The sequence below is a fragment of the Corythoichthys intestinalis genome, chromosome 1, assembly GCF_030265065.1.
Source record: "Corythoichthys intestinalis isolate RoL2023-P3 chromosome 1, ASM3026506v1, whole genome shotgun sequence".
Taxonomy (NCBI): Eukaryota; Metazoa; Chordata; class Actinopteri; order Syngnathiformes; family Syngnathidae; genus Corythoichthys; species Corythoichthys intestinalis.
Genome location: NC_080395.1, coordinates 82,375,913 through 82,614,846, shown reverse-complemented (window position 1 = coordinate 82,614,846; position 238,934 = coordinate 82,375,913). Strand labels below are relative to the sequence as shown.

At 39.2% G+C, this 238,934-nt stretch overlaps 4 protein-coding genes and 3 long non-coding RNA genes across 22 annotated transcripts; 2 read left to right on the top strand and 5 right to left on the bottom strand.

The window, feature by feature from the left end:
- Positions 1-9,517: 9,517 nt before the first annotated feature.
- Positions 9,518-10,560, bottom strand: LOC130922559 (histone H3-like centromeric protein A). The gene is made up of 4 exons (XM_057847391.1): positions 10,209-10,560; positions 10,019-10,131; positions 9,888-9,962; positions 9,518-9,823 (listed from the first exon to the last, which is right to left on the bottom strand). Exons 1-4 carry the CDS (start codon positions 10,543-10,545, stop codon positions 9,692-9,694), a joined length of 657 nt encoding a protein of 218 aa, XP_057703374.1. The 5' UTR covers positions 10,546-10,560; the 3' UTR covers positions 9,518-9,691.
- A 14,911-nt stretch (positions 10,561-25,471) lies between these two features.
- LOC130919886 (two pore channel protein 2-like) lies at positions 25,472-119,713 on the bottom strand. Of its 12 annotated transcripts, XM_057842570.1 has the most exons (28): positions 119,367-119,516; positions 113,751-118,602; positions 113,635-113,685; positions 111,679-113,254; positions 98,235-98,287; positions 96,630-96,706; positions 90,845-91,022; positions 90,642-90,758; positions 83,223-83,329; positions 80,161-80,233; positions 75,705-75,804; positions 75,536-75,601; positions 75,383-75,447; positions 70,956-71,047; positions 67,820-67,901; positions 67,493-67,582; positions 67,291-67,410; positions 64,196-64,255; positions 63,949-64,077; positions 55,473-55,522; positions 51,650-51,749; positions 36,630-36,701; positions 29,833-29,906; positions 29,513-29,618; positions 29,315-29,397; positions 29,143-29,224; positions 26,245-26,336; positions 25,473-26,170 (listed from the first exon to the last, which is right to left on the bottom strand). In XM_057842570.1, the coding sequence occupies exons 4-28, from the start codon at positions 111,701-111,703 to the stop codon at positions 26,083-26,085; spliced, it is 2,181 nt and encodes a 726-aa protein (XP_057698553.1). In that variant the 5' UTR covers positions 111,704-113,254; positions 113,635-113,685; positions 113,751-118,602; positions 119,367-119,516; the 3' UTR covers positions 25,473-26,082. The 12 variants fall into 12 exon arrangements, 11 of the variants coding, with proteins under 11 accessions (XP_057698505.1, XP_057698553.1, XP_057698518.1 ...); XM_057842535.1 differs by having other exon boundaries at positions 111,679-111,748; positions 113,024-118,602; XM_057842552.1 differs by having other exon boundaries at positions 113,635-118,602.
- On the bottom strand, positions 92,779-95,855 carry LOC130919935 (uncharacterized). The gene is made up of 3 exons (XR_009064038.1): positions 95,379-95,855; positions 95,046-95,123; positions 92,779-94,809 (listed from the first exon to the last, which is right to left on the bottom strand). It is a non-coding gene; the product is annotated as an uncharacterized LOC130919935 (long non-coding RNA).
- Positions 119,714-121,960: 2,247 nt separating the features above from the next.
- LOC130919873 (uncharacterized) lies at positions 121,961-124,979 on the bottom strand. The gene is made up of 5 exons (XR_009064024.1): positions 124,036-124,979; positions 123,464-123,551; positions 123,275-123,365; positions 123,000-123,170; positions 121,961-122,838 (listed from the first exon to the last, which is right to left on the bottom strand). It is a non-coding gene; the product is annotated as an uncharacterized LOC130919873 (long non-coding RNA).
- A 4,924-nt stretch (positions 124,980-129,903) lies between these two features.
- On the top strand, positions 129,904-165,150 carry LOC130919857 (ribonuclease P protein subunit p29-like). Of its 2 annotated transcripts, XM_057842473.1 has the most exons (7): positions 129,906-130,037; positions 133,019-133,074; positions 141,404-141,618; positions 141,738-141,815; positions 148,823-148,884; positions 158,357-158,458; positions 164,625-165,150. In XM_057842473.1, the coding sequence occupies exons 1-7, from the start codon at positions 130,031-130,033 to the stop codon at positions 164,759-164,761; spliced, it is 657 nt and encodes a 218-aa protein (XP_057698456.1). In that variant the 5' UTR covers positions 129,906-130,030; the 3' UTR covers positions 164,762-165,150. The 2 variants fall into 2 exon arrangements, with proteins under 2 accessions (XP_057698465.1, XP_057698456.1); XM_057842482.1 differs by lacking the exon at positions 158,357-158,458 and having other exon boundaries at positions 129,904-130,037.
- A 3,121-nt stretch (positions 165,151-168,271) lies between these two features.
- LOC130919867 (uncharacterized) lies at positions 168,272-186,105 on the top strand. The gene is made up of 4 exons (XR_009064023.1): positions 168,272-168,506; positions 168,659-168,769; positions 177,493-177,598; positions 181,342-186,105. It is a non-coding gene; the product is annotated as an uncharacterized LOC130919867 (long non-coding RNA).
- LOC130919843 (mitochondrial carrier homolog 2-like) lies at positions 182,123-234,412 on the bottom strand. 4 transcript variants are annotated; one of them, XM_057842435.1, is made up of 14 exons: positions 234,320-234,412; positions 230,604-231,360; positions 217,608-217,689; positions 214,081-214,187; positions 211,336-211,362; positions 203,989-204,045; positions 194,841-194,898; positions 194,637-194,688; positions 194,496-194,555; positions 193,871-193,964; positions 192,164-192,211; positions 187,554-187,621; positions 187,404-187,479; positions 182,123-184,646 (listed from the first exon to the last, which is right to left on the bottom strand). In XM_057842435.1, exons 2-14 carry the CDS (start codon positions 230,697-230,699, stop codon positions 184,560-184,562), a joined length of 912 nt encoding a protein of 303 aa, XP_057698418.1. In that variant the 5' UTR covers positions 230,700-231,360; positions 234,320-234,412; the 3' UTR covers positions 182,123-184,559. The 4 variants fall into 4 exon arrangements, 3 of the variants coding, with proteins under 3 accessions (XP_057698418.1, XP_057698426.1, XP_057698441.1); XR_009064022.1 differs by lacking the exon at positions 234,320-234,412 and adding an exon at positions 193,756-193,783 and having other exon boundaries at positions 184,574-184,646; positions 230,604-234,313; XM_057842443.1 differs by lacking the exon at positions 230,604-231,360 and having other exon boundaries at positions 234,320-234,408.
- Between the last annotated feature and the right edge of the window lie 4,522 nt (positions 234,413-238,934).

The window sequence follows — 238,934 nt, the reverse complement described above, 5'->3', positions numbered from 1 at the left end:
TTCCACAAAGTGTGTGATATTGAAATGCGATGTATACCATGTATGGCCTTTGGCCTTTCAGAGAAGCAAAATCAACCTTTATCATTGACTTTGACAGACCCAAAAGGACTGTAAAGCTTAACTTCATTTATGTCACTTAAAAAAGTTGCTATGATTTGTTGTCCCTGATTAAAAATGGGATTGGTGTTTATTGAAACATTGAAGCGTCATTTTTTTTTAAGCCATGATGCACATCAGACAATGCTTCTCATCAAGACAATTTTTATGAGGTGTGTGTTTTATAGAGGGCAGGGCAGCTTTAAACCACTCGTCAATGATGGGGCATACACCTGACTTGTTTGGTAAAAGTTGGTTTCAATTGCTCTTTAAGTCTCCTTAGGCAGAAGGTTCACTTATTTTCCCCCCTCTGTCATTGCATACTATCCTGCTTAAAATATGAAAACTTATAAATGTGGTGGTTTTAGTTAAAGCAGACAGTTTTTTCATCTTTGTGACTTTCACAAAGATCAGATCACATTTGATGGTGATTTTATGCAGAAATGTGTGAAATTCCAAAAGGTTCAGATACTTTTTCATACCGATGTATATTGCCAAGGCTCCATAATAACTTTTTGCATTGATTGCGCTGGTGCACCTAATTTTTTTTTTATGGTGCACCAGCACAAAATGTAGGCATCAGCAGGAACCCTGCGAAAACCCACGCAGGCATGGGAAGGGCATGCAAACTACACATTCTTAATGTGGATTATTTATAAACAAGAGTAATTTAGAAAAATCCTTTTCTTCATTGACTGAGTCCACTTTATCTCCTGCTAAGCAGTGCGGCCGATACTTAATAACGATGATTGACAGGTTTGTAACTTTGATCTAGTCATAGAAGGCTCGGTAGCGCAACGATCAAAGACGTGTTGACGTCATTTATTGTGGAGATGAGAGGCTGAGATAATATAGACCCTATCCAAGTGACGTCACAACTCCTTCCTCCTGACTGGTGCCGCCCATTTGTCCGTCAACACATCAAGTTTACCTGTTACGGCTACGTACATTCCTCCTATTTACGACGTGTTTTTCTGCTCGTTAACATTAATAATCAAAATGGTGAAGGCGTGTGTGGCGGTCGGTTGCAATAACAGAGAAGATAGACGGAGAAGACGGAGAGACTTGAAGTTCTACCGGATTCCGAGAGACCCGGAGAGAAGAGAGCGAGATGGGCTGCTGCAATTCGACGAGAAAACTGGGCTCCAAACGATTACCACAGATTATGTAGTAGTCATTTTATATCTGGTAAGATGCATTTAATATATATTTAGAGGGTTTTGGGCTGACAACCACAATTAAGATCATTGCTAGGCTAATCGCCGACAACATACACGTATGTATGTAGTGAGAATGCTATCGCTAAACCATATAAACATTAAAAGCCCTAACTCCATTGACAAACGACATGAATTACATTAGACTTGACAGTGGATGTTAGCAATAACAAAACATTTTGAATTGAAAATTTAGTAACTCACCTTTCCAAGCACAAGATCGATTCCTGCCGAATTTTCGTGGACGAGGACCTGTTTCACCCAACCAGCAACGAAGTATTTGTAAGCCTCCAAGCTCTTAAAGTTTTTCAAACTTTCGTGAGAATAGGCTGATTTTGTGTGGACAAGATAGTTGTACATATCAGGGTAGCTAGCAGATGTCAGGCAAATACGGCGGAGACCGGGTCGAAAAACATCGATTTAGGCATCAAATATGGATCTGGCGAATGGATAAACTGAAGTTTACGGCATCCGAAAGCACCGGGTCGACCATGAAATGCATTATAAATTGCTCGATCAATTGAGACCATTGATAATACAGACACAAAATGACGGACAAGGGGGCGGAACAATACAGCGAGCACGTGATTTTGTGACGTCGGTGGGTAGGGTCTATACTGTATATGGCGGAAAACACTCAAGTTCCGCTCTGAAACCCCCAATTTGGCCAACTTTCAAAATTGTCCGATAGGTATGTGTGATACATCATTTGAAAGCTTAAAATCTCTATTTTCTGGGGGAAGAAAAATTTTGAACAGGAGGGCAGTTTAGAAAAAAATTTAAACAGCAAAACCTTAACTGGAGGTGAGAGCATGCGAGAGCATAAATAAAGACGCCATGACTTTAAACGAGATATTATCGCGTACTTACCTCTTTTCGATCCAAAAACTATCATGTATCACCGAGTGTCAAGACAGCTGTGAATGGCCACAGCCGGATTTTGGGGGGATTTTATGGGTGAAACATGGTAATATAACATGGGTCGCGATGCAGAAATTGCAGACATCAAGCATTGGTCGAGAGTTTCCTTTTCATATATTTACCCTTTTAAAGTTTTTTTTTTCCTCCAATTTTTCTTTGTTTGGATCGATTATCATGTAAAATATTGGGGAAAATGCAACAGTAACGAAAAAAAAAATACAATTAAGCGATAGTTATTAGGTAACCGTGACTTTTTTACAGACGCCAATTTTTTCATTGTGACGTAATTTGTTTAAAACGTGATTTTTTAAAGTCTTTTTTTTTTTTTTTTTTTTTTTTAATTTCAAACTAAATATTAGACATTAATTAATGATTCTAAGCTGAAAATGACAGAAATTTTGAATAATGAATACAATTACTTACCTTCTTTTTATGGCTAGGTTGAAACAAAAGCGTTTGCGCGACGTCTGTAAACGGGGTAAAACGGACAAATTAAAAATAGTTCGGGGACTTAATGCACCATGAAGCTGCAATGGCAGCATATAGACACACACACATATATACATATATATATACATATATATATATATATATATAATATATATGTATCAGAGGTTGTGCTAGACTTTTTCGTTGTCTGTCATTTTGACTGACAGTGTCATATAAATCCGGTCATAATGTATTTTTACGTCACATTTTTAAAATGATAATAATGACTTATCAATAGTATTTAGTTTTCATTCATTTTTAATTAATATTCTGTCCGAACAAGCTTAACAAGAGGCAAACAGACAGCGGAGTGCACCAATCAGCGACGGGCAGACGTGCTGTTAGCAAAGCGACGAGGGGCAGGACGAGGGACTTGCGCGCGGAAGTAAACATACGAGAACAGAGTTTATTCAACATGGCTAGCGCGAGACAGACTGTTGTCAACGACTCGTGTCGATGTGTTTTAGCTCATTTAAAACTGAATTTACCGCGGATTGGAACATATTCTCGGCTCTCCCGTTCGCCATCCGTGTTGTTGTAGAGACGACTTTCGGCGCGCAAGAGTGACGTTGCTCGTGAAGAACACGTCACGCAAATAAACAAATCTGATTTGTCGATTGATTTTGTACCTACTCGAGAGGCTGTGTCCCAGACTTTTCTCTCAGTGTTTGAAAAATAAAGGGAGAACAGTCTGGCCGTGCCAGGCAAACACTCAGTTGCCTTGACATTTTTCCGAGTAAGGCCAACGACATCATGCATCAAGAGAGACAATAGCTAATTAATATGCTCACTCGCCACCCCGTGGTCTGGGTTGTGAATTGCAACCTGTCAAAATGACAGATGGACTTCAGTTTTTTCTGTCACCGTTTAAAAAAACCGGTCAACGACGGAAAATATTCGGTTAACGTGACCCCTGATATGTATATATATATATATATATATATATATATATATATCTCGCACGTCCTTGCGATTTTGAGTATTGTGAATCCGCACATTGCAATGACAATGTTCATACAATATATCGTTCAGTCCTAATGTACTGTATACAGTATGTAACTAATGTACCCCTTGGTGTCCTGATTTTTTAATGTGTAAATGATGTGATTTAGACAAAAACTGGCGCGTTTTTAAAATGTCACCCCCCCCCCCCCCCTTAAAAAAAAAACATGTTTTGGGGCGACCTTTAGCAACTTTTTGTCAAACAAAAGATAGCCTCTGTCACCGAGCGTCCGATCTATTCAAAGTGGCAAACGAACGTTCCTTTTTTTTTTTTTTGCCACCAGCCCTTTCGCTTCAAATAAATCTGCTCCAGAGGAGATTTGCATGGAGGAATGGGCCAAAATACCAGCAACAGTGTGTGAAAAGCTAGTGAAGAGTTACAGAAAACGTTTGGCCTCCGTCATTGCCAACAAAGGGTACATAACAAAGTATTGAGATGAACTTTTGGTATTGCCTAAATACTAATTTTCCACCATGATTTGCAAATAAATTATTTAAAAATCAAACAATGAGATTTTCTGTTTTTTTCCCCCCACATTGTGTCTCTCATGGTTGAGGATATCCCATGTTGACAATTACAGGCCTCTCTAGTATTTTCAAGTGGGAGAACTTGCACAATTAGTGGTTGACTAAATACTTATTTGCCCCACTGTACTGTGAGTATCAGTCTTATAATAAGACACATTATCTGTCAAGACAAAGGAGGGAGCTTAGTCTAACTGGAGACCTTCAAATTCGCTGTGGCTACTCTACCTGCCGTTCAATGCTTTTGTATAACCTACAGTGGGGAAAACAAGTATTTGATACACTGCCGATGGGTTTTCCCATTGGCAGTGTATCAAATACTCCAACAAGTATCAAATACTTGTTCTCCCCACTGTATAATCCCTTTTTTTTTCTTTTTTCCCCTTTAGCCCAGATTCTCAAGCCATCAGTGAGGACTCGGATCACTCGGATAAGAGGCCTATGGTCGTTAAATTAGTCTCTTCTGGAGAGGTGATGTGGGGGAAACAGTCAAATCAGTACCTTACACACCTATTTTTAGATTGTCAAAATGTCTGCGAGGAAACTTGATCCCCTGGGCAATGAAGCGTCTTATGAAAGAAAGTTGCTCAGAAAGTGGAAGTAAAATATTCAATTATTTGCTTCACATTTACTTCAAGTGAACTGCTTGTTTTCGTTGTGTGAATATTCTTTCTACTCTTGTACAACCACCAAAAACTACTTGAAGATGGCTGGTTTTGGAAACCAAGGACAATGGACAATGAAGACGATGCTCCACAACACACAGGACGACTCCTGGAGCTGCGGCAATTTGTTGTTAACGGTGCAACAACTTTTTAAAATGTATTATCGGTAGCTACCAAATGTCTTTAGCTGTGCTGAAGCTATATTGTCATTTTTCTTTTCAGTTCAGTGCCTGTGTATTTCCACACACATAAATGAACATTTAGTAAAACTGGCCCCTTGCCCCTATAGTTTGCAGAGGAGTTTCTGGAGCATGGCAACATCTGCCATATCCAGACATCTCCACAAGCTTGGATTGACTTCGCCTGTGCTCTGCTTCAATACCCAGGTCAGCTTATGCATATCGCCGTACTCTGTATTTTAAATTCATCTTCTGAAATACTCCTTCCTTGAAGCAGACAGTGATCATGACATGATCGTAAAGTATAATAAAATACAGTATGTGCTCTTCAATTTGCTCAGAAATGCTTATTCATCAACCAATTTCTTGTTTTCACAGGTGCAGTATGCCACCTGCTTAAGATGGGCACATTTAGATCGTGTACAATATTTAAATACAACTAGCAGGGAACATCATTGCCCAAAATGTACAAAATTGTAAATAAAAGTCCTGCGTCGGTCTCCATTGTTCATACGTCAATGGCCACAAAATCTTTACAATTTAAGATTAAGGATAAATGCCAGAGGGGTATGGAGGTGAATATCATCCATCTATTATTGCATTAAATACAGGGAGCAATATTTAATAGCGTGTAATGGAACTATCTAAAACATATCAACTAGTCGGGAGATTTACAGGGGGATGTGAAGTTTAATAATACGATGGATAGGTAGACCCAATGTATTTAAATTGGCTCCACATTTTTAGTTAACGCAGCATCAATATTTTATACTATTTCTTTGACCTCAGTTGTTTATTTTCTTTTACTTATTTATTATTTACCCAAAACAGTTTGTTTTGGGTGATTGTCTTGTCGGAACACCCACGACCTCTGACACACACCCAGTTTTCTGACACTAAATCCTACATTGCATCCCAAAACATTTTGATAGTCTCCATGTTACATGACTCCTTGCACACTGTCAAGGCACCCAGTGCCAGAGGAAGCAAAACAATCCCAAAACATCATTGGACCTCCACCATGTTTCACTACAGGCACTGTGTTCTTTTCTGCGTAGGCCTCATTCTTTTTTCTGGCACTGTGCACTGGGTCTCCAACCATTTCTTGGTGCCATTTCAGGTATGCTTTGGGTCATTGTCCTGTTGGAACACGATGCAGACCCAGTTTTCTGACACTACACTCTACATTGGGGCCCAAAACATTCTGATAGTCTCCAGATTTCATGACTCCTTGCACAGTCAAAGCACCTAGAAAGACCTGCAAAGAAAAGACAGAGTGCCTATAGACCCCAATCACCAACGTCATACAATCACGTGATCGCTGTATTGTGCCGCCATATTGTCCGTCATTGTGTGTCGTATTGTCAATGGTCGTAGTTTCTAAAGGTGGATTCACTTGCAAATTATGGAAGCCCCGGTGCTTTCAAACGCTGTAAACTCATTGGATGAGTTGCATAAAAGCCGTTATTTGGAAAAGCTTCGGTCGATCCAGTCGCCAGATCCATATTTGATGCCCAAACCGATGTTTCCTCCCGTCCCAAAGCTCGTCCCAGGAGCACAAAATTTCCAATCATACTCCAGTTTATGTCACGATGAGGAGTCGAGTACCCAAAATCGGCACCGGCCCGAATATAAACCGACATTTGGTCAACTGAGCGTCACCATTGTCACGATTGGAAAATGAAATTTGATCGGCAACAGGCTGGTGTGTGCCGAAAAATAGCTGCTCCGCGTGAAATGTTCCCCATGCCGGGAGCGCTTATTTATAACGCTTTATTGACGCATTACAGTAATGGATTTACGACTGTAAGATCAGTTTTAAACAATTAAATTACACAAAATATTAGTAATGTATTTTAGTAACAAATCATGGACTGGGCCACATAACCATCTTTGAACATAAATGTATTAGTCTAAAGGTTTTCACGACCATATCCTAATGACAATCACACAGGTATGACATTTATTAGTTCAAGCAGAGTAAAATAATACATATTCTCGGTACAAGAAAGTCGTTTCCGTGTGGGCGCTCCCGTCAGGGGGGACATTTCACGCAGAGTGGCTATTTTTCGGCACAACACCTGTTGTTGTGCTCACCTTCTTGCTGCGCGACCGTGCCGACGAGCTTTGTAGTCTCTGTCTGATGATGTCTGCGATCGTGTTGGCATCATATTGATGTTTTCGCCGCTGTCTGACGGCTGTCGACACAAACGCATCATGGACCGAGATAAACAAACCGTGCTGCTTTAGAGATGTGCCCTTTTAACAATGGGCACACAGCAACAACTAAAATGACCGTTTATCTTCTCTGTTACTGCAACCAACCGCCACACATGCCTTCACCGTTTTGAGTAATCAATGTTAACGATTGTCAGGAAGGTTTTTGGGTTCGTTTACTAGGCGGTGATTTTAGACAAGCAGAAAAACACGCAGTAATAGGAGGAATGTACGTAGCGGTAATATGTAAACACGATGAGCTGACGGACAATTATGGCGGCACCAGTCAGGCAGGCGGAGTTGTGACGTCACGTGATTGGGGTATATAGTCAAACATGGTGGAGATCAAATGGTGTTTTGGGGTAGTTTTGCTACCTCTGGCACTGGATACCTTGACAGTGTGCAAGGAGTCATGAAATATGGAGACTATCAAAATTTTTTGGGTCACAATGTCTACAAAATATTTGACGCAATTAACACACATGCCCCGCTCAAACAGGTTAAAATGACAGCACAGTGAAATGGCATCTTGTTAGTTGTGATTTTTGGAGTTTTGTCGCCCTCTGCTGGCGCTTGGGTGCGACTGATTTTATAGGCTTCAGCACCCGTGAGCATTGTGTAAGTAATTATTGACATCAACAACGGTGGGCTACTAGTTTATTTTTTGATTGAAAGTTTCACAAATTTTATTAAAACAAAAACATTAAGAGGGGTTTTAATATAAAATTTCAATACCTTGTACTAACATTTATCTTTTAAGAACTACAAGTCTTTCTATCCATGGATCACTTTGACAGGATGTTAATAATGTTAATGCCATCTTGTTGATTTATTGTTATAATAAACAAATACAGTACTTATGTACCGTATGTTGAATGTATATATCCATCTTGTGTCTTATCTTTCAATTCCAACAATAATTTACAGAAAAATATGGCATATTTTGTAGATGGTTTGAATTGCGATTAATTTTTAAGCTGTAATTAACTTGATTAAAAATTTTAATCGTTTGACACCCCTAGTAGAAACAGATGACGCTACACAAGCACTTAAACAGGCTTGTTGTCAACGTATGTGTATGTGTCTACCCGCAAGGCAGAAAATGCATTTTGATAGTGTGTCGTAAAGGTTAACGGTCGCCCGATGAGGAAGACGGCGGGGCCGAGCCAAGAGACTAGAGCTGTCCCGACTAGTCGACGTAGTCGACGTCATCGATGACGTAAATCCGTCGACGAGCACAACATGCCGTCGACGGTTAATGAAGGGTTAAAAAAATATATGCGTGGAAAGTTAGAATGCCGGATGCTCTGTTTGCAAGCGGGGAAAGCGGCACAAAGCCAAAAAAAGCGCACCAGAGTGTCCAAAACATTGACTTATTTCAAAGAAACAAAGGAGAGTACTCTTCTGTCCTGTCTCTTCAGTGCCAAGCTTGGCTGCACGTCAGCCGTGAATAAACACCTCAAGCGCCTTCACGCAGTTTGTAAGGTTTTTTTTTTTTTCATTTTTTGTACACCAGAGGGTGCTGTCGCCTTACTAAATAATAATGTTTCATTGACAATGGGCCTATAAGTGCTATTAGTATTGTTCTTAATGCTAATTGAAAGGTTTATTTCATGTTATGGTTTATTTTATGGTATTGAAAATTATATAAGGTTAAAAGATCATAAATATATACAGTATTTACAGTGATTGCACTCAAGGGAGAGATTGTCAATGATAAGGTAATAAGGTAAAGGCAATTCATATAGGCAATTCATTGATATATAAATAAGGTTTAAAAGGAAAAAGGTGAAAAGTTTTTGTTAATTTCTAATTGTGTTGCTTTATTTGTGTGCACCGTAGCTCTTACAGTATGTTTACATCAAGGATGGAATAAAAGTTGTAAACCATCAGTTTAAGAGACCATCTTTTCAATCGGGATGCTACACTAGTTAATTCTATCAACATTTGAACTCATTGTTTATTTGTGATTTATTATTGTTATTTACGTGTTTATTTGTGCTTTAATAAATGAGTGTTCCAATATGTTTTTTTTGTTTTAATGATAAGCGTCAACAAAAATTTCATTGCTAAATTAGTTTAAAAAAAAATTATTTTTTTAAATTAATTATTAGATTAGTCGACTAATCGTAAAAATAGTCTGCTGACTAATCGGGAGAAAATTAGTCGTTTGGGACAGCCCTACACGAGACGCTTCTTCGTTCCAGTGCCCTTTATTGAAAAAATACAGAACTTGGACACAATTCAAAAACAAATACGGCGGGCAGCCGTCGCGCTCAGATGGCGTTGGGCCCGCGGATAAACAAATACGGCGAACGGCCGTCGCGCTCAAACGGCGTTGGGCCCGCGGATAAACAAATACGGCGGGCGGCAATCACACTCAGATGGCGTTGGGCCACCCGCGGATCCTTTGGGCCAGTTGGATGTCCTGGCGAAACAAAGTGACTCGCTTGGCGTGCATGGCTAACAGGTTGGCGTCGCTAAACAGGAGCACCATGAATGCCTCGGCCGCCTGCGGGAGGAACGCCGTCGTCAGCGTGACGTCAACGCGAGCGAGCCACCTGTGCACCACTCACCTCCTGAAGCGCCATTAGAGCAAAGACCTGCCACTTGAAATCACGTCTGCAGGTAGTCTGGCACACCTCACGGACCTGCGGGCGGGAAGGGATCTCAATTCACGACCATCATCGGGCAAGTGAGGCCTTACCAGGCGAAAGAAGGGCGCCTTTGGCAAGAGGGCTCCGGTGCTCTTCTGATATTTGCGGATCTCCATCAAGGCCTTGGTACCGGGGCGAAAACGCCGAATCCTGGCCGAGCGTTCTGAAAACACAAAAAAAAGCTCTGACGATTGACGGACGGCACAATGGCCGCCCCCCCCGGCGGGCAGGCGGGCTCACCCGGGCGTGAGGAGGGACCCAGGCGTGATGACTTCTCAGATGGACCTGGGCGAAAGGAGCAGCTGGGCGCGGACGGGCCTGGCTGTGGGGATGGCAGCCTCTCGGGGCGGCGGCGCGGGGCAGCGCTTTTCCTCCGGTTGGACGAGCGACCCGGGCGTGATGACTCCTCAGAGGTACCTTGGTGAGGTGAGCGCCTGGGCTCGGGTGACCCCTCAGATGGACCTGAGCGAGGGGAGTGCCAGGGTGCAGACGGGCCCGGCTGTGGGGACGGCGGTCTCTCGGGTCGGCGGCGCAGGGCGGGGCCCTTCCTCCGGCTGGACGAGGTTTCATGGCGCATGGCGTCAATTGTCGTGGATTCTAAATGTTTTAAGCCACATCTCAGTCAAATTTGTATTAAATGTTTAGTACATAATATTTATAACATAAAGTTCATGTAGTTGGACACATTTGACACTACCACTTGACTTACTTTTGATATCATTTAGGCACAGTCCTTGTACTAGCCAACATGATCAGAGCAACCTTCATATTTCACTTAGGTTGTTGTTTAAAATCTTCTAACAATTTAAAATCAAATCTGTTCATCATTTTTCATCATCAATATTAGAAATAAGCCAGCCACGATGGAAATCATCATCAAGCGAGCTAAACAAACCACTGTGGTTCCGAATTAAGCAGCGGTGGCATTGTCAGCTTCAAAACAAAATACTTAGGCCAAGCAACTTTCTGTTCTGAAAGATGCAACAAGAGGGCAAGCGGGGATGGAAATTGGAATCAGCAAACGGTGACATGCACGCGACCACAAATGCATACCTTGAGCAAAAAACGAGTTTGTTCGAAGAAGGTAAACCTCACCAAACGGGGTACCGATTCCTTTCCGACAGCACAAGATGCAAACCGAATGTCATACTGTAGGCTGTATTGTAGGGCTGAAGCTATCGAATATTTTAGTAATTGAGTAATCGACTGAAAATTCTATCGATTAATCGAGTAATCGGATAAAACATTTTTTAGGTAAAGAGCAATTATAAATATACATGACAAAACAAGACATTTCATCTAATATTCAACCCTTTTCAGTCAGTCATCTCAGATGTACTGTCGGATCATAGAAGTAGCGCTGCCTCGCATCGAAGTCATCCGCCTTAGGTGCGCTACTTTCGGCTTGAACTCCTCGAGCTGAGTCAGATGGCTGGCTGGAGCCCTGGTGGCCATTATTATTGCTTCATCGTGCTTTTGTGCCATTGGCGTAGTCACCTGTCACTCAAACATGTCGGAAGTAGCGGCGAAGTTGGATCAAAATGATTCAATCAAAACTTTTAGTACTTCAAATAAAAAATAAGTTCAAAACTTTTTGCTCTCCAAAAAAAAATTGACACTTTTGAGATATATATATTTCATATTAAAAAAAGATATTTTTTTTTTTTAGGGAAGGGCAATTTTATTTTTGCAAATGATTTTTTCTTTGACTGAAAATAGTTTTTTTGATTGAAGCAACGTTTTCTGGGATTGAATTTTGATTTACACACAATTGTCCTACCCATAATATGGCCCAAACAAAAAAAGGATTACCTTAATCAAAGAAAACAGTTTCAATGACAAATTAAGTGTTTAACTGCAAATTCCTGAGTCTCAAATATTTTTTTGCATTCAAAAACATTTTTTCTATGATTCTAAATTTATTTTTGATTAAAGTGATTTTTATTTTGAAAAGGTTTTTTTGTTTTTGTTTGAAGCCGCTTAATCATTGATTAAATAATAAAGACACAAACTATGTCCCAGCCAAAATGTGGCCCAAATGCAAAACTACATTACTTCAATCAAAAAAGATGTATCAATGAAATACAAAACTCTACTTCAATTAAAAATTCAAAAAATTCAATCAAAGAAAAAGTTTTCAAATGCATTTTTTGAGTTTCGAATTTATTTTTGCATTCACTTTTTTTATTGAAGTGCCTTCTTTTTATCAAAAATATATATTTTGATTGAAGCATTTTTTTTTTGTGCCAGCGAGCAACATCTTATTTATTAGCGCTAAGAAGTCTACTGCTTTAAGATGGCGGCTGTTTACTAACGCTGCCCAGTCTGTCATTTCGCATCTAGTTCTACATGCATGTGACATCTATGAGACACATCAGACGCTACCTGCTACTACCGTCGCATCATGTGGGCGTAGTTTTTAGCAACGTCGGCGGAGTATGTAACAGGTGTCGGCTGCAGTAAGGTATTTTTTTCTTCTTTTGCTTCTTCCTCTACGCACATGACTTCAGCGCGTTGTCCCGCATTAAAAGTAGTCCGGGCAAAACGTGATGCTTAGAGCTGGCAAAATTAAACGATTCCTCGAGGTGAATAAAATTACTCGGACCAGTTTTAAAATCGAGTTGCTCGAGAATTCGTTTCAGCTCTTCTGTATTGGCTAAACCAGATTGTGTTTGTTCGGTCCACTCAAGTGGATCTACGTGAACTCTGCTTTATATGTTGCTAATTAGTACCCCCAAAAAGTTTCGACTCACCATTTCCAGTCATTTTGTAAAAATTAACGTTTTCGTGACGGTCTCTTATTTTTAAACTGTGGCATAGTGATATTTACACGGGCAAACTAGGATTTGCAGTGCGTGCAGTGGTTTTTGGTCATGTGGACCAATAGGAGCCGAGTCCTGTTGCCGTGGTTTCAGATAAACAGTACAACAAGGCGTCAACCGCATCCAGCACCGATACGAGGGAAGAAGACCAAAAGACAAGAAAGACAAGGAAACCGCCTTCTAAAGTTACTCAAAAGTAGGGCTGCAACGATTAATCGATTAACTCGAGTATTCGATTAGAAAAAAATATTCGAATTAAATTTTGTTGCTCCTAGTATTTCTTTACTTAAAGTGGCGTTGTAATGGTTTATTTTGAAAGTGTTTGCATATAGTCTTATTGATTAGGGTGGATCCACTGCCCTCTGGTCTGCCTCTATTCACATAGCTGAATCCAACTGCTCCCTGTTAAGACCAACGTAAGTTTTTGTTTGAGCTAATGTTTTTTAATGCATTCGTAATTTAGTTAATAGGTATATTTAGCTGTTTTTTGTGGGAATATGTGTCTGAATCATTTGCTAAGAGCATTGGGGGAAAAAACGTTGGCATTTTATAGCATTTAAGCTAGCGGACTTTTTCTATGTCAGTTAGCCAATTGTTCTTTTGCTGTACATTGATCCTCATTTATTTACTTTTTTATGCTGTTTGAAGCTGAGCTCAGGTATTTTTTCATTTTCCTTACCCTATTACTCGGTTATTCGAACTAACTAGTCCATCAATTAATTGACGACTAAAATATTCGATAGCTGCAGCCCTACTCAAAAGGGATCAAAATGATGCTATATGCATCTCTCAACTTTTCAGGGCGAAGACGTGCAGGGATTCTGGCAATAACGGTGGGAAACTTACAGAGCCTGCGTCAGACAGTGGCTTTCGCTTGAGTGTGCGTCGAAGGACCTTGCTGGAAATTATCAACAATGTATCTAGGACTGGAGTTATTGATTATTTAAGTCGTCGATTAAAAGAAATAGTTCAAATAATCAAGTAATGGGATAAGGAACATAAATTAAAATACCTGAGCTCTTAATTAAAAAAAAAAAAAAAAAATTCTTCACAAGTGGTTCAAACACATATTAGCACAACAAACAGCTAAAAATTCCGATAAACTAAATATGAAAGCATTAAAAAAACATGAGATCAAACAAAAACTTAGCTTATGTTGGTCTTAACAAGAAGCAGCTGGATTCAGCCGTGTGAAATGAGCTATGTCATATTTGCTGTTGCCACTAGAGGGCTGTGTATCCACTTAAATCAATGAAACTAAATGCAAACACCATTTCAACGCCACTTTAATGAAACGAATACTTGAAGCAGCAAAATTTAATACGAATCTTTTTTCTAATCGAATTACTCAAATTTAGAGCGGGGAATCGTTTAATTTTGCCAGCTCTCAGCTCATGTATGTAGAGCTAGATGCGAAATGACAGACTAGGCGGCGTTAGTAAACAGCTGCCATCTTAAAGAAGTAGACTTCTCAGTGTTAATAAAAAAGATTAACGTTACTGTCACTCGCTTGCGTAACGTTAGCCCTGCGGAGGGCTAGGTTTCTATTAATTATGACCACTGTCGATGCGTGGCTAACGTGTTTTACATACAGGCTTTATTTAATCTGTGATAACATAGCGCTGTACAATGATGAGGGTGTAAAATAAAAAATAAGGCTGACTGTCAATTTTAGCTCAGTAGTCATTGCTGGATAAAACACCAAGTAGCACTGGTCCCTAATGTGCTCTAATACAGCAGGTATCTTACATTTATTTTGAACACTGCAAAAATTCAAAATCCTATCAGGACTTACAGTTTAGACAAACTTATAAATAGCTTGACACAAATGGAAATGCAATTGAAACACGTGGGAAAAACACCTAGTCTTTAAGTGATGTGTGTTATCAAGCGTTATGACATTTTGAGGTAAGAAGTACTTTTTTTTTTTTTTTTTTTAAGATCTAGAAGTTTTTTAATGAAAGCAGTGAATTAGTCTTTTTTTTATTCTAGTCACATCTTTATGATTGCTCTTTACCTAAAAAAATAAATAAAAATGTAGCCAATTACTCGATAGAATTTTCAGTCGATTACTCGATTACTAAAATATTCGATAGCTGCAGCCCTACTCGAATTAATCCATTAATCGTTGCAGCACTAATTGCGTCGCTGTTGATTTGGACAATCATCAGTGAACTTGTTTTTGTTCAGACAGCTAATAGACTATTACAAAAGATAGTGCCGCAGTCAGGTACATCTACCAAGTCCATCGAGGTAAGTCAAAGTGATAAAGTTATCACTTTATCACTGTGAACACACAGTGAACACGTGGCTAGCACAACATCTGGACATAACGCTACAGATGTCACAAGGACACTGTACAGTAAAGATGCACGATAATATTGGTTACCGATAATTATCAGCCGATAATGGCAATTATGACGTCACACAGGTAATCCAGATAATAAAAAAATTCAACCAATAATGCAATCCGATAATTATATACTTGATATAGGCTCCAAATGTGCGCAACCGAAGAATTCAGCACGCCGCCTCCTCAACCCCTGCCCTCTCTGAAGCCCCTGAGGGAGGAGTGGTTGAGGAGGCGGAGTTACACAACACGAAGCAGTTATAGATAATGGCGGCTGTTAGCCTGTTACTGCTGTGGCTGGATTTTTCGTGTGTGGAAAAAAAAAAACAACGCTCTCGCCATCTGCAAAACATGCACTGCAGAAGTTCAACGAGGCAGAAAGAAAGCGTCCTCATTCGACACCACTAACCCAGCAGCCATTTAAAATTGCATCACAAAGATTTTTTTAACGAATACGAGACTGCTGCTAGCGGGAATGCTAAAGCTATTGTAAACACAACTAAACTAAGCTACGGGGCTTGTGACGATCCAGAGACGTTGCGGCCTTCCGGAGTCGGGTTGTTTGGGAATGCAGCCCAAAGCGGGTGGTAAACTCCCATCTAAGTCTAAACACCGGCAAGAGACCGATAGTCAACAAGTAGCCATTCTTCCGACGGAGCCCGAGTCCCGACGCTCCGGCTGGTCCGGGAGGCCGCCGCCTCGCCCTTGGCGGGCAAACACCCCGGTTTCTCGAGCGTTCCCCCATGCCGTGCGGGACACGAGGCGTGCGCCATACCTATTCTTGAATAAAGAACATTTCTGACAAACAATTTTTTTTTAGGATTATGTATAATAATTTATTGCTTAAAATAAGGCTGTTGATCTTGTTTTCAGCAAGCTATTTTTCTTCCAAGAAATCTGAGAGAAATACACTTGAAGCACTGGCAGATAATTTCCATTATTTCCAATAGATTTACACTTAAAACTGACTAATTTTAAGGAGGTGTGTTTTTGCAGTGTAGCAATGTTATATATGTTAGGAATGGCTTACTTTTAAAAGCATTTTTGTGAAACTTAGGGTATTTACTCTGTAAGGAATTGTTGCCAAAAGTTTACCATTACACAATGTCAGACAATCTGTCATTATTTAGATGTTGGAACTTACTACTTGTTCATATTTGATGCTGGGAAAAAAAGAGCAATAAATTATATTTTTGCACAGTATTATTTTCTCTTGTGTATACTTTAAGATTTTACATAAATCTTTTAATAGAATTATCGGCTTGACATTATCGGTTGGAATGAGGAGGAAATTATCGGCTATCAGTATCGGTTGAAAAATGTATTATCGTGCGTCACTACTGTACAGTGCAGATTTATGTCGGTGCCAAGAATGTTTCAAAAAGAAACAGGACAGAGCTGTATGGGATGATGACTATGATGAAAGTGATATTGATGAGTAATATATGCACCATGTTTTTTTTCTTTTTTTTCTAGATTTGAATGTGTATTATTCTATACTTTCATATTCAGAGACACTGTCGTATAGGAATAAATGTTTGATACAAAACTTGTATCATTGTATGAATGATTTGTGCCTTTTGTGCATTTCTTTTTGTCTTATTCCATTATTACCATTTTTCCGATGTAGGAGGGCGTGGTAGCAATTCGGTTGATTTTCAGCCACAGCGCGCATTTTTTATTTCATATCTTTCAATACACTGTAGGTTGTGAGATTTTTAATACATGACACATTTTTTTAGCTAAATTTGCTAAACATTTTAATAAAATGTCTAGAAATAGTGATATCTTTCTGCCGTATTATGTATATTGTTATAAGAGAATGTTACCAAATGTATCTAAACATTCACTTTTCACATTCTGTATTAATAAAGGAATTAAACACTTAAAACGATTTATAATTTGTACTGTTTTAAACCTACTCTGACACACACTGAAATCAAGAGTGTTTTATACAAACAAAATGAATTACACTGCATGTCAAAACGAAGCACATTACCTTAGCTAGCGCATATTTAGCATTCACAATGTACTGTACCTACACAACTGCATCTGCTAGCTTAGCCACTCGCGAGTAGCGCTTGCCTTGTGCTAATAGCGCTAGCCCCGTGCTAATCGTTAATTAGCACGAAATTTACACAACAACAACAGTATAAACCCTAAAATAATATACAGCACTTCTTGAACTCCGACTAGTTTGTCGGAATTATCGAACAAAACATAGTTTCGCAAAATGACATCGTTTTAATACGTTGTTGTTCAATAGTGTAAGATGGCTCGCATGCTCATTATCATTTTGTTACCACAATAACACGAAAAATAGGACGTTTATATTGATAATAATGCTAACAGCAAACCTCTTAGCGTTCATACCATACAAGTGACAATTTATGGGAGACAAAACCACACACAGACAGAAGATGCAACCTTATTAAAGCCACGATGCCAATTACACAACACTCACCTTAAGCAAAAAAATCAATCTGAATATGAACCACACGTCACGAGTGGTGAGGGCTGTTTGGGCCTCGATGCGTTCAGGTCACATTGGAAACTAAAACATTTGAATAAGGACTACATCGTTAAAGCTATTTTGACATTGCTGGCTCCTAAAATACAGTTGAAGCTATTATAAGGAATGTTACAAATAAAATTAAAAAAAAAAAAAAAAAAAAAAAGACAGACAGACAGACAGATAGATAGATAGAAAAAAACGTTATGTTGAGGTGCTGACAAATACTGTAGGACACGAGAAGTTTTGTGAAGGATTTTACTGAAAACACTTAAATGCAACACATTAGCTTGTTCTTGACATTCTTTTTTACAAATAAAAAATTAAGAACTCCTCAAAATTAACAAATACAAAAGTCACATCACAACAAATATGCCAGGGGTACATACATTTAAAATCGATGAGTATATATATTATCGCTTTAGAACCTTTCAAATTTTAGGAATGTTCACATGAGCTGAAATTAGGGGTGTGAGAAAATATCAAAAGGGTGCTATATTGTGATACTTTGTATCCAAAAGGGTTATCGATATGCTCCTGCCAAGAATCGAGATATCGTTTTAAAAAGGTGTCAATGTTTAAAAAAAAAAAAAAAGAAAGAAAGAAAAAAGAAAAAGAACCAACAAGTTGTTATCAAAATCTTCCACCATAATACAACCCCTATCAAAAAGTATGCAATCACCAGTCTCTCATCAGACTATTTGCAGGTCATGACATTGACTAGATGAGTCTTTCTCCAAGGAATGCTTCAACAGTTTTCGCTCTGTGGCATGATGCATTGTCACCTTGGAAAATGACAAACATATTTTCAGTTGAAGGGATAAGAAAGCTGTCTAAAATTTCAATGTAAATTTGTGCATTTATTGAAGATTTAACCACAGCCATCTCCCAGTGCCTTTGCTTGACATGCAGCCCCATATCATCAAGGACTGAGGGAATTTTGACGTCTTCTTCAGGCAATCATCTTTTTAAATCTCACAGGAACGGCACGAAACAAAAGTTCCAGCATCATCACTGTTGTGTTGTGAAATTAAGTGAACGCTAAGGGGTGCACTTGGATAGGATAATGAAGGGCATCCTAAAATGCTGTGTGGGAAAAAAAAGAAAGAAGAGTAAAGAGGAATTGAAGCCAATACACGTCTCCTGCTTGCTTTGTTACTTTCCTTGCTACAATACCACATTTTTGGCGACGAGGATGTCAATTTCAGTGCCTCTGCCTGCTCCATTCATGCCCTGCCCTGGGGAACCGACTATTCCATTTTCAACATGGATGAAAATGTTTGAAAACTATATGTTGGTGACAGGAGCTACGGGAGATGCCTGGCCTGACGAGAGAAAGCGCGCGGTACTCCTTCATGCTTTGGGAATGGAGGGCCAAAGAGTTGTCTACACCCTGCCTGAAACTGGGACTACATACGTATGCTTCTGCTATTACGGCGCTGAGGAACCATTTCGTGCCCAAAGTGAACGTCATTGCTGAGCGGCACAAGTTTCGTCAAAGAGGCCAGAGACCAGATGAGACGGTAAAACAATTCCTAGCTTCGCTACGTGAGCTAGCTGCAGCATGTGATTTTGGTAACATGGAAGACCAAATGCTTCGTGATCAGCTAATCGAACGTGTTGCTAATACACGCATAGGAGACAGACTCTTACTCGAGGCAGATTTAACACTGGACAAGGCTACTACATTAGCGCTGCAGATTGAGAGTGGATTGAGAGATGCTAACGTCATTTCGGATGCTAATGCTATGGCGGCTGCTGTTGCTGCTCCGGTGAGAGCTCTTCAAAAACAGCCCAAGTCAAGTCGTCGCTGGGATAAAAAGAAACCAACGACTTCTGGTCCTGCCAAGACTCAACCTGCTGGTAACAACCGCTCTTGTTATTGTTGTGGCTCCACTGCTCACCTGGCTAACAATACTGCTTGTCCAGCTGCAAAAGTTACCTGCAACAAGTGTCAAAAAGTGGGACATTTTTCATGTGTGTGTCGTTCAAGTCAAAAAGAGGTACGTGAAGTTGTGATCAATGAGCCCACAGTTCTTTACATGAACAATGCTGCACAGGATAAGATCCTATGTATAAGATCCTATGTAGAAGATAAGAAGATAAGATTGTATAAGATCCTATACAAGTTACTGTTGATGGACAATGTAAGGACATTGAACTGATTGTGGACACAGGATCTTCTGTTTCTATTGTTCCCGAGAGTATTTGCCGCACTCTTTTTCCAAAATGTGTCTTAACTCAACCTACATTTGCTCTTGTTACATATGCGAAAGAGAAAATTGCTGTAAAAGGCTGCTTGAATGCGACTGTTACACATGATGGTCACTCTACTGTTGCCACATTAGTTGTAGTTGAGTCAGGAGCTGCTCTCCTTGGCTTGGACTTATTTGAAGCTTTACAAATGAAACTTGAAGGGTGGAAAATTTTAACAACAGGTCCTTCTCAAGTTCAAGTGCCTACTCCTGCCACTGTTGCTATGCGATGTGAGCCTACTGTGCTAAATGCTGAACCGAATAATGCTACAGAGGTTCTAGTGCAGGAAATTGGATGTGCTAAGAACTTTGTTCATAAAGTGCAAATACTACCCAATGCTGTTCCAATCCAACAAAAACGCCGAAGACTCCCACTGTCAGTGAGACAGGCAGTTACAGAGGAGCTAAATGATCTTCAACAGAAGGGGATCATAGAACGCATTGATGCTTCACCTTGGGTCTCTCCCATAGTTGTGACACAGAGGAGAGATGGTGGCAAGCATGTGTGTGGATTTGAGAGAACCAAATAAATCAATCGTTGCGGATTGTCATCCCTTACCTCATATGGATGAACTATTCTCAAATCTCAGAGGGTCAACTGTTGTCTCCACAATTGACCTGGCTTCTGCCTACTACCAAATGCCACTACATCCTGAAAGTCGTGATATTACTGCAATCATCACACATGACGGACTGTTCCGTTTTTGCAGAGTGCCATTGGGTTTGGCTTCTGCTCCATCAGCGTTTCAGAAAATGATGTCAATCCTGCTTTCGGGTTTGCCTGGTGTACAGGCGTACCTTGATGACATCCTCTGCTGTGGGAAAACACAGAAGGAACATAATGATAACTTACGCCGAGTGCTACACACATCGACCAGTGCCGGCCTCAAGCTGAACATGCAAAAATGTAAGTTCAACCAACAATCTCTGAACTACTTGGGACACACCATTTCCAAAGATGGACTTCACCCGGTCCAGGATAGAATTACAGCTGTCATCAATGCTCCAGCCCCACGTGATACATCTTCGCTGAGATCTTTCTTAGGTCTTGCATCTTAGTATAGCAAGTTCATTCCGGATTTTGCTACGGTTGCTGAACCACTACGAGCAGTGCTCAGAGACTCTAGTGATGTTAACTTCAGATGGTCAAGTCAAGCTGACACTAGTTTTAAGTTTAAATTTAGTGAACGCTAGGGGGTGCACTTGGATAGGATAATGAAGGGCATCCTAAAATGCTGTGTGAAAAAAAAGAAAGAAGAGTAAAGAGAATTGAAGCCAATACACATCTCCTACTTGCTTTGTTACTTTACTTGCTACAATACCACAATCACCTTGTCAAGACTCAAGAATCTGCATTGGACAAGGTGTCAAGAGTCAAGAATCTGCATTGGACAAGGTGATGATGCTGGAACTTTTGTTTGGTGCTGTTCCAGTGAGACTTTAAATGGCCCAAAATTACCTAATTGCCTGGCATTGACTGCCACTGACAGCCATAGACATTCAATTGAGGTGGGAGGGATGGCAGCTGGCATCCCTGGCAGTACTTGCTGCAAACGGCAATTACTCTACCTTTTTGTTTCACATTAATATCAGTTCATTTTAAACTAAATCAGGCCATTTACTGTATGTATCAGTCTTATAATAAGACACATTATCTGTCGACACAAAGGAGGGAGCTTAGCTTAACCGGAGACCTTCAAATTCGCTGTGGCTACTTTACATGCCCGTTCAATGCTTTTGTATGACCTATAATCCCATTTTTTTTTTCTTTTTTCCCCTTTAGCACAGATTCTCAAGCCATCAGTGAGGACTCGGATCACTCGGATAAGAGGCCTACGGTCGTTAAAGTAGTCTCTTCTGGAGAGGTGATGTGGGGGAAACAGTCAAATCAGTACCTACACACCTATTTTTAGATTGTCAAAATGTCTGTGAGGAAACTTGATCCCCTGGGCAATGAAGCGTCTTATGAAAGAAAGTTGCTCAGAAAGTGGAGGTAAAATATTCAATTATTTGCTTCACATTTACTTCAAGTGAACTGTTTGTTTTCGTTGTGTGAATATTCTTTCTACTCTTGTACAACCACCAAAAACTACTGAAGATGGCTGGTTTTGTAAACCAAGGACAATGGACAATGAAGACGATGCTCCACAACACACAGGACGACTCCTGGAGCTGCGGCAATTTGTTGTTAACGGTGCAACAACGTTTTAAAATGTATTATCGGTAGCTACCAAATGTCTTTAGCTGTGCTGAAGCTATATTGTCATTTTTCTTTTCAGTTCAGTGCCTGTGTATTTCCACACACATAAATAAACATTTAGTAAAACTGGCCCCTTGACCCTTTAGTTTGCAGAGGAGTTTCTGGAGCATGGCAACATCTGCCATATCCAGACATCTCCACAAGCACGGATTGACGTCGCCTGTGCCCTGCTTCAATACCCAGGTCAGCGCTGTCAAACACAGTCTGTTTAATATTATTAGCTTATGCATATCGGCGTACTCTGTATTTTAAATTCATCTTCTGAAATACTCCTTCCTCGAAGCAGACAGTGATCATGACATGATCGTAAAGTATAATAAAATACAGTGTGTGCTCTTCAATTTGCTCAGAAATGCTTATTCATCAACCAATTTCTTGTTTTCACAGGTGCAGTATGCCACCTGCTTAAGGTGGGCACATTTAGATTGTGTACAAAATTTAAATACAACTAGCAGAGAACATCATTGCCCAAAATGTACAAAATTGTAAATAAAAGTCCTGCGTCGGTCTCCATTGTTCATGCGTCAATGGCCACAGAATCTTTACAATTTAAGATTAAGGATAAATGCCAGAGGGGTATGGAGGTGAATATCATCCATCTATTATTGCATTAATAGCAATATTTAATAGGGTGTAATGGAACTATCTAAAACACATCAACTAGTCGGGAGATTTACAGGGGGATATGACGTTTAATAATACGATGGATCGGTAGACCCAATGTATTTAAATTGGCTCTACATTTTTAGTTAAGGCAGCATCAATATTTTATACTATTTCTTTGACCTCAGTTGTTTATTTTCTTTTACTTATTTATTATTTACCCAAAACGGTTTGTTTTGGGTCATTGTCTTGTTGGAACACCCACGACCTCTGACGCACACCCAGTTTTCTGACACTAAATCCTACATTGCAGCCCAAAACATTTTGATAGTCTCCATATTACATGACTCCTTGCACACTGTCAAGGCACCCAGTGCCAGAGGAAGCAAAACAATCCCAAAACATCATTGGACCTCCACCATGTTTCACTATAGGCACTGTGTTCTTTTCTGCGTAGGCCTCATTCTTTTTTCTGGCACTGTGCACTGGGTCTCCAACCATTTCTTGGTGCCATTTCAGGTATGCTTTGGGTCATTGTCCTGTTGGAACACGACGCAGACCCAGTTTTCTGACACTACACTCTACATTGCGGCCCAAAACATTCTGATAGTCTCCAGATTTCATGACTCCTTGCACACTGTCAAGGCACCTAGAAAGACCTAAGACCTGCAAAGAAAAGACACAGTGCCTATAGACCCCAATCACCAACGTCACACAATCACGTGATCGGTATTGTGCTGCCATATTGTCCGTCATTGTGTGTCGTATTGTCAATGATCGTAGTTTGTAAATGTAGTTTGTCACTTGCAAATTATGGAAGCCCCGGTGCTTTCAAACACTGTAAACTCATTGGATGAGTTGCATAAAAGCCGTTATTTGGAAAAGCTTTGGTCGATCCAGTCGCCAGATCTATATTTGATGCCCAAACCGATGTTTCCTCCCGTCCAGTGCGTCAGAGCTCGTCCCGGGACCACAAAATTTCCAATCATACTCCAGTTTATGTCACGATGAGGAGTCGGGTACCCAAAATCTCCAGAATATAAACCAACATTTGGTCAGCTGAGCGTCACCGTTGTCACGATTGGAAAATATAATTTCATCGACAACGGGCCGGTGTGTGCCGAAAAATAGCTGCCCTGCGTGAAATGTTCCCAGTGCCGGGAGCACTTATTTATAACGCTTTATTGATGTGAAAACATCAAATGTTTTCATGGACGCATTACAGTAATAGATTTACGACTGTCCCAATACCCCAATGACAATCACACAGGTATGACATTTATTAGTTCAAGCAGAGTAAAATAATACATATTCACGGTACAAGAAAGTCGTTTCCGTGTGGGCGCTCCCGTCAGGGGGGACATTTCACGCAGGGCGGCTATTTTTCGGCACAACACCTGTTGGACGCTCCCGTCAGAGGGGACATATCACGCAGGGCGGCTATTTTTCGGCACAACACCTGTTGTTGCGCTCACCTTCTTGCTGTGCGACCGTGGCGATGAGCTTCGTAGTCTCTGTCTGATGATGTCTGCGATCGTGTTGGCATCATATTGATGTTTTCGCCGCTGTCTGACGGCTGTCGACACAAACGCATCATGGACCGAGATAAACAAACCGTGCTGCTTTAGAGATTTGCCCTTTTAACAATGGGCACACAGTAACTACTAAAATGACCGTTTATCTTCTCTGTTACTGCAACCAACCGCCACACATGCCTTCACCGTTTTGATTAATCAATGTTAACGATTGTCAGGAAGGTTTTTGGGTTCATTTACTAGGCGGTGATTCCTTAGACAAGCAGAAAAACACGCAGTAATAGGAGGAATGTACGTAGCGGTAATATGTAAACACGATGAAATGACGGACAATATGGCGGCACCAGTCAGGCGGGCGGAGTTGTGACGTCACGTGATTGGGGTCTATAGTCAAACATGGTGGAGGTTCACTGGTATTTTGGGGTAGTTTTGCTGCCTCTGGCACTGGATGCCTTGACAGTGTGCAAGGAGTCATGAAATATGGAGACTATCAAAATGTTTTGGGTCACAATGTAGGGTGTAGTGTCAGAAAACTGGGTCTGCGTCAGAGGTCAAGGGTGATCCAACGGGACAATAACCCAAAACATACCTCAAATAGCACCAAGAAATGGTTGAAGACAAAGTGCTGGAGAATACTGAGGTGGCCATCGATATGTCCGGATCTAAATCCCATTGAACACTTACGGAGAGATCTCAAAATAGCTGTTGCAAGGAGGCACCCTTCAAATCTAAGAGACCTGGAACAGTTCGCAAAAGAAGAGTGGTCCATAATTCCATCTAAGAGGTACACGAAACTTGTTGATGGTTATAGGAAGCGATTGCCTTCTTATTTCTTCCAAAGGATGTGCAACCAAATATTGAGTTGAGGGTGCCAACAATTTTATCCAGCCCATTTTTTTTAAAATCTGTGTAAATTTGTGTACATTTAGGCTTTCTCTTCAGCTTTTTTTGCGTTTTTCCAATGCAAATCCAAAAAAAAAAACACATTCATGCTGAAAACATTTGCAAATGTGTTGATGTTTAGGAGAAACTGTGTATTTTCTGGAAAAATTCCAGGGGTGCCAATAATTTCGTCCATGACTGTATGTTCCCCAAGGTCACATGCACCCCCCCCCCCCCCCCGCATCACTCTGTGTACACTATTGTAACATGATTGTAACACTGCATACATGAGAAACTGATTTTTGTTCAAAAAATTTTAATGTGTGCAAAATAACAGTAAAAAACTCCAGTAAGGTCAACCTTTATCTCCTAATATTATTAATCGTAATAATAATCTACCAATAATAATATCGTAATACAGCTCTCACAAAGCAAAATGCACATTTTCTTAGTACTAAGTATTGGACGTAGAAAAGTAATGTAGTTTTCAGCAGAAACGATGCTCTACACTTTTTAATTTTAAGTATAATTGTTGTGTTGTTGACTATGAATGTGTGAAAAGTGAAAAGTGTGTGTGTCTGTGGGAGTGTGCTCCTGCACATTAATCATCAATCCCATACAAGTATAACACCATAACACCATACAATAAATGAATTTAAATATACATAGATATATGTATATATATTGCAACGGGGTAAACATGTCTTGATTTATCCATTCAGTCTTTTTTTTTTGTAGTCAGACATCCACACAACCCACAAACCGTTATGGATCGGGAGCACTGAATGAAAATGTTTATGGTATTGGCATATTATAATATGAATGTCGATGAATTGCTACACGGCCAACAGTAACAGCAGAGATTTGCGTGAACCATCACTACAGCTAGTTTGTGTCATGTGTTTCCCCAATGTAAATGTAGATGGGGGTGCTGTTGGAGCTGGCAAAGCAATTCTTCTTCTGTGGGCTCTTTGACCTGCTCTCTGGAGAAGGAGATTACATGTTGTCAGTTCCAAAAACAACATTTTCTGTATTTAACTCCATCATGTTGGCATACTTGAATATGAGTTGAACAGATGTTTCATATCTGATCCTCTCCACATCTGTAACAGAACAGCTATGACTGCGATCCCACTTATACGTGAAGTTCTGTCGGGACAAGGAGCAAATATTTCAAACAAAGGACAAAATCATCACATGCTAATCACTGGCTCTTGAGAAAGCTATGCTTTTAGCTGACTGGTAGGAACAGTGGCACTTAGTAACTTTTAATCACCACTCAAAGAGCCATTTGGACGCATTTTAGCTAAAAGAGAATTCAGGAAAAAAATAAAATAAGTAAAATCACACTGATGTAAAAGATGTAAAATTGACTCATAGTCAAGAAATGCTTTTTCTTTGGACTGCAAAAATGTGCACTTAAAGACTACGTTTCCTCCACAGTCAGGGGTGAAAATGGCTAGAATGTCTTGTCGGAACTCCCTGACATAAAATTCGCCACGAAGCCGGTGGGGCTGGGGTCAATCCTCCTAAAACCATAAAAATGCCAAGAAAACTGCTTTTGGCAGTTATACCTATAACACACAATAAAACATAACAGCTTCTGCAAATGCATTAGGCTACTTCACCAACACTTACAGGGAACAGTGTTGTCAGTAATGCTTTTGAACAAATTCTGTGCGTTTTTTTGTTAGTTTCAGGGCTCCGGAGTGGCTAAGCAAGCGCGAGTCAATGACAATTAAAATCAACTCCATCAACTAATTAAACACCCGCAAACTCAAAAGATTACGTCTTATGTGAACAATTCAATTACATGTGATTACATTTTTCTATTGGCATTATAATGTTGAGGCAGAAAGGTAGAAAATTTGGTAAAAAGTCATTACTTTTCAAGTAACTTAGTTACTTTGACAAGTAATCAGTAAAGTAACTAGATTACTTTTTTGAGGCGTAATCAGTAATTAAATTACTTTTTCAAGTAATCTGTGACAACACTGTAAGGCATACTGTACATGAGAAACTGATTTTCATTCAAAATTGTATTTTTTCAATGATGTGCAGAACAACAGCAAACAAAAACACCATAGACTACAGTAACCTCAACCTCCAGCTCCTAATTTTTATTTTCCCTTAATTTCCTCACATCTAAATGCAAAACCTTAATTTTAACTACAGTATTTTCTGCACTATAAGGTGCACCTAAAAGGCTTACATTTTCTTTTCTTATAATCCGGTGCGCCTTATATATGATCACAGCATCCTGTCTCTCTATTAGCCTCCCTCTCTGTACAATGGCGGCAACACACACTTACCCACTTAGCTTACCTTACTTTGCTTACTTCTACAGCGATTTTGAGTTTTGAAACAGGTGTCAAATTACTGCGGCATTTCTTTCAGTAAAAGACAATAAAAGTAAAGTAGACGAGGTAAACTGACCAGGGTTTGTTGCTCCGGTCCAGCCCCCTTTCTCTTTGTAGCAGCTGCTGCTGTTGTAGCCTCCCTCTTTGTGTTCGTTCAAATGTTTTATCAGGTTTGAGGTATTTCAACCGGCGGATTTAACGCCACCTCTCGAAACTTTCAGGCCGCAAATCTTGCATGCCGCCATTGTACTCGGCGGCGATTATAAAATTAGATATTTCCAGACTGCAGACATTTTCCTCTCGTAGTATGTTAGCTGGGAAAGGCTCCAGCACCTCCGCGACCCTCGTGAGGATAAGCGGCATGGAAAATGAATGAACGAATTTGTTTTTCCTACATATGAAAAAGCTGCCCCGGCACTAGTTAAGAGTGGCTATTGGCGCACTCTCAATGGTCTGGAGCAGGCCAATAGTGACAGCTGCTTGGCATGCAAAGTGTTCATATGTCATCACACAAAAGACAGTGTAGTGAGCGTCAGAAGAAAAAAAGGCTGCGGTCAAGTGTTATAATACTGGACCGGTAAATGGTATCAGCGCCCTCTTTGTTGGTAGTCGCTGTAGAATTATATTTCCATTTATTCACATAATCATACAGTATGTAGAAGCAGTCACATTTCATTCTACATCCTAACAGGCTGTTCTTTCTTCAGTGTATGCTATTGAATAGTGGCACATCTGGAAAGTATTTGCTGGTGCCAGTTGGATGGGGGAGGGAGAAAACCTCCCTTGTGAAGGGGAAGAAAAAGGCTAGGCGCGGAGAGGTGGGACACACTCAGTGTCCAGGTGTTCTGCCAAAATCTCCCACATCGGAAAAACGTCCTACATTAGTCGAATTTGACACCCAAAGTATTACCGTGCGCTCTAAACTTGTTTTGTTTAGATGCATACAGGAATAACTTACTTAAAAAATGCCTGAAGAAAATACTTAAATGTAGTTATGTCAAATAGGGACGGTTTAAATACGCTATGTGACTAATGTGGTCAACTGCTTCAAAGCGAACACAAAAAAACACAATGGTTAAAAGTATGAGAGGGTAATACATGCAAAAAGTATCTTTGAGGCAGTGAAAAGGTTCTAAATAACTAAATAAAAACGAAAATATGAGTACTCGCCGCTTCTAACAGATGTGCACATGCGAGTGGACGCATGCGCAAGCGCGCTGGGCATTGTGTAGCATGTTTCGCCGCGTAGTAAGGAATGGCCGAACACCGGTACCGGAATGTCAGATCTTTTATGTCTGTCTGTCTTAAATGTAACTTCTTTGTTCTTTTTTTATTCCTGAATTCTGTGTCATCATCTCCTGTTCGTTATAAGAATAAAACAACCTGTAACAAAGAAAAATAGATTCTTTTCCTTCATTGCAGATATAGATCCCACTATTTCGGAACGGATCGGCCCCCCCTGCCGATACTGGTATCGGTGCATCTTTAGTAACCCACCCATTATTCCATTACATCCCAATTGACAATTCCAACCCCCCACCCTCTTAATATCACAATGTATTTGAACAAATTTGTCTGCATTGCAGAATACTGACCTCGAGGATGAGTGCCACAAACAAGTTTACCCACATGACAGACGACGTGAACCACCAACACACAAAGTAAATTTTGGACCACCTGAGAAATCGGAAACACATTTGAAATATTTTAACATTGCATTTTATACAGTATATATATATCTTTTCACTAAATCTTTATTTTCCTCACTCAGTGGTGTATCTGGTATACACTTCCATGAAGGCCTGCCAGTTGTTGATTATCATGATATTATACAGCAAAATGATGGCCGCCTAAAAGAGATTTACATGCACGTAAATGCACTGTAAATAGCGTTAAGAATCATTGACAAAAGACAGGCAGGATTTGATAAGAAATTACAGAGCTGGAAACAAAGCACACACTTACAGCAAAGTCGTCAAAATTGTTTGGCCAATAACCCAGCTGTTCATATGTGCCACATTCAATGCTCAAATTAGAAGTGATATTTTTCATAGTTGTATTGTAGGGCACACTGAAAAAACAAATAGTAAAACCCATTAAGGGATGAAAGAATATAGCCCACTTTTCTGTGCAAGTCATCAGTTAGAAAACTAAAACGGAAAGCAGAAAAAATGACCTGAGATATCCTTTGCCAAAACGATCTCAACTTAACAAAATCATTTCTGACCTTAAGTTGAAACCATAAAATGAATCAATAAATAAAGCTGCCACCGGTCTATCGATACCTCATATGCGGCAGTGGTTTAATGGCTCCCTCGAATAGCCAGATGCCAAACACGGCAAACATGTAGTACACAACCTGTAGAGAGAATTTGCATTCACACGTTCTATTACACTGTTTTATAATTGTACTTGAGTTTTAGCTGCACATTGAAGACTTCTTGACTCAATTTCCAATATTATAAACTTTTCATATATTACATGCAGTGGTATAAAAAAATATCTGAACCTTTTGGAATTTCTCACATTTCTGCATAAAATCACCATCAAATGTGACCTGAACTTAGTCAAAATCACACAGATGAAAAAACAGTGGTTTAACAAAACCTCTCAAATATGTATTGGGTTTCATATTTTAATGAGGATAGTATGCAAACAATAGCTGCAGATCAGTCTGGCACATCCATCAGAACTAATCTTGGCTGATTCTTCTCTACAAAACTGCTGTAGTTCAGTCAGATTCCAGGCATGTCTGGAATGAATCGCTGCCTCTAAGTCATGCCACAGCATCTCAATGGGGTTGAAATCTGGATTTTGACTTGGCCACTCCAGAACATGTATTTTATTCTTCTGAAACCATTCTGAAGTTGATTTACTTCTGTGTTTTGGATCATTGTCTTGAAGCAGCATCCATCCTCTTTTTGGCTTCAACTGTCAGACAGACTGTCTCAGGTTTTCCTGCAAAACATCCTGATATACTTTTGAATTCATTCTTCCATTAATGATTGTAAGTTGTCCAGGCTCTGAGGCAGAAAACCATCCCCAAATAATGATGCTCCCTCCACCACACTTCACGGTGGGGATGAGGTGTTGATGTTGGTGAGCTGTTCCATTTTTCTTCCACGCATGACGTTGTGTGTTACTCCCAATTAATTCAACTTTGGTTCCATCAGTTCACAAAATATTTTGCCAAAACATCTGTGGAGTGTCTAAGTGTCTTTTTGCGCACATTAAACGAGCAACAATGTTTTATTAGACAGCAGTGGCTTCCTCCATGGAGTCCTCCCATTAACACCATACTTGGCCATTGTTTTACATATACAGTGCCTTGCAAAAGTATTCGGCCCCCTTGAACCTTGCAACCTTTCGCCACATTTCAGGCTTCAAACATAAAGATATAAAATTTTAATTTTTTCTCAAGAATCAACAACAAGTGGGACACAATCGTGAAGTGGAACAAAATTTATTGGATAATTCAAACTTTTTTAACAAATAAAAAACTGAAAAGTGGGGCGTGCAATATTATTCGGCCCCCTTGCGTTAATACTTTGTAGCGCCACCTTTTGCTCCAATTACAGCTGCAAGTCGCTTGGGGTATGTTTCTATCAGTTTTGCACATCGAGAGACTGACATTCTTGCCCATTCTTCCTTGCAAAACAGCTCGAGCTCAGTGAGGTTGGATGGAGAGTGTTTGTGAATAGCAGTCTTCAGCTCTTTCCACAGATTCTCGATTGGATTCAGGTCTGGACTTTGAGTTGGCCATTCTAACACCTGGATACATTTATTTTTGAACCATTCCATTGTAGATTTGGCTTTATGTATTGGATCATTGTCCTGTTGGAAGATAAATCTCCATCCCAGTCTCAGGTCTTGTGCAGATACCGACAGGTTTTCTTCCAGAATGTTCCTGTATTTGGCTGCATCCATCTTCCCGTCAATTTTAACCATCTTCCCTGTCCCTGCTGAAGAAAAGCAGGCCCAAACCATGATGCTGCCACCACCATGTTTGACAGTGGGGATGGTGTGTTCAGGGTGATGAGCTGTGTTGCTTTTACGCCAAACATATCGTTTTGCATTGTGGCCAAAAAGTTCCATTTTGGTTTCATCTGACCAGAGCACCTTCTTCCACATGTTTGGTGTGTCTCCCAGGTGGCTTGTGGCAAACTTTAAACGAGACTTTTTATGGATATCTTTGAGAAATGGCTTTCTTCTTGCCACTCTTCCATAAAGGCCAGATTTGTGCAGTGTACGACTGATTGTTGTCCTATGGACAGACTCTCCCACCTCAGCTGTAGATCTCTGCAGTTCATCCAGAGTGATCATGGGCCTCTTGGCTGCATCTCTGATCAGTTTTCTCCTTGTTTGAGAAGAAAGTTTGGAAGGACGGCCGGGTCTTGGTAGATTTGCAGTGGTCTGATGCTCCTTCCATTTCAATATGATGGCTTGCACAGTGCTCCTTGAGATGTTTAAAGCTTGGGAAATCTTTTTGTATCCAAATCCGGCTTTAAACTTCTCCACAACAGTATCTCGGACCTGCCTGGTGTGTTCCTTGGTTGTCATAATGCTCTCTGCACTTTAAACAGAACCCTGAGACTATCACAGAGCAGGTGCATTTATACGGAGACTTGATTACACACAGGTGGATTCTATTTATCATCATCAGTCATTTAGGACAACTTTGGATCATTCAGAGATCCTCACTGAACTTCTGGAGTGAGTTTGCTGCACTGAAAGTTAAGGGGCCGAATAATATTGCACGCCCCACTTTTCAGTTTTTTATTTGTTAAAAAAGTTTAAATTATCCAATAAATGTTGTTCCACTTCACGATTGTGTCCCACTTGTTGTTGATTCTTGACAAAAAAAATAAATTTCATAACTTTATGTTTGAAGCCTGAAATGTGGTGAAAGGTTGCAAGATTCAAGGGGGCCGAATACTTTTGCAAGGCACTGTAGTTGATGTGTGCATAGAGATATTGGACTGTGCCAGTGATTTCTGTAAGTCTTTAGAAGACACTCTAGGGTTCTTTTTTACCTCTCTGAGTATTCTGCGCTGAACTGTTGTTGTCATCTTTGGTGGACGGCCACCAATGGGAGAGAGGCAACAGTGCCAAACTCTCACCATTTGTAGACAACTTCTCTGACTTTCGATTGATGAACATTCAGACTTTTAGAGATGGTTTTGTATCCTTTCCCAGCTTTATACAAATCAAGAATCCTTGATCGCAGGTCTTCAGACCGCTCTTTTGACCGAGCCTTAATGCACAATTCTTACGTGTGTGTTTTATAGTGCGCAGGGGAGCTTTAAGCCACTCATCAGTGATTGGGCACACACCCGACTTAAACTGTAAATGTAAAAATTGGTTTTAATTGCTCTATAAGTCTCTCTAGGCAGAGGGTTCACTCACTTATTTTCCCCCTTTCTGTCGTTGTTTGCATGCTATCCTTATTAAAATATAAAAACCTATAAATGTTTGGGTGGTTTTAGTTAAAGCAGACACTGTATTTTCATCTGTGTGATTTTGACAAAGATCAGATCACATTCAATTGTGATTTTATGCAGTAATGTGAGAAATTCCAAAAGGTTCAGATACTTTTTCACACCACTGTAGCTCTAAATGGAAGTGTGTCCTTGGTTGAAGTTTGTTATCCAACCTCCATAAAGTTGCCCCCCCCAATCAAAAACAAATGTATAGAAAAATTATGTCATTGGTTTGTGCTGAATTTTTTTTGTTTGTGCTGCTATCATTTTTGAAATATTAACAACTGTTTCACAGGTCAATCTGGGGTCAACCAGCCCCCCATTTTGAATAAAAATGGTGTCAATCGTTTGCGCTACATTTGTACTGTAAAAATTCCATTTGTGCTATTGTTTTTGAGATATTAATTTTGAGTGATGACGTCACGCAGCCCCCCATTTATTGCAAAATTGTCCTGTAAGGCTGTCATTCGTTTATGCTACTTTTGTGCTGTAAAAAAATTCCGTTTGGGCTGCTATCATTTTAAACAGTGGGGCAAATAAGTATTTAGTCAACCACCAATTGTGCAAGTTCTCCTACTTGAAAAGATTAGAGGCGTGTCATTGTCAACATGGATAAACCTCAACCATGAGATACAGAATGTGGAAAAAAAAACAGAACAAATTAGTACAAACCTAGAACACAAATGACGAAATGATTTTATAAATTTTCATTTGATGGGAGGCCAACTTCATGGTGGTTGTTATCCAAGTGTTTTTTTTTATTTGATTGCAATTGCCTTTGTAAGTTAAATCGTCCTGGAGATGCTAGGATTTGAAATTGTGTCAAATCTGACAACACACTGCACACATTTATCTTCCATGGCCACTATTATCAGGAGTGCAGAGCACTGAGCCCTCTCGGGGTTCCTACTTCCTGCATACGGTATATGAACTATACATTATTTAAATCTATTGACTAATCCGAGCAAAACAACCGGGAGTACCCCGTCCGCCTTTGCTGAGGTGTGCCGCCCTTAGTACACAGTCAGTGGCAGCTAACGTTACTGTTTACATTGTCTGACGCCAGCCTGCTACTGAAGTGTGTAAACACCGCAGTAATGGCGGCTACCACTACAAGGCGATCTACACAAATTTCTACTCAGATTAGTCAATAAGGCTAGGTTCATACTACAGGTCTTAATGCACAAATCCGATTTTTTTGCCATATCTGTTTTTTTGGCGTGCCCGTTCAGACTGCATTTGTCCATTGAGACCATTGAAGAATCACGCATGCGCACTAATTCGTAGTCCGAGATGCACTCAGGAAAGAGACCCGGATGCGCAGAAGCATCAAAACAAATTACACATGCTAGCTGTATGTCATTCCAGAGTGATCATATTTTCATTTCCAAAAAGAGGACACAAATAACAGATATTAATAATCCCCGTTTAGTCTTATATTCAGAGTTTATATGAATTGATAGAATGCAACCTACCGTTTGCGGAACAATTTAACTTGCAAATGCAATTACAATCAACAAAAAAAAAACTACAAAGATAACACACTTCACATGACCATTTTGACCTAATATAGCTTTTGCAAGAAACAGTCCCAAATATTGGAAAATGACTTTAGTGCCTCTAAATAGTTAGCTCTGTATTTCTGTATTTGAGTGAATTATCAAGGATTTGTCAGAAAATTATTAGTAATTCATTCATTCATCTTCAAAGCTATGTATCCTCATGAGGGTCGCGGGGTGCTGGAGCCTATCCTGGTTAAGTATGGGCAGTAGGCGGGGTACATGAATAAGTTGCCAAGCCAATAGCGTATGCACAAATGAGCATCTTTCGTGGTTCACACAAAAATACACACGGTCCTAGGCTTCAACTGGGACCGTGTGCTTTGGTCAGATGAGACCAAGATTGAGCTTTTTGGCAACAAACACTCTAAGTGGGTCTGGCGTGCCACGAAAGATGCGCATGCTGAAAAGCACCTCAATACCCACTGTGAAGTATGGGGGTGGGTCAGTGATGCTGTGGGGCTGTTTCGCTTCCAAAGGCCCTGGGAACCTTGTTAGGGTGCATGGCATCATGAATGCTTTGAAATACTAGGACATTTTAAATCAAAATCTGTTGCCCTCTGCCCGAAAGCTGAAGATGGGTCTTCACTGGGTCTTTCAGCAAGACAATGACCCTAAACAAATGGCCAAATCTACACAGAAATGGTTCACCAGACACAAAATCAAGCTCCTGCAATGGCCATCTTAGTCCCTAGACCTTGTTTTGTTGGCAAAAGGGGGTTGTACAAAGTATTAACTCCAGGGGTGCTAATAATTTGATGTCAAATAATTTGATGTCAAATAATTTTTTTCCCCACTGAATGAATGCACTTGTATTGAAGGTTGGATTTTCTCTTTTTTTACCATTATGGTCCCATATTATTTGAATTAAAAAAAAAAAAAATTATTAGAAGCTAAAAAACACATCTTTTTCAGGGGTGCCAATAATTATGGAAGGCACTGTATGTTCTTCCACATTTTTACCAGTGAATTTGGCATCAGGGACATCATTTTCGGACAGAATTGGTAGGTTTAGCTCAATAAACATCTCGTTTGTACACTATTTACATGCATCTAGCATTAGAGAAAACCCGAGCGTGTGCCCCCCCCCTCCCCCCCAATTAGCAACAGTTGCTAACGTCATGAATATTAATCAGCGGAAGTGACGTGTAGCCTGCGGTATGTTATTGCAGGGCACAAGGAGACAAAGAAGTAGTACCACACACACTTATACCTTTGTATACTTATACAATTTGTAGTGTTCAATCCTCCGATCATGGTTTTAGGATGGGCGGAAACAGGAGTACAGTACATGGAGAAAACCCACACAGGCACAGGTAGAAAACCTTAACTCATGGGTGTCCAAACCTGTCCGCAAGGGCCGCTGTGGGCCCTGGATTTTGTTCCTACCAATCGAGCACAGACAGTTTAACCAATGAAGTTTGTGCTAAAACAAGCAGCACCTGACTGCAATCAACTGATTGCATTTATGAGACACCAGATTGGTGAAAGGATTTCATCTTGTTTTGTAGGAATGAAATTCAGCACCCACTGCGGCCCTATGTGGAATAGTTTGGACACCACTGCTTAACTCCACACAGAAAAGCCAGAGCCCGGGATTGAACCATTGATCTCAGAATGATGAGGCGGATGAAATTACTGGTAATCCATTTGACAATTTCTCTATGCTCGGCTCTCCTTTCAGTGAAACAAACATAAAACTGCTGTCATAGTTAAAATGATAATTAGTAATACCCAACATTTATTGGGCACTTACAGTATACACACAATGAAAACTTGCAAAAAAACCAAAAAGTTTTATTTTTTTATAATAAAAAATTAAATAGGCACCTTTAACAGAAAAGGTAACCTGCAACAAATGAAGTTAAGAACCAACAGTGATACATAACGTCTAATAAGTAAGAGGCTTTATAAATACTGTAAATAACACCCTGCGACCCTTGTGAGGATACGTGGCATGGAAGGTGAATAAATGAATAGTTAAATACAAAACTTTTTAACAAAACCCTACGACTATTTTATTAAAAAACTTGCTTAACTCACCACCAGTATCCCTGCAAAGGCTCTTAGGTTTTTCACCAGGTCCAACAAGGTACTTGCAACCAAAGCCATGAGCTGCAAAGAAAATGTCAAAACTGGTTTGCCTTATGTTAAATGAATAGTATACTCTATATTTTGGACTATAAAGGTGCACTTAAACGACTTCATTTTTCCCAGAAAAACAACAGTGGACCTCATATATGAATTCTGGTTGTACCTCAAACCTATTTTGTTGCACCGCTCCAATAAGGTGCTCAAAACACACATTAATTGTTAATAAAACCCATAAAAATATAGAACTAAACTAATAAAAATGTGGTAATTAATAATGCAAATACTACTATGTTAAAGTATCAAGAACCAATGACAAGAGGCATTACAGAGATGCAATAATGCGCTATGCATGAAAAAGTCATTCAATGATGGTGTGCCTTAACATTTAGAAAATGCGGTACATTCAAAAGTATACAAGTTATGTGTACTAACACCTTATGCTTACCAATGGGGGAAAAAATTGAGAACTTAAAGCAACACTAGGTAACTTTTCAGTTTGGGTCAATTTTAGCGAAGCAGGTGGACAAAAGCGGTAGTGTTTTGCCAAAAAGCATGTTTATTTTTTATTTCACGCGGGGTTTTATGCTCCTGAATTAAATGGACCGCTTGAATGTGTGTGGAAACTATCGTTTTATATATTCAATTTTTGAATCCCGCGCCATGCATTGTGCATAAGTTACTTCTGGCTCCAGTCTCGGGTTTAGGACGAATGCGAATGTGACGTCACTCGGGTCAGCGTCTCACAATACAGCATTGCTTTATAGCATGCAGATGGACTGTGGATTCAGCCGATTTTGCGGATTAATTCGTTTATTTTTTGCATCACGCCAGCCAAACGGCTGCAGGCTTTTGTGGCTGCACCATGGAGAGGCGTGTGAGCCTTTTTGGGTTTCAGAAAGTTCCCGTTCACCCCAAGGTCGGCCAAAACAGGTGTGCGACAACTGTGGGACCATTGGACTTACGAGGAAGTGAGTAAACATAGTGTTTTGTATTATGTTAAACACTGGGATAATGGCACACGTTTTAATACCGAGGCGGCTTGCATTTTGTGGCTGACAGGCTCCTTGTCCACTCGGCCGACGACCGGCAGCTTGTCACACAAATTTTCCACCCGATCATGAATTGCAACTTTGTGTTAAAAATGGCCACGAATACAGAGATTACACAGTAAACACTACAAACTTTCTTTAGATAAAGGACTATTTAATTACGTTTGAACATGGATGGGCAAGTAGAAAAGCTCTCCTGACACGTTCTGCCATGTTAGCTGCACAACAACTGCAGCCGCTCTTCTTCTTCGCCGTGTACTAAAGCATTATTTTGCCATATCCGTGTTGACCATCTGGCAGCTACGTGCTCCTCCGACGTCGGCCGGTTTGTCCGGCGGTCATTGTCCAGCTGCTTCCCCGCAAACGAGCCCTCTGCCCTCAGCAGAGCTCTAACTTGCTCGTCGCCGGGTGGGTTGCCGATCGGCGAAGACAATCGACAACCCCGCTGCCGTATGAAAATATCCGGGCTAGTTAAGTGTGATTTTTCGCTCGAAGAGTTTGAAACATCATTCGGTTTGGGTTAGCATGTCGGCTAGCTGTCACGCCTATTGGTTTATTTACATTCTCCGAAGCCGGGGCAGCAAAATGACAAAAGCCCGACTAACTACGGTGGCATAAAATATCGTTCGGGAGGTGCAACAGTAAAGGTGAAGTCAACAGTTTTGACCATTATGGCGTAATTTTGCCATGTCGTACTGAATAAATGTATGATTATTATTTCATGTTCCATTTAGCGGAAGACTGTTATTTGTCATCACTAGAGCTGGGAATCTTTGGGCAGCTAACGATTCGATTACGATTCAGAGGCTCCGATTCGATTATAAAATGATTATTAAAGAACCCCCCTCCCTTTTTTTTTTTTTTTTTTTAAATAAATGTTTTGTACATTAGTTACAAAATTGTTTAAAAATCCTCTCAGGCTAAACCAAACTTCTATTTCAGTATCAAGTTAGCATATAACAGTAAACAAATATACAAAAATAACAGTAAATAAAATACTCCAGTTCTGTATCAGCAGCTTTACACTACATTCAATTAATTAAATGTTGTGAATCAACTGTTACAGTTGTTAAAATTGCTCCCGTTATTCCATAATTTCCTTTCTGTCTACTTTTGTCAAAGTTTTAAAACTATTTCATCATTTAAAGATTCAAGACGAGATTCTGCCGATTTAGGAGTATTTTAGAGAAAAAGTTAATTAGGTTCACTACAACAGCCTTCTAGAGAAGTCACTGCTTTAGTACTGCTTTAAGATGGCGGCTGTTTACTAACGCCGGAAAGTCTGAATCTCTGTTCAATAATAGATGTTCTAACACCGCCTTCGTCTGTCATTTTGCATCTAGCTCTACATATATATGATTTCTACTGTAGCCGTATGTTTGTAGCAACTAGCACTGGGCATTGTTTGTAGCGGCTGTCGGCCGCAGTCAGGTATGATTGTTTTTTTTATCTAGCGGCATGAGTTGAACATGATATTTACTCTCGGTCCGTTCCTCATTGCGTCCCAAAGACCGCGCTGACTGTGTTTTACTTCTGTTTTACCTGATATAATTCAATAATCGGAATTTTGATGTTTGTGAATCGTTCTCGAATCTTCCACGGCCGAATCCCGAATAATCTAAGAGTCGGAAATTTCGCACGCCTCTAGTCATGACCATACCATTTTTTTTAGCTATTAGGGAAAAATACTTGGATAAAAAGAATATCCTGTAAATCAATTCAGTTCAATTCAATTTTATTTGTATAGCCCTAAATCACAACAAGGTTGTCTCAAAGGGCTTTGCAGAGGAAATATGATACACAGTCAGAAACAGCAAATGAAGTAAACAAAGATGAATAAATAAAGTTCAAGTCCTGGGCATCCCCCATCCTTGGACCCTCCATGTCGGCAAGGAAAAACTCAAAAAACTCCAAGCTCTTTGGGAGAAAATGAGAAACCTTGGGGAGTACCACAGTCAGGAGGGATCCACTCCCAGGACGGTTAGACAGGATGCACCAGGACTGCTAATGGAAATTAGCAGACTGGGTTACAGTCTGTAAAGATGCAGTAGAGTAAAGGAACAAGAAGAGGTCCATCTCGCCAGATGAGACGGGGGTGGCAACGAGGTCGTCCATCCAGCCAGGGGTCCGAATAGTCAGGAGGTTGCAGCTGAAAAATAGCCCCTCCCCAAATGGGAGACTAGTTAGGAGACTAGTTCACTAGATATTAACATTGGAAAATAGAAATAAAGTAAGACAAGTGGTAGGTAGAGTGAGAAAAAGGAGATAGAACTCAGTGGCTGTACTTCCCCCGGCATTATAGCTTCTGGTGCAGTTTAGACTAACTGTGAGTCTAATCCAACTTCAACTAGCCTCACCATAAGCTTTGTCAAATAGGAACGTTTTTAATCTAATCTTAAATGTGCAGACCGGCTCGGCTCCTTTAATATTAGCTGGAAGCTGATTCCATAAAACAGGGGCTTGGTGGCTAAAGGCTCTAGCTCCGATAGTACTTTTAGAAACCCTGGGAACTACCAGTAGGCCTTTATTCTGAGAGCGGAGTGTTCTGTTGGGGCAGTATGGAACCAGAGCATCGGTGAGATAAGATGTCCCCAACCCATTAATGGTCTTAAATGTAAGAAGGAGGATTTTAAATTTAATTCTAAACTCGACTGTAAGCCAATGAAGGGCCTGGAGCACAGGGGTGATGTGCTCTCTTCTATAAGTTCCTGTTAAAAGTCTTGCTGCTGCGTTTTGGACTAGCTGAAGACCTGTTAGAGAACTTTTAGGACAAGCTGCAAGTAGGGAGTTACAGTAATCCAATATAGATGTAACGAACGCGTGAATTAATTTTTCTGCATCATTTTTACATAAAATATTTCTAATTTTGGCTATGTTGCGCAGGTGAAAAAAGGCCGTTCTGCAGGTTTGTTTAATATGAGCTTTAAACAATAAGTCTGGGTCAATTACAACTCCTAGGTTTTTAACTGTGGTGCTGGAGGCTACACTTACATTGTCCAGAGTGACTATCTGGGCAGTTAAAGAGTCTCTCACACTTTTCGGGCCTATTATAAGGGCTTCTGTCTTTTCAGGGTTAAGTAGAAGATGGTTAGTGCTCATCCAGGTATTTATATCTTGGACGCAGGTGCTTAGTTTATCCACTTGCCTGATCTGCTAAGGTTTGACTGATAAATACAGTTGTGTGTCGTCAGCGTAACAATGAAAGTTAATGCTATGTTTTCTGATGATATTTCCTAGAGGAAGCATACACAGCGTAAACAAGATGGGCCCGAGGACCGATCCTTGCGGCACACCATAACTAACTCTAGAGTGCGTTGATGATTGCTGGTTTACATTGACAAACTGGTACCTATTAGATAAATATGATTTAAAAAAGCAGAGGGCTGCTCCTCTAACGCCTATGTCACATTCTCTGCAATAAGATATTATGGTCGATTGTGTCAAAGGCTGCACTCAGGTCCAACAGAACCAGGATCGAGACTAATCCAACGTCAGCGGCTAGTAACAAGTCGTTAGTTACTTTGACTAATGCAGTTTCAGTTCTATGATGAGCTCGAAAGCCAGACTGGAAATGTTCAAATAACCTATTGTCCTGTAGGTGCTGACAGAGTTGTTTAATTACCACTCTTTCAAGGACTTTGGAGAGAAAGGGTAGATTAGAGATAGGTCTATAATTGGCCAGGATGTCAGGATCAAGAGTAGGTTTTGTCAAAAGCGGTTTAATAACTGCATATTTAAAGGACTGAGGCACGTGGCCAGTAACTAATGAGGTATTTATTATATTTTAGGGCTGCAGCTATCGAACATTTTAGTAATCGTGTAATCGACTGAAAATTCTATCGATTAATCGAGTAATCGGATAAAACCTTTTTAATTTAATCCAAGATTGAACCATTTTCAGTCAATCAATGTCTTTATTTTCGATGTACATTGTTGAAAACAACCAACAATTGCATCTCAGCTGTGACTAGGAAAAAAATTCACTGCTTTCACTCAAAAAACTTCTAGATCTTATTAAAAAAAAACAACAACAACATATTTCTTACCTAAAAATGTAATTACGTTTGATAACACACATCACTTGAAAGCTATGTGTTTTTCCCACGTGTTATAATTGAATTTCTATTTTTGTCAAGCTATTTTTAAGTTCTAGTTAAGTTTTAAGTTAGTCTAAACTGTAAGTACTGATACGATTTTGAGTTTATGCAGTGTTCAAAATAAATGGTAATGTACGATACCTGCTGTATTGGAGCACATTAGGGACCAGTGCTACTTGGTGTTTTATTCAGCAATGACTACTAAGCTAAAACTGACAGTTAGCTTTATTATGTTTTAATTTTACACCCTCATCACTCTACAGCGCTGTGTTTTTACAGATTAAATAAAGCCTGTATGTAAGACATGTTAGCCACGCATCGACAGTGGTCATTATCAATAGAAACCTAGCCCTCCGAAGGGTTAACGTTACGAGTGGGAGTGACAGTAACGTTATATATCTTAGCGCTGAGAAGTCTACTGCCTAAAGATGACGGCTGTTTACTAACGCTGCCCAGACGCAGCCGAGTGTCATTTCGCATCTAGTTCTAAATGCATGCGATATCTTTGAGACGCATCGGACACTACCTGCTACAACACTTGCATCACGCGGGCGTAGTTTTTAGCAACATCGGTGTCGTTTGTAGAGCGGCTGTCGGCTGCATTAAGGTTTTTTTTTTTTTTTCTTCTTCGTCTACGCACGTGACGTAAGCGCGTTGTCCCGCATTAAAAGTAGTCCGGGCAAAACGTGATGCTGAGAGCTGGCAAAATTTAACGATTCCTCGAGGTGAATAAAATTACTCGGATCAGTTTTTAAACTCGAGTTACTCGAGTTGCTTGAGTATTCGTTTCAGCTCTATTATATTTAGGATAATATCAATAGTTAGAGAGTTAGTTAGAGTCTCTTTAAGACGTTTGGTTGGGATCGGGTCTAGGAGGCACGTTGATGGTTTGGAGGACATTATAATTGCAATTACATCGGTTTGGTCTACAGTGGTAAAGTTATTTAATATTTTAGAGGGGTTTATAGGAGATTCTGAATTTTCAGTCTGCACTTTATCAGACCTAAAAGTTGGAAGTAATTCATTTATTGTATTTCTTATAGTTGAGATTTTATTGTTAAAAATTTTTAGGGAGTCATCACAGCTAAGGGTGGTTGGGATATAAGGTTCTATTGAGCTGTGACCGTTTGTCAGCCTTGCTACAGTGCTGACCAGAAGCCTAGGATTAGGGTTGTTCCGATCATGTTTTTTTGCTCCCGATCCGATCCCGATCGTTTTAGTTTGAGTATCTGCCGATCCCGGAATTTCCCGATCCGATTGCTTTTTTTTTTTGTTCACGATTCAATTCCAATCATTCCCGATAATTTTTCCCGATCATATACATTTTGGCAATGTATTAAGAAAAAAATGAATAAAACAAATTACGAATAAACGAATATATACATTCAACATACAGTACATAAGTACTGTATTTGTTTATTATGACAATAAATCCTCAAGATGGCATATACATTATTAACATTCATTCTGTGAGAGGGATCCGCGGATAGAAAGACTTGTGACTTTGTATATTGTGACTAAATATTGCCAACTAGTGTATTTGTTGAGCTTTCAGTAAATGATACTGTAGCCATGCCCAAATGCATGATGGGAAGTGGAACCATGACTGTGCGTAGTGCTACCAATTGATGTACAGTGGGATCTCCCATCAGTGGGATTTCCCAATGGGAAAACTCATTGGCAGTGTATCAAATACTTGTTCTCCCCACTGTATCTTCTCTGCGTGGGAAATAACATAAGGTGTTAAGAAAAAGATCAATTGCTACCTTGCTTCCCCACATTGCTTCCCATGATATTTTTAATTGTAGGGAGAGGGATTGTAAGGCTTTAGCCAATTAAAAAAAGGCTCCAAAGGCTGCCAAAATTAATTTTACTCATTTTACGGTGCCTTTAAGCTCTCTATGTTGGTAAAACTGCGCCATTACAGATTGAGCGCGACAATGTGTGAGTGGGTCGTGCAGCGCATGCATTATTGCGTTAAATATTTTAACATAATACATTTTTTAAAAAATTAATTACTGCCGTTATCGGGATAAATTTGATAACCCTACCTTAAGCCTAAACTAAAGACTCTGGATGAGTGTAACATATTACATGTATGTCTGTAACGTTAAATACAATTAGAAAACGATTTAATTAAAAAATAAATATATATTAAAAAAGGCATGGCCGATATTTTTTTGCCGATTCCGATACTTTGAAAATGACGTAATCTGACCCGATCGGGATGCCGATCGATCGGCACATCTCTACCTAGGATTATTCTTGTTTTCAACTGTTAAGGATGAGTAATATCTGGTTTTAGTCATACGCAAGGTTTATAGGTCACTAAACTGTGTTTCCAGGCGGAGAGAGTGTGCTCTGTGTTAGAACGGCGCCAAAGTCTTTCTAATTTACGTGCCGATTGTTTGAGAGAGCGTGTTTCAGCGTTATACCAGGGAGAAGCTCGTCTCGGTTTGACAAACTTTAATTTGGGGGGAGCGACTACATCGAGAGCAGTTCGTAGAGTAAACATGACACTATCAACAAACTCGTCATTCACAGCAAGGCCAGACATTATTCCTTCATAATCTGATGACATGGAGGCAAATATTGGCTAAATTATCTGTTTATACTCTGAAACAGAGCGATCACATAATGTCCTTTTCATCAGAGTTTTAGTCACTAGTGAAGGATTATCTTGAAGTACAAACTGAAAGGTAATTAGAAAATGATCAGACAGTTCGGGGTTGTGGGGATGGACACTAAAATCGCTAATCTCCGTACCGTAAGTTAAAATCAGGTCCTGGGTGTGCTTGTGACCATGAGTTGGTTTATTTACATTTTGAATGAAGCCAGTCCCATCTAGTAGGTCATTAAAAGCCTTACCAAGAGAGTCGCCGTCATCATCAACATGTATATTCAAACCCCCTACAATTATAATTCTATCCCAGCTTAGCAAAATACTGGATAAAAAGTCAGAGAATTCTAACAAAAACTGTGAGTAGGGACCAGGGGGACGCTAAACCACTATGAAAAGAACAGGAACTGTAAAAAGGTAGAGAGACTGAAAAAATGACATTTTGCTGCTCTCTTCGTCACATTTTCCTAATTTTGAGTAATTCCCCTCAATGGGCAGAATAGTAAAACAGATGAAACCATTCTTCTGCCGATGTCATCCTCCTGTTGGGGACACTAGACACCTATAAAGGTAGGCGTGGCTAACCGGCAGATTAAAAGACTAATATCTCGTCATCTGCGCTTTGCCAAATTGTTGTATATTGTCAAATCGTTTCAAAATATGATTCTAATTCACATAATAATGCTATTTAAGACTTTTTTTCCCCCTGTCGTACGCACTTTAAGGAAGACTGCATATCCCATGAAGACTAGTGTACAGTGCCGTAAAATTCTGATCATACTCCTATGTGATACATTAAAACTGTTCAGTTCAATCGGACACTCAGATCTTCATTCTCCATGTCAAGCAGCTGAACAGGACAGGTTAAAAAAAAAAATACAAAATAGAATAAAATTCTGCTCTCCCGGTCGTCTACAGATGGATTGAACGACATTTCTGTTTCCAGCGGCTTTGAGAAGGATGAATAGTAATTAGAGTTATGAATCCTGATATGGCGAAACAATAACATATGATGATGTTGAGCGTAAGAAACGTTTGATTGCTTACCATATTTCCCCTACCAGCACGCCATCCAGTCGTCCAAACTCGTCAGGAGGGGGCGAGGTTGCGGGTAACGCCAGTGAGTGAAAGCAGGGTCAATGCTTATTCTTGAGTGTCATTTTATCCTGGTAGCCTCCCTTTTTTTTTTGTCTCCTCGGACAAAATCTTTTTATGTCTTTTGTTGCTCTGCCATCTTTGCAGAACTTGCGCAACTTCCGTCTTTATAATGACAGGGGGAAGTGACGTATGCCGTAAAGAAGTTAACACATTTGTAGTTTCTTCCTCAAAGTTTATTAGTGCTGGTGAAAGCGATACAGACCCCCTCAAGATATAAAAGATGCATCATTCAACTACTTGTCAGACGACATATCATCATAAATGTTATGGAAATATTTTATAATGGTTGAAAAGTTACCTAGTGTTGCTTTAACAATACCATCAGATAATAATCAATAAAGACAAATCTGCAAAATATGTTCACAATGACTACGAACGGTAACTTGCAATGTACCAAAGAAATTTTGAAGGCCTTCAAGAGTAATTTTCAGCAATGGTCAAATCAGTCGCCTGACGCGAACACAAGGGCGTAGGTTTGCATAGGGACGGTAGTGACATAAGACTACCAACTTTTCAGGATGCTCAAATTGTCCCAACACTGACATGAACATGAACGTGAACTGACATGACAAATGACAGCATCAGAATTTGGTTCGAGTCTTGGGGTAGTCTAGTACAGTGTCTTTCAACCGGTGTGCCGCTGCATACTAGGTTGCCGTGATTGTCACGTGTGCTGCAAGAAATGATCCAACATTGCATTTTTCAATTTTTTTACGTCATCGGGCGGAGTTGCGGAAGGAAGGAAGGTAGGACTAGGTAGTAGGTTTCAGTTGTGTGCAAATGAATGAGGTATTGCTCATGTCGCATTCAAGAACTGCTCTGATTTCTAGCCACCTTGCTGTCCGCGACAATGTGGACCCCAGCACGTCTACTGTACATCCTTGGATTAGACTCGTCAAGTGTCGATATACATGAAAGCGTCCTTTCCATATGTGACGACCGTCAGTACTCCCCTTGTGTTTTATTCCAACACATTCTCGAGGACAGCAAGGTGGCCGATGACTAGAAATCCGAGCAATTCGTTAACACAAGCAACTCTCCAACAGTTGCTTGATACACCAGACTCACCGCTGTTCCAGCGATTGAGTCTGGCGACCGTACGGCGGATCAAAAATTCCCAGGGCGGACCAAGCCGCAGCAAACTGAGAGCGGAGTGGACCAATCAGCGACAGGCGGACGTGCCCTTGATAAAGCAACAAGAAACTCTAGTGTGAGGTAATAAATATACAAGGAGAGCGGAGAACGGAGAAGTTTATTCAACATGGCTAGCGCAAGACACACTGTTGGTTTTAGCGACTCGATATGTTTTTGGTATGGCTGTCAAACGATTAAAATTTTTAATCAAGTTAATCACAGCTTAAAAATTAATTAATCGTAATTAATCACAATTCAAACCATCTCTAAAATATGCCATTTTTTCTGTAAATTATTGTTGGAATGGAAAGATAGACACAAGACGAATATATACATACAACATACTGTACATGAGTACTGTATTTGTTTATTTTAACAATAAATCCACAAATGGCATTATTAACATTCTTTTTATTAAAGGGATCCACGGATAGAAAGACTTGTAGTTCTTAAAAGATAAATGTTATAGTTACAAGTTACTGTAATTTTATATTAAAACGCCCTCTTAATGTTTTCGTTCGTAGAGTGATCAAAGTCTGAGTAAGTTTTATGTGTATTTTGCATAGCTATTTTGATTGGGAATGCCAGTTCACTTTACATTGTTGTTTAACTGTGTGAGAATAGGGCCTCATTACTACAGACTGAAGTGCTTTTCTTTTTGTGAACATTATTATTATTTTTTTTGAGTGATAGGAATATTATTTTCGTTGTGTTTTCACTAAATGATACTTATGTTTGTTGTGAAGGAGTTGCCGAAGCTTATGCCAATAAACGGCGTGGTCCAATGAACACCTGTGTCCACTCGCCTTTATAACATATACATATACTGTATATCTGTACATATCTTACCCAAAATACAACAAGAGACACATAATTGCCACTAAAAGAAAGAAAACTTACAGAAATATGTGTGGAGCACAAATAGCACAATGCAACAGCATAAATGTCTCACAACTACTAATTCTCCCACTATTAGAAGGACCAACATTAGTATGGAACGGTGCTGCCCCCAAGCGGCCGGTGGCATTCTCTTCACTCTTAATGTGCATAAACTGTGTCATTGTAATCTGTTTGAGGCAATGCGTGAGCGGGTCCTTCAGTGCATGCGTTAATTGCGTCAAATATTTTAAAGTGATTAATTTAAAAAATTAATTACCGCTTGTTAACGCGATAAATTTGACAGCCCTAGTTTTTGGTCATTTAAAACAATTTACCGCCGATTGGAATATCTTCTCGGCTCTCCCGTTTGCCATCTGTGTTGTTGTGGAGACGACTTCCAACACGCAAGAGTGACGTTGCTCAATAAGAACACATCATGCAAATAAACAAATCTGATTGCACGGATGATGTCGTTCTGGCTCGAGAGGCCAATAAGGCGATGGGTCACAGACTCTTAAACAGATCTTAAACGTCATCTCCAAATGAAACACCCGTCGCTTCAAAACAAGTCGATGGACTATTTTATCTTTGTGAAAACACAGAGAAACAGGCAACTTTTTTGAGAAAAACGAAAAAGGTAAATAAAAAGCCATCAAAGTCAGTTACCTTTTTGCTGAACTTGTTGCTAAATTCAAAAAGTCCCACACTGCGGCAGAGAAATTATCACTACCTGCATGCAAAGTACCGTAATTTCCCGAATATAAGGCGCACCCGTGTATAATGCGCACCCCAAATTTACTTGTAAAATCTAGGGAAAATTATTGTACCCGTTTATAACGTGCACCAATAAATAGAAGAATACAAGAAAACAGCTCGTGTACAGATACAGAGATGTCATTTTACTGACTGGTGAAACACAGCACAAGCATAGCACATTGGTAGTTCAAAACATTACCGTAAACTGACAATATTTACGGTAATAATATGATTTGACAATTTCTCCAACTTACCAGAATCTAGGAGAAAACAAAACGGATGTGACTTTTCTTTTAAAGGCTGGTGTATAACTTGCTCGTTTCCTCATGATGAATAAATGTTTCTTCCATGGATTGATACGGTAAAATGAAAGTCAGAACGTAAGTCGGAAATCCGTGAGAGCTCATCACTGTCAACACGACAGTAACCAAAGGAACTATTGTAATTTGGGTTTGAGTTTCACGAGGGACCGATATAGTTGACGGACACAGGAAGTGTGTGTCCTTACATTTGTTATGGTCCGAATTGCGGAGCTGCAATAAACGTCGACTCAAATGAGTTCAAGAAACTAAATTCTGTGCTTTATGAAGAGTGAAAAAAGCAGAATTTAACACAGACGAAATCATTCGGCCGATTAGAGTGAAGTATTACCGAAACAAAATGGTGACGTCACGTACCGTAATGGTCGGCAACGGGTCGCCGCATACGTTTCTTCAACACAACGTGGCCGTGTCAATGAAAAAAAATCGGTTTATATATATATGTAATACATATATATTTCTGTCTCCATCCATGTACCCGTTTATAATGCGCACCATGAGTTTACAAGTTGATTTTGGGGGAAAAAAGTGCGCGTTATATTCGGGAAATTACGGTAATTGTCAGCGAGATGCTTTGCCCTGATGCGGTTAAAGACATTGCAGACAAGTCCCCCTGTCTGAAAAGTCTGAGCTTTTCAAGCCTAACTGCGATTAAAAAATAAAAAATAAAAAAACAGAGACAAAGAGCTGTTGAAGAAGAGCTTCGTGTGCGTCTTTCTTCAATTCCAGCCAGGATATCGGCTTTGTGTTCATTTAAACAGGCCCAAGTCACACCGAGTTAGAAAAAATATTGAGAAATTATTGGATAATTAAATATACTGTACAGGAAGTAATTTTGGCACATTTTTGGTTTGTGGTGTGCAGCGACATTTTTTCCTATGTAAAAATGTGTCGTGACTCAGAAAAAGTTGAAAAACACTGGTCTAGTTTGCCTCAGATGTAGATAGGTCCTTGAATATCTCAGATTTTTATTTTATTTTATTTTTTTTCCCCAAATCACTTTTTTATTACAATCCTTTAGTTTGAGTCTAGGGGTGCTCCAGTGTCCCCTAGAAGTGGAACCACTCTTGGATAGCTCCCCGTTTTTTTAATTATGAAACTAGCACTCTGAAGCCACGGTGTTGCATTACACATGAAAGTTAGTATAGAGTCAATACAGATTTCTTTTGCATTGATCATTTAGCCGATCAATAATTAGGTTCATACTTGTGAGAAATGTAGACCTGACCCCAGTGTTGTTTTCGGCAGCCCTTTTAATTTTCGTCTTAGTCTTAGTCTTTTGGATGACAATACAGGGGTACCTCGACATAAGATCGCTTTGACACAGGATCTTTTCGACTTCCGACATAAAATTTGACTGGCCATTTGTTTCTACATCCGACGACATGCTCGAAATACGACGACATGACAGCACCACAGTACCGCACGGTTGACTTTCTTGTGAGAGAAATCAACACAGGTTTCAAAAAGGTTGATACAGGTGGTGAAACAAGGGAAAAAGGTGACGCTTACCACTGAAATGAAATATGAGCGTGGGGTGCGCATCCGTGAACTGACTGAACAATACATCTTCACGGTCCTCCTCCGACCACCGTTCGCCAGTCTTTATAAGTTAATTTGACAATTATTACTGTGGTTACATCGCCATAGAAATCGCTAGCTTTGTCAGGTTTTTATCATTTATTTCACAATTTATTCAACACAAAACGCCTGCTGTCCGCCGCAATTGATGGTGTACTCAAGAAAACCTTGAAAGCGACTTACAAACAAGGTCCTGGAACGAATTAACTTCGTATGTAGATTTACCACTGTATTTTTTTTTAGTTTTAATCCTATTTTAGTCATCTCAAAATGTGTTTGTCTTCGTCTAGTTTTTGTTGATGAAAATTCAAGACTAATTTCGTCTAGTTTAATAAAAAAAAAATTCGTCTGTAAAATGTGAAAAAAAATAATTATACCCACCAGGATGCCACGAACTGTATGTAAAAAAGACAGTCTGAGAGTTAAAGAGGACGCTCACCGTTAGCAATAGCCTGATGCTAACGCGAACATTAATGCTATGCTAACGCTATGAGTAACATGTAGTGTGTGATGATCACTCAGCACAGAGAGTTTAAGAGGTCGCTTGCCGTTAACTATAACCTGATGCTAACGCGAACGTGAATGTTATGCTAACGCTAGCACAGACCTTTAAAGGCTAAAGCAACATGGCATAATTTCTCTTCTTGCCAAGAAAAGAAGACTATTCTTAGCGTGTGTATCTCAAAACAGGCAATGGGGAGACTGGAGAAGACTAACGGGTGAATTGGGGGAGCGCAGCACGTCACATGAGTGACATAACCAGACAACCATTGTGAACATGCGACAAAAACTATGGCGCATTTTTGTCTTGTCCTCGTCCCATCAGACGAAAACTGGCATTCGTGTCGTTATGTTTTAGTCTCCCAAGACACGTTTTTGGCTCATTATCTTCTCGTCAACGTCGTGAAAAAATTGTTTGTCGACGAAATATTTTCATTATAGTCACCGTTGACGAAAACAACACTGCCTGACCCCTGTTCAATAATCTGTTTGGTCTTATTATTGTCCCGTCCCCAGCAAACAATTGTGATGCTGTTATAGCATTCCTACCAATGTTGAGAACAAACCAACGCCCTTGCCCGAGTGAGCACGCTTTTCACTTGCTTGAGTCAAAACTGAAGGGAAAATGCCCAAAATATCATTGAAGACAAATTCTGCACTTGGAGCACATCTTTTTTTTATTATTTCAAATCTACTGCAGTGTGAGAGTTGAAATTGTGTCATTGTCCAACTTGTGTTATTTAAAAACCTGACTATAGCACTGAAGAACTTTAAACTGCCCCTTTGTGCTCTACAAATGAACTTGCCTTGACTTGCCGAATGTGCTGCCAGACACATACACATACTGTACTCATTGTAAACAACTCCTACCTACCTTAATATCCGGAATGATGCGCAGGAAGCGGAAGACAATCAGCATGTTAACAAAACGAACCATTTCCCATAGAGAGAATGTTCCCTGAGAGGACTGCTTCCTGTAGTGACATGTACAGAAATATGTCATTAACTTTTCTCGTATTTACCGATCGACTGTTTGTATTCCTCTAACACACTTAATATAATCAATCAGGGAATGGTATCTTTTCTCGTATTTACTGTTTGGATTACTCTAACACACCCAATATAAAATAAATAGCACTTATACAATAGTTTAAGGAAAACAAGCAGAATATATTTGCCATTGGGCATAAGAGATACATGGCGCCTTCTTATCACGGGAGCCCAACTTGTACGTTATGCAACTGACTGGGCAGGATTGAAGCTAACGAGGTAAGACAGAAGCCCACGTCTGCACCACCAACTCCGGCAATCAGTTCCCCAGGAAAGTCCAGAACAAATGGCGGCATGTCCTGTCCCAACACAAGGAACACCAGAGAAGGCCCGATATCCAATTGATAACACGACTGATAAGACTCCAAGAGCCCCTTTGACACCGAGGTGGCAAGATCCACAACCCTCGTTGCCCTGACAACAGTTACTCCCGAATCCTCCTGTCCAATCCACAAACAGACAATAATCCTAAACAACGCCCAAGCACACTCTTCTTCTGCCCACAGCCCGCCCCGCCTTGTGTTGACTTGTCATATGGTGACCCTGAATCCTCGCCTGGGTCCCTCTGTGCTGTATGATTGCTGTCGACTCAGAATAAATTGTAAACTTGTGTTTCGAAGCCTTTTCCAGCTTTCAAAATGGAGTCAGTACAAGGGGTTAAGACTAAGGTGAACGCGCAGAGTTTGGTCTTTTGGCCGAGTTTCGCTGGCCCGGGTCGTTGGAGCTGCATAAGGGCGGGTCCGGCGGTTCGGCTGGCGTGATTCCGGCAATCTGGCTAAGAGGTCAGATTCCTCCACTCAATACGTGTCCTGCAACTGACTGACATTCAGGGTGCAGTCTGCCTGTACATGGTTGCCTGAGGACCCAGCAACCTGTGACTCTGAATAGGATAAGCTGTGTAAAGACTGGACAGATATTTTGTGTCAACTTTTATGTTAGAGGAGCATTATGTAAGATTTGCACTTAAGTTATCCAATAAATGGTCCCAATATTTCAATAGATATTGAAGAAACACGTTCTATGGAAATACTTCTAACATGGTTCTCAATGGTAAAGCCGAGACCTTCCCGATACTCAGCCTGTTTTAGTTGTCATTGTTTTGATTCCGTGTTTACAACAGATGTCTTGCCCTCCACCATCAGCCAATTACAAGATCAGTTCTTTGTCTTCGTCCAGGTTGCCAACCGCTCTGAAGGCTACATACGGTAAATTAAGGTTGCTACCATGTTCACAGTTAGAATTAACGATGCCGCGCACCAACAGCGCAATAGAATTTCGTTCCGAATGTCAAATGAGTCATGAAAATTTTTGAAAACAAAACAAGGATGTGCATTGGAGATGCTTTTAAACAGTGGAGACAAATGATGAGGAAAAAATTGACGACGCACGCCAAAGTCTTCTCCTTCAAATGTGATATACTTTTGAGTTTTCATTTATTACTTTCCTGCATTGTAAAATGACAATAGGAATATGAACAAAGTTGGCATGTTGGTGCTAACATTGTGTATCATCCAAGTCCATTGACCAGGGCAAAGTTAGCGTGTTTAAGCCTGTTGGTCGGTAATTTAAATCAAAATGGATGGAGAAAAAAAATCATCTTTGTGGATGCTATCAATTAGAGATGTGACCGAAATTGGCTGAAAATAGCTAAAATTGCATTTTTAGGTTAACACCAAATAGTCTGAAGAACCGCAGTCCTCTTGTGATGACGGAATCAAAATACGGCGAGAAGCAACGTTGCTTGTCGTCCTGCGTCACATCGAGTACAGTGCACTTGTGTCCCTGTGTGAGTAGTTTGGAGTTTAATCAAGCGAGCAGTATAAAAATAAAGTAGTATTCACATGCAGCCATGTCCATTTGCTGCGGTTTAGTGGTTTACTACAATAATTTTATGGCTTCCTCTTTTTGTCACATTTTTTCCACGACTTCCACACCCCCTCTGCCAGTCGCAGTTTAATCCGGCCGAAACCGACTTCACTTGGCTTCATTACCGCTAGGACTCGGCCCGCTAGCCTGGCTCTTGATGGATTCTACTTGCTGTATAAGAAAACAAAGAATCTTTTTTTTTAAGGAGTACGAGAGATTGTAATAGCTTGTAAAGAGCTTACTAGTTTCGGCGAGAACGGAATAGTTTTTATTGTTGTTGTGAACAACAGTTCCACACAAAAATACATTGAGGTCTTATTTAGTTTAGCAACTGGATTTTGTCCCAAAACGTCTAAGAAAGCACATTTATCAAGGTTTCATCAGCTGTGAAGCCAACTGAACAGAATGCTACCACAATGCCGGCACTATAGGACGTAGTTTGCCACAAAATGTGCACCCTCCCAAGGCATTTCAATTTGTACCTTTCAAAAAAAAATTCTTGAGCCTCGGGGGTCGTTTCGAAGATCATTTTGGAAGATGTTCACGTAATTGTGAGAAGGGACCATATCAAATTCCCGCAGTGCAGCCAAACTGTCCAGCTTGCGTTTGGTACTTAAAGTTAACGATGATTGACAGGTTTGTAGCTTTGATCTTGCCCGAGAAGCTTGGTAGCTCTACAATCAAACGTGCAAATCTAGAAATCATTGGTAAACTTGCATACCGTATTTTTGGGACTATAAGTCGCAGTTTTTTTCATAGTTTGGCTGGGGGTGCGACATACTCTGGAACGACTTATGTGCGAAATTATTAACACATTATTTTATCATTTCACAAGTTATTTCGGTGTTTTGGAGTGACACTGATGGTTTGGTAAACTTGTTAGCATGTTCTTTATGCTTGGTTATCTGAATAACTCCTAATAGCTATGTTACGTTAAAATACAGGCCACGTTCGCATTTGGTTGTCCATGCATCATGTTAGTTGAGAAAAGCACTTTAGTTCTGTCGTGATGAAGGATCTCGGCTCATTGTACTGTATATTTGGTGTTAATATGGTAAACTGACATAGGAAATATGGTTGAGATGCTTGATTTAGGTTGAGTCGTTTGAATGGGGCAAAGATTGCGCGTTTACACATGCGCCTATGTTTGTCTGTAATCGACATGGATGGAGGAATAAAATAGTCTTTGCGGATGCCATCTGTGCATTACAAAATGAAATATTTTCCATTGTGCTGATATGTTGTTGAGAAACGTACTGTCGACCTCCTCTCACCATGTTTTGCACCAATTTAACCTCAATGCAAAATGAAAAAGGTATTTTGATTACCTGGTCATGGTCAAAGTTTGTGCTAGGGTTTTTTGCTGTTGATTCTTTTGTTTTAATTGTTTTTTGTCTTTCGTTTGGTAGCATTTCTAAAGAGACTGCGAGCGAACCATGGTAAGCAAATCTCGTCCAATAACTACATTCTCTAATAATTTAACATAAAAATAAATAAATAAATAATAAAATTTGGAACAAAAATGCCAATAATATCAGAGGGGTAGGTAAAAAAAAACTGACATTAATATTTGCGATTACTGAACTGCAAACACTTGCAGGTCAAACTAAAATATTGCCTTTGAGCAACTAGCGCAGGAGAAGCAGCACTAATTATACCTCCCTTTTCACTCTAAAGTGCCTCTATACCTGCCTGCAAGTGTGATGGGTTAATATTCAACACACCATTCCCGTAATGGGCTTAGAATCAATTTAATGAATGAAAAATGACATGAAACTTACACATTTGAATAAGGAAGCCGGTAGGTAACATAAATAGTTATCTGCAGGACCTAATGGTGGAAGAAACAAATGTTCAGTAATAAACATGACAAAACAGTCAAAACAGAGCAAGCATGATTTACTTTTTACATGATTTCACTTAATTGTGTGTTCACGTGCACAGATTTTGTGAGCACAAGTAGTGGGCATGCTCCAGTTTTGCGCTTTGATAACTCTTGACAGTTTACACCATGAAAAGCATGGAAGAGCACTGCAAGCAACAAATAAATGTTTGAATGATTACGTATTTTCCGCACTATACGGCGCATTGGAATATAAGGCTTCAATGAATGGCCTATTTTAAAACTGTTTTCAAATATAGCGGGGCACCTCTTTATTAGGCGCAGCATAGACTTTAAAACTCTTACGTCCATATTGATGAAGAATTCGGGGATTTAAGCATTTTTTTCACTAAGCAATATACTTCGACATATTTACGTAAAATAAACGCTAAATGAACAGTTTCTTTGCTTTTAACCAAGAATCGAGATTGTTTTACGTCCATATCTATGAAGAATTTGGGGATTTAAGCATTTATTCACTAGAATTATCAACCGAATAGCTCTGTTCACGTCAGGCGGCCGCTAGCCTCATTCGCTAACAGAGTAGCATTGTACTTCGACATATTTACGTAAAATAAACGCTAACTGCAGTTTCTTTGCTTTTAACCAAAAATCGAGACTGTTTTACGTCCATATCTATGAAGAATTTGGGGATTTAAGCATTTATTCACAAGAATTCACAAGAATTTTCAACCGAAAAGCTCTGTTTACGTCAGGCGGCCACTAGCCTCATTCACTGTAATTATTTAACTTACAACTGTATAATGACAATAAAGAGCTATTCGATACTATGTTGTTACTGCATATAGAATGAATTAATAATCTATTTATAAATTATTTATAATTTTTAATCATTTATAATTGATTCCGCATGTCTTCCTCAAGTATTAAGTTTCTAATGTGAAAATTGAGTGATTTATTGGCTCTTCAAAAAAATTTAAGTTGCTATTTTGGGCAAAAACTAACATTTTAATTATTGCTATTGATCCTGAAAATATTGATGATTAACTCTGCATTTGGTGATTTTTGTGTATCTAGTGTAATATCTGAGAATTTTATAGCCATTAAAGTTTTGTTATATAAAAAATAATTAATCGGGATTTTACAAGGGAACGATTTTGAATTTTTTTTATGCTGCTGCTCATGGAGACTCATATGGCTAAGGTAGGTGCCTGTTTTGGTTTTAGGTCGGTAGCAGATTTGGTTTTGAAAATATTTTAACTTAAAAGTTTTTGAAAATAGGCCCCTTATGGATCGGCCCTGCGCCCCGTGTTATGTCAATATATTATGAAGTCTATGGGCGCAGTAGTTGTAGTTGTTGGGGTTGCATTATGCAGCCACGAGATGAAGCTGGGTTAAAGGGAACATCAAAGACTCTAATAAGCCACAATTGTTCTCTTTTACTAAAATATATCATTAGTAACACATAAAATATTGCCATTGATTTAAAAATCTATAATGTTTAGGACGTTTTATGCGCAAAATGGACGCCAAGGGTTAGTTTATCACTCACTCGATGAACACTACCAGTCTCCTGCAATTCCTTCTATGCGACGAGACATCCAACACATGCGCACATCGGTTAATAAAAGTGGCGAGTACTGACAATTTGTGTTTTTATTGAGTCTTTTATTACCTTACATGTGTTTCCCTCTCATACTTTTAAGCATTGTGTATTGTTGCAGTAGCTTTAAAGCAGATTGTTGATCTCTTGACCACATTAGTCACATAGCGTATTTAAACCACCCTCATTTCATATTACTAAGTATTTTCTTAAGGCATCTTTAGAATGTTCTGTCTGTACGCATCTAAACAAAACAAGCTGAAACCGCACGGTAGTACCTCGGGTGTCAAATTCGCCTCTTGTAGACGTTTTGCCTGTGTAGCGCATTTTGGCAGAACACAATTTCATCCTCTCATCTCCTCTCATCACGTCTTTCCTGTTCATTTTGCCTCTGCTGCTCGTTTTGTGGAATATCGACAGTGCTGTCACGCTCATTAATGTTCATCTCGGGTTCAAATTGAAAGGCTTGAACAGATGAAATGAAGGGCTGCAGCTATCGAATATTTTAGTAATCGAGTAATTGACTGAAAATTCTATCGATTAATCGAGTAATCGGATAAAACAAATATATTTTTAGGTGAAGAGCAATTATAAATATACATGAGAAAACAAGACATTTCATCTAATCTTGAACCATTTTCAGTCAATCAATGTCTTTATTTTCGATGTACAGTATATTGTTGAAAACAGCCAACAATTGCATCTCAGATGTAACGAGAATTAAAAAAAAATACTAATTCACTGCTTTCACTCAAAAAACTTTTAGATCTTATTAATATATTACCTAAAAATGTAATTACGCTTGATAACACACATCACTTAAAAGTTAGGATTTTTTCCCACGTGTTTCAATTTAATTTCGTGTTTCAATTGAATTTCTATTTGTGTCAAGCCATTTTTAAGTTCTAGTTGAGTTTTAAGTTAGTCTAAACTGTAAGTCCTGGTAGGATTTTGAGTTTTTGCAGTGTTCAAAATAAATGTATGATACAGGCTGTATTGGAGCACATTAGGGACCAGTGCTACTTGGTGTTTTATCCAGCAATGACTACTGAGCTACAATTGATAGTTAGCATTATTAAGTTTTTATTTTACACCCACATCACTATGTTGTGTTAAAGCCTGTATGTAAGACACTTTAGCCACGCATCGACAGTGGTCATAATTAATAGAAACCTAGCCCTCCGCAGGGCTAACGTTACGTGAGCTAGTAGTGACAGTAACATTAATCTTATTTATTAGCGCTTAGCGCTCTTTATTAGCGCTTAGCGCTCTACTGCTTTAAGATGGCGGCTGTTTACTAACGCTGCTCAGACGCGGCCGAGTCTGTCGTTTCTCATCTAGTTCAACATACATGTGATCTCTATGAGACGCATCCTGCTACCAACGTAGCATCGTGTGGGCTAGTATTTAACAACGTCGGCGTCGTTCGTAGCTGCTTTCGGCTGCAGTATTTTTTTTTTCCCCCTTCTTCCTCTCCGCAGGTGACATCAGCGCGTTGTCCCGCATTAAAAGTAGTCCGAGCAAAACGTGATGCTTAGAGCTGTCAAAATAAACGATTACTCGAGGTGAATAAAATTACTCGGACCAGTTTTTAAACTCGAGTTACTCGAGTTGCTCGAGTATTCATTTCAGCTCTAAGGAAATGTTTATGTCGCTAGCCATACTGTGGAAGCCCTGCGACGTCAGCAACAATAGCGACCTGTTAGGTAAGCAAATTTTACAAATTGTATAAAACGAAAACATCAAAAGGGGTTAAAATATCAAATTATTTAAACTCATAATAACATTTACTTTTAAAGGGATCCACGGATAAAAAGACTTGTAGTTCTTAAAAGCTAATGTCATTACAAGTTATTATAATTTGATATTGAAACCCCTCTTGATTTTACACAATTTGTAAAATTATTTTAACGTAACGTATTTTAACGTCGCAGGCCGGTGACGTCATAGGGCCACGCTGCCAGAATTCTAACTGTCCTCTTTAATTATGTCCGGTAGTGATTTAAGTACGCCACATGGTGTCAATGGAGAGTTTTACATTAATTAGGGATCAAGCCAATGATTGCATTTTTCCATTGACTGACACTGTAGTTTCTTTAATCCACAGTGGGAGAGACAAAGGGGAGCAACTCTTTCACAACACACATACGTATCATATAGTGAAAATAGTTCAAAACTAATACTCAAAAAATGTCACCAAGAAGAATAGTGCTTCAATCTGTATTACGGCCCTATTCTCACACAGTTAACACAACAATGCAAAGAGAACTGGCATTTACAATCAAAATAGATGCGCAAAATACACATAAAACTTACTCAGACTTTGGTCGAACTATATTTAAACATTTTAGCAACTCCTTTAGCCAGGGGTCGCGTTAACCGAATATTTTCCGTCGTTGACCGATTTTTTAAAACGGTGACGGAAAAAACTGAAAGGGTGGCGAGTGAGCTTATTAATTAGCTATTGTCTCTCTTGATGCATGACGTCGTTGGCCTTATTCTGAAAAATGTCAAGGCAACTGAGTGTACGTAGTTTCTTCAAAAAGCCCCAAAACGACGATGGTGTTGATAAAAAAGGTGAAAAAACAGGGACTGCACAAGCGGGCACGCAATTCAAGTCCATGCGCACCAGGAGGAAAGTGTGAGACTACGTTCAGGCCACAGCAGGTGAACTGTTAATTTCATTGTTCCATATGCTACATATGGTAGGCTACCTAACTACTGGGGCCACAGTTAGCTGTTTTTGTCACTGCGGAGAAAAAGTTACATATTCATCTGCTTGATGTGTGATGGCACGGTGTGGATTCTCTGTTAAGCTTGTTCGGACAGAATATTAATTTAAAATGAATGAAAACTAAATACTATTGAATATGTTGAAGCGGTATGCAATGTTAACAGTCTTGTTAGCTGTAGGCGCACTATCCTAGACCCCTCACTATCCACTCGCGGGGGCCTGCGCTTGTCGGTGACGTTCTTTACTCTCGCTATATGATTATACAACTTTAACATTTGTTAATAATACGCTGTGTGTGTAGTATCATCCATCGCTTTTCCTTTTTAAATGGGCACTTATAAGCGAACGCAAGAAGTAACAACGGGAACATTTTTAAACGGGCATTTCTCGGGAGAGCATTTCGACTCTTCGGCCAATCATATAGCGAGAGCGAGTGGATAGTGAGGGGACCGCGCGCGGCTCTTAAGTGTCTCTGTCACGTGACTGTCGTAGCCAGTAACGCGCTCGGCCAAATGGACACATAAGTACGGAAGGTGAATTATGCCAAACAAAGGGTCACCACAATGTCATTATCATCATTTAAAAATTTTAATTGACGGGTAAAAATAGATTATGACCGGATTTTTATGACCCTGTCAGTCAAAATGACAGACAACGAAAAAGTCTAGCGCAACCTCTGCCTTTAGCTAAACAAATACACTGGATGGCTATATTTAGTCACAGGAATCTTGTGAAGACAACACTCAAATGAACGTGAATCACAGTAGACCCAGTCTAAAGAAAAAAAAAAAAGAAAAAAAAAACGGAGCTACGGCGTCAGTCAAGGGACAAAACGCACTCATTGGCTTGATGTCTTATTAATGTAAAACTCGCCATCGACACCTCATGGTGTATTTAAATTACTACCCTACATAGTTAGAGTGACGTCAACAACAATGGCGAGCAACTAGCTTATTTTCTTATTTAAAATTTTACGAAATTAATTAAAAAGAAAACATTAAGAGGGGTTTTAAAGGGCAACTAAAGACCTTCCCGGATTTTGGTGTAATCTTACGAATATAAACTTTGGACGAGTTCGTCAAAACAACCATGACATTATCAATACGTAATTGCAAGGATAATTTGCGGGTTTTTTTTTTTTCGTTTTTTTGCACTCCGTTAATGGTCCCTTCGCAAACCCGGAAGTGTGACGTAGGCAACAGAAGACTACCCACAGCTAGCATAGCAGCAACAACGATGTCAGTGATATTTCCACCAAAGGTAACCATTCAGGATCGCTCTTTCGTGACGCTACCGATGGCAAAGGCTCCCAGGAAAGATGAACTAGAATTAATCCCTACATGTTTGAACCTGAGGCGTCAGATGACGGCGATTTACTTGACACAGCAGATGGCGTCATGACGCCAATTGACAGCTCGACACTTCACAAACGGGAGAGTGAGTGGTAAACCTAAATCCAGTATCGTGATTTTTTTTTTTATTAGAGAGAATGCATGGTTGTATATTTTTCCACGCTCTCCACAGAGCTAAAACTGGATATTAGGTAATGGGACAGCTCCTACTGATCTAAATATGGTAAAGCTAGCCCAAATGTGGCTAAATGAATGTTATTGATTTTTCAAAATAAATGACAAAACAATTTTATTTTCCAGGTGTTGCTGTAAACCGTATAGTAATTACCCTTCCTAGAGTATACCTGTGTCGTCAGGAGATCCCAGACGTGAGAGCCAAACTTGAGGAGGCTGAAGCACTGACAGGGGCGTGAATTACATTTAAAAAAATAAAACCATATATTGTAAACAACATTGACACATTTTGTTGACACTATTGGTATATAATATATTGTAATTATATTACTTTCTGATAAAAATTCAATAGGCCACAATAATAAATGATACCAGATTTATGTTTAATCAGCATCAGCTTTCGCTGTCAGATTGTGACACAACATATAAGCTAAATTATACCAAACACACCATGGCACACATCAAAGAACATACATTTAGTAAGCAACACAAAGTTAGGATAGCAACGGACTAGCGCAACATTGAAAAATGATCGTGGCAGTGGGAAATATGTATTTACCCTTTTCTGTAGCATTAAGTGTTCTCTATACAAAGATAATGCATTATCATTAAAATGTGAAGGTATATTTTTCTTTTAAAAATGTGTACTATATATATGACTAGTTTATGATTTCTTCTCATCAAAATTTGCTACATTTATTTCTCCTAAGTCATCATCATCTGATGTCGCAGACAGAATAAATTCAGCATCTGGCAGGCCTCATAGGGTCTCTTCAGTCGTCATCGCTGGACACCGCATCACTTGGGTCATCATATGACTCGACCCACTCTCTCTTGATTTTGGGAAACTGGGTGGCGGCTGACTTGCAACGCTTTTTTCATCGTGTTGAGGGTTTCCGCTGCTTAATTCATGTTTGGCTTCCTGGAGAAAAAAAAAAAATCACAGCAGCATTAAAATATTGAATGAATCCTAATTTTAATTCAATAATAATTTCTTGGTGATCAAATAATAATGCCCCAGTCAAAACAGCATCTATTTGATGCTATTGTTCCCTCTTCAAATATAGGCTTTATATTTAACCTGTGACAGGCCCCAAAACAACGAGCTATGGGCCTATTTGGTGCTGGGAACATTTGAATTTACATAATACCTATTGATATAGTCATAAAATCACATGAGTAGACCTGTCAGCAAACCTATCTACTTATGACAGGGCAACAGCAACAACAACAAAAATGTCGCACTTCAACAAACAGGCAGTAGGAGTCCCCCTCGTTTATCAACAGAAGTGCATCACATTTTAGAATCATAAAAGCCATTAAGGATCTCTACTTACGGATTTGTAAAACCAAGGTTGCATTGTTGTAGGTTTTCAAAGCTATTGTGGCTGAAGTGATGAAAACAATGAGCCAATTGGGGACCTGTATGCATGCTCCCAAAAACGGTCCAAACCTTTGCAGGAGAAGTTTTTTTTGGACCACTCCTAGAGTCTTGAGTCTTCCTGTGAGCAATTCATCGCTACACATCAAGATGGCATGACGAATCCGGCGAGTAAAACCCAGAAAATGTTTGCAATATATGGCGAGGAGAGCGTGGTGCTATATTTCCTTGTTCAGAGTGGTGGCGAGGCTTCCTGGAAGTTACGTCATGAGGTAGCAGTCGGCAGGACGGCGCATCCCTCGTTGCTATGGCCATCACTCAAAAACTACGCGGTCAATTTTTTTTTTTTTTTCATGTGACTTTTTGAGACAGCGAATGATGCATTTAATACAATTCAACTGAGTAAAACACTCAAGAGCGAAATCCGAAAAGCTCTTCAGTTGCCCTTTAATATCAAATTATAATTACTCGTACTCACATTTATCTTTTAAGAACTAAATGTGTTTTTATCCGTGGTTCCCTTTAAGAACTACAAGTCTTTCTATCCATGGATCCCTTTAAAGGGAATGTCATGTCATGATTAACTAATATTGATCCAACACATAAGGCACATCGGATTATAAAGCGCACGATCGGCTTTTGAAAAAAATTGAAGGGTTTTAGGTGCGCCTTATCGTGCGGAAAATACGGTAAATCAGTGGTTCTAGAAATATTTTATACAAAGTATTGCTTAAAAAAATTTTTGCAACTGAATTTTTCCTTGATGCTAAATTTTTTTTTCGTGTAAATTCAAAATCCGCTGACGCAGATTTACTTCCATACATTTTTCTTATTATGTACTGTATATTTTTTTCCAGTCGGATTTCATGATTTTGGTGTATTATTTTGGCCTAATATGGTAATAAAAAATATATTGATATATAGATATTGTGATAACAACAGTTCATCTTGATGACATTCGGAGAATTTTTTTTTTCTCCATGGTATAAATAAGGCGATTTAAATGTAAAACATGGTTATAGTGGTGTACAGATTGTAGGTCACAATGGGGGCAAGGGGGGTGTGAAATACAGTAAATCTATTACACAAAAAATGGCATTTGGAAAGGGTGTGTGCGTGCATTGGGTATCCTAAATTATTGTGAACGTGCCATCTCAACTTTTACAATACCAGCAGTACGATGGTCAGGAATCCATCAAATATGTTGTTTCTGTAGGAAAGGTACCCTCTCCAGCTCAAGGCAAATATCTTCACACACATTTCAAACAGGTAGTAGATGATGAAACACATGTTGATTATCTATCATGAGAAAAAATGTGAAATAAATGGAAACTCTCTAAATGCCATTGTAACATAAGTTGTCATCAAATGCCTGTCACAAGGTGATGCATTAAAGAAATCTTATTGGTAAGCTCACCTCCATGTTATGGTTATCTCTCTCTGCAACAGACTTTTCTGAATTCAGTACCAACACGGTCTAGATAACAAAGAGAATGTTTACAAATTATTGCAGTCACGACACAACAGTGGGTCTTTTTTTTTTCTTCTTTTTTTTTTTTTTTACAAGCAATTAATTCTGTTCCTGCATCTTAATGGTGTACAATTTCAGAGGGGTTCTGTAGTACCCACTATCATCATCCCTGTTTAAATCCTCTTCCAATGTCTGTTTCTACCATTGTTTTTACTGTTAGCAGTCCATATATGCATTTTACTTGTGTAGTTCAATATAAAAGGAATTCTTCTAAAATGTTTCGGGAATGGGCCAGTTTATGGTATGCTATGTAAGTTACACATGAAAAAAATGAGCTCCCTGATGGCAAAACTTTGGGCTCTGGAATTGGTTGTTCAGAGTTTTAAAAATCCTCAATTGAATCAATTACAGGGAGTCCTCAGGACCTGCGACATTTTGACGTTTCAACTTTACGACGCCCGTGCCTCATCTGCCATTTAGTCCCGAACACCAGTGTTTCTGCTTGGCTAGTCCATAGTGCTTGTCTGTGTTTTTGTGTTCCAAAATGGTTGACCCAATTCTAAATGCCTATACCTCAGAAACTACTTGATGGATCTTAATGAAACTAAATACACTTTATGTTGAAAGTCCTAAGTTTTATTGGTTAAATTTACAAAGAAATGTACAAATATTTGTTGGTTGTATGACAGATTTTCATAAATGTTCAATATGAGCACCGCCTGTGACTCTGCACACGTCGAGTCGGTATTCGAGCTCGTGCCAAACTCGCCGAAATTTCTTGAAATTTTTGGTGCCAAGTCCTAATTTGTTTTGTAGTTGGTCCCTTCTTAGCAAATTTTGTGAACAAGGCACGATGAACTGTCTTCGGTGACTGAGTCTGAGCATACTCTAACACGCAAAATGCTTTGTCTTTTGAATTGAACGGCATTTCTTAACCTGAAAAGATAGAAATGCCAAACGTTACACAAACACTTGAAACGTTTCTACACAAGCTATGAAAATTTGAGGTCATTCCAATGAGAAGTGTTGAAATGATTGGCCTACGAAATGGGGTCAAAAATTTTGGATCACCCTGTATATCTGCCTTCTTCGCCCTCCTTTTGTCACATGATGGCCTCAAAGAAGAAAGTTGGTCCAGCAACAACAACAACAACAAAATAACCCTGGAAGCAAAGCTTAATATCTTAAAAACATCGACGAAAGTGTGCGTTCGCACACCGTCATGAGAAAACGCTTTGCTTGTAGCAGTTTTGTCTTCGCACAGACATTAAGTCACTAACAGTCCAACAGTGTTGTGCATGAACGCGTTCAATGAATGATTGTTCTCCAACAAGTACATATTTTGGTCGAACGTGGACTGAACGCATCATATTTTTGCCTCACCAACGTTACTGTGAACGGGCTCATTCTAGCGAATGTGCATTCACAAGTTAGTTCATTTTCAAGTACTGAGCATAATTAAAACCACCATGATTTTAACGAGATATTATCGCGTACTTACCTCTTTTCGATCCAAAAACTCCATGTAGCATGTATCACTGAGTGTCATAACACAGTTGTGAATGGCCACAGCCACATTTTGGGGGGATTTTATGGGTGAAACATGGTAATATAACAAGGGTCGCGATGCAGAAATCGCAGACATCAAGGAGTGGTCGAGATGTTCATGTTCATATAGTTACCCCTTTTAAAAGTTTTTTTTTTTTCTCGTTTTTCCTTTGTTTGGATCGATTATTTACCATCTAAAATATTGGGGAAAATGCAACAGGAATGGAAAAAATTAATTAAAATTAAGCAATAGTTATGAGGTAGATACACGTTTTTTTACAGACGCCAATTTTATCATTGTGACATAAATTGTTTAAAGTTTAAAATATGCGAGTGAATAATTTTTTAAAGTTTTTTTTTTTTTTTTTTAAACTAAATATTAGACATCAATTAATGATTCTTAGCTAAAAATGACAGCCATTTCGAATAATAAATAAAATTAATTACCTTTTTTTATGGCTAGGTTGAAACAAAAGCGGTTGCACGACGTCTGTAAATGGTGGTTTCCAGGGTAAAACGGACAATTTAAAAATAGTTCGGGGACTTAATGCGCCATGAATCTGCTATGGCAGCATATAGACAGCAAAAAAAATACAACTTCTTAAAAAATAATAAAGCCAAGAACCAGGCATGACTGCAAGCATTAGAGCCTTTCGGACAAAATTGCTAAATTGCCATTGGCTAAAATGGCTGTGCTGTTTTAACAAATACGGCAGATTTTGCTCCCGAAGCTTTTATGGCGGAGAATAACCATGCTTTTACATTCAGTCGAACTCTAAATATTATCCAAAGGTGCTAAATAGACAAGTTACATCATAAACATCATCTTCTGCAAAATGAATACGGCGTGAATAAATGCTTAACGCAGGGGTCTGCAACTCTGGTCCTCGAGAGCTGCTATCCAGCTTGTTTTCCATGTCTCCCTCCTTTAACAGGCCTTAATCAAATAATCAGGATCGTTATCAAAGCTTGCTGATGAGCTGATAATTTGATTCAGGTGTGTTAAAAGAGGGAGACATGGAAAACAAGCTGGATAGCGGCTCTCAAGGACCCCTGGCTTAACGGCACGGGTTAGATGCGGTGAGAGAGTGGTGTGCAGTGAAGTTGAGGACAGCCACATGTGTGAAGAGAACTCTACTTCGTGTGCGTCCATGACCAAATGTAAGTACATATTCCTTTATAGAAAGTTTTAGGTGTTTACTTTGGAATCGCTGCATTCATGTCCGTTTGTTAAGTTACAGGCATGTGCAGAACCGCAAAGTTGTAATTCTAAATGACAAAAGGATTTCTGCATGTGCTAAGATGACTAAAAGTGAGCATGCTCCATTTCATCCCCGCTGACTGCCGGACAGCAATGCTGGAAGCACTGAATGATCCACTTGCACATTGCGCACGCATGAAAGCATCATTCAGATATTTGCGTTTTGCCTACTGGCATTGATTCAGAGTTTCAAAAATTGTAGTTACATCTGTCATTTTCAAAATTCACTTACACATATGCACACCACATGGGCCAATGCCACTGCATTGCCAAATATCGTAAAAAAGTAGTGACTGAAGATGACCTGCAGCTTCTGCAATCCGACAGAGTTATACTGTGGTAAGGAAGGGTGCTGTGAAGAAAACAGGCTTATTAACAATTAGCAACTATCAAGCAACATACATGTGCCTTTTAACGTTCACTTTATACTGTACCTCTTTTATGCGGTCTTTATCAAGTTCATCAAATATTTGTCCGAACTGCTCTCTATTCATAAAGCCTTCCGTTTCATACTGACGTATCGCCTGAAACATATAAAAAGCCAAAGTTTGGGAGATTTGCATTACTTTGTTTTGATTTTTATGTCATAAACGCTAAATGGTGGCACTCATTGTGAAATTCAACTCAAAGCCTTTTTGTTTTGTCTTTAAATAAACATTGTAAACCCGGTTTCTACATTGAAGCAGATCTACATGACACAGTCCCGCTGCATTTGAACATGGTTTAACAACGGCAGAACAATAGCCACAATCAGTGCTGACCAAAAGTATGGCTTCTCTGTAGTAGCTTTGCATCTGGATTCTGGACATCACTTGCAGCACAGCATCAACTGGCACACTCTCCCTAAAATCAAATCAATATCAATGTTATTTTGCAGTTAAATGGATTTAATAACTTTTACGTATTGCAAATACTGGAACACAACTGTTGATTTTTGGAACGATCTTAATTCTTTACTTGGGAATATCCGGTTTGATTCTATTGCCCTTATCCGAACTATATTAGCTATAAGTGAAAAAACAAACACAATTGACCTTTCGCAAATTTCGCCCACAAAACGGCCATTGACCAATCATACGTCCTAGCAACCCTTGTGAAGTAAGCATGATTGTACAAACTCAGGATTCCCCCTTTTTCCCCCGACTCCCAACTGCCATACAACTTTACGGATCAATAAGCTGCAGACGGCCAAAATGGTGAAGCGGTGTACCTATGGCATATGCAAATCGGACACGAGCAGGGTGACCACCTGTCTGGCTTTAGGATGGACACTCACTCTTTTCAGTGATTTTTCTGGCATCCGGGACAATCCACGAGCCGGACGCTTGATTGGCCATAGACTTCATTACCTATTGACCTGACATTTTGTCATTCTTTGTGTCACGCCTTATCATAGGGTGGCCGAGCTTCATTTAGTAATAGCCGAAGACGGCACACACTTATGTCGGATTTAAGCTTGGATTTTTTAAGATCAATGGGAGAATGGGAACCGCTACAGCGTTGGCGTCATTCTTCGACATATCTACGTAAAATAGATGCATAACTGCCCAGTTTTTTGCTCTTTTAACAAAGAATCGAAACAGTTTTACGTCCATATCTATAAAGAATTCAGGGATTTAAGCATTTGTTCACAAGCTGTGGAGTTGTGGTAAGGCAGTGCCACAGTGAACTTAAAGATGAGCCACACATTTGCTATGTTTACGCAAAATAAATACTACCCTTTTGTTTTCAACCAAGAATCAAGACTGTTTTACATTCGTATATATAAAGAAGGGCTCTCTCATACGCATTTTATATTTGTTTATTTGGATTTTATACTTGCAAGTCACTTTTGAGATTTTGACTTATCATGCACTGCTAAAGGGAAATGCTCCAAGGCATAGTCCAACATTCATTTATTTGCAATATTCTATGTGCAAGACTTACTCACCTGCAATATTCAAAGCCTTGACTGTCAAACTGCTACTACTTCACTCCGATTATTTGCACTGCCTGAACATAGGGCTATCTCATACGGATTTTATATTTGTTTATTTAGATTTTATACTTGCAAGTCACTTTTGAGATTTTAACTTATCATGCACTGCAAAGGGAACTGCTCCACAATTTCATTGTACAACTGTATAATGACAATAAAGAGCTATTCTATAAAAAGTTGTGATTGTATATAGAATTTATAAATAATCTATATTACAAATGACTTTATGCTTTCCTCAAGTATTAAGTTTCTGATGTGAAAATTGAGTGATTTATTAGCTGTTAAAAAAAACATGCAGTAAATAAAAGAAAAACAAGTTGGTATTTTGGGCAAAAACTTATATGTTAAATATTGCTATTGATCCTGAAAATATAGGTGATTATCTCTGCATTTGGTAATTTTTGTGCATCTAGTGTAAAATCTGAGAATTTTATAGCCATTTTAAGTTGCATTATACTTGTATAAAAAATAATTAATCGGGATTTTATCAGGGAACGACTTTGAATTTTTTTATGTCGCTGCTCACGGAGACTCGTACAGTGGGGAGAACAAGTATTTGATACACTGCCTATGGATTTTCCCATTGGCAGTGTATCAAATACTTCTTCTCCCCACTGTATATGGCTAAGGTAGGTGCCTGTTTTGGTTTTAGGTCAGTAGCAGCTTTGGTTTTAAAAATATTTGAATTTGAAGTTTTTGAAAATAGGCCCCGTTTACCGTGTCATGTAAATAGGTAATGAAGTCTATTGATTGGCCACGAGTGGCTTCAGTTAAAAACGTTGGTTCAAAAAAATGTAAACAAAGCCTCACGTGTGGCTATCTGATGATATCATTTCCTTGCCGAGATTTTAAAACAGTGCTAGCAAACGTGCCAAAACGGCGGACATCTTTAAATATTGAATGGACGAAAGAGCACGATTTCCTCGCCAAAAGCAGTCAAAACCCGTTCCATGGTTCCTGCACGCTATGCTGGTGTGACGTGGACGTAAGCAACGGGGGCGAAGCGGCCGTAAAATGTCCCGCGGAGAGCGCGAAACATAAAAGAATGAGGCGAGCAGCAGGTGCGTCGACGTTGAAAACATTTTTTCGAAAACCCTCATCGCCTCTGGATAACAGAATAACTGCAGCTGAACTTTGTGAAGTTGTTCCTCTTTTAAGGGGTTCACTTCTTTTAAGCAGTTCAATGCTCACAATGTTTATGCACAAAAAAAATCTTGTTCTTATGAATTTCGTTTGTTACAAATGTTTCTTGTTAATACCGTAGTTCTGCCAAAATATGCTACACCGGCGAAATGTGTACCAATGGCGAATTTTCCCCCCTAAGTACTAACGTGCGCTTTCAGCTTCTTTTGTTTCGATTCATACAGGAAAAATGTACTTAAAAATGTCTTAAGAAAATACTTAAGTAATAATATCAAATAAGGGTGTTTTAAAAACACAACGTGACAAATGTGGTCAACAGATAAACACTGCTTTAAAACTACCACAAGAAAACACAATGCTTAAAAGCACATGGGAAAAACACACGACAAAAGTATTTTGAGGCAATGGAAGGTTAAAAAAAAAATAAAATATGACTCAAGCAAATTGTTCTTTTTCGTGATTAATGAGATCAATAACTAACGCGTTGATGTGGCCCAGTGGTTTTGAAAGTGGGGCCAGGGAACTTCAAAAGCCACTGGCCCAGAGGGGCTATTTTTGAGTGAAGTGCAACTTGGAAAAAAAGAAGATCATGTGCTTGCATACACACATTTAACAGGAATACTAACTAGATTTGGAGATTATGTGTACAGTAGCTCAGCACAACGTAGAATGAATGAATGCTTTAGTTGGCAAAATGTGATGAATCATTAGTGAAATGTTTTGTTTGGGCATGCGTGAGTGCGTGTGTGTACGTGGGTTCATGTATGTAAATTTACCCAGTAGCATTTTCAGCATTATGACAGCTAAGGACTTGAAAGGCAGCTCGGATTCCCAGACGCCTTCTGATTATGGATGTTTGGACTGCCATCTACATTGTGAACATGAGAGAATAACAGTGAAGATATTTCATATTTCTAGAAAAGGAACTACAAAAACACATACGACAAAGACCCGCATATTCTTTTGCATGTCTAGGCTTTTCTTGGTTAACCTTGGTTACTTCCCTTTCTTTGTACTGGTGGATCTGGCGGTGACACACAAACGAGCAGACTGCTGGCATGATCAAATTTGGAAGTCATGACAAAGCAGCATTTAAGGAAGTAAAGTCAATTTTTCATTGTTGGAAAAATGAAGCCACGGCTCTTCTCATTTTAAGCAGAAAAGGGTAGATTATAACTCTTATAAAAATGGCTCTCCTAGTTTTGGCAGGAAGGTGGAGAGTTTATTGTGGTGCGTGAGCTACAGCTTTACGGTGCACCCAAATATTTTGAAGATATTAATTAGGCTGAGCAGGGAGAAGTTTGAAAGCCCCTTCTATGGAGTCCCAAAGCCTGAGAAACTATAAGAAAGCACAATTATCAAGGCTTCTTGCCCTTTCTTTTTAATACGTCTTTTATATAGCCCAATATATTCCTCCCCCAGCGCCTGTCTTATTCGAGGTGCTTTTTGATCTGATCATGAATAAGATAATAAATGTCAGACTTATTACAACCAGTGTTGTTAATAACTGCGTTAGAACATAATGGCGTTTCTAACGATGTTATTTTTTTCAGTAGCGAGTAATCTAATTAACTACTTTTCCCATTTTTGCAACGCTGTTACTGAGGATGTGAAGGGGTGCGTTACTACAATTTGGTTAAATGAAGCGCAAGTTGTCGACAGTTGATTTTTGTCACAGATTAGCTGCCTCCTGCCTGGATAGAGCAGAGTGGGAGGGAAGGAGATAAGACTGTCTCTAGGAGTACAATATTTTAGCAGGCATATAGGTTACTTTAGATAATATTTTACTATAATGTAAATATGATTTTTAATAGGCTTAGTGGTCAAAAGGCAATCTAAATAGACTTTAAGAATATTACTCGAGTTCAGTCAATTCATCTGCCTCAGCCAGATGTGTTCTTTAGTACAGTATACAAACTTTTTACCAGTTTTATTTGGAACACGAAAAAATCTAGGTTGCGTCTTAGACTCCTATACCTCCCATATGAACAAGGAGGACGCCGCTTTCCAAAATGCATTTTACTTTGCAGATGAGTCACACCCATCTTAGTTGTCTATAGAGCAGGCATCGGTACCATGCCTACCTTTAAGACTCTATTTGTACTCCGCTGACCTCAAAGTTTTAAAAAGAAAAACAAGAAACCCATTTCTCAAAAATTGCATTGACATTTGGCAAAAGACACATCAACATGTTAGGGATGTTCCTCAAATTTCTCGGTATAGTCCTCTGTGGGGTAATTTAAATTTTGTACCAGGAAGGGATGATGGTGGTTTTAAAATATGTGCAGAGAAAGGAGTTGGAAAAGTTTCTGATCTATATTTGAACAATATTTTACTTGCATTTGAAGAGCTTTCTGACAGATTTCATATCTCTAAAAAACAATTATTTATTTTTTTTTTTTTTTAATATTTGCAGGTAAAATATTTTATTATTTCAAAATACAAACAGGTTGAATCAGAACAACCACAGTCTATTTTAGAAAATCTGACACTCTCACACCATGAGAAGCGCTAACTCTCTTTATGCTATTCGGTATTAGTAAAGAGTGATGATGAAAACGCAACTGATAGATTGGAAGCATGGACTTGGGGAGGAAATAACAGAGGAAGAACGGAACAGGGCATGTCTAAAAGCCCAAAAGCAAACTATTAACACAAGAATGAGGTTATTGCAATACAAATGGTTGATGAGAGTATACATCACACCTGTAAAGGTAAACAGCTGGTCCCCCAATATTCCAGACACCTGCATTAAAGGATGAGGAACTCTTTTACATTGTGTTTGGGACTGTCCTACATTTCAGGGGTATTGGACAGAAGTGGGGCGTATTATGTCATATATTGTTGGGACTGACGTACCATACAATGCAAAATTGTTTATACTGGGATTTACCTAAGAGGCTTTGTGATCTGCAAAAAAAAAAACAGGCTGATTGATTTTGGACTGCTACAGGCCAGGAGGCTCATTGCGCTATTCTGGAAGAAAATGGACACATCTCCAATAAATCACTGGATTAAGGAAATGAAAAACTCTGTTACGCTGAAAAAAACTCATTTATGTGGTGAGAGGGAAGCCAGAGAATTTTGAGCAAATATGGAAACTTTTATTGGACTTTATTGACAAATGGGGTGTGCAACCACCTGTAGTATCCTAATGTGTGAAATTATTTGATTTGTGGACTGTTTTGTTCTGTTTTGTGTTGTCACGTTGTTATAAAGTGTGTGTAATCAATAAAAATAATGTGGCGGGAAAAAAAAAAAAGATTACTCGCAGCAACGACATCGTAGTGAAAATGGTACAACAACTCGATCTGACCCGTGATAAACCTTGGGAGGGGGGTGGTTGCCATGTGCATGTTCAATAGGACTTTGGAAATCAATTCGACGGGGAAACCAAATCGACAAAACACCGGCACTACTTCTCGCTTGTTGAAATTAAAGGCTAGAAGAGTTCTTTTACCCAAGTTTACGTTTTTGGATTTTTTTTTGTACTTGAATTACTTTCAATATTTAATATTGTGACTTCACGGAATATTTAAGGATAGTGTTCTGCTAATTGTGCACACTGCTTAATGGTCAGTTTACAATTGTGTTTTCTTACAGACTAATATACTTGATCCAAATAAATACCAAATGTTCTAAAATACTGTATATAGTGTTATTATTCTTCAATCAGTTAATATTAACATCTTTGATGTGACAGATGTTATAGAATGTATAATGTAATAACGTGTAAAATATCAACAGTAACGTTGCAGAGTAACTAATTACTTTTTTAAAGTAAGATTACCACAACTTGTTACAACACTGTAAGCAGTGAAGGTTGAAAATTTTTCAAATAAACGGTATAATCTTCCCCTTCCTCCTTAAAATAAGCAAAGGTAACCGTTATTGCGCAAGACAGAAAATGCAGAAATCTGTTTTAACTTTTGACATTAAGTTTTTTTCCCAATATATTTTTGTGTTCAAAATGCGAAATTGCTTTGACCATGATTCATTTATGAATGCTATAAAAGGAGAAAACGTCAAACGAGTCGAGTACTATTGATAGGCACTGTAATGAAAACGTGACAAGGCTTCACAGATGACATGTGCGCCGTCCGTCAATTTTAAAGCGTTAAGCCCACATCCGCTTCTGAATATGTCAGAACGATTGCGCAATATTTTGGATTTTTTTTTAAACTATAATCACAAGAAAGTATTTACGGGAAACTTTGATGATTGCAAGGGCAATTTTTGTCCAGCCCCAGTATGAAACCCTTAAGTAATATACAGTGTATCACAAAAGTGAGTACACCCCTCACATTTCTGCAGATATTTAAGTATATCTTTTCATGGGACAACACTGACAAAATGACACTTTGACACAATGAAAAGTAGTTGTAGTTTGTGTGCAACTTATATAATAGAGTTAGTAGATTTATTTTCTGCTCAAAATAACTCAAAATATAGCCATTAATCTCTAAACCCCTGGCAACAAAAGTGAGCACACCCCTTAGAAACTACATCCCTAAATGGCCAAATTGAGTACTGCTTGTCATTTTCCTTTCAAAATGTCATGTGACTCGTTGCATTGCTGCAGAGATTGAAGAGGTGGGGGGTCACCCTGTTAGTCTTTAGACCATACATCAAATTGGTGTGCATGGCTGTCACTCCAGGAGGAAGCCTCTTCTGAAGACAGTACATAAGAAAGCCCACAAACAGTTTGCTGAAGACATACTGGAACGATGTCCTATGGTCTGATGAGACGGGCGGGCTTTCTTGTGTACTGTCTTCAGAAGAGGCTTCCTCCTGGGGTGACAGCCATGCACACCAATTTGATGTAGAATGCGGCGCATGGTCTGAGCTCTAACAGGCTGACCCCCACACCTCCTCAATCTCTGCAGCAATGCTCCTGTAACGAGTCACATGACATTTTGGAGGGAAAATGACAAGCAGTACTCAATTTGGACATTTAGGGATGTACGTTTTATCAAAGGGCTATACTCACTTTTGTCGCCAGAGGTTTAGATATTAATGGCTATATTTTGAGTTATTTTGAGGGGAAAATAAATTTACTCCATTATATAAGCTGCACACAGACTACTTTTCATTGTGTCATTTTGTCAGTGTTGTCCCATGAAAAGATATAATTAAATATCTGCATATATGCTTGGGGTTTACTCACTTTTGTGATACACCGTATATCCAATGTGCTACCTACCAGCAAATATCCCCTGAACTGGTTGTAGATAATGGCTGTCATTAAGTTCATCAGGAAGTAAGTTCCTGAAAGCAAACGGCAATGAGCAATGAGGCATTTTTCCAAAATAAAAACTAATATGGAACTGAAAGAGCCAATAGTAGCCCACCTTACCAATTACACTGAAGGCTACAAAGAAAATGGCATATCCTCTGTTTTGGGAGTAAGCAGGAATCATCACTGTAGAAAATCAGAACATTAGTAAATAATCTACTGTATAAATAATTAAGCACCTAAAAAATATAGAGCCTTTAATGTGGTGTATCATCACAAACTGCAGTACCATCTGGATTGTTTGCTGTTGTGAGCAGCACCAGCAGGGAAGTCAGTGAAGTAGGCAGGTTTCGAAAATATACTTTCCACTCTTCATTTTTAATTGGATCCTGAACACAACCGCAGGAGGCGCATGGTCAGAAACAAAAGGAGAACTGTGTCGATATGTGATTCATTGTGTTAAAGGAAATAATAAACAATTGTAAAGAAAGGGAAAGAATAATCCACTCAAAAAATATTTAGGGGTAATTCTTAACAATAGCTCACCCCATTTTTAGGGCGAATGAAGAAGAACCATTATTGACACCCCATCATTTCTGAATAATCTCGACAACAGCTTCAGAAATAGATGAAACTTTAAAAATTGAAATAAGATTCTATCATTTGGAGATCCAAAGGATTTTTTTTTCTCCAAAAGCTATCCCAAGTTATGTACTTGAAATTAATGGGTGCCAATAATAGTGAGCAGGACTGTGTATATACAGTTGAGTTGAAAATCATTCAATCCTCATGGCAGCATAATGTGATAGCAAGTCTGATATTTATTTGGGTGTCTAACTCATTGTCGCCACGGGCCACATTGTAGTTATGATTTAGTAGTAGTTCGGGATTTGCTGTTGTTGGGGCAAGTCATGTATTTATATTTCATCTTATTCATAATAAAAGTCAAATCAAGATTTATGATATCGACAATTTTACAAGGCCTTATTTGACCTTAGATGGGGAAAACAAATTCGGACTTGCTACAACATTATACTGCAGTGGGGGCTGAATAATTTTGAAAATAAGTCCATACACCCACAACTTAGCACAAATAAGTACACGACAATGTGTATGGAGTAGTTCTACAATAAGCAATGATAAGACAGAGGAAAAGCCTGACATGCAGAGGTGGCTAGTAATGAGTTATATTTACTTTGTTACATTTACTTAAGTGACTTTTGGAGAAAAATGTACTTTGACAGTATTTTTACCACACAATACTTTTTTCTTTTACTTGACTAGATTTGTGAAAAAGAAACGCTACTCTTCCGCCATTACTTTGGGCTCCACTAGTGTGGTTACATTTTCCTCTTTATGCCACACATTAGATTTAACTTTGTTTTTGACAGCACTGTGGTGAAATAATAATCACAGAATTCCATTATACCAATCAGTCGTAACAATACAGTCACATGACCACACATAAACTTGTAGTCGGAAGTCCTATGATTACACCAGCCTGTTCATTCAAGTGGTGTTTCCTAAGCGCCGAAAAAAATAATCTATTTGACAGTGAGCGCTGCTGACAACATTACACAAAAGCGAGGATTTCAACCTATCCCAGTTTTTATTTGGCATCAACAGACCATGGCAAACCAGATACATGTTTGTTTTTACTTCATGGCATTAAATGTTTTCTCTACTAGAGGGCACTGATGGGGCAGGTGATGTTTAGTTTCTGTAGATTTTTCTAGTGAGAATTCAATTATTTTTGTGGATGTATTTGGCCTAATATGGTCATGTCATAGGTTATAATACAGTGTAATAATAATAACAGCTCATACAGATGACATTGTGCTAAGAACAAAGATATACCATTGCATCGACTTCATAATGTATTGATAGGGTGCGGGGCCAATAAATTGGGGTCCTGCATTGTTGGCAAGGCCGTCAAAGCTGACCGAGTGGAATCACAGACAAAGACCATTTTTCGTTGAAAATTCGTGTGAATAAATGCTTAAATCCCCGAATTCTTTATAGATTTGGACCTAAAAAAGTCTCGATTCTTGGTTAAAAGCAAATTTAAAAAAACAAACAAACGTGCAGTTAGCGTTTATTTTACGTAAATACAGTGGATCACGTAAAGCAAATGCTAACTGCACGTTTTTTTTTGCTTTTAACCAAGAATCGAGACTTGTTTTACATCCATATCTTTAAAGAATTTGGGGATTTAAGCATTTATTTACAAGTATTTCTCTGGAAAAGCTCTGTTTACATCAGGAAGCTGCTAGCTACATTCACTAACAGACTAGCATTGTACTTTCACATACAGTCTATCACAAAAGTGAGTACACCCCTCGCATTTCTGCAGATTTAATCTTTTCATGGGACAACACTGACAAAATGACACTTTGACACAATGAAAAGTAGTCTGTGTGCAGCTTATAATATAGAGTTCATTTATTTTCCCCTCAAAATTACTCAAAATGTAGCCAATAATATAAAAACCCCTGGAAACAAAAGTGAGTACTACGTATATCCCTAAATGTCCAAATTGAGTACTGCTTGTGATTTTCCCTCCAAAATGTCATGTGACTCGTTACAGGAGTGCTGTCGGCATTGCTGCAGAAATTAAATAGGTGGGGGGGTCAGCCTGTTAGTGCTCAGATCATACGCCGCACTCTACATCAAATTGATGTGCATGGCTGTCACCCCAGGAGGAAGCCTCTTCTGAAGACGGTACACAAGAAAGCCCGCAAACAGTTTGCTGATGACATGTCAACAAAGCACATGGATTACTGGAACCATGTCCTATGGTCTCATGAGACGGGCTGGCTTTCTTGTGTACCGTCATCAGAAGAGGCTTCCTCCTGGGGTGACAGCCATGCACACCAATTAGGGATGTACATTTTTTCATAGGGCTGTACTCACTTTTGTTGCCAGGGGTTTAGATATTAATGGATATATTTTGAATTATTTTGAGGGGAAAATAAATTAACTCTATTATATAAGCTGCACTCAGACTACTTTTCATTGTGTCAAAGTGTCATTTTGTCAGTGTTGTCCCATGAAAAGATATACTTAAATATCTGCGGAAATGCGAGGGGGGTTCTCACTTTTGTGATAGACTGTATGTCAAAGTACAATGCTAGTCTGTTAGTGAATGTAGCTAGCAGCTTCCTGATGTAAACAGAGCTTTTCCAGAGAAAATTCTTGTGAATAAATGCTTAAATCCCCAAATTCTTTAAAGATATGTATGTAAAACAGTCTCGATTCTTGGTTAAAAGCAAAAAAACGTGCAGTTAGCATTTGCTTTACGTATATTGTCGAAGTACAATGCTACTCTGTTAGCGAATGAGGCTAGCGGCCGCCTGGCGTAAAAGGAGCTACGATGCCAATCCAGTAGCGGCTAATTTCTCCCATTGATTTTTTTCACAACGTTTCAAAATGCATGCATGGTACAAAAAACATAATGATTACCTTATATCCTCAAACAAATCACTCCTGAGACAATTCTTCCTGTTTGTATGCGGTACAGCTTTTGTACTTTTTCAACAGAAATCTGGCATTAGATCGCTGCGTGCGTGTGTTTGTGAATAGCTCCTCTTGATGTGGGCGGCCCTCTACTTGAATGTGAGGCGCAGTGCATGACCGATCTGAGGAGCCAATACATTATGAAGTCTAGGACCATTGTTAAAAAAAAAAATGACATTGTAAGCAGTTACTTATTAGTATTCTTTTCAATGAAAACTTTTTTACTTGTCCTTGAGTAATTTTTTTGCATGACTACTTTTACTTTTACACGGGTAATATCATTTTGAAGAAATGCTACTCCTTCTTGAGTAAAATTTTTGGCAACTCTTGCCACCTCTGCTTAGGTGCTAAAGAAAAACCATCATTTGAGAGACGGTAGCCTAAGTGCTTCTATAATATGGGGGTTCATCGCAATAGGGAGTTTTCACTCACCAAACACGTTCTAGAGCAGTGGTCCCCAAACTACGGCCCGCGGGCCGGATACGGCCCGCCTCCACATTTAGTCCAGCCCCCTGAACAATACCAGAGAGCATTTTGAATTTTTTTTTTTTTTTTTTCTCAATAGTGTTATTTATTTCCTGGCCTTTTCCTGTGAAGAACTCAGAGAGGGTTATTTGGTTATTATCTATTTAATTGATAATTTTATTATTATTTATTATTATTATATTATTACTTTTATTTTATTTACTTTTGTTCCGTGAAGAATCCAGAAAGGGTTATTTAATTACGGCTTTCTGAAAAACATTTAGGCACTCCTGCAATCGTCACACTTTTTCTGTTACAAACTGACCCCGACCCCTCATCAGAGAAGGGAAAAGTTATGTGGCCCTCACAGGAAAAAGTTTGGGGACCCCTGTTCTAGAGTATATGTGTTGCACAATATAAACTTGCACATGAGACAATCGAGCATTTTTAAAAAATGCTCCAAAAGCTGCGGATACGTTACTTTTAATTTTAACATTTTATCTTTGTGGAGTAAATTTTTCTGCAATTACGCGACCAAAATAAAATTAAAGGGTAGACTGAACATAGGCAACACACTTTGCTAACAAATGCAGAGCTCCAACAAAACAATTGCAATAATCTTGATAGTGAATTGCATGTTCATTAATATGTTTTTACATTTTTTTATATGCAGTTAGGTGAAAAAAAAAATCATCTCAACCAAAGTTTTCTTAAAAAACAAGAGTCAGTGAAGAGTTTAGCTGATTATACTTACAAGAACTCACCTCAGTTTTAGGGAACAACAACATGCCAATCATCGTAAACAGACAGAGGTGAAGTGCAAGCAGCAAAATGACACTGCAAATACAACAAACAAGAGCACATTTGTTATGTAACTAGAGATTAATTGGTATTGTACAATGTACCCACCACACAATTGTTTATGAAACATGAGTAACATATGTCCATCAAAGGTTAAAAAATATTAATGTTTAGTTACACATACAACATCAACTCACATGGACCAAGAGAAACCCATTACATAATCTGCTGATTCATTTTTCTTTACAATGCGAAAGTTTGAATCACAGTAGTTAATGTATGTAGTTCATAACTTTTAATCATGGTTGTCCCCTCGAGGACAACGGTCCAATCGCAAGCCGCATAGTGGCCCTCATCTGTCCCTCAGAAAACCCTTCATTGATATTCCCATTTTATGCATTATACATTGTGTTAAGTACTAGTGGTAAGCAGAGGTTGGTAGAGGACAGGAGAGTAGGTACTCACTCAAGTAAGAAAAGCATTACTTTTAATAATACTGAAGTTAAAGTAGTCATCCAAAAAATTAACTCAAGTACAGTAAAACAGTATTTGGTAAAAGGAATACTCAAGTAATGAGTGTGTATTTTTTTTTTTTTTTTTTTTTATGGTATATTTTTTTCTCAGCACAACATCATCTATGAACCGTTATTAAGATACTGTGCTATAAGCTAATAGATGACCATATTAGACCCCAAAAAAATCAAATTCTGACTAGAAAAATCTACAGAAATGAAACCACCCATCCTAAGAGCATGAGAGCCCCCTAGTGGAGAAAATACATTTCCTTTCATGAAATCAAAATGATATATCTCGCTGCCAAATGAAAACTGGTTGAGGGTTTCAAATCTGCGCTTTCGAGTTGTGTTGACCGCAGCACTCTATGTCAAATAGTTATTTTTCTAAGGCACTTTAAAGACACCATGTGATTGAACAGGCCGGAGCGATCATAGGACTTCTGACTGCAAGCCTGTTTGTGGTCATGTGACTGTGTTATTTTGATACCATCGTTCCTGATAAACCGTGAGACACCCACGGAACAAGTTGGTCATCTACACTACCGTTCAAAAGTTTGGGGTCTAAGCAACCATTACATAATCTGCTGATTAATTTTTCTTTACAATGCAAAACTTTGAATCACAGTAGTTAATGTAGGTAGTTCATAGCTTGTAATTATGGTTGTCCCCTCTAGGACACCAGTTGCTTATTTTGGGGTCTAAGCAACCCCAAACTTTTGAACCGTAGCGTACATTATGAAAAATCCCATATGATACACTACAGTCGCTTAGACCCCAGACTTTTGAACGGTGGTGTATCTCAAATGGAGTCGAGAGACCCTCCAGGGCTTTTCTTCAATTTTTTTTTTTTTTTTTTTTGGGGGGGGGGGGTTATCAAACATTTTCTATTCATTTCAAACAAGTGTTGTGAGATTTTATGAGACAAAATATTAATCATACACAATATAATTTAGCGTAAATTTTGGACAATAAACTGCTACGCGCTCACACTTTGAACCCTGCAGTCCAGTACAGTTAATTTATTAAGTTTATAGAGTTTTATAGGTTAATGAGCTGCACGTTTGCAGCCGTAAGGTCTGCGCCTGGCGCAGCGGCAATCCCAGAAAGGGATGCTTTCAAGCTGAAGGAGTAGTCCTAGCGCACCTTTTTGGCCTGTGGGACTCCGGTAGCATTTTATGGGTACCGGCTGACCAAGCGGCATGCGGCTCTGGTGGTCACTGAGGAGAAAACCTGAACATGTGAGGAGTTTGGCGAGGCCACGGAGAATGACTTCCAGACAGCTTCAAAGAAATTTTGGTCAACCATCCCGCATCCCAGGAGGACAAAGCAGTGTGCCACCAACACTGTTTAGTCAAGACGAGGCGCTGCTAACCTCGATCAGGAATGTCGTGAGTCGGTGGGTCAAATACTTTGCAGACCTCCTCAACTCCACCAACATGCACTCCCACAAGGAACCAGAGCGTGTGTGGACCTTTTATGGACAGAAAATGAAGGCCAGCTGAGGCATTGAGGGGGTCAGTTTTGGTGGCCTCAGTATTGCATCTCTGCTTTTTGCAGAGGATGTAGATCTGTTAGCTTAATCAGGCCACACTCTTTAACTCTCACTGGAGCAGTTTGCAACCTAGTGTGAATTGGTCGGGATGAGAATCAGCACCTCCAAATCTGAGACCATGCTCCTCAGTCTCAGAAAAAAAGATGGAATGCCCTGTCCGGGGTCAGGGATCAGGTCCCAAGTGGAGAGGTTTAGTATATTGGGGACATGTTCATGAGTAAGGGAAGAATGGAGCAGGAGATCGACAAGCAGATCGGTGCAGCGTCTACAGTGGTAAAGACGGAGTTAAGCCGAAAGGCCAAGCTCTCTGTTTACCGCTCGATCTACGTTCCTACTGTCACTCACGAGCTATGTGTCGTGACGGAAAGAATAAGATCCCGGATACACGTGGCTGAAATGACTTCGTTCCTTAGGGTGTTCGGTCTCTCCTTTAGAGATAGGGTGAGAAGCTCGGTCCTCCGAGGGAGCTCGTTGTAGAGCTGCTGCTCCTCCGCATCGAGAGGAGACAGATGACGTGGCTCGGGCATCTGACTTGGATGCCTCCTGGTGAGGTCTTCAGGGCACATCCCACTAGGAGAAGGCTGAGAGACCGACCCAGGACACACTGGGGAGACCGTCTTCCACCTGGGAGCCCCTTGGGATCCTCCCAGAAGAGCTGGATGAAGTGGCTGGAGAGAGGGAAGGCCAAGCTTACCTCCGGATAAGCGGGAGAAAAATGGATGGATTTGATCATACCAGTGGCTGATGCAAATAACGCATGCATGTGTTAAATCTCTTGGTGGTGGCTTCGATCATATAATGGAGCTAGATTGAGAATGACTCAGTGAAGAATGTGTCAGCTCCTTTTAGCCTCTTGGAAGAATTTTTTTTGTTGGTCACATGTTTTGATCACATTTTGGTCAATTTTGAAATACTATCTACAGTCAAAATTTAAATTTAATTGGAGGAAACCAATCACCTGGCAATCTCTGGCAGAGTTCTCTTGATGCACTTCAAAGTCTTTTTCATCAGGGATGAGTTTTGCAAAAGGAAGAATGGTCGAATAAGTCGTCGAACTCTCAGTTTCTGACAATCAATAGAAGAAAAGGTTACTTTTTAACATTTTTGTTGTTTTTCATGCTATAACCAGAAAAATCGGCAAACACAGAGAAAAAAACTGAAAGAATACACAGAGCCTGTGTTATACTATAGCAAATTGTCAGTATCCCGTAATGAACACAATTTTTACCGAAAATCAGCCCCTTCCCTCAATTATTCCAAAACAAATATCATTTCGCATGTTTAGTGGGGCTCGCGTGCAGCTGAATGTGATTCGGCGCGCTCGGGTGGGGGGTCCCGGTGCTGGGACTGGCGGTGTGGTCGCGTAGGGTCGGTTGCCAACGGGCTTACACTCACAAGGGATTCACACGATTACTGGGTTCTAGATCACAGAGCTGATTTGTGTACACTCTTCCCCTCCCAATCACTTAGCTTATGGACTTCCCCACCCCCCCTCCCCTTCTTTCCCTGGTCAACAGGCCCCCCACATGGTGTCAACCAGAAATACATCTAGCTGACAATAACACCAACATATTAGGTGTTCAATGTACAGGTATTTCTTGTTGTTGTTTGTGTTTCTTTTCTTTTGTACCCCCATAACCCCTTCCTGTTCGCTGCTTTGTCATAATAAATGAGATATGTTGAATGATCACAATGGGAGTAAGTCATACTCTCAATGTGAAACATTAAAAATGTTCAGACCAACCGGACACTTAGACTTCCATTCTCCGTGTCAAACAGCTGAACAGTTCCATATCAAGTATTTCATCCACAATTGACAGGTATTGCTAATATGATGTAGCTTCAGCTCTTGGTTATGGCCCTCTTCCCAGCTACAAGGAAAATGTTGACAATGTAATGCTCCCCCTTATGTACGGCATCTTCCAATAGTCCCAGGTATTGGGGATTGTATATCGCAAAACTCTACAGAAAACTAAGTGAACCTTTCGCGAGATATTAGTGTGTTTCCAAAATATTTGTGTATGATCTGGATTCATGCAATAGATACTGCACGAATGCTATTTTTAGACCGTGACGTCACCATCGTAACGCGGAAGTGGGTCGTTATAGATACGCCCTTGCATACAATCCATATCATTTCTGCTTGTTTTCTCCGGTAATCTTTCAAAAAAGAACAAGCCAATAAATCACTGCTGCTATGGAACTTGTAGAAACGACTCTAGACATTACGATGTATGAGGGATGTTTTCTTCATACGTTTCCCGAAACCAAAAACTCGGCGAAAAAAATGTAAAAGAATGGATCAACTTGCGCGGACGTCCAAAAGACCAGTTTAACGCCAGCAAGGTGAAGCCATTCATCGTTTAATAATTGGATCGTAGCACCCTGAATCGTAATGGAATCGAATCGTGGGGTGCCTAAGAATGCACACCCCTACTACAGAGGACGGAGAGGTAAGCCATTTTGATATTTTTACTTATTTTTTAGCGTGGTGTTTTGCCGTGCTGCTTCTGTCTGACAATGAATGACCTAAAAAAAATTAAAATGGTATCCGACTTTTTCTGTTGTTAAAAAAAAAACCTTAGTAAGGGGAAGTGTAAATAAATTTTAGAATTAAGATTTGTTATTAATGAATAAATTAAAAGTGATTTTTGGCTTACACTGAGTAGCATTTGTGATCGCTACACAAAAATAGTAATGTAAATTGTCCTCAGGAACAGTCAGAGACATAAGACAAACACAGGATATAATATATAAGAAAGACAGGGCATATGGTGGTAAAGGATAGATTGTTGAAACAGGAGAATGTCATTGTCAGTGGCGTAAGGCAATGCACACAAGAGAAAGGTGTTGATTGGTGGTAAAGGATAGATTGTTGAAACAGGAGAATGTCATTGTCAGTGGCGTAAGGCAATGCACACAAGAGAAAGGTGTTGATAAAAAAGCTAACTCGGGTTCAGGTTGGCTCTTTTTCAGCCCTCGACACTGAAGCAATCTCTTTAACTCAACATTTGTAGCTTCCACATCTTTACCAGTTAATTTGACACCAAGGACATCATTTTTGGACGGAACTGGTAGGTTTAGTTCAGTAAACATCTCGTTCGTACACTATTTACAGTACATGCATCTAGCATGACAGACAAACGCAAGTTTGACCCCCGTAGCAACAGTTGCTAATGTCACGAATATTAATGAGCAAAAGTAACGTGTTGCTTGCGGTACGCCATTGCTATGTCACCAGCAAAGCTGTTGGATGCGTGGTTGCGTTTTGTGTGATCACGTTTGTGACGATGCCAGTGCATATATGCATAATGATAACAAATTAAAGCCTGTTTTTTGTAAGGAATTCTCCCAGTTAAACAAGACTGTAAGATTGATATTCAATAATCATTTATATCTTTTATATTTGCGTGTCTGTTCTAACAGACGGATTGAGGATTTGACATTTATTTTCATTTCCTCGAGTTGGTAGAAATAAAACGCAAGTTTTCTCAATGTTTAAATAGTCTACATATTTTTATGATCATTATGAATGCATTCTGACAACGAAATAACGCTGGAAAAGTTTGTTAAATATATTTCTCGTATGAGACCAAAGCGCCACATTCGTTTACACTAGCGAGCCGACACAGGTTTTCTATAGACCCTACCCACCGACGTCACAAAATCACGTGCTCGCTGTATGGTTCCGCCCCCTTGTCCGTCATTTTGTGTCTGTATTATCAATGGTCTCAATTGATCGAGCAATTTATAATGCATTTCATGGAAGACCCGGTGCTTTCGGATGCCGTAAACTCACTTGATGCGTTGCATAAAAGGCGTTATGTGGAAAAGCTTCAGTTTATCCATTCGCCAGATCCCTATTTGATGCCTAAATCGATGTGTTTTGACCCGCTGTCTCCGCCGTATTTGCCTGACATCTGCTAGCTACCCTGATATGTGCAACTATCTTGTCCACACAAAATCAGCCTATTCTCACGAAAGTTTGAAAAACTTTAAGAGCTTGGAGGCTTATAAATACTTCGTTGCTGGTTGGGTGAAACAGGTCCTCGTCCACGAAAATCCGGCAGGAATCTATCTTGTGCTTGGAAAGGTGAGTTACGAAATTTTCAATTCAAAATCTTTTGTTATTGCTAACATCCACTGTCAAGTCTAATGTATTTCATGTCGTTTGTCAATGGAGTTAGGGCTTTTAATGTTTATATGGTTTAGCGATAGCACTCTCACTACATACATACGTGTATGCTGTCGGCGATTAGCCTAGCAATGATCTTAATTGTGGTTGTCAGCCCAAAACCCTCTAAATATACATTAAATGCATCTTACCAGATATAAAATGACTACTACATAATCTGTGGTAATCGTTTGGAGCCCAGTTTTCTCGTCGAATTGCAGCAGCCCATCTCGCTCTCTTCTCTCCGGGTCTCTCGGAATACGGTAGAACTTCAAGTCTCTCCGTCTTCTCCGTCTATCTTCTCTGTTATTGCAACCGACCGCCACACACGCCTTCACCATTTTGATTATTAATGTTAACGAGCAGAAAAACACGTCGTAAATAGGAGGAATGTACGTAGCCGTAACAGGTAAACATGATGTGTTGACGGACAATTGGGCGGCACCAGTCAGGAGGAAGGAGTTGTGACGTCACGTGGGTAGTGTCTATAGCATCTTCAACAATCTATTGAATCCTTTCCATATCCCACTCCTACCGCAGTTGTTTGATTTTCATTTAACCCTGTCTTTAGTTTGTTTTTCACTCCTACTGCTGCTCCATATCGAAAAGGAAATACCAGGATGCCGCAGGGCGCAGGAGGGGAAGATTGAAAAGAGAGCCACAGCATTCACGTGCGCAGGCATGCACAGAGCCTTCTCTGTTTTATCCAGATTATTTATTTTATTTAAAATCCATACATTGTTTTAGTATAAATATATGAATATATATTTATTGTAAAAAAAGTTAGCGAGAGAGAAGTCGGCCCGACCCGACCGTAAATAATCACAAATAATTCGCTCCAGGGTATAAAACGCACCCTCTGCTACACTATGAAAAAAAACTGCGACTTATAATCTGAAAAATACGGTAGTGCAAACATCAGGTTTTTTTGTTGTTTTTTTTTTAGATCAAATGCAAGTGCAAAGTGCCAATTAGGCACTGCCATATCACATATGGCTCATGCTTCTGGCTCAAAATAACAACTAAGGCACACAGCTTCAGTATAGTACATTGAATGAAGTATATTTACCGTAATGTTTAGACTATAAAGCCCACCTGACTATAAGCCGCACCCACCAAATTTGACACAAAAATGGCATTTGTTCACAGATAAGCCGCAGCAGTCCTCACTGTATTATGGGATATTTGCAACAGTAACACTTTATTTGACAGATGCACCATAAGACTGTCATAAGACCAAATGAACCACCGTGAAGCGTTGAACCAATTGGCTGCAAAGCTCCATTGCTTCAAGAAGCTTCATTTAGTTATCATTGCGCCACCTGATGTCAACAATGTTGTCGTCCAACATGCCTCTTATCATGCATTGCAGCGATGTAAATAATCAGAATTCATGTTCTGTGCCAATTGTTTCTTCAGTTCGTGCTCTAGTTGTTTCATTAATTGCTAGTTATGGTATTTTGTAACACTTGATTTTACATATTTATGACATGACACACCCATGAGCTTTAAGGAATTCTTATGACAGATGTCATTTTGTGTCATCCGGCAAATGATTTCACTTTTGAATAGATGTAAAATATCCGAGCTGGACATGAATGGAGTTAGTGACATAATTCGCCGGATGACAATGACATCTGTCATAAGCATTCATTAAGGCCCATGATACTGTTATAATTATGACGGTCTTATGGCAGTCTTATGACGCCGCTGTCAAATAAAATATTAACACAAATAAATCAACGAATAAGCCGCAGGATTCTAAATGAGGGAAAAAAGTAGCGGCTTATAGTCTGAAATTTACGGTAATGAGTTTATATTTCAAGGTGCAAGTTTATTGTTCATTTAATTTTTGCACCGTGAATGCAAATGGTCTACTCACATAACAAATTAGTTTGGAGACATTTAATGGTCAATAAGCATAGCTGCTGTGTTAAGCTGTGACCAGCCCTTGTACAAAGACAGTAGGCTTCTTTATTCACTTTGAAGGCAACACACATATTTGCCTGAAACCGATAATGAAAAAAACGATGTCGACATTATCCGATATCATTTTAAAATGCTTTTATTGGCAGATAGGCCTATTATCCGCTTGATGATAATATTGAACAACTAAAAAACTATATAACCATCAAGCTTATATAATTTTTAATGCCTAGAACAGTTAGTTTAATGTTATTTAAGGCCTGAATTTTGACAAAATCATTTTTATTACTTTTAATGCTTTTTGCATAAACCCTGTGTCTAAATGAGAAGATATTTGAGCAGGAATTCGCTTAGATAAGGGGTGTCCAAAAAGGTCTTCAAGGGCCGGTTTGGGTCCCGGTTTTTCTTCCTACCAATCGAGCACAGACAGTTCAACCAATGAAGTTTCTGCGAAAACAAGCAGCACCTGACTGCATTCAACTAATTACAGACACCAGATTGCTGATAAATTTTCGTATGGTTTTGTTGGAATGAAATCCAGCCCGCACTGCAACCCTATGTGGAATAGTTTGGACTCCCCTAGCTTAGATATTAGCATAGACTTCATTACTATTGACATGTCACTTCGTCATTTTTTGCGTAACGCCTTATCAGAGGGGGACGAGCTTCATTCAGTAATAGCCGAAAACGGCACATGCTCATGTCGGATTTAAGCTTGGATTTACAGTACTTATGATTGGATTTAACTACGAAAGCTGTAACGCATACAAACAAAAAGGAATGTCTCAGGAGTGTTTTGTTCGAGGATTCAAGGTAAATATTAAAATTTTTTGTACCATGCATGCATGAAGCATTTATTTGCAGGAATTATCTTCTTTGTTTACGCATTGAGGTGGCTAATTTTCGTAACTGACTAGCCTCATAGTTGGCAATATTTATGTGAAAGAAATGCTACCTGCACCCTTTTTTTTGCTTTTAACCCAGAATCGAGACTGTTTTACATCCATATCTATAAAAATTCAGGGATTTAAGCATTTATTCACAAGAATTTTCGCCAGAAAAGCTCCTTTTACGCCAGGCGGCCGCTAGCCTCGTTCGCTAACATAGTAGCATTGTACTTTGACAATATACGTAAAATAAATGCTAACTGCACGGTTTCTTTGCTTTTAACCAAGAATCGAGACTGTCTTACATCCATATCTATGACGAATTCGGGGATTTAAGCATTTATTCAAAAGAATTTTCACCAGAAAAGCTCTGTTTACATCAGGCGGCCGCTAGCCTCATTCGCTAACAGTATATAGTGTATAATGATAATAAAGGGCTATTCTATTCTATAATAAGTTGTGATTGCGTATCGAATTTATTAATTATCTATTTGCATATTATTTATAATTGATTCCCTGTTTTCCTCAAGTATTTAGTTTCTGATGCAAAATTGAGTGATTTATTAGTTGTTGAAAACTTGCAGTAAATTTAAAAAAAAAAATTAAGTTGCTATTTTGGTCAAAAATGTATATGATGTTAAATATATCTATAGATCCTAAAAACATAGGTGATTCCTTTTTCTGCATTTGGTGATTTTTGTGCATCTAGTGTAAAATCTGAGATTCTTATAGACATTTTAAGTTGTGTTATACTTATCTAAAAAATAATTAATCAGGATTTTATAGGGGAAAGATTTTTTTGATGCCACTGCTCATGGAGACTCATATAATTTTTGGGTAGGTGCCTGTTTTGGTTTTAGGTCGGTAGCAGCGTTGGTTTTTGAAAATATTTGAATTTCAAGTTAACAAAAAAAAAAAAAAAAAGGCCCCCTATGAATCGGCCCCGTTTCCTGTGTCATGTCAATAGGTTATGAAGTCTATGATATTAGCTTGCTGCTTAGATATATCGATTTTAAATTAAAAAAAAAAAAAAATTCCAAAGGGTTCGGTTGGTTCATGCACATGTGAAACTCTTGGGGTTCTTAATGGTGAAAAATCTCAAAACTTATGACCGCAGGTGTACACAGTAATGCTGCCAGTTATAGAAATACTTCAATACAGTTGTTGTGCTCAAACAGATATAAGGGCACAATTAGATTTTCACACCGGCAGCTTTGATTTATTTCCCCCTGTAAATAAAATTATTTAAAAACTACAGATTATGTTTATAGTGTTATGTCCCATTATTTATTTGGTAGATATTGACATTTGTTTGATGATGTAAGCATTAAAGTGAGAAAACAATGTACAGTATAGATGCAATATCCGAAAATATTAAGACTGTACTCACCTCATCACAGATCATGCTGATGGACAAGACCCAATCAATGATGGAGACCGCAATGACAATGGTATAGCTAACCAGCCATTTATTCTTTCGGAATTCATCCCAGCCAATCAAGTAGCTCTGAAAACCAACCAGAAAAGGAGATGCTGTTTTATATTGATGATTTTCTTATAGGCTGTCTCATAAAGAGTGATGAATACATATACCTTAACAGCAAGATCAAGAGTAAAGATGATAAGACACATGATCTCAATGCTCTCGGTCAGTCCGCAAGGAGGCTCCCAGGGTGGAGAGCGATATCGAGAGTCTGAAGTAACAGAAAGGGAAGACGGGCGCTCCACAAAAGCCAGCAACAGCACCACTGCAATGGTCAAGCCTAAGCCCCTGCACGGGTATAAATTGTAAATTACATAGAATTAAATCAATGTGTGACTGGTACAAATTTGATTTTGCCAAAAGGCACATTTTATACAATCAAGCTCAATCTTGGTCTCACACAAAAATACACACGGTGCCAGGCTTCAACTGGCACCGTGTGCTTTGGTCAGATGAGACCAAAAAGCTCAATCTTGGTCTCACACAAAAATACACACGGTCCCAGGCTTCAACTCGGACCGTGTGCTTTGGTCAGATGAGACCAAGATTGAGCTTTTTGGCAACAAACACTCTAAGTGGGTCTGGCGTGCCACGAAAGATGCGCATGCTGAAAAGCACCTCATACCCACTGTGAAGTATGGGGGTGGGTCAGTGATGCTGTTGGGCTGTTTCGGTTCCAAAGGCCCAGGGAACCTTGTTAGGGTGCATGGCATCATGAATGCTTTGAAATACCAGGACATTTTAAATCAAAATCTGTTGCCCTCTGCCCGAAAGCTGAAGATGGGTCGTCACTGGGTCTTTCAGCAAGACAATGACCCTAAACATATGGCCAAGTCTACACAGAAATGGTTCACCAGACACAAAATCAAGCTCCTCCCATGGCCATCTCAGTCCCCAGACCTTGTTTTGTTGGCAAAAGGGGGTTGTACAAAGTATTAACTCAGGGGTGCTAATAATTGTGACACACATTATTTGATGTCAAATAATTTTTTCTTAATGTGGGATTTTTTCCCCACTGAATGAATGCACTTGTATTGAAGGTTGGATTTTTCTCTTTTTTTCCATTAAGGTCCCATATTATTTGAATTTTAAAAAATTATTAGAAGCTAAAAAACACATCTTTTTCAGGGGTGCCAATAATTATGGAAGGCACTGTATATATACGTCTAAAGTTATTCAAACCCAAGGCAGAAAAGTGTTTTAGCAAGTTTGAATTGAGTTTTTCTGGACTTTTTCATGGTCAGATAAAATGACAAATTATTAGAAACAAAAACTGTTTTAACAATACAGTCATTTTTGCACAGTACCAACTATTGCTCATCTTTAAAATAAATAAATAATTAAATAAATCTTGCTGACAAAATCTTGTTGTATGTGTAATTTGTAATATAACAGTTTGGGTTCAAAGAGCTGAAACCTTTGCATGCCAAAGTATGGGCCCCCGGTGTCTTATTCTTCGTGTAATAAGCACAAATTGAATAATTAGCTCCGAAGGTGGGTAGTAACGCATTACGTTTACTCGAATACATTTACTTGAGTAACCTTTTGAGAAAAATTTACTTGTAAGAGTAGTTTTATCACAACATACTTTTTATACCACCTATTATATACTTAAGAGAGAGGCCGGTATGTTGGAGACAGGCTCTCTAGCATATCACTATACGGTTTTCAAAGTGCAATTTTTTAACATTCCAAGTCAGGCCCGTGCGGTCCATTATGGAGGACCAAAGCTGCCAAAATTCAAAATAAAAATAAAAATAAATCAATCAATAAAAACCAAAATAAAAATGAAAATAAATACAAAAATAAGAAATATGATACAAAAATTAAATATAAATACAAAAATAAATTTGGAAATAAGTAGCTAATTAAATAAAAGTAGAAATAAAAATGAATATATATACAAAAATAAGAAATTACATTAAAAATGTAAGAATAAATACAAAAATAAATGTGGAAATAAATACAAAAATAAATATATTGATTGAAATAAATGTCAATCAATAAATAAAAACACTTTGCCATATATTTACTTATTTCATTGTCAGTGCCAACGTTCAAGTGGAAATGTTATTCAAATGAGGGAGCGGTACTACATGTGTTGAACTATTCACCCATTGGTCGATCGACATGCCAGTTCAGTGATCCTCTCGATCGACGAAGTAATGTCTGCCTTCCTGCTGCTTGCTTGCTTCGTAAAATAATGGGACGAGACGAGAAGGTCGGAATCCAAGCGGCTACGGGATGCTGGCAATCGGTTGGATGAGGACAAGGTACGTATTAAATTGGTAATTTGGTGTGTGTTTTTTTAAAAACTTTTTACTTAAGTCCAGTTGAGGTATGTTGAATCTATATAATCTTCCATAAACTAATACCTTGCATTGGGTCTCAGGAAGGGGAGGCAAGGCGGGACATGGATAAAGCTGCTAACAACATTAAACTCACAAGGAATAGTTTAGCGTTAGCGCAATTTAGTGAAGCAAAATTCACACATTCAAGTTCGTGTGGTGCTCCGAGAGACTGTTTGCACCGGCTGGTGTCTCGTTTAATGCTTTCATAGCTAATCTATTATACTATTTTGCCGTTGTCATCTATTTTCTTCTAGATACTTCTGAGGAAGGTTGGGGTGTCGTTCCTCAACAATAAGACATCTCTCGTCCTCACTTATCTACGTGCTTTTTTTTTTTTTTTACCCTAAAGCTCCCCGAAGACGCAATAAATTTACATTTCAGGGAATGCTGATGGTGAGCAGTTGGCCAGTATTAGGGGAAAAAGTTACTGACCTTAAGTGGCTCATGTTGGTGTCCAGTGGACAATTTTTTTGATGAACGAGTTAGTTGTGCTGGAAGTCCTTTTTTGTACATCAATTGCCTGTTTATCATTTGTATTGTATTACACTGGTCATCAATAAAATATTACTTTGCAGAAAAACAATCATTGCCTTTATTGTTTCTTCACATTATTGAGGTACTGTCACATCAACGACAACCAACATTCTATGCTGTCATTTAAAACAAGTCCAAATATTTGACGCAGGATGGATAGTCTCGTTGTAGACATTCAATACATTAGAAAATTCTGACATCTGCTGAATTTCTTCAGGAGTCGAGGCCTGTCGCAGCTGCACTTCTGGGACTGACATCGACATGGGGGTGATGACCATGTGGACCATCACATAAAACTGCAAATATGTAACTTAAAGTTGAACCAACTAGTCCTAAAATATAACTAAACATGCACACATCGTATATGGCAAATTTAGTTATTGATTAGCCTCATCTGTATGTGCCTAGCCCTAGACTGTGAAAGTGTTCGCATTTATATAATTTTATTTAACTTTTTTGGTCAGGGATATTTCATGCTTTTATTGTTTTTTTTTTTTAATGTTATGTTTTTGATTAGAAATGTGCACTTTACATTATCCCTTTTGAAGTTGAACTTGTTGAGCCATTTTCAAAGAGCCAACAAGCAAAGAGGGCGTGCCACACCTCATAATTTGATTTTGATGGGTAAAATTTCATCCAATCATCTCCCAGAAGTGGCAACTAAAACTATACCAACATTTCTGCAATAACAGACAATGTGTTGCAGGGCCCAGAATTTTTTTTTCTTAATTCTGAGACATAAAATTTTACGGTTTCTTATTTTTGCAAGCCATAAACATCAACATTTAACTTATTGGCTGCCATTGACAGCGCTAGACATCCAATCAATTTTTGACTGGGAGAGGCTGGCAGCGAAAGCACTTCAAATCTAAATGAATTAGATTCCTAGCGCGTAATAAATAATAAAAGCATGAAATATTTAAACTTAATTTAAAATGGTCTATATTATACTGTATATGGGTTTATCATTCCAAAATGGGTGAAAAAAATATGGTCTTAATTTATTTTTGTACTTCCTTCCGAGTCCCCCAATATAGAGCTTTAATTTATGACTTTATGGTTGCCATAGCTATGACTTTGACTGTTGGGGGCTGGCACAGAATATCATCTACGGCGAACAGTTTGTAGTTGTAGTGTGCGGACAATTCCCGGTGGATCCAGACGTGGCATGGATTCTTGCACACGAAGTCCTCCATGAAAAAACAGGAAAACAAGTTGCAATTTAAAAAGTTGCATTGCATAAAAGCTGAAGAAGTAATTTCTAGTGTTTAAACAGGACTTGAAATAACAAAATGGTTTAACCCTGATGGCAAAGTCATGATTCGGCTTGTTTTTTTTTTTTTTTAACACAAATATTTCCTCTTGACACTTCATTTGAATGAATGAAACTATAGTCCAAGTCAAATTATTAACGACATTCACTTACTCTGAACCTTTGTACGTCGGAACCTGAGACGTCCTTGCATCATTCTGAACCCAGAATTTGGATGAGATCCTGGGATCCCTGTAATCACCCAGCACCCAACGTTGCGATGTCAGTGGAATTATTCAAGTCAGAGACTCTAAAAACAATGTTATGGTGAGCAGGAATATCGTTTGCTTTCATGAGAACTTAGTTGTAACTTCTGCTAAGCTACACTGGAGCAGTTACAAGTAGCTTTGATACCAGTAGCAGTCAGATATATATAGAGAGAGTGCAGCATGCCATACGAATAACCAAGTTTTCATTTTAAAATATGCCACTGTCATACAAACTCACCTTATACCATGCTTTGACATTCGGCGGTGGATAATGCATATTCTCTCACTTCTCACCAAGTAGGACTACTAAACTAGGTCGGCTGTTTCCCTGACTTTCAGACCCACGTTCTGTCATCTGTGGCAGGCATGGCTAGTAGATTTCAGAAATCGAATGTCGATCAACCAATAAGCGAATAGTTCAACCCATGGCACCCTTAGGAACGCCCCCTCATTTGAATTACATTTCCACTTGCAAGTTGGCGCTGACAATGAAATAAGTAAATATAAGGCAAAGCGCTTTTATTTATTGATTGACATTTATTTCAATCAATATATTTATTTTTGTATTTATTTCCACATTTATTTTTGTATTTATTCTTACATTTTTAATGTAATTTCTTATTTTTGTATATATATTCATTTTTATTTTTACTTTTATTTAATTAGCTATTTATTTCCATATTTATTTTTGGATTTAGTTTTAGTTTTTGTATCTTAATTCTTATTTTGTATTTATAGTCGTTTATATTTTGCCTTTTATTGATTTATTTTTAATTACTTTTATTTTTAATTTTGGCAGCTTTGGTCCTCCATAGTCCATAGGGTGAGCAAGGCAAATGCTAGGGGCGTCGCAACGTCCAAAAGTAGGACTGGGGCATCAAGAAAAAAATGTCAAATCAGATTCAGTGATAACAGTATTCAAAAAAATATCCAAGAAAAAAAAAACAAAATAACAACAGTACATATAATAATAAATCCTAAAAAAATAATGAAATCATTATTCTAATGTGTCCTCTGCCCATTTCACTGTTTCCTGTGATGTGTTAATTTCACCACAATTCCTAATCCCCCCCGCAGGACAGAGAACGACCTGAAGTTGTTATTTTTAGCCTGTGAGCAACACATTATCGTGAAAGTCCTCCATATAAAAAAAAAAAATCCACCCAAATCAATTAAAGTAAATGCAAACACTATCAAAACAAACCATTTTACTACCATTCTAAACCAGTTTAATTCAACAAATCCTCGAAGCAGCAAAATCAAATGGGAGCTTTTTTCTAATCGAATTACTCGGGTTAATCGATTAATCGTTAAACGCTAGGTTAAAAAAACGACACCTTTTGATCCATAAATCTTACCTCTTAAAAAAAAGGCTTAGTGTGTATTTAAAAGAAAAATCAACAGCAGTTGGCTGTAACTAAATTCTCAACTGAATGAAGTGGATCGACTATGTCATTACAATTGTGAAGACAGTGAGGTTTGAACTGACCACTGGCATATCCTCGCGTAGTACCAGCGATATAGATGAAGTGAGCTTGTATCCACCCGGTGGTTAATGGAGCGATACTGGAAGCAGGGAAGTAAACATGTGGAATTGTTCATTGCACAACAACAACTTCAAAGTAAAGGAGACATTTGAGGCATGGAGGATATCGTTAAGTGTAGCAGGGGGAAAAAATATTTCGACTACACCTGAGCAAGGAAAGTGTAAAAGAATGTAATATTAAATAGTATATCTTCTGCCTTAAAAATATGACCACAATTTACCTTTACATTGGGCATCAATACTCATCAAGTTTAATTGAGAAAACTACTGTGGAAATGATTAAAATAGCTCCGTGTAAATGATTTGCTTGAATATACAACCCCTGGCAAAAAGTCTGGAATCACCAGTCTCTGACGAGCACGCAATCAGATATTTTATCATGTAGAACAATATCAGATAAAAAGCTTGAAAAAGTAATGAATTACTTCAAAAGTGCAACTCTTTAGCATTCAGAAACACTAAAAGAAATTAATAAAAAACATTGTAGTGGTCAGTAAATGTTAAGAGTCAAGAATCTGCATTGGACAAGGTAATGATGCTAGAACTTTTGTTTGGTGCCGTTCCAGTGAGATTTACAAAGATGGCTGCCTGAAGAAAACATCAAAATTCCCTCAATCCTTGATGACATGGAGCTGCATGTCAGGCAAAGGCACTGGGGAGATGGCTGTGGTTAAATCTTCAATAAATGCACAAGTTTACATTGAAATTTTATGTTTAATGATAATTTAATGTTTAATGTTTCTTATCCCTTCAATTGAAAATATGTTTGTCATTTTCCAAGATGACAATGCATCATGCCACAGAGCTAAAACTGTTAAAGTATACCTTGGAGAAAGATTCATCCAGCATGACCAGCAAATAGCCCAGATCTCAACCCTATTGAAAACCTGTGGTACTGGAAATTGAAAAAAATTGTCCACAGCAATGCTCCGACCTTCAAGGATGATCTGGCAGCTGCAATCAAAGAGAGTTGGCACCAAATTGATGAAGAATACTCATCAAGTCTATGCCTCAGAGACTGCAAGCTGTCATAAAAGCCAGAGGTGGTGCTACTAAATACTAGAGATGTGTTTTGATGGTTCTTTCTTTGTTTCTCATGATTCCATATTGTTTTCCTCAGAATGGAGTGATTCCATTCATATTTCCCTGCAATTGCTCTATAAAAGAAACATTTATTGACCACCACAATGTTTTTTATTTTTATTTTTTTCTGTTTCTGAATGCTAAAGAGTTGCACTTTTGAACTATTTCTTTTTTTTTTTTTAAGCTGAAAATGTCTGAGTGAGTGCTTGTGCAAGATTGGTGATTCCATACCTTTTTGCTCGGGGTTGTGTACCGTAGGGTCTAATAAAAGCTTGGTTGAGCAAAAATATACTTTCCACAACAAAAAAGAGAGTGTAACATGTAGCATTACTCAAGCTAGCATGAATGGTATTATATATTTTGAATATGAAATATGGTCGGACCCAACCAATCAACAGTCCATCTTTTATGTTCATGCCCTCATTTTAGTTGATCAAGGCTTCAAAACTGAAAAGTTTTAATTACCTGAATTGCATCTTCAATGAGGACAACAGCTTGTTGGATGTAGAGGTCATCATCTGTTGGGAGAGTTTTTTGTGAGAGTACCATCTTTGCTTCAGAAGTATACCGTCACTTATTCCCAAAAATAAAGGTAACGTGTTCCTACAACTTGTCTACCTTCATAAGGTTCTCTGACTAATAGGAAGCACGAAACGCTTCCTTACTAAGATAAATAGAAATGTCTGTTTTGTGTGGAACTGGTCTGACTAGTTTGATTTCTGCCTACTTAAACATCAGAAGTCCTGTTAATTCATATTGGGGCAAGTCCTAAATTGCTCGGGGTAAAAGGGAGCCTCTCTTGGCTGACAGAGGCAAAGGTACACCCTAAACCAGGGATGTGTCATGATCGATGTTCGCTTTAAAGTGCGTACGACAGGATAAAAAGAGTCTTAAATAGCGATATTATGTGAATTAGAATCATGTTTTTAGACGATTTTACTTTAAACAACAATTTGGCAAAGCGCAGATGACGAGAATTTAGTCTTTTAATCCGCCATTTAGTCACGCCTAGCATTATAGGGCTCCAGCGTCCCCAACAGGTGGATGACGTTGGCAGGGTCATGGTTTCATCTGATTTACAATTTAGCCCATTGAGAGGGACTTATTCATAACGAGGAAAATAAGACGAAGAGAGCCGCAATATGTCATTGTTTCAGTCTCTCCAATATTTTTACAGGATATTCTTTTTATCAAAGTATTTTTCCCCAACTGCTAAATAAATGGTATGGTCATGACAAATAATAGTATTGTGGTAAATGGAATATGAAATAATAAAAATGCATTTATTCAGTACGACATGGCAAAATTACTCCACAATGGTCCAAACTGTCGACTTCACCTTTACTGTCGCACCTCCCTAACGATATTTTATGCCACCGTAGTTAGTCGAGCTTTTGTCATTTCCCTGCCCCGGCTTAGGAGAATGTAAACAAACCAAGAGGCGTGACAGCTAGCCGACATGCCAACTGGAACAGAGTGACGTCTCAAAGTCTTATTTTCGCTTTTCGAAGCGAAAAATCACACAAAACTAGCTTGGATCATATCACACGGCAGCGGGGTTGTTGATTGGCTTCGCCGATTGTCAAACCACCCGGCGGCGAACAAGTTACAACCCGTTGCCCTGCTACGGGGAAGCAGCTGGACAATGACCACCGGACAAACCGGCCGACGTCGGAGGAGCGCGTAGCTGCCACGTGGTCAACACGAATATGGCGTAAAATAATGCTTTACTACGCGGCGAAGAGAGCGGCTTGCAGTTGTTTTGCAGCTAACATGGCAGGATATGTCTGAGGAGAACTTCTGTTCATGTCCGTCCATGATCAAACCTAAGTAAATAGTCCTTTATTGAAAGAAAGTTTGGAGTGTTTACTTTGTAATCGCTGTATTCGCAGCCATTTTTAACACAATGTTGACATTTCTGTTGGGGTTGAAAATTTGACAGAACACTGGGCACACAAAGAGAGCAATAAGCCGAGTATAGCAGGGGGTGTGCAAACAAGCCGCCAGTCGTCGGCCGAGTGGCATTCTGGACAATCAGTTACAAAATGCAATCCACCTCCGTATTAAAACGTGTGGGATGATCCCAGTATTTGACATAATACAAAATACGATATTTACTCACTTCTTCGTAAGTCCAATGGTCCCACAGTAGTAGGGCTTGTTTTGACCAGTATCCACGGTGAACGGGTACCTTTTGAAACCCAAAAAGGCTCACAAGCCTCTCCCTGGTGCAGGAACAATTTTCTGCAGCCGTTTGGCTGGGGTGATGCGAAAAATAAACGAATTAATCCGCAAAATCAGATGAATCCGCACTCCAACTGCATGCTATAAAGCCATACTATATTGTGAGATGCTGACCCGGGAGACTTCACATTTGCATTTGTCCTAAACCCGAGACTGAAGCTGGAAGTCACTCATTTTCATGGTGCGGGATTCAAAAATTGAATATATAAAACGATCCCTTCTACACACATCCAAGCGGTCCATTTCATTCAGGAGCATAAAACACCACGTGAAATATGAAATAAACATGCTTTTTGGTGTCATACGCACTAGTGCGCAATCGCGCACATACTCAGAGCACAAAATAAAATTTAACAGAAACATATTGTAGCGTCAATAGGACTACTGTTTGTCAGCATAGCAGTGATGTGTCAGCGCGACACTCCGATTGATGCATTCAATACGGCAACGCTACTAGGCCAATTGTCAGCACTGCTGTGCTATGTCAGCGCAACACTCCTATTGGTGCGTTTGATTCGGCAGTGCGACGCTCCCATTGGTGGAGAAAAGTGAGCCTGACTCCTGTACTGATTTACTGAAGCAACATTCCACTGCCAATCTTTGCAAGCGCTACAGTATTAATTAGTATCTCATTTTAGAGCTGATATAATCTAGTTAATTAGACCAACAAAATTGTTTTCTGTACCATTTTGCAACATAACCCGATGAGCGACAGGTGTCTAGCCAATAATATGATACGGTTCACTTCACTTGCACTACACAGCCAATCGTAGCATTGACAGTGTTGTGCAAATGTGCCCTGTCCATACGCACCATGCAAGCTAGCTAGCTAACAACAGCAGAGTTAAGAGAGACAAATGCTAACCCGTCATCATAGCGAAAGGAATGGGCAGCGATACTACACTTATCAAGCCAATGTAAAAAAGAAATGCGGTTCTGTTAAAATGGAATGGCTGTCAGAGTATGTGCAAACAGAAGAACAAGCGGTGAAACTGAGTGAGATTTTTGTGTCGTTTCTTTTTAACCTGCCCTGTATACACTGCAAATTTATAACGTCTTAATCAGACATTTTTTCTCAAATCTAGTTAAATAATTTTCTCCATCTTGCTTTGAGTGTTAAAGACTAATTAACAGATTAATGCGTCAGATGATTCCACTGACTTTAAGCCAATATAACTATTTATGCTTAACACCATTTACCATTATTAAGCCTATACATCTAAAATTTGGTCATTTTTCGCCAAGAAACAAATGCTTACAAATACCGTTTCGCAGAATATATATTCTTGAATTAAGAACATTTCTGACCTTTCAAATCTTTTTAAAGATTAAATATACTAATTCATTGCCTAAAATACAGTGGGGCATTTTAATATTTAGTCAACCACCAGTTGTGCAAGTTCTCCTACTTGAAAAGATTAGAGAGGCCTGTAGTTGTCTACATGGGTAAATCTCACCCATGAGTGACAGAATGTGGAGAAAAAAAAACAGAAAATCACATTGTGTGATTTTTAAAGAATTTATAGAGTGGAAAATAAGTATTTGGTCACCTACAAACAAGCAGGATTTCTGGCTGTCAAAGAGTTCTAACTTCTTCTAACGAGGTTTACCGAGGCTCCACTTGCTACCTGTATTAATGGCACCTGTTTTAACTCATTATCGGTATAAAAGACACCTGTCCACAACCTCCAAATCAACTGTGGGAGCAATTATTAGAAAATGGAAGACATACAAGACCAATGATAATTTCCCTCTATCTGGGGCTCCATGTAAGATCTCACCCCGTGGCGTCAAAATGATAACAAGAACGGTGAGCAAAAATCCCAGAACCACACAGGGGGACCTAGTGATTGACCTACAGAGAGCGGGGACCACAGTAACAAATAGAGCTGGGAATCTTTGGGCACCTAACGATTCGATTACAATTACGATTCAGAGGCTCCGATTCGATTATAAAACGATTATTGATGCACACCCCCTCCTTTTTTTTTTTTTTTTTTTTTAATTAAATGTTTTGTACATTAGTTCCAAAATTTTTCAAAAATCCGCTCAGGCTAAACCAAACTACTATTTCAGTATCAAGTTAACATATAGCAGTAAACAAATATACAAAAATAACAGTAAATAAAAAACTCCAGTCCCCATTCTGTAACAGCAGCTTTAAACTACATTCAATTAATTTAATGTTGTGAATCAACTGTTAAAGTTGTTAAAATTGCTCCCGTTATTCCATAATTTCCCTTTTGTCTACTTTCGACATGTGAAAGTTTTAAAACTATTTTAAAGATAGATTCAAGTCAATATTTTACCGATTTAGGAGTATTTTAGATAAAAAGTTAATTAGGTTTACTTGGAAGGTTCGCTACAACAGCCTTGCAGGGAAGTGTACAGCTTTAAGATGGCGGCCGTTTACTAACGCTAGCTTTTTGTAGATGTGCTGCTCACGCTACCGAATCAATGGTGCATCTAGTCCTATATAAATGATATCTACCATTACATTATGTGGATGACGTACTGTGTAGCAGCTTTTCGGCAGCAGTCAGGTATGTTGTTGTGTTTTTTTTATCTCGTGGCATGAGTTGAGCTAGAGCCGTGAGTTGAGCATTGGCATTACCCGAGGGGCCGGGTAATGAGAAGCATGATGTTTAGCTACTCTCGCTGCGTTCTTCCTCGTTGTGCCCCGACGACCGCGCGGCGCGCTGAGTGTGTTGTACTTCCGCTTTACTTGGCATATTTCAATAATCGGAATTTGGATGTTTGTGAATCGTTCTCGAATCTTCCACGGCCGAATCGCGAATAATCTAAGAATCGGAAATTTTGCACACCTCTAGTAACAAAGGCTACTATTAGTAACACAATGCGCCGCCAGGGACTCAAATCCTGCACTGCCAGACGTGTCCCCCTGCTGAAGAAAAGTACACGTCCAGGCCCGTCTAAAGTTCGCTAGAGAGCCTTTGGATGATCCAGAAGAGGACTGGGAGAAAGTGTTATGATCGGATGAAACCAAAATATAACTTTTTGGTAGAAACACAGGTTCTCATGTTTGGGGGGAAAGAATACTGAATTGCATCCGAAGAACACCATACCCACTGTGAAGCATGGGGGTGGAAACATCATGCTTTGGGGCCGTTTTTCTGCAAAAGGACCAGGACGACTGTGTAAAGGAAAGAATGTATGGGGCCATGTATCGAGAGATTTTGAGTGAAAATCTCCTTCCATTAGCAAGGGCATTGAAGATGAGACGTGGCTGGGTCTTTCAGCATGACAATGATCCCAAACACACAGCCAGGGCAACAAAGGAGTGGCTTCGTATGAAGCATTTCAATGTTCTGGAGTGGCCTAGCCAGTCTCCAGATCTCAACCCCGTAGAAAATCTGTGGAGGGAGTTGAAAGTCCATGTTGCCCAACGACAGCCCCAAAACATCACTGCTCTTGAGGAGAACTGCATGGAGGAATGGGCCAAAATACCAGCAACAGTGTGTGAAAAGCTTGTGAAGAGTTACAGAAAACGTTTGGCCTCTGTTATTGCCAACAAAGGGTACATAACAAAGTATTGAGATGAACTTTTGGTATTGACCAAATACTTATCTTCCACCATGATTTGCAAATAAATTCTTTAAAAATCAAACAATGTGATTTTCTGTTTTTTTTCCCCACATTCTGTCTCTCATGGTTGAGGTTTACCCATGTTGAGCATTACAGGCCTCTCTAATATTTTAAAGTGGGGGAACTTGCACAATTAGTGGTTGACTAAATACTTATTTGCCCCACTTAAAGTATTTTAAGCTTATTTTCATTCATTTATTTTCCGAGCCGCTTATCCTCACGAGGGTTATTCTAGCTATTTTTCTTCAAGAAATCTGAGTAAAATTTGCTTGAAGCACTGGCAGATAATTTCACTGTTTTTCTAGTAGATTTACACTGAAAACAAGGGAATTTAACTCGTTTTAAGTAAGTGTGTTTTTGCAGTGTAGTTGGTCAGACACGGAGAATACGAATCTTGAGTGTCTTTATTGCCTGAATGGTTTTAATGTAAGAGTTTGATATACTGTACTCCCATTGTGGTTGTTCATTTTGTTTCATTTTATAACTCACCCATGCCACAACCGGACCTTACCTATAGGCTAAAGCAGGACCTCTTGCTATGGTTAAAGCAGGACTCTCACATAACATAGTACACATCTCGTGAACAACACGATTTTGGTATTTTTTATTTTAAGTGGGCCAAATCAATTATATTTAAAGTAAAATAATGAAAATTGCTGCTGTAATTTGGTTCTTTCAATAAGCCATGTAACTTGCTATGATCCGAGGTTTTGAACAGGCATGATACTGGTGTGTGGCCACCGTGTACACATCTGATGTTGCTCACCGTGGTCCGCAGTGTGCTTAGGCAGCTAGTGTGTCTGCTCACACATGAAAAATTAGAGGGAACATTGGTCACGATTTGCGGGCAGGCAGGCGGTGTGCACCCAAAAGCATGGAAATGGCACAGAGGCGAGGCAGACAGGCAATGCAATAATGATTTCATTGAGGTTACCGAAAAACAAAGTGCATAAAAAAGACTAGGGGGATCCAAAAACATAAACGCAAACAAAAGTCAGGCTAACAAATCAACTTACAGGTAAATGAAGCACGAGGGCACAGAAACACGCGGGGCTCAAATGAAGACATGAACAATGAGAACTGAACAAAAAAGGGGAGCTTAATTACACAGACAAGGGGTAACAAGACAATGAGGCACAGGTGTGTGACACAAGAGGCAGTAGATTGGTGGATACACAAGGAGCAGGCACAACAGGTTAAATCAATGGGCAAGTAGAGGGAAAAGCCACACAAGGAGGAAACAAACACAACCACCTAGGTCGCATTTACCGAGGGTGCCTATGCTGAGGGTGGTCTAGAGCGAGGCTCAAGACCAGGGGTGCCTAACAAATTCCACTTAGGGACAACAGTGAGTGCAGGGATTTTAAAGTACAGCTTAATAACATTTATAGGTAAGAAATAAGAATAAGAAGCAGTGCATTTGTCGTTTTATTTTTCTCGTCACATCTGAGTTTGCAAATGTTGGCTGTTTTCAACAATGCACATCTAAAAGACATTGATTGTCTAAAAATGGTTCAATGTTAGATGAGTTGTCTTTTTTTCTCATGTATATTTCTAATTGCTACTTTGCCTAAAAAAATTATTTTTATCCAATTACTCGAATCGGTTGAATTTTGAGTAGAATACTCAATTGCTAAAATTTCGATAGCTGGAGCCCTATAACAAAGGTTTACATTGAACGGTGTATCACCTGAACCAATACATATGAAAGTTAGTATCAGTCAATACAGATTTACTCTGCATTGATCATTCAACCTATCAATTGATTAGGTTCATATTCATGAGAAATATGGCCTTGACCTGCGTTCCTCCAATTTGTTTGGTCCTATTAATGTCCCGTCCCCAGCAAAAAGTGTACATGCAGGTTATGCCGTTATACCGTCCCTTCCAATGTTGAGACCAAACCCACGCCCTTGTTTGGCACTAATAGATAACAGAAAACAGGAGCTATTATAGAATTAATTTCATGGTGGGAAATATGTTTTCTCTATTACAGGGCACTTGTGCTCTTTGAACAGGTTATATTTCATTTCTGTAGATTTTTCAAGTCTGAAATCAATGATATTTGTGTGTATTTTTGGCCTAATATAGTCATGTAATAGGTAAGTAAAATATAAAAACAACAGTTCACATAGCGTTGTGCTGAGAAAACCATAGACTTCTAATGGTATTGATGGGTCAGATCGGTCATGCACTGCGCCTCGCCATCAAGTAGGGGGCCGCCCACATCAAGAAGAGCTATTCACAAACACGCACACTGCAATCTAACGCTGTATTTCTCTTGAAAAAGTATGAAAGCTGTACTGCATACAAATAGGAAGGATTGTCTCAAGAGTGATTTGTTCGAGGATTCAAGGTAATCATTATATTTTTCGTACTATGCATGCATTTTGAAATGTGGAAAAAATCAATGGCATTAGCCGCTACTGCATTGGCATCATAGTTCTCAATATATACGTAAAATAAATGCTAACTGCCTGTTTTTTTGGGGGTTTTTTTTTGCTTTAAACCAAGAATTGATACTCTTTTACGTCCATATCTATAAAGAATTCAGGGATTTTTTTTTTAAATTTTTTGGATGACTACTTTTACTTTTACTTGAGTAATATTATTTTTAAGGAACCCTAGTCTTCCTTTAGTTAAACTTTTGGCTATTCTATTCACCTCTGTTTTCAGTGTCCTGAGCTTTGGGACAAAAGAGAGATACCTCTTCGGCTCGTCCTCCTCAAAATAAACACCGACAAGGCTATGTAAACATCCAACATGACATAGCAACATTTCTCTTGTTGACATTGCTTTGATGGGATATTATGGAGCCGAAAATGAGCTATGAGAGTGTAATGATTCAAAGCATTCGATGATAGTGAAGGATGAAGTGGTTTTTCTATAAAACACTGGAAGAAATATTGTCAAGAGCGGTGGTAAAAATGGCTGTGGATGGATGGGACTGTATGGGCAACATGCAGCTACTGCCGTCTAGGTGGCGCACGCGGTCATGAACTGTACACTGTAATATCACATGGTGCAACACATTTCCAAGCTAAGCATGGGCCGGTATGATATTGTGACGGTATGATAACCTTAAGCCAAAATATCACGGTTTCACCAGGGTTTCCCCAACATATTAAATATTGTGGCACACCGCCACAATAAAATAAAAGCCGCCACGCCGTGCAAAAGAGATGTTTTATTTTTTTATTTTTTTAAGGCAAACTAACGGCAGCCTAATGTGAAGGGTTCAGCGGCAACCTATTCATTGTGTATTGTAATATCCGTAACTATATGGGGCCACCTTAAAAAGTGACGATCGGACGGGAAGCTGTGATGTAGAAGGAAGCGAGAAGGAGATAGCGGTCGCATGTCGCGTAAGCACGACGTTATTTTGTTATTCTTTTTCTTTATTATTGTTGCCACAATGAAGTGGCTAAGCCAATACAGACTCCTGTCCTTTTTCCCCCCATCCGGGGCATTACTGTATTTTGGATCTGACTTTTTGGCGAAATTGAGCAGCGGACGGCCGTCTTGGACGGAAAGGCAAGTTTGAATGAATTTGCGCCGAGCGGCGAGTCAGGGTGCCGCCGCGCTAATGTGTCAACAACGCATTCAATAGCAGAAAATGCAGGGCTGTTACAGCGGACGGATATATGCAATCGCGGCTGACAAAACATTGATAAATGAACTTTTTTTCCCCGTTTCACGAGCTCTGGGACACTCAAAAAAGTCTCTCATACCTCTCTTTGCTAAGCTAAATGGTACCTCGATGTGCGTTTGTGTGGAAAAGTAGTTCACGAACAACAACAACAACAAAAACTATTCACCTTCTCACCGCAACTAGTAAAACTCTTTACACTGCAATTAGAATTTCCCCCTACACCTAGAAATGGCTCCATTACAAGGACGTAGGTTTGGTCTCAATATTGGTGGGGAGCATAACCTGCATGTACACTTTTTGCTGGGAACAGGACAATAATAAAACCAAACTGATTAGGTGAACGGGGGTCAGGGCTTAATTTCTCACCAATATGAACCTAATTAATTGATAGGCTAAATGGTCAATGCAAAAATGAATCTGCATTGACTTGTACTAACTTTCACACTGCAAATTTATTACGTTTCAATCTGATGATTTTTCTTAAATCTATTCGAATAATTTTTTCCATCTTGTTTTGAGTGTTAAAGACTAGTTAACAGATTAATGGGTCAGATTATTCAATTTACTTTAGGCAAATATTACAATTTGTTCTTATTAAGCCCATACATCTAAAGGTTGGTCATTTTTCACCAAAATCAAGGGGGAAAATGATTTCAAAAAATGTTTTGAAAAATATCACTTCTTTACAGAAGAACATTTCTGACAAGAAAAAAGCTTTTTTTAAGATTAAATATACTCACTTTTTGCTTAAAATAAGAGTTGAGATCATTTTCAGATAGCTGTTTTTTTTTTTTTTTTAATTTCAAGAAATCTGAGTAAAGTTTACTTGAAACACTGGCAGATAATTTCACTTATTTCGAGTAGATTTACACTGAAAACAAGGGAATTCAACTAGTCATCAACCAATCAAACGTGCGTTTGAGGGGGAAAAAAAGGTGTCATTGTAAGTCTGAACATAATGAAAGTAATTCACTTAATAATTTTAGGGTCAATTCTATCCTTACAAAAACATATGAAGACAATCTAAATGACCTCTATAAGTGAACTCATTATATAATGCAAATAAGGTTGCCTAAAAGTTGGTGGGGACAATTTGAGCATCCAGAAAAGTTCCTAGTGTTGTGTTCCTAACGTCCCTATGCAAACCTACGCCATTGGTCCATTAACAGAAGGACTAGTATTGTTGTGTTAATGTAGTACATTAAGGACTACGAGATGTAAGTAGTACTATTGCAACGAGCAAAAAAAGTCGTATTGTTACGTAGGGTAATGCTGTAAACAGGTACACATTTTACGTACATGCACCGTAGCTGAGAGCTACGACATTAGCCTGGCTAATGAAATATTTCAAATAGATCTTTGTTATGGTTCTTCTTGGGTAACAAAATGTGAAAAAAAATTTAATTTGTCATGATATGATGCAATTTTGCCGTGGCACGACATGGTGAGGCGGTCCGACTACGATCCAGCCCACCACCGCAGCTTCAAAAAATCCTAGGGGACACCCTGACCTTCATGGTATTACAATTACAGCTCTAAAATGTGTTACTTTTGAGATATCTGGGTTTAAAAAAAAATCCCCTTGAACAGGATTTTTATTTTTCAAACATATTAGCAAATTGGAACATAGGTATAATGTTAAATTAATTGTTTGTTTGTTTAGGTGAGCCTAAACCCACAGCAACAGCTCAACATTATTACCATCGGAGCAAAAGTTATTGAATTATTTTCCATAAAAAGCACGTGTGTATGACTTGTTCAGTGCTGGCCAAAATTATTGGCACCCCTGCAATTCTGTTAGATAACGTTCAATTTCTCCCAGAAAATGAATGCAATTACAAATGCTTTGGTAGTAATATCTTAATTGATTTTGCTTGCAATGAAAAATCACAAAAGAGAATGGGAAAAAAATTATATCATTATCATTTTAAACAGAACTCCAAAAATGGGCCGGAAAAAAGTATTGGCACCCTTTGAAAAATCATGTGATGCTTCTCTAATTTGTGTACTTAAAAGCACCTGTTACTTACCTGTGGGACATAAAAGGTGGTGGCAATAACTGAATCAAAATTGCAGCCATTTAAAATGGATTAAAGTTGACTCAACCTCTGTCCTGTGTACCTCTGCGTACCACATTGAGCATGGAGAAAAGAAACAAGACCAAAGAACTGTCTGAGGACTTGAGAAGCAAAATTTTTAGGAAGCATGGGCAATCTCAAGGTCCATCTCCAAAAACCTGTATGTTCCTGCGTCTACCGTGCGCAGTGTCATCAATAAGTGTAAAGCCCATGGCACTGTGGCTAACCTCCCTAGATCTGGACGGAAAAGAAAAATTGCAGGAAAAGTATTGCATGGGTGCCAATACTTTTGGCCAGCACTGGATCATGTTTACATCATTCTCAACACATACATTTGCCAGAGAGAAAAAAAAAAAAAAACACACCGCAAGACACACTAAACACACTGGAGTTAACTCTCGTATCAGGTGGGAAACATTCATGACAGTGTTTACTAACCATAAATTTTTATAAATGCAAAATCATATTGGAGGTATGGACTCCTTGGCAGCCGCCCTCTACAAACATGTTGACATGTCGGTTGGCCCTCCTTTTCTAAGCCGCGGCCGTCTGTAACTTTTCCTTAGCTGAAGTATCCCTGTATCCCTTCAATGGGGGAATAAGTTTAGGAGTTTCACCTCCTCCAGCCATCGTGTAGCACAGCTGACTCACTGACACTGAACAACAACCGGTGAGGGAGGGTTGAGCCTTGCAGCTGCAAACGAGGGATTTCTCCATGCGTTTTCGGAACATATAAAATAGCTAATACCTTATGGACGGTGTGACGGAAATTTTTTGCAGTTTTGAAAACCTGACATTTTCATACCACGGTATACGTTGAAACCGATAATTGGCACATGTCTAGTTACTAATAATAAATATTCATCATTTATGAATATTCATATAATTGCTGAAAAACCTAATCTATGTATTAATATTTTCATTGTTTGTATAGTAATTTCGTTGTTAAAGATGGACGAGCATGAATAAAAAAAAATTAAAAAACGGACAAAGTCATTTCACTCACCTGTGTGTCTATCATGAGAGTCGCAAGACATATTTCACTAGGGCACGTGCCCCAGTATTTATCTTCAGTGCCCCACTATGAATTTCAACGGGAAAAAAAAGGCATAATCTACAACATCCGCCTGTTTAATACGGTCATATTACTCTCGTCACTCTACATAGGCAATCTGCACATGGCTCCCTAATACGGTAATTTATGCACAAAACTTTGGCAGTGACAGGCCTAACAGTTGAAATTTCCACAAAGCACCTTTGACACCTTGACGTGTCGTACAGTCGTAATGCAGGATAAAACAATGGTTGCTACAAAGAGGAGTAGCCTATCTTAATGCTGCAACGGTACATCACAAGTTGACTGACTGTATGGCCCTTTTTATAGACACCGTGTAATAGAGAATCCTTTTTTTTGATGACTCCAACAACAGATGAATGCATCATCAATATTACATTGCGTGTGCTGATACAGTCGACAGTGCAAATGACATCTTCCCACCTGCTTTACAGTTTGGTGCTAGATAAACTGCCCATCTTTGTTGTTCGTTTTTGCCCCTGTTGATGTTTGTTTGGTGGCCTATTCCCATGAATTGTGAATTTAAAGGGCATCCGAAGACCTTTCCGGATTTTGGTGTAATTTTATGAATATAAACTTGGGACAAGTTCATCAAAACAACCATGACATTATCAACACGTATTTGTAAGGATAATTTGCGTTTTTTTTTTAGTTTTTTTGCACTCCGTTAATGGTCCCTTCGCAAACCCGGAAGTGTGACGTAGGCAACAGAAGACTACTCACAGCTAGTATAGCAGCAACAACGATGTCAGTGATATTTCCACCAAAGGTAACCATTCAGGATCGCTCTTTCGTGACGCTACCGATGGCAAAGGCTCCCAGGAAAGATGAACTACAATTAATCCCTACACGTTTGAACCTGAGGCGTCAGATGACGTCATGACGCCAATTGAAAGCTCGACACTTCACGAACGGGAGAGTGAGTGGTAAGTCCAGCATCGTGATTTTTTTTATCAGAATGCGATTACATGGTTGTATATTTTTTCCATGCTCTACACATAGCTAAAACTGGATATTAGGTAATGGGACAGCTCCTACCGATCTAAATATGATAAAGCTAGCCCAAATGTGGCTAAATGAATGCTCTACACATAGCTAAAACTGGATATTAGGTAATGGGACAGCTCCTACCGATCTAAATATGATAAAGCTAGCCCAAATGTGGCTAAATGAATGATATGTTATTGATATTTCAAAATAAATGACAAAACCATTTTATTTTCCAGGCGTTGCTGTAAACCGTCAAGTAATTACCCTTCCAAGAGTATGCCTGTGTCATCAGGAGATCCCAGACGTGAGAGCCAAACTTGAGGAGGCTGAAGCACTGACAGGGGCATGAATTACATTAAAAAAATAAAACCATAAATTGTTAACAACATTGACACATTTTGTTGACTGTTTAATGTATTCTATTGGTATATAATATATTGTAATTATATTACATTCTGAAAAAATATTTAAAAGGCCACAATAATAAATGATACCAGATTTATGTATATGTATTTACTCTTTTCTGTAGCATGAAGTGTTCTCTATACAAAGATAATGCATTATCATTAAAATATGAAGGTAACTTGATTTTTCTTTTAAAAAATGTGTACTGTATACAGTGCTGCTCAAAAGTTTGTGAACCCCCTCAACATTTTGGAATTTTCTATTATTTCAACCTGATTTCCTAATCAATCAATTCAGTAGTTTTTTTTTGTTTTTTTAACACTTGTGTTGTCGAGACTAAATTAAAAAGAGTTTTCATCAACTGATGTAGGTGCAAAATTGAACTGTTTGGTCACAACCAAAACCGCCATGTCTGGCGAAAAGTCAACACTGCATACCACCAAAAGAACCTTCTCCCAACAGTGAAGCATGGAGGTGGGAATGTCAAGATCTGGGCTTGCTTTTCATCCTCAGGACCTGGACAACTCCACATAGTCCAGGGAATCATGAATTCTGAGGAATATTGTCAAATCCTAGAACATAACCTGACGCCATCTGTTTTGAAGTTAAAGCTTGGCAGAAGGTGGATCATGCAACATGATAATGATCCAAAGCATTCCAGCAATACAACCAAGGAATGGCTGAAAAAGAAGAAGATTCGTGTTCTGGACTGGCCCAGTCAAAGTCCTGACCTAAATCCCATTGAAATGCTGTGGCGGGACCTGAAGCGAGCAGTTCATGCCAGACGCCCATCAAACCTCTCTCAACTGACTGCGTTCTGCAAGGAAGAATGGGCAAAAATCCCCCAAAGTAGATGTGAGAGGCTGATTAGTCACTACAGAAACCGTTTGGTTGAGGTAATCTCTGCAAAAGGAGGCGCAATATCCTATTAACTGAAGGGGTTCACATACTTTTGCACACATGATATCTGAGTTTTTCTTAAATCAACCACTTTTGTTAAATAAAGAATGACAATATAACTATTTCTTTTGTTTCAGTCCATTATTTGGAATGTCAGTATTGTGGATTTGGGTATAACTTAACATTTAATAAGGTTATTTTAGTTTTTTTTACAAAAAATCTGACCATCGCTGTGGGGTTCACAAACTTTCGAGCAGCACTGTATATGACTAGTTTATGATTTCATGTCATCAAAATTTGCTACATTTATTTCTCCTAAATCATCGTCATCTGATGTCGCAGACGGAAGTAATTCAGCATCTGGCAGGCCTCATAGGATCTCTTCAGTCGTCATCGCTGGACACCGCATCCCTTCGGTCATCATATGACTCGACCCACTCTGTCTTGATTTTGGGAAACTGGGTGGCAACTGACTTGCAACGCTTTTTTCATCGTGTTGAGGGTTTCCGCCACTTAATTTTTTATGTTTGGCTTCCTGGAGAAAAAAAAAAATCACAGCAGCATGAAAATATTGGATGAATCCTAATTTTAATTTAATAATAATTTCTTGGTGATCAAATAATAATTCCCCAGTCATAGCAGCATCTATTTGATGCTATTGTTCCCTCTTCAAATAGGCAGACCTTGATGTTAAAGTATAAAAAACGAGCCAAGGACCTCTTTGGTGCTGGGGACATTTGAAATTACATAACACCTATTGATATAGTAATAAAATCACACGAGTAGACGACGTCAGCCAACCTATCTACTTATGACAGGCCAACAGCAAAAAAAAAAAAAAAATGTCGCACTACAACAAACAGGCAGTAGGAGTCCTCCTCGTTTATCAAAAAAAGCCATTAATGTTCTACTTACGTCTTTGCAAAACCAAGGTTGCATTGTTGTAGGTTTTCAAAGCTGTCGTGGCTGAAATGAAGAAAACAATGAGCCGATTGGGGACCTGTATGCATGCTAACAAAAACGGTCCAAACCTTTGCAGGAGAAGTTGTTTTGGGACCACTCCTAGAGTCTTGAATCTTCCTGTGAGTAATTCATCGCTACACATCGAGATGGCATGACGAATCCCGCGAGTAAAACCCAGAAAATGTTTGCAATATATGGCGAGGATAGCGTGGTGCTATATTTCCGCGTTCAGAGTGGTGGCGAGGCTTCCTGGAAGTTACGTCATGAGGTAGGGGTCGGCAGGACGGCGCGTCCCTCGTTGCTATGGTGTTGCTATGGCCATAACTCAAAAACTACGCGGTCAATTATTATTTTTTTTTTTAATGTGACTTTTTGAGAGAGCGAATGACGCATTTAATACAATTCAACTGAGTAAAACACTTAAGAGCGAAATCTGAAAAGCTCTTCAGTTGCCCTTTAAATGGTTCAACTTTACTCTTTGTGTGTCAGGCAGTTAACTGCGGTAAACTACTCGGACCGCAAATTGAAGTTGCAGATTAGCTGCTGTCTTTTAGCGTACTGGCTATGAATACAGTTACAATTAAATGCGATTTGATTGAGAGTATTGTGTTAAAATGATTTGAGGTATCTGAACTTGTATCATTACTGATGCTGTTTATTGCCATTTGTTTATATGACCAAAATGAATCAAACTGTATGAATTAATTTTGGATATACCAGCTAACAATTTTGTGTGTATGCTCATCATCATTTCCAGCTGTATTACTAGCATTTTATTTGTTACTGCAGTCCCTGTAATCTGTAACAAGATGTCTTATTTTATATTTCTATTTGATTCAAACAGTATTACTCTTGCAAGTGGATATATTAAAGTTGTTAGCTTGCAGCAAAGATAAATCAGCAAGGAGGAATGAGAAAGGTAAGCTAGATAACCCCCTAGGGAACATAAACCAATTTGGGTCACCATGTACAGTTGGGAAACACTGATTAATTGCATAACAGTTACAGTCCAGACAAAGTAGAGCAAGCTTCAGAGTGAAGGAAGAGTGGTTGGATCAAGGGCGTAGGTTTGCATAGGGACGGTAGGGACAAAACACTAGCAACTTTTTAGGATGCTCAAATTGTCCCCACCAACTTCCACCACTTCCCATATGTTTAAACTGTTGTAATTGACCCCATTATTATTAAGTAAATTATTTTCATTATGTTCAGAATTACATTTATCTCTTTTAACTTTCTGAATGTGCCGGTCCATTTTTTTCCTCCTAACCGCACATTTTATTGGCTAATGACTTTGACCCCCACCACCCACAGACACCCACACATTAGAAGATATTAGACATATTAGAAGTTTTTTTTTCCAGCCAACAGCAGCCACTGTAACAAATGTAAAAATATGTCAATGTTGTGGAAGTGGAGAACAACACTAATTTTGCAAGTGAAAGTCTGACCTGCATCAGAGTTAGCATAACATTAAACTGTGTGAAGTTGCTAACCTGCAAAACTGTGTTTTCTACTGTTAATTAAACTGTGAGAAATGTAGTGAACCGAGTTTTACCTTTTTCTCCCGAATTTTACTTTTAATTTTATTTATGTGGTCTTAAATCACTCCACAGGAGCTTTATTTTTTTTTTTTTTTAGTTTGGTTGTACTTGTGGAAAAAAGCAGTAGTTTACCAGGAAAACGGCTCAATTGTTTTTTGTTGTTATTTCCTGACAAAGAAGATTTTCAGTTATATTTAATTTCTTTTCTTTAGAAAATCTTGTGTGATATTAAGACAAATGTTTAATTTTTTGCATTCCCGGATAGTTAAGGGATGATTAACAAGTTTGTATTTATTGTGAATGGTAATATAATTTATGTTCAAATAATGCAAGTTAAATTTGCTCATAAAATCCGAAAAAAAAATTCTGGAAGTTTTCAAAATGCTTCTTTAGTCATTTTTAAAACAAAGGTTTGAACTGAACGGTGTCGGCTGAACCAATACACATAAAAATTAGTATAAGTCAATACTTGCCTGGTACACCAGACTCACCGCTGTTCCAGCTATTGAGTCTGGCCACCATTCAGCGGTTACAATTTCCAAGGCGGAGCAAGTCACAGCAAACAGACAGCAGAGTGGACCAATCAGCGACGGGCAGACGTGACGTTAGTAAAACGACGAGTGCAGGACGAGGGACTTGCGCGGTGAAGTAAACATACGAGGAGAGCGGAGTTTATTCAACATGGCTAGCGCGAGACAGACTGTTGTCAATGACTCGTGTCAATGTGTTTTTGGTAATTTAAAACTGATTTTACCGTGGATTTGAACATATTCTCGGCTCTCCTGTTCACCTTGTGTTGTTGTGGAGATGACTTCCGACGCGCAAGAGTGACGTTGCTCGTTAAGAACACGTCACGCGAATAAACGAATCTGAGTTGTCGATTGATTTTGTACCTGCTCGAGAGGCCGTTAATGGGATGGTTCCCAGACTTTTCTCTCAGTGTTTGAAAAATACAGGGGGACTGGCCGTGCCAGGCAAAATACAGACTAGGGCTGCAAGTTTGCAACTATCGAATATTTTAGTAATCGAGTAATCGACTGAAAATTCTATCGATTAATCAAGTAATCGGATAAAACATTTTTTTAAGGTAAAGAGCAATTATAAATATACATGAGAAAAAAAGACATTTAATCCAATATTGAACCATCTTCAGTCAATCAACGTCTTTATTTTCGATGTACATTGTTGAAAACAGCCAACAATTGCATCTCAGATGTGACTAGAAAAAAAAATCTCTGCTTTCACTCAAAAAACTTCTAGATCTTATATAAAAAATAAAAAAAACATATTTCTTACCAAAAATGTAATTACGCTTGATAACACACATCACTTAAAAGCTAGGTGTTTTCCCACGTGTTTCAATTGAATTTCCATTTGTGTCAAGCTATTTTTAAGTTCTAGTTAAGTTTTAAGTTAGTCTAAACTGTAAGTACTGATAGGATTTTGAGTTTTTGCAGTGTTCAAAATAAATGTATGATAACTGCTGTATTGGAGCACATTAGGCACCAGTGCTACTTGGTGTTTTATTCAACAATGACTACTGAGCTAAAACTGACAGTTAGGTGTATTATGTTTTAATTTTACACCCTCATCATTCTACTACGCTGTGTTTTTACAGATTAAATAAAGCCTGTATGTAAGACACGTTAGCCATGCATCGACAGTGGTCATCATCAATAGAAACCTAGCCCTCCGAAGGGCTAACATTACGTGAGCGAGTGACAGTAACTTGAATTGACTATCAACAAGGGATGTCCCAATTTTGATCTTGAATACTGATGGCTGAAAAACAAAAAGCAGTCACTGTTTTTTTTTTTTTTTTTTTTTTTTTACAGAAACTTGTATTTTGGTCAAGTAACTTTGGTCGAAAGAAGGGGGGGCAATAAATTTAATTATATATAGTTTAAAGCGCTATTTCTGACTTTTTGGGCTAAAAAAAAAATGTTTTTGCCCACTTGCCAGTACCCCGCTGTGCCCCAGTATTGTATTAGTTCTTGTAACGCCCCTGGTATAAATATAGTTTTGGTTTTCATTTTAGTCTTTGTCCAAGTTGCTTTGTCACGTTGTTAGTTTGCTGTTTCTTTGAATCAGTTAGCAATGTTAGTACTTCTCCTTTGAGAATAAAGCCAATAAATTTTTGAAATTTTTTTGTTTTGTTTTTTGCCATCATGTATGTAATTTGACCAAGGCGAGACTGGGGCAATGTGAGATTTTTTTTTTTTTTTTTTTTTTTACATTTGTTCTCCAAGCAAGTTAAAACATCAAACCAGTAAAGTTGACATATTTCCCATTAATTTACAATGTTTCCGAGCAATGGAAATTATCAGAATGTACTCAGGATGAATAGTATTGAAAATATAACTAGTTAAAAAAAAGTAGTATTGTGTCAACTTAGTTACTTTTTCCATATTCGTATCAAAATCATAACAAATGTTGTGAAAGTTAGAATCCTAACACGTAGCTTGACAATAAAACATTCAGATTGGCGGATGAAACACATTTTTTTAAATACCTGAACGCAACTCAAGATCTAATACACCATAATAGAATATGATCATATATCATAACATAATAGACAAAATTACCCATGGCCAGAACTAGGCGTGTGATAAAATATAAAAATGGTGACACATACTTTGTATCCCAAAAACTTATCGATATGCTCCTGCCAAGAATCGAGATATCGTTTTAAAAAGGTGTCAATGTTAGGAAAAGAAAAAAAAAAAAAAAAAAAAAGGAACCAACAAGTTGCTACCAAAATCTTCCACCATAATAGTGTCTTGGTTAACTCTATGGCTGCCATTGGAGGTGCTCGACGCCCAATCCATTTAGATTGGGAGGGTCGAACGAACGTTCATTCATTCGATAATCCTTGTATCGCCATATCGTGAGATCATTATTGGAAGCTTTGTATCGCAAAACGTATCGTATCGTGAGGTACCAAGAGGTTCCCACTACTAACCAGAACTATGTTTCCTTAATCACTTCTTTCATCATCAGAACTCTCTTAATCGTCAAGTAGGACGAGGATATCAATCTCCTCAGAGCTGCTAACTACAATTTTCTTTTTGGTCGTTTTCTTTTTCGGGGTGGTCTTTTCTTTGCAGCTGTAACAATTTCTGGCTGGGACCATGTGGCACATCTGAGTCAGCTGACCAGGTTTATTCAGGTGTACAATGTGCAGTGGATGGATTAGTATCCGCTACTGAATTGTCTGACACAATTGGTTCATTTGCAGGTGGATCATCTGCATGGGTGGGCCATCCAGATCTTCTGCAGCTTAGGGTTTGGCCTGTCTGACACCATGGATGGTGCACATGCTTCATCAGAGCAAATTCAGTAGATCTAAATCCAGATGTGATGTTGTGTAGATTCACTGCTGACATAAAGGAGTGAAGTGAGATTTCTCATTTTATCCCATCGCCACAATTTTGTGAAAACAACCTCTCCTATCAACACAGGCTATGTTGTTAGTAGATCAACATGTGTAGTAAAATATTTTCAAGCTAAATCGATTTGCTTTACCACAACAGCTGATTAAGTTGATAGAAAAGAAAATTAACGTTTACATCCAAAATATATATTTTTGTGGGGGAAAAAATCTCTTCTCTTCTTCATGGACAAGGTGAATTGGTAGGGGCATGATGGTTGTATGAACACAAATGTGCTCCCTCACTTATCTCACATTACCCCAGTCTCCCCTACTGTACCGCAACACCGAATTTTGAGGCTCGTCCACCTGTCGCCTTGAAATGTGGAAAAGCGCTATATAAGTATAACGCTAAATCCCACTTTAACCACTGATTACATGATCCAACCGTGGTAAGAGGAAAGTCACCCCCTACGTCATACGCCACCATTAAATTGAAAAAAATAAAGAACGACAGAAAGAACAAGTTGCTTACGGGTGCAAAATTAAAGTTTATAAAACGTCATTTTACATATCTTAGGTCTGCTCGACAACGAGAAAATATTGTTAATGTCATCTATTAAACCTCTATAAAGTTGTAAACGTGACAAAATACTTATAAGAAACGCTCAAACAAAAAGTGATATCTATCAGTTATATATACTTTTCCGGATCAAGGCCTTGGTAGTAGTCATGACTCATTTTAAATAAATATCGAGCGAGTACCTCACCTGCTTGTTGACAGACACTGGCCGAATCACATGTCGCCGGGAAAATCCGCCGCCCGGTAGTATCCCCGACTATGCGTTCTTCTTCTGAGCGGCATCCGTAATCTCTGTAGGTTGCGTCGGCACTATCTCCCAGCAGACTCTTTGAATCCATTCAACAAAGCCACGCGTTTATATTTTTCCCCGCTTTTGACGCTCAACCCTTGTTGAGTAACCATTTAGTTGGCGGCTGTGAAATGTGTAACCAGTTTTTTTTTTCATACGTAGTTCTGAAGTACAACTTCTGAGCTGCCACGGGGATCGTAAGAAAAGGAAGTTATTTCTCTGCTTCACTAAAGTGTCACCTTACAATGACTTCCTATCCACGAGACTCCACCTACATTGGTCATTGTACGTCGTTGCTTGGTACCTTGGGCCAAAAGCATTGGCGGAGATTGAGGGGGGGCGGAGGGGGCAGTGCCCTCCTGATGGCCGAAAAATGTCATTGCATATGGTAGAAATCAGACAAGACTGACAAAGCAGTTTCTGCTCTTGCACCCTTCTTTAGAATACACTGCTGTATTTTAAGCCAAAAGAACTGTTGTGTTTGATAGAACAATATGTCTATATGATGCGATAGCAGATTCATGGCGCATTAAGCCCCCAAACTATTTTTAATTTGTCTGATTCACCCCGGAAACCCCCGTTTACAGACGTTGCGCAACCGCTTTGGTTTCAACCCAGCCATAAAAACAAGATAATTATAATTATTATTCAAAATGTCTCATTTTTAGCTTAGAATCCTTAATTGATGTCTAATATTTCATTTAAAAAAAGAACGACTTTAAAAAATTATTCATTCACATTTTTTTAAATTTTAAACAAATTACGTCACAATAAAAAAATTACTGTCTGTAAAAAAGTCACGGATATCTACCTCATAACTATTGCTTAACTGTAATTTTTTCGTTACTGTCGCATTTTCCCCAATATTTTAGATGATAAATAATCGATCCAAGCAAAGAAAAATTGAAAAGAAAAAAAAACATTTAAAAGGGTAAATATATGAAAATGAACATCTCAGTTACTCCTTCATGTCTAAGATTTTTGCATCGCAACCCTTGTTATATTACCATGTTTCACCCATAAAATCCCCCAAAAATTGGGCTGTGGCCATTCACATCTGTGTCTTGACACTCGATGATACAAGCTATATGGAGTTTTTGGATTGAAACTGTCATATCTGTATGCCTTCTCAGTTCGTTTTTTCATTCCAGCATCTGATTCAGCTGGATGGGCGGGGCCGTTGCAACACACCTGTGGCGCATTTGGAGCGCTCATTATTTAAGGACTCCGGCCACAGTCTGCGAGTGTCGGACTATTGCTTGTTTGCGTGTTACTTGCCTTGCTTACCGCTGTGTGTGCATCATCCTTCGAGCTTCCCGACGTTTCTACGATCGTGTCCTGGTTTGATCATTTTTACTTTTATGTTCTTTTGGATCTTGTAGTTAGAATGTTGTACTCTGCTATATTCGCGTCTTAGAGCGTGCTCTTTTAGTTGTACCTTTTCATACTCGCGTTTTTTGGCGTGCTCCCTTAGTTGTAAATTGGTATACTCGCAATTTTGGCGCGCTCCCTTTGTTGTACTTATTAAATACAAACATTCACTATTTCTGTTTCTTGGTCTGTGATTTGGATCCGCCTCAACGGCTTGCCGTTCACAACAGAAACGAGGTAGGTATGCGATAATGTCTCGTTAAAATCATGGCGTCTTTAATTCTGCTCTCGCGTGCTCTCATTTCCAGTTAGGGTTTTGCTGTTTAAAAGTGTTTTTTTTTTTTTTTTTTCAATGTCCTCCTGTTCAAAATTTTTCTTCCCCCAGAAAATTGACATTTGAAGCTTCAATGATATATCACACGTGCATATCGGACAGTTTCCAAATTTGGACAAATTGGGGGTCTCAGAGCGGAACTTCAAGTCATGTGTTTTCCTCCATATACCTGTAATTGACTTTCCTATAAATGAACTTAAAGGGGAAGGACAGAATTTTGACGTGAGGCTTATTCATTGAGTAAGCGGGGGTTTAATTAGGGTGAATCCCATTTCACCCCTTGGCCCTACCCCTTACCCCTTCCCCCTAGCCCTTGGCCCTTCAAATGGCGCGATAAGGGGTAGGGCTTGAAACGTTAGCCCTACGAATTGGGACACCCCTTCACACTCAAGTACGTCATAAGTCCATTCCGCCAGTTGTGACGTCATCAAAAAGCGACCGAACTAAACAGACACGCCTACTGCTGTGGTGCCCACACTCTCCTTGGCTATGAAGCTATTTTTACAAATATCTGCGTCGTATCGACGAAAGGCCATCAGGCGAAGGCGTCTTCGACATCTGGGAGCATTGCTGTATCTTGCTGGGGTATGTAGAATAAGAAAGTAATACAAATAACACGTGTGAGTGAGCACTTTTTAGTGTCCAGCCAGCACAAATGGTTGGTAGCCTCCAGAGCTAGCGTGTGAAAGAAACAATGTGTTTGTGTTTGAAAGTCCTTTTAACTGTACATTCGTGATATTTTGTTATACAGAAACAATTTGCTTGCCTTTTTTTATTTGTTGATTTATTGATTGGAGTAGTGTCCTAGCCTGGCTAACCGAACAAAAAGCAACAGCTAACGTGTGGCTTTTGTTACTCGCCTCCTTCCGTTTGAGATAAACATGCTGCTCAGGGGGGTTTGAACCCATTTTTTTGTACCAGGGTCAGATGTGAATACATAAATACATTCACTGCATTGTGTGTGCCATCAATGTGTTGGTTTGGGAGGATGAAAGCCTGTTCTTTCCATGTTTTTCTTTCCAGCAAATGGGTCATCCCACAAATTATTGCCGGTTGGACCATAATATACCTGTTCTAAGGTTGTGATTCAATGTTGAGGCGGACTTGAGGTGGGACCTACACCTCAGCAGAAGAGCCATAAACGCTGTCCAAAAGCTGCTGCAGAGAGAGCAGGACCATGGTTGGGACGGGCAACTGGAGGTCCTGATCTATATATACTGGTTGGCACATGGACTCTCTTACATCGTGGTGGCTCGTGTGTTGATGTGCAATGTATATAATTTTTGGTGATCGTTTTCTTTTTTTTCACGCTTTTTCTCCCATTTTCCCATTACATTCTAATGTAATGCATCACATTTTTATTTTACAAAATAAATCTCTTCAAACCAATATCCGTTTCATTCATATGATGCTGATGTGATAATCATGCTCACAAATTGTTATTCCTTTCTTTTATTAGCAGCTTCTTTTCAGAAATAGTGAACATAGTGCAAATTACAGCTTAAAGTGTCTGAAAGTGTGTGGAGCAACTACAGAAAATAAACAGTATGAATATGACCAGATTAAAAAAATGAACATAAGACAACCATCAATAAACAAAATGAAGAGATGGTGGGGTGACTGGAGCAGGAACAGCACGTGGCACATTCTGGGCTCAGCGACGTTCTAGGGGAACAAACAACATTACATTACAGCTTGCACTTCAATCCATTGAGAAAAAAGGTGTTACAGAATGAGGGAGTGGTGGCTGTGTGTACAATACATCATTATTTGGACATACCATGCACATTAACCAAAAAAAAAACAATATATGGCTGTATGTTTACCAAAGCACTTTGGATGATGACATCCCCCTCTGCGCATGGATCCACCAAGAGTGGAGGGTTTATTGCTGCCCTTCCTCTCAGCACCGCGTGCATATCCTCATAATATTGCCACGTTGTGGCGGTCTCCTGGCCTTCATCTGTCCCACCCCCAGAGCAGGGAGTTTTCAGCTCCTGTAAGAAGCAAGACAATGGCAATTGTGAATGTACTTCATTGCTCGCTGACAATATTTCAGGAGTACATAGTATTCATCTACTTAACGGGCATTACTGTTTACCTTGTACTTTTTTTTTTTTTAATTCTCCCATTTTTTGGAGACCTGCTGGGAGGACATCTTCCCCTGCAGCCCCAGCTCCTTGATCAGCTTCCTGTGTTGTAAATGCGAGGGATAACTTATGAATTGCTAATTAACAAACAGACAAACTCTGGCAAAAACATAACCTCCTTAGCAGAGATAATTACTCACTCCCACTGTTGTTTGGCCGAGGCTTTTGACTTCAAGAACCGTTCTTGGTTCTCAAACCTGGTAAGGCTCTTTGTTTGTGCTTGACTCCCTGTGAATCACATTCACGAACATGAATACTTGTGATAATAGGTAGCGAAATGACGCACACGTCGCTCAAAAGCAACTTCTCTATGGTCAATCTAATACATTGCTCGCAAATTTTAAAAAACGACAACTGTGTTGTTTTTAGACTTTCCCCAGCACATTCACATGCATTGACTGATTCCTTATTAATGCAATAAAGAGCGATTTCGCCGATGTGCGTTTATGGCAGAAAAAACTGCACATTGCGACGTCATTACATTGCTCGTGAATTATAAAAAAAACAACCATGTTGTTATTCGACTTTTCCCAGCATCTTCACATGCATTGACTGATTCCTTATTAATGCAATAAAGAGCGATTTCGCCGATGTGCGTTTATAGCAGAAAAAAACTACACATTGCGACGTAAGTCCCGCTCACACAATACATCAGTTATCACAACTTAAAACTGTTAAAATAGTTAAATTAGGGATAAACAGAGCTACTTACATTTGTGTACTTCTTTCCTTGGCTCCGCCATTTTGGAAATGATTCTCGGGGTAATCGCTTTGCACCCTGGGAAATTTCGCGTAACCCTCCGTTTGGAGTGAGGGTAGTCATGGCCCTCCGTTAGGAGGGGTGGAAAGCCCTCCCCCTTACCCCTACCCCTGCACATTAGCGTGAATTGGGACAGCCCTACCCCTAAACATGAACGCGCAAAACGGAGGGGAAGGGGTAGGGCCAAGGGGTGAAATGGGATTCACCCTAAGTCGCTGGATTTATTTCAACAAATCCCCTGCAGTTTGTTAGTTGTTAGTTGCAGGGCTCCGGAGTGGCTAAGCTAACATGCCAATGTCAATGGTGCTTACTTAGCACACCAATAAAAAACAACATATGCACGCAAGACAATCACAGATGACCTATGCAATCAATAGTGTTGGCTATGTTTATAGAAAAAAGTTATTAAAACTTACCATAGAATGTCAATAATTGTAGTATGAATAACAACATTTGTAATCCAGCAGCTCTGCAGGAAACAGGCTGTCTAGGCTAGCAAGGCGGAATGATATCACATAGTTTTTTTTACACTTTTTTGTTTTTTGTTTTTGTTTTTGTGGGAACGAAAACGGACTCCCCAGCAGACTGAGCATGAATGGTCGAAGCATTCCTCTCTATTGTGGTCGCATTACGCATCTAAAAAATAGTCCTTCAGAATGAAATGAATTACGGCAGTTTGGTGTGACATTGTTTTGGCCACATGGGTATTTGGAACAAGGATCTGCATTTTGAATTTATTTGACTAGGTTTGATCTGTTAATATGTTTTTTTTATTAGCATGCCAAGCAGGCACCTATGACTCACACTAGCTAATTTGTTGAAATCAATTCCACCGACTACCCTAATTTTTGGACTATAAGGCGCACCTGACTATAAGCCGCCATCCACCAAATTTGACACGAAAACGACATTTGTTCATTCTTAAGCCGCACTGGACTAGAAGCCGCAGCTTTTTTCATTGTATTATGGGATATTTACACCAGAAAATATTCATCAGTAACACTTTATTTGACAGCGGCATCATAAGACTGTCAGAAGATCAAATGAACCACCATGAAGCTTTGAACCAATTAGCTGCAAAGCTTAATTGCTTCAGGAAGCTTCATTTGGCCATCACTGCTCCCCTGGGTGAGACAGCCAACCTCTGCTGCCACCAGCTGTCAACACTGTCGTCATTCAACCTGCCTCTTCGCATGCATTACAAAGCTACAGATGTAAATAACAATCAAAATTCATGTTCTGTGCCAATTATTTCTTTAGTTACTGTTCCAGTTGTTTCACTGATTGCTATTTATGGTATTTAGTAACACTTTATTTGACAGTGACAGTCATAAGACAATGACAATTATGACATGACAATGTCATTACCATTAACGAATGCTTATAGCAGATGTTATTTAATGTCATCCGGCAAATTATCTTACTTTTGAATAGATGTAAAAGATCTGAGCTGGACATAAATTAAGTTAGTGCCATAATTTGCCAGATGACACCGAATGACATCTGTCATAAGCATTCAGTAATGCCCAAGAGCGTGTCATGTCATAATTATGACGGTCTTATGACGCTGTCAAATAAAGTGTTATCTGTTAACCCCCCAAAAAAATGAACAAATAAGTTGTACTGGACTATAAACCGCAGGATTTGAAAACGAGGGAAAAAAGTAGCGGCTTATTGTCTGAAAATTACAGTAATTAAACCCTCGCTAACTCAAAGATTAAGCCTAATGTCAAAAATGTTCCCTTTAAAATAAAGACTTGACTGTTGAAATGTTGTCTATATAAGTTTTAAAGCAATAAAACAACAAAAATGAATGAAATGAACAAGAATCCAACAAAGTATTTCATAATGGGTCAAAAGTGTTCAAAAGCTTCAACAACAACTGAGCTTGATCTGAGGATTGAACACAAACAGTGCCAAGATGTATGTATGTGTACATTGTGTATATATATATATTTATATATATATACGTATATAAACTCCAACTATGGACAAAAGAACCTTGCTGGGAAACGCTAAACGTAATAAGGATGGCAAATTACACAGCGCTCAAGCCGTTCGTGGTTTTTGTGGTCGAATCGGCGTACCCTAGAATCAGAGTAAATAACAAAAAACATTACGGTAAATACATAATGACACTATACATTAAATGCTTTTTATAATGATGCTGTATAATATGTATATGTGCACACACACGCACCCCCCACACACAGGCAAACACCCGCACCCCCTATCTGTACTCAACCATTGTCACAAAATAATATCGCCTGATCTTTCATGTTCCATTCACATTTGCTGCATCATTGTCATACTGATAAAAATAACTTCCGCTGTCACTTCTAGGGCGCAACGGCAAATTTTTGTCACACTTAGCACCACAAAATGGCCCTTTTTTTTTTGTTTTTTGTGTGTGCATATTTTAAACAATATTTAATTTAACAATATATGTAGTACACGTTGCACTTAATCTGGAACTAAATATAATAATTTAAACCTTAAATCCTATATCCAAATCTTAATATTACATCTAATCATAAAATATTTAAATCTAAATAATGCCAAGGACTTCATAAGTCTATGAAGTCTATGATAATGCATATAAATATTACATCATATCAATCTACAGTCAAGAACTGTCAAGTTAAATATGCAGTTATTAAACCGCTCTTGAAAAAAACCTACTCTTGATCCTGATATTTTGGCCAATTATAGACCTATTTCTAACTTACTATTTCTCTCCAAAGTCCTTGAAAGAGTGGTAATTAAACAGCTCTGTCAGCACCTACAGGACAATAGTTTATTTGAACATTTCAAGTCTGGCTTTCGAGCTCATCATAGCACTGAAACCGCATTAGTTAAAGTAACTAATGACTTGTTATTTGCCGCTGACGTTGGATTAGTCTCGATCCTGGTTCTGTTGGACCTGAGTGCAGCCTTTGACACAATTGACCATAATATCTTATTGCAGAGATTAGAATAGGCATTAGAGGAGCAGCCCTCTGCTGGTTTAAATCATATTTATCTAATAGGTACCAGTTTGTCAATGTAAACCAGCAATCATCATCGTACTCTAGAGTTAGTTATGGTGTGCCGCAAGGATCGGTCCTCGGCCCATCTTGTTTACGCTGTATATGCTTCCTCTAGGTAATATAATCAGAAAACATAGCATTAACTTTCATTGTTACGCTGACGACACACAACTGTATTTATCAATTAAACCTGAGCAGGTCAGGCAAGTGGAAAAACTAAGCGCCTACGTCCGAGATATACGTAAATACCTGGATGAGCACTAACTATCTTCTACTTAACCCTGAAAAGACAGAAGTCCTTATAATAGGCCCGAAAAGTGTGAGAGACTCTTTAACTGCCCAGATAGTCACTCTGGACAATGTAAGTGTAGCCTCCAGCACCACAGTTAAAAACCTAGGAGTTTTATTTGACCCTGACTTATCGTTTAAAGCACACATTAAACAAACCTGTAGAACGGCTTTCTTTCACCTGCGCAACATTGCCAAAATTAGAAATATTTTATCTAAAAGCGATGCAGAAAAATTAATTCACGCGTTCTTTACATCGAGATTGGATTACTGTAACTCCCTACTTGCAGCTTGTCCTAAAAGGTCTCTAAAAGATCTTCAGCTAGTCCAAAATGCAGCAGCAAGACTTTTAACAGGAACCAATAGAAGAGAGCACATCACCCCTGTGCTCCAGGCACTTCACTGGCTTCCAGTCGAGTTTAGAATTAAATTTAAAATACTCCTTCTTACATTTAAGACCATTAATGGGTTGGGGCCATCTTATCTCACCGATGCTCTGGTTCCATACCGCCCCAACAGAACACTCCGATCTCAGAATGCAGGTCTACTGGTAGTTCCCAGGGTTTATAAAAGTACTGTCGGAGCTAGAGCCTTTAGCCACCAAGCCCCTGTTTTATGGAATCAGCTTCCAGCTAGTATTAAAGAAGCCGAGACAGTCTGCACATTCAAGATTAGATTAAAAATGTTCCTATTCGACAAAGCTTATGGTTAGGCTAGTTGAAGTCGGAGTAGACTCACAGTTTAGTCTAAGCTGCACTAGAAGCTATAATGCTGGGGGAAGTACAGCCGCTGAGTTCTATCTCCTTTTCTTACTCTACCTACCACTTGTCTTACTTTATTTCTATTTTCCAATGTTAATATCTAGTTGTCTAGTCTCTTCATCACTAGTCACCCGGTGTCCCCTTTCCCCCCTCCCCTCTGGGGAGGGGCTATTTTTCAGCTGCAGCCTCCTGACTGTCCGGACCCCTGGCTGGATAGACGTCCTCGCTGCTACCCCCGTCTCATCTGACTAGAGGGACCTCTTCTTGCTCCTTTACTCCACTGTATTTTTACGGACTATAACTTCGCTTGCTAATTCCCATTAGCAGTTCTGGGGTTCCTGTCTATCCGTCCTGGGAGTGGATCTCTCCTGACTGTGGTACTCCCCGAGGTTTCTCATTTTTCTCCCAATTGACTCTGGAGTTTTTGGAGTTTTTCCTTGCCGGCATGGAGGGTCTTAAGGATAGGGGATACCCAGGACTTGAACTGTATCTATTCATCTTTGTTGCTTCATTTCTAATTATGTATCATATTGCCTCTGGAAAGTCCTTTGAGACTTCTGTTGTGATTGAGGGCTATACAAATAAAATTGAATTGAATTGAAAGTGACTGTTCAGAACTGTTGATTTGGGGACATTTTAGGGTCACTTCCTGTTGATGTCAGGTAACTTCCTTTTGATTTGGGTACATTTCAGGGACACGTCCTTCTGATATCATTTCTCTTCCTGTCGATTTGGGGACATTTCAGGGTCACTTCCTTATGATATCAGGTCACGTCCTGTTGATTTTGGAACACAGTTTTTTTTTTTTTTTGTTGCCATGGTAGATCCTATTAGAAATGAATGGGAAAAACGTTTTTGGTAAATTTTGTATACAGTTTTTATTCCTTTTATCGTCCTTGAATTTTTGATGTGTAAATTATGTGATTTGGTCAAAAATTGTAGGATTTTATATATTTCGAAAGTTTTATTTTATATATATATATATATATATATATATATATATATATATATATATATATATATCCCCCCCCCCCAAAAAAACCCCGCATACACACGCGAACGAAAATGTTTAGGGAGTCATTGGAAAATTTCCCTGAGTTGTGCGAAGATTCCGGTCATTTTGATATTTGAACGGTGCCAGTTGGTCAAACAGGTTTGGTTGTGCGGCGCACTGAAAAAACGCAGAGAATATGATTATGAAAGAAAAAGAAGTAGAAAGTTGGGGAATTTTAGTAGCTGAGCCGTTGCCTTGGAAAGCCCTATCTAATCATAAATATATAACTGCTGTATAGAATTCATGAATTCAAATTCTCCAAAATGAAACCTTTTTTTGCCTTTGAAAAAGAAATGGCTCTATAAAATATAAATAAATTAATGAATGCATTCATATTATTGATGATATATTTATCTCTATCTTGAATGTTTTATTTATAAAAGTACAGTATTTTTGTTTGTTTGAATTGAAAAAACTATGGTTACCATAGGAACACAGCAAAGTGATTGTTGCCCCTCTAACTGGGTCATTTTTATATATTTTCGCAAGTTCTAGTGTTTACATTATGAAAAAAATAAACGCATTTAATTATTTTTCTTTGTGTTGTATTGAAATTTAACCAAACCAAACCCTTCAAGAAACAGAAAATTACATTTTAGTGTACTAGTATATAAATGCATACGTACGATGGTCTACACTCCAACACAGTAGATGGCGGCAATACAGCAGAATGTAGGACACCAACCGCTAATAAACTTGAAGAAAATGACGAAGAATGAGCAGCAGAAGAAAAGAAAGAGAAGAAGACTGTCCTGACGGCAGCTTGAATAAGCTTGAACACGTGAATAAAAGACGGGACATTGAAAAGTAACCAAATGGATGGTACGTACATTATTTTGAAGATTTGGTAGTTGCTTGCTCGGCCTCGTCATTTTCATGTCTAAATGATCGCGTAGTTTTTAGTGTTGGAAGGCACTACAGTTGTAGCATTCTGTATGTGGATTTGTGATGGGCGAATGACACCTTGTAGAGCACCGAAGCTTGCTTTCTTTTTGTATGAAAAATGATTCGAAGCTGTAGGGCTTCACTGCGACAAAGATCAGTGACATCCAAAATAACAGCAGCTGCTTCATAATTTGATGAAAGCACTCGCACAAAACAGTCCAGAGCATGGGAACATGTGCCATAAAAACTCCTCACAAGATGCATGTTTGTAAACAAATGTGCTCGTGTACTTAATTTATCATATTCATAAGAGACGGGCCAAAAACGAGGTATCAAACCAAACAAAAAGCCGGAGATAAGTTTACTACAACTCCAGTAGTTGTAATGTGTCTGTCCCTTAAAGTTTAAACAATCTGATGCATGAATTATGAAATCCTTGGTCAAAAATTTTTTTTTAAGGTTTTTAGTCTTTATAGAACATGAAAATAATATTTAATTTCTCACTTTCTTCTTTTCAAAAATAGGATTTTTTAAAAGTTACAGACATGTCCAATCCAGTGGACTCTATGCATCTGCACAATCAACATAAAATAATGTAAATTTACTATCAACAATGAATTACCTTGCGTTCTGTTGTGAATATGGAAACCGTTTTCCCGTTTATGCTTTGATAAACATTTGAACAAATTTTGGGAAATTTCAACACTGTAGACACTACACCTAAGCACCAATGTCTCTGTTGTTTAGCAGTCACTCATCATCACTGTTGTCACTACAGTCACCGTCACTGAAGCTGGATCGAATTTCTGTAAACTGCCATATTTTTTGCTGCTTTTGAAGTCTACAAAATAAGATAAAATACATACAGTGGGGCAAATAAGTATTTAGTCAACCACTAATTGTGCAAGTTCTCAACATGGGTAAACCTCAACCATGAGAGACAGAATGTGGAAAAAAAAAACTGAAAATCACATTGTTTTATTTTTAAAGAATTTATTTGCAAATCATGGTGGAAAATAAGTATTTGGTCAATACCAAAAGTTCATCTCAATACTTTGTTATGTACCCTTTGTTGGCAATAACGGAGGCCAAACGTTTTCTGTAACTCTTCACAAGCCTTTCACACACTGTTGCGGGTATTTTGGCCCATTCCTCCATGCAGATCTCCTCTAGAGCTGGGATGTTTTGGGGCTGTCGTTGGGCAACACGGACTTTCAACTCCCTCCACAGATTTTCTATGGGGTTGAGATCTGGAGACTGGCTAGGCCACTCCAGGACCTTGAAGTGCTTGTTACGAAGCCACTCCTTTGTTGCCCTGGCTGTGTGTTTGGGATCATTGTCATACTGAAAGACTCAGCCATGTCTCATCTTCATTGCCCTTGCTGATGGAAGGACATTTTTATTCAAAATCTCTCGATACATGGCCCCGTTCATTCTTTCCTCTACACAGATCAGTCGTCCTGGTCCCTTTGCAGAAAAACAGCCCCAAACCATGATGTTTCCACCCCCATGCTTCACAGTGGGTACGGTGCAATTGAGTATTCTTTCTCCTCCAAACACGAGAACCTGTGTTTCTACCAAAAAGTTCTATTTTGGTTTCATCTGACCATAACACATTCTCCCAGTTCTCTTCTGGATCATCCAAATGCTCTATAGCGAACCGCAGATGGGCCTGGACGGGTACTGGCTTCAGCAGGGGGACACGTCTGGCCTTGCAGGATTTGAGTCCCTGGCGGCATTTTGTGTTACTGATAGTAGCCTTTGTTACTGTGGTCCCAGCTCTGTGTAGGTCATTCACTAGGTCCCCCCATGTGGTTCTGGGATTTTTGCTCACCGTTCTTGTTATCATTTTGATGCCATGGGGTGAGATCTTGCATGGAGCCCCAGATCGAGGGAGATTATCAGTGGTCTTCCATTTTCTCATAATTGCTCCCACAGTTGATTGCTTTACACCAAGCGAAGAGTGAAGAGTTACAGAAAACATATATTTTTTTACCACTGTAGCTCTTCAGGCATAGAAGTATTGACAGGATATGCCAGTTGTAGTCGACACGGATGGCAAGTTTTCGGCTATCTTTGAATCAGAGGATGTTTACTTGCACTTATAGTCACAGTAGTGACTGTAGTAGTAGCTGTCCACAGTAGTGACCACTATGCACCAAAGGATTAACAAAAACTGCAATTTTATTAAGTATTTTATTAAAAAAAATAAAAAATAAAAATAAAAACTATAGTTGCAAGGCCATCAATTTACTTGACCCATTCTTTTGTAAATCTGATGTCAAATCTATTGTATCGTGTGATTAAACGGGTCCTTCTTCACCATGATAAAAGGTCAGAGTAAGGCATTTTGTGGGAACATAAGTGGTTCAGAAGATAAATGAATTTATGCACACATATTTCACTTAAAAAAATTTTTTTCCTCCCACAGTTACAATGAAATGTAATACTCCCCCAAAAATGAAATATAAATTTCGTTTTACCAAATTTTTTTTTTTTTTTAAAGATTCTATTTGGTCATTTGGTGGTGGGAAAAGATAAAAACAGCCTTTTAGGGGGTAAGGCAGACCTATTTATAAAATAAAATACACACATTAGAGTGGGTGCACGCATGACCAGATGCAACTAGACACGCAAAAAATAAGACATTTCGTCCATAATTTTCTTATTAATAGCTTCATTTGCATATGAGAACTATAATTCACAAAATTTAATAATACATTTTAAGAGCTATAGGTATGTGAGCTCGATATGTCACTATGTATGATAGTCGATATGTTAGTATGACCCCACCCCCACCCCCAAAAGCCATTTCGCCAATATCATGATTCACCATAATTACCTGTCAAAACAATGCAGCCTTTTTTTGTATTTTATTGGACAAAATTTTCTTTTAACAACACTCTTTTCCCTAATAGAAGCAGTAGTGCACAAGCCAATTCCTTGTGACCTTGTAAAAGTTCTTGGTGTTGAGGTGAGTAGATCATATCACATTTTAAGCTAATTTGTTAACAAAATGATGAAAAATATAAGTCCTGTTCTGTTGTTTTTCTTCGCTATCAAAAACTAGTTACTTGCACATGCTAAGCATACATTCAAATTTTGGTGGCCAAAAATTTAGATGGAAGCACTTCTGCCGGCTTAATGTTGCTATGAAATTGAATAACACCCCGGAGTGCACGTGGCGATAAATGGCAGCTGGAACTTACTAGTGTTGCACCGATACCATTTTTTGGGCCCGATACCGATACAGATACCTGGCTGTGCAGTATCGGCCGATACCGATACCATTCCGATACCACTCTGTTAGCAAAAAAAACCCCCAGAAACATATATATATATATATATATATATATATATATATATATACAGTACTGTGCACAGGTTTTAGGCAGGACACCTGCCTAAAACTTTTGCACAGTACTGTATATACAGTGCCTTGCAAAAGTATTCGGCCCCCTTGAATCTTGCAACCTTTCGCCACATTTCAGGCTTCAAACATAAAGATATGAAATTTAATTTTTTTGTCAAGAATCAACAACAAGTGGGACACAATCGTGAAGTGGAACAACATTTATTGGATAATTTAAACTTTTTTAACAAATAAAAAACTGAAAAGTGGGGCGTGCAATATTATTCGGCCCCTTTACTTTCAGTGCAGCAAACTCACTCCAGAAGTTCAGTGAGGATCTCTGAATGATCCAATGTTGTCCTAAATGACCGATGATGATAAATAGAATCCACCTGTGTGTAATCAAGTCTCCGTATAAATGCACCTGCTCTGTGATAGTCTCAGGGTTCTGTTTAAAGTGCAGAGAGCATTATGAAAACCAAGGAACACACCAGGCAGGTCCGAGATACTGTTGTGGAGAAGTTTAAAGCTGGATTTGGATACAAAAAGATTTCCCAAGCTTTAAACATCTCAAGGAGCACTGTGCAAGCCATCATATTGAAATGGAAGGAGCATCAGACCACTGCAAATCTACGGGAAGATGGATGCAGCCAAATACAGGAACATTCTGGAAGAAAACCTGTTGGTATCTGCACAAGACCTGAGACTGGGACGGAGATTTATCTTCCAACAGGACAATGATCCAAAACATAAAGCCAAATCTACAATGGAATGGTTAAAAAATAAACGTATCCAGGTGTTAGAATGGCCAAGTCAAAGTCCAGACCTGAATCCAATCGAGAATCTGTGGAAAGAGCTGAAGACTGCTGTTCACAAACACTCTCCATCCAACCTCACTGAGCTCGAGCTGTTTTGCAAGGAAGAATGGGCAAGAATGTCAGTCTCTCGATGTGCAAAACTGATAGAAACATACCCCAAGCGACTTGCAGCTGTAATTGGAGCAAAAGGTGGCGCTACAAAGTATTAACGCAAGGGGGCCGAATAATATTGCACGCCCCACTTTTCAGTTTTTTATTTGTTAAAAAAGTTTAAATTATCCAATAAATGTTGTTCCACTTCACGATTGTGTCCCACTTGTTATTGATTCTTGACAAAAAATTAAAATTTTATATCTTTATGTTTGAAGCCTGAAATGTGGCGAAAGGTTGCAAGATTCAAGGGGGCCGAATACTTTTGCAAGGCACTGTATATTTTTTTAATTATTAAATTTATTAGGATCATGGAAGCTTCCACTTGGGGAAAATATATACAATCAGTATATCCTGTATAATGTATATACATAATAAAAATATACAGTACTGTGCAAAAGTTTTAGGCAGGTGTCCTGCCTAAAACGTTTGCACAGTACTGTATATGTATATGTGTATATGTACGTATAAGGGATGCAACGATACAGTTAAGTCATGGTTCGGTACGATTTTCGATACAATTCAATACATTTAATGCTCTGAAACAGAAAATACAACTGTTATTATTATTAGTGATGCACGATAATACATTTTTCAACCGATATCGATAACCGATAATTTCCTCCTCATTCCAACCGATAACCGATAATGTCAAGCCGATAATTCTATTTAAAGATTTATGTAAAATTTTAAAGTATACACAAAAGAAAATATTACTGTGCAAAAATATAATTTATTGCTCTTTTTTTCAACATAAAATATGAACAAGTCGTCAATTCCAACATCTAAATAATGACATTGTCTGACATTGTGTAATGGTAAACTTTTGGCAACAATTACTTACAGAGTAAATACCTAAATTGCACAAAAATGCCTTTAAAAGTATGCCATTCCTAACATATATAACATTAATACACTGCAAAACACACCTCCTCAAAACTATTCAGTTTTAAGTGTAAATCTATTGGAAATAAGTGAAATTATCTGCCAGCGCTTCAAGTGTATTTCTCTCAGATTTCTTGGAAGAAAAATAGCTTGCTGAAAATAATCTTAACAGCCTTATTTTAAGCAATACATTATTATACTTAATCCTAAAAAAAAAAAAACTTGGAAGAAGAAAAGATTTTGAATAATATTTGTGGCTACAGAATATTATTGTTATTTCATTACAACAGGAATGTGCATATTTAAATTGATAAGTGTTAATAAGTGCCAATAAGTTTTGATTATCTACTGTGACTGCAATTGAGCAGACAAATAAATTAGATTAATTTGAAAAGTGATTACTAATGTTATATGCTTTGTTGCACACTGTGAAAATGATTAACTCAAAAGAGCGAGATGTCATGTACCCATTCTGCAGCGCTTTGTTTACATTTGCGGCACTAACGACATGTGCTTTACAGCAGCTAAACTGATTCACGGCAGTACTATTTGGATGGAGTTGGAGCTCGCATCTCCGTGCGTGTTGTTTTGTGCCTGAGTTTTGTTAAGCCGAAAATAAAGGCAGCGTTACAAAGTCATCTGACCGCTCGTCATTTTACATACTGAATGCATTATTGGCTGGCTGACTTCATTTTCTCCATGTTAAAATTATCATCTAACCACTGTGCCGTCATGATAAGCTTGCTTACTGGACATCACTTCTCTAAATGTACACGGTGAAAATGTGATTGGCGTGTTTTTCATGAAGAATGGTGGTCGTATAAACTGCATTATTTTTTTATCCAGGGCTTTGGCTCTCGGGTCATTTCGGTAAAAAAAAAATCGTATCTCGTCTCGGCGGCGGCTACGTTCCTACCAGATAATCCGCCCGCTCCGGCCGGTTCGCCGTGGCGTATTCGGGGGCTGGCTCTGCTTGCACGCCGTGAGGGAACGCTCGAGAAACCGGGGTGTTCGCCGGAGGTCCTGAAGCCGTGGAACCGGGCTCTGCCCGCCGCGGCGGCCTGCCGGACCAGCCAGAACGGTGGGCTCCGTCGGAGGACGGCTACTTGCCGACTATCGGTCTCCAGTCGTGCCGGTGTTTAGCCTTAGATGCGAGTTTACCACCCGCTTTGGGCTGCTTTCCCAAACAACCCGACTCTGTATCGTCACAAGCCCCGTAGTTTAACTTAGTGTTTACAATAGCTTTAGCATTCCCGCTAGCAGCAGCAGGCTCGTATTCGTTCCAAAAATCTTTGTGATGCAGTTTTAAATGGATGCTGGGTTAGTGGTCTTGAATGAGGACGCTTTCTTTCGGTCTCGTGGAACTTCTGCGGTACATGTTTCGAAGATGGCGAGAGCGTCGTTTTTTTAGTAACAGCCGCCATAATATTCAACTATTTCTTGTCGTGTAACTCCGCCTCCTCAACCCCTCCTCCCTCAGGGGCTTCAGAGAAGGGAGGGGTTGAGGAGGCAGCATGCTGAATTCTTCGGTTGTGCACATTTGGAGGCTAAATCAAGTATATAATTATCGGATTGCATTATCGGTTGAATTTTTTTATTATCTGGATTATCTGTGTGACGTCATAATTGCCATTATCGGCCGATATTATCGTGTATCTTTAATTATTATTATTATTATTATTTGCTAACATGCAAAAATAACATCATATAAATAAGCATTTTAGTGCATAATATTTATGTGCTTACTTCTTACTGATCTGAAGAAATTTTGTATATAAGAGCTGAGAACAACCTTTACTGTTTGTAAAGTGGGGCACACGGTTGATTGCTGCAGCTCTCTTAGCAGCTATATTTACCATACAAGCAAAACATCCTATTTGTGGTCCGAGTCCATCTGTAACATGTACTGAATGAACAGTATTTGCAGCATTATCTATAGTCACTGGTATGGATTGATTTCGCCTGCTTAACTTCCATTCAGTCATGGTGGTTTCTAATTCATCAATGTAGTATATGGACTACGCGTCGCTCTGGGCTCACACAGCGAATGGCATGGGATCTAATGTAGCACATCTAGGTTGCTATTTGATGATATCTAGTGTGTGCGCGCGGGAGTTAGCATGGGATCTAACATAGGACATCTAGGTTGCTATTTGATTATATCTAGTGTGCGCGCTGCGCCACTTGAGTGTTGTCTGGCCACTAGTGACGGGATCTGTCGTTCACTTGAGTAAACGAATCCATTCCGGTTCGTTCAGTAAAACGATTCGTTCAAACGAATCGTTCAACGAATCGTTCGCCCCCCTCATCTCCCTCCCCACCCAAATGAATCGTTCGGTTAGTGAACGGGAAGTGACGTTGCCGAACGAATCACCAAAGACCGCTTCGCAGTATAACTGAACGGGAAGTGACATTGCTTGGTCCCTCCCTCTCTTGCACATTGACCACTCGTCGTAGTTTCAGAAATGAGTGACAGGCGATATCATTCTGCTCTCAGAGACAGCCTCGTCTCCCTCCCGCTGCTGCAAAAGCGAGGGAGGACTTCCGCGTCGTCTGTCCTAGTTCTATGGGCTCAAAGTCATGGCTCGTGCTTGCATTTCGAATTAGGACACGGTTAAACATTTTCCTTTTGAGGGGGAAGTCGGGGTTTGGGGTCGGGGGCGCACGGACTTTCTTTAGCATGATCTTGCTCACATATACAATGCTGCTGCTAACATCCAACGCGGCATGCTTGCTGTCACGAAAATAAAAATAAATCGAAAGTTTAATTTCTAATTATGGAACGGCCAACACATCATATTAACCTCTCGCTCTGTTGTATTTTTGTTTTTTATTATTAAGATGATCGTTTTGAATTTTTGCACTGGTATTAATAAATAAAATAATCCGGTCAGCTCCCCTGTCGTCCCCGCATCTCAGATCGTCAAATGCTGACGAGAAATAATTGTTTGCTTTATGATTTCGCCTTTCTACTCTTATTAGTCTGTTAAGAAAAATGTAGACATATTGCGACATCTCCCGTATCCGCGCGCTTTGTTTTTGGGGCGCTTGAGTAGCACATGATGGACGGATTGACATAATTTGTCAAACCAACCGACACCCTCTGACACGAAAAAAAAAAAAAACACTCGGAAAAAATTGACATGTATATACAGTTTCATTGCAAATCAGTATTATGGTGATCATACTAAATATTATTTTTTTTCTGTGCACATATGAGGTACATATCGCTGCCATGAAGCCTCCATATAGTGACAGTTCTCTGCCCGCTTCACTGCCGTCACGCGACCGCAGCTCAGGTTTTGCTTGCCTCGTAGCTACGTGTGTTTTAAATTACTGTAAATTTGATAGTATATCGTCATAGGCACAGTCCCGAGTCTGTTGAGAAAAGTAGAACACTAAACCATGCTCGCTAGATTTGTGTGGTGTTTTTGTCTTTTTGAGCAGCATTTGATAGGCTCCACGTTAACAAATATGTGACAAAGTCGTTTCCTTTCATTTTATGACTCGTTCACCGCATAGTCATTACTGGAAAGTCAAGTTAGCAGCAAGCTAGGTCAGGAACCGGAGGACCGAATCACTGAACGGGAAGTGACAAAACTCAGTCTTTCCCCCCTGCCTGCACGCTGGCTGCTTATTGGCCACACGTGGAAATGAGTGACATACGCCATGATTCTGTTTCCGCTCCCTCCCCTGCCCGCGATGAGGCTGGCGTCTGATTGGTCGTGTGCGATGTCAGAAGACGCTGCCGCTTGCTCAACGCCCTCCCACGCAGCGAACAAGCGCCACCAACTTCATAGAACGAATCAGTGCAGATGGTGATTAGTTCGGTCTCGTTCACCCAAACAATTCGTTCAAAAAGAACGAATCGTTCGCGACCGATACAACACTACTGGCCACAGAAGTCACTTCTGCTCATTACTGCACAACTCATATGACAATCGACTTTCATAAACAGGACGAGTTTGAAGTACAGCGCTCTTAATTTGCCACTCATTGTTCATCATGAAACCTTTCTGATCCCATCGGCGCTATAATAGCAGGCGTTAGCTTACGTATGCTAATCGTTTATGAATGCCATGTTAGATGAGCAGCGTAACATCGCGGATATGCGTTGTAGTCTATCTACATCCTTAAAACTGAAGACGAAGGTGTTAATTTCGTTTGGTAATTTTGAGACAAAGACATACAGATGTCATGCATTGGGAATTGGGAAGTTAGCTCACGTGGGGAGGACAGTACATTTGCGTTCAAGTGATGCCAGTAGATGGTATCGGCGCCCTAAATGTTGGTACTCGTCGTTACCGATACTACCAATTCGGGCCGGATCGGTGCCCCCTGCCGATACTGGTATCGGTGCAACTTTAGAACTTACCGACTTCATTCACATTTACCCTGCGATGAATTGACATATTGACTATTGCGACAGTTACCGCAAGGAGCTTGTCGAAGTTTAGTTCAGGCGTAGTGCCACCAGCTTTTAGGGCCAATCCTAATCCCCCCCCCCCTATACCCTTTAGTATGTGCATGCGCCAGTGTTCTTTTCATCAACGAACAATTTTTTTTCATGACGATGACGAGCTAAGAACACGTTTTGGGAGAATAAACATAATGAGAAGGATGCCAGTTTTCGTCTGACAAGATGTGAACGAGATTCAAATTTGCCACAGTTTCCGTCATAAGTTCACAATGTTCTCAATGAAAAACCCATGCAAACTCTATAAATAAAGGCATGAGCCTGAGATTGACCCCTTCATCTCAGAGCTGTGAAGCGGATGCGCTAACCACCAGGGCTGCAGCTATCGATTATTTTGGTAGTCGATTAATCGATGAAGTAGTTAGTTGGAATAATCGAGTAATCTAATAAGGAACATAAAAAAAAAATAAAATACCTGAGCTGAGGCTCAAACGGTATAAAAAAATAAATGAGGATCTAAGTACAACAAAAGAACAATTGGCTTAATTCCATAGCAAACGTCTGCTAGCTTAAATGCTGTAAAACTAACTTTTTTTTTTTTTTTACAATTAATGGTTCAAACACATTCCTACAAAAATGCCTAGCTATACCAGTAGATTAAATTAGGAATGCATTCATAAAAATATTAGCTCTAACAAAAACTTGGCTTATGTTGGTCTTAACAGGGAGCAGCTGAATTCAGCGATGTGAATTATGTCATATTCACTGTTGCCACTAGAGGGCAGCAGTTGGATTAAGCCATGTGAAATGAGGCAGACCAGAGTAGAGGTTAGATTTTGTGCCCGAACCCGAACCCGACCCGACCCGACCCGAATGTCGGGCCCACAATTTAAGCATTCACGTTCGGGTCAGGTCGGGTCGGGCCGCCATGCCGGACTAATAAATTATTTTAAAAAAATAAAAAATAAAAAAATGGAGAGCATGCTCTCTGTATTGCGCTTTTGCTTGTGCGTGTGCACGAACGCCGTGGCGCCGGCCGCTTTTTCTTCTTGTCCTCCCGCTGCACGGCCGAGGCGCCGCCCTCTCCTGTTCCCTCTCCTTGTCAGAGAGGCGCATCCATGTGAGAACAATATCCCACACACTCAGAAATATGTTTAACAAACTTTCCCAGCGTTATTTCGTTGTGCGAATGCTTTGATAATTCTAAAAAAAATATGTAGATTATTTAAACATTAAGAAAACTTGCGTTTTTTTCTGCCAACTCGAAGAAATGAAAATAAATTGCTGCTGCTGCGTTTTTTCCGCGTCACTCAAAAAAAAAAAAAAAAAAAAATCTAGTTAAGTGATCGAGCTTGGGCCGGGTCGGGCCTCAATACCAGCGGGCCGTGTCGGGTCGGGCTGGATTTTTTAGGCCCGAACTAGGCTCTAGACCAGAGGGCAGTCTATCCACCCTAATCAATAAAACTAAATGTAAACACTTTCAAAATAAACCATTACACGCCACTTTAATGAAACGAATACTCGAAGCAGCAAAATTTAATTCGAATCTTTTTTACTTATCGAATAACTCGAGTTAATCAATTAATCGTTGCAGGACTACTAACCACTTTTTCCACCGTGCCGCCCTCTGTGTACAAATCATTCTTTTTGTCTTTTTAAACACTTTTTTTTTCTTTGCCAGCCTCAGATTTACTCCAAAGCTGAGACTTTCACCCAAGCATTCCTGAAGAATAATGCTCACCTAAATGATACAAAAAGTGTGCTGAGTCATAAAGCGGTGATCTTGGAGTACTCCAGGCCAAAGAAAAAGACGTCCACTAAAATGAAAGCCAAAGGAATGAATGCTCAGCAGAAAAGGGAAATGAAGATCTTCCACGTAAAAAGTGAACACCAGAGGTTAGTTATGAATCTACAGTCCATATCCTAATAGTGACTAAAAACAATCAGCAATATAATGCCTGTTCTTTATTTGAAGCTATTTTTTGTTTTCTTCCTTCCCACTTATGTGACTGCAGGTATGAGCTTTTCTTACCATTGCACGAACTCTGGAAACAATATATTATTCATCTCTGCAATGGACTAAATCCAACAAGGTAAATAAAAACTTGAGTGTGCGATTCCTTTTGCCATAAAGGACGAGTTGAGGGTTTGAATCGTATCTCTGCCTGACCTGTGTAGAGTTTGCGTATCCTCTCGTGAGTTTCCGATACAATTTTTTTGGCTTCCGATGCCAATTTGCTGCAATGGCTTGGTCAGGCGCTGCTTAAAAATATTTATGAAATGGGAGGAAAAGGCTAATACAGACTGAATTCAGTAAAACCTTTTTTTTAATTGCCTACCCAGCATCAGTGACAAATGAATTAGGGCAGCAGCTATCGATTATTTAGGTGATTGATTAATCTATCGATTAGAGCTGTCCTGAGTAGTCGACATAGGCGATGTCATCGATGACGTAAATCCATCGACGAGCACAACATCCCGTCGACGGTTAATGAAGGGTTTAAAAAAATTTATGCAAGGAAAGTTCAGAATGTCGGACGCTTGGTATGCAAGCGGGGAAAGCGTCGCAAAGCCAAAAAAGCACACCAGTGTCCAAAACACTGCACGTCGGCTGTGAATAAACACCTACACTGTCACCCAGTTTTAATTTTCGAAGACGACAAGAGTAAGTCCATCTAACTAACTAACGACATGTTTTATTTAAATTGCTAAGCCTGTTGCAATGAGTCCATTTATCGCAAGATAAACAAAAATGAGGGCAATAATTTTCACGGCTGCGTTTTATCCCCGTGCGTGCTTGCGTGCATGCATACATTTGTGCGTGCGTGTAGGTGACATATGAGACTCTAGTTCATTTCACAGATGTTTATTGGTAATCAACACGCCACAGAATTACAGTTCAGACATACAAAATAAGGAAACACACCTATATCAAACACTGTACGTTAGCATTGCTACATTCAGACTAAAAGGAAAAAAAGAACCTACTTTAGCCTGCTATAAAACATTGGCAGTCTTCTCCAAAATGCAAACTTGCAGTTAAAGGGTGACACTTCAAACATGAAAAATCACTGGTTAACAGCATTTGCAAACGAAAAAAACGAAAATTTTTATTACTGACACCACATGACAAGAAGTGCTTTTTTTGCGGAATACAAAGCTTAAGTTGGCTGTTTAGCGAACGTACTTCCGGTGAACATTTCAAAATAAAAGCATGTCATGTTCGTCATATAAGTAACGATTTCTGGAGTTAATCCCACATACTTCAGAATTAAGATTCAACACCAAGAATACCTTTAAAATGAAACCCTTTATGAAAAATCTGATTGGCAATGATTATAATACTGTTATATATAGTACTATACTATAATATTAATGCTAGGTATTTTTTAAAAAATTGTTTGGAATCATGTTGGAAAGGCAGTCAGTGTTCTGAATCTGTTTACGTTTTTATTCTTTTGCGCTAGTTAATGCTATCAGCATTTGAACTAATTGTTTATTTGTGATTTATTATTGTTATTTTAGTGTTTATTTGTACTTTAGTAAAGAATTAAAGTGTTCCAAAATGTTTTTTTGTGAATTGATAAGCATCAACAAAAATTTCATTGCTAAATTAGTAAAAAAAAAAAAAAAAAAAAAAAATATTAGATTAGTCGACTAATCGTAAAAATAGTCAGATGACTAACAGCAGAACTATCGATTAGTTAGTTCGAATAATTGAGTGATCAGATTACAAATATTTAATGCGCTGCCTAATAGAGGTGTGCAAAATTTCCGATTCTTAGATTATTCGCGATTCGGCCGTGGAAGATTCGAGAACGATTCACAAACATCCAAATTCCGATTATTGAAATATGCCAAGTAAAGCAGAAGTACGACACACTCAGCGCGCCGCGCGGTCTTCGGTACGCAATTAGGGACGGAGCGAGAGTAGCTAAACATCATGCTTCTCATTACCCGGCCCCTCGGGTAACGCCAATGTTCAACTCACGGCTCTAGCTCAACTCATGCCACGAGATAAAAAAAAAAAAAAACAACAACATACCTGACTGCTGCCGAAAAGCTGCTACAAGCCACATTATGTTACGGTAGATATAATTTATATAGGACTAGATGCATTGTAGCTTCGGTATCGTTACCAGCACATCTACAAAAAACTAGATGCGGGCGTTAGTAACGGCCGCCATCTTAAAGCAGTACACTTCCCTGCAAGGCTGTTGTTGCGAACCTTCCAAGCGAACCTAATTAACTTTTTATCTAAAATACTCCTAAATCGGTAAAATATTGACTTGAATCTATCTTTAAAATAGTTTTAAAACTTTTACATGTTGAAAGTAGACAAAAGAGAAATTATGGAATAACAGGAGCAATTTTAACAACTTTAACGGTTGATTCAGAACATTAAATTAATTAAGTAGTTTAAAGCTGCTGATATAGAATGGGGACTGGAGTTTTTTATTTACTGTTATTTTTGTATATTTGTTTACTGCTATATGTTAACTTGATACTGAAATAGTAGTTTGGTTTAGCCTGAGAGGATTTTTGAACAATTTTGGAACTAATGTACAAAACAAATTAAAAAAAAAAAAAAAAGGAGTGGGGTGCATCAATAATCGTTTTATAATCGAATCGTAGCCTCTGAATCGTAATCGTAATCGAATCGTTAGGTGCCCAAAGATTCTCAGCTCTACTGCCTAATAAATTTTAGGATACGTAAAACAAGTGTTTATGCCTGCAGTAATATTTATTTTGGCTTCCAAAGATTACTCTTTCAAAAGAACATTAAATGCGGATACAAAATACAATTCCTGAGTGTTTCTTCTAACTATGCAGAATTGCACTTTCATTTCACAAGAGAAACAAAGGCATTTAAAAAAAAAAAAAAAAAAACAAAACCTCAATTTAGCCTCAAACGATACCAAAAGAATAAATAAATGAGGATCTAAGTACTGTACGACAAAAGAACAATTCGCTAACTTGCATAGCAAAAGTCCACTTGCTCAAGTGTTATAAAATGCTAAGGTTTTTTTTTTTTTTTTTAATTTTTACAATGCCCTAAACAAATTGTTCACACATCCCCACAAAACACTGCCAAATATACATCTAAACTAAATAACGAATGCATGAACAAACATCAGCTCAAAACTTAATGGGAACAAATGGATTTCAGCCATGTTCGACGAGTTGTGGCATATTTACTGTTGCCACCAGAGAGCAGTGTATCCACCCAAATCAATGAAATTAAATGCAAAGACTTTTAAAACAAACAATTACAACGCCACTCTAATTAAACGAATCGTTGAAGCGGCAAAATTCATTCAAAGCTTTTTACTAGTGAAATCACTCCTCAAACTCAGTGGGCGGGCGTGAGCTAGGCGTATGACGTTATATTGCTGCCTCTATTCTGAGCGAGCAATAATGGATTTTGAGCACACCTCCTGCTCTCGCTCAATTTCTGCACACCTGTGCTGCCTCTATTCTGAGCGGGCAATAATGGATTTTGAGCACACCTCCTGCTCTCGCTCAATTTCTCGATTCCTGTGCTCGTCAGTTTTCAATTGAGCACATGCAACCAACGTGTCACGAAGCCAACCAATCAGAGAGATAGCGAAGTACACTAGTTGGCTGTTTGGCCTTTGCTCGCTCTCTGAAACTTAACAGAGACTAGCTAGCAAAAACGAACGGCATCATTACTGGTTCATTTTGCAATAAGTGAGGGGCTGCGTGACGTCATCACTCCAAATTCATAACTCAATATCTCAAAAACGATAGCCGCACAAACGAAATATTTTCTTGCACAAATGAAAATTTTTACAGCACAAACGAAGCATAAACGATTGATTTTGAATTTTTAGCCATTTTTAATCAAAATGGGGGCGCTGGTTGACTTCAGATTGACCTACAAAAGAATTGTAAATATCTCAAAAACGATAGCAGCACAAACAAAGCTTTTTACAGCACAAACGATTGACATCATTTTTATTTTAATTTGCGTCTGATGGGTGGCCATTTTCATGGAGGTCAAATTGTGCCGTTTTTAGTATAGCTTGGAACGAATTAGCCAATTTACCGTAATTTTCGGACCATAAGCCGCTACTTTTTTCCCTCATTTTGAATCCTGCGGCTTATTTGTTGATTTATCGGGTTAATACGTAACACTTTATTTGACAGCGGCATCTTGGAACTACCCTAAAACCGTCATAATTATGACATGACACTATCATGAGCGTTAATGAATGGATATGACAGATGTCATTAAGTGTCATCCAGAAAATTGTGTCACTAACTCCATTTATGTCCAGCTCCAATCATTTGCATCCATTCAAAAGTGAAACTATTTGCCGAATGACTCAAAATGATATCCGTCATTAGCATTGATTAATGCTCATGCCAGTGTTATGTCATAATAATGACATAATAATGACTGTCAAATAGTGTTATCAAACACCATGACTAGCAATTAATGGAACAACTGGAACAGCAACTGAAGAAATAATTGGCACAGAACATGAATTTTGATTGTCATTTACATTTGTAGCGCTACAGCGCATGGTAGGAGGCATGTTGGATGACAGTGTTGACAGCAGGTGGCAGCAGAGGTTGACCGTCTCCCTCAAGGGAGCAGAGATGGCCAAAAGAAGCTTCTTAAAGCAATGAAGCTTTGCAGCCAATTGGTTCAAAGCCTCATGGTGGTTGATTGCTCTTATGATGCCGCTGTCAAATAAAGTGTTACCGGTTACTATCTTTTGGTGTAAAAACCTCACAATACAATGAGAACAACTGCAGTTTATAATCCAGCGCGGCTTATCAATGAACAAATGCGGCTTTAGTGTCAAATTTGGTGGGTGGCGGCTTATAGTCAGGTGCGCCTTATAGTCCGAAAATTACGGTACATGTTAAACGCGATTCATTATACAAAAAAAAAAATCCCGATACGAAAGCAGCTCCGGAACAAATTAACAAGTCACGGGGAATTTTTTTTACCCCTTTATTAACAGAACACTCGCACAGATCATGAATTTCAGGCATGAAAATCTCTCACCTTTCGGCGAAATTCGCCGTTTTGAAGTCAAAAAGGGCGACCTACGTGAATTGCGTAGATCCGAGGAGAAATTCTTTATGGGAGGAGGGGGGGGTGTCGGGAGGTTTTATTTAATTATTATTATTATTATCATCATGTGATTAACTTAGTACGTAAACTGAGCACTTAAGAACACAGTCAGCAAATCCTTCTAGATGCTTCGCTGACGAGAACCAATCATCGGCCCAAGCTGCGTTCCATTATTCCAAATGCGCGCACTCTTTACTCTACATGGAGTGCTCGGAGAGCCTTTGGTTGCATTGCAAAGCTGCGAAAACAAAAAGCAGGCCTTATCCACACCGGGGCAGACCAGAGCGCAGCATACACACTTGCCTGTATTTGCCAGCAGATTGAATTTGGTGAGTAATGGTTTCAATCGTTTTCACATTTTGCGATATAAAAAAGTTACTGCCATTCGTTGCAGCTTCCGTTGAACACTGCCAGAGCTAGCCAAATCTCCCATGAAAAAAAATAGCTCCCGTTAAATTGGCGTCAAGCTTGTGTATTTAGCGGTAATATAAAAAGATACATATATATGACATGTTTTTTCACTTTTTTCCACCAAAGTATCATTTATAAATGGTTTTCAAGCAATTCAAAATGTAAGAATTATGATAGTTTTTAAACATGTTACTGCCCCACTGAATTATTTTTAAACAAGAATAAAGTAGTAAGAAAATGCTTGGCTTTATTAAATGCTTCATAGTGAGTCTACTCAAACCCTCTCAGGGTTTGTTAAACGGTGATTGACACATGTGCAAAGTTTTTCTTTTTATTCTATTCTATTATTATATCTTTTATTTTCTTATTTGATTGAATAATAAAGACACAAATGTCCTAGCCAAAATGTGGCCCAAACGCAAAACAACATTACTTCAATGGAAAAAATTGTTTCAATCAAGAAAAATAGTTTTCAAATGCTTTTTTTGTCTCAAATTTATTTTTGCAATCAAAAACAATTTTTTTATTGAAGTGACTTTTTGGGGATTAAAAGTATTTAATGTATTTTGATTGAAGCAACTTTGTTTTTGATAGAAGTAACTTTTTTGATTGAATAATAAAAACACAAATCTACCTCCATCGTTATTGAGAGAGAAAGAAATTAAGAAAGCTTTAAAACTAAAAGCCACCGGGAGTCTGTTTTTTTGTTTTTTTTAAATATTTATATTTCATTACATAGACATACCTCGTAGGGAAGGGAGATTGAGGGATAAAAAAAGGAGTTAGATGAGGCTGCTAAAGGCAGTGGATACCTCATCAGCTGGGTGAATAGCAGACCTGGTAAGAACAAGTTTGCAAGGATAGTCGGGTATTAAATACAATTATAAACACAATTACAATGTTATTTTTCTATAAGATTTTATGTCATTGCTTTATTAATCATTAGGTGCTAGAGTTGTTAAGTATGGATAATAATGAAATAATAGTTTTAAGAAAACTGTGCTGTTGGTGGCTCAGTGACCATCTGATGTGGTTTGTTCTCAGATGAACAAGTTGAGGAAGGAAGTTTTGATGCAGAGGTTGAAGGAAGAAAATAGGCAGACTGACCGAGTCACAGCCAGAAAGTGTTGATGACAGTTTTGATTTCTATTCACTGTTGCTCCCTCCCAATTAAAGTATGTCACAGTCGCAGCCAATTATTATCTAAAGCTGGTTAAAATTGAGGTTATGTTGTTTTAAGGTGTATTAAATACTTGTTCATGTGCCCCTTTTGATCTACGAGCACCCGCCCCTCCACCAGTCTCTGCACGGCCCTGCTGAAACACAGTGTGGGTCGACAGAGCTCAATATTTTGTTGGGGTGTACAGTGTACCGGAACATATTTCCTCCACACCCTTCTCACCTTTTTAACCCCTGACCCATTTTCATGCCTGAATTTAGATGGAGGCTGTATTGCCAAGCCATCTTCGGGATTGTATTTCCCTTAATGAATGCAATCGGTAGAAAATTGATGTTGAGTTACTGATTCAAGATATGGCAGAGTGCGTAATCTGGTTAACAGGTGTGTTCCTTTTGCAGCAGTCCTCAGTCTGTGCAGAAGAAACTAGTGAAGGCGGACTTTCATGGTGCCATCATCATAGGTAAAGCGTCATATGAATCAATGAACATTTTACAGAATGCGTCAGAACTCAAAGATTTTGAGATAAAAAGCAATGTTTGAACATTTTCAAAGTTTTCTCATTAAAGGCTCATAAACAACAAAGTTCAATTATAATGAAATAAACACAATGTAGTGATAGCGATGTTCCATTGCTGCGCAGTCCTGAACTCTGCTCATTTCGCCTCCCCCCAAAAAAAGGAAGCAAAGGGGAGAGATTTGCGACTCGTGTGTCAGCTCGCGACAGCCGCCGTGTTGGGTGTTAATCCTTGTTGTGGTTGTGTTATCACTACCCAATCGCGACAGATTACTACTGCGCATGTGCGAAACAATGTCACTTCTTCTCAAGCATTGAAGGCAGATATAGATATGTATGTGATCGCTTAAACCAGTGTTTTTCAGTGTGCCGTTGCACACTAGTGTGCCGTGAGAGATCGTCAGGTGTGCCGCGACAAATGATCTAATGTCACATTTATATATATAATATATACAGTGCCTTGCAAAAGTATTCGGCCCCCTTGAACCTTGCAACCTTTCGCCACATTTCAGGCTTCAAACATAAAGATATAAAATTTTAATTTTTTGTCAAGAATCAACAACAAGTGGGACACAATCGTGAAGTGGAACAAAATTTATTGGATAATTTAAACTTTTTTAACAAATAAAAAACTGAAAAGTGGGGCGTGCAATATTATTCGGCCTCTTGCGTTAATACTTTGTAGCGCCACCTTTTGCTCCAATTACAGCTGCAAGTCGCTTGGGGTATGTTTCTATCAGTTTTGCACATCCAGAGACTGACATTCTTGCCCATTCTTCCTTGCAAAACAGCTCGAGCTCAGTGAGGTTGGATGGAGAGTGTTTGTGAACAGCAGTCTTCAGCTCTTTCCACAGATTCTCGATTGGATTCAGGTCTGGACTTTGACTTGGCCATTCTAACACCTGGATACGTTTATTTTTTAACCATTCCATTGTAGATTTGGCTTAATGTTTTGGATCATTGTCCTGTTGGAAGATAAATCTCCGTCCCAGTCTCAGGTCTTGTGCAGATACCAACAGGTTTTCTTCCAGAATGTTCCTGTATTTGGCTGCATCCATCTTCCCGTCAATTTTAACCATCTTCCCTGTCCCTACTGAAGAAAAGCAGGCCCAAACCATGATGCTGCCACCACCATGTTTGACAGTGGGGATGGTGTGTTCAGGGTGATGAGCTGTGTTGCTTTTACGCCAAACATATCGTTTTGCATTGTGGCCAAAAAGTTCAATTTTGGTTTCATCTGACCAGAGCACCTTCTTCCACATTTTTGGTGTGTCTCCCAGGTGGCTTGTGGCAAACTTTAAACGAGACTTTTTATGGATATCTTTGAGAAATGGCTTTCTTCTTGCCACTCTTCCATAAAGGCCAGATTTGTGCAGTGTACGACTGATTGCTGTCCATTGACAGACTCTCCCACCTCAGCTGTAGATCTCTGCAGTTCATCCAGAGTGATCATGGGCCTCTTGGCTGCAACTCTGATCAGTTTTCTCCTTGTTTGAGAAGAAAGTTTGGAAGGACGGCCGGGTCTTGGTAGATTTGCAGTGGTCTGATGCTCCTTCCATTTCAATATGATGGCTTGCACAGTGCTCTTTGAGATGTTTAAAGCTTGGGAAATCTTTTTTTATCCAAATCCGGCTTTAAACTTCTCCACAACAGTATCTTGGACCTGCCTGGTGTGTTCCTTGGTTTTCATAATGCTCTCTGCACTTTAAACAGAACCCTGAGACTATCACAGAGCAGGTGCATTTATACGGAGACTTGATTACACACAGGTGGATTCTATTTATCATCATCGGTCATTTAGGACAACATTGGATCATTCAGAGATCCTCACTGAACTTCTGGAGTGAGTTTGCTGCACTGAAAGTAAAGGGGCCGAATAATATTGCACGCCCCACTTTTCAGTTTTTTATTTGTTAAAAAAGTTTAAATTATCCAATAAATGTTGTTCCACTTCACGATTGTGTCCCACTTGTTGTTGATTCTTGACAAAAAAGTTAAATTTCATATCTTTATGTTTGAAGCCTGAAATGTGGCGAAAGGTTGCAAAATTCAAGGGGGCCGAATACTTTTGCAAGGCACTGTACATTTGTAATGTCCGTAACTGTGTACGGGCCCTTGAAGGGGCCATCAGACTGCAGAGTAGTGACGTTGCAGGAAGCAAGCAAGGGGGGGGGGGGGGGGGGGGGGGGTCTCAGGGAGAACGGCGTGAGAGCCAAGTTCGCGGTCGCATGTTGCGGATGCTGCTGTTATTTTGTTTATTATTTCCCATTGTTGCCACAATAAAGTGTGAAAGTCATCACTGACTCCTCTCCTTTCTATTTCCCCATTCGCCTACTATTACAATATTGTTTTTTTATGTCGTCTGGTGGAGTTGCAGTTGAAGGAAGGAAGAATAGGTAGAAAGTTCTTGGTCTTGTGCAGATGAGCGTAGTATCGCTCGTGTCGCGTTCAAAAACTGCTCTGATTTCTAGCCATCAATGACCTTGCTGTACAGGACAATGTCGACCCCAGCACGTCTACAGCACATAATTTGGTTTGTCTCGTTATGTGTCGATGTACTCCAAAGTGTCCTTTCTATTATATCCATATGTGACGACCGTCAATCCTCCCCCTGTGTTATATTCCAACACATTGTTGAGAACAGCAAGGTGGCTAATGGCTAAAAATCTGAGCAGTTCTTGAACGCGACACGGACAGCAATCCAAAAACAGCGCCATGGTGCTAAGCAAGTTCAAACGTCATCTCCAAACGAAACACCTGTCGCTTTAAAACAAGTCGATGGACTATTTTGTTTGCCTTCGTGAAAACACAGAGAAACAGGCAACCTTTTGATAAAAACTACAAAGGTAAATGAGAAAGCCCTCAAAGCCATCTCAAAGCCATTTACCTTGTTGCTAAATCCAAAAAGTCCCACACCGTGACAGAGACGTTTAATACTACCTGCCTGCAAAGCCATTGTCTGCGAGATGCTCGGCCCAGATGTGGGTAAAGACATTGCTCAAGTCCCCCTTTTTGATAATTCAGAGCTTATTCAGGCCTAACTGGTATAAAAATAAATAAATAAATAAATCCAGAGACTGAGAACGGTTGAAGAATAAGGATATTGACTCTGTGTTCATCTAAACAGGCTCAAGTTTCACACTGAGCAAGTATACATATTGAGAAATTATTTTATAATTAAAGAGCATATGAAACGAGAAAAAAAGTCTTAAATGGCATTATTATGTGAATTAGAATCATATTTTGAGACGATTCGACTATATACAACAATTTGGCAAAGCACAGATGACGAGAAATTAGTCTTTTAATCTGCCGGTTAGCCACGCCTACCATTATAGGGCTTTAGCGTCCCCAACAGGTGGATGACGTCAGTGGTAGACTGGGCTCATCGGTTTTACTATTCAGCCCATTGAGGGGGAATTATTCAGAACGAGGAAAACGCGACGAAGAGAGCCACAAAATGTCATTGTTTCAGTCTCTTTACTTCAATATTTTTACAGGATATTCTTTTTATCCAAGTATTTTCCCCAATTGCTAAATAAATGGCATGGTCATGACAAATAACAGTCTTGTGCTGAATGGAATATGAAATAATAAAAATGCATTTATTCAGGACGACATGGCAAAATTACTCCATAATGGTCAAAACTGTCGACTTCACCTTTACTGTCGCACCTCCCAAACGATATTTTATGACACCTAAATCGGACATATGTCATTTCCCTTCCCTGGCTTCGGAGAATGTAAACAAACCAGAAGGCGTGACAGCTAGCCGACATGCTAACCCGAGCCGAGTGATGTTTCAAAGTCTTCGAAGCGGAAAATCACACATAACTATCCTGGATTATTTGACATGACGACCCGGTTGTCGATTGTGTTTGCGGATCGGCAAACCGCCCGGCGGAGAGCAATTTACAGTTCGTTCCCCAGAGGAGGGTGGCTGGAGTTGTTGTGCAGCTAACGTGCTGCTGCTAATGAGCATTAGGAGAGCTTTTTACATGCCTATCAATGATCAAACGTAAGTAGTCCTTCATTTAAAGGAAGTTTGTAGTGTTTACTTTGTAATCGCTGTATTCGTATTTGACATAATACAAAACAAGATGTTTACGCACTTCCTCGTAAGTCCAATGGTCCCACAGTAAATATCCACGGTGAATGGGAACCTTTTGATACTCCAAAAAGGCGCATACGCCTCTCCCTCATACAGAATGATTTTTCTGCAGCCGTTTGGCTGGCGTGATGTGAAAAATAAATGTATTAATCCGCAAAATCAGCTGAATCCTTTGTCCTCATACACAACAGTACACTGTAGCGTGAAGAGGACGTCTTCTAATCTACCGTACACGTCACAGCGCCCTCCTCCTCAATGCAAGACCGAAGCCGGAAGTCACTCATTTTCCTGGCGCGGGATTAAAAAAACTAAATAAAAAAAGCGATCGCTTCCACACACATCCAAGCGGCCCATATCATTCAGGGGCATAAAATACCGCGTGTATTATGAAATAAACATGCTTTTTCGTGTCACAGGCACTTTAAATATACTGTGCAGAAAATAATTTTGGAACATTTTTAGTTTGTGGTGTGCCGCGAGATTTTTTCCGATGAAAAAACGTGCCTCGAGTCAAAAAAGGTTGAAAAACACTGACTTAAACAAAACTTAACGTTTTTTTTTTTTTTTTTTTTTGTGGTTGATAATGGGACAGATATGTAAGAAAAGCACTTTTACATTCTTGAAAGTCAGAACCAAGTTAAACACAAGTCAAGTTTACGTATAGATCTTAAGGGTAGAAACATGGATGTTGCAGATTCTTGTACATTAGATGGTGGTGCCTAAAAGTTGCTTGCAATCTGCCATTAATGAAAAGAATTTTAGAGTGCCACGATGCCCCTAAGGCAGACATGCCCAAAGTCCGGCCCGGGGGCCAAATGCGGCCCGTGGTCAAATTTCATCCGGCCCCCAGCCTCTTTCATAAAATCAATGACATCTGGCCCACACACAGACTTAATAAATTGGTCAGCAGTACTGCTACCAGCATATGAAATAGCTTACACACTAAATGCTGCTCATCATTTACCCACTAAAAGGCACCAGCACTCTAAACAACATTACCCCGTGTGACCTTTTACTCCTAATTTTCTAAAATGGCGACAATCAACAAAAAAACAAAGTTGACTGCGACGGCCGACGCTTCAAGAATAGGTGGAAATTGGACTACCTCTTCACTAAAATACGCAACAACTATGTCTCCCTCATTTGCAAAGAGACAGTCGCTGTTTTTCAAGAGTTCAATGTGAGGCGATATGACCAAACAAGACACACTGACATGGACGACAGGATTACAGGGAAGATCGGTAGCAAGAAATTGAAGCTAGTTTAATTTTACAGCAGCAAGAGCCCGAGAGTTGAAAGAGAATGCCACATAGGCTAGTTGAGAGATTGTTGAAATTATTAATAAAAAAAAATAATAATAAAGCAAATGTGACACAAATAATGGTTGCTAAAATTTGCTTAAATATATTTTTCTATGTAAAGGACGTCAGCCAAGGTCGGCCTCCCACATTTTTACCACACTAAATCTGGCCCCCTTTGCAAAAAGTTTGGACACCCCTGCCCTAAAGTGATTTATGTGTCAAATTCAGACATATAAAGATATTATTCAACCCACATGCCAGACCATTTGAAGAATAATTAATTAATACGTCCGAATCTCTCGTATTTATAGCATAAAGCCAATGGAGGGAGTGACATAGGGCAGCCATGTGAACAGCCAGTCGCAATTGGGTACTAGTGTACTAATTAATGGCTGGTTGCAAGTAGCCTGGTACTCCAGACTCAGCGCTGTTCCAGCTATTGAGTCTGGCCACCATTAAGCGGATAAAATTTCCAGGGGGGAGCAAGCCACAGCAAACAGACAGCGGAGTGGACCAATTAGCGACGGGCGGATGTGACGTTAGAAACGCGACGAGGAACTTGCTGCGGAAGTAAACATACGAGGAGAGCGGAATTTATTCAACATGGCTAGCGTGAGACAGACTGTTGCTAATGACTTGTGTCGATGTGTTTTTGGTAATTTAAAACTGATTTTACCGTGGATTGGAACATATTGTCGGCTCTCCTGTCACGCAAATAAACGAATCTGATTTGACGATTGATTTTGTACTTGCTCGAGAGGCCGTTAATGGGCTGGGTCCCAGACTATTCTCTCAGTGTTTGAAAAATACAGGAAGAACAGTCTGGCCGTGCCAGGCAAGATTGCAAGCAACTTTCAGGTGCATTCCACCACCTAATGTACAAGAATGTGCAGCACCCATTCTTCCACCCATACGATCTGTCAATCAACTTACTGTCTTTGAAGAATCTAAAAAGTGCTTTCCTTACATACCTGTCTTCCTCACCTCAATTAAACCCTTCAGAGACCATTCACGGTGTTATACCATAAACGAGAAACTTTAAACGTTACTTTGTTATAACATACACAGTTTTTCAGATATCTATAGCTTATCTAGCCTTTTATGTTGGTCTTTGACAAGATTTATGTAAAGGTGTCAATGTAAAAATGCACAAAGGCTTCAGAGTCCTATATTTGCATATGTGCTCGTCAAAAGTATTGGCACCACTATGCTCAATTTCTCCCAGAAAATGATTGCGTTTTGGTAGTAATATCTTTATTTTGCTTGCAATGAAAAAACACAAAAGAGAATTGGGGGGGGGGGATTAAATCATGATCATTTTACACAAAACTCCAAAAATGGTCCGGAAAAAAAGTATTGTTACCCTTAGTCTAATACTTGGTAGCACAACCTTTAGAGAAAGTAACTGCCAACAACCGTTTCCGGTATCCATCAATGAGTTTCTTACAATGCTCTGCTGGAATTTTAGACCATTTTTCTTTGGCCAACTGCTCCAGGTCTCTGAGATTTGAAGGGTGCCATTTTTAGATCTCTCCACAGGTGTTCTATGGGATTCAGGTCTGGACTCATTTCTGACCACTTTAGTCTCCAGTGCTTTCTCTCAAACCAATATCTAGTGCTTTTTAGAATATGTTTTGGGTCATTGCCCTGCTGGAAAGACCCATGACCTCTGACCCAGCTTTCTCACACTGGGCCCAACATTATGCTAGAAAATTTGTTGGTAGTCTTCAGACTTCATAATGCCATGCACACGGTCAAGCAGTCCAGTGCCACAGGAAGCAAAGCAACCCCAAAACATCAGGGAACCTCCGTCATGTTTGACTGTGGGGACCGAGTTCTTTTCTTTGAAGGCCTCGTTTTTTTCCCCTGTAAACTCTATGTTGATGCCCTTTCCCAAATAGCTCTACTTTTGTCTTATTTGACTAGAGAACATTCTCCCAAAACGTGTTTGGCTTTCTCAGGTAAGTTTTGGCAAACTCCACCCTGGCTTTTTTTTTTAGGTCTCTGGGTCAGAAGTGGGGTCTTCCTGGGTATCCTACCATAGTGTCCCTTTTCATTTCGACGCCGACAGATAGTACGGGTTGACGCTGTTGTACCCTTGGACTGCGGGACAGCTTGAACTTGTTTGGATGTTCGTCGAGGTTCTTTATCCACCATCCGCACAATCTTTCGTTGAAATCTCTCGTCAATTTTTCTTTTCCATCCACATCTAGGGAGGTTAGCCACAGTGCCGTGGGCTTTACACCTATTGATTATACTGCGTACGGTAGACATGAAACATTCCATGTCTTTGGAGATGAACTTGTAGCCTTGAGATTGCCCATGCTTCTTCACAATTTTGCTTCTCAAATCCTCACAGTCCTTTGGTCGTCTTTTCTCCATGCTCAATGTGGTACACACAAGGACACAGGACAGAGGTTGAGTCAACTTAAATCCATTTTAACTGACTGCAGGTGTGAAATAGTTATTGCCACCACCTGTTATGTGCCACTGGTAAGTAACAGGTGCTGTTAATTACACAAATTAGAGAAGCATCACATGATTTTTCAAAGGGTGCCAATACTTATGTCTGGCCCATTTTTGGTGTTTTGCGTAAAATGTAGAGCTGTCAAACGATTAAAATTTTTAATCGGGTTAATCACAGCTTAAAAATTAATTAATCACAATTAGTCGCAATTCAAACCATCTCTAAAATATGCCATATTTTTCTGTAAATTATTGTTGGAATGGAAAGATGAGACGGATATATACATTCAACATACTGTACATAACTACTGTATTTGTTTATTATAACAATAAATTCTTAAGACGGCATTAACACTAACATTCTTTCTGTGAAAGGGATCCACGGAAAGACTTGTAATTCTTAAAAGATAAATGTGAGTACAAGTTATAGTAATTTTATATTAAAAGTAAAACCCCTCTGTTCAATACAGGGTGTTAAGAAAAAGTTTATCTCCTGTCATTCTTCCGCATGTCGCTCACCACAATAGTTATAAATGTTGTGGAAGAGATGCCAAAGGATATGCCAATAAGTATGACGGCTCCAATGAGTGCCTCGTCTTGAAGGCATACAAACCTCGTTCATGTGTCGTCCTTTCCTCCTCCTGTGTCTGTCTGTGGCTGCGCAGACGCGACGGAGCATGTGCTCAGCGTGCAGTACCTAGTACCAAGCCCCTCGCCACTCCCCTTTGTGTCCCCTCTGTGAGCACAGCAGCCGAGCCACTGCCAAACCTCACTTCAGACACGTGAAAAAGAGAGAGCAACATCGACAAAGAGGGAGAGAGCGCGAGAGGCAGGGAAAATGACAGAGCCGGCTCTCTAGAGATGGTGCCGGCACTCATCGTTCACTTCAAAGAGCCGGCTCTTTGTACCGGTGTTCACTCCACTCACTTGTCTCTGCCTCTTAGCTCTCAATATACATAAAATGGCGCCATTTTAGTCTGTTTGCGGCAATGCATGAGTAGGTCGTCCCGTGCATGCATTATTTTAACGTGATTAACTAAAAAAATTAATTACCGCCCGTTAACGCGATAATTTTGACAGCCCTGGTACAATGATAATGATTTATTTTTTTCCCCATTCTCTTTTGTGTTTTTTCATTGCAAGCAAAATCAATGAAGATATTACTACCAAAGAAGCGTTGGAATTGCAATCATTTTCTGGGAGAAATTGAGCATTATCTGACAGAATTAAAGTGGTGCCAATAATTTTGGCTTTCACTGTATGACAATTTACAGTACTCATTCAAGGAGGCAGAAGGCTGACCTGATATGATCGACGGTTTGCTCATAGGTACTAATGTAACAGTCCAAAAATGCTATAATGTAACTGTGCAGATATTGCATATGCAGTACACAGATTGAGACAGCTGTCTGAGAACATATTACTTTGTGAGCTGCATGTGACAGTATATTGGCATTAAGCAGTGCAAAGACAGTGACCACCACTGTCGATTTCCATTGTCCTTTATCTGTTTGACTTCTTTTTCTTTATTTATTTACAGTGGTTCGGTCCAAATGTCCTTCGTACGTAGGCACTACCGGAATTGTGATTCAGGAGTTCAAACATGTGTTCAAAATCATCACAAAACAAGACAGAGTTAAAGGTGATCAACTGTTTTCTTATTCCTTTATTCTCAGAATACTCAACCTTCTTACAAAGACGCTGCGACATCGTTCTCGAAAAATGTCTGTCTACAGATTTGCGTTCACACGACCAAAAGTCAATTAATTTGAAGTGCTCATCATACCAGCTAGTAGTCAGCAGTGCAGTTTTAGAACATGACAGCCAAAAAATACACCTGCGTCACAACATCCTCCTAAGGCTGGTAGAAAAAAAACATGCATGTTCTACTACTAGCAACTAAAGGTGGGAGTCTTTGGGCACCTAACGATTCGATTACGATTCTGAGACTGATTCGATTAGAAATTGATTATTGATGCCCCCCCCACGCCCCATTGTATTGTTTCGTACATTACCTCCAAAATTGTTCAAATATCCTCTCAGGCTAAACCAAATTACTAGTTTAGGATCAAGTTAACAGTTAAAAAAGGTAACTAAAATACTCAAGTCCCCATTCTGTATCAGCAGCTTTAAACTACTTTCAATTAATTCAATGTTGTGAATCAACCGTTAAAGTTGTTAAAATTGCTCCCGTTATTCCATAATTTCCCTTCTGTCTACTTTCGACATGTCAAAGTTTAAAACTGTTTTAAAGATAGATTCAAGTCAAGATTTTGCCCATTTAGGAGTATTTTAGATAAAAAGTTAATTAAGTTCGCTACAACAGAGCCTTCCAGTGAAGTCTACTGCTTTAAGATGGCAGCTGTTTACCAACGCCGGCAAGTCTGTCATTTCGCTTGTAGTTCTCCAAACATGTTCTAACGCCGCCGTCGTCTGTCATTTCACATCTAGTTCTACATATATGTGATACCTACCGTAGTGTTACATGGCTGTATGTTTGTAGCAACTAGCAACTGGGAGTTGTTTGTAGCAGCTGTTGGCCACAGTCAGGTATTATTGTTTTTTTATCCAGCGGCATGAGTTGAACATGATATTTACTCTCGGTCTGTTCCTCATTGTGTCCCGAAGACCACGCTAACTGTGATTGAGTTCCGGTTTTCCTGGTATAATTCAGTAATCGGAATTTGGGTGTTTGTTAATCGTTCTCGAATCTTCCACGGCCTAATCGCAAATAATCTAAAAATCGGAAATTTCGCACGCCTCTACTAGAAATGACATGGTAATGGGAACCTGATGTTTTTGTTTTTTTTTTTGAATGGGAGAAAAATTTGAATAATGACTTTGTGATCTGCTGGAGTACAAAACGTAGAAATAAAAAGCCTTTATGGTTGCACCAGTTCTAAATACAATGTTATCGCTTCCTTCACCTGAAAGAGTGTGCATGTGTGTGGATAAAAAGAGCATAAGAAAATTGAGTTGGACAGAATTGTTTGTCAATAAACCAAACAAATGAAAAGGAAAAAAAAACAAGAAAATGAAGTATTTTCACTGATAGAACCATTAGATATTCTGTGAACCGGTGTTGTTTTTGGCAGCTCTTTTAAGTTTTGTCATAGTCTTTTGGATGAAAATACTTATTAGTCTTAGAAATATTTTAGTCATTTCAAAATGTTTCTGTCTTCGTCTAGTTTTAGTCGACGAAATCTCATGCAAATTTCGTCAGGGTTGGGTCGACAGTTACTCATAATGTTTTTGTCTGTAAAATTCCAATGTTTTAGTACAAAAAATGAAAGGTTTCCAACAATTTCGAGTGAATATAGATGAGCAAATATTGTAGCGTCTACAAGGACAACGCCAACTTTTTGATCATAATACACACAGCAAGAAAAAGAGTACATTACTTTCAATTAACCCTACCTAGAGGCCACAAACTTTATGTAAAAAATAAAAAAATGTTCCGGCGTTTAACATCCTCGGGACTTACTGACCAGAAAAGCCAAGTGGCTCTGCTTTAGACTGGCTAGTGTTTTAAGAGGACACTTGTCATTCTGAAGCTAATGCGAATGCTATACTAACGCTAGGGCATAGACTTCATAACCTATTGACATGATACAGGAAATGGGGCCGTCTGTAGGGGGCCTATTTTCAAAAACTTTTCAAATTTTTTCAAAACCAAAGCTGCTACTGACCTAAAACCAAAACGGGCACCTACCTTAGCTATATACAAGTCTCCATTAGCAGCGGCATCAAAAAATTAAAAGTTGTTCCCTTATAAAATCCCGATTAATTATTTTTTATAGAAGTATAACAAAACTTAAAAAGGCTATAAAAGTCCCAGACTTTACACTAGATGCACGAAAATCACCAAATGCAGAGATAATCATCTATATTTTCAGGATCAGTAGCAATATTTAAAATATATAAGTTTTTGACCAAAATTGCAACTTACCGGTAATTTTTTTAATTGACTGCAAGTTTTCAACAGCTAATAAATCGCTCAATTTAACATCAGCAACTTAATACTTGAGGAAAACATGCAGAATCAATTATAAATAATATATAAATAGATTATTAATAAATTATATACACAATTACAACTTATTATAGAATAGCCATTTATTATCATTATACAGTTATACAAGGAAATTGTGGAGCATCCCTTTACAGCGCAGGATAAGTTAAAATCTCGAAAGTGACGTGCAAGTATGAAATCTAAATAAACATACTGTAAATATAAAATGCGTATGGGATAGTCGATTATTGGTTAAAAGCAAAAGAAACCGTGCAGGTAGCAATTATTTTACGTAAATATGGCGAACAATGAGCCTAGTCAGTTACGAATATTAGCCGCCTCTATGTGTAAACAAAGAAGACAATTCTTCTGAATAAATGCTTTAATCACTGAATTCTATATAGATATGTAAGCCTGTCGCAATATTCAATAATTCCATTTATCACACTATAAATAAAAAGGAAGGCGGTAATTTTTCCGCTGCGATTTATCGCCTCGTGTGCACGTGCGGCAGACATGCTGTTAAAAGTTTGGATTCCTTGTTACCCAACTGCGCAAAATGCATCTTTGTTCCTGGTCCGGCAAAAAATTGCTGCGGAGCCAATCGTTCCCATTATATCCTATTGTTCAACGTATACCGTCCGCATCAGTGCTCTGGATTGACTGCGGACCATCTCCGGCGTGCCGGTGTTGTTGATGTGTGGGCGCTCCCGTCAGGGGTGACATTTCACGCGGGGCGGCTATTTTTCGGCACAACACCGGATATTTGAGTGGCAAATTAAGAGCGCTGTGCTTCAAACTCGTCCTGCTTATGAAAGTCGATTGTCGTATGCTGGTGTTGTGCAGTAATGAGCAGACGAGACTTTTGTGGTGTTTGCTAACTTTTTTAATGCGCGTACACACTAGATATCATGAAATAGCAAACTATATGTGCTACGTCCCATGCCATTGGCTACGTGAGCCCAGAGTGATGATGGGACACGTAGTCCATAGACTACATCGATGAATTATAAACTGCCATGACTGAATGGAATTTAAGCAGGCCAAATCAATCCATACCAGTGACTATAGATAATAAGGCAAATATTGTTAATTCAGTACATGACACAAATGGATTCGGACCACAAATAGGATGTTTTGCTCATGTAGTAAACCTAGGTGCTAAGAGAGCTGTAGCAATCAACAGCGTGCCCCGCCTCACTTTACAAACAGTAAAGATTGTTCTTAGAACTTTTATACAAAATTTCTTCAGATGAGTAAGAAGTAAGCACATAAATATTATGCACTAAAATGCATGTTTATATAATGGCAATTTAATTTTTGCTCGTTGCAAAAAAAAAAAAATCGAAACAAAAAAATACAATTTTTTTTTTTCTCCAGAACATTAAATGTATTGAATCGAATCGAAAATCGTGTCCTCCGTATCGAAAATCGTACCGAATCGTGACTTAACTGTATCATTGCATCCCTGTGGAACGCCATAGCAGAAACTATGAGGGGAAAAGTTTTCATTTGCCTAAATGCTTAAGTTATTAAGTGCAATTTTATTTTTTGTTGTTTTTAGTTGTGATTTCTTAAAAAGTATTTTTGAATTTAAGAGTAAACATTCGCGTTCAAATAGTTGTACTTGATCTATTAATATATACTGTATTCTCAGTTATTGTAAATTGGTTAAAAAACAATTGGGGGGATGCAATAATATCGCATATCGCAATAATTTATGAGATAAATTATCGCACACTAAAATTTGTTATCGCGACAGGCCTATAGATATGGACGTAAAACTGTCTCGATTCTTGGTTAAAAGAGCTAAAAACCGGGCAGTTATGCATCTATTTTACGTATTTATGTCGAAGAATGACGCCAATGCCATAGCGGCCCCCATTTATTTTTTTTTCACAACGTTTCAAAATGTATGCATGGAACGAACAATATAATATTTACTTTGAATCCTCGAACAAATCATTCCTGAGACAATCCTTCCTGTTTGTATGCGGTACAGCTTTCGTAGTTCTTCAAAAATCCAAGCTTAAGCCCGGCTTTGACATGACCGTGTACTGTCTTCGGGTGAATATTACAAAATGAAGCTTTAAGCTCGACCCCCTGTGGTAAGGCGTGATGCAAAGATTGACGAGGTGTCAGGTTATGAAGTCTATGGCTAGGAGTTACATTTAACGTCTGATGATTACTTAGCACAGACCTTGAAAAACTTAAGCAACATTGCAGCTTCTCTCTTGCAAAGATAAGAAAACAAATCTTACGGCGTTTCCAAACAAGCAAGATGGTGCGTAGTCTAACTTGAGATAAATCCTGATCTCCGGTGAGGAGGGTGAGGGACAGGTGCAGCACATCTCACGTGAGTGACAGAATCCAAACAGTGCACTGCAAATTTCAAACGTCTTAATCATATTATTTTTATCGTATCTAGTCAAATATTTTTCTCCATCTTGTTTTGAGTGTTAAGACTAATTAACAGATTTTTGCGTCAGATTATTCCACATACTTTAGTTTAAATGTTTAAAGTTTAAACAGTCAATTTTAAAATCATTCCACGCTTAACCGATGTTATCGATGATGTTGAAAAAACATGGCAGCATGTGGCAATGTAATTGCAGCGAGCGAATTAGTGTCTGCGTCAAGTGGCTGCGGCACGTGCCTGACAATCATATCTTTGCACTCTTCGGCCTGCAATCGAAAGTAAAAAGAGGCCAATTTGTTATCTTTGCAAATTGATGTTGCAGCATCTGTGTGAACTAAAATGTAATAATCTGGCTAGAACATTTGTAGGGGATGTTTTAATTCATTCTGTAAATGATTTGTTTAAAGACCAAATTTTAACTAAAATCTCGAAGTAAATTTGCTTTGTGTCTAACATTGGGTTTTTTTTCGTCAATGATGACGATAACGAAAGTATTTCATGAAAATGACAAGCTAAAAATGTTTGTGTGATTAGATGACGAGACGAAAATGTGACAGTTTCTGTCATATGTTCACAATACTTGATATTGTCATATTGTCTGTGAAATACACGTCAGCCTGCAACGTAGCACTGTATGGGTCGTGTCACTCATGTGAGATGTTCTCCACCGCTTCCCTCACCGGTGTTACGATGTGCTTGAACCTAGGCTGCGCTCAATCTTGCTTGTTTTGAAACACATGGTAAGATTTGATTTCTTATCTTGGCAAGCGAGAATATATGTTGCTTTAGCCTTTAAAGGTCTGTGCTGAGTAATCATCACTCAGTAAATATAACTCGTAGCGTTAGCATAGCATTTGCTTCAGCATTTAGCGTGGCGAGCGTCGGCTTACTCTCGGAAAACTTTTTTCACATGCAGTTCATGGCATCGAGGTGGGGTTAATTTATTTAAATAATGTACTGCTTTCCTGCTGAATGCATATGATCATCACGAAGTTGGCGTTGCATGTCTTTGTAGACACTACAATACATGCTTGTCTGTCAATGTTCATTTGAAATTGTTTTTTGGACTAAAACTTAATTTTACAGACGAAAACATTTTAATTAATCGTCAACTAAAACTAGACAAAGACTAGCTAACACATTTTGAAATGACTAAAATAGTAGTCAATATTTTGGTCCAAAAAACTAAGAAGAAAATTAAAAGGGCTGCCAATAACAGCACTGCTGTTTAATGTAAGAGTAATGATAGTTTGGTCAATTGAAGTGATTATAATTTTTACAGCTTATCGTGTTTTATGTCATGTAGGCTACTGAATTGAATGTAAGACTAATCATGTGATTCTTCATTCTTTCCCATTTATTTTTCTTTTTGGGCAGTAATTCCAAAGAGGAACAGCGTATTTGAAGTGGAGATAAATGGCTTCAGCTCTTACATCTACGGAAACAAGTTTGAGTATCGAGCCAGCGAACGCTCAGCAAAGAAGTTCAAAATCAGTGGAAGCATTGACCTATGAAAGCAGTGTGATGGATGTCCATTCCATTTTGACTGGGAGCATAAAATTTTCATTGAATATATTCATGTTCTTCTTTGGGGAGGGCACTAACTAAAATTGCTACACTGCTTTGTTATTCGTGGATGGATCGGAATCAAATTTGGTAGGTATATTGTGGGCATGTATACACTAGGGGCGTGCCATTTTAGGTATCCCACAATTCGATTTAGATTCATGGTGCTACGATTCGATTATTGAATGAGGATCACGGTATTGACAATGATCACGGTTATCACAATTATCGATGCATCATACATTACTAGTAGCCAAACACATTTATGTCCAATGTTTATTTAAAATATCCTAATGATTCAACAAGAATGATGGAAACATGCCCATACAACAAAAAGCTACCCTTAAACTGTTTTTTTTTTTTTTTTTTTTTTTTTTTTTTTTTTTTTTTTTTTAAACCAAGTGCAAAAACATTAACCATTTTAAAGGCTGTACTTTTTTCTCTCAACAATACAATAAAATTTGCACAGGTGGAAGGATTTCCACATTTTCTGGAAACAAAGTGTCTTTAGAAATAAGAATTCTTTTAACCAATATACTTCGTTTTCACAGATTTCTGTACTATTTTGCATGTTTGTAGTGTTACCGCTGGTTTTACACGTTCTGCATATGAAATACATGTTGCCGAATTAGCTAATTAGCTTAGCGCTCGGCGCTAACTGTTATTATCTCAAAAACAACAATAATAAAGGCTAAACAGTACAAGAGGGTTCGTGTCCTCACCTCATATAGACGCACACGGGTCTTAGCAGCACACTAACTACTGCTGGACAACTGAAAGACAAGAGCAACGAGCTATCTCTGCGTGCATCCGGTAAAGGTGTCCAGGCGGCAGATGTGTCTTGAATTCCGTTCCACTACGAGCGACTGCCATGAAGTTATTAGGGAAAATCATTGTTTTTGAACCTTTATGGATAGTAATGGAATCGTCACGTGTCGAATCGTGATGCATCTAATAATTGATTTTTTTGGGGGAACTCCCTTAGTATAGACCAGCGGTCTCAAACCGACTCCACAAAGGGCCGCAGTGGGTCCTGGTTTTTGTTCCAACAGATCCAGCACAAACAGTTCAACCAATGAGGTTTCTACTAACATAAGCAGCACCTGATTGCAATCAACTGATTACACTTGTAAGAAACCAGATTGGTGAAAAGGTATTTGTCTCGTTTGGTTGGAATGAAATCCAGTACCCCCTGCGGCCCTTTGAGGACCGGTTTGAGACCACTGGTATAGACCCTACTCACATGTCACAACCACGCCTCCGCGTCATGTTGTCCGTCTACTCGTCGTGTTGACACATTACCCCTACGTAAATTCCTCCTATTATGGCGTGTTTTTCTGCTCGTTAACATTAATAATCATAATGGTGAAGGCGTGTGTGGCGGTTGGTAGCAGTAACAGAGAAGATAGACTGAGAGACTTGAAGTTTTACCGTATTCCGAGAGACCCGGAGAGGAGAGCGAGATGGACTGCTGCAATGCCACGAGAAAACTGGGCACCAAACGATCACTACAGACTATGTAGTAGTCATTTTATATCTGGTAAGATGCATTTAATATATATTTAGAGGGTTTTGGGCTGACAACCACAATTAAGATCATTGCGAGGCTTATCGCTGACAACATACAGTTTCAAATTCAAGATGCTTATTTCTTCCTCCATCATTATTTTTTGAATAATATTTAGCTGGTACCAAGTGAAAGAAGCTGGCCTCGTCTCCGGATCATCAGTTAAACAGGGGTGTCCAAACGTTTTGCAAAGGGGGCCAGATTTGGTGTGGTAAAAATGCGGGGGGCTACCTTGGCTGATTTACATAGAACAATATAAACAAATTTTAACAAGCCCTTCTGTGTGTCACATTTGTTTTATTTTTTTTTAATCCATAATTTGAACTATTTCGTCTTTGTGGCGTTCTCTTTCGACACTTGGGCTCTTGCGAAATACTGCTGCTGTGAAATTAAACTAGCTTCAAGTTGCTATAACTTCTCGCTGCGTATCTTCCCTGTAATGTTGTCGTACATGTCAGCGTGTCTTCTTTGGTAAAATTGTGTCACATCGAACTCCTTGAAAACAGCGACTGTCTCTTTGCAAATGAGGCAGACACAGTTGTTGCGTGTTTTATTGAAGAAATAGTCCAATATCCACCTATCCTTGAAGCGTCAGCCATCGCAGTCAACTTTTTTTTTAATTGATTGTCGCCATTTTAGAAAATTGGAAGTAAAGGGTTACACGGGGTAATGTTGATTAGAGTGCTCTTTAAAGTTTTTCAAACTGAGAATAGGCTGATTTTGTGTGGACAAGATAGTTGTAGATATCAGGGTAGCAGATGTCAGGCAGAGAGGGCGAAGACAGCGGGTCGAAAAATATCGATTTAGGCATCAAATATGGATCTGGCGAATGGATAGACTGAAGCTTTTCCACATAATGCCTTTTATGCAACGCATCCAATGAGTTTACAGCGTCTGAAAGCACCGGGCTTCTATGAATTGCACTATAAATCGCACGACAAATTGAAACCATTGAGAATACGGATAAACACAGACGGACAATATGGCGGCCGGATACAGCGACCAGTCATTCTGTGACGTTGGTGAGTAGGGTCTATACACATCGATTTTTGCAGTCTTCATTTTTTTTTTGTCTCAGCTGATCATCATTACATTCATTAATTGCATTTTTTTTTTTTTTAATAAAGAATATTTAGGGCTGACCAGGTAGACCGCATGTGTCTAACATGACTGATTGAAGGATATTTCGTTGCCGTGACAATAAAAACCTGTTCTCGTTTCTCGTCAAGCAAGCGCTAAATACCATATTTTCCGCACTATTAGGCCTAGCTAAAAAAAAGCCGACAGTGACAGTGCGCCTTACATATGGATCAATATTGGTTTAATCATGCCCTTAGGCATAGCTCCATCTAGTGGATGCATATAGCTACTGCAACTACAGCAACAGGGTGACCCATAACAATATTCATATATTCATTATTTTTCACGGGACCAACTGACTGACGCTTTGCACAGAATACTGCGGTACTGAGCTGCCTGTGGCGTGTTCCCAGAGAGCCTGACCAGTGGTTAGTTCTGCTGTGTTCAGAATCCGTATTAGAGAAAACAGACGTCGGAGCAGTGTTACATCGTCCCCTCAAAGTGCTAAAAAAATAAATAAAAAGTGACGTGTTTTTGTTGTTGTTAGATTTGTATTGTTGTGAGAGATTTCGCTGGAAGAGAAAAGAGGTTTTAGTTAAAGCTGCATTTTCTACGGAACGGAACATTTCAGATAATTTATTTGTACAGTAAGAATTGAAAAGCGCTATTATTTTGTTTAAGGAACAGTCGCCTATTTTTATAAAAATATTATTCCAGTTTATTTATTTATTTATTTTTTGTTTTTGTTTTGTTTTGTTTACGTTTTACCTTTTAAATGCGGTTCGGATGTTTCTGTTCTTAAAATGGCCGACATGTGACGACGTTGGCGCATGTGTTGGTTTACAGCGGGCATAATACATCTAACCTTACATATAATATAGAAGAAGAAGAACCTACTGGCTACTGCCGTTTTAACTGACGAAGAAGAGTTTGCGCAAGTGGTTGAGGTCAATTTCTTTGTTGTCGTGGCGGATCACGAGAAAAAAATACAACTATGTCGTCTCGGAGCACCACGTTACAGTCATTTGGTGAACATTTCAATGAAGGTTTGTTCAAGGCGATGTCTTTCAGTCAGGCGTGTGTTTAACAATGACCTTTCTCTGCGCTTCGACAGCATTTCGATAGGCACTTCATTTCTCGTGGTTTATGTTTTTTATTTTTTGCGGGACAATTTTACGATGGTGTATCCTCTGTACAGGGCACAAGAAGATATCTTGTAAATTCTACGGCTGTAAACGTGCTTATACGGATGTGAGCGCACTGGAAAGTCACGTGAATGACCATGTCATCCCAACAGAGTCTCTTCCTGGTAAGCATTTACATTTGGAGTGGTGAAGTAACCAGTAGGTTACCAGTAGAGGTGGGAATCTTTGGGGACCTAACGATTCCATTATAAACAAGGGTGAAGGTGGCTAGAATTTCTTGCGGAACTCCAGGGCTCCAGCGCCCACGTAACCTTCGTGAGTTTAAGCGGCTCAGAAAATGAATGAATAGGTTTCATACATGCATTAGGCTGCTGCACTACACTGGAACAAGGCATAAATGAGAAACTGATTTCCATTCAAAATAGTATTTTTTCACTGATTTACAAAATTCCATCTAAAATGCCATCTAATTTATATTTCCTCAAATTTAAAAGCAAGTCCTCAATTTTTACTCAAGAACATAGGATATACTTTAAAATTGAAGATAATATATTGTAAACACTGCCCCCCCCTTAAAAAAAAAAAAAAAAAACTTTAAGTAAAATACTTAAAAAAAAAAAATTCTTTTTTTTTAGTTTTTTTTTTTTTTTTTTTGGTGCAAATGACTTATAATATGCACAGACTAGGGTTGTTCCGATCATGTTTTTTTACTCCCGATCCGATCCCGATCGTTTTAGTTTGAGTATCTGCCGATCCCGATATTTCCCGATCCGATTGCTTTTGTTTTGCTACCGATTCAATTCCAATCATTCCCGATAATTTTTCCCGATGATATACATTTTGGCAATGCATTACGAAAAAAAATGAATAAAACTCGAACGAATATATACATTCAACATACATACATACAACATACATACATAAGTACTGTATTTGTTTATTATGACAATAAATCTTCAAGATGGCATTTACATTATTAACATTCTTTCTGTGAGAGGGATCCAAGGATAGAAAGACTTGTAATTCTTAAAGGATAAATGTGACTTTGTATATTGTGACTAAATATTGCCATCTAGTGTATTTGTTGAGCTTTTAGTAAATGATACTGTAGCCATTTAACTTCTGCCCAAATGCATGATGAGAAGTGCAACCATGACTGTGCGTCGTGGTACCAATTGATATATGTTCTCTGCGTTGGGAAATAACGTGTGAAGAAAAAGATCTACTACTACCTTTCTTCCCCACATTGCTTCCCACGATTATTCTAATCGTTGGGAGAGGGATTGTAATTGCCTGGCACGGCCAGACTGTTCTCCCTGTGTTTTTCAAACACTGAGAGAATAGTCTGGGACCCAGCCCATTAACGGCCTCTTGAGCAAGTACAAAATCAATCGACAAATCAGATTTGTTTATTTGCGTGACGTGTTCTTAACGAGTGACGTCACTCTTCCGCGTCGGAAGTCGTCTCCACAACAACACAGATGGCGAACAAGAGAGCCGAGAATATATTCCAATCCACGGTAAAATCAGTTTTAAATTACCAAAAACACATCGACACAAGTCATTGACAACAGTCTGTCTTGCGCTAGCCATGTTGAATAAACTCCGCTGTCCTCGTATGTTTACTTCCGCGCGCAAGTTCCTCGTCCCGCCCGTCGCTGATTGGTCCACTCCGCTGTCTGTTTGCTGTGGCTTGCTCCGCCCTGGAAATTTTATCCGCTTAATGGTGGCCAGACTCAATAGCTGGAACAGCGGTGAGTCTGGAGTACCAGGCTAGGATTGTAAGGCTCTAGCCATTTAAAAAAAAAAACAAAAAAAAAAGGCTCCAAAGGCTGCCAAAATTCACTCTACTCATTTTACGCTGCCTTTTAGCTCTATATACTGTATGGGTAAAATAGCGCCATTATAGATTGAACGTGACAATGCGTGAGTGGGTCGTGCAGCGCATGCGGTTATTTAACGTGATAAATGTAAAAAAATATTAATTCTCGCTGTTAATGCGATAAATTTGATAACCCTACCTTAAGCTTAAACTAAAGACTGGAAGAGTGTAACACATTATGTCTGTAACGTTAAATACAATTAGAAAACCATTTAATTAAAATATATATATTTATATTGAAAAAAGGCATGTCCGATATTTTTTTGCCGATTCCGATACTTTGAAAATGACGTGATCGGACCCGATCGATCGGGACATCTCTAGCACAGACAGTGAAATGGAATATATTTTGAAGACAAAGCAAACATAGGCTTTTTTTTTTTTTAATCATAAGGAAATAAATAAGTAGTAGCCTTACATTAATGAAGGCTGAACCAACCAAATAAAATAAAATAATACAAAACAAACCAGGGCTGCAGCTGTCGAATATTTTAGTAATCGAGTAATCAACTGAAAATTCTATCGATTAATTGAGTAATCGGATAAAACAAATATATTTTTAGGTGAAGAGCAATTATAAATATACATGAGAAAACAAGACATTGCATCTAATTTTGAACCATTTTCAGTCAATCAATGTCTTTATTTTCGATGTATATTGTTGAAAACAGCCAACAATTGCATCTCAGATGTAACTAGAATTTAAAAAAAAAAAAAGACTAATTTACTGCTTTCACTCAAAAAACTTTTAGATCCTATTTAAAAAAAAAAAAAAAAATGTATTAGGGCTGTCAAAATTATCGCGTTAACGCGCGGTAATTAATTTTTTTAATTAATCACGTTAAAATATTTGACGCAATTAACGCACATGTCCCGCTCAGAAAGTATTCTGCCTTTAGGTAAGTTTTACAGCAAGGCTTTTTTTGCTGTCTAACAGCGAACTCTTGTGTTCGCTTTGCGACATGGTTTATTATTTTCTTGCCAGTTCATTATGGCTGCACGACGTCTCGGGCTGATAATGTTGTGCTTATATGATCCTTGGACAAGATTTGTCCGTAAGTATGGTTGTAAAGAATGTACATATTATGTTAGTAAGCGAAATGTTATATTTTTTGTATGAGACGCTTTTTGTTTGTTTAGTGAACTTGTATAGCGTGCTAAGCTAACGTTGTTGCTAATGCAATGCTTGTGTACTTTTATTTTGTAGTTTTACGACGGTCTAAAGAGGACAATGGTTTGAGGCCATTTTATTAATATCAGATGAAAAAGGAAGAAGTCTAATTATTAAGGCGTCGTTCACTAGCTGTCTAGCTTTGGAAAAAGTAGACGCTTCGGAGTGAGGACAGCATAGACAGATTTAAATGACAGTACAGTGAAATGCCCACTACAGTCCTTATGTACCGTATGTTGAATGTATATATCCATCTTGTGTTTTATCTTTCCATTCCAACAATTTATTTTACAGAATATATATATAATTTACAGAAAAATATGGCGTATTTTATAGATGGTTTGAATTGCGATTAATTGTGATTAATTATGATTAATTAATTTTTAAGCTGTAATTAACTCGATTAAAAATTTTAATCGTTTGACAGCCCTAATATATATATATATATATATATATATATATATATATATATATATATATATATATATATATATATATATATATATATATATCTTACCTAAAAATGCCGTTACGCTTGATAACACACATCGCTTAAAAGTTAGGATTTTTTCCCACGTGTTTCAATTGAATTTCTCTTTGTGTCAAGCCATTTTTAAGTTCTAGTTAAGTTTTTAGTTAGTCTAAACTGTAAGTCCTGATAGGATTTTGAGTTTTTGCAGTGTTCAAAATAAATGTATGATACGGGCTGTATTGGAGCACATTAGGGACGAGTGCTACTTGGTGTTTTATCCAGCAATGACTACTGAGCTAAAATTGATAGTTAGCATGATTAAGTTTTTATTTTACACCCTCTTCACTCCACAATGCTATGTTATGTTAAAGCCTGTATGTAAGACACGTTAGCCACGCATCGACAGTGGTCATAATTAATTGAAACCTAGCCCTCCGCAGGGCTAGCGTTACGTGAGCTAGTAGTGACAGTAACGTTAATCTTATTTATTAGCGCTTAGCGCTCTACTGCTTTAAGATGGCGGCTGTTTACTAACGCTGCCGAGACGCGGCCGAGTCTGTCAATTCGCATCTAGTTCAACATACATGTGATCTCTATGAGATGCATCAGAAGCTACCTGTACCAACGTAGCATCGTGCGGGCTAATATTTAGCAACGTTGGCGTCGTTTGTGGCGGCTGTCGGCTGCAGTAAGTTTTTTTTTTTCCTTCTTCCTCTCCGCGCTTGACAGCGCGTTGTCCGGCATTAAAAGTAGTCCGAGCAAAACGTGATGCTTAGAGCTGTCAAAATAAACGATTACTCGAGGTGAATAAAATTACTCGGATCAGTTTTTAAACTCGAGTTACTCGAGTTGATCGAGTACTCGTTTCAGCTCTAAAACAAACTTAACTTTTTCCTTTCTCTTAAATATCTGATCAATTTTCTGTTGCATTGCACCTTTAATTTAACAAGCTTTTTATTTATTTTTTTATTGAAGATGGATCTTAAGCACGAACCTAACCTGATCCGACCCAAATTTCGGGCCGGGGCGGCCCCAAAATGTCAATTATTTTCGTTCGGGTCGCGCCGGACTTCTCTCTTGCTTTTTTTTTTTTTTTTTTTCCTTTAAAATATATATTTTTATATGTATACTAAAACGATGTATGGATGTTAAACTAAGGAATATAAAAAAAGAGTGGGGCACGGAAAGGCTTCAAATTGATTGTTAAAGATGCAGAAACCTGTGTCGGCTTCGCTGAATGTAAACGAATGTGACGCTTTGCTCTCATACGAGAAATGTTTAACAAACTTTTCCAGCGTTATTTCGTTGTGTAAATGGCATGCATTTATATCCATCCATCCACCCACCCATCCGGTCGCGGGGGCAGCAGCTTTAACAGGGAAACCCAGACTTCCCTCTCCCCAGCCACTTCAACCAGCTCCTCCGGCGGGATCCCAAGGCGTTCCCAGGCCAGCCGAGAGGCATACTCCCTCAAGCGTGTCCTGGGTCGTCCCAGGGGCCTCCCGCCGATGAGACATGCCCGGAACACCTCTCCAGGGAGGCCTCCAGGAGGCATCCAAACCAGATGCCCGAGCCACCTCAGCTGGCTCCTCTCTACGCGGAGGAGTAGTGTCTCGATGCCGAGTCTCTCCCGGATGACCGAGCTTCTCACAAGGGAGAGCCCGGACACCCTGCGGAGGAAACTCATTTCGGCCGCTTGTATCCTGGATCTTGTTCTTTCGGTCACGACCCACAGCTCGTGACCATAGGTGAGGTTAGGAACGTAGATCGACTGGTAAATCGAGAGCTTTGCCTTTCGGCTCAGCTCCTTCTTCACCACTACGGACCGGTACAGAGTCCGCATTACTGCAGACGCTGCACCGATCCGCCTGTCGATGTCCCGCTCACTTCCTGTTGATTCTGAGTCCCTTTTACCACTTGAGTCACTTTCTTTTCAGTAACCCAAATTCTACAGGAAGTGACATGTAAATGCTCCAAAATCAATAGGAAGTGACCTGTAAATGTGTCAATAGGGAAAGGAAGTGACGGAAAATGAACAGAAAATGATGTGAAATCCCCCAGAATTAACTCATTGCCAGGCATTGGCTGCCACTGACGTCCAATCACTACACACACATTCGTTCATTCACTGCCATCCCTCCCTCTTCAAACGGATTGGACGTCTAGTTGTGATAAACATTTTCCAATTCACAGCAGAAGGATGAAAAGAGCTTGTTTGTCTGTTAATTAGTTGATTTGTAGAATATCTTAAAATGATTTCCTGACCCATGGATCGATAATTGTTGCTTCGCCATATGGTGACACTGTCATTATCGTGAGCCTTGTATCGCAGATCATATCGTGAACTACCCAGAGGTTCCCACCCCTAGTGCAAAGTTTGCAAAAAGACTTTTTCGTTAGGGTGAACGAGCTGTCGAGTTGCACATAATGGGAGGAAAAAACACCGGCAGTCTGTGGCAGAAGTGTGTTTACATTGAGGGTGGGAACCTCTTGGTACCTCACGATATGATACAATTTGATACAGAGCTCACGATAACGATGATCTCACGATATGGCGATACAACGATTATCGATACATTGGTCAGGAAATCATTCTAGGATATTCTACAAAACGGCTTGTTTTTCTGTTTATCAGTTATCTTCATCCTTCTGCTGTAAGCTTATCACTAGTAGACGTCCAATCCATTTGAACTGGGAGGGTGGCAGCGAATGAACCCCTCCCAGTTGAAACGGCCCCCTCCCAACTCTATGACGGTCAGTGGCGGCCAATGCCAGGCAACAAGGTCGTTTTGGGCCATTTCAGGTTTTTGTTGATTTTCAGTCACTTTCCAGGGTTTCCCCTACATATTTATTATTGTGGCACAACGCCACAACAAAATAAAAGCTGCCTCGCCGTGCAAAATTGATGTTTAAATAAATTTTTTTAAGGTCGTTTCAAACTAGCGGCAGCCTAGTGTGAATGGTTCAGCGGCAACCTATTCATTGTGTATTGTAATGTCCGTAACTATGGGAGGCCCCCTTAAGAGACAATCGGACGAGGAGCTGTGACGTAGAGGGAAGCGAGAAGAATAATGAGCGAGATCGCGGTCTCGTCACGGAAGCCCGCTGTTATTTTGTTATCGTTTTTCTTTATTATTGTTGCAACAATAAAGTGGGGAGGCCAATACAGACTCCTCTCCCCCCCCGACCGCCACCCCCATCCTGGGCATTACAGTATTTTGGATTGGACTTTTCAGCGAAAGTCCGAACGGCAAGTTTGAATGAAATTGCGCCGAGAGGCGGGGAAAGCGCGGCCACGCTAATATCAACAACGCATTCAATAGAGGGGTAGGCGTACTTTTATATATGTGCTACCAGGCAGACTGTTTCGGCGGACGGCTGACGAAACCTTGATAAATGCGCTTTTTAATCCAAGTTTCGCGAGCTCTCAGACACTCGAAAAATGACTCTCATACTTCTCCTTGCTGAGCTAATTGGTAGCTCGATGTGCGTTTGCGACGAAATGTAGTTCAAAAACGACAACAACAAAAATATTTACCTTCTCACAGAAACTAGTAAATCTCTTTACACAGGAATTAGAATGTCCTCCTACTCCTTGAAATTGGTCCATTACAAGGGCATAGGTTTGGTCTCAATATTGGTAGGGATGATATAACAGCCTAAGCTGCATGTACACTTTTTGCTGGGGACAAGACATTAATAAAACCAAACAGATTAGGTGAACGGGGTCAGGGCTACATTTCTCACCACCAATTTGAACCTAATTAATTGATAGGCTAAATGATTAATGCAAAAATAAATCTGTATTGACGTACCAACTTTCACACTGCAAATTTATAAGTTTTTAATATGATGATTTTTCTTAATTCTATTCGAATAACTTTCATTTTGTTTTGAGTGTTAAAGACTACTTAACAGATTAATGGGTCAGATTATTCAATTTACTTTAGGTAAATATTACCATCTGTTCTTATTAAGCCCATACATCTAAAGGTTGGTCATTTTTCACCAAAATCAAGGAGGAAAATGCTTTCAAATAATGTTTCAACAATATCACATCTTGAATTAAGAACATTCCTGATGCAAAAAAAGCTTTTTTTTTTTTTTTTTGCTTAAAATGTGTGTTAAAAATAACTATCTGGAAGCCAAAGAAAAGGAAAAAGAAGGACTACGAAATGTAGGTCGTACTATTGCTACGAGATAAAAAGGTCGTATTATTACGTAGGGTAATGTAGCTGTAATCAGCTACGCAGTTTACATACATGAACCGTAGCTGAGAGCTACGATATTAGCCTGGCTCATGAAATATTTCAAATAGATCTTTGTTATGGTTCTTTTGGGGAAACAAAATGTGAAAAAGAAAATTGTTATGATATGACTCAATTTTGCCGTGGCACGACATAGTGAGGTGGTCCGACTCCGATGCACCCCACCACCGCAACTTCAAAAAATCCGACGGGAAACCTTGCTTTCTGTTTATTTTGGGACATTTTATGGGTCACTTCCTCTTGATTTTGTGTTACAGAGCAGGAAGTGACCCGGGAAACTCCCGAATGAATAGGCAGTGACTCAAACTCAACAGGAAGTGACCTGCAAATGCCTTGAAAATCGGAAAGTGACTGTGAATGCTCTGGTTTCCCAGTCTTAACGGATTTAGCGTTGATTGTCGTCAATGGCAGCCATAGATTTAACTGAGAGACTATTATGAATTTGTTGGAAACTGTTCTTTTTTAAAACATTGACACCTTTTTAAAATGATATCTTGATTCTTGACATGAGCGTTTCGATAACCTCTTGGGATGCAAAGTATCACGATATATCACCATTTTGATATTTTGTCACATCCCTAATTTACAGTGAAATAACTTGCTTTTCCTTTATCAGAAATTGATGGGGCCTGTTTTTGTCTTAAATTATATTTGACCTTTTAAAAGAGTGCAAGAACACTCTCTAGATTGCCTTGATTCATTTACCCTTGAAGGATGATCGCTTATTGGAATTTTGTTAGAAAATTGAAACCCCAGTATTGAAGTAGGGCTTGATGTTCTCGTTTGTTGTCTGGAACAAGTGGGACAACTTCAAGTAATGGTTGATGAATGAAGTTTTGGCAATATACCAAAAAGTAAAAATTATTGTGTGGTAAACTACTCTTCGATCCAAAAGTTACTCAAGAAATGTAAAGAAATGTAATGTTTTACTACCCACCCCTGGAGTTAATATCTGATTTCTAATAAAATGGACCGAAATTGTTTAATGAAGATTAACATGGTCAAATTAAGATGTGAGCAAATGTGTTCGTTTTTTTTTTTTTGGGGCGATGTTTTTTTTCTGTCTGTATGTCCTGATTATATCATCTCTACAGGAAAAGTATTTCAGTGCTCCAGTGTTGGCTGTAGCTGCTCCTTCCCAAACATGCAGAAATTGATGGAACATATGAGACGTCATCATAAACCCAACTTGTATTTCTTGTGAGTTTTTGTATTTAAAAAAAAATTTTTTTACCCCCCACCTTCTTTCCCGTCTTTCCTTGTCACGCAAGAGATCGTGCATATCGATGAAAGCTTAAGATGTTAAGACACTTTATTGTGAAACTGTGATGTGAAAAAATGATATTTTTTGCATTTCTTTTTGTGAAGCTGATACACCGTGACCACAAAATAAAGTAATGTATAGAATAATTATAATTTATTGCGCTATCATAGTTTTTCGCTCTGCCAACAGACACAAATATGAATGGGATCAGAGGATTTGTTCTATATATTTTACGAGCGATAATTTATAAATGTGTCCAGTCCTGTATCCAAAGCTTGATATTTTTTTATTATAAAAGAGTACTCACTCTGGCCATTTCGAGCTTGGCTGCTCCCCTCCTTTGCTTAGCCCAGTGCTTCTCAATTATTTTCTGTTACGCCCCCCCAAGGAAGACGTAAATGTTTCGCGCCCCCCCCCCAACTCTCTGCCGCCACTGTAAATAGTATCATTCGTCTATATTACTATTATAAGTACGCCTCAGCCTAACATTGTGTCCTTTTTTTTCTATTAAAGAAAAAAAGTAACATAGATCAACTTATAATGAAGTATAACTTTTTTAACATTGTGTTGCTTGTAACAGAAAAGACTTAACGCGCATCAATTTGCCTGAGGTTAAAAAAAAAAAAAAGTCACATCCAAACTGTAAAAATACACTCAAGGTACATTTTTGACCATTTGATACTGAAAAATAAAATGTAATAAAATCAGTAAATAATAACAAATTCAAATTGATTAGAAACATTTACTCTTCAGGACAACATGCCAAAAAATTTGACCGAAAAAAAAAAACAAAACTGAATAGAAGGGGGGGGGGGGGGGGGGTCTTTGGACAGAAGGAAAGTTTTTATTTTCGCTGATTCACCACAGTGCTCACTGGTTTACTGATATAACACTGACAAAGCGGGACGATTGTGACAATTGGCAATATTCGGCACATTTTCGCTGAAAAACAATCAAGCGGCTTATCAATGAGATTGAGGTCTAATGTCTTTAAGTGGCGTCCTAACTGATTTGGCTTCTCCGCTATAATCATTTTTAGACTCAGTAAACAGTGGTCTTTCCTCATTTCCCACTATATTAAAAGTCAAAGGCAAACGGCCCGAAAAAAGCGCATTCTCGGCGGCCGAGGGAGAACCGTAGGTGATAGCGGTGGTCGTGACTATCCCAAGCCGAAAACGGCACTTCTCGGCTGGACACGTGAGAACCGAAGAAGACAGTGGGTCGCTGCGTGAGTCCAGCTCGGCATGAGTCTCTTCCGTGTGCTCTTGCTTACTTCAAAAATACTGCACGCACTTTGAAAATGAGAGCGCCACTGCCACCCACGGAGTGGATGTGCAAGTACACTTTATTCTAGTACGGCAAAAAAAAAAAAAAAAAAAGCATGTTCCCCGAGGTCACTCGCGCCCCCCTGGCATCGCTCTGCGCCCCCCTGGGGGGGCGCGCCCCACCATTTGAGAAGTACTGGCTTAGCCTTAGCTTCCTTTGCCAGTCATCGTCCTCTTTCTTGATATCTCGGGACATTTAGGTGGCTGGTGTATGGTGGGCACCGCATCTGCTTTGAGCAGCAATCTTGCAGCAAAACCCGATTTCACTTGTCCATAGTTCGAGAAGCTTTCAGGTGGAAAATAATAGAAAATCGTGCCGGAGGCTGGGTCTAGAAAATTAGCCCTCTTTGCACGGACGAACTTTACCCATTGTCTGCGTAGTCCAGCTTTTTTTTTTCCGCGTTCGGGAACTCATGGATACTATATTCCGATAAATAGCTATTTGTACACCACATAGCACAGCAGTTTTGAATCCATTTTAGGGATGTTTTGGTCAAACAAACCCGAACGCTACTCTCTCGTCGATAAAAAACAATGGCACCTGGCTCCGCCTCGACTGTCAATCACTTGTTGTGATGTCGCCGCCCCATTCGTCTGTTTCCGGGTTAGGGTTAGGGTTATTTTCGATCTATTTTTGATAATTGCTCATTAATGTGATTGATTTTTTTGTTAACTTTATCAATATTTTGTTATCTTGGCACATAACGGTTCTATTGATGTCTCACACCCCCTTTGCCGTTCCATACCCTTTAACACCAGAGATAAATAAAACATGTTTTACCACCGCTACATACACTAAACATGCTGGAGTTAACTCTTAGCTGGTGGGAAACGTTCATGACAGTGTTACCTAACCTTTAATTTTGTATAAATGCGAAATCATATTGGAGGTATGGCCTCTTTGGCAGCCAACATTTTACATGTCAGTTGGCCCTCCTCCTTTAAGCCGCGGCCGTCTCTAACTTTTCTATAGCCAAAGTATTCCCATACCAGCGATTTCGTTTTCTTCGATGGGGGAAAAAGTTCAGGAGTTTCACCTCCTCCAGCCATTGTGTAGCACAGCTGACTCACTGATACTGAGCAACAACTGGTGGGGGAGGGTTGAGCCTTCCAGCTGCAAGCGAGGAATTTTGTCCAGCTAATACCGTAGGGGCGGTATGACGGGGAAAAATTTTCGGGTTCTGAAACTTTTGACGTTTTCATACCATGGTATACCTTGTAACCGATAATCGGCACATGTCTAGTGTGCACGTGCACATACATAAATTATGTGTGTTTATGTGTTCTCATTTGTTCTGTAAATAAATTCATTTGTGCTGCTATATTCGATTAGAAAAAGATTCAAATTACATTTTGCTGCTTTGAGTATTCGTTTAATCAAAGTGGCCTTGTAATGGTTTATTTTGAAAGTGTTTGCATTGTTTTATTGATTTGGGTGGATAAACTGCTCTCTCGTCTGCCTCATATCAATGGCTGAATCCAGCTGCTCCATGTTAAGACCAACATAAGCCAAGTTTTTGTTTACGCTAATGTTTTTTTCAATGCATTTGTAATTTAGTTCTAGGTATAGGTATATTTAGCCTTTTTTCGTGGGAATATGTGAACCATTTGTTAAAAGCATTATTTAAAAAAAAAATTGTTGGCGTTTTATAGCATTAAGCTAGCGGAATTTTGCTATGTAATTTAGCCAATTTTTCCTTTGTTGACATTAGATCCTTATTATTCTATATCGTTTGAGGCTCAGCTCAGGTATTTTAATTTTTTGTGTTCCTCATCCGATTACTCGATTATTCGAACTAGTTCATCGATTAATCAACTACTAAAATAATCGATAGCTGCAGCCCTAACTGCGTGACATCACTCAAAATTATCTAAAAAATGATAGGCGCACAAACGACTGACACCATTTTTAATCAAAATGGGGAGCTGGTTGACCTCAGATTGACCTATTAAAGAATTGTAAATTCTTAAAAACGATAGCAGCACAAACGATTTACCTCGATTTTATATAGAATTGCGTCTGATGGGGGTGCCAACTTCACAGAGGTCATCTAATCAACTCACGATCCCACCTGCCGGTTTGACCACCTTTAAAACATTCTCCCTGAAGATTTAAAGACTTTGGAGTCTCTTACAAGCTTCAAGTCACAACCTAAAACATATTTATTCGGATACGCTTATTCTTACTCATAATTCAGTTGTTCTTACTTGTTGATAAAAACAATAAGATTGTGAAATTACAAGTGTGCATTTTAACTTTGGAGTTTTTATCTTGTACCTTTATTGTCCTGAAAGGCACCTAGAAATGAAATGTATTATTTATGTACTGTATATATTTTTGGGTTTGTCTATAGGTGTGAAAATTGCCGCACCAAGCTGCGATCTTACCGTGGCCTTCTGACTCACCTCCACACCTGTTCCAAAGTTCCACGGGGAAAAACAAAGTCATCAGAACAGGCTACTCTTCCGCCAGTCGGTGTGACCAATCCAAACGTGACAGCCATTATGAACCCCCCTCAGATAGACGTGATGCCCACGCCACAAAAAGTGATCTCTACTAAGCCGGAGAGTTCTTAAAAAGTATTCTTGCTCACCAAATTGTTTCCCGCTGAACTAAGAGACATCTGGTGTCAACTTGCCTTTGTTTTTAATGCATTAAGGATGTAATCCTTCTACAAGTATATGTATATAGGCAGTGTTAGAATGTGGAACTACTTAGCAAATGGTTTGAAACCATAAATTTGGTTTTGTACTCCATTGATTTGTGCGTGAACTTTGTGATCATTTATAACAAGATTATTGATTTATCAGTTATACTCGTGGCTGGAGCACTTACTATCATTACACATACACACACTAAAAACCCTTAAATGATTACTTCAATAAGTTTGTTTCAGCAGGTAAAGATAGGCAATAACAAAAATATATCATTTAAAACCCCTTAAGGCCTGCAACATGAATCATGAGTCAGAGAATCCCAATATTTGAAAAATCGGATCTTAATGGAACCTTTTTTCAAATTTGTAAAAAAAAAAAAAAAGTAAGCACCAATATGTAGAACCCATGCTAAATCCTGATTTTTCATATGCAACCTGCAGACCCATGTGTTGACTTGCATCCATCAAATTTCCCCCCCCCCCCCAAAATTGTGAATTGGTCTGAAAATCACAAAAATAAAGGGTTAAATGAAAGAATCCATTTTGGGGGGAGGGAAAAACATTTAAATGGTAATAATTTAAAAAGTCATTAGAAATAGTTAAAAAGAAACTGCATCTAACGGTAGGCCATTTTTAAAAGATTTTTGTTGAATTAAACCTCCATGTTAGAAATGACACGCAGTTCAGTTCCACGCCCTATGAAGCGCTAAAATGCCATGAATAAAGAGATGCTGTTCTAAGAAAGCAATGCTGCTCACCTTGAAGGGGTCTCGAGTTTTACTGTTAAAATTAGTTACAACAGTTCCTTCCAAAACTGCCAATTTTTTGTCAAAAGTAGCATAAATGTGATCAACCATTTTTCTCCTGTCTCGAATCTGGCAACACTGGTAAAATCAGGCTGGCTTGCCAGGCTAGTGTTTAGCTAGATTTAATGTTGCATGTGAATGTTTTTTTTTTTAGTTGACACTTTTCTATATATTTAAAAACATTTTGTCAGTTTTCATCCCATTGTTTTTAATGCGGTTTCAAATTTTGGGACACACCATTGTTTCTGTAACACGACTGAGAACCTGATGCAGGCATAACACAAGTGAAGTGATTCTTAACCTTGGTAAATTTACCGAACCCCACACGTTTCACCTTTGCATTCACCGAACCCTTCAATATTTAGTCATAATTCAGTTTTTATTTTCAAATTCAAAACCAACATAGCTAAGCTAGCAAGCTAATATTTAAGTGAATTCCTGTTCAAATGTCACATTCACTACAAATAAATTTGCCTTTTGCAGTTTTCATGTTTGAAAATGAAACGTCATATCATTTGTTTTCAGGTCAACGTTCATTTTTTTCCCACATGTAAAATTTGAAGCAAATGTTTATTATCTGCGAAGTCCACGCTGCCTGTAGGTCTAGAATTCCTCATACCAAGTCCAAGTCAACCTTCCACTGAGCAAACCGGTTTCCCTATTAGAGGGCGAGCAATAGAAAGAACAAAGCCTGTAAATTGTAAAACAGTTTAAAATGAGACTGCCTTTAGTCAGCGTATGAAAATAGGGGTTCTATGTATCTTAACCTTCACCTAACACCCTGGGTTCATTCAAACCCAGGTTAGGAATCAATGCTCAAGTCAGAAGCTAGATGCTTTGAGCAAACCCGTCATTCAGTGTGCGTGTGCCTGTGGAAGAAAGTGACCGACAGTAGAGTAGAAGTACAGGGTGACCCAACCCCCCCCAAAAAACAAATTTGGATAGACATCATTTTTTGACTTTCAAAGAGACTAGCTATAACGGTATTTGATACATTTTTAGAACATCTTACATTGAAAATGAGCAAGCTTTAGCTGCAGTCTTTTTTTCAAGGCAAAGCTCCCCACATAAATTCCAATTTCTGTCCGTTTTTAGCCTGCACTCTTTGACCAATTCTACATCTCACCCTTTCAACTTACAAAAATCCAACCAACAAGTTGCTACCAAAATCTGTTAACTCGATGGCTGCCGTTGATGCCGCTAGATGCCCTATCGATTAAGACTGGGAATGAAAACTCACACCCAGTCTTTCCGATTTTCGGGGCATTTACAGGTCACTTCCAAGTCATTTGGGGAGATCCCCCGGGTCACTTGCTATTGTGTAACCCAAAATCAACAGCAAATGTCCCAAAATTGAACTCTTTGCCATTGAGATTGTTGTCCAATCCATTTGAAGTAGCCCTACCAGTGACTAAGTGATCAAACTCATTCCAATTCACAGGAGAAGGATGAAAATACCTTGTTAATAATTGTTTAGTAGAATATCAATGAGTTCTTCACCCAGGTATCTGTAATTGTTGTATAGCCATATCGTGAAATCATTGTTCTCGTAAGTAAATCATATCGTGATGTACTTCAGAGGTTTCCACCCATATGCCACTTGCAAACAAGGGCATCCAACTACCTTATCCTTATGTTTGGGAATCATATTTTCCCTCGATAAAAGCTGGCATAGAGACAGATGATGAATTCTACGGACCCCCTTTACAAGAAATGGACAAAATCCCCCAAATTTTATTTGATATTAAGAATGAGCTGATAGAAGTACTTGACTACTGTCACAGATAAAAAGGTCTGTTTACTGTATTATAACACAATATCACATGTCAAAGCCATTTAATCATCCTAATGCAAGACATATCATGCAATTTAAAGTGTTTGTAAAGGAATAATCAATGAAAAGAAAGTATTAATCTGCTTCAATAACTTAGTCCATCCGTCGAAGGAAATCCTATCCATTCTATTCTACTTTCTTAGGACTCTGAAAACATGAGTCATTTTTAATTGACAACTGTTATAAATAGGAAAAAGGGCGTACAAAAAGAATAATAATCCCTCAGATGAGACACTGTTGATCTGTTTTGCTCATTATTGTTGCATCATTTCCCGTTAATAAAATATTTTCTGATCAATGGCGTACGTCTTTCCTGCTGGAAGCCTTCGGAAGAATAAACTGCTTCCTCTGCTCATGTTTCCCTGGATTAGGAAAAAAAAAAAGAAAAAATAGTTAGCCGTGGCAAAAATTCATGAAGCAATTTTAGTCACGTACTTTCAGGAGAGACAGAACCACACCTCTGTCAAGTTGGCCCCCCATCAGACACAAATTTATATATAAACGTTTGTGCCGTTATTGTTTTTAAGATATTTATAATTCTTTTATAGGTCAATCTGAGGTTGACCATCCCCCCATTTAAATTAAAAATGGCTACAAATGGTGTCATACGTTTAAGGCAGTTTCTAACCAGCGACAGCCTGGTGTGAAGGGTTCAGCGGCAACCCATTCATTGTGTATGTGGGAGCAGACTTCTCGGCAAAAAAGTGAGCGGTGGACTTAAAATAAATAAATCATATAAAATAAGTTATTGTTCTTATTTTAGCCTTGGGTGGAACTCAAGGGCATAGGTTTGCATAGGGACGGTAGGGACATAACACTAGCAACTTTTCAGGATGCTCAAATTGTCCCCACCAACTTTGAAGCAACCTTATTTGTATTACATAATTTGTTCAGCTATATAAGTCATCTAGATTCTCTTCCCATATGTTGTAACGATAGAATTGACCCTACCGTTAAGTGAATTATTTTCAGACTTACATTTACCCCTTTTTCACTTGCTGAATGAGCCAGTCCATGTTTTTTCCTCAAACGCACGTTTGATTGGCTGCTGACTTGACAGCCCCCCACGCACACACTCTCACAATGCAGAATTACGTTACATGTCGACATGCTGCCTCTTCTGCCCGCTTCAAGGAGGGATGTTAGAAGTTTTTTTTTTCGGCCAGCAGCCACTGTAAGTAATGTGAAAGCCTTAGTAGGACACTGCTTCAACAGAAGTGTCCTCCTATATGTGTATTCTACTATGTTAACTAGAGGAATTTAAAAAAAAAAAAAAAAAAGATTATTACATGCATCGCGATTCGACACGTGATGATTCGATTATGATTCATAAAGGTTCAAAAACGATTTTCCCTCATAACTTATGACAGCCACTTGTAGCGGAACGAAATTCAAGACACGTCTGCCGCCCGGACACCGTTAACGGACGCACGCACAACGTTATAATGGATGCTCCCGTTTACTGGAAGAGAGATTTACTCCTTTTTAAAAGACTGGAAAATAAATTTGTGTATGAGACAGGCTGGCAGGACCAGAAACGCGATCCGGCGATCTGTCGGTTTTGTGCGCAAGTTATTTTTTAGAGCGAGAGGGGAAAAGATATAGTTCGTTGCTCCTTGTCTTTCAGATGTCCAGCAGTAGTTCTAAGGCATTTCAATTGAAAAATGTCCTGAGTGTGTTGCTAAGACCTGTGTGCGTCTATAAAAGGCAAGAACACGAACCCTCTTGTACTGTTTAGCCTTTATTGTTGTTGTTTTTGAAATGTTAATAGTTAGCGCCGAGCGCTTAGCTAATTCGCTAACGTGTATTTCATATGCAGAATGTGTAAAACCATGATTAAGTACAGCGGTAACAGTACAAACATGCGAAATACTACAAAAATCTGTTGTTGCAAGTGCTGCGTGGGCGTGCAGGGAGAGAAGAAAGTGCGCGCGCTGTAATGAGTGTATGGCGATGTTGGAGCTAGACTTTTATATGTGCTCGACAATTAACGCCACAAGTTAAAAGTGATCAAGAGCAGTTGTGATTTCCACCTGTCACTCCAAGAATTACACAAGGAAGGTAACACCGTGAAAACAAAGTATATTGGTTAAAAGCAGTCTTATTTCTAAAGACACTTGTGTCCAGAAAATTTGGAATTCATTCAACCAGTGTAAATTTTATTGTATTGTTGAGAGAAATAAGTACTCAGTTTAAAATGGTTAATGTGTTGGCACTTTCTTGTAAAAAAAATACATAAATAAGCAGCTTAAGGGCAGCTTTTTGTTGTATGGGCATATTTCCATCGTTCCTGTTGAATCATAAGGATATTCAAAATGATGCCATTTGTTTATGCTGCGTTTGTGCCGTTATTGTTTATAGATATTGACATATTAATTTTGAGGATGACGTCAATTGCAGCCCCACTGTCGCGTCTGATGGAGCGTACCAACTCTCAATAACAGAGGGGTATTCCAACAACTAGCGCAAGTAGTACAAACGAATGGCACCCTTTCGGGTCCATTTTAGAGAAAATGGGGAGCTGCGAGTCACGTCATCACTTGAAATTATTATCTCAAGTCCCCAGATGAATAGGAAGTAACTCAAAGTAAACCGGAGGTAACCTGTAAATCCCCACAAAAGACTGGCTTTGAATGCTATGGTTTCAGTGCCATTGACAGTGCTAAACATCCAATCCAATCAAAATGGACGTCCGGCACCATCAATGGCAGCCAGTGAGCTAACACTACTCTAATCGAAGATTTTTCTGACGTACGCCGAGGTTGCCGACAACCTGCCATATAATAATCCCAAACTTTCCTATTTAGTCACGGCCATTTAGAAAACAAATACACACCATATTTGCGGCAGATGACAGTGATTTCCCAGGCATTCAACGCATCATCTGGAAATGTAATATCGACTGCAATTTTCCATTACATTTAGAGCAATTTAAGACCTTGATTATTGATTTTAAATTTAAGACATTTAAAGATTATTTTTTATGCCCGTGACTCTCATGAGGATAAGCGACTCGGAAAATGAATGAATGAGAAAAGATTTTAGAAGATCCGCGGGAATCCTGCCCCCCCCCCCCCCCCCCCCCAATAAAAAAAAATAATAAAGAGAAATGAGCTGACCTCTCTGCTTAGATGTTTCCAACAGTGCACCCAGGTAGGATATATTGATGCATAGGGGGGACGCCCTCCAGTGAGCCTAAGTGGATAAAAGAAAATTGTGTGATAGACATCATTGGAGACTAGGAAACCTACATTACTCTGCTAACTCACCCGCAGTTATTGACAGCCATGATGTTTGACACCAAAACAAAAGGGTATGTGAGCATGCTGGCCAAGAACTGGATAAAAAAGGAGCAAAAGAAGGCATTAAGTGGTGGCACAGCCTTTTGTTGCAGCACAAGATTTGGATGTAAAATGAAACGATTTCTCTGTCATTAGGACTTCAGCAGGTACTTTTTCTTTTTGCTCATGAGCAAATGTTACTCTGTCAATATATCTGAGCTCATAGAAGGCCAATTCAGAGTAGTCCAATGTGTGTGTGTGTCTCTCTCTCTCTCTGACATTGTTGGGTGTTTTTGGCTGTGTTACTTGTCAACCGAGCTTTCTGACATTAGGCGCAAGCTTTCTCCCCAGAATGCCTTATCTTGAGTTGTGTATTCCCTGTTACCCTGTTCCAGATATAGCAAAACATAACAGCCTCCAACAGCTATCACAGTAGGGAAAGTGTTTTTTTCTTGGTATGCTACTGTTCTCGAGTCTTTGAAGCGAGACTTGAATTTGTGAAAATGCATATTGATAAGCCACAAGCTGAATGAGAATGTCCTTTAGACAGATGAGACAAGCCCATCTTTTTGTTGGCCCCCTAGATCAGGCATGAAAATGGGTCAGGGGTTAAAAAGGTGAGAAAGGTGTGGAGGAAATGTTCCGGCGTTCTGCCAAAATGTCCGCCGTCGGCAAAACGTCCTACATGTGGCGAATTTGACCATTTTAATTTTTCACATAATGCTTAATATTCGAGTTAACGGGGGTTTAATTAGTTGAAGGAGTTGATTTTAACCACCATTGACTCGCGCTAGCTTAGCCACTCCGGAGCCCTGAAACTAACAAATAACTGTCAAACTGCACAGAATTTGTTCAAATCATTTCCAACGACTAATTAAACCCCGGCTAACTCAAAGATTAAGCCTAATGTAAAAAATTCTGAACTTCCCCTTTAAAATAAAGACCATTGAATACGGCCACTAAAATGTTGTCTATAAAGGTTTTAGAGCAATAAAACAAACAAAAATAAATAAAATGAACAGGAATCCTTCAAAGTATTTTAGAGCAATAAAACAAACAAAAATGAATAAAATGAACAGGAATTCTTCAAAGTATTTCATATTGGGTCCAAATCATTTTTCAAACAGATCATGTGACTATAGAACCTTAGAGACAGCCGTTTGCATTGCTTAGCCAAAACTACAGCTGAGGAGGCAAGATGGATATTTAGAATTTCTTTAAACCTAAGCTTTCAAAACCCTCAACAACAACTGAGCTTGAACCGAGGACTGAGCACGAGCAGTATCAAAAAGTCCTGGCTGTCGTGTTACTTGTTGTGCTGTAATTCCAAGTGGTGCTTGAATTGGATGCTTATAGCGGTCGACAGTCTTTTTGAGCCAGCGCAAAGTTCGCAGCGCACGGAGATATTTTTGTTATCTTTACTGGACAAAAATGTGAAGTAATGGCTGTGTTTCCAGTGTGCAAATACAGCCGTTTGTAGTATATCTCATGCCTATTTAATTGCATCCTGGCGAGGTAGCAAGGCTATGTTGTTTTGGCCGCAAACTCCCAGCGCTCACGCATCATGGTAATACAAGTGACCCTTTTTGTTCCATCCCCGATTAAAAAATGTGACATGTGATGTCACTCCCATGACTACAGTATTCTTCATTCTACACACATTATGGGGCAATAACAAAATAGTAACGCACAGGCATCAAGGAAAGTAATTTTACTCAGATTACTGATTTAGAAAAATGAACGCGTTAGATTGTTCTTTGAATTTATGAATTTATTGTCATTGTCATAATCATCATCATCAGATTATCTTTACTGAAACGTTATGATTTACTTTACTGACAGAAAGTAATCAGATTAGTTACGCATTACGATACCGCGTTATTGACAACACTGCTTTTATATTACCGTTAAATACACAAGCTTGACGCTACCTTAACGGGAGCTATTTTTTCACCGGACGCTCCGGCAGTGTTCAACGCAAGCTGCAACGAACGGCAGTAACTTTGTCATACCACAAAATATGAAAACGAAAACCATTACTCACTAAATTCAATATGCTCGCAAATGCATTCGTCTAAAAACAATTGGGAGTGATACTTTACCTCCTCCAACGAATGTGAATTTGTACTTAGTACAAGATCATCTGTCGCAATTAGCGATCTTTGACGCTCTTTTTTTTTTTTCCTCCCCGCATACAAACTTGTTTCTCTCTCAGCGGCTGTGATTAACCTCAATGAAGTTGCTGTCCTAGCTACTAAGCTTTGCCTATAATTCGTCTTTGTAAGTTTTTAGTAACTTTGTGTATTGAATTTGAAAGGAAAATGTGTGTTTTGTTTTTGACAAACTTTTTCATGAAGCTACTCACATGTGGAAAAATACGAGTGTACAACGTTTTAAATGTATTCATTTGGTATATTTCAGTTACCACGATTTGAGGGATCAATAAATTGAATAATTTACGCCTTGCGTTTGGAGTGCTTGTTCTTGGGTTTGCTGGAATAGCGTCACCGACACACGCAGCATCAAACAGGGGAAGCGCTGCCGCGCCAAGCCAATTCTGGCTGCATTTTCGACACATGAAAAATAACGAATACGTACTTCTGTATGACGGAAAATTTTAGTGGTTTTGTAACCGCGACGTTTTCATAGCATGGTAATCCGTGAAGGTAACTGGCACATGCCTACAAACGACCCCCCCCCCTTTAAAAATTTTCTCCTCGGATCTACACGATTCACGTAGGTCATCCTTTTTTACTTCAAAACGGCGAATTTCACCGAAAGGTGAGAGATTTTCATGCCTGCTAGATGTATAATGGGGTAAAAAATGAACAGGTGAGGTTATTTTCTTGAAATAATCTTCGTAATAAAAAAATTGCGATCAATTCATATTCCAGGTTTTCCTCAAAAACATGTTTTTGACATAATCCTATTAAATTATTTAACAAACTTTTTATACATTTGAAGAAATTGTCATTTTTTAATTACTACCCCAAGCTTCCACAAGTGGGCCAAAAAATGACCCCCTTGCGTTTTCTATGGAATCCAAAGAGAACCTTTGATTCTTACCAACTTTGGCCATCAGGAATAAATAACTGTGGACCACACAGACTAGGTATATATGAAGTGTCACCTCTCAGGAAGATTATTTTACACAGCAAGAGCTGTTACGTGTACTCTTTAAATTATAAAATTAAGATTTGTTATTAATGAAAAAATTAAAAGTGTTCATTGGCTTGGCTGTCACTGATTAGCATTTGCGATCGCTACACAAAAATAGCAATGTAAATTGCCCCCAAGAACGGTCAGAGACGTACGACAACCAGAGGATATAAGAAAGACAGGGCATATGGTGGTAAAAGATAGATTGTTGAAACAGGAGAATGTCATTGTCAGTGGCGTAAGGCAATGCACACAAGAAAAAGGTGTCTGCTCTTTTCAGCCCTCAACACTCAAGCCACCTCTTTAACTGAACATTTGTATATTCTTCCACATCTTTACCAGTGAATTAGGCACCAGGGACATCATTTTTTAGACAGAATTGGCAGGTTCAGCTCAATAAACATCTCGTTTGTACACTATTTATATGCATCTAGCATGAGGGGCAAACACGATCTTGACCCCCCGGGCAACAGTTGCTAACGTCATGAATATTAATGAGCGCAAGTGACGTTTTGCTTGCGGTACGCCCTTAGGGGAACACAACTGCTGCTCGGGGAAAAAAGTAAATTTCGTCTGCCGCCCGGACACCTAAAGGAACGCATATGGCGATGATGGCGGCAATGGATGTTATTGAATGGAGATCTACTCCTCAGATTAAAATCTCGTGTTTGGAAGCATTTTGAGTTTTATCAATGTGACGATGGAAAGGGCATTTACAAAAGTTACTCCCTATGTAGGACATGGAAAACCAGGATTAAATACAGCGGGAAACCCGAGAAACATGCGACAGCCAATTTTCATAGCAGTCTGGGGTGAAATGTTCACTGCAGAGTCGTCTCCATTCTTCTCGCGTCTTGACAAAACGTTGCGATATCTTTAGGAAATTTGTGCAGGTTGACATACATCATCGCTGGTGAATGGGATAATAAGGAAGTGCAGCCTCGCAACAGTGTAATGCAATGTAATTTGCATTATTTTTTTAAATGATGACGTTCTGTACGAATGCATTCTTGAAATCTGCTGTTGCCTCATTGATTCCCCATCTAAGCTGAGATACTGTGAATTTCCCTCTGAATTCACCAGGATTACTGAAATGGCACATTGTTTTCTTGTTCGCTGTCCAGCAGTGCTGCCACTTGCAAATCAGTATTTCAAAGACTCCTGTTTTATTCATCAGTTGTCAACAGATTTCAAGAATGCATTCATGCAGGAGAATGTCATTTTAAATGAAAATTCCATCAGTTTTTTAACATGTTTTAAGGTTTCAATTATTATGAATAAAATATTTTTGTCACTTTTGGTTTTATTGGATTCTTAAAAAGTTTGAGTTTTTTTGGGTTACCCTGTATCATCACAAAATCAAACTAACTAGAGTTGCCGCAGGGAAACTCCTGTGAATCAACACACAATGACCCCATAGATAAATACCGAGCGCTTACCCCTGTCATAGCCTGAGAGCAGTTCTTGATTTCTCCCGTGTGGCTCATCTGTAGACAGAAAAATGGAAAAACTTAAGATTCTAGCTGTAACCAGACCAGTGTTGTTTTCGTCAACAATGAAGATAGGAACAACGAACAATTTTTTCATGACGACGACGAGCTAAAAACCTGCCTTGGGACACGAATAATTTGTGACGAAGGCCAGTTTTCGTCTGACGAGACGAAAATGCAACATCGTTTCTGTCATATGTTCACAATGTGTGACATTTTCATATTGTAAGTGGAGTACGTCAGCTTGCATTGTGGCATTGTTTGGGTCGTGTCACTCATGTGAGATCTCCTTCCTCAACAGTTTTTAGGATGTACTTTATCTCAAACTAGACTGCGCTCCATCTTGCTTGTTTGGAAACACGGTAAGATTTATTTCCTATGTTGGCAAGAGAGAATATGCAATGTTGCTTTAGCCTTGAGTGATCATCAGACGCTAAATTTAAGTCCTAGTGTTGGCATTGGAATAAGCTTCAGAATGGCGAGCGTCCTCTTAAAACACTGGCCAGTCTAAAGCAGAGCCACTTGGCTTTTCTGGTCAGTAAGTCTAGAGGATGTTAAACACTCAGACAACTTGGCCAATTTTTTTTTCTTTCTTTTTTACATACAATTCATGGCTTCTAGGTAGGTCTAATTGTAGAAAATGTACTGCTTTTCCTGCTGTGTGTATTATCGTCACAAATTTTTGCTGTAGGCAGTATCAGCTCCTTTGCTATGGTGTGGGATTATTTTGCACTGAGCAACTTGGTATGCCACTGTATATGATGCTAACAGTGCTCGATGGTTTACTGCTCTACTGACTATGCGGAATGACTGTTAGCAATATTTGGCACGTTTTTGCTAGGTAAAAAAAAATCAAGCGGCTCATCAATGTGATTGGTGTCCAAGGTCTTCATTGATTTGGCTTCCTGTGCCTGCTGCAAACATTTTTAGACACAGTAAACAGACTTGTCTGTCTTCATCTCACACTGTATTAAAAGTCATAGCCAAACGCTACATACGCTTTGTCATATTTCCTTGTCTTAGCTCTTAATATCTCCAGTGCTCTTTGCTGTGTGCTCTAGTTCAGGGTTCTCCAACCCAGTCCTCAAGGCACACTGTGGGTCCTGGTTTTTGTTCCAGCCGATCCAGCAGAGGCAGTTGAGCCAATGAGGCTTCTGCTAAAACAAGCCACACCTGACTGCAATCAAGTGATTGCACTTGTAAAACACCAGATTGGGGAAAAAGTGTTGTCATCTTGTTTGGTAGGAATGAAATCCTGCACCCACAGTGTGCCTTTGTGGAATAGGTTGGGGACCCCTGCTCTAGTTTGTTTAAAAAATGCTGCCCACTCTGAAAATGAGAGCACCACTACAACCCACTGAGTGGATCTGCAATTACACTTTATTCTAGTACGGCAAAAAATTATGTGCCCCGAGGTCACATGCGCCACCCTCGGCATCGCTCTATGCCCCACTATTTGAGAAGTACTGATGTAACCTAATGTGTGGACATCTATGTTATATATGTTTTTGCATGTGTGGATTACTAGGACTGTTACTAACATCTTCTGAAAACTTCATCTTTAGAAATCTATTGATCAAGAAAAATGGTTCAAAATGTTTTACCACCACTGTATTCACACATACATATATGGACTTAAAACAAAACGAACCATACCGAATCATCAATAGCGTAAGTGTTGATAAAGTGAGCCAGCAAGTTACAAATCCACAGAGCGAAGATATCTCCAAGGAGTCGGGGGATCAATCCACTATGAGAAAAAGGGAAAAGTAAGATAGAATTGTGGGGGATAATACAGTACAGCATGAATCAGCAACAGTATCTGCTTTTAAATTTGTACCCTAGCTTGATGATGACAGCAATCAATCCTCACCAGAATTTATATGGAGATACGGTATCATGCCCTTTTTCAACATCTAAAAAGAGCAACTATTGTCCCAAGATTTTTGATTTTGGGACATTTTAGACCATTCCCACTTGTGTGAACAGTGTGACACATTCGTGGGCAGGGAAGAAGCCTCAAAATAATCCGATTTAAAAAAAAACAAAAAAAAAAACATTTATTTTTAAGATTAATGACAGACTGACAATGTAACGAAATGTATGAATTGTTATTTTTTTTATTTCTAATAAATTTGTTATTAAAAAAAAAAAAAATCCATCTGGAAAAAAGTAAAAGACTGAAGAGTGTGGTGAATAATTTCTGGATACATTGTATTTACGTCTGTGTGTAAATGTGTAAATGAAAATTTTGAAGAAATAACTGAAATAATAAACATACGCAAAGAATCCCAGCATCCCTTCTTCTCTGTAGATCGTGATGATGGAATCAAGGACTCCGCTAAAAAAGGGATTCATATCATTTTCCAAATGATACAGCTTCTACAGTTTGTCAAGTGTTTGGAATGCATGAAAATGTTACCTGTATTTTGTTTCTCTTCCAATAAACTGCACCATACAACGCAACGTAATCACTGTAAGACAATGCAAGAAAATGAACGCAACAAAAGGAATTCAGCTCAATTTTCTTTCAGCCCACCAACACGTTCAAACAAATCATACCGTTTATAACAGTAGATGAAGGTAACCAAGTGCAGTTTATATGAGTGAAGTCCAAATTACATACCATGAAAGGGATGCGTGATGATGGTGGCAAAAGAACGAGCTATCATCTCTTTGTTTGTCTGGAGAAGAAGAAATGTACAAAACACACTTAAACTTACCAAATGGTCACATTTTGCCACTAAAATTGAAGCCAGTGGGAGTATTTTTTTATGCTGACAAACTTCTTCACGGTTAAATCCACTAGTTGGTGGAAATATAACGAGCTGGTTTGGCAAGGGAAAATACAACAGAAGAAAATAAGGTGGACAACAGTGTTGTTAATCTTACTTTAAAAAAGTAATTAGTTACAAAATACTTCTCCAAAAAAGTAATTGCATTAGTAACTCTGACCTGAATGTAAGAGTAATTAGTTACTTGATAAAGAAACTGGTGATAATTTTCATGTTTTTTTTTTTTTTTTTTAACTTTAAAGGGTTTTTGAGACAATTGGCCTAGCCCAATTCTTTACCCTAATCTTAACTAGACACAGGGATATTGGAGATATTTCGATTACTAGATAGTAACTTTTTCTATGTTTGTAAGTCATTTAATGTTGTGAATCAAACGTTACAGCTGTTCAAATGGCTCCCATTATTGCAGTGTTTCCCACTAATGGACGAGACTGTGGCGGCCCGCCACAGTCTCGTTTGCGCCCCCCCCCCCCGAAAAAAAAAGATACTAATCAGATGCGTCAGTCAGCCCATTACACAGCTGTAGCCCACTCCACTCTACTACCCGCGCGAGCGAGAGCAGCATTTTAGAGTAGTATTTTATTTATTTATTCATTTATTTATTTATTTATTTAAGAGACGCAAGGGGAACGAGTAGGAAGAATGGGAGAACGAGCGAGATAGCGAGAGATAGCGGTCGCATGTCGTAGCAGCCCGCTGTTATTTTGTTATTGTTTTTCTTTATTATTGTTACCACAATCGAGTGGGTAAGCAAATACAGACTTCTCTCCTTCTTCCCCATATCAGGGGCATTACAATAGTTTCGATCGGACTTTTCGGCGAAAGTGAGCGGTGGACGGCCGTCTTGGACGGAAAGCAAACTTTGATTGAACTTGCGCGGAGAGGCGGAACCCAAAATAAAGCCTTGCTCTATTTTCAGAGCGTTGGTCACAGTAAAGTATTTATTAGTTCAAGCAGAGTAAAATGATACATATTCACGGTACAAGAACGTCGTTTCCGTGTCCATCGATTGATAAGAAAAGGCTGTTTGTACGAGTGACGTGTGGGCGCTCCCGTCGGGGGGACATTTCGCGTGGAGTGGCTATTTTTCGGCACAACACCGACGCGCCAACTTCAGACAATTATGGCTGACGCAAGTTGGATAAATGCGCCCCCCCCCCCCCCCCCCCACACACACACACACAATTTCGCGAGCTCTGGGACACTCGAAAAATGACTCTCTTACCTCTCCTTGCTAAGTTAATGGTACCTCGATGTGCGTTTGTGTGGAAATTTAGTTCACGAACAACGGGGAAAAAACTAGTCACCTTCTCACTGAATCAAGAAAAACTCTTTACACGGCCATTAGAATTCCCCCTGTCCTGTAAATGGGTCAGTTGACAGAAGGACTGTTATTGTTGTGGTAATGTAGTACTTATGAGGGTCAAATAAAAAGAAAAAAGGAGGGCTACGACGGCGGTCTGAAACCCGCGGCTCTTGGGCCGCATGCGGCTCTTTAGTGCTGCTTCGGAGCTTTTTTTTTTTTTTTTTTTTTTTTTTTTAAATGGAAAAAGATGGGGGAGGGAAATATATTTTTTGTTTTAATAGGATTTCTAGGAGGACACACATGATACAAACATTCTTTCAATTCATTAATATTGTAATGAAGTTAAACTTGTGGTGTCATCGTACAACAGAGTAGTCACGTGGTGCGCTATAGGATCCACTGCAGGGAAAATAAACATTTAATCATGAAGGCTAATTATGTATTTCTAGCCAACTTAGTCATTTTTATAGTAGGCTAATATAGCTAGTACTGATAATTATAAGGCTTGTACAAGGCTTTTAATTTTTTGCTGCTCCAGACATACTGTATCAGGTTTTTTTTTTTTTTTTTTTTTTTGGGGGGGGGGGGGGGGTCAAATATGGCTCTTTTCAACAGTTTGCCAACCCTGAGTCACTACGAGATGTAAGTCGTACTATTGCTACGAGAAAAAAAGTCGCATTATTACATAGGGTAACGTAGCTGTACTCAGCAACGCATTTTACATACATGTACCGTAGCTGAGAGCTATAACATTAGCCTAGCTAATGAAATATTTCAAATATATCGTTGTTATGGTTCTTCTTGGGGGGAAAAAATAATGAAAAAAAAAAAAAATTCGCCGTGGCATGACATGGTGTGGCTGTCCGACTCCGATGCAGCCCACCACCACAGTTTCAAAAAATCCTATGGTCAGAGACCCTCCCACCACAGTCTCCTAAAATCCTGTGGGAAACACTGTATTGCATTAGTTCCCTTCTGTCTACTTTCGACATAGTTAAGTTTTAAATCTGTTTCATCATTTAAAAGATAGATTTAAGTCAAGATTTTGCCGATTTAGGAGCATTTTAGATAACAAGTTACTTATGTTCGCTAGGAAGGTTCTCTACAACAGAGCCTTCCTGAGATGTCTACTGCTTTAAGATGGCAGCTGTTTATCAACGCATCTAGTTCTTTATACATGTTGCTAATGCCGCCGTGTCTGTCGTTTGCATCTAATTATATTTGTGATATCTACCGTGGCATCATGTAGGCTATCGGCAGGGGTTAATTTGAGCCGGATCATGCAGGAACAACTGTACCTCTTGATTTTGGACCCCACCTGTTCCGGAACTTATTTAGTCCGATTCGGCACCTCTTGTGTATAAATTTTATTGATAAAATTATGCCCAGCCACGTGGATTCAGTAACGGTAACGGCGTTGCCAAGATGAGAAAAGGAATTATTTCGATTACTCACTACTGTAAAAAAATAACACCGTTAGTAACGCCATTATATTCGAACGCCGTTATTAACAACACTGGCGGACAATAAGTGGTCACCGCTCAGCCAGCGAAGGGGTCGGCCCCTCTCGACTCGATGCAGAGCGATCTAGAGTACCGACTTACATGGTTTAGACTTTACGACGCGCGTCTTGTCAGCTGGTTTTCTCGTTTTTTTGTTGTTGTTTTTTTTATATAAATCGCATAACATGTCTTGTCCCCCACCTTTCAGCATTGATGGCAAGTAGGTGTGTGCCATCTTAGGCAGCCCACGATTCGATTCAATTCGATTTGATTACGATTCAGGGTGCTGCGATTCGATTATTGAACGATGATGGTCCCACAGGAACGATGGAAACATGCCCATACAACAAAAAGCTGCCCTTAAACTGCTTTTTAAAAATCAACCATTTTAAAGGCAGTACTTATTTCTCACCATGCCTACACAACACACAGCTGACCTTGAGATGCTCTGTTTCTCAAGAAGCTGCAAAAACATTAGCTGTTTCAAAGGCAGTATGTATTCTCTCTACAATAAAATTTACACTGGTGGATTGAATTCCACATTTTCTGGAAACAAAGACTTCTTTTAACCGATATACTTTGTTTTCACAGATTTCTGTACTATTTCGCATGTTTGAAGTGTTTCCGTTGTACTTAAACGTTCTGCATCTGGAATAACTTTTTACATCACCAAACAATGCACAACTTGACATGGAAATTAAGCAAGTCGCGAATTAGCATAGCGAACGGCGCTAATTAGTAACATCTCAAAAACAACAATAAAAGCTACAAGAGGGTACGTGTACTCACCTCTGATAGACAGACACGGGTCTTAGCAAAACACTAGGGACTTTTTCCAATCAACAGGACTTGAACCTACTGCGGGACAACTGAAAGGCAAGGAGCAATCTCTCTTCCCCTCTTGCTCTAAAAGATAAGGTGAGCGCAAAAAGCGCGACCGCCGGGTCTCAGGTCTCAAAGTCTTTTGAAAAGGAGTATATCTCTCGCTCAGTAACCAGCTGCATCTATCACAACGTTGTGTGTGTGTCCATCAAAGGTATCCAGGCGGCAGACGTTTCTTGAATTTCATTCTGCTATTAGCGGCTGTCATAAAGTTATTAGGGAATCCCATCGTTTTTTGAACATTTATGAATTGTAATCGAATCGTCACGTGTCGAATCGCGATGCATCTGATAATCGATTTATTGGCACACCCTTAATGGTAAGCACAGCATATTATTTGTCCTTTAATTTGGTTATTTATTTGGTTTAATTATTCTAAATGGTTATTTTTTACAGTTATTGTATGCATATCTGGTATTTCATTCTACAGGTAGTGCCTGGGTTACGAACGAGTTCTGTTCCCATGCTGGCGACCTAACCCAAATTTCCGTGCAAGTAACCCTTTATAAATTCCAAATAAGCATCCAAAAAGTCCAAAAGTATTGTATTTTGTTTAATGGTGGAGGATACACTGCCCTCTGGTAGTCTAGCTGGTCTCTCATTCAATAATGCTGCTTAGTAACCACGTTATACTCTAACGCCGTTATTAACAACACAGTATATATTAGACTGATTATCAGCCGGCCGGAATGAAAAAAAAAAAATCGATTTAAAACTGGGTTATTTAGGCTCAGATGCAGCCGCAGCTCTCTCTCTCCTGCCTGCTGTCTCCTTCACTAGTATTCATCCTGTCCTGATTGGTGAGAGTGCGTACGACGGGAGGGAAAAAAAAAAAAGTCTTAAATGGGATTATTATGTGAATTACAATTATATTTTGAGACGATTTGACTATATACAACAATTTAGCAAAGCGCAGATGACGAGAAATTAGTTTTTTAATCTGCCGGGTTAGCCACGCCTACCATTATAGGGCTCTAGCGTCCCCAACAGGTGGATGGATGACGTCAGCGGAGTCCCGATTTCATCTGATTTAGTATGCAGCCCATTGAGAGAGTATTATTCACTACGAGGAAACCGCGACGAAGAGAGCCACAAAATGTCATTGTTTCAGTCCCTCTACTCCAGTATTCTTACAGGATATTCTTTTTATCCAAGTATTTTCCCCAATAGCTAAATAAATGGCTTGAGAAGGACCAGTCAGCCCGTTGAGGGGGAATTATTCAGAACGAGGAAAACGTGACGAAGAGAGCCGCAAAATGTCAATGTTTCAGTCTCTCTACTCCAATATTTTTACAGGATATTCTTTTTATCCAAGTATTTCCCCCCAATAGCTAAATAAATGGCATGGTCATGACAAATAACAGACTTGTGCTAAATGGAATATGAAATAATAATGCATTTATTCAAGACGACATGGCAAAATTACTCCATTATGGTCAAAACTGTCGACTTCACCTTTACTGTCGCACCTCCCGAACGATATTTTATGCCACCTAAATCGGGCTCATGTAATTTCCCTTCCCCGGCTTCGGAGAATGTAAACAAACCAAGAAGCGTGATCCCAGTACTAGACATAATACAAAACATGATGTTTACTCACTTCCTCGTAAGTCCCATGGTCCCACAGTAGTAGGGCTTGTTTTGGCCAACATCCAACGGTGAATGGGAACCTTTTGAAACCCCAAAAAGGCACACACGCCTCTCCCTCATACAGCAAGATTTTTCTGCAGCCGTTTGGCTGACGCGATGCGAAAAATAAACGCATTAATCCGCAAAATCAGCTGAATCCTTAGTCCTTCTTATACAACAATACGGCTGTATAGTGAAGAGGACTCCTTCCTCCGTACACGTCACAGCGCCCTCTTTCTCAACTTGAGACTGTTGCCGGAAGTCATTCATTTTCATGGCGCGGAATTAAAGAAACTAAATGAACATAGTTATCGCTTCCACACACATCCAAGCTGTTCGTTTCATTCAGGAGCCTAAAATACCACGTGTATTATGAAATTAACATGCTTTTTCGTGTCACAGGCACTTTAAACGGTCATGGTAAATCGAGTTAAACTTAGCCGTGCGCCTTTCCACCTTTTATTGTTTGTCATTTTTATGCAGCTGTAATTGCCTCAATAAATCCACCAATTGTGATCAAATAGTTGTTGTGAATCAACTATATTAATTTCTTGAACACAATACGCAATGGGTGTGGGACGCCTTAATACAAGGGAACTAAGACAATTTTGTATTGAGGTTTCCAGTAAAGGTTGACCGGCATATAGGCCAGCTGATGGATCGGGGCGATATATGGACTTTCTTCAAGATCAGCCTTGGGCTGATTAACGAAAAAAAAAAAAAAAGTTGCTTGTGATTTTGCACCACCTAGTGGCCAAAAAGAAGTAGATGTAGAAGAAGACTAAATGGACAGGAAGTGAATGAGCTTCCTAGAAGCTAGTTGTCAGCTCCTTTCAAAAGATTTCGTGTGGTTTTCCATGTTCCAGCATGGTCTAGAAGCAACCAACCAATGTGTCTGTCTACATATGAGGAGCACTAAGCTAACATGGACACCATTTGCTAATGCTATTCGCAAGCATTAATTGTAAATGCTAATCACTAACCGCTAAGGCTTATTGGCTAGTAGCATGAATCTGCTATGGCAGCATATAGACATGTTGTTCTATCAAAAACAACAGTTGTTTTGGCTTCAAATACAGCAGTTTCTTTGAAAGAGGAGTGCAAGAGCAGAAACTGCTTTTTCAGTCTTGTCTGTGTTTTCTGCCATATAAATAATGCAGACCCGTGGATCAATACACATACACACAGTAGGCTATGAGCCAACTAAACATTTTTATAAATTACTATCACGACAATTGTCCTTGACAAATTGTTATTCCCATTCAATTGATATTCTCATTCAATGTTCTAGATTGCACACAAACAATAACCAAAGTAAACTGACAAACAATTCAACCAACATGTTTCCAAATGTAGCATTTCAAAACTACGTTTCGCATAATGCCTAGCATGGTTTAGCTTACTGATAGCTAGCGGAGGCAAAAATCAAACTTTGCTAGAAAAGTTTACAGTCATCGGCAGCGCAACGATGCGACACCAAATGGGATTTTACAGTCGAAGCTCCGACACAAGTCAACAGTTGCCATTATTTACGTATTTATAGACCCTACTCACGTGACGTCACAGCCACGCCCCCGCGCCATGTTGTCCGGATACTAGTCATGTTAATGCATTAGCGCTTCGTAAATTCCTCCTATTATGGCGTGTTTTTCTGCTCGTTAACATTAATAATCAAAATGGTGAAGTCGTGTGTGGCGGTCGGTTGCAAAAACAGAGAAGATAGACGGAGAGACTTGAATTTTTACCGTATTCCGAGAGACCCGAAGAGGTGACCGAGATTGACTGCTGCAATTCGACGAGAAAACTGGGCTCCAAACGACTACCACAGATTACGTAGTAGTCATTTTATATCTGGTAAGATGCATTTAATATATATTTAGAGGGTTTTGGGCTGACAACCACAATTAAGATCATTGCTAGGCTAATCGCCGACAACATACACTCAGACGTTGTGAATGAACTACCTGAAAATATATAATTTTAAGGGGATAATCAGACAGTTGTCAAACAATTAATTTACAATTTCACTATTGAGGTCAAAAGCTAAAAAATAAATTCAACTAGGGACAACCTGGAGTAGTGCTATCGCACTTCATATTTATTACGTATTATATATGTATATAGTGAGAGTGCTATCGCTAAACCATATAAACATTAAAAGCCCTAGCTCCATTGACAAATGATATGAAATACATTAGACTTGACAGTGGATGTTAGCAAGAACAAAAGATTTTGAATTGAAAATTTCGTAACTCACCTTCCGAGAACAAGATTCCAATTTTCGTGTACGAGGACCTGTTTCACCCAACCAGCAACGTAGCATTTATAAGCCTCCAAGCACTCCAGGTTTTTCAAACTTTGGTGAGAATAGGCTGATTTTGTGTGGACAAGATAGTTGTAAATATCAGGATATCAGATGTCAGGCGAAGCCAGCGGGTCGAAAAACATCGATTTAGGCATCAAATACGGATCTGGCGAATGGATAAACTGAAGCTTTTCCACGTAACGCCTTTTATGCAACGGATCCAATGAGTTTACAGCGTCAGATAACACCGGGGCTTCCATGAATTGCTCTATAACTTGCTCGACTAATTGAAAACAATGAGAATAGGTCTGAAAAAGAGGTACAATATGGCGGCCGGAAACAGCAACACGCCCATTTTGTGACGTAGGTGAGTAGGGTCTATAGTTAAAAACTTAACAACTGGGCAGGCGTTGTGGCCAAACTGTCAACCCAGTAGATGGCGGCAATGCCTCATGATAGGGGTAAACTGCCAACAAAAACAAGAAGAACTACTCCTTCCCTCCCTTCAAGTACGAGCCATGTCAACTGCTGCCACCCAGCGGCCGGAGGGATTCTCTTCAAATTGGTCCTGTGAAAAATTATAAAAACCGGACATTTTTATTAATTTATAAAACCCGCCCGGACGACGAGGATACTACGTGAAAGTAGGACTTGTCCGGGCAAAAGAGGACGTTTGGTCACCCTAGGCTAGGTTCATTCTCAGGCAAAAACTAATTTTATTTCACTGTAAACACAGAACTGCTGCCACAGAACGCTGGTGTTTTTCCTCCTCTCATGTGCGAAACGACGGCTTTGACCTGCACTGACCCTAACGAAAAAGTATTTTTGCAACACTTTGCACTGTCATTTTCACCAGGAGCCAACCACCTCTTAAATACACCATCTTTGATTAAATTTACACTTCTTCATCTGTACATATACCCGCTCACTTCTACAACTGCAAATAACCAGGAAATGGCGTCTTGGTGACAACTCACGTCACTAACGTACACCGAAGTTGCGGATGGATTAAACACATCTTCTAGAAATTTAATACCTACTTCAACTTTCCATTAAATTTATTCCAATTCAAGACCTTGATTATCTGGATTTTAAATTAGAGATATTTTAAGACTTTTATGGATCTGCGAGAACCCTGTATAACAGTCCGCTATACATATGCCTGCAATGTCTTGTACAGTTGGGAGTCACAAACTTGTCAACTTCACCGCAGTAACTTCGGGAGGCCGAGTTTTTGCGAAAGGTCAATGGCAAGGAAGCATTGACTATCGGAATTACTTTTAATTAACTGATATTATCTATAAAATTGTCCAGTTGAGCTTCATCAGACATTGGCCATCCCTAATGTAATATACCTCATTCACAACATGTTGTAAGGCTCCATCGACAGACTTCTGCTGGCCTCCCAGAATCTGAAAAAGTGGGGGGGGGGGGAAGGAAAGTCACTTAAGGAGCCATATGTAAGAAATGCAAGTCAATTATTCATTAAATAGGCCTAATATTTCAATAGAAACTAAAGAAACATTTTTACAAATAGTTCTGACACGATTCTCAATGGTAAAGCCTAATTTTGTCAGACAGTTTTACTTTTTACTGTTTTGATTCTGTAGATCAGTTCTATGTTTGCTTTCAGCTTGCTACAGAGCAATAATATGTAGGCTACTTAAACCAAGGGTGCTACAACTTTTACAAACGGTCTGGTAAGGCTGCAACTAATCGATTAAATCGATTAATAGATTAAGGCCCCTTTCAGACTTATATCCCGGTGAATTCCCATGTAGTGTGACAGAGGATTTACCAGTGTCATGGCTTTCACAGATGCAGAGATGTCTCAGGAATAACCCGGGGAACACTTTTACGGACTTGTCCCGTGTTGGCGACTCTGTGCTCTCTGTGGGGGAGGGTGGCCGGCGCGATTTTGTAACCCGGACATGTCATTTTTGGTAGGCATCGGAAACAAAATAAACCACACATTTCCAAAGATGGGACTCTTTTCCTTAGTTCTACGATCCAGTAGCAATTTAATTCCATTATGTTTTCAGTTTAATTTTGGCAATTTCCAATCTACCACGTTGATAATTGTGATGTTTGTTTACCGCTTTGTGTCTTACTGCGAAGAAAGAGGAAATAACAATTGGCCTGCCATGATAGGTCATCAGCCTTCACGCTGTCAGTGGGGAATTTACCTGCTGCTTTCATGCATGCCGTGGCCCGAAGAAGTCCCGGACATTATACTCGGACCAAGCCCGTTAATGTCTGTGTCAGTCAACCCGGGAAATTGCTTTCAGAGATAAGGGCTCTGTCTTAAAGGGGCTCATTATAATGCGTTTAACATACTAGTGAAATACGAAACATTTAATTATAGCCCCTTTCACACACTCCGAAACACCGGGAATATTGCGAGATTTAATCGTGCAGCGGTTGTATGTGAAAATAATTTCCTGGCCCGACTGACACAGAGATTACACGGACATTTCAGGAGTCGCGTCTTAGTATAAAGTCGGTGTGCATGAAAGCAGGCGTTAAATTCCCAGGTCACAGCAGATGGCTGATGACGTAAATATCACGGCGGGTCGATTGTCATGTCCTCCCTCTTGGCAGTAAGATGAAAAGCGGTAAACAAACATCGCAATTATAAACATAGCAAGCTGGAAATAGCTACATTAAACTGAAAACATACCAAAATTAAATTGCTACGCTATCGTAGAGCCAAGGAAGAAAGTCCATCGTCCATCTTTGGAAATGGTGTAGTTTATTTTTTTCTTGCTCAAGGATACTTAGGCAAGTTCATCAGGGCAGAGAATTGAACCCACAACCTCTGGGTTAGGGGACAACTACTCTACCACTGAGCCATGCCATCCCCCAAGTATCCTTGAGGAAGATACTGAACCCCACATTGCTCCTGGTGCTGCGTCACCAGTAGGTAGATGGCAATGTAGTGTAAAGGGCTTTGAGCTCCTTGAAAGGTGGAAAAGCGCTATATAAGTATAACACCATTTACCATTTATTTTGTTGCCGAAGTTTGTGTCCACTACTGCGGAAACAAGGTTGTACTTCAAAACAGAAAACAACAGAGGGAAGGGGGAGAAGTACAGTGGGTCCGTGACAGTAGGTCGATGCAGATCAATAAAACGCCTGTCTTAAATTAGAGGTAAAATCTTAAGCCCGAACCCAACCCGAATTTTGGGCTGGGTCGGTGTTCGGCCATTCCTTACTACGCGGTGAAATGTCCTACACAATGCTCAGCGCGCTTGCGCAACAATCCGCACGCATCTAACATCGGTTAGAAGCGCCGAGTACTCACTCGTTTTGTTTTTATTTCGTTTTTTACAACCTTGTCATTGCCGCAAAGATACTTTTTGATTGTATTACCCTCTAATACTTTTAACCTTTGTTTTTTTGTGTTAGCTTTGAAGCAGTTGACCACACTAGTCACATACGTATTTAAACCGTCCTTACTTGATATAACATACATTTAAGTATTTTCTTAAGGCATTCTTTTAGTACGTTCTTCCTGTATGCATCGAAACAAAACAAGTTTAGAGCGCACGGTAGTACTTTAGGCATCAAATATGACTGATGTAGACGTTTCGCCAATGTAGGAGATTTTGGCAGAACATCGGGCCCAAAATGTCAATTAGTACGTCCAGGTCAGGTCTCTCTCTCGCTAACTTTTTAAAATAAATATATATTTATATATGTATCTGAAAAGGATGTATGGATGTTAAACGAAGGAATAATTGTTATAAAATAAATAATTTGAATAAAAAAAAGAGAAATCAAATCAAGTGCAAATCCAGTTAATTGATCAAGCTCGGGCCGGGTTGGACTTTAATACCCGTGGACCCGGGTGGATCGGGCTGGATTTTTTAGGCCCGATCTTACCTCTAGCTAAAATACAGACACCGATAGACATCGGGAAGGATCCCTCCAGAACAAAACACAATTTGACCAACATTGTGACAGCCGATGCCGACCAAAAATGACAATGTCTGGGTTATAAAATCGTTATAACGACAGCCCTCCCCACACAGAGAGCGCCAGTGGGCAACACAGGACAAGCCAGTGAAAGTGTCCAACCCGTGTTATTCTCGGGACATCTCTACATGCGTGAAAGCAATGATGCAAGTAAATCCCGTGTCAATTCACATGGGAATTTCCCTGGATATGTGTGTGAGAAGGACTTAGGAGTAGGCGGTTCAACAATTAAAGTGCAAGTTGCGCACATCACTAATATGCATATAAAACGGGTTTATAATTATATATTTTGAGTATGTAACCCAAAAGCTGTAAATATTTAGATATGGTTTGAGTTGCTTCTCATCATTGGCATCAGCACCGCAATGTGGCTCTACTTCTTTCTCATCTCCTCCTCCTCCTCCACCTACTAAGATGAAATATCCCCAAGGTCTTCCTCATCATAAAAGAGTTTCAGGGTGTATATTCATCTATATGGGTGCAAAATCAAGTGTATATATTCAAAGTTCTCCTTATTTTGTTTGTATTCTGCCCATCTTGCAAATCCTCTGCGCCGTGACTCCGCCCTGTCTCCCCTCGTTATTGTGATCGTGACTTCTGCTTCTAACTTCTTCCCTCGCGATCGTGTGATCTGTTATTCACACCAACCCTGTCAGGTAAAATCACCATGTACAGAATTATCAACAGATTCAAGCGCTTTTGCACATTTTTTGTAAGGGTTGAAATGGTAGTTCCTAATTAAGATAAATTAGAAGCTAAAACCCAGCAGAGGGCTGTAATAACACAACAAACCTAATATAGAAAAAAAAACATTACAAGATTACAAAACAACAGTAAAAATCACTATTGCTTGTAAAATGTATTATAGACCCCACTCACATGACGTCACAACCACGCCTCCACGCCATATTGTCCGTCAGCTTGTCGTGTTACGCATTACCGCTACGTAAATTCCTCCTATTATGGCGTGTTTTTCTGCTCGTTAACATTAATAATCAAAATGGTGAAGGCGTGTGTGGCGGTTGGTTGCAGTAACAGAGAAGATAGACGGAGAGACTTGAAGTTCTACCGTACTCCGAGAGACCCGGAAAGGAGAGCGAGATGGACTGCTGCAATTCGACGAGAAAACTGGGCACCAAACGATCACCACAGATTATGTAGTAGTCATTTTATATCTGGTAAATTGCATTTAATATATATTTAGAGGGTTTTGGGCTGACAACCACAATTAAGATCATTGCGAGGCTAATCGCCGAAAACGGAAAGTTTCAAATTCAACATGTTTATTTCTTCCGCCATCATTATTTTTTGAATAATATTTAGCTGGTACCAAGTGAAAGAAGCTGGCCTCGTCTCCGGATCATCAGTTAAACAGGGGTGTCCAAACTTTTTGCAAACGGGCCAGATTTGGTGTGGTAAAAATGTGGGGGGCTACCTTGGCTGATTTACGTAAAACAATATATTTAAACAAATTTTAGCAAGCCCTTCTGTGTGTCACATTTACTTTATTATTATTTTTTTTAATTCATAATTTCAACAATCTCGCCTTTGTGGCGTTCTCTTTCGACACTCGGGTTCTTGCGAAATACTGCTGCTGTGAAATTAAACTAGCTTCAAGTTGCTATAATTTCTCGCTGCGTATCTTCCCTGAAATTTTGTACATGTCAGCGTGTCTTGTTTGGTAATATCGCGTCACATCGAACTCTTTGAAAACAGCGACTGTCTCTTTGCAAATGAGGCAGACACAGTTGTTGCGTATTTTATTGAAGAAATAGTCCAATATTCACCTATCCTTGAAGCGTCGGCCATCGCAGTCAACTTTTTTTTTTATTGTCACCATTTTAGAAAATTGGAAGTAAAGGGTCACACGGGGTAATGTTGCTTAGAGTGCTGCTCTTAAAGTTTTTCAAAGTTTCATAAGAATAGGCTGAGTTTCTGTGGACAAGAAAGTTGTAGATATCAGGGTAGCAGATGTCAGGCAGAGACGGCGAAGACAGCGGGTCGAAAAATATCGATTTAGGCATCAAATATGGATCTGGCAAATGGATAGACTGAAGCTTTTCCCCATAACGCCTTTTATGCAATGCATCCAATGAGTTTACAACGTCTGAAAGCACCGGGGCGTCCATGAATTGCACTATAAATTAATTGCACGACAAATTGAAACCATTGAGAATACGGATAAACAATGACGGACAATATGGCGGCCGGATACAGTGACATGTCATTTTGTGACGTTGGTGAGTAGGGACTCACTTATTCTCATTGTTTTCAATTAGTCGTGTAAGTTATAGAGAAATTCATGGAAGCCCCGGTGTTTTCAGACGCTGTAAACTCATTGGACGCGTTGCATTAAAGGCGTTATGTGGAAAGGCTTCAGTTTATCCATTCGCCAGATCCATATTTGATGCCTAAATCGATGTTTTTCGACCCGCTGTCTTCGCCGTCTTTGCCTGACATCTGCTAGCTACCCTGATATTTACAACTATCTTGTCCACACAAAATCAGCCTATTCTCACGAAAGTTTGAAAAACTTCAAGAGCTTGGACGCTTATAAATACTTCGTTGCTGGTTGGGTGAAACACGTCCTCATCCACGAAAATTCGGCAGGAATCTATCGTGTGCTCGGGAAGGTGAGTTACGAAATTTTCAATTCAAAATCTTTTGTTCTTGCTAACATCCACTGTCAAGTCTAATGTATTTCATGTCATTTGTCAATGGAGCTAGGGCTTTTAATGTTTATATGGTTTAGCGATAGCACTCTCACTACATACATGTATAATATGTAATAAATATGAAGTGCGATAGCACTACTCCAGATTGTCCCTAGTTGAATTTATTTTTTGGCTTTTGACCTCAATAGTGAAATTGTAAATTAATTGTATGACAACTGTCTGATTATCCCCTTATAATTATATATTTTCAGGTAGTTCATTCACTACGTCTGAGTGTATGTTGTCGGCGATTAGCCTAGCAATGATCTTAATTGTGGTTGTCAGCCCAAAACTGGTCTAAATATATATTAAATGCATCTTACCAAATATAAAATGACTACTACATAATCTGTGGTAGTCGTTTGGAGCCCAGTTTTCTCGTCGAATTGCAGCAGTCAATCTCTGTCTCCTCTCCGGGTCTCTCGGAATACGGTAAAACTTCAAGTCTCTCCGTCTATCTTCTCTGTTTTTGCAAACGACCGCCACACACGACTTCACCATTTTGATTATTAATGTTAACGAGCAGAAAAACACGCCATAATAGGAGGAATTTACGAAGCGCTAATGCATTAACATGACGAGTATACGGACAACATGGCGCGGGGGCGTGGCTGTGACGTCACATGAATAGGGTCTATAGTCCCCTAGTCTTTCACGCATTACCCAACACAAGCACTCCCTGACGGATTTCGTTACTACAATGGACATTAACCCATGATGGTGGTGGTGGTGAAGCCCATTATAATAATAGGAAATGAATAAATAAATGAAAACGTTAAGTTGACAGAGTTCTAAATTAGACTTATGCGTTATAAGCAGGGGTGCACATAAGTGGTCCGCATGCGCGCATGCGTACTGGACGTAGACAATCGCGCTGGCCCTCAACGGCTTCCATACGCTTTTGCGTACCGATGGCTGACCACTGTATTTGCGGCGGACACGAGAAAATAACTTCTCAAAATGTCGAAGAGGCAGGCCACACTGAGTAATTACTTCCGTGTTCCCCCACCCCCATCAAAAGACAGACAGACGACAGAGACGTCACCGGAGCTACCGGGGAAAAAAAAGGACTTTTGCTGAAAAGTGGCTACAGGAGGTACCATGGCTAGAAGCAAATGATGCTCGCACGGAAATGCGGTACAAAATGTGCCGAGAGAATCCCAATGTCGCCGATAAGAGCAGCGCATTTTATGTAGGGTCAAAGAATCTCAGCCATCCAAACTTTGAAAAGCACGAAAAAAAACAGCATGTGGCAATTATGCAAACTATCGATGTCAAACAGGACCCCACTCGCCCTATGGACAAGTGGCGGAATAGGGCGGAATAAAGGTAATGAACAGCGACATGCACTGACAAACGTGTTTTTGCTCGCATTTTACAAAGCTAAACATGCACGTTCAATGAGGTCTTATGAGGAGGACATCTCACTTTTAAAAAGGCTTGGAGTTATTGTGGGAGCCGCTTAATGCCCTTTATTTTGAATTGGTGATTTTTATTTCTTTACATTTCACTTCAAAGTAATGGCAATTTTGTTGTGCCAGTTGATGTTAATCAAGCATTAATTGTTAATATAATTAATTAAAGTTAATTGGCTCTAAGTAAAGCTTGTCATAAATTTATCGCATCAGGCGGGTCGGCTCTCAAGCTCAATGAGGACCAAGTCACATCTCCAGGTCCTCCTCTGAGAACCTGGGCAAAAAAATTATGTGCACCCCTGGTTATGAGCCATTTATTAAGAATATGTACAGTAAATGCAAAGTCCTACTAAAAGGTTCAATCTTCACCTGTAACACAGATGTTGTAAAAGTAATGACTTCTTTTATTCACAATTGTGGGTTTATGAATTTAAAAACATCAAATGTAAAAAATTGCAAATCAAATCGCAATATGACACAAACATTGCAATTAGGTTTTTGTCGAAATCGTGCAGCCTAAAAGTACAGTACAAGAGTAAAAGACTTATTAATGAAGGTTGATGATATTCAAAAAATGGTTCTAGAAAACACTTACCTCAAGTGTCCCTTGTTTGTGACATTTCTGTAACAGGAAAATGAACATGACAGATGAAAAAAGTATGTCCAAATGAGCATATTTTTCTTAGTTGTGTATGGAAAAAACTACAATACAAAGCAGTCCAACCAGCCAAAACAAAACTGCAGTGGTACCCCGACATACGAACGCTTCTGTATACAATATATTCAGATTACGAAGAGGTTTTTGACCTTTTTTTTTTTGCTGCATATTACGGAAAAATATTCAAAACACGAGAGCTACAACGTACTTTATAAGATACGTATGTACTTTCTGCTTTCAAAAGTCGCGTCAAAAGATCCTGCCACCCTATTGTACTGGTGTCAACAATAATCGATGCGGCGATGCATCCCGATGCGGGCCATGGACGATGCGATTCGATGCGGGCAACAAGCCGAATCGATTCAGCACATATTAAAATATATAAGTCCGTTCAAAAATCTTCCAGTGATGCAATGGATTTGGTTTCCCCATTTGTATTATTATTCTCATGTTTACCTGTAGAGGGAGCTATTGTACAAGCAATGCAGGGGGGATGAGGAACTCAAATCTGCTTCCTCACGGGAGTAACGTCACAGACATGCGCAATTGCGCAGTGGCACTCAAACCAGAGATAAGACATAATAACAATGGCTAAAGCGGAGAAAGAGGAAGCGCGAAAGATTATTGACGCACCAAAGACATTGAAAGCAGGCATATGGAGACATTTTGGCTTCTATGAGGTTGGTGGGAAACTTGACCAAACTTATGCGGTGTTTAAAAAATGAAAGGCTGCTAGTGTGTGTAAAAAAAAAAAAAAGAAAGAAAAAGAAAGAAAGCCCTGGTCTCATTCAAAGCACTAATTAAATGCTGTGATGTTTTTTTATTATTTTTATATATATTACTATTTTCATTTGACTGCAACCAGGAATGACACAAGAGCCTATAAAAAGGTGTTTAATGTCTGACCGCTTGTGTTGCCTCATGATTCACGAAAAATATGCTTTGCTTTAGCATTTTAATGCATCCCAGGCTTTAATGCATCGTGATGCATTGCCGAATCGAACCGAATCGAATCGTGGCCCTCTTAATCGAATCGAATCGAATCGAATCGAATCGTGGCCCTCCGAATTGTAATCGAATCGAATCGTGAGGGCAGTGCCGATGCACACCTCTACCCTATTGTTTATAATCTTTCCCATCATGCTTTAGTAACACTATCCTGCTCTCCTATTGTTGATGACCTTTCAATTTGTGTGATGTTCTTGCAGCGGATTTGACGTTTTCGCCAAAAGACCACAAGTCTCTTCACGTTTCTATCTTGAGATAGGCACCATCTTGAAACAGAAGGAACCCTTTAAAGCAGTAACACCTCCGAAGAATGCGACTATCCTTTCATGCAAGAGAAGCTAGTTTAATGATGAGATGGAGATACTTCTTTGGATTTAGGTAACCCTGGGTAGAACAGAATAGAACATAATTAGCCTCTCTAACCTGCAGAGAAACAAATTAGAAGGGGGCTTAGGTGCTCCCAACTTTCAACACTAGTGTGCTAGCTATATACGGATATCAGTTGACCATTTGCGGTGCGTTGCTGCCACCTGTTGGTCAGAATAATTCGCTGCATCTATTTTGTGTGTCAGTTTGGTTCACAAGCTCTTTCACTTACACAGTGCTGTGTCTAGCGGTAGCATTGATGCTCGTGAATCCTTTCTGTTACGTTTCTGCCTTGGAAATATATGTCTGAATATTTTACGTTTACTTTAACCAAGTTTATGCTATAACATTTGGATGGGCAATATATGTTTATTTCTGTGGTGAAGGATCATATGTGCAGAACTTCATAAGTTGCTGTTCGTGGTATAGAAGCCAGCCAATGCTCAAGGTTGGCTTACGGCGCAAGTAAGTGTGCTATCCATATAATAGTTGTGTATATAAGTGTATTGTGGGGTTTGCTGTACATTGAGTGTACATTTTTTTGTGTAGTAGTTTCACAATATTAAGACGAGTGTCTTCCCATAAAAACAAGAAAAGACAAAGCCTTGTGGTTTATGGAAGTGCATTCAATGTGAGCTGGCTGTCGGGCGGTGCACAAAGGAAATGCACTGTTTTGGGCAGTACAACCAGTAAATAGCAAATCAAATAGAGTACCTCGTTAAGTGGTTACATCTTAACACTGAACAACAATCATGGCTAGAATTAGAGCAAACAGACTACAATCAAATACAACTGGCACCCTTTTATTAGTTCCAATATCATGCGATATAGCTGCTCCGAAGAATCAAATGATAACATGTGTAACCTGTGTTGCATGGCTCTGCGCCGCGTGACGCGATCCGATCCCCCTCGTCCAGGTCAGGACTCGAACCCTCAATCACTGACAAATATATTTGAGCATTATCGCCACCTACTGTTTCCGAATACGGAAGTCAGTTGTCACCCAAAACTCACCTTTGGGTTATTAACTGTTTTGAGGGCGACGTCAGGGAAGCATTTTTGAGATTTTCACTCTGGAAGGCGTTTTCAAATTTTTGCGTTTTCAGCCCCCCCCCCTCCCCCAAAACGCCGTCACTATGCAAACAACAGGATTCTGCAAAGGTTTTTGCGTTGTCATCCCCATTGCCATGTAAACCACCCCTTATTGGTACTGTACGCTTGAGAAGGATATAATTTTATGCTGTGGCTGGTTCCCTGCTATCAGAAGAAAGCTCTTATGGTGTGATTTACATTCACAAACAAACATACCTGCACAATTTTACTATGGACTACAGTGCCGATGGTGCCTGCACAAAGCCTTGGCGCAAGCCCTTTGAAGAGACCAGCTTTCCCATCAATCTTAATGATGTGTTTTGCTGGAACAGGAACACAAAGAAATATAAAAAAGGTAAGTGAATAGTTGTACCGTAACAACACAGGGTGCAACAACACATGTACCAAACTGTTCAATACAGTGGTCAGTTATCTGTGCACTGGGGATGCAAATATTTTCAAATTAACATATTAATTAATTAATATTATCACATATTTAAAGTTATGCCATTTCCCCACAATTTGTGGCCAGAATGTCATTTTTCAAGCTATTTACTTTCTTTTGCCTTCAGGAATGACAAATCCAAACAAACACGCAGCATTTATATGTGTTTACGACTAATTCAACCCGAAAAGAAAAGGCCAGACGGGAGAAGCCAAAGCTTGATTTAGCTGTTCCTCTTGACTTTTGTATAAACAAAAGTTGAACTCATTAATATGCAGCTAACTGGATCTAATTTAAATATTCAAAATGTAAACTTCAACTCTGCTCTGATTGGATGTCGGTGGTGTGGGGGTGTCAGTGGGAGGCTTATGGCTAGGGATGGGAATTGATAGGATTTTTACGATTCCGATTCCATTATCGATATTGCTTAACGATTCGATTCTTTATCGATTCTCTTATCAATTCTAATTTGGGGAAAAAGAACAACAAACGTTTTGATTGGCATCGAGCTTGTTTAATCAGAACTCACAACCTTACAAACTCACAACGAGATCAAAAGAGGCCCAAAGCCTCAATGTTAACTGTGGTAATAAGTGGCAAATACACAAGAATGTGTAACATTTTACTGAAACATTCATCTAATAGAAATAAAAAATATTGGTATATATTGGGAGATAGGTTGTTGTTCTGCGTTTGGCAATATGTGTTAAAGCAGGGGTCCCCAAACTTTTTCCTGTGAGGGCCACATAACTTTTCCCTTCTCTGATGAGGGGCCGGGGTCAGTTTGTAACAAAAAAAGTGTGACGATTGCAGAAGTGCATAAATGTAAAAAATTATTGTTTTTCAGAAAGCCACAATGAAATAACCCTTTCTGGATTCTTCACGGAATGAAAGTAAATAAAATAAAAATAATAATATAATAATAACAATTAATAATAAAAACACTATTAATTAAATAGATAATAACCAAATAACCCGCTCTGAATTCTTCAAGGAAAAAGGCCAGGAAATAAATAACACGATTGAGAAAAAAAAAAATTCAAAATGGCCGGACCAAATGTGGAGGCGGGCCGTATTTGGGCCGCGGGCCGCAGTTTGGGCACCTGAAGAAATGCCGCATCCAAGCGAGTGAGCGTGCGAAGTGAGAGAGGGAAACACTTCTACGAGCCTACGTTCTTTGTTAATGTTAATATCTAAAGAGGCAACGCCTGTATGTATAATCTTTTGTGTTGTTGTTGTTGTGTTTCCACTCGCGATCGGACACTTAAATCCAGTTGTGTAGTGGTTTGAACGATGTGCTAATGCTAGCGAACGAATGCTAACCATACTGTTATTAGCAGCTAATCATCGCTGATTTACGTCGATGCAAACCTGTTTGTTATTGGGGACGAAATTGATTTGTTTCATTTCTATTTTTACTTTCACTCTTCAAGTGATGGTTGAATTGTTGAATGGTCATTTCGGCGTTTAGCTAGCTGTATAGCTGTCTCGGTGAGGACAGTGCAGTCTATTCTATTCCCTCCCGATGCAGTTATCTCCACCTTGCAATGACTGCAAGTCGCTTTGTTGTAATTTTTCCTCGTGCAGTGAAGACACACTTTCGAGCGTTTGAACCTACGTGCTGTCATTGTTATGTTTATGGCTGCAATGCTCGTGCTTACCCGTCGTAACCTTTCATTTTCACACTCTTTCCTGGTGAAGTGTAGTCCAACTTTGGAGTGAGTGGTTCTTGGCGCGATGCTAGTTTGATGCGTCTGGACAACAAGACACGTCACGACGCAATACGCGTCTTTAGGAATCGTTAAAGGGATCGTTAAGGCTTTTTCATTGTGATGTCGAGGCCTCGAAACACTCGGAACCGGTTCCGAATTGGAATCGGATTTCGATTCCCATCCCTACTTATGGCTGTTGACAAATGTGTGGTGAGTTTTCTTTAATGACACTAAAGAACTGTGATTTCAAGACCTACTATTTGCAGAGTAAATTCATGTGCACAGTAATAAAATAAAAAGCTACACAGGTTAGGTTATGCTCCTCAACCAGAGTACGCTTCCATTTTGACTTAATTTATGCTTGAAACGGTTCAAAATATTGGAAAATGGATTCAGTAAAGCTTTAAAATGGCATTATTTCATTGTCTTTAAAGCAAAACTAGGTAACTTCAGTTTTGGTCGATTTTAGCGACACCGGTGGACAAAAGCGGTGGTGTTTTGCCTTAAGGAAGAATACGTTTCCCATGAGGACCAGTGCACACTGCATAGTGTCGTAAAATCATGATTTCCCTATCACCTGGAGATGGATTAAACGACATTTCTGTTTCAAGCAGCTGCGTGAAGGAAGATTAGTAATAAGGTAATGAATCCAGTTGTGGCTAAATAATAGCATATGATAGTTAGCAACCGTGTGGGTTCGTGCGGCTAATCCCCCCACCCCACCTAAACTCATCAGCGTTGACGAGTTCGGTTGATGTGTGTGTGTGTGGGGGGGGGGGGGGCTCAAACCATGTGTCTCTTTTGTTGCTCTGCCATCTTTGCTGAATTTACGCAAAAGCGTTCGCATCGACTTTGGTCTTTATGGGTCTTTAATGGGGGAAATGACGTATGCCTTAAAACAGTCAACACATTTGTAGTTATTTTGTGTGGCAGGTCCTCAAAGTTACAGTAATTAGTGCCAGTGAAAGCGATACAACCCCCTTAAGATATAAAAGCGGTGTCATTCAACTAGGTTACCCAGTGTTGGTTTAAATGTTCTTCTTATTAAATTTCTCTTTTATGGGCAATACAGCATATGCAAACAAAAACCAAGATAAAAGAAATACAAATAAACAAATAATACAAAATAGAAACAAAAACCCTATCCATCTCCCCTGCGTCACTCAAATTTTAGGATTAAAGGAGCAATATGTAAGATTGGTGGCATACCTGTCGAGTTTATGATTTAAAAACAGTGGAAATCTTAATATATACTTGGTCTTGTGCATTAAGTGTCAGTTATTATGCCGATGACGTCAGTGTCATAATCGATGTTAGACTAAGAATATGCAACCTGTCCCAACTTTTTTTTAGATTTGTTGACTTTGTGAATTTAAAATGATACATTTTCTTTGTTTAAACTTTAGACCTGTCATCTATGGTTTACCCTGAGTAAAATATTGACGTTATTGCACTAAATTTTTATTCAAAATTTGTACAGTGTTCAAACTATTTTGAAATCTGGTTTGTAAATACAGATATTCCAAAACGCTAAAAAGGCCTGATCATTTGATTGTACCAACCAGGCTTCTAAGAGTGAGACTTACCATAAGCAAAAAATCCAGGCAGGTGGTACACCTCTCTTCTAAAAAAATGTCCAAGGGTCGGCGGTAGTGGCTCGTGTCCGACCTAGGATGACCAGGATAAATATACAACAGCTGAAAATGGCTGGTCATGCACCTCTGTGACGTTGGCTCACAATCAGACGCAAATTTATAGAATTATGTCTTTCGTTTGTGCGTTTTTTTTTTTGTTTGGACCACTATCGTTTTTGAGATATTCATAAATGAATGCCACTATTCTGGGTCCATTTTGCAATAAATGGGGGAGCTGCATGGTGTTATCACTCGAAATAAATATCTCAAAAACAATAGCACCACAAACAAAACTTTTTACAGCACACACCAGGCACCAGCATAAACCTGGGATTCCCCTACATCAACAATTTGTGGCGCACCGCCACACTAAAAATAAAAGCCGCCACGCCTGGCAAATGAGATGTATTTTATTTATTTATTTTTTAACATTTTTAAGGGCGTTTCAAACTAGCGGCAGCCGAGTGGGTGGAATTCAGCGGAAACCTATTCATTGTGTATTGTAATGTTCGTAACTACACGGGGCCCCCTTAAGAGACGATTGGACTGGGGAGCTACGACGGAAGGGGAACGAGTAGGAAGAATGGGAGAACGAGCGAGATAGTGAGAGATAGTGGTCTCATGTCGTGGCAGCCCGCTGTCAGTTTGTTATTGTTTTTCATTATTATTGTTACCACAATAAAGTAGGTAAGCCAAGACAGACTTCTCTACTTCTTCCCCATATCGGGCATTGCAGTAGTTTGGATCGGACTTTACGTCGAAAGCGAGCGGTGGACGGCCGTCTTGGACGGAAAGCAAAGTTTGACTGAATTTGCGCGGAGTGGCAGGACCCAAAATTAAGCCTTGCTCTATTTTCAGAGCGGCGGTCACAGTACAAGATTTATTAGTACAAGCAGAGTAAAATGATACATATTTACGGTACAAGAAAGTCGTTTCAGTGTCCATCAATTGGTAAGAAAAAGCTGTTTGTACAAGTGACGTGTGCGCTGCTCCGGAGCTTTTTTTTTTTTTTAAATGGAAAAAGACCGGGGAGGGAAATATATATTTTGTTTTAATAGGATTTCTAGGAGGACAAACATGACACAAACATTCTTTCAATTCATTAATACTGTAATGAAAAACTTGTGGTGGCATCGTACAACACAGTAGTCACGTGGTGCATTCATCCACTGCAGGGAAAATAAACATTTAATAATGAAGGCTAATTATGTATTTCTAGCCAACTTAGTCATTCCAATAGTAGGCTAATATAGTTAGTATCGATACATACAGCCAGTGTTGCTATCATTATAAGGCTTATACATGGCTTTTAATTTTTTGTGGCTCCAGACATACCGTATATTTTTTTCTTTGGGTCAAATATGGCTCTTTCAACATTTTCAACACCCTGAGTCACTCCGAGAAAAAAGTCGTATTATTAGGTAGGGTAACGTAGCTGTAATCAGCTACGCATTTTACATACATGTACCGTAGCTGAGAGCTACGACATTAGCCTAGCTAATGAAAATAATGGAAAAAATAAAATTCGCCGTGGCACGACATGGTGAGGCTGTCCTACTCCGATGCAGCCTACCACCACAGCTTCAAAAAATACGAGGGGAAACGATTGACACCATTTTTAATCAAAATGGGGGGGCTGGTTGACCTCAGATTGACTTAAAGTGGAATGAAAAAGTATCTGAACCTTTTGGAATTTCTCAAATTTCTGCGTAAAATCACCATGAAATGTGATCTGATCTTTGTCAAAATCACACAGATGAAAAAAACTGTCTGCTTTAACTAAAACCACCCACACATTAATAGGGTTGGGCATCGAGCATCGATGGGACCAGGTTCTAACACTCCGGTTCTCCCAGAACCACTCGAACCCTAAAACCTTTTTAAATTTCGATTCCATGTTTTGATGCCCTGACCGCCGAGTGGGGAAATAAATGCTGCCGAAAACCACGAAGAAGAAGCCACGAGAAGTGCGTGTTTGTGCATTGCAACTTGTTTACAACCATGGACAAGGTGCGGTGGCGCTCAAAATTTTGGCTTAACTTTACCAAGAAAAAAAAAAAAAAAAAAAAGACCAGTCAGCTTAGTGCAACATTTGCAACACAACTATATCATGCAAAGGTGGCTGCACGACCGGCTTAATGGAATATAGCCTAAGTGCCAAGTGCAAAACTAGCCAGGTGCTACGTAGTTGACACGCTGCGCCGTCAGAACCAGGTAAGTAAAACAATAAATTACGTCTGTCTTCTGCTGTCCCAGCAACCCGACACTGGTTTAAGCAGTAGATGATGGATGGACGGATGGAATAGTATGAGACTAAATCATATTATTACGTTGGGCTACGGTCGATATCACATGTAAATGGAACTAGATTAATAATAAATTCTTAATAATACATTTTAAATTCATATAATTAAAAAACGAGAAGACATTTATATAAACGAATACATTTTTAACTATAGATTTTTTGACCCTGCCTTTTTTTTGTTTGTTTTTTGGCCCTGCCTCTTCAAGGATTCGGAATCGAGAATCGTTTTTGAACCGGAATCGCTCAATTTCAAACGATGCCCAACCCTAAACATTTATAAATTTTTCATACCTTAATAAGGATATTATGCAAACAATGACAGAATGGGTAAAAATAAGTAAAAAACATCAGATCACATTTGATTGGATTTAATGCATGAATGTGAGAAATTCTATGAGGTTCAGATACTTTTTCATACTACTGTACAAAAGGATTGTAAATCGATAACAGCACAAACGAAACTTTACAGCACAAACGATTAACATCATTTTTATATAAATCAGCGTCTGATGGGGGGCCAACTTCACAGAGGTTGTTAATGCGAGATACCTGACAGACCTTGAGCAGTTTTACAAAGAAGAATGGAGCAAAATTGCAGTCAGCAGATGTACAAGACTGAGATTTATCCAGAGTGATTCACTGCTGCAATTGCAGCCAAATGTGGATCTACAAAATACTGACTTAAAGGTAGGGCTGGGCGATGTGGCCTTTAGTACATATCACGGTAAATTGAGCAGATTTACTTCGATAACGATAAATTCCTTAAGTGGACTTTTATATACGGTAATGGCCCGAATATAAGACAGCCCTGATTATAAGACGACCCCCTCTTTTTCAAGACCCAAGTTTGAAAAAAAGACTTTTTGAACACCAAATTAATTTTTATACAGAAAATAATAACAGTACATCCGCAACAAATGACAATAATAATAATACATTTCTAGAGCGCTTTTCAAACACACAAAGACGCTTCACAAGAGACATGGAATTACAGTACGATAAAAAGTTATTAAAAGGATTAAAAAATTAAAAGCACAATAAAAAGAGGTAAAAATATGACAGCTAGGGGTTATGGTGGGTAAGAAAGAGTGAACAGGTGTGTTTTCAGTCTAGATTTGAAAAGTGATAGAGTAGATATGCTGCGGAGATCAGGGGATAGGGAGTTCCAGAGCTGGGGGGCGCAATGACTAAAAGCTCTGGAACCAAAGGTGGAGAGGCGGACACGGGGGACGGAGAGGGGGGGGGATAGTGGTAGGGCGAAGTGAACGGGTTGGATTGTTTAGATGGAGAAGATCGCAAAGGTAGGGAGGGGCCAGGGCATGGAGTATTTTGAAGGTGATGATGAGGATTTTGTAATTGATTCTTTGTTTGACGGGAAGCCAGTCATACCACTATTGATTATAAGACGACCCCCTCTTTTTCAAGACTCAAGTTTGAAAAAAACTTTTTGAACACCAAATTAATTTTTATACAGAAAATTACAGTACATCCGCGACAAATGATTATAACACTATATTTGAGAGAAAAAGCATGTGATTTTTCCTCATTTAAATCTTAATATCTGAACATTTAAACATGTAAACTTAAGTGCAATCACATTTGTAAATGAATGGCTTCTGATTTTTGAAATGTAAATAAACCAATCTATTGTGATAAAACAACAAAATTGCAATAACTGCATGAACCATCAAAGTGAAGTCTAACTGTAACTTTAGTCTTGAAACAAATCTGAATAAGGAAAAATGTTGCAACAAAATAATGCAAACTGGTTAAACTAAACAGAGTAGCTGAGATCTGTCATGACAGAACATCGCTTCAATGACATCTGGCGCCATCTAGCGTCGTGAATGGGGAGAGTAGCTGAGATCTGTCAAGACTTAACATCGCTTCAATGATATATGGTGCCATCTAGCATCGTGAATGGGTATAATGTCTAGACCGCGAATATAAGACTTTTTCAGTGTTATTCCAATGCAAAAAACACCGTCTTATATTTGGCCCAATACGGTAATTTGAAAATCTGAATAAATGCATGAAATATAAATGAACCATTTCTCGTTGATTTGTTTACCAGCTTTCAATTTAGCATATTTAACATTTGTACATTCATTGTAAACATAAGTACATTAGTGCCTCTACATGCGAAGTTAATTCGTCCCAGGACCTTGTTTGCAAGTCAAAACGGTCATATGTCGAGCACCCATAAGAATACAGTAAAATTCCATTAATTCGTTCCACAGCCCGAAAAGCTACACTAAATTAGTGATGCACGATAATACATTTTTCAACCGATACCGATAACCGATCATTTCCTCCTCATTCCTACCGATAACCGATAATGTCAAGCCGATAATTCTATTAAAAGATTTATGTACAATCTTAAACAAAAGAAAATATTACTGTGCAAAAATATAATTTATTGCTCTCTTTTTTTCCAACATAAAATATGAACAAGTCGTCAATTCCAACATCTAAATAATGACATTGTCTGACATTGTGTAATGGTAAACTTTTGGCAACAATTACTTACATAGTAAAGTTGCACAAAAATGCCTTTAAAAGTAAGCCATTCCTAACATAACATTAATACACTGCAAAACACACTTCCTTAAAACTAGTCAGTTTTAAGTGTAAATCTGTTGGAAATAAATTATCTGCCAGCGCTTCAGGTGTATTTCTCTCAGATTTCTTGGAAGAAAAATAGCTATCTGAAAATAATCTTAACAGCCTTATTTTAAGCAATACGTTATTATACTTAATCCTAAAAAAAACTTGGAAGAAGAAAAGATTTTGAATATTTGTGGCTACAGAATATTATTGTTATTTCATTACAACAGGAATGTGCATATTTAAATTAATAAGTGTTAATAAGTGCCAATAAGTTTAGATTATCTACTGTGACTGTAATTGAGTAGACGATTAAGTTAAATTAATTTGAAAAGTGATTGCTAATGTTATATGCTTTGTTGCACACTGTGAAAATGATTAACTCAAAAGAGCGATTTGAAAAGTGATTGCTAATGTTATATGCTTTGTTGCACACTGTGAAAATGATTAACTCAAAAGAGCGAGATGTCATGTACCCATTCTGCAGCGCTTTGTTTACATTTGCGGCACTCACGAGTCGCGACATTCGCTTTACAGCAGCTAAAATGATAAACGGCAGTACGATTTGGATGCAGTTGGAGCTCGCATCTCCGTGCGTGTTGTTTTGTGCCTGAGTTTTGTTAAGCCGAAAATAAAGGCAGCATTACAAAGTCATCTGACCGGTCGTCATTTTACATAATGAATGCATTATTGACGGGCTGACTTCGTTTTCTCCATGTTTAAATTATCATCTAACCACTGTGCCGTCATGGTAAGCTTGCTTACTGGACATCACTTTTCCAAATGTAGTGGTGAAAATGTGATTGGCATGTTTTTCATGAAGAATGGTGGTCGTATAAACTGCATTATTTTTTTATCCAGGGCTTTGGCTCTCGGTTCATTTCGGTAAAAAAAAAAAAAAATTGTGTCTCGTCTCGGCGGCGGCTACGTTCGTACCGGATAATCCGTTCGCACCAGCCGGTTTGCCGTGGCGTATTCGGGGCCTGGCTCTGCTCACACGCCGTGAGGGAACGCTCGAGAAACCGGGGTGTTCGCCGGAGGTCCTGAAGCCGGGGAACCGGGCTCTGCCCGCCCCGCCAACAGCGAGGCGGCGGCGGCCTGCCGGACCGGTGTTGTGCCGGAAAATAGCCGCCCCGCGTGAAATGTCCCCCCCCCCCCCGACAGGAACGCTTATTTATAACGCTTTATTGAGCGTTTATTTATTTGTTTATTTATTTTATTGTTGAGTGCCCACACGTCACTCGTACAGCTTTTTCTTACCAATCGATGGACATGGAAACGATTTTCTTATACCCTGAATATATGTATTGTTTTACTCTGCTTGAACTAAATGTCATAACTGTGTGATTGTCATTGAGATATGGTCGTGAAAACCTGTAGACTAATACATTTCTGTTCAAAGATGGTTATGTGGCCCAGTCCACGATTTGTTAGTAAAATAAAGTACTAGTATTTTGTCTAATTTATTTATTTAAAAGTGATTTTACAGTCGTTAATCCATTACTGTAACGGCTCCATGAAAACATTTGATGTTTTCACCTCAATAAAGCGTTATAAATAAGCGTTCCCGTCAGGGGGGACATTTCACGCGGGGCTGCTATTTTTCGGCACAACACCGGCCAGAGCGGCGGGCTCCGTCGGAAGACGGCTACTTGCCGACTATCGGTCTCCAGTCGTGCCGGTGTTTAGCCTTAGATGCGAGTTTACCACCCGCCTAGGGCTGCTTTCCCGAACAACCCGACTCTGTATCGTCACAAGCCCCTAGTTTAACTTAGGGTTTACAATAGCTTTAGCATTCCCGCTAGCAGCAGCCTGGTATTCGTTCCAAAAATCTTTGTGATGCAGTTTTAAATGGATGCTGGGTTAGTGGTTTTGAATGAGGACGCTTTCTTCTGGCCTCGTGGAACTTCTGCGGTACATGTTTCGCAAATGGCGAAAGCGTCATTTTTTTTAGTAACAGCCGCCATAATATTCAACTATTTTTTGTCGTGTAACTCCACCTCCTCAACCCCTCCGTCCTCAGGGGCTTCAGAGAGGGGAGGGGTTGAGGAGGCGGCGTGCTGAATTCTTCGGTTGTGCACATTTGGAGGCTAAATCAAGTATATAATTATCGGATTGCATTATCGGTTGAATTTTTTATTATCTGGATTATCTGTGTGACGTCATAATTGCATTTATCGGCCGATAATTATCGGCCACCGATATTATCGTGTATCTTTACACTAAATCATTAATAAATACTGCTGGTACTATTACAAATAGCAATTACACAGAGCACAAAAAATAATACATTTTGAATAAAAATCGGAATAATAATGGGCGGCTGTGGCTCGAGTTGTCCTGTGACCAAATGGTCAACGGTTCGATTCCTGGCTACGATTGCCCACAGCCAACATCAGTAATCGATTTATAATTGAATCAGAGCCTCTGAATCGTAATCAAATCATTAGATGCCCAAAGATTCCCACCTCTAGTAGGAATGTTGTGTTGCATAAGTTCTGAAATAAATGATTAAAATCCTGGCGATTTTACAATAATAACTATCACCTTAACTCAGTGCTTCTCAATTATTTTCTGTTGCGCTCCCCGAACTCTCTGCCGCCACTGTAAATAGGATCATTTGTTTATAAAATTACTATTATACGTTTGCCTCTGCCTAACAATGTGTCCTTTTTTTCTATTAAAGAAAAAAAAGTAACATTTATCAATTTATGATAAAGTATAACTTTATCAACATTGTTTTGTTTGTAACAGAAAATACTTAACGCGCATCAATTTGCCTGAATTAAAAAAAAAGTCACATCCAAGCTGTAAAAATACACTAAAGGTACATTTTTGACCATTTGATGCCAAAACATAAAATGTAATAAAATCAGTAAATAACAAATTCAAATTGATTAGAAACATTAACTCATAAGGACAATATGCCAAAAAATTTGACCGAAAAAACAAAACTGAATAAAATGGAAAAAAAGTGTCTTTGGACAGGAGTTGTTATTATTTTCGCTGCTCACCGTATCACCTCCTTTGCAATGGTGTGGGGTTATTTAGCACTGAGCATGCGAACAGTGCTCTCTGGTTTGCTGATATAACACGGACAAAGCGGGACGATTGTTGGCAATATTCGGCACGTTTTCACTGAAAAACAATCAAGCGGCTTATCAATGAGATTGGGGTCTAATGTCTTTAATTGGCGTCTTAATTGATTTGGCTTCCGGCTATCCGCTATAATCATTTTAGACACAGTAATCAGTGGTCTTTCCTCATCTCCCACTTTATTAAAAGTCAAAGCCAAAAGGCAAACGGCCCGAAAAATGCGCATTCTCAGCGGCCGAGGGAGAACCGTAGGTGAGGGCGGTCATCGTGACGATCCCAAGCCGAAAATGGAACTTCTCGGGCGGACACGAGAGACCCGGAGAAGACAGTGGGTTGCTGCGTGAGTCCGGCAGGAAAACGGCTTTCGAAAACGGCGCACAGCTCTTCATATCTCTATTCTGTGTGCTCTTGCTTTGTTCAAAAATACTGCGCACATTCTGCTACGGCCCAAAAAAAAAGAATGTTTCCTGAGGACACATGCGCCTCCCCCGGCATCGCTCTGCGCCCCCCCCCCCCCCCGGGGCGCGCTCCACTATTTGAGAAGTACTGCCTTAACTTATGAAGACTGGCGAAAGGAGGTCAGAGGACGACCGACGAGATTGTAGACATTCTACAGCCGTATTGTCAAGCCAGTTCACTTACGCGCCCACCATGCTCATAGTTTTCTATCATTTTTCCTTTTTTTGCCACCTTCACTAACATTCCTGGAACCCATGTTGATTGCTCTCACGAGAAAATCCGCCGTGCATCCATCTTGCGGGAAAACAAAAACTCGGGCGCTGTCAAAAATCCTTCGTATTTCGAGCATGTCGTCGCATGTAGAAACAAATGGTGAGTCAAATTGTAAGTCGGATGTCGAAAAGATCATGCGTCGAAGCGATGTCGAGGTACCACTGTATATAAAAATAAGGGCTGTCAACATGCGTCGAAGCGATGTCGAGGTACCACTGTATATAAAAATAAGGGCTGTCAAAATTATCGCGTTAACGGGCAGTAGTTAATTTTCTAAATTAATCACTAGGACTGAACGATGTTGGAAAAAACTATTGCTGCTATTTTTGGGGGTTTGCGTTAGGCCTGAACGATATATCGTTTAAACATCGCCATCGCGATGTGCGCATGTGCAATAGTCCCATCGCAAGGACGTGCGATAGTTTTTTAATTTCATTTTTTTTAATCCACAAACGTTTGTTTTGAGGAAGGAGAGGGGAAAAAAAGCGCACAGCTTCTCTTTCTCTCCAGCAAGTCATCGGCTCCTCCCCCTCCCCCTGCAACAGCGGAGTGGAGGGAGGAGGGGCCGAACAGCAGAGCGGAGGGAGGAGGGCCCGTTCTCAAAGTGAAAGCAAGCAATCAACACGTTGGAGGAGCAAGGAAGACTGTATCCAAAAGGAGTTTTGGAAGTATTTTGGCAAGAACAAGACTATAAGGGACAAAAAACAGCCCTGTCGACAGTGCCTCGCCATGGTTGCCTCAACAAGAAGTAATCTGTCAAACATGTGGGACCATTTAAAACGCAGGTATCTATGCATTCCTGCTACGAGCTCCCCATCAGAGGCTTTTTAGCACAGGTGGGAACATTGTTACGTGCCAACGTTATTGTCTCAAGCCTGCTATAGTGGATAAACTAATAGTCTTGGCCAAAAACCTATGAGACCCAGTTGAGAATTGCTGAGCAAGGAAGGTGGACGATATGCAGACAAATACATAACACAGCTGAAGGAATGTCTTTTCTTCTTTTAATGTGACAGCTATCAGGAAGGCAGGAAATTTGGGAGTTAAAATGGTTCTGTTATTCATCACAGTTATTTGCAGTTATTCAGGTCAATTATTTACAAGTTCAATTGAGTTTGTTTCTTTTATATTTAAATTTATTGTAAACCGTATTTTTCAAATAACTATATATAGTACAGCTGCACATAAAGTTTTGATACTTAATATTTTTGTTGAAATATTTTTACAACTTTGTTGCCGTTTTGCAGTTTTATATTGTTATATTTTGTGTAAACAACTCAGAGGACTAATGCACTTGCACTTTTATTAGTCAGATTTAATATTTAAGTTCAAATATGTTGACAACTTTGTTGTTTAACTGAGGTTTTTATGTATTGTTATAGTTTGTGAACTCTTTTGTCATATTTAATATTTTTGTTCAAATATGTTGACAACTTTGTTGTTTTACTGAGGTTTTTATTTATTGTTATAGTTTGTGAACAACTCTTTTATTTGTCATATTTAATATTTTTGTTCAAATATGTTGACAACTTTGTTGTTATTTTACAGAAGTTTTTATTTGTTATATTTTGTCAAAAACTAAGGGGACTAATGCACCTGCTCTTTTATTTATCATTTAATGTATTTGCTGCTGTTGAAGTGTAAAATATTGTATTCAATAAATGATCTATTTTGTGCAGACATGACTTCCTGGATACCTTCATACAGAAATCTTCATCATTAACAAATTAAACGGTATTATATGAATACACTGTAGTCACGGTGTGTTATGTAAAGTATTTCCAAACAGCTATTCAAGTCATTTAGTGAAAATTTCTTTAAAAAAGATAGATCTTTTTTTTTTTAATATCGCAATATAATATCGCAATATATTGCAAACCTAAAAAAAATCGCGACAATAGTTTTTTCCAATATCGTTCAGGCCTAGTTTGCGTTATTATATCGCGATATATATATATATATTTTTTAGAGAAGTTTTCACTAGATGACTTGAATAGCTGTTTGGAAAGACTTTGGATGGCTCACAATGACCAGTGTACAGTGATCCCTCGTTTTTCCTGGTTAATGGGGACCAGAACCCGCCGCGATAAGTGAAAAACCACGAAGTTGCGCCCCCCGCCCCCCAAATTTTTATTTTTTTGTGTGTGTGCTCAATGTATCTATTCAGATTTAGCATTGGAAAGAAATACATATAAGGCATGTTTTTTTTCTCACTTTTTCCCCAAAGTATGATTTTAAAAAATCATATTAATAAATGGTTTTAAGCACTTCAAATGTAATAATTATGATCAGTTTTAAACATAACTGTCCAACCAAATCATTTTTAAACAAGAATAAAGTACTGTAGTAGAAAAATGCTTAGCTTTATGAAATACTTCTGTTTATCTACCTTTGCTGTGACTCTTGGTGGACATGTAGAAATTACAAACTCCTCATAATCACTTCTGGCATTTAATTTATATGTCTCAAACGTCTCCACACACACACACACACACACACACACACACACACACACACACACACACACACACACACACACACACCCCACACACACATCCACACACATTCATTCAAAGCGGCTTCCTTGCAGAAACTGTTTAACAAGTTAAACGATGATTGACAGCTGCTGCGCTGTGATGTCCGCTTCTTTGGCAAGATCAAAGATACCAGTAGGGCTGGGCGATATGGCCTTAAGTACGTATCACGGTAAATTGAGCAGATTTACCTCGATAACGATGAATGACGATAAATTCGCCCAAGCGGACTGTTATATAATTTGAAAATTTGAATCAATGCATGGAATACAAATTAAGCGTTTCTCTTTAAATTTATTTACCAGCTTTCAATTTAATAATTGCACATGCAGTCTAAACATTAAGTATTAAAAAAAATCTTGTAAACAATAACAATTCTAGTGTGAACATTATAACACCCTGTAAGACTTGAAAAATGTACAACATTATAAAAATCAATCTGACGACTGTGCAAACATGTCATTTTAACACAAATGACCTGCAGCTTTAACAGTACACTTCAGACAACTTATTGGTAATGGTTGCTGTGACATAATTATTCAACACAAGTGTTTACGTCAAGATTTCAGGTTTTTTTTTTCCAGAACATTTTTTAATACATGTACCCCCCCACGCAGACACAACCAGATTAAAGCTGTATTGCTCTGATGCCAATGAAACATTTAAGATTTTATGATGGCAGAATCAAGCAAACACATACAGAAAAATAGCTGTGGCGATTAAACTGTCATATTATATATAGGCTTCACTGTTGGATTATACTTTATGCTGAGTGCTTTACCATCGTGAAAGATTTCAGAGAAATCACAGAGATAACAAATAACGCGACATAATGATTGCTAGATGAAGTCCGTGCCCAGTCCACTCATTAATTTCAGCCGTTTCGACAAGGTTAGAGCCGCTATCCGACTCCATCACGTTCATTTGTAGCGTTAGCCGCTAGCGTTAGCCTGTGGATTGGCTACCAGAAGAAAGCACTGAAAGCATCCTCTCCTGAAATCGTGAGGACCAGGGAGGACAGCGGGTGAAAACCCGTCTGGAACCCACCAAGAGTTTACTTAATGTCGGGTGAAAGTTTGGCGAAGCTCCTTTAAGCCCGACTCCATCATGTTTGCTTGTAGCGTTAGCCGCTAGCGTTAGCCTACCAGGCTTCTGTTTGTTTGGCTTCCTGAAAACCACGTGACTCCATATGTAAGCACACTGACTTCTTTCTTAAAGGGGAATGAACATAGCCGAACAAAGCGGGATAAAAAGACTATTTTCTTGTTTTATTAAATTGCCGAATTTACCGACATGGTCAAAATTACGTACATCATCGTGAAGAATTTCGGTAACGGTGGATTTTCGGTTTACCGCACTGCTCTAGATACCAGCATCGTTAACTTTAATAAGCAAGTGCTGCAGTAACTGTGAGGTTCGAAGAACTGGGAGAGGGAGGGTGTGAGGCTCTGCGCAGAGCAGAAAGCAGGGTTTATGTGGATTAATAAAAATAAAAACTATCGCACATCCTTGCGATGGGACTATCGCGCACGCGTATATCGCGATGGCGATGTTTAAACGATATATCGTTCAGGCTTATTAATCACGTTAAAATATTTGATGCAATTAACTAAGACTGTGACAATATCTCGATACAGCGATATATCCCGGGCAATTGTAGGTCGTTTTATTTACCTGACATGTTTCGGCGGGCACTTCCGCCTTCGTCAGAGGGTCACTGATGTTGGTGTGACGCGTCTTTATCAGCTGATGGATGAAGGCGGGACTCATCTGCCAGGATGACAGGCGAGTCACGCCCTCTGCTGCCCATTCACTCTTCCAAGATGCTGTTCCAGGTCGTAGAGAGCATGTATGCCCCCTCGTCCCTGTTGATGGTCCTCGGGCCCCGCTTGCGGATCTCAATGGCCTCCCTGATCCAGCGCTGATGTTTGTTTTCTTCGGTGCGGATGACTCTGGCCTTTTCCCAGTCCATGATGTGGTTTTCCCTTTTGCAGTGATCGGTGATGGCTGATTTGTGATGTTCTTATTGGGATTGATCTTTTATTGCCCTTGTTTGTCTCATTGTTGTCTCCTTTTCACATTCCTTCTTGTGTTCTGTTTTTCTTGTAATGAAGCTCCTCCCTGTCTCCCCGATGTATGATTTATTGCATGATTTGCATGGAATTTCATATATTGAGTTGCATTTGTTTTCTGGATGGATTTTGTCCTTCGGTTATAAGTGTAGGCAAAATGAACGCTATACAAGTAGCGATATATCACGATATTTTGCAACCCGATAGGTTATCGATATGCTACCGCCAAGTATCGATACTTTTATTTGACATATTGGCCATTGGATTCTGTAAACTGCTCAATGTTTGTTGAGCAATTCCTTGGCGGTCCACTAGGGGCGCTCAAGAGTGGCGGTGAAGGTAAAGTGCGTACAAGTCGTCTAGAGAAGAAGAGAGGAAGCTCAAAGTGGGTTGAAAAAAATAAAGCTTCATGGGAACGGTGGAGGAAAAAAGTGACAAAATTATTGCTACAAATCACACATGTGGACACACTTCAGATTTTACACCAACAAGAAAGGAAGTAAGGTGAACAAGGACTTTGCTGTATGCAATAATTGTCTAACAAAAATAAGTTTCACTGACAGCTGGTGAAGAAGTTGACACGGATTTCTTCACTGCTTCGCTTTCATCACTTGAGGTAAGAAAGTTTTGCAATGTTATTGGTTTTTTTAATTTACATGTATTATTTTGATGATATTTGGTGCTGAGTGATATTAAATAAACCAGGACCCTAAACTTGATGAAAATGAATATCGAACAAGCCTACATGAATTTACTGATTTATTTGATATTATTTGAGAACCACTTTCCATCTAGTTTACTACACAAACTTATTACTGCCATTATGATACAATAACCTAAAAAAATGGTTTGAATAGCTCCCAAGATATATAAGGTAATGCGCATGATAATTAATGTAGCCTACATATTAAAAATGGGTAATTATTTTTTATTTCTATACATTCAGTTCATTCATATTTTTTTAAATTCACCCAATACTTCAAACACAAAAAAATCAGGATTTCAACTCAAAAGCTATTACGTAGCAAATATTTTTTGTTTTATTTTCTTTGTTTTTAAAGTGAGGAAGAATGTGACTGACTGAGTCCAACATCTCAAATGCTGAGGCAGATGTTGGAAGTGCTCAAACCATTTTTTTTTTTTTTTTTTTTTCCGCAACAAAGGTTATATACGAAGAAAAGACCCACAAATTTTATCATTTCCCCACTCCAAGCTCAACTGTTGACTGACACCTACAGCACTGTTGATTTTTTTTTTTTTTTTAAGAAGATTTAAAACTTTAAAGAAATTAAGGGTGCCATTCAACATGATCTCTCCAAGAGATATCAGTGGTTGTGGTTTGTTTCCTCTATATATGCAGGTAAACAATTTGCAGTAGTAGATTCATATTTTACAGCAACGTTGCACAGAAAAGGTGTCACTGTTTAATAAATGACTTAAACAGTATTTTTTTTCTATTTTGAAATATCTTTTTTTTCCGTTTCAACAGTTGTATCGTAGAATATCATGTATCAAATTTCTGACCAATATGTCGATAATCGCTGCATCGTGATATCGTGGGATAATCGTTATCACGAGCCTTGTATCGCCAATCGTATCGTATCGTGAGGTGCCCTGAGGTTCCCACTCCTACAATTAACGCACATGCCCCGCTCAGATTAAAATGACAGCAGAGTGTAATGTCTGCTTGTTACTTGTTTTTTGGTGTTTGGCGCCCTTTGCTGGCGCTTGGGTCCAACTGATTTTAAGGCTTTCGGCACCATGAGTGAGCATGGTGTAATTATTGACATCAACAATGGCGAGCTATCAGTTTATTTTTTGATTGAAAATTTCACAAATTTTAATAAAACGAAAAAATAAGAGGGGTTTTTATAAAAAAATTTCTATAACTTATACTAACATTTACCTTTTAAGAACTACAAGTCTTTCTAATTCTATCCATGGATCGCTTTAAGAGAATGTTAATAATGTTAATGCCATCTTGTTGATTTATTGTCATAATAAACTAATACAGTACTTATGTACCATATGTTGAATGTATATATCAGTCTTGTGTCTTATCTTTCCATTCCAACAATAATTTACAGAAAAATATGGCATTTTTTAGAGATGGTTTGAATTGCAATTAATTACAAATAATTAATTTTAAAGCTGTAATTAACTCGATCAAAAATTTTAATCGTTTGACAGCCCTGATAAAAATACCTTGTAAACAATAAGCATTCAAGTATAAACATTTAAAACGGCTTGCATGACTTGAACTATGTAAAACATTGTAAATATTGCTATGGCCACTGCAAAAATGTTACAATATCTTATCATATTTTGATCTATTTTTATGATAAGTACTTTTTGCAGAGTATTTTATGTCAGGTAAAAAGCACCCTCCAATAGTTATGTTACTTTTTATATCGAAAGTGTTCTAGAGTTAAACATCTGAATCTTTACGGCATTAACTGCAGTCACTTGACCACAAGGCACAGCGCTTGTACTATCGTAATAGCTAGACATGTCTTTATATGGCATCATCAGAGAAACTTCCTATTTCATATACAACTAGTACAAATTAAATCCACTCATCATTTTTCATCATCACTTTGAAAAGTCCCCAACCATTGATATCATCAACAGCTTTGAACTTAGCAGTGGTGGTAACGCCATGTTGTCAGCTTCAAAACAAGACTATGGCCTATACAGCAACTTTCTGTGATGATAGCTATACTGTATATATCTGCGGCCGCAGGTGCGCAGCGCAAAACGCAAGAGCAAACCTTGAAACCTGTTATACTTGTCATACAATAATCGTCTTGGTATCACTGGAATCACGCTTCATCAATTCAATCAGATTCCGTGCGACCACTGCTAGCTCTGTAAACTAGCCGACGTATTGAACGGTAATGCAATAGATGCATTTTCATCAAAGGTTAGTGTATATTTGAAATTAAACCGGTAGCATAACTACACAAATGGTTGTCGGGCGCCGAGAAAAGTTCAGGTCAAAACGGACACTTCATGTACTGTGAAGATTAATCGCGGCGGAAGAGCCGTAAACATTTGTGCTGTCGTGCTGTAACAAACATGTACTCGATTCTTAATCGTGGCGTAAAAGAAGCGTGTCATGATGAATTACCTAATGGGTAGGACGTTGTAAGTTAAAAGTCAATTATTCATTTCTGTTTAAACAAATCACTAAGATGATAAGGTCATCTTTTGGAGTTAACCTGCGAACAAACGTGAAATATCCCCGAAAAGCATTTCACGTACTAATAGAAAAATATTCCCAGCTACTGCCTTCTGAGCCGAATTCGAACCTCTTACCTGAATCAGTACTTTAATGTACATCAAAGGATGAGATAGGACAGTGAGGCCGGAGCCCAATATTACTTGGCCACACGTGTCCGCCATTGTTAGTTCTGCAGCTTCACCGGAAACGGAAAGTGTTCTCTGCACTTTCTTACGTCATCACCGTCAACCCAGCATTCACTGAGTAAAGTAACGCCACCTAGTGCATCAAGTCCGGTGTTCTGCCAAAATCTCTTACATCGGGGAAACGTCTTACATTAGTCGAATTTGACACCCAAAGTACTACCGTGCGCTCTAAACTTGTTTTGTTTAGATGCATACAGGGATAACGTACTAAAAAAATATTAAATGTAGTTATGTGAAATAAGGACGGTTTAGGTAAGGCTACGTGACTAATGTGGTCAACTGCTTCAAAGCTAACACAAAAAAACACAATGGTTAAAAGTATGAGAGGGTACGCAAAAAGTATCTATGAGGCAGTGAAAAGTTTCTAAATAACCAAATAAAAACAGAAACAGTGAGTACTCGTCGCTTCTAACTGATGTGTGCATGCGTGCGGATGCTTGCGCAAGGCGCTGAGCATTGTGTAAAAGGACGTGTAGTAAGGAATGGCCGAACACCGGTTTTCATTCAGTGTATCTCAAAAGTGAGTTCACCCCTCACATTTCTGCACATATTTAAGTACCGTAATTTTCGGACTAAAAGCTTCTACTTTTTCCCTTCATTTTGAATCCTGCGGCTTATAGTCCAGTGCGGCTTATTTGTTGATTTATTTGGGTTAATAGGAAACACTTTATTTGACAGTGGCGTCATAAGACTGCCATGAAACCGTCATAATAATGACATTATCATGGGCATCAATGAATGCTTATGACAGATGTCATTAATTGTCATCCGGCAAATGATGTCACTAACTCCATGTCCAGCTAGAATCTTTTACATTCATTCAAAAGTGAGATAATTTGCCAGATGACACAAAATGATGTCTGTCATAAGCATTCATTAATGCTCATGGCAGTGTCATGTCATTGTTATGATGGTCTTATGGCGCCACTGTAAATAAAGTGTTACCAAATTCCATTTCTAGCATTTAATGAAACAACTAGAACAGTAACTGAAGAAATAATTAGCACAGAACATGAATTTTGATTGTGATTTACATCTGTAGCACTGCAATGCATGCTAGTAGGCATGTTGGACGACAACAGTGTTGACAGCAGAGGTTGATTGTCTCCCCCAAGAGAAGTGATTGCCAAATGAAGCTTCTTGAAGCAATAAAGCTTTGCAGCCAATTGATTCAAAGCTTCATGGTAGTTGATTTAGTCTTATGACAGACACTTATAATACAGTGAGGATAGCTGCGGCTTATAGTCCAGAGCGGCTTATCTATGACGAAATGCAGTTTTCGTATCAAATTTGGTGGGTGGCGGCTTATAGTCAGGTGCGCCTTATGGTGCGAAAATTATGGTATATCTTTTCATGGGACAACACTGACAAAATGACACTTTGACAGTGAGGATAGCTGCGGCTTATAGTCCAGAGCGGCTTATCTATGACGAAATGCAGTTTTCGTATCAAATTTGGTGGGTGGCGGCTTATAGTCAGGTGCGCCTTATGGTGCGAAAATTATGGTATATCTTTTCATGGGACAACACTGACAAAATGACACTTTGACACAATGAAAAGTAGTCTGTGTGCAGCTTGTGTAATAGAGTTCATTTATTTTCCCCTCAAAATAACTCCAAATATATCCATTAATATCTAAACCCCTGGCAACAAAAGTGAGTACGCCCTGAGAAACTACATCCCTAAATGTCCAAATTGAGTACTGCTTGTCATTTTCCCTCCAAAATGTCATGTGACTCATTTGTGTTACTAGGTCCAGGTGTGCATTGGGAGCAGGTGTGTTCAAATTCATAGTGCAGCTCTCGCACTCTCTCATACTGGTCACTGAAAGATCCTACATGGCACCACATGACAAAGAACTCTCTGAGGATCTTAAAAGACGCATTGTTGCGCTACATGAAGATGGCCAAGGATACAAGAAGATTGCCAACACCCTGAAACTGAGCTGCAGCACAGTGGCTAAGATCATCCAGCGTTTTAAAAGAGCAGGGTCCACTCAGAACAGGCTTCGGGTTGGTCGTCCAAAGAAGCTGAGCGCACGTGCTGAGCGTCACATCCAAATGCTTTCTTTGAAAGATCGTCACAGGAGTGTTGTCAGCATTGTGGCAGAGATTGAAGAGGTGGGGGGTCAGCCTGTTAGTGCTCAGACCATACGCCTACTATACTCTACATCAAATTGGTGTGCATGGCTGTCACCCCAGGAGGAAGCGTCTTCTGAAGACGGTACACAAGAAAGCCTGCAAACATTTTGCTGAAGACATGTCAACAAAGCACACGGATTAGTGGAACCATGTCCTATGATCTGATGAGACGAAGATTAATTTGTTTAGTTCCGATGGTCTCAAGCATGTTTGGAGGTGACCAGGTGAGGAGTACAAAGATAAGTGTGCCATACCTACAGTCAAGCATGGTGGGGGGGGGGGGGGGGGGGGGTGCCATGGTCTGGGGCTGCATAAGTGCTGCAGGTGTTGGAGAGTTACATTCCATTGAGGGAAACATGAACTCCAACATGTACTGTGAAATACTGCAGCAGAGCATGATCCCCTCCCTCCAGAAACTGGGTCGCAGGGCAGCGTTCCAGCATGACAATGACCTCAAACACACCTCCAAGATGACCACTGCTTTACTGAAGAGGCTGAGGGTAAAGGTGATGGACTGGCCAAGCGTGTCTTCAGACTTGAACCCAATTGAACAACTTTGGGGGATCCTCAAGCGGAAGGTGGAGGTTCGCAAAGTCTCAAATATCCGGCAGCTCCTCAGCGTCGTCATGGAGGAGTGGAAGAGCATTCCAGTGGCAACCTGTGAAGCTCTGGTCAAGTCCATGCCCAGGAGTATAAAGGCAGTTCTGGATAATAGTGGTGGTCACACAAAGTATTGACAGTTGACATGTTGTACAAATGTTAATATTGACAACTTTCATTAAGGAGTGTACTCACTTTTGTTGCCAGGGGTTTAGATATTAATGACTATATTTTGAGTTATTTTAAGGGGAAAATAAATTAACTCTATTGTATAAGCTGCACATAGACTACGTTTCATTGTGTCAAGGTGCCATTTTGTCAGTGTTGTCCCATGAAAAGATATACTTAAATATCTGCAGAAATGTGAGGGGTGTACTTACTTTTGTGATACACTGTATACTGCACTGTACTATAATTTCCAATTCCGTGCAGACTTTAATTTAGTAATAAATGCAATTCCAGTTGAATTGATACAACTAATTAAAAACGATCTGAAATATGGCAAAAAGGAGTTAATTGAGCATAGTCTTACATTGGATGGAATTGAAATATCGGATATGAAGTGCAACAATAAACATATACGTCAGATACTAAACAGAAATAACAAAAATGTTCCAAGAGGAAGGGTTTTTTTGGTACTCTCAAATTGAATGTGTAAACTGAAGAAAAGCTAGGCTGTTAGCATATCAATATTGTACTGTATTTCCAGTAAAGCAAAGGTCGTACATTTCAATATTTTACCTAATATAAATACAACTAATCTTTCTCATGCTAATTTTTTTTATATTAATGATTTGTGCTCTTTTTGTGGAAATAACATGGAAACAACAATGCATTTATTATCATTATTATTATTTTTTAATGTGTTAAAAAAATAAAACTGACTGTTTTGTGAAGCAGATGTTTGTATGTTCGTAGACAAAAGTATTGGCACGCCTGCAATTTTGTCAAATAGTCTCCCATAAAATGATTGGAATTACAAATGCTTTGGTAGTAATATCTTCATTTATTTGGCTTGAAATACAAAAAAACACACACACACACACAAAAATCATTATAATTTTACACAAAACTCCAAAAATGGGGCGGACAAAAGTATTGTTACCCTCAGCCTAACACTTGGTAGCACAAGCTTTAGACAAAATACAGTAACTGCGAACAACCGCTTCCGGTATCCATCATTGAGATTCTTACAATGCTCTGTCGGAATTTTAGACCATTCTTCTTTGGCCAACTGCTCCAGGTCTCTGAGATTCGAAGGGTGCCATTTTCAGATCTCTCCACAGGTGTTCTAGGGGATTCACGTCTGAACCCATTGCTGGCCACTTTCGAAGTCTCCAGTGCTTTCTCTCAAACCATTTTCTACAGTCCCTGACAAAAGTCTTGTCGCTTTTCCATTTTGTAGAAACAATTGCTCATATCCTGACTGTTAATTATTCAATTGGTGTGACGGCCCTGGCCGTTTAATGGTTAATTTTCTGAGATTCTTCCAGTCAGCTGATCGTCGCCTCCGCCAGCTGGCTGCTTCCCCTCCCACTGTGACGAAGCTGATCGACGCAGGACGGACCGACGACGTTGCCGCTGCTGATTGGCCAAGAAAAAGGTGCCAAGCTTCATAAACCTGCCGCTGTCAACGTTCTATGAGGTCGCAATTTGGCAGCATTCTGTCGCGTTCCTCCTCGCTAGCTATTTGCTCGCCATTCACGCTCGTTTGCATTTTGATCGCTAGTTTGATACACTCCCGCTTTTTCGGTGAGGTCTTT

Excerpts from the sequence above, each read along its gene's own strand:
- LOC130922559 (XM_057847391.1), bottom strand. The coding sequence starts at position 10,545 with ATGCGCCATGAAACCTCGTCCAGCCGGAGGAAGGGCCCCGCCCTGCGC. Across the intron at positions 10,132-10,208 it reads GGGTCCCTCCTCACGCCCGG|AACGCTCGGCCAGGATTCGG; the intron begins GTGAGCCCGCCT and ends TTGTGTTTTCAG. Across the intron at positions 9,824-9,887 it reads CTCTAATGGCGCTTCAGGAG|GCGGCCGAGGCATTCATGGT; the intron begins GTGAGTGGTGCA and ends TTCCTCCCGCAG.
- LOC130919857 (XM_057842473.1), top strand. Across the intron at positions 133,075-141,403 it reads TAAAAGTTCTTGGTGTTGAG|CCTCAGATTTACTCCAAAGC; the intron begins GTGAGTAGATCA and ends TTTCTTTGCCAG. Across the intron at positions 158,459-164,624 it reads AAAACAAGACAGAGTTAAAG|TAATTCCAAAGAGGAACAGC; the intron begins GTGATCAACTGT and ends CTTTTTGGGCAG.
- LOC130919886 (XM_057842513.1), bottom strand. The coding sequence starts at position 119,517 with ATGGATTCAAAGAGTCTGCTGGGAGATAGTGCCGACGCAACCTACAGA. Across the intron at positions 51,750-55,472 it reads CGGCTTCCTTATTCAAATGT|GAAGCAGTCCTCTCAGGGAA; the intron begins GTAAGTTTCATG and ends ATGTCACTACAG. Across the intron at positions 29,225-29,314 it reads TATACCAGATACACCACTGA|GTGGTCCAAAATTTACTTTG; the intron begins GTGAGGAAAATA and ends CCGATTTCTCAG.
- LOC130919843 (XM_057842435.1), bottom strand. The coding sequence starts at position 230,699 with ATGAGTCCCGCCTTCATCCATCAGCTGATAAAGACGCGTCACACCAAC. Across the intron at positions 194,899-203,988 it reads TACAACATGTTGTGAATGAG|ACAAACAAAGAGATGATAGC; the intron begins GTATATTACATT and ends CTTCTTCTCCAG. Across the intron at positions 184,647-187,403 it reads GGAAACATCTAAGCAGAGAG|GGAAACATGAGCAGAGGAAG; the intron begins GTCAGCTCATTT and ends TTCCTAATCCAG.